This window comes from Sander vitreus, chromosome 11 (genome assembly GCF_031162955.1).
Source record: "Sander vitreus isolate 19-12246 chromosome 11, sanVit1, whole genome shotgun sequence".
Lineage (NCBI taxonomy): Eukaryota > Metazoa > Chordata > Actinopteri > Perciformes > Percidae > Sander > Sander vitreus.
The window spans coordinates 15,967,056-16,255,413 of record NC_135865.1 but is presented as its reverse complement, the minus strand read 5'-3'; the positions used below and the strand labels follow the sequence as shown (position 1 = coordinate 16,255,413).

Here is a 288,358-nt window from a genome sequence, read left to right as displayed (position 1 = left end):
ATCTAATAGACCCTGAATATCATATCTGCATGGTTTGTGTAGTAAATCTGGTAAGTAAAGAGCTAATAAGTAAAGGGACTATTAACTTGGCCCGTTTTTATGCAATGGGTCAGTTCTGCCTGTTCCTGTCTGGAAACAAAATAAACGCAACCTCTTCTGCCATGTGCACTAGGGCTGGGCAAGTAATCGCATTTTAATCGCGATTATGATTTCGGCTCCTAAGATCACAAAAACAACGTAATCGAAAAAAAAAACTATTACGTTTTGCAAGTAGGCTAAATCTTTTATTTTGTCTTGTGTTCTGAATTTAAAACTAAATTTCGAACAGGAAAAGTATTCAGTTTTCACTGTTGATTTGTTCAACTGTTTCACTGTTTTTCAATGCATGCAACATCTTTCCAAAAGTTAATCAGTAATCATGTTGAATAACCGTGATTTCAATAACTTATTTTTGTACATAATCGAGCAGCCCTAATGTCCACTTCAGGTGATTTATAAATAACAGGGCATCTTACATTTCAATAATCAGATTTTGACTTAATCCCTTTTGCATGTTTATAAACCATATGCCCAGTAATCTTTTTTTTTTTTTTTTTTAAATCTTTTTTAAAAAAATCAATCCAAAAAGTGTGATTTTTTACTAATTCTGAATATGGATCACATTTAAGTTTTACTGGCTGATATTTATATTGGCAAAACTTCAACATTTAAACATTGCCATCCATTTGCGCCTGCTTGTAAACTTGTAACTGTTCAACAATGTCTAAGAATATCACCACCTAAAGTAGTTGTTTCACTGACTGTGATACCTTTCAGGGAGCATGTAGGGGTCCCATGCCAAAGAGAGGCCTTCAGAGAGGTAAGCTTCTATTGTAAGGGGCTCTCAATGCAGCCCTGTACAGTGTAAGTGGCAGCCACCATGTGCCTTAAGTTGCAGTTCCTCTAATGGCCACCGGAGCCTGGTACTACAAGAAAGGAGGTGGCTCAGAACCCCCCCACAACTTCTCACTGGAAACACAGTCAAGGTAATCGCATATTGTCTAAAACGGTCTTATACAAGCCTTTTTCACACAAGACCTTTTAACATGTCACAGTAGGAAAAGCACTGGTGTTAATATCAATTAATGATGGCTAAATTCCTTCTACCTGCTTCAGATTCTACTGCTAACTTGGACACTTGAATAGAACAGAGCCATCTAATGTTATTAGTAACAACTTTGCTTTTCCTGCTATGACAAGTCAAAATGTCTGCTGTCTTTGAAAGCTAGTTCTACTAAATAAATATTAAAAAGGCACTGCACACCCTTGGTAAACACACAGATGATTTTAATCATTGGGCTAATTAGACCTCTTCTCAAGACTGTGTGGGCATGTTCACACTAATTGATTGACATCTCTTTGACTCTGCTGTTAGCTTTGTTGCACCTGTTAGGGCGGGGCAAGTCACACCTAATCGTTACAGGTATAAATATAATGCTGCGTTTCATGCTACCCGTAACCATGTTTTCACAACCTTCTACCCGTGAAAGTGCCCTGGAATGGCAGTCATACCCGAGAACTCGTACCAGTTACAGTTTTTGACGTCACACACACATAAACAACAATGGCGACCCCTGTTGATGCTGTACAGATGCCGGTGATTAACGGTGAGAAATAGAAATAAATAGACATAAATTGTAATCAACAAAATACACATACGATTGTGTACTACTACAGGTTATGTTTATTAAATGAAGCCCAAAAAATGTCGCTGACTAGAAATCGCTAGTATCAGCTAGCGCTAGCTAACAACGTTAGGTAGCCGCTAGCTAACGCAAGCTAGAAGGGTTTGTCGTGACTTTGCCTGGAACGCTACCAAGTCGTGAGTCGTGACTTGAAGTCGTAATTTACGGGCTAAAAATTGTCTGGAACGCAGCATAACTCCCATCACAGCTCGCCCACTTTCTATCTGAGCAGAGGTCCAATCAGCAGAATAACTGACAAAGCATTTGTGGGTGTGTTTAGGGTATTCAAGACTTGAAGACAAATGTTTTCCGGGATCTTTGCTGGATTGACAGCCATTTCAGCCCATATAAATCAGCTATGGTGGAAACAATGAATATTTAAAAAAATCTAATGTGTGTTATAGGTTTTCTTCCTAATTTGTTCCAACAGATTATATGCTGATCCCCCATGGCACCATAGATCAAGTCTCTCCCCAGGACTGTTGATTTTTACTCTTAATGCTAACAGCTGCCATGCAATGTATGGTTACTAACCGTAGCCTATTGTTCATTTGTGCTTTGTTGCTTCATATTGTTTTGCATGAACTGAATGAATGCTATTGCTGTATTTTGTATCTACATTTACATTACATATTGTTCTTATCTACTTCCTGTTTTAAGAATGTTGATTTTGTTGCCACTTTTGAGAATTTCTGAACCCATCACTTGCCAAAGGACTGCAGTTAAAATCTGCCAACTGGATTCATTTATATGAATGTTGATAAATGTGCATTGTCCATATAAATCAATAAATGAAATGTATGACCATCATTGCCCTTTGATTTGCACTTCCTTGTGAAATCTAGCCAGCTTCACAGTTTTTTACCCGTCTGGTGTGTTTCATTTTTACAAATGTCAGTAAAGATTAATGATTAAGTGTTTATCACATGGCTTCCAATACAATTAATATGTTTGCCTGATGCTGATCCTAAATCTACCTCCTTTAAGCCTCAATTCTCAGGATGTTGTTAAAGTTTACCATGAAACTTTGCACACGGGTGTCTCCACATAGCAAAAGTTAAATGGCAAGTGAAAATCTGAAAAATGCCAACTTAAATGCTGAGAAACTCTGAGACTGCTGCATGATTCAATATTACCGCCCACACTGATTCAGATTGATTCAGTATGAATTCTTAAACTTAAGATATCTATAGACCTCAAATGCTCTTAACATGTCAATTCAGAGTGTGCTGTTGTTTATCAGTGCAACTTCAACTGAAGAGCTTAAGAAACATGCATCTGTGTCATGAATCAGCCTCTAAAGAGAGCAACTTCATGCATCCACATGTATAAATATGCACTTAGTTTAAAAAAAGAAAATCACAATGTTGAAAAGTGAATATTTGCTATAGCTTTAGGAACTTATTTATTTATTTGTACCCAATAGACAAACAGAGATAATGCTTACAATGGGGCAAAAAAGTATTTAGTCAGCCACCAATTGTGCAAGTTCTCCCAATTAAAAAGATGAGAGAGGCCTGTAATTTTCATCATAGGTACACTTCAACTATGAGAGACAAAATGAAAAAAAAAAATCCAGAAAATTACATTGTAGGATTTTAATGAATTTATTTGCAAATTATGGTGGAAAATAAGTATTTGTTCAATAACAAAAGTTAATCTCAATACTTTGTTATATACCCTTTGTTGGCAATGACAGAGGTCAAATGTTTTCTGTAAGTCTTCACAAGGTTTTCATACACTGTTGCTGGTATTTTGGCCCATTCCTCCATGTAGATCTACTCTAGAGCAGCGATGTTTTGGGGCTGTCGCTGGGCAACACGTTCTTTCAACTCCCTCCAAAGATTTTCTATGGGGTTGAGATCTGGAGACTGGCTAGGCCACTCCAGGACCTTGAAGCCACTCCTTCGTTGCCCGGGCGGTGTGTTTGGGATCATTGTCATCCTGAAAGACCCAGCCACGTTTCCTCTTCAATGCCCTTGCTGATGGAAGGAGGTTTTCACTCAAAATCTCACGATACATGGCCCCATTCATTCTTTCCTTTACACGGATCAGTCGTCCTGGTCCATTTAAAAAAACAGCCCCAAAGCATGATGTTTCTACCCCCATGCTTCACAGTAGGTATAGTGTTCTTTGGATGCAACTCAGCATTCTTTCCCCTCCAAACACGATGAGTTGAGTTTTTACCAAAAGGTTCTATTTTGGTTTCATCTGACCATATGACATTCTCCCAATCCTCTTCTGGATCATCCAAATGCTCTCTAGCAAACTCCAGACGGGCCTGGACATGTACTGGCTTAAGCAGGGGGACACGTCTGGCACTGCAGGATTTGAGTCTCTGGCGGCATAGTGTGTTACTGATGGTAGCCTTTGTTACTTTGGTCCCAGCTCTCTGCAGGTCATTCACTAGGTCCCCTCGTGTGGTTCTGGGATTTTTGCTCACCGTTCTTGTGATCATTTTGACCCCACGGGGGTGAGATCTTGCGTAGAGCCACCGAATCGAAGGAGATTATTAGTGGTCTTGTATGTCTTCCATTTTCTTAGAATTTCTCCCACAGTTGATTTCTTCACACCAAGCTGCTTACCTATTGCAGATGCAGTATTCCCAGTCTGGTATAGGTCTACAATTTTGTTTCTGGTGTCCTTTGACAGCTCTTTGGTCTTGGCCATAGTGGAGTTTGGAGTGTGACTGTTGAGGTTGTGGACAGGTGTCTTTTATACTGATAACAAGTTCAAACAGGTGCCATTAATACAGGTAACAAGTGGAGGACAGAGGAGCCTCTTAAAGAAGAAGTTACAGATCTGTGAGAGCCAGAAATCTTGCTTGTTTGTAGGTGACCAAATACTTATTTTCCAGAGGAATTTGCAAATAAATTCATTAAAAATCCTACAATGTGATTTTCTGGGGTTTTTTTTCTCATTTTGTCTCTCTTAGTTGAAGTGTACCTATGGCCTCTCTCATCTTTTTAAGTGGGAGAACTTGCACAATTGGTGGCTGACTAAATACTTTTTTGCCCCACTGTATGTGTTTTTTTGCTCCAACACTGGCAAGATTCAGTGATATAGAAACAAACACATGAACTTACCACTGGATGCAGCTTTAATCAAAAAAATGTGGCAAATCAAAGGCAAGTTTTACACTTTAGATATGTTTTTAGCTGCTCCAGAGAAAAGATAAGCAGACTAGTGAGCTTTGGTCTATCATGCTCATCAATGGTAACTTAAGAAAGGTTTAGAGTAAAATTCAAGAATACATTTCAAAAGATTATAGGACTGAATAAGTGCCTGCAATGTAAAAAATATCTCAAGGTAAAACTCTTCAAAGAAAGATTCATCAGCTGCACACTCCACATGTATGGCTGCACCCAGTACATGTATGCAAATGACCTAATTACATTAAATGGTAAATTGTAAACCAGTGTCTTACTTGAGTCCAATGCTATTTTTTTCATTCAAAATAAAAGAAAATAATGTATTCACTACGAAGCAATGGGTTCATGTAATTATTAAATGTAGGCTATTAATTGGTCAAATCTTGTGAGGAGTAAATCATGATTCTCCTAAATGAGATTAGACCGTAACCCTAACCCATAAAAAAACAGTTTTTTTTAACAAATGACTAAGTGGGCTGAAATGTATTGAAGTGAGCATGTGGTAGATTGATATTGAAATCAAAGTGGTTCTTATCCTGGTCCTACAGCCTTAGATTTGTAAATATTAAGTCACTCACCAGTATTACAAAATAGGACAGAAAGTGTGAGGTTAGTGATGTGGCTCTTTGGCTCTTTGCAGCTTCCAGCTCATCTAAAATGGTTTTGCAAAAGCCTAACAAAAATAACTATATTATCTATCTATCTATCTATTAATTGCCACATACACTAATCTTGCCTGGAAATGCTCCCGCAGTGTTCAGGGCAGACACAAGATAGGACATCAGGTAAATTACAGCTCACACCTCCCATTCAACACCTAATATCAACGACAGCAATTCATATTAAAACCTGCAGGAGGCGCCAGAGGACGCACAGAGGATTCTCTTGATGGTGCCTTTATAGTCATTTCACATCGAGAAACCAGGAGTCCATGCATGGATGTTTTGTCTTTACACATCGAGTCTCCGGTAGAGTTAATATGATGCATGCATGTGGCAGCTATTTTCCTATAAATACCCAAAATACTACGCCGATAATAAAGGTTTCAATTTGGAGGTAATGACTTCAAACGGATAAGAGATTCTGTTAAAACCGTAACATTTTCAAGTAAAGCTCTTAAATTTGAGTAGGCCTAATTCGTTTAATTTTAACATCAGAGCCGATCAAAATGAACAAAGAAAATGTGAAGAACTACCTGTACTAAAATGTAATTTAAAGTAACAGTGATCGTTAAATGTTTTTTTGTTTTTTTATTACAGACACGTTTTTTTAAAAGTAGCCTACCAGAACATACAAATAAGATACTTCTACATGCATTAATACATAAGCTTGTGCTGTTGTCGGTAAATGTGTTTTAATGCAATCATTATCACCACATCAAAATGTGTCTTTGACGAACTGTGTGGAGCAAGACTCAAAAAAGAAGAAAAATATGAAATGCACACAAAAAAAAATAATAAAAATGGTCTTAAAAGCTAGGGAAAAAATGATACTATATCTCTCATCACAAAGTTACACCTTAATCCTAATGCACGCCTACTGATTAAAGTTGCACAAATGGTAAAAAAACAAACAAAAAAAACAAGATATAGTCTAAATAAATCAGAAGAAGAAAGAACGATTAGAGAGAGGGAGGGCGAACAGAGAGGAGGGAAACAATAGAGAATCAAAGCATAATAATATTCCTAAATGAAGAGGGAAATGTTGCACCGCTCATTTTATTAATCAGACTGTCAATTTCACCCAAGAGGCCAAACCCCAGAGCAATCTAAAACAGACTCAGAGATCAACCCAGGGACAAGCACCTCGCTCCTCACTCCTCTCTTCCTCTCCACTTGGATATTATTCGTCTGACCGAAGGCCGCCTCCATCATCAAGTGACAGCCCTCTCCTATTTATTTGCTTATAAACCTGTTACAATAAATGATCATTGGAGCAACGTCAGCCGAGCATTTTAACAACGAACAGCAACCACTTTTGATGAATGACATTCTGCTGCTGTGGGGAGGATGCACGGCTCATTTTGAGCAGTCGCTCGTCGATTGCATTCAGATTCTTTCATTTTTTGCGTCTTGCTTATAAAAAGGTTTAGAGACCGTTATTTAGAGACAGTTGCTGACTTTCATGCGGATTTAAGCTCCGACACAACTCATTGGTGCTCCAGCCCCCCCTGGACAAGTGTTGTGTGGCGTTTAGATTCGTCTTGCACGGCTTAATGATGGAGAGGATAAGAAAAGAGATGATATTGATGGAGAGAGGTCTGCACAGTCCCGTCGCAGGGAAGAGGCACGCAGACACGCCTGGAAATTCAGTGCTGGAGGCCCTGGAAAACTCTCAGCACAGCGGACGGCTAAGCCCGAGAATAACTTCGGCTTCTCTTCATGGAAATCTTGGGGACATCCCGACGAAAGGCAAATTTGAAATTGACAGTATTTTCGGTACACATCACAACAGTGAAAATACCTCTTCGGCGGAAATTTCCTCGTCAGAAAGCAGGAAGAAAATGAGCCTCTACTCCGAAGTTTCGCCAGATTCAGATATTAACAGTGATGTGGAGGTGGGATGCCCTGCGCATCGCTCCCCGAGCCAGCATAAGGAAAACAACAAAGGTAAGACTTGATTTCACTCCATGTTTACCTTCTTTTTATTTCTGCTGTAAGGCAGATTGATGTTAGGCTAATATAGCGGTTATACTGTTATTTACGCCATTCAAAAACCGTAATAATGCTGAATTGAATTAGGCTATTATCATAATTTGTTATATTTTCTTTATTTTTATCTTCATTATCATTATCATTAGGCTATTATTATTACCAATGTTACTATAGCCTATTATCTTCATTATTAGGCTATACTATCATGGATAAATGCAGCTAATGTTAATAAAACATTTTTTTTGAATTTGCCTCTTGACACAAATTTTACATTAACCTTATTAGTTCTCTCATTACCATTAAGTTGTCAAATATACTGCAGGCTCACACACATTTATTATTTCAATATTGTCGATATCAACAACAATTTGTATGTTTTTATTCATTTTTTTTTTTTTTTTTAGGTTTTTCAGACAGCAATTCTGGATCTTCCAACTCTCTCCAGAATATGAACGGCAATTCATCGGGAGGATCAAACAATTCAAATAGCGACCAAGTGAGAAGATATCGGACTGCTTTCACCAGAGAACAAATCGGGAGACTGGAAAAAGAGTTTTACAGGGAAAATTACGTTTCGAGACCGAGAAGATGTGAATTAGCCGCAGCGTTGAATCTGCCCGAGACTACTATTAAGGTAGGCTACAGATTATTAATCTTCATGATTCTTGTATGTGCAGAGAAAGTAATGCTGCGGGTATAAATATTTTTTATAATAGGCCTAGGCCTACTGAAATATTATTTCTGCTAATGAAATGTTGCAGTGTTATATTTTGATTTAACCTGTAAAAAAATAACGCTTTTATTTAGGCTACTGGTTACCCCATGGGTGCTAATCAATTCCACCATAATGTGTAGCCTACAATTAATGCATAGCCTATACTCATTTAAAATTGCCTAATTAAACACGCAAAAACGAAAACGATTTAACTGACAAGTTATTTGGCAGATTTTAACTGCTGCTGTATGACAATTGATATATTTTATGTTCAATGACATAACATTTTGGCATCAGCCTGTCCTGAAGCACACTATTCAGAGGTCTCTATGTAGAGCTTGGAAACAACATGGCAGCTTCAATATGGGCCTTGTTTTGACTCTGTGTACAGGTGTGGTTCCAGAACAGGAGAATGAAGGATAAAAGGCAGCGTTTGGCGATGTCCTGGCCCCATCCAGCAGACCCCAGCTTCTACACTTACATGATGACGCACGCTGCAGCTACAGGAAGTCTACCTTACCCTTTCCACTCGCACATGCCTCTACATTACTACCCGCACGTCGGAGTCACGGCAGCAGCAGCCGCCGCTGCCGCTTCCGGCGCCGCGTCGTCACCTTTCGCCACCTCCATCCGCCCCCTCGATACCTTCCGAGCACTCTCCCACCCCTACTCGCGGCCAGAGCTCCTGTGCAGCTTCAGGCACCCGGGACTCTACCAGTCACCCGCAGGCCTGAATAGTTCAGCAGCGGCATCGGCGGCGGCGGCGGCAGCGGCAGCGGCGGCGGCGGTCAGCGCCCCGTCAGCCACCGGGCCTTGTTCGTGTCTGAGCTGCCACAGCAGTCAGGCGGCGAGCGCGCTGGGCTCCAGGAGCGCCAGCGGGGACTTTACCTGCACAGCTTCGGGGCAAAGATCCGAGAGTGGATTTCTGCCGTATTCTGCTGCTGTTCTCAGCAAGACATCCGTCCCGTCACCAGACCAACGAGAAGAAACTTCACTTAACAGATAACTCATCATGCAGCCTACACGACCGTTTCTTATTTTGCTCTAGTCCCACTTTAGGGGATAGGCCTAGGCCCACTTTAAAAACCACACCTAGGTAAATAATTCGTTTATTCGGCAGCATTGTAAACACACACACACACACACACACACACACACACACACACACACACACACACACACACACACACACTCTTAGGTTCATTTCTAAAAGTCCAAAATATTTTATAACAAAACAACACACGAATAGCTAGCACCGAAAATGTTGCACCTCACAAACAACCTTTTCTAAAACCTTGTGTCACCTTGTGTTGTGCCTGTAGACCTATTTCTACGCTGGATTAATTTGGAAAAATAACAGGCCATTGTGTGTATCTATTCTGTCCCTATGCCTCAATCCATGTGCCATTTTAAATGTATTTATTTATTTATTTATAGGCTACAAATGCTACAAATTACACCAACAACTGTCATTCAGTCACAGTCCATATTTCTTTTTCAATATTCACCGTGACGAACCCAGCCTGGTTACCTTGACTCCTCTGGGTTTTAAGATTCAAACGTGAGCGAATTATGCTACCTAAATTTAGATAGCAGAAGGTCCTGCTTTTCTGCCCAGCAGCATATCTTTCTTCACTAGGCCTAATAGACATGATATTTTGGCAGGGATAGCTCCAACACCAAGCCTCTGCTCTATGGGGATCCTCCTAATCAGCTAGAAGGGTGCATATCATTTTGGACCGCGTCTTTCGTGTCAATTTTTATGTTAATAATGAGAGGATTATGACAAAAATTGCCAATCATGTACCTAGATGGAGCTCCTTTGAATACATGACTGTAAGAAAGTTGCTCGTTTTGAGACCTGCTGTCAAGTGCTAACAACCCGCGGAGGGAAGTCATTAGACATACAAAAGACCTGGAACAAAGCGACAGTCCTGGTACACAGATGCACTGTATAAAGATAATATGACACATGTAGGGTTTAAAAATATTACACACAAAGCAGCCTACAAAGAGCCAAATTTAGTTTGCTGATAAATACCTCGACACACAGTAGCATCTCTTTTATTTACATTGCTGAACCTCATCAAATCCAGTATTTTCATATAGGTATGTAATCCCTTTAGGACCTCTTCACTCAGCAGACACATGACGGGACTGAGCAAGGCGAAAGTTCAGGCTAAACAGCCTGGCTTTAATCTGTCTGCGCCTGTAAAAATGGCTATGTGCTATTTTATTCGTTCCTGTTGGGACATCACCAATATGTTAATTATCAAACATGTGAACTGTAAATCGTGACATATTTTGCAAATATCATGGATAGTCCTACTGATAGTTGAAAACTGAATTATTGATCGCCCTGGAAAATGCTTCATCAATTGTGGATGGTAGGCTATTTTTTAACACTTTTGTGAGACTTGCTGAATGTTTTTTTTTAAATGTTTAAACACTGGATGTACACACTAATATGAGAATCAAATAGCCTGCGAATTGGCCTGTAAACTTACCAATAGTGCAAATTCATGATATTGGGTGCAAAAATTAAGCCTGAATTATGGAGAACATTTCTTTATAGTCCACTCAAAAGAGGCTTTAAAAAGGGCTGATAAACGAGCACTGAAATTAAAATGATGAAAATAGTATTGGCCTTTGTCCCTAGGGTCTCTGTTATAACTCTATATCTCTGTATTTAAAATATCAATGACTGTATGAATTTAAATATTTTAACTTGAAAAAAAAATTGTGCAATATGAAATGTAAATCATGTTATTTATTGATCGTGTTTGTTCTTGGAAAATAAATAAAAAAAAAACATCTTTACACATTTTCGCTTCTTTGCAACATTTCTGCAAAACCAAAAACGTGAATTTCGTTGCAGTATAATCATTTTTAACTCTAAGTTAATTGCTTTCAATAATGTAAACACTGTATATTATGAACATATATATCATAGCCTATATGTTGTAAGAAGATTCAACTCCGACAATGAAGACATCTTATGCCTATGTAGGTGCTGTAACACAATTTCTATAGCACACACTGTACAGCATTAATTAAAAATACGTGGAACGCTACAGGGAATATGAGGCCTGCCATCACGGGTCATTCCGGCCCTATAATTTACCATTATTTTTACATTACCTCTAAATGATACAAGCTGATACTGTCGTTAATTGCACTTGGTTAAAATATAGCCTATACCAGAATGCCCCCAAGGGACTTCAAGATAAGTTGCTTTTTTGAACGTCCCCATTAAAGAAATAGGATTAGGGCAGCAAATATGGGCGTGATGTATCACCATGTTTCCTTGCTCTTTACTAAAGCGAGGGTTGCAACCCATACAACAAAAGCATTGAGATAGATGGAGGTGTAAAAAGGAAAAGACAGAGGCCAGAAAAACACTGTCCACAATAACACGATTAGTTTTTGTATCCAATGTGCAAGACTGAAAAAAGAATTCATCATAATGCAGAAGACTGTCTGTCACCTTTGCTGAATGGTTTTTGACAAGAAAATAAATCTTTGGGTTGTTTAATATATTTTATATTTTCTTTATTTCGGTGCTAATAGAAAAACCAAATTAAATGTCCACCAGCGAGATAGAAATGCAAAGATCGATGATCCTGCCCCTACTGTCCAATCACCCCTATTTAATTGACTGTATTTTCAGGGTAATTGAACTGCTTGTTGTAAATTGAGGATTTTATAGAAACGACATGAAAACTACATTTACTGACATTCATCGCATCTTTGACATTGATTATCTGATCAGCGCCGTGTCATGCTAACCTCCAATTCTTCATTACACACTGTTTATGAGCTGTTACAGAACAACTTGCTTGTTCCAGAGTGATTGATTGCCTTATTAACGCGTGTTCTTGTAAGTGTGACCGGACTGATTACGATGCATATGTTTAGAATAATGTTTCATTTAGCTGACTGCGAGTAATGCAGGGTGACAGCTGCTGCGGGAGGACAAAAAACCTAAACTACAGGGAGCAAGCGGGGCCAAAACGCATTTAAGGTGGAACTAGAAGACAGAAAGACCCCTAATGGTCAAATGCAGTCACTCAACGCCAGATGAAGGACTGGCAGCTCAGTAGGGTCTTCACTGAGCCAAGTGAGGACTAAAATATAACGTTATTCTAACTAAAATCACCACATATAGTTCTTTTGTTCCTATAAATGCTTTAAACGCAGTAACTTATATCAATTGAACACTCCAAGGTAGCTCAGTTCTTAAAATATATTGTCCCCACATTTTAATCTGATGCAGTGCAGTATCTACAACTGACATACCAGCTGTTACATCAAACATTGAAATCAATCAAAACTATTCAAACACTGATATAAAAAAGCATACCAGCACTTCACACCTAAAATCCTCTTCAGGTTGGGATTTTTCACATATATTTAGAATATTTTCCCAAACATGTAAGGTGAATATGCAACATGAACTGCAGCCTGATGAGATTCATGCCACCATTATGCTTCTAAAGTAGTCTCTGCTCTGTTTGTCTCAAATCATTGCCTCTGTTCAAATGTTACTTTCATATATTACATGACATTAATTCAACTATAGCTCATTAAGACAGAATGAAATGGTTAAATTAACTTATCAACTCATAATGATGATGAATGAGGTATTAATTCAGATACAAGCTGGGCAATTTGCAATTTTGCGCGTTGTGATGGTTCTCAAATAACATTTAATATAACGGGTCATCCCCTCAATCAATTACATGAGCATGCGAGTCGGTCATATGGAAAATCCTTTTTTCATGCATATGTATTGAAACATGTTCTCAATTATCTTTGGAAATTGGTTTTATTGGTTTAAAGACCAATTCCTGTTGTGGGCCTATAAGCTCTGGATACGGTTAAGGTGGTGCAATAAATTGCTATTCTTCGGTCTTTTTCTGTGTCTTGGTTTGATATTTGCTTGATATTGTGTTTGAGAAGTTTAAAAAAGCAAAACATTCATTTTAGTAGTAGCAGTAAACAAAAAAAAAAGACTTGTTATTTTAGTGTATTTTTTCTGTAAGAAAGTATTTCTGGTCGTCTTTGGTCCCATCAACAGATATTTAGTCTTCTTATAATCGTTTGTGAAAAATGAGGTCTACTGCAGGTGTCTAGTCTCTGGTGCAACTGAATGTGTGCAAAACTATCACTTACAAGAACCTTTACACTTGAAAATACATTGAAATAAATTGAAATGACTACAGACCCGTTAACATCAAAACATCAAGTTGTCACCAAGCCTGTTCGATTTTCCACTGTATCAATTCTTAGTCTCAGTGAGATCCACTTTTCCCCTCTCTCATAGGAATTAATGTAGATGAAGTGGTGCTCTCACAAAAGCACACACAACTCAATCCCATTGGTAATTGCTACAATCTTAAAATACCATTATTGGTTGCGTCTGCAGGTATCAAAACTTCTATAGTCAGAGTGATTTCAGGCCGGTTTTTAATTAATATAATTCAATCACATTGATCTGGATTAAAAGTCAACACTTTTGCTTTCAGTATACTTTTATTTTGACACAGCATTTGCCAGTATGCATAATTTCCATTACAGTCAATATGTTTTGACCCCTTAATTCTTTAATGAGTCTGGGTCACAAGAAGTTTCTTATTTCAGATTTTAGTTTGACAAAATATGTAGAAGCAAAGCCTTGAATTATTCAAGGATTATGTAAAAGACCAGTAAGAGTATTTCTTAATAGCAATAAACCTAAAGATAAGAAAGGATCCTGATTTTTCTGAAGCTCGTGGCCATAAAAGTATGTTTAAATATGTGCTCTCAACAACATTTATAGGTTGATGGACTAAAACAAGTGTGCAGCTACATTTTTTTTTTTCTTCCACAAGATGCGGAGAGAATGCTTCTCCTCAGTGACCACTTCACTGTTGGGACTTACCTGTTTTCTGAATTTGATGTTAAAGTCAAAATGGAGAGAGTGCTTAGGAATGACGCATCTCCTGCATGTATGCAGGGATTATTTCTTATGTTTTGACCTGATCAAGGCTTTTCAAATCTACCTGATCTGTCCCTGAATACTTTCATGAGAAATACAAAGCAGAAAAGCAATACGAAAATAATAATATAATGATAAAAAATAAAATTGTTTTGAGGTGGAAACAGAAGGGCTTTTGACTTCAAGGGGTTCAAATTTGTATAATAAGTAATGAATACAAACATTTTTAATTTGTATCAGCTTTACTGTTTCCAGATATTCAACCATTCAGGTGTTGCATTGCATTATAAATGTTAAAAATATTGGTTTGAATAAAGAGTTTCCTAAAAGCAGTCATACAGTACATTACTACAATATGTGTGTAGTGGTCACCTGACTGTTTACCATAAAAGATGGATATACTGTAGCAAGAAAAACATTTGACTGAGGCGAGGGTATGGCGATATGGGTACAATTTGACATCAAAGTATATATAGTTTTATATTGCGGTATAGGTATAAATTGTGATACTTTGAGGAAAATCAACCAAGAAATAATTTCTGGATGAAATTACCATATTGGATTACATATCTGAATTAAAAAAACTGAAAAATAACAAACTGATCACATTGATGCAAAAATCCAATATTGCCCTAAATAAGTCGGAAATTTGCAAACATTGCTCACTACCACAAACCTTGTGATTTCTTTTATTTTCCTCATTGACATATTTTCACTCTATAGGAAAGCTAACTTGGCATAAACAGTATAGCAAAATATCTGAATTACTTTCTTTGTGCATTTTCTTTGTAAATTAGAATGTATGGCCCCGACCATGGCTCTGAAATATCAGTAGTCGAACTGTGCTGTGTATTAATAAATCCATGGCGCTGTCCATGGTGCTGAAGCAGCAGATGGATTTGTGTTTGAGCCTTTTTCTCTAAGTTCCGCACTTTTAAAGCCAAAAGAGTTGTTTATGACGGTTCGGTAGATGCGAGATGAATCCAACCCCACTGTTACAAATTAATACATCACCTACAGCGAGGAGAAATGGAAAAGATTGTACTATCAGTGCATTTTATTATTTAATGATTATTTTAGACATTTTTATGCTTTTGTCGACAGAGAGGAAAGGGCAGACCTGCAGCAAAGGGTCCTGGGTCGAACTCAGCCTTAATGGTCAATGCTCTACGTAAGTAGCCTGAGTATCATCAGTATATAGCCTACAGACTACATAATATTTCATTTCAATAAATGTACACTTATTACATGGCATTATTAAAACATATACGGGAAGGAGAGACGGAACGCGGGGAGAACTAAGGAACGTACGTAAAGGGATAGTAAACAAAAAGTTGTCACACATTAACGCACATTAGAGCTATGTTAAGTCAACAACTACAGAAAAAAAATGTGCCCGTTATGTTACATTACGTGGAAGGTTATCCATAGAAGATTACTGTAACAATTTCATTAAACACAACAAAATGCCATGACATTTACAAAACTATCAAGGATGACACTAATTCCATGACCTGGAAAATGACTTTTCCAGGTTTTTCAAGACCATGGGATCCCTATCGGTAAATTCAAAGCACCCTCTGTTGCTCTCCCAACTTCTATTGCTGCTTGACAAAACCATAATTCAGTCCATATTACTCTACTGTACCCCCTGTTTCCTTAGCATGCAAGGACAAATTGCTCCGTGTTTCACACTCCAAAACCATTGGCCTCCTTACCTCCAACCTCTTAGATGTCAACAGCAGAGCCATCACATACATAGCACTCACCATAGCACACAACCTTCTACCCATTTTTCACAGTACTCCAATAAAGAAGTAACATAATTTTGTTAAAGTGCTCATATTATGCTCATTTTTAGGTTCATAATTGTATTTAGAGGTTATATCAGAATAGGTTTACATGGTTTTATTTTCAAAAAACACCATACATTTGTTGTACTGCACATTGCTACAGCTCCTCTTTGCACCCTGTGTGTTGAGCTCTCTGTTTTAGCTACAGAGTGAGGCATCTCACTTCTGTACCATCTTTGTTGGGAGTCGCATATGCGCAGTAGCTAGGTAAGGACTACTACCCAGTCAGAAGCAGAGTATGAGGGCATGCCATGCTAGCAGCTAGGCGAGCATTATAACGTGTTACAAAGGGACGAACATTCGTCACAGAAGTAAAGGCTGGACTACAATAGAGCTTGGAGCAGTTTGGAGCTGTTTGTGAACAGTGTTTTCTGTTGGAGATGGTAAGTCCCTTTGGGGTGGACTTTGGGCTTTTTCACTTTGTAAACCTATTACATGCACAAAAAAGATATATAATACAATAAAGGCAAGGCAAAAAGCTTAATATGAGCACTTTAAAGGGATACTTCACCGATTAGCATTAAGCTTTGTATCAGTAGAAACCCAGTAGTATTTTTGAATGACCATGCTTCCCTCCCTCATGTCCCCTTGAGGCGAGCCTTCTCTGTATTGTGGGTCTGAAAAAAAGCCTCCGATGATGCAAAAATCGTCATTTAGTATTAGGCATTTTTGCCCAGAGTCTATGGACTACAGCCAGCTAGTTCGCATGTTTTCAACCCGCCCATAGGGGGTAGGACTGTAACTAGCCGATGCGACTCCAGTGTCAGCCATCTTGAAGCTAAGCTAATAACAGGCTCTCTCTTTTCAGCAGCAAACTTTTACAACAATTATGTGCATTCAAACTACTGCACATGCGTACCACCGGGATACATTGGTACAGATCGGAGAATATGCAGGAAACTTTATTACAGACGGAATAGTCGACACACTACGCGAGCTTCGCCTGCTACGGAGACCAGCACCTCAGCCTGCGGTGTCGCTAGATGCCGCTAGCCGGGTAAGGGGACATCTAAAGTGATGTGCGTGATAGCGCAAAAGCGGGACGAGGACAGGAGTTCGAGCTAGGTGGAAAGCTAACGCTAGCCGGCCACCTGTCTCATCCATCCTGCTTGCAAGTGTCCGCTCATTAGACAACAAACTGAACTACATCCAACTTCAACCGAAACTCCCAACATGAGTTCAGAGACTGCTGTGTTTTTGTTTTTGTGGAAACATGGCTGAACAACAGTGTACTGGACTATCCAGCCACCAGGCCTGCTAGCCCTCCAAGCAGATGCTAATCCATCGGGTAAGACTCGTGGAGGTGGGCTGTGTTAACATGAACTGGTGCAGAAATAGGGTGCTTGTATCCAACTAACTGATAACCGCTGGTGGAGTTTGTGACGAACATTCTACATTTCACGCAAATTCACGGCTGTGTTTATACTTGGTGTTTACATCCCACCAAGCACTAATGCTACCAATGCGTAAGCTGAACTTTACGGAGCCTATAATGTGTGCGCACTAAATGTAGCCTGTTTCGTATGTCGTTTTTATATATTTTAAATGTGTAACCACCACGGAGAAACGTTTCGTGTATATGGTTGAAATGACAATAAAACACATTTGAGTTGACTTGGCTGTCTCACTGTCTATTATGTCTGTAAACGGTAGGCGTGGCTTGGGAGTGGACTCGTAGGGAAGTGAAGCAAGTGCATTCTGGGAGTTGTTGTCTTTCATCCACATGAGCCAAAAATATATTTTCTGGCTTTTCTCGATCTAGAAGGCACCAACTTCTAGCTAACCCACTACATAAATGACCCAATTTAATACATATTCATCTTTCCAGCGGTGAAATATCCCTTTAAGAGTACTCAACACTTCATTACAGAAGTTCCATAGTTGGCATAATCAATAGGACACTAAAAGCACTCTATTGTGAGTTACCAAGGACTGCAAATAATACGGCAGTTGGGTCCTTCAATTTTGTGCAAAAGAAGGCTGCATTTCTCCGCAATGCTTGGAGGAAACTTTGGAAAGACACACCTTCAAAGGCACGGTTATGACCCATCTTGAAAGGCATAGTTTAAAGGACATACCTGAACTTAGAAGCTGTCCTTTCTTTTATTTTAGCCGTGGATGCATTTGCTTCCACATCAGCACATCATCCTTTCCGAATATTCACCCCCAAGTGATGAACTTGATGTTAAAGTAGTGAGACGTTCTTGTCTTCTGCATGGAAACCAGATGAAACCATGGATTCCTAAAAGTGAACATACAAAAAGAGCTTTAGAAAGGACTGACGGTGTAGTTAGACAGCAAGTTAAAAATATCTAGCTACAGCCACTTGTGATGACTAGTGGAAGTTGGCACACTATTTGCTGTGGCTGCTTATGCCAGGTTGTGGGTTGGGGACAGAAACACTACTTGCTATGACTACAGTCATAGCTATGGCTGTAGCTGTGGCTATGACTACTGCTATGGCTGTAGAATATGACTGACTGACTGGCTGGCTACTCACATTAAACTGGCCTACCTAAGAAAGTAACTCTGGTCAAGAACAAAACCATAACAATTCATTGTACCAGTACGATTCCAGCACGTACCTAATGATACATCATGTGTGTTGCAGCTTTGGAAATCACAACAGCCACATGTATTGTATAGCCAGTCACAGTAAGTCAAAAGTTATAAGTACAGCCATAGTCATAGCTAAAATCCCAGCCACAGACCAAGCTAAAGCTGACAGTCAGTGTAGATAACTAACTAGGCTACATTAGTTAGCATTAGCTGCAATGACATACGTGTGCGTGTGTGTGTGTGTGTGTGTGTGTGTGTGTGTGTGTGTGTGTGTGTGTGTGTGTGTGTGTGTGTGTGTGTGTGTGTGTGTGCGTGTGTGTTTTATCTACCATATTATTGACCATTACCCATTAAATGACAATACCATTTGTAGCTAGCCAGCTAGCCTGTCAAACTAATGCTAAAGTTCCGACATCATCATCAAGCTAACTGCTTTATCTTTTGACAAAATAAACCCAAAATACATTTATGTTGACATAACTGCTGAACTGTCACAAAACTATTCACTGATACCTGCAAACTGCTATGAACTTAGTTAGTATAGCTAGTCAGCCAACCCCCAGCCAGACATACAGTAGCCAGCCACAACAAAGTTTGTGCCTACTCATGCTGTGGTCACAGGAAGTGGCTGTAGTTACTGTTGGAACTTGGGCCTACTACAACAATGTCAGTAAAACATTAGGAAGCATTAGAAAGCTAACAATATAAATATCTTTGTTTTAAATGCAACCCATCTAGTAAGTGCAGCATCCGAAAAATTTAACTTACCATGTTAAGTTTAAACATCATACATTTGTAGCTAGGGTTCCTTGCTATTGCTTACCTGAAGCATTGGGCCAGTGTGACATCACAGCACTGTGACAAAATGGTGGCCTTTACTTAAAGATAAGCAAAAAAGGGACATTCAAGGATTAGTTTATTTCTTGTGTGGAACATTATTGTATTAGCATGTGCAGCAAAACAACACAGCAGAAAAGTAGCAAACCTAAGCAACTGCTCAACCACCCTAGTACCTAACCAGGACTGGACCAAACCACCAGATTCTTGCACAATAAACAGACAATTTAGCTATATCGATTTACAATTGTGTTCACAAATGGCATAGAAATTACAGAGACAAACGTCTATGTAACCACTAGCTCAAGGAAAAATCATTTTGTCAAAAATAGAGATGTTTCAACCCCTGCTGTTCAAACATGGTAGAACCAGAAAGTATTTAGATAATCCTCTGCAGAACGTTTTGCTTGAGGACAAGAGAGCTAACGAGTGAGTAACAAAGTAAGACAATGCTTTGATATTACAACAATATTAGCAGTGCTTAGCTTACCATCCAATTATAGATAGATAGCATTGAAGCTTTCCAGCGAATTGATTAGCAAAATGGTTCATTTCTCCAGGCTGTGCACATAAAACCACCTGTTGGTCAAAGAGTGTAAAACAGGCAGATATGTTACAAATGATCTCAACTGTGATATACTATATTTTGCGCCAGTTAAGGCTTGGGAATAACACTGTCAATGAAAAAAAGGGAAGAAGTTAATTTTGATGTAATCCATTTAGAGGCTAACCATATGGTGTTTTTTCTGATAAATATACTTTAAGCCTATGATTGTATAACAACTGTATCCGTCTTGTAATGTATCAAATGTGTAATCAGTTCTTTGGTAAATAATTGTTTCATAATAATGGCAGAAGTGGCAATATTAGTGTTCTAAAACTGGAAAGTGGCAGGGGTTTAACTGGGCAGAGGGCAGTGAATGCTTGTGTAACTAGGAAAATTATGTAGAGAAGAGACTTTATTTGTTTTAATCAGGTACAATAATTTCTCAACTCTGTTAGGGCTTCAGGTGCATCAATAATAAACATACTGCTATTCATACTGCACTTCACTGAAAACGTCACTGGATTACTTGACGCATACTCTGAAGCTTGTGCACAGCATGTAACATCACTATAGATACTGGCCCAACTGCTCCTGTATGTTTCTTGTGTAGGACTGGCTGACATGGCTGCCAAGAGCTGCAATGACGACTCCTTGTAAGTTGGACAAGTACAGAGATGAATACTTTCATTAGATGAAAAGCAACACCATGATGAGTGGAATCTCATCACACGTGTTATACTTAATAATAATAATAATAATAATAATAATAACTCATTTATATAGCACCTTTAAAAACAGAGTTTGCAATGTGCTTTGACAGACAAAGCAAGGCAAAAGCAGGATATAGATGTCAATACAACAACAGAGATCTAAACAGTGGGGCCAAACAATAGCAAGACAAAATTTGGGTAAATAAAATAAGAAGACAAAAGACGCAAAACATAGTATTGGACAAATAAGAAAAGAATGAAATAAAATACAAGCATATAAATATAAGCAATGAAAGATAAAAAGTCATAATGCTACTTGTGATGCTGCAAGCAAGCACTTTATACCCTTCAGGAAGGGGAAAAACAAGGATATTACTGCACTTGTTTTACATGGAACCACATCCATGCCAGTCTACAACTCCTGCCCACTGATGCCCTGAGAGTTTTACTGCTTCAGTGTGTCACCTGCCTGCAGTGCTTCAATACATTTTACTTATTAACATGTACTGTATATATAGACAACTCTTTTATTTTTTCAGGTCATGTTGCCTTAAAATGGATTTATACTTTTAATGTCAGGGTGTTGCAGAGACCACGTACAAGGCTGTATATAGCTGAGCCAAGGTACTGCCAGAGTTTACTTGCATCTCATAACAACACATCAAGGAGGGTATATCATGTGGAGTCAACAGGAACTCTAACTGCAGTACAGCCTTTCTCCACACCTGTGGAGTAAGGTCTGGCTACACCACAGATACATAGGTGAAAAAAACGCTCTTGGTTGTTTGCATTTCTTTAAACCAATCAGGCAATCACAATAGTTTTGGGCGGTGCTAAGCTCCGAACATAGCAATGGTGGCTCTGCAAAACAGTCTCGGGAAGGAACTTGTTTTAGTGGAACATTTGCACCCCGCATAAGAAAACGCAACTTAAAATATTAAATGAAGTTAACTGTTCACACATACATAAATTAACATGATCTGTTTACATGGTTAAACATAATTTGCTCTTACCAGTGTATTGCTGTGTGTACTTCATCCATAACAATCCCCATTAATGGGTCCCAAAACATCCCAGTAAATGCCTGCCTTATTGCACAATTCAAATTTTCTTCAAAAGTGACGTACGCGTTCAGCGTGCTAGCTTGAAGTTTGTTGTTATTTCCCGTAGCGAAGGGATTTTGAAACCGGGGCTTTTTGATGGCTTACTGAGACACATACCATGTAATTTCAATGTCTCTGTTTTGATTCCGGAGTGGGACCATTTTGTTGCAAGTCATCTCCCACTCTCCTCCCAATGTTTCTCTCTGACAGTATCAATAAAGGCTTAAAGGCAAGTACTTGTTTCAAAACCTGGCAAGCTAACTACATTGTTTTATCCTGCTGCATGCAAACACGGCCGTGTACTTGTTTCTCGACTAAGATAATGCGGCCTTTTGACTACCCACGACTGTCACCCCTCTGCACATATTTCCTATACCAGGCTTTGATAGTAGGCATAAAGGTGTAGAAGAAGACATCCTGTATTACTCCAGAGGTAAAATTAAATCTGCAATTCCAACAGTACAGAACTGTTGGGTCCCACTGATTAATTGAATTGGAACACAATTAATGGCAAATATAAATAATACCATAATACCAATGTAATGCTATTTAGAAGTTGTTTTGGACCTTAATTACCATTGCATTTACTGTTTTTGCCATTATTGTAGTACCATTATTATCTCTCCCAATCAAAGCACAATGTTATTCTTGCTCAAAGATCAAATATGTGAAAAGGACAGTTGAATCTACTAAATTAGCAAACACCACAGTCCTGCCAACCAATGAGGCTTCAGTAGAGAAGAGACTAATGGCATTTTTCCATTACATGGTACGTGCTCGACTCTACTCTACTTGGCACGACTCGGCCACGGTGCCCCGTCCTCCATTTTTCATTGCAGATTTAGTACCGCGACACAAACACAGAACATCGAAGGTGTGTTGTTTTTGACTCTCGGCATGTGGCTGTTGCCACAGCCAGAAGAAACAATTTTGTTTTAAAAGAAGCTGGAGGCCAAAAAAAAACCCACCACTGGCTAAACTATTTAAAAATGGTGGGTTTGTTCAGGACATAGATGTTGTTAAAGCAAATAATATAATCCTCATTGACGTTATTGGAACATGTTCTTTTTTTAGTTATTGTCATTCATCTCTTTTTACTCATAGTTTTTGCCAAATAGTGGGCTTTTTGTGATCTGCTCTAGCTTTTATGAGCACCCTCAGGCCAGTGCTGTGCTCACATACTAATGAATCCCACTGTTAAGTTATATTTGCAGTTCAATGTGTTAAACCTGCAAATCTAAACAGCTTGGTAAATTATACCTACTGCATTTTACAATGTTACAAAACCCTTGTTGGATTAGATGTGGGACTTGAATGGATAATGTGTAATTGCCTTTTTTGTGCAAACCTAATAAATCTGCTGGAATGCTTTCTATTTAAACATTTAAATAGATGGACAACACTGTCCATTGTACTAACAGTGTTAACACTGTTCAAACTTATAAAAATCTACATGGCAACTGTTAATACATTACATTCACTTAGGCTACGTTCAGACTGCAGGCAAAAATGGCCCAAATCAGATTTTTTTTTTGGGGTCAAGTGACCAGGTCAGATGTTTATTGATGATTATTGTGAGTACTCAAATCTGGCCCAGATCAGATTTTGTCAAATCAGATTTAGACCACTTCCATATGTGGTCCTGAATCAGACCCAGGTCTGATTTTTTTCAATGCGGCCGCAGTGTGAACAACCAAGGCGGATTTGATGCGACTTTTACGTCAATCTACATCGACATTTGTCACAATTATGCGCCGGCGGGAGTTAGCTCTTTACACAGACAGTCAAATTTAAAACTTGACTAGGCCTACAAAATGGAGAACAGTGATGGAGCAAGTCAATAAAGGGAGAGTGAGGTGATTAGGTGTAGACCTAATTAGTGTATGGGGAGATACTACAATTCAATCAAAACTATAAGGATCATACTGTAACTGCTCCGTTTTTGAAAAAATAGACACACAGACCTCTGTAGTGAATTTGAAGCCATAACCCCGCAAAAGGCCAAAATAGCCAATTTGGCTCTCTTCGTCTTCATTCTTCTCTTCCTCAGCACCTGCTCATTAATGTTACGGCTGCCATTACACAAACATTTTGAAATAAAAGCAAAAGTGCTTACTTCTTCCATAACCTCACTAACTTTAGTGCAACAGCGTGCTGTGTCTGATGTCATTGTTATTGTTCTTTTGCGCATGCGGGTCAGTTCGAAACCGCAAACAGTTCACACTGGAATCTGATATAGGCCACATTTTAAAAGGTAATGTGAACAGCCAAACAAAAAATCGGATCTGAGCAAAAAATCTGAATTAAGCATTGTGAACGTAGCCTTAGACACTTTTGTCCAAAGTGACTACATTTTTGGTCTACAAACACTATGAGAGTAATTTGTGGTTCAGTGGCTTCTGCAATTTCCATAGGCAATGTCCCTTCAACAGGAGGGTAGAGAAAGCACCTTGGATTGAACCACCAACGTGCAAATAATGGCCAATCAATGGTCAACCAACTGTGGTACAGCCACCCTAATACTACTAATGTGATTGACTGACATGGAAAAAAAAGAATCACAATAACAGAAGACCTCCATCCAATATCATTAATGTATCAAACTATATCCTATTGCATGCCAGGTAGTTATTTCATCTTATTGGTGACCTGTTGCAGTCAGAACAACCTGGAGTTAAACGCTCTGAAGACAGTGGAGATGTTTGTGGACTTTAGGAAGGACGCAGCCCCACCCGCCACCATCACCCTGCATGACTCCACATTCAACATCGTGGAGTCCTTTCGCTTCCTGGGCTCCATTATCTCCCAGGACCTCAAGTGGCTCATCAAAAAAGCGCAGCAGAGGATGTACTTCCTGCGTCAGCTGAAGAAGTTCAACCTGTCAAGGTCAACAAAAGCGCACTTCTACACTGTCATTTTTGAGTCCATCCTCACCAGCTCCATCACCATCTAGTACGCTGCTGCCACTGCTAAGGACATGGGCAGAGTGCAGCGTATCATCCGCTCTGCTAAGAAGGTAATTGGCTGCATTCTTCCGTCTCTCCAGGAACTGTACACCTCCAGGACGCTGAGGCATGCAGGAAAGATTGTAGCCGATCCCGCTCACCCCCTCATCCCTAGTCATTACACTTTGCACTAACCTTCATCCTGGACTATAGCCTACATCTGACCATTGTACATACTATATATTCTTTGCACATTCTGCACTCAACCCATTCAGCCTCTTTTTTCTTTTATTTTACAACAGTTATATTGGATATATTTGTTTTCTGTATTTATTGTTTTTTCATATTAATGTATAATATGTTTGTTTGTTTATGTTTGCACCATTCACCAAGGCAAACTCCACTAAGTGTAGGCTACTTATTGTGGCAATTAGCCTTTTTCTGATTCTGCTTTTTGGACTGCATGTCAGTCAAGTCCACTCAGCAGTTGACTTTAAGAAATCCCTGTGGGAGATTATTTTAATTTCAAAATTCAATTAAGATTAATGAATGAATAAATTATGTATTTTCGTACCCAAGTTTACCACTCCTTAGCCTAAAACTAGAGCTGCAACAACAGCAACTACTAATATTACTACTATTACTACCATCACTAGTACTATGCTACTAATGTTACTACTATACTACTAGCACAGCTAAAGATTATATTCATAACCAAGAATAGTATCAGACAGTTTGCCACGCTGACACTGTGTGCAATTCACTGTTTTCTTTACAATAGTTTTATATTGAAATTAATATTTAGTGGGCCTCACAAGACACAGACCAGATTCCCGTGAAGGCCCAGCAGTGCTCATGTTCCATGCTGCTCTTCTGGCGGACCCTCCCACATCTTGGCTCACACACCCTCCGTGCCTCCGTAAAGAGGACAGGAGGACTGCAGTCCTGCCACAGACTGTCGAAAGTCCCTGCACAACTTCACTTGACAAGGTAAATACAACACTACTGGGTTTGAATTCACTTCCCAGGCACATTACTTTGCATCGATTGCTTTTACAAAGAACGCTAAGTTAGCAATAATTGCTGTTACTTATCGTCATGAACTGCAGGTTGCTTTGGTATTAGCATCACCAGCTAGTGGTTAGCTAACGTTAGTGGTACGGCAATGCTAACGCTAAAGGTTTACACAATTGATGCATTAAGTGGGTTAAGAAGTTATTAAGAATGATAAACCTTTCCTGTGAGGTAACCGGTACTGTTAGGCTACCGCTGGTTTTAGTTAACCTCGTTATATCAGTTGCTTCTGACAACATAGTGTGAAGTTGTTAACTTTGCTAAGTTAGCAAGGGTAACGAGTTTAGCCAGGTCTCAAGTTTTAAAGACAGTGGTTCAGTTTTTGTTGAAACAGTCTTTGAGATGATGCAACGTAAGGTTATTTTGGAGGCACTAATTTGTGGAGCTGTTGCATTGTTTTCCCTTATACTGAAGATGTTTTCAACAATTTGTCCAACCCATTTAGTGTTATATTAGTAATGGTAACGTTAGACAGCATACTAGAAATGCTAGACCATTAAAGACGGATATTAGTACAGCACATTATAATTCATCAGCCTTAGCGTTACAAACAGCCTCCAAAGTTGAATCAACACCTCTACAGTTATTCAAAACGGAACATTATGGCGTTCATGAAGGCAGCATTTATTGCAGGAATGTTGTATTACACTGCATTAGTTTAAGCTACATGTGCCTAATAAATTATTGAATCCCATCACTGTTGTCAACAGGTGGAGAAGTTATCTGTGAGACAATATCAGAGGAGGGTCCCAGTAACAAAATATCCTACAATCCCTCATTAACATGGGGGCTGTCATCTCACGGTGGAGGGTTTGTTTACTGATTATGTCTTTCTCATGCTGCTGTACAAATCATGTATTTCTTCACATTGAACAGATTTAGTTATGATCTTTTAACTTTAAGTAAGATAAGCTTTCAGTTTGCAAGCACATGTTAGGACATTCCATAAAGCACACCATTACTTTAAGCACAAATAGTGGTCACATGCTTAGGTAGATCTACATAAATTATCACAATTCAGATGTTTATGTTAAAACTCCTCCTGGCATCACCATTCGTTGGAATATTGGCATGCACAGGCTAACTAAATAATGCTGCCAACAACGGAAGAAGACACACATGACAAATGTGCAGAAATGGGAAGATGAAACAGGAAGTTGCCAGATCCTTTTAAAGAAGTTGCTTGCACAAACCACTGTTGTTATGGCAAATTACTTTCTTCTCTCTGACTTGGATTTTTAAAATGTTTGCCTTACAGGCCAAACCATCCACTGTGGATATTTTAGAGGGAATCGATAAGGTATGCTGTGCTGTTTTAAATTCTCCAAAACACATTTTATTTAAATTGTGTGGTTTAGGAAGTTTTCCTTACTTATATTTGCATGTGGTGTGAGATGAAATGCTATACATTTACCAAAGTAAACAAACTCATGCTTTAGCTAAATATTTATTATGTTTTCTGTCTAACCTGACAAAGCCCACAAGAACAAGACATTACCAAACCAACAATTGGTGTATATATAGAAAAATTGAGTCATCACCAAAGAAAGGAAAATGCTGGCGATAATACAGCACAACCACTGTGGTCCTTATTGAAGATAAAAAGGGGGAAAGTGCTGCATGTGAGCAATTCAACAATGTTTTCTTTCTTCTCCTTTGCCCGGTTTGCATTTAAAGAAGAGTATTTTACAACAAATCACTCGTGTTTAGGTGCGTCCAGGCTTGCAGACAGCGCCCGCTGTCATTAAAAACATACAGCTCATTACAACTTGGCTTTTATTTTTGTAGAACAGGCCATCAGTTGTATTGGTTATAATAACGTTATACTCTCCAAAGTAATTGCAGAGATCTGGGAATGCGTTGACATTTCTAAAAATAGGTCCAAAGGGGCAACAAAAATAAACAGTCAGAAAATCATGCAGGTTGTAATGCAGGTTCACAAAGGACAAAGTGGGTAATACATTTACATTTGCTTTTGCATCCTCTGCCAAATACGTTAATACGTTGGTCAAACTGAGGATTGATTACAACCTCTCTGATCATTCAATGATATTGTGTATTTTTTTCACTGGTGCTTAGTTGCCACTTAAAAATGTTTTTGATACAGAAACAATGCTATGGACGACATGTTGTATAAGCAGGCATCTTTTGACCATAAGCAAACCGATGTGTCAACAAATGCCAAATCAGCTCCTCATTTGCTGATTGATAGGGCTTTAGTGCTCGTCTACAGTTAAGCTAGTGTTGTGCTATTTTCAGCACTTGTCCTTGGAGCAAGAGACACTAAACCTATACTGAAGAGGTCAGGTGGCATTGACATTGTGAAGAGATGGGTGTTAAGTTTTCCTTTTAAAAAAATCTTGTAATCTATTATGAAAGAATATTCTGTATATAACTTTTTCATGTGTATGGTTGCACCAAACATACAGAAATGCATACATGATATACTGTAAGGCTGAATGTGAGATCTGTTTATCCAGCACTAGAGTGACAGACACACATGTTACAAGAGAACCATAGTGACCAGAAGGGGTCCCATTCTGTCCACCAGCTATTTATGGATAGGGAAATCAGCACTCAAACCACTGGTGTAACTTCCATATTTAAAACAAAAGCTGAATGAGGCATTTGTTAATTGCAAAATGATAAGGAATTACAAATATATATGGCATTTCTGCTAGTAGAGAAGTTTCATCATGATTTAACCAAAATGTTTGTTTTGTATGCTCCCGCTAGTTGAATGTGGATTCTGTGATTCTGGATAAAAATTGTTGATATTTAAACTCAACAGTCAAACAAATGCACCCCTCCCGTCAGTGCTCCTTCAGACGTTAGCATGCTTCAGTTTTAGGGTGATACAATATTATCACTATTAATATATATTTTTTTAAATTGTACGTATCAAAATATGGAAAATGTATGCAAAATCACATAAAATAATCAGACTGATGCTCGATAAACTGTCTGTTACTGTCATGCATTATGGGAGACCAAGCTCTGAGTATGTATAAAACGATGATGGTTATTCTTGGCACTTGGATTAGATAACTACAGTCACTGTCTTACTAATACAGTCACTTTTGTGTACTTGTGTAATGCCTATTTCATTTTTCCCCACAGGATGTACAAATTCTTGAAGAATACAGTGAGAAGTATCAGAAGCAGTTAAAGATATGTGTTGGGCGACTGCTTCTGTACTCGTCTCTTCTCTACCTGATCACATGTTTAGTTGTGTATTTCTGGTACCTGCCTGAACAGTTGATGGGACGGCTCATATTGTCTCTTCCCTTCATTTTATTTCCGTTATTGTAAGTGTGCAAGATAGTCGATCACATTTTCACAAAAACTATCTACAGTGTAACCATTTAACCTTTTTTTCCTTTTCCCTTTAGAGTTTGGTTACTTCGGAAAATGCTTATAATTATTTTTTCACGAAGAACTGAAAAAAATAGTAAGATCCTTTTTGCTGTTGATACATAACTTACAACGTAATGGCCATTTTTGTTTAAGTTCAAACTTGTGTTGCATTTTTAAGCAAAATGTGTTTGTTTTTCAGATGAAAAATTAGAGGATCTTAAAGCACAAAAACGGAAAATAGTAAGTTTTTATATTTTGTCCAGATATTTGATCTACAGTATAAACACTTTAAACACTGATATGTATGACAGTCTGGCATCTTGCTGCTAACAAAACAAAAGATTTTAAGCCTGGACATAATTGCCCCGAAATGACTGAAGTATTGAATATAACTTTTCTCTATAAACATTGACAATTGCCATTCATCTTTGGGCTTCCCTGTGGCCAGGTAAGTGAGAGAAATTAAAAAAACTCAGTCTCTGTATAACTCATTGTAATTTTGATGTCTAGTGGTCTCCAATGAAGTAAAGACTTGCACTCTGTGCAAGTTATGTAGGAAGCTTTATAGTACTCTTATTGATCCTCTCAGCATTTTGCAGCAAGATATTTGGTAATCTAGGATCTGTACAGACAGCATTTGATTGGTACACTGCCTTAACCCAGTAAACCATTCTGCTAATGTCACTTTAATTAATAGCATTTAGTGGAGGAAATAAATAAATCTGAGAAATTGCTTGTCATCCTCTGTCAAGTCTAATAACTTTTAATAATTAGGCCTGATGGATTTTCACACTCTCCATTATCGAAGTAGTGAATGTAATTATTCTTCATATTATATGTAAACATTTAGAAATGTTTGGTACTTATTTTAAATGAAGATGTACAATTTAGTGAAGTAACTTCCCCAGTGTCACGTTTACTTGGAATGTTATGGTAGGTGATTCTAAGACATTAATGTGTTTTTATAAAACACCTATTAATTACATTAGATGATCATCAAATAATTACTCGGCAAAAGAGCTATTATTATCGGTATAGTTTCTTTGTGCAATGTATTGGAATATGATGTAAGCATTTATCCTGTAATACCTTTCAATGTCTTGTTTTTTTCCAGCTTGAAGAAGTTATGGAAACCGAGACATATAAAAATGCTAAAATGATTCTGGAGAGATTTGATCCTGATTCCAAGAGAAGAAATGTGAGTTATGTTTTTTACTTTGTAACATAAATCACTTTGTCTCATTGTTTTCCATATTAAGTCATGCTTTTGCACACACTTGTTTTCTGTATAAAGGAGCTTGAATCCACTCCAGTTGGACCTCAGATGACTCCAAAACCAGGACAAGGTAGCAATGAGTTCTAAAGACAGCACCTATTCTCAGACTGCTTCTCCTTTATCATTACTTACTATTGTTAAGCAACCTGCAATGTTGTTCTGTGTTAGAGCTCCGCCAGCGCAATGTCATCCCAAAGACCCCCTCAGTGGTGGTGAATCCTGCAAGCGGAGCTGCTGCCCGCCCTCCTCTTGCCTCTGGGCCCACCTATCCTGGACGAGCTTCCCACTCTGCTCCAGGTGGACCCCCAGAGAGGAGCCTGTCGGCTATAGCTGCTCAGCAGAGCTTGATGAGGAGGCCTGTGACCCCTGGAACACCTGTTCCAGCAGTCGGTGAGTTACCTGCACACAGGGGGACCACATCATAATGTGGTCGATTAAAGTGTGATTTACTCTTCCCTGGCTCTGTGTCCCCAGTTGCACAAGGCTCTGTGGTGTGTGTTGTCAGCAAGGGTGGTATGTTATACAGTAGTTGTAATGGGTAATTGCATGAATGTAGTTTTCAAATATCTTACTAAAAGGTCCAACCTTTCTCAAACAAGTGTATAATTGTGAAAAATAGGCGATAACTTTTGATACAGTTAGAATATTTACCTTGAGAATATAATGCTTGTGCTGTACATCTTTGGTTGCTTTAAGAGATTTTCAAAAGCCAGCCAGCCAGCCAGCCAACACGATGAAAAACTTCCCATAGAGCAGTTGGTGTGTATAAGAGACATCTGTGGAGTGCAATGTTATTGAATATTCAATATAAATTATTTCTGGACTATGAACACTCAATAGAAGATGCAAATAAGTGCAAACGGTAAAGGAAATATGTTCCTAGAGGAAGCTGCATGCTGTAATTGCCATGTGGAATGCCAACTGTGAGGTATGCACGAATCAGGATAACATTAACTATGATTAATTAGCCAGACCTGCGTTTGTTCTCTGGGCAATGGTGGTGGAATCTCACTAAATGACTTTTAATGCTTTGTGAAATTGCCTTTGGCATAGGGAACACCTCGCAAATGGTTTACATGACTTGATGTTATCACCTGCTTCTGCTGAAAATTGAAAGTGAAAAGCAATTTGATACAAAGAGTCACCACAGAGTTTCCATATGTTGGTAAATTAATAACCAGCAGGATATTGAGACTCTGCCAAGTCTCACAGAAATGACCAGTCATCTTCCTATGATTGCTCTTGATGTTAGATTATATTAATTACTACTCACCATCACAGCAGGGATTCTGGACGTGCTTTGCAAGTGAGCTCCACTTTTAATTCATTAAGAAAAAGGGGCCGATTTTCTTCTTTGTAAAATTCATCATGGTTTGTGCAGTAAACTGATTCTCAGCCTCACTATTTCATTTCGTTTTTACTGTCAGCAGCCTCTGTTTAATGCAGTTTGTATGCAAGACTACAGACTGTGTCTAACAGGCATTGATATGCTTTAACAGGGGTGCACCCCCCAGGCCCGCCCCTGGCCAGACCTGTGGTCCCAAGGGAAAGAGGCGCTATGGACAGAGTCATTGAGTATCTTGTTGGAGACGGCCCTCAGAACAGGTACATAACCTCTGCTTTTGAACAGAGACAATCTCTTTTCAGCAATACACTGTATATTGTATATACAGTTTTTTGGGCAAATATAGTTAATGTATTAAGCAGGTTCTTATCCAGCTTATAACAACGTAGTGCTGAATTATCTTTTATGTAATATAATGCCATTCTCTGTGTACTGTATGTTGTCTTAACTGGATTGTCTTTCCGTCCTCATAGATACGCTCTCATCTGTCAGCAGTGTCTGTCCCATAACGGCATGGCATTAAAAGAGGAATTTGAATACGTTGGTAAGACTTGGAGAAACACAACACTCTTTGTCAGTCTCCATCAAACACTGTGCCTTCATTTGCCCTCTAGCATTTGGCAGCGTAGTATATCATATAGCTCTTAAATGCCTCTGCCACTACCGACCCCTGTAAGCAAAAAACGCAACAAGATTGAATATGCAAACCGGTACTACACATCAGTTTGAAGTGTTTATGCATCTCAGGCATTTTCTGTCATTGGTTCATATTCATGTATATTAATCTGTCTGTTTTGAGAATGTATTAGAGAAGTGACATAAACTATGTATTTGTTTTGTTTCAGCCTTCCGATGTGCGTATTGTTATTTCTTGAACCCTGCGAGAAAGACCAGGCCTCAGGCACCAAGACTCCCGGAGGTCACTGGCGAACTGAAGATGTCATCTGAGGCGTCCTTACCATCGCCTGCTGCTGACGTAGACGCCGACCAATCTGTTTTAGGTGATAATCAAGCACACACAAGGCATATGCCTCTAAAGTGTAATGGCCATGCATGAAATCAAATGTTACCAATATTAGTACATTTAGAAATAAAATGTTAAAATTCAAAATATGTTGTACACATTATACAGTAGTGTCCATTTTTCTCCATTTATACTTAATACTCTATCAGGGCAAACCAAGCTTTCTGATGTCTCTGCTGAAACAGACACCCAAGAGCCAGGCACACCAACAACCAACAAGCCCAGCTCTGAGTCAGACGGCCAAAGCACCCCAGAGTCACAAGATCTGCCCTCTGAGAAATCTGACGGAGAGCAAGATGTGTCTGCCATGGAAGTAGAATAAAACCGTGGAGTCAGGCTGGAACTTTATTTGTTCTTCGAAGAAATGTGATAACCGTTAACTTATAAGTAACTGCCGTAAGGTGGAATAATACAGCAACTAGTCAGCTGTTGTGGATTTTCTACTTACAGTACAGAGTGACCTTTCTTTTGAGAATTGCTTTTATAGTTCTGGAAATGGTAATTAATTAAATATTAAATTGCTTAACGCTAGCATTTTGTAGCAACCATCAAACAACCCACCTCTCCTGAATGATTTCATGTCCAGCCCATTCTTACAGTATATTATTTTATTCAGAGCAATAAGGAGTGTGCTGCATTAATTTAGTTGTTTTTGATGTTGTATAGGAGTCTTTTCCCATGTATTCTTTATTTTCCATATTTTATGTTTTTGACTGAATTTCTAACTGTATTCTATCTGGGTTTAAATGGAAATTTCGCAAACAAAAGAAATATTTTGTGGGGGAAATACATTTTTATTTATGGGAAATTATTTATAAATATTTTTCTGTATTATGCTGTGCCTTTCATGACAGTGTTGACTGGGGTGCCCTGCAGCACGGTGGTGCTAACATGTTTACACAACCATGGTACCATAATAGAATGCACATTAGGTGTGTATTTATTGCTAAAATGGAGAAGAGATTTATGTCAGTATTGTGCACCTGCCCTAAGTGCCTTTTTATATTTTAAGTCTCTGCTTCAGAGTGTTGTCGACAACCTATTTACATATAGACAAAGTCATTTAACTGTTTACACACTGTCTGTTTGCTGAATGTCTGAATTCCTACTCTGTATAAATAATACTAAATAAACTTTTGAGAACATCTTTGTACATATGTGCTCAGGATAACAACACATTTCATCCACATAGATGATCCAATGTTCGTTTTTATAAAGGTACGAGCTGGAGAATTATCTGACTGATATTGCTATGAAAACAATTGATTATTGTTGCATTTTAAAAGTGATTCTCCATTAGCATTAAAATATGAACAGGAAAGGTCAAACTAACATGTAAATAGCCATGATGACAATGGCTCCCATGTATTCCTGCTACCTTCATTGTGTCATGGATTTTAAATTGCTGCCCCATTTCTTCTCTGGCCAGCTTCTTACCAAGGAGCATGTTTAAACAGTCCATTTTCATTAGTAGGCCAATTTTAGCTTGTGATCATTTTATTTTAGCTCATTGATCATTTCAGACAGCGTAAGATAATGGTGCTGACACAGAGCCCGGCCAGTCTTGATTGCTTGACCCTCTTCATTTGCAACAAGAAAGTCATTGCTGCTACAAAGTTGCTCTCCGCCATTACATGACCCTTTTCCCCTGAAGATAGACCGTAAACTATCGGTGAGGTCAACACCCCACATCTTCTATGGGTTTTGATAATGTATGTTTACAGAGACGTGACCTCCTGGGCCTTGTAATGCATCAATGTGACATCCACAGTAACGCCTGATTCCACTGCATGCTGTTGAGGTTGACCTCTGACAAGAGCCAAACGGAGAAAAAAAATGCGACATCAATAGAACAATGTTTGAATGTTTTCACACCTTTGGGAGGTTGCTCTATGTGGATTGCAAATGTATGTTTGAGTAATATTTTTCATTCCACAGCACTGAATCATTTCTTGCCATTCAGTAGAAGTAGCCTATTATTTGTATGCACGGTCTACAACTCAGTGTAAGAGCATTCAGTTTTTTGTTTGGCTTGCTCTTGTCTGTATTATGCATGAAGAATTTCACAGACAGATGAGAGATCACAGAGAGATCTGGCTGTTGCACAGAAACGGTTGCAAAAGTAAAAGTGTGTTGGCTATAGTTAAATATCTTTGCCTTTTAAGGTATTACAGTGACAAGACTTTTATCCGGTGGCAACTGAAGGTCTATTTAGGCACAATCAATATTTGGGATGGCCCTTCAACTCTCCAATCAGGCTGTTTATTATAAAGTTTGCACCTAATTGCTGTTTCAACCTATTACATGAACAGTTTGAAGAAATACTATTTACATAATGTGAAACCAAAAGATACGCTCAGGTTTTTTATGTCCAATTGTCCAAACACTCCAAGGATTACATCTGGATTGCTATCATGGAGACACTAATTGATTTTCAAGGATGACAAATGGCATTCAAAGCCCCAGTGCCAGGGTAATTTTGAGCAAGCGATGAAAATGTACAGTGGGCCTGTCCCAAGGTTCATAGTTCTTTTCATACTCATCTCTCACATGTGCATTCGAGTTCACTTGACTCAAATTTATACTGATCTTTTATTTATACCCAGAAAAAATGGCAGATAAGAAACATAAGTGTTCTTGATATTGTGTTTTGTCATATCTAGCAGCCAAAGATTGAAATCCTGCGAAACAATTTTCTGTAGAAATGAAAGAGCGTGCCCTTCTGAACCCTGGAGGAAAATAACCCCACGGTGCAAACCAGAATATGAAACAGAGGCACAGAATAAGTAAAATAGACAAGTGCACCAGGCTTGTCACTTTTCCATTTTCTGCCCCCGAGTGTGAGCACTTCAAAATGCTCCTCATCTCAGCAAAGACCTTCATCGTTATGCTCCATCTACTGTACTGAATACAAAAAAGGACCATATCAGACAAAGGTAATAAAGAAGGGAGTTTTAAAGATGTACCATGTTTCTGTCCATCAGGAAGTAGAATGCAACAGGGAGAACAACAAAGTCAGAAATATACATGTACAGCACAAGCCATTGCGCATTGGAGGCAATGTGGAAAATGCTGAGATGAGTGTCACAGAAGCAGTTTCACATGGTTGTGATATCAGACATCACCATTGGCTCTTGACAATAGCATCATTACACAGTAATAAGAGCACAATCTCCTTCAGAGATGCATTAAAATCAAATTATATTATACAAGAGCTTGGCTTGATGAGGTGCGAGGGGTGATGGTTCCCGAGCAGTGGATCTCTGGTTATTACTGTAGCTCTTTAGCTGCTTGGGCTTGAATTGCCACTTGACAAAGTTGAACAGCTTTTACAAAAGGTCATCAGCTTCCAAGAAATTAGTTTTTAAAATTCAAGTCATTTGAAATCTACCCACCCAGATGGATGGCTTTTCATTTTTCCCCCGCATCAATCTGTCAAATCACGAATGCATGCCGCTGAATACATGATGCCGGCAATAAACCACTGTGCTGTAGTTTATACCAGAGTGACATTCAGGGATCAGAGAGCATTGTCATTCGCTGTCCTGTCTTGAACTCATTACACCACTGAGCGATGACATCTGTTTGAGCGCTCATACAGTTTGACAATTATTACTGCAAACAATCCACTGTTGTACCTTAATTAAAATTAAACTAGAGTAGGACTTTAGAAAGACAACATAGGCATGAAAATATTTCATCTTAGTATTAAAAAACTGCCTAACTTAAAATTGAGGTGCTAGCATATACTGAATTAGTTTCCAACACAGTATGTGTATACAGTATGTAATTTGTTTAGGCTGTTTGTGCTTTTAATGGTCCTGTATATACATATTTTTTGTGCGTGCCAATTGAGATATGGATTAATTTTATATAGTGTTAAGAGAGCATGCCCCCATCAATCAATAACATAAAAACAAGGTTAACCTAAATTTACACGTCCTGTCATATGCAGGATAATAATTCAATTATAGAGCAGAGTTAAGCACAAATAAATACTTCTTTCTTTTAGTTTACTTGCTGTTTTACTAAAGTATTACATATTTCTGTGCTCAAGAAAAAAACAAAAGCAGAACAGGGTGTGAAATGAAAGGCCGAGACAACACACCCCTGCTACTACCTCATGTGGAAATCATACAAAGCATCCTGCAGGCAGCAGGTTCATTTTATAGCTTCATCTATTACCACACTGTCATTGTTAATTGTCTTCTTTTTACCTCTGCAGGATTCTCCAAATTGGTCCTATCGAATGTGACAGGAGGAAGAGCATTAAGCATCTGACAAGATGATATCTAAGTTCAATTTCCTACTCCTCACCTGATTTATACCTGCAGCAGATCATTTTCCTTTCTGTCATAAAGACCTCTATAAATCAGTGGTGCTTATGGAAGCACTACAGAACAGGGTCTCTGGATTTGTATCCCCTGTGTTTGCTATTAGGAAGCCATTACAGCCACATTTTCCTCCTTCAAACAAAAATGATCAAATCTAATACTGGCAAGATTAGAGAGATAAAGAGAAAAAGCGCTGGCAGAGCGGTTCAACACAGTCCCCTATCTAAACAATATGCTCTAAACTCAATAAAAACAGGGCTTTTTGCTGGTGACACCATTATCCATCTGTTTGGACAAAATTGCTGTATCATGGTATAAATCTGTGATACAAGTGACATATCCTCTAAAATAAAAGGGAACATTAACTGCTCTATCTTCTAGAGGCCATGGGACTAGCTGCCTATAAGCTCAGTCAAGTGTGATGGCAGTTATACTGTGTTTTACTAGACTGCAGACAATTATACTTTGCTCCTCTCCCCTAAGAAGACAAACTGCCATGGCTTCAGCTGAAATGATTTCAAATAGATTTTCCAAAATGTCTGTCGCCAGATTGCTTCCATACATTATTTCACTTAAATGGAGAGAAAAAAAGAGAAGCAAATCCACAAATCAATCACAACAGCTCACTTTACCAGATGGAAAGACGAGAGCTTTGCTTTCTGTGTGTGTGTGTGTGTGTGTGTGTGTGTGTGTGTGTGTGTGTGTGTGTGTGTGTGTGTGTGTGTATGTGTGCTGAAGACCTGCAGAGAAGGACAGTTACAGGACGTGCACAGTCCTGTCTCTGCTAGGCCTATATGTGTCTCACTCATCTCTTGAAGGATGACATAGAGCATCAACTTTCAGTGGTGAGCTGGCTGTGCTGTAACGGTGGAATAATGTAGGCTATAATGAACTGACCCGCTGACTTCTGGTGAGTTTAACAACTAGTTCATTCAGAACAGATCCTGTGTAATTTATTAAGATGAAAGAGACATACAGTTATTTCACACATGACAGGCAACACACACTGCTCTGATAAAAGAGATAAAAGAGTTAAATAATATTGCTGAAACAGTTGCATACTAAATAATTGTTTTGTAACACAGGCATGTGCACAAGATAAGATAGGACGATCCAGTGAGTGACATAAAAACATAGGAAATATGACTTGGCTGAAATGCTTTAAAATATTCTATACTAGTTGATGGATTATCTGAATGTGTTGCACATTAACTGACCAACGACATCTAGTTCAACAAGCATACTTTACATGTATTTGTTTATTTGTCTACTGTATATCCACATGGAGACGTTGCGACATTTATAGATCAACCAATAAGAATGCTGGATTTTAGCCAGATCTACATTCAATCACGGCACGACTTTCTACGTAGCAAGTAGTGCTAACGCAACTTTTCATGTCATAAAACCAAACGAAGAAGAAGAAGATATTTTGTTTATCAAAGTAGAGGAGTTTGTTTTATACGTTTATTAATGTCTTTAATTTAGCTTACACCACAGGGAGTTCAGGTGAGGAGAGAATGAGATTCCATTGGAGGAAAGCAACCGTGTTTTTAAATAAGTTCGCGAGAAATTGCTAGCTAGCTAGCTCAACAGGTGGAGCAGAGATGCTGCAGTGCGTTTCACCTGGAAACAACTTAAATGGTAACTTGAGTGAAGTTAACTTAAGTTGTAGCTAACGTTACTGTGGTGAATTTGTCCTAGTACATTTACTCAAGTAACGTTACTTTACTTTGCTAGCTAAGTATTTCCATTTTTGCTACTTTATACTAAGACATAATAACATTTTAAAGAGAAATTTTGTAAAATAAGGTTAACGTTAGTTAAAATTATCTCCACCTTTACCATCGACATTGAATTAGTTACCACTTAAATGCTACATATTGGGCTTTTAGTTGTAATGGAGTATTTTTACACTGTAGTATTGCTACTTTGACCTAGGTAAGTTAAATGATTTGAATACTTCTTTCACCACTGCATTTCACCTTTTCTAAGTATAGGAGCAGTAGCGGCCAGGGGACCACCTCCAGTTCTGAGGCCAGCACCTCCGTCTATTGGAGAAGTAAGTAAAAAGATTTCTCGAAGCAATTATGGGTTTGTTTCCTAAAGTTATTACCATGGTTTATGCTATCTATTCAGAAGTGTCCTAGTTTGTGCAAATGTGGCCTGTGTTCCTGTAAACAATGTACATTTAAGGCTAAGCTTGTGAGACAGACTAGGCACCAGACAGAGGCTGTGTTCAGACTGTGGACTGTATGCTTCAGACAGATATGAGGACCAAGTGAAAAAAAATTCGGCAAGGTTTTGCATAGGTCAATCAAAAGCATGCAAGCGCATAATCCTAAAAGATTGCTTTGTATCATGGACATTACTAACTCTGTTCATCATGGGAATTGTTGAGATGGAGGATAATAAGAATGCCTTCATCACAACTTTCCAGAGTTGTATAATCCTACTTACACTGTAGGATTACTAAACATATAGGGCTACACTGTGTAGTGTTTGGTGTATGATTAACCTTCAAACTCATGAATCTATTACTCCAATGAGATTTCCTGGACAGGGCTCCAGACTAACTTTTTTCACTAGGAGCACAGTGGCCCCCAACTGAAAAATTTAGGGGAGCAACCAGAAAATTTAGGGGCACACAACGTAAATCAACATGCTAACCAAATATTCACATTTCTACTAATTCCCACTGTATTACTAATGAATACTTTGATAATAGATGCAGAAATTACAATGTGCTGTTTCAAATTCAGTGTCACATTTTATTGTGCACTTTTGAAGATGCAACATAGAAGGTAAACCGACAGCACCATCGCTGTCATGACAGTACAAATATAGGCATAGGGCATCTGGAATGAAACCCAAGCTTCTATTTGTATTACATACAGGCAAAAAAGATGCATTCCACATTTTAAGAGCTTGTGCTTGAGCCAAAGCATACATGATTTTTGAACAGGTATGTGCAAACAAACTGTATCTTGTAATGGACTACACCGTGTCTTATTTTCCAGTGTGTTGTATTCTGGTGTGAAGAAAACAATTGACACTCTTCAAGTGGGTTTCTGATAAACCATTGTTAAATGGACGTTTGGCTTAATTCTTATTAAAAGCATAATTTTATGTAGGGCTGCACGATATGACCTAAAATCCAAATCACTATTAATTGCACATTTTACCTCGATAACGATAAATGAACGATAATTAAATTTTTTTGTGATTTGACAACGGACACTGCTTTTTACAAAGTTTTAAAAAACGTCTTTTGCATGATAACAATTTAAATAGGCTATACAATCTTATTTCTTAACTGCTAATTAACTTGTTAGTCCTAACTTTGAACCAGCAAGTTGCGTTTTAAGCTCCTTTAAGCTTTTTCTGCTTGTGGAGAGCTACGTGACACATGAAGCTATATTGATGAGGACCGGCGAGTTAAATCGGCCATCCAAGAGTATACCAGACAGACACACAACTGACAACCTGCAGGTGGAGGCGGTGGAGACAGGCTCGGACATACACGCCGCGGGCCGCTGTGGACAGTCCCGTAAGTGGTTTCAGGAAAGTGGCTGCATGTGTCCAACAATGCACAAAACATCAACACCGGTACAAGCCTACAGCTGTCTGTGGACACAGAGTGCGTAAAGTCTGTCAGAACCTCCTGGACTGGTGAACTGAGACTCCGTTTCCTACTTGTCAGTCAATGGTTAATGATCTGTTAACATTTCATTTCATTGTGCTTTCTTTTGGAAGGCTGTCTGGCAAAAATCGCCACTTACTAGCTAATTAATTAGCCTGAGTTAAATGCTAGCTATCGGTAAACAGAAGGTAGTGGCTGGTGTTTGGTGTGTGAGCCAGTGTTTGTGTGTGTGCCTGTCGGCCCGCCCCCACATTTGGCGACTGGCGAGTGTTAATTTCGGACCCTGCACCTACGGTAGAATGTTTTTAAGAAGAATGTAGGCCTAACAACAGAAATAAATTATCGAAATTATCGTCATGGGAAAAATACGTCGATAACAGCTTCCAGACTGATCTCATGAAGTGGCGTATGTATGACACGCCAATTGGTATGCCGTTATTGGCGTGTTATGAAGACGCACACTCGCTTTTCAGCGTGTTTATCAACGCTGTTTGTCCTCCATTGACTTACATTACCTTGCGTTTGCATGTGAATTGACGCCATAGTGAGTAGTATGAAAGGGCGAAAATCCGCATAGGGAGGTTGTTCGGGGGTGGTGGATGGGTAAAACACAGGATGTTCACACAGGAGAGCAGGGATCGCTTTTCTTTCCCCGCGTGTGACGTTAAAACCAACCGTAGCCTTGCGATAACACGTAGCCTCGCGATAACACGCCACGTGGCTTTAGAAAGTGGCGTGTATGTTTACGCGAAGTCATGATGTCACATTGCAGCTTCAGAATTTCAATGTCGATACATTTTCGATAAATCGTCTAGCCTTAATTTTACGCAACAAACCTCTGGTTTGATGCTGATAAACTAGCTGGTAACTAGCAAGGTATGTTCACTTTGGTCTCCATATCCTTTGAGTCATTGTTGAGTAGCGTAAACAGCAGTGGTGGAATGTAACTACTGTAAGTACATTTACTCAAGGACTATACTTGCACTTGCACTTTACTTGAGTTTTTTCATGCCACTTTCTACTTCTACTTCACTACATTCCAGAGAGAAATATTGTACTTTTTACTCCACGTCATTAATCTGGAAGCTTTAGTTACTATTTACTTTACAAATTAAGATTTTTGCACACAAAAACAGTTTAAAAAATACAATGTTTTATCATAAATGAAACTACTCAACCATATAATGGCCTACAAGTACAGCTGAAATGATCAGCCGATTATCACTTACTTGATTGACAGAGCTGTTTGGATCGTTTCCAGTTTCTGAAATGTGAGGATCTTTCTGCATTGAGTCATTTTACTTTTAATACTTTTAAGTACGTACATTTTCCTGATGATAATATTTTCACTGTAGTATTTTTACAGTGTGGTTTTAGTAATTTCACTTAAGTAAAGGATCTGAATACTTCTTCCACCACTGGACAACAGAATAGTTAGTTAGTTACTATATGACATGATAATGATAGATTTGATAGATTTGAAAATTCCAACTTGCGTGCTAAAGTCATTTGTGGTTCCACAATGCAATGCATTGACCAAAGCATTCTGACATAGACTCCAGCACTCTGTGACAATGGAAAAAAAGCATGTGTAAAGAAAATGAATAAGACAAAAAGACAATGAAAGTAAATCCCAAATACATGCTGCCAATTCAGTTTGCTGCTGTTCACAAAACTGAAAGAAAAAAGAAATAAAAGGTACTGAATATACCAATGTGCACACACTAAATTGTCTTACGTCTTAATAGAAACTGTTCAAACCGGCATATGTCTCAATCTCAATGACATGTAACCTGACACAAGCCATATAACACTTGTGCATGTGCCATGTTCTCACAACAAGTAACTTTATACTTAATTTAAAAGATCTGCACAAATCCTGTATTATATTTCAACCTATAAGGAAACAGTCACACACATTAAGACACTGCTGCAATTTAGCATTATAGTCATGCACATTTATTACGTTTACTCTGGATGGCAAACACCCATGCATGACTCAATCTATCTCTGTTTTTGCAGATAGAGTTGGGTGTGAGATGGATATATGCAAAAAACTGCCACAAATGTGCAAAGAAATTGTGCTGAATTGAAACAACAGATAAATTAAAGAGCTGCTTCACTGGTTTCCATTTGCTAAATGAAAGAATTACAGCCTCTCATGGTTCTTTATCATTTTTTTGCCTTTCTTTGTGTCTCTTCCATAATGTGTCTATTTTATTGTAACAGATGAAGATGTACAATAATCTACCTGCATTTGAACCAATCTGTGTTTGACCCATTATTATTGCAATCATAGTATAACTGAATAGAACCTTGAAAAGAAATAGGTTAACACAGCAAAATTACAGTGATGTGAAGATTTAAGACTGTGCCTTTTACATTGATTATATGTATATAAATTAGGAAAAAAAAAATGAGATTTGTATGGCTGTGGGAAATGTGATAACATGCATAAAAACGACACTAAAAGAGTCATCAATAAACTTGCAAATGACAGCAGAGGTTATTTTCTGTTTACATAATACAAAAAAGTAAACACATTTGCTTCCATAACTAAATTCATTTTAGTGTATTGCAATTATACTTTTTTTCTTAGCCGAGCGTGGTCATATGCCATCAGGTAACCCACTCTCTGTAAAACCCTTTTTCTGTGACCCTGTTTTGAAACACTGCTAAAAATGTTTGGTAACACAGAAATATGAGTCTCAAAAATGATCAATTAATGATAGCTGTAACTACAGCGAAACATGACATCACTCATATACTATATCATTTTAATTATTTAACATCCAAACTGTTTTTCAGCAAACAATAATCAGGCGTTGATTAACAAACAACACAAACCTCAGCCTTAGATTTCTCGCAATTTGTCAAAATGTTATACTTGACTCAGGGGCGGTTCTACATTGAATTACACCCAGGGCGAGACCCCCTTCTATATATATATATATATAGATATATATATATATATATATATATATATATATATATATATATATATATATATATAAATAAATGTGCCAAAAATATATACAATCAGATATATAAAAATTGTAACAATAGCAGAGAGCAACAATAATATAAAATATTAAGAATAATATACAAATAAAATATAGAATAAATAGGCCTATTCTAAATAGCTCAAATCCTTCATCACACAAATGTGAAAACACACTAAAGCGAATCTAACTGTTAGCACTAAGCACTAAGAACAGAAAACACAAGCTAAAACTAAAACCTGACCTTTCTGGTCTTCCTTGATGCAAAATCATCAATGATGTTATCGTATGAAATCTGCTCCCCTATTGAATGCGCACGCCCTTAAAAAAAAAAAGTAGTCAAAAAATGTTTGCATTTCAGACGGCCGACACGAACACACACGTCTATCAACTCGATAATAAAACCGTAAAGTAGGCTATCTTTCAACTCAGGATAGGATTGAGATGAAAAGTTTAACTGACACATAACCGCGATCAGCTTTGTGTGTGCTCAGTATTAGCGGAGCACCAACGGTATCGGCGCCTATGCCCAGCAACCCGTTCGACCCAGAGGTGAACTGTCCCCTGCTCCCCCCTCCCCTTTCCCCTTCTCACACAGCTTCTCTGTGCAGTGTGTGCACGGCACCTTCTCAGCAAGCAGGGGCGCAAATTTGCCAATTCCCCACACGGTGAAATGATAGATAATACAGTAGAAAAACCGCTTCGAGGATTTTTAATTTTTTTTAAGTGCTCGTGCCGCCCCCCGTGAGTCATAAAAAAATGCGCCCCGGGCGGCGGACCGCTTTGCCAAAAAAGTTGCATAAATATAGGTCAAATGCAGCAATCTAATAATTAAATTAGTGAATAGGTAAACATTTGAGCAATACTTGTTAACGATCAACAAGTAATGACATAATAAAATACATAATAATGTAGGTTTCTATGAACAGTAGTTTTAACTTTACATATTTTATATTAAGTGAAGCTGTACATAGTTTTGTTAATTTATAAATCAGTGTAATCTTTACTCATATTTCTATAATTTATGAGTCACTTATTGAAATTAAATTCAACATTAAGCTTGGATTGTAGCTGTATGATATAGGACTGCAACTCTGTATGTACAGTATAGCAGCCAATGCACCCTTTGCACTTTTTAAATGTTCAAGGAGAAATGTCTTCAGAAGCTATAGAAATGGCAATAGTCATTGTGCCCTTGATGTTTTAAAGTATGATGTTCACCATAAAAAAAGTCTGTACATTATGTGTAGAGAGTATCTTGCCTAAAAAGGCTCTCTGGGTCCTCTTGCAGTGTGAGAAAAAAACAAAACAAAACATCTGTGAAGATAGAGGGTGGCAGCACAGAGTGTAGAAGACGGCAGTTCAAAACAGTATTTAACAAAATTTAAATACAGTTTTTCAGTGTTTATTACATCGCCAACAGTATGACAGCCCCCAGACAACATTCATGAAAGTAATTATCTCAAAAGGCATAGGTACAAAAACAATCCAGTGCCTCTTCTTTGTGGACATTAGCCTGTTGGCACCGCTGTGCTGTGACTGTGCGCCAGATAGTCCTTTACATGGATATTCTCTGTTGCCAACTGTAATTAATTGCTTTACAGTCTTCAAGGCCATAATGCTCATCAGTTATTAATTAGAAATTCATTTCACTGAATAAATAATGCTCATGATTGATGATAAAACTTGTAATTAGGTTCTTGGAGTAATGCACAAGGGAGAAAGCCTTTACACTTGAAACCGGGCTATTAAATACTGCTCATTTAAGGGACCGCTGTACCTCTTGTCATAAACCCGGGCTGCCACGGTAGCATCTGGATTCAGGGAGCAGGAGCATACGTTTTTATCCAGACAGGATATGTTAGACTACCTTCTTCAACAACAGCTCATGATCCCTTATGCTACTGAGCTCTTTTGTTCTATAAAAACTAAAGCATTCATTCCCAAAGCGTCAGGTTAGAGCAGCAATGACCTGTTGTCAAGTTCAAAACAACAGCCTACAGTGTTTTCACCAAAAGCAAAACAAATTAGGTTATTACTAATCTGTTTCTGTTTCAAACAGCTTTGTTGCTATGTTACAACAATCTCATGGGTTCTTCCAGGCATCGTATATGGCCTACAGTCTTTTTAAATGACGAGAAAGAACTGTGAAAACTCAAGCCATCTATGGCTCACTATTGATTTTACACAGAAGACCCTACTGTTGTTGATAGCCTTTTTGATATATATTCTTGCAACCACTAGTCCCTTTGGAGTTTTGTGGAAAATAAACCAGTCAATATACACCTATTAGGATTTCTTGATCTGAGCCCATAAACCTATGGTGTACAGTGTTTCCGATGCTCATTGCATCATAACAGCAGAGAGACCAAAAGCTATTATTTTCGCAGGATGAATGATCAGCAATTTAATGGCTTTCTGTAATATTCTACTTTTAGGCCAATTAACATGATTGACCAGCAGTAGAGAGGAAGGTGCACCATGACGGCCCTCAACAAAAAGACTGAAGAAAAAGAAAACAGCAGCTGACGATGGTGTAGCCTCATCAAGCAAGAATACTACTACTGGTCTTTTCACCTGTCATCACGGGTGGGAGTGAGCAATGGTAACCCCCCACTCCTCCCTTTTGCTAACCAGTATCTGCCCTATTAGCAATTTATAATGGAGATCAAGAAGTAGTCAGTAGAGAATGAAGACAACTGTCTGCATCCATTCCTAATTGGCTTTATATTCTCTTCCTGATAAATGGTTTGCAACTACTACACAGTCCTGTGGATTTTATTGCCCTAATATGACTCAGTAACTGGATTTACTAACAGATAGCGGGTCAAAAAGGACGTAGAGAGCAAAAATGTTAATTAATATCAATAATGGCCAATTATTAGTTTGACAGAGGGATCCAAGCTAGTTGTGTGCTCTAATGACTCTGAGCTAACTGGAAGGAAAACACCGGTGAATTAGCATAACTGTGTATGCACACTCCATGGAGGTGCCCAGCAAACATCTGTTATGTTAGAAATTCAAATACAATTCCTATTAGTAACCCTAGCTGTGGTTGCATAATCAGTCATTCTTCTCTGGCCATTTTGGAGGCACTAACAATGCCCCTGTGACTGGTGGAACTCCTCCCTTTGGGCTTTCCAATCAAATTTGGCCCCATGTGGACCAGTTCCTAACAACAGACGAGGCAATGTGGACTTCTGAGGGGAGCTTTGTGCTCTGACAGAAGCTCAATCTATCCACCCATGACACATGACTGAAGAAAGGAAAACTGTTATTAATATGAATGCAGCAGATTTGAGTTAAGGAATTAATGTTGAAATATAGCTTTCTGACCTGCTGGTATAAAGCTTCTTATTTTCCTGCACCCTTTGTGTGTTTCTATCCACATGCAAAGTCTATTTGGAAGCACTGAATTGTTTGCATGTTGTATTTATGCCATGAATTCTACTTCAATACTGAATAAAATAGTATAAAAGAAGATGGTAAACAGGGATTTATTAATTCATACTGCGGTCATCTGAAGACAGTGGCTTCTGTGGGATATTGAAAACAGAAAATATTCTGCAAAGTAATTGATCTTCTATTTGGAGCAAATAATGTTTCTGTACCTTATGGGAATTACTTCATTCTACTGTATTGACGCTAGCAGGCATCTTGCTCTTTCTTTGTAATCAATGGCTGAATAAATGCACTCAAAGACAAAAATCATCAACATCCACCCTTAATATCTGTATACAAATACAATTGAGTTGGCTTGTTGGCTGCTGGGTTGAGCTTAATTTTCCACACTAACACTGGTATGCAGGAATACGATGGAATAAAGAGGGATGGACATTTTCATGGACCTCATTCTTCTGTTCGCCAACTCAATAATACATTTCAAAAGCATTGTTAAGTTTGTGAATATTATTTACGCATCTAAAACATTTTGAATGTTATGTTTCTGGAATTACAGTGTGCACAGTGTTTAATGCAACATTTATTACTGTAATATATCAATTACTCAAATGTTATTCTTCCTCCCCAATAGATAATAATAAATCAAAAACGCCATGACTAGTTCCAGACCAAGAATAGTTTTTTTAGTGACTTCAGCGTGAGACAATTCTTTAATTTGGTTTACCTACTGTACCTTGTAGTTTGTCTGCTTCTCATTAATATACTCCATATGTTTGACGTTCAGAATGAGCCTATTCTACCCTACAGTATGTGTTCTATCATTTTATTTAGTCTTTGTTACCCACTGTAGCAGCTGCATGTGTAAGAAAAAATTTAATAATTAAAAAGAAAACTATAATCATTTGATAAAAACTCCCTGTATATTGAAAGGATATTTCCATCTAACCTTAAATTCCCAGCCTGCCAGACGAGGGTCGGAAACTTGTATTGTGCTCAGTTTAATGTCACTGCATTAATTCTTAAAGTAATATTAGCCTTCGCTATCTGCGAAAATAGTGTGAGACTGCTGTCATGACTTACAACTCGGTGTGACCTTCTCTGTTATAATCTGAGCATGTAATTCCCTCTAGTGTAATGTCATGTTTGATCAGAGGAGCTACCAGTGTCCTGATCTCAGCAGTGCACAGCAGGAGGTGTGCTGAGTCAAATGGACAACCAGAGGTTCCTCTTAAGGGCAAAATTGACACTGTCTGCATATTCTGCCCTCACTGTGGTTGGCTTTGTGGGACAGTTTCATGTTTTAATATCTAGAGCCGTGACAACAGTGTGGTATTTGAAAGCAAATAAGTATTAATAAGTATTTTTGACTTTCACTAACTAAGGAGGAGTTTACATGAAATCGAAATTAAAGTTGGTGTTTGTAGCAAGAAAATTGCAAACTCCTAAAATCAGCTGGCATGTTTTTCTGAGCATTTATTTATTCATTCATTTATTTATTTGGTTGTAAACATTTTGCTTAACGTATTCAGTCATATTTGAATTAATATCTGCATCCTGAATTAATATCTGTTTGTTAATAAACAAACAACATATGTTTGGTGCACAGTGCTGAATCCAACAGATTTGGATACAGTATACATGACTGGGCGACTCCATGGTTGTATATATGAAATAGCTTCAGCTTTACGCTCCTCTCCATTCCATGGCCTCCGGTGTATAAATTTAGTTGATGGTTTTCGTTTCTCTTTCTTAATTCATTGCAGTCGGATTCCTCTTTGATGCAGCTCTGTTGTCCCCCAAACAATTGAAGTGAAGACAATGGAGGCATAATGATAGATCCGTGTACCCACCATCTGTAAGAGCAGCTGCTCCCTTGCATCTGTACAATATGCTGGAGCGGGGAGCCTCAGTAATCTGCATAATAAGGAGAGGGCTTATCTCAGTCTAGTTAATAATCACAAGCAATCGATGCACTTCATTCCCTCACTCTTGACTGATGAGAAAAATCAGCAAAGTTTTGTTATGTTTGCTGTGTCCTCAAGATAGGCAGGGGTCACGGCGTAATGCCAAGCTGTTGATTTTGCCTGGAGCTACAGATTTAGTCTGCACTCTATTTCATCTTTTCATGAATACTATAATTACAGCAGGACGCTCTGAGTTATCATACTGCGTCTCCCCTCCTCATTCCCTTATAGGGTTTATAGCCTCTGTAGCAATACTGGACCCCATAACAGAATTGGGTGTATGACTCAAAGTCTGTGATAAACACATAGCTCGTGTTGTGTTGATAAGAGTCACACCTTATAAGCAATACTCTCAGACTGGCTAGAAGATTGGCCCCGTAAAACACAAAAAAAATTCATTGGAAATGTAATCTGCTGTCTGAAATGCCTTCTTAGACACCACTGCTTCTGTGCACGTGGCCATAGCACAACTGTAGTACGTTTTCTGCAGGACATCACATCTCTTCTCAAGGAGACATTTATCTCTGAAATAGTTTTTGCTGGCCATATCATTACTGGTTTGTTTGACTTGAGACTTATCAGGAAATTATCATTTTAATTATCAACCACCTGCTGTGGTTAGGAAGTACAGAAATATGGCTAGGAAATTTTACATTTTTATTTGGAATAAGCGTTTATAAAGAACAGATTTGACAATAAACATTTATGATACTTGATTAAACATCGCTAAACAGTCCTTTAAATTCAACTGGAGGCTTTGAAAGTCAATGTTTGTCTTAAATACTTGTTGACAGTCTGGGAGTACACAATCTATCCATTGAATGGCCTTTTTGTGTGTTGTCCATAGATGACTTCGAACATTGCTTCATGCAATTTAATAAATGCCTCTGGGGTTTGTAAATCAGTATATTATTATTTTCTTAAGCAAACCCTTTATTTATTACACTTGGTAATGGCTCTTAAGCAGACGCTAAATTGATTGGATAGAGAGTATGCAATAATATTGATCAGCAAAGTCTCCTCTTGGTATTCTCTTGTTAAATATGCTCATTAAATCAAACCTATTTAATACTCTGCAGTGTAAAAGTAGAATAAGCTTTCATTTTTCTTGCTCTTTGTTTGAAATACTGACAATTTCCATCTTAGAACAAACTCCTGTTTGAGAAAAGCATATTATATATATTTTAACAGAGGCATTTTTAATTTATTTTGGAGGTGATCATTTACAATGTTCATTCTATCATTCAATCCTCGTTTATAATTTAGTTACATAAATGAAATCACACTTATTTTACTTACTGATGCTAAATAAAGGAATGTATTTTCATATATCCAGGAATATATACTGTGCATTTAAAATTGCCAACCACTTCCCATGGTTCCTGAACCTCCTAATTAAGCATGCATGATGTTTTTCTCCCAGCTGCTAGGCTTCCGGAATGCACTTGGCAGGTGTATTGAGCCCCCCAGTGAGGCTCGAGAATGAGAGTGGTATACGTAGAAGTGCAGGTGTGACATGTTAGGAGGAGTCCAGGTGCTTATTGAGTTATCAGAGGCAGGCACTGCACGTTTGATTTATCATCTGGGGTTTAGCATTGCCATATCTGAGAGGCAATATATCAGACAACAAAATAAAATGTTCCGAAAATTACCCGTTGAAGTGCAGTCGTGATAACTTACATCTAGCACAGTGTCGGATGTAGTGTGGCAAGGACTGACACTTTATGTGAAAAATTGGCAATGCTTATTGAATGTGTATAGTGACAACACACACTAAATCATGAATGCAAAGCCTTTAGCCAAGCCAAAGATTCACCTTGAATTCACCCTTTAAGCGTCATGATTTGTCCCTGATTTGTGGTTTATGGTGTGTTTGTCCACACTCGAATCAAAAAGCTAAGTTACTGCAGTGCTACATTGGGACACAGTTCTCATTTAGAGTGCATTAAGACCAATTATACTATGTAGGAATATCTCATAAACCACATCCAGTAGAACTAGTCTTTTGGTATTCGTCATACAATGTGTGCTCTTTAACATAAATACCATGCTTACCTCTGCATTCTTGAGAGCATTTAACTCAGAATGAGCCAGCCAGTCTCCATGAGCACATAAAAGGTACCCAGATTTATGGGGAGTTTTTCTTATCCTAGACTAAGGCACCATCTGATAAACAAGCACTGTTTGCTTGAGGCTAAATAATACTCTTTGAGGTCCTGATTTACAATGCTGTGAAGGATCCATTTGTGGTTCAGCTCTGAGGCACGCACCTCTGTGATTGGTCATCCGTAAGCTTAAAATTTGGGCTCAGATCTACAGCTCACAAGCTTGAGGATTTCTAAATGGACAAATGCATAAATGGTGGTAGGTTTTTATTTAGAGTTAATAGATGAAGAGAAATGAACTTTTCAGAGATGTAAAAGGCTCTTGGATTTAACAAAATCCTCCCCAATTCCCTCTGATTGAAGCTAAAACTGAGGCAGCGTGCAGCCAATCTAATATTCCCGGCTTTTTAAAAGGAAACTCTTGGGGGTATTGGGCCACTACATGGACTCCTAAGAGATCTGATTAAAGGGCAATCCCTCTATGTTTTACCCCCCCTTCCCCAATAAATCAGATGCACATTGCAAATGCCTATATTCATCTCACATCGCCTTGTTTGATGTAGGAAAGAACAAGTTCCCAGTGAAGGTAATAGATGCTCAAAAATAATAATAATTGTACTTTGCCCTTTTTTAGATATCTCATATGCAGCTATTTTTTTTATATAAGATGAAATATACTAGGCTAGGCTTTACATTAGCATACAGATAAGGACTTTTATAACACCTGACATTTATTCAGCTAGTATTTTATACCGGACACATGAAAACCCTATTTTTTTTAAGATGGGAACCATTTTAGCAACAATTTATTAAAAATGATAATGAGGTTTTTTTTAATTAATAAAACCATAAATAAAGTGTTTATCAAAGGTAATGTACATATTCACATTGCCACATAACCTATGAACTCTTGGGAAAAAAAAGACAGTGTGAGGTATACTGTAGGACTCCATTTATATAAAACGGCAGTGAGGGAGCTAATTATTTACCGAGGGGCATGGACCCAGGGTTATGACACAAGCCGTAACTGTTAAATGAATTCAAGTGAAGTAGCGAGCAGACTCAAAAAGAAAAACACGCATATTCTCCGTTGCTGACATGCACAGGATCATGTGTTTACAAATTCTTGGTGCATGAAAGAATATTCTGTAGCTTGGATATTAACTAGTGAATTAGCTACTAATGATAGCATCAAGTTTCATTAATGAGAAAAAAATCACAGATCATTTACCTCATGTGGATTGCCTATAAAGAGAGACAGAAGAGGATTATAAAGATTCCATTTATAATGATGTATGTCTTATTGTTCTGACATTAAACATATTCTCCCTAAATACGAGTGCTTTGTGCATTGTAAGCCTTGTAGTGGCTTACAATTTAAACAGAGCCCAACCTATATTTATCACAATCCTCTCATGTTGCAGCCTATACATTAGATTCTCCATTTACAGACCTTAACTTTAAAACCTCACACCTCTCTGAGATATATTTATCCTCATATCAAATGTCACTAACAGAGCTTCCCTGTTTAACCTGCCTCGTTTGGCTGCAGCTGTTATATGAAGTTCAACACCTGAGAAAAACAACTAACTTGGCAATTGTGCTTGTTTTGTTTGGTGGTTTATAGAAATTAAACGCTGTCATTGCGGTTCAAATACATCTATTTTAAGCCTTGTCTTTTATTTGATGTTTATGGGGTTGTGAGAAGGCCATGACATTGTTGGGTCATATTTTGACACATTAATTGAACTAAGGGTTTTTCATCACAGCTGCTGGGAAATTAAGAGGAGATTGAAAGCCCCTGATGTCTTGTAATTACTGTTTCATGTTGTGTAGCCTCACTTACGAACAGCAGTGCTCTCTGATAAATGGGCAGTAAAAGCAATAATAGAGCAACTACCATACAACAGAGTTAAGAGGGAGACAGCTCCTTTTACGTCGAAAGTTGAGATCAGGAGAAAGCAATTCAATTTGTGTCATTTACAAATTAATACAAAGTAATGTTTTTATACTCCATCCAATCCAGTAGTAGTAAAGTCAGAATAGAATTACACGCTTAACTCTGCCGTGACCACAATCAAGTATTAGTACAATTAACTACACGATTGTGGCAGAGTAGCAGCATGCTTATCAAAGGAAATGTTCCGCCCAGTTTGTTCAGGCCATGCTCCAATGGGGGTGGGGTGGTGGGGTGGTGGGGGGCTGCATTCAAAACAAACCGCTGTCCCTGATATCAGCTGGTTAATCCTCTCCTTTTAGTGGCTTTATTGGTTCATTCAAGAGGGTCTGTTGACATTCCCCCTGCCCTGTTAAAAGGCGACTGCATCTCAAGTGAAATCTGGAGTGTTCTTTACACAGGCGGGGAGCCCCATGTGGCTCCTGCCTCCCAGTGGGCCTGTGATTTTCCTGCTTTAAGTGTCTACTGTCAACACTAATTTGTCCCACTCCTCCTCCTCCCCCTCCGGAGGTGGTGGCTCTCCTAAAGTTTTAATAAAAGATCAGCTATAACTCCCTGTTTTCTGGGGGTGAGACAAGAGCTTTAAAAGCCATAGAGGCAATAAGATGCCAGGTAATGATTACAAGGCTTGAACAGAAGCAGTTACCAATACCACATGCTGTTTTAAACAGCAACCCTGAAAGTGTGTGCTGCAACTAAAGGCTGTCTCCTTTACAGGAGTCATATCAAATCAGAGACCTGGTCTCAGCACTCCACGTGGGAAATGAAAAGCAAAGTTGTAGTTTTTCTTTTTTTGCAAGTTTATAGGACTAGGAGAAATGATTTTGATGAGATGAAAAATTAAGTTGATATGTTTCAAAATCCTGAACGTGTGATAGTTTGATGTTGGTCTTCCAAAGAAATCTACAGTCTACTCAATCTCCTGCCAATGAAATAGAGGAATGATTTTATTGTAGTGTGCTAAGATATATATTGGATACAACTAATGTTTTAATCACTTGTAACTAGAAACTAATTCTCAAATGTTTGTGTAAAAACTTTTAAACTTTTGTTTAAAAGTTACACTTTAATTTTCAATTTTATTTACTGTATGCGACTGCACGTGCCCCTCGCCACTGTTTGTGGCCTTATACAAACTGAAAATGTGTGTAGCCCAGTTAATCCCTATGTGCGTTTTCATTTATTCGTTTTCCTTAATTAATAAGAGCAACATGATTGCAGATAATAGTTTCTGACATGTTTTGCTTGAATACCATTTCACAGCTCGACAAAGTAAATTGCTCCATTTCATTTGTCTGCCTTTGATGTTTTAAGGAAAATCAATAGAAAAAGTAATTTCTCACCTGCCATCTACCTGAATGATAGGTCCCTGGGAAAGCAGTCAGGAGACTTTCTTTTCAATTATCGCTGACTTGTTTACATAGCGTTTTGTTCACGGGACTAAATGTGAATACACAAATGTATATGGGTTCTGCCGTTATTGAGAAAGTTTAATACCTTTTCACTTATAAGGTAGGCAAGAACCATGTAGGAAATTGTTCAATATCTCAGTCAAAGCCCAATTTTCACTGCATTGTTTTGTTGCACAGTGTATTGTAGGGTTATGGTAATGTATATGCATAATTCATACACCTAGGGCCCCCTCCTCATTTTTGATTCTGCTGTCCTGCCTGTTCATCTGAAGCTGAATTAATGCTACATTGTCCATTAGGCGGCCATAACACAGGGCAATACTGTCACACACTGTGGTTGAACTGAAATTCCCTTGAGGCAAATGGTATTCTTCATTTTTCCATTTTGGTAGACTCGGCTATACAAGAATTGCTTCGCAAAACGCTACATTTCTCATTTTGGGTCAAGAATGATGTTTGAAAAGATACTGAGATAATAATTCTGCATAGTAATTGGAAACGGCATTTTCATGAAGAACTTGTATGTTTTCCGCGCCATCTAGAGATTGCATCCACAGCTTTGCTTTGTGCTAACTGTGTTTTAGCTTCTACTATTCTCAGGTGGATCAGTGGCTGTGAGAGCACAAAGAAAGAGCGTTAGATGTGTCTTGTTATCCTCTCCTGGGTTCACTTAGAGAGCCCCAGACTGCTGCAGTTGTGACCTTCATAAGGCACTGTCTCCCTGCTGGGAACACACACACACACACACACACACACACACACACACACACACACACACACACACACACACACACACACACACACACACACACACACACACACACACACACAAAGCACATCCACTCTACAGCCGGCACTCATTGGGTCATGATGGGGCTAAGCAGCCCCATTACGGCATGCTCATCTAGGCTGGAATCACGTGCACAAAGCATAGAGATGGACTCTAGCCAAAAGGTCTTGGGCCCGTGGTTTCTTGCTCTACAGCCCAAATGTACTGTACTTTAAGCTGCAGGAAGGAGTGTTACAATTGTAAGATATAGTAAATTAATGTCCTCTTTTGTATACTATATCTGTGTCATCTTTTCCTCATGATACCATTCTTGTGCTGTTTGAGGCTGAGCTCAGTGTGTTATAAATCCATTTTTTGGACATGCTGTGGTCAGTTTAATGATCATTATGTGGCTCAGATGGAAAAACAAGGGAATAAGGTGAATCAATTATCGATTTTACAACGTGACTTGATTCATGGGTAGTGCTGTGATAAATGGCCGTCCTATCGAGCTTGAGGGTAATTGTTAAATTTGTATGTTGTGAGAGCGAACTCTTAAGAAAAGCCTTTTGGTTTCACTTTCAGTGTTTCATTAGTTGATACGTCTTAATAACCCATAACATCCTATAGTGTACTGGGCTGTTCAAGAGAACATACTGTATTAGCTAATGACTACAAATTATACAGCAGCATACAGTGTAAAGGTAACGATGAAACATTTTTCAGATATTCATTATGGAGCTGCCGCTGCAGCTGTGCCCTCCAAAATCTTCTGAGATCCTGATTTTAAATCCCCAAGCACCACATCACCCAATGTTTTTTTCCCCTTTTTATTTAATTAGTCAAATGAGATACAGAAGTGCCTTTCTCATTGTGGTATGTAGGTTCAGTGCCAGCTCTGTAAGAAGATGGGCATGTATAATATCAAGCAGAGGATCTGTGTTTGATTCTGGCTGATGGGAGGGCGAGCTTCACCTAAAGGTACTGAAGCAAAGAAATAATGGTATACTACACTGCTTGTGAAAAGCAATAGGAGAACGGAGGGGGGTTCACATTAAAAGTGTCTCTCTAGGTAGCTGACATGACGCGACTAGTCAGACGTAAATAATGACAGACGGAAACTATCATGAGGTCTGTGAAGCATCCGCGTGCTGCCATCATTTTCTGTCTAACCTTGCATTGCCAGCAGCTCACCAGCTCTGGAGATCATTTAAAAAGTAGACTAACGATGCTGCCAGACCCAACACCAGTCACAAGGATTTGCGTGAGTTTAGATCAGTTAAATACATTTTTATTTCAGCCATAGGTGACGATTCCCACAAAGTGACTTTTTCATTGATTTGCCATAATTTAAATTTGTATATACTTCTTTTTATAATAATTCATGTAAAATATAGTTTTTAATCACATCATGTTAAAGGGTTTTGCCTATGCTGTTTTAAAGAGAAGTGTGTGCGTGCTGCTTTTCTGTTACATGTATGTTTGCCAGACTACTGCTGATGAGGAAAATAGGGTTCATTTTTCTCTTTAAGTGGATATGTCACTTTTTGAGTGAGGGTAAAATGATGATACAAGAGGACTAAAAGTTAATATCAATTCATTGAATGACCTGGTGCTTCCATGGTTTGGCTTTTTAATTATATTCTGTTCATATGACATACAGTTGCTTCACTACCTGTAAATCAAATTTAAATCAGGTACCACGAAGGGTCCAATTGAGAAAGATGGTCCTAATTCTAAAATGTTTATTTTTTGCATTACATTGCAAGAGATGAGCAAAGTAATTTAGTTTGGGTAGAAGGCTTTTCTTCACACTGATGCACCGACCTACGACATGTCTAAAATAACATCCCTATAATTGCTCTATGGCTGTAAGCTTCAACCAGAAAGCACATGACCATATTTCATGCAGATAATATGCACGAGATATGTTGCATTTAAGTGATGTGAAAAATAATTTGAATATCTGCAGAGACTCTTATTTATTGTTCCAGCTCACCGGTTCCTTACTAGAGGACAATAACAATGCAAAACAAGAGCCCATTCTGCTATATAATTAAAATCATCTTTGGGGACATGTTTTGCTCTGCACACAGAATTTGAAACTTAAAAAATGGCATGGTAATGTATTTGCATAATATAACAATGAGTCCCACTCAACAAATTTATTAGTCTAGATTCTGAAAAAGCCATGGCAAAGCAACTTGTATACTATAATTGGCATCTTGTGGTTTGCTTTCCTGAGGAGAAAGTGAATTTTATATGCTTTTATAATAAATAGCATATTTAAGCACCCAGGAAATCACTGCAAGACATCGTTTCATTTATTCTAGTGTGTTTAATTAAAGCTCGGAAACTACATGCAATTTGTGTCTGAACAGTGTCTAATGTCTGAGACTGGTTATTAGATATTAAATTGATGCATAATTCAGGCAATTAAGAAAGTAATCACACAAAGTAATGTAATGGAAGTTAATTATTACCGCATAAGCAAACAGTTCATCAATGCTAGTTAACGCTGTGACTGCATCCCTAATATGCTCACCAAGCACGGGAATTCCTCTCCCTCAATGTTTTGATGTGCTGATTAAACATTGTAGAGGCAGATTAGTGAAGAAAAGAAGCAGGGCCCTCTCACCTCTGCTGTTCCTGAGCGACAGGGTTCAGTGTGTTGCCGCAGCAGGGGGGGTCTTTGTGCCCGGTGCCTCTTCAAGTGCCAAAAATGACGAGGAAGGTTGTTTCAGTGCAGCCAATCCATTTTACACTCATGTCACAGGTAGCGTGACTGATTGCCATGCCCCCCCCCCACACTCTCAACATCTTTTACCATATGTCTTTCTTTCTTTCTTTCTTAATTTCTTTCTCACATTCTTGTTTTGCACACTATATATATATATATATATATATATATATATATATATATATATATACTGCATGCACATGTACATACAGGGTAGGACAAAATAATAGGAACAACTTACAAAATAATGCCACACCACCACCCCAAACATTACAGTAGTGTTAAATTAAACAAATGTCTGTATCTATTTATCTATCTATCTATCTATCTATCTATTAGGGCTGGGCGATACGGAGAAAATCAAATAACACAATATTTTTGACCAAATACCTCGATATCGATACCGCAACGATATTGTAGTGTTGACTATTGGTGCTTTCACAAAATATTTACACAATGCGGTTTGTGATAAATAATCATCAGTAATGTGGAGATAATGACTAAGTGGGTAAAGGCAAATAATAGAACAGCTAAAACAGTCCGGTCAGAAAATGACATCACTTTACTGTAATGCAGCCTTTAAAAACAGGAAAAGACAAGACTTATGCCATATTACGATTTTATGATATCCAAAATCTAAGACGATATCTAGTCTCATATCGCGATATCGATATAATATCGCTATATTGCCCAGCTCTACTATCTATCTATCTATCTATCTATCTACAGTATCTATCGAGGAATACACAGTGTAACCTTGTGTATCTGTCTCTGTGACAACACAGTGCTTTCCTGTGTTCAAAGACCCCAAATCACGTAAAACCAACAACTGGGCAGCCAGACACACTCTCTCTCTCTTTTGAAGACATCCGATAAAACAAGACCTTCCAGCCTCGGGTTGTTTTCCAGAGTAAACATGCGTGTCACAGTTGACCTTTCCCGGGGTCAGACTGCTTTTTATTGGCTGACATGTTTCCAACTTAATAGAACTGTTTAGCGGAGATCCCCTGGGCCCCTATATTTATTAAGCTGCAATGAGTTGCATCTGTCTGGTTAAATCAAGAGGACCAATCAGCTGAGGTCAGACACATAGTAACAGAGAAATATAGACATATAGCTGCACACAAACACATGCTTAATATGGGCACATGCAAAGATGCAGACGTGTGCAGGTTTGCAGCATGCACACACACAGTTTGCAACTAATTACATTAGCTTATTTCCTTCTCTTAAATGATTATTGTGTTCATTTTAGCTTCTTATAGTATTAGAGTGGTATGTGTAGTAGCATAGGCATAAATGGAGCAAGTGTAGCAAATGCATACCCATTATTCAATTAGGGGGAGCAAGACTTTTGTCTTTTTAAAATATAAACTTATCATACAGTCCCCGCAATCAGGTGTTTATATCAGTAATCATTTTTGATATTTTCAGCATCTGACAAAACAAGTAATAAAAAATTACACATTTTTGGACCACCCTTTGAGTTGGTTCAGTCGAACCAGTCACTGATCGTTTGCCACAGCATGCTTTGGTTGTTAATCACAGTCTGTCAATCCACACAGGAGTTTGACTGTTTACAGCTGCTGTATTTCGCTTAATTGAATGAGCTAAAAGTAGGATTGTACTGTCGCCTAAATGCCGAACAGATTTATTAGTCAACCTTAGCTCGCTTTACCAGCCAGCCCACCTAATGTTGCTCGCTGATCGGCAGTATTTGGAGAAGGGACGTTCGCGATAGGCTTGGGCGATCTCTAATATTTTCAAATCATCCAATCGTGGTTACTCGAGATCGCCAGTCTGACAGGCTACATTTAACACGTGATTGGACATAACATATTATGGATATACAGAGCGGCTTTCACTTTCATCAATGAAACTACACCAGCTCTGCTGTCCTGCCTCCTGCTGACATGATATTCTTCTTTACAGAGGCTAATTATCCATTTTACATTTAAACTTAATGTTACACTAGTTTATGCAAGGACTCATAGCAATCTCCTTTTTGTGACTTTCTCGCTAATCCCACAGTTGTTTACACGCTATAAGCTCGACAACAAAATAAGCAGTAGGGCGCAGATTCTAGAAATTATAGTTCTGATAGTAAGTAAGTTAAAATCACTTTAATATATGCGTAGAAAAAAACAATCGCCGATCATTCCTTCAATCGTCGATATACGACCTGATCGCCAATCGGCACAAGCCTAGTTCTCGAAGGAGCTTAATCAAAGAGTTGTCTCTTTTAAGTGTAACGTGGCTATTAATATTTTTCATTAGCCTTGTTGATTTTATAATTTGGGATGTAGTGGAGGGTAAACACACATAAACGCAGTTTACCCACTGTTTTCAAATGCAACATACAGTAGTTTACACACCTTTTTATGAGTTTACCATCACTTAACATTGGAATACAGTATATACTCATTCTTGGTTTTCATAGCACCCTCAATCTAACCAATCTAGACTGCAGGTAGCTGTTTCTTGACTTAATCCGAGAGGTTAGGTGCTGTAGAAATGCAGGGAATTTGTTTTAAATTACAATTTCCCGGCAATTATGTATCTTTCCAGGTTTGCTCCCCCATTTTAAAGCATAACCAGGCGCCCATGTGTAGTAGTATACTGTATCTGATGGATTGTTTGAGGCACAGCAGCATGTGGTTTAGTGTGACGCTCTTTTGTCTTGTTTTCTAAGCCATTTTGTGAGGTGTATTGATTTATCTTTGTTCAGCCATTGTACAACATCCCATAATGCAGGTCATTTTCTTAGACTGATTTTAAGCCCCTGTCTGGTAATCAGGGATAATTGTCAATTATCACAAGGAACCATCAGATCAATTACTGCAAGATCAATGCAGCCACTTGGCTCGTACTGCCTCTTTTTCTAGCAGAACTACCACCTGGAATAGTAAAAAAGCTTGTAAATCTAAAAGATGCATATAAAACATCTAAAATATTTAATAATATAAGTTTTTTTTAGGGTTTTTTGTGTTGCTGGAGAATGATTGCAGGCTAGTGTTTTACAACCATGTTTCAGAAATAGCGAGGCACCAGATGCACATCTTGTTGCTGTTGTTTTACAACACCTAATGGAGACAAAACTATTGTTACCTCTTAAACTGAAGGTTGTGTATCATATCTTTTCATTTTTATGAGCGAGCTGGAGAGAGCCACTATTCCTGGTGGGTGAGATGACTTTTGTGATGAAAGTTTATGTCGGGGAGTCCTGATGTCCTTATTTTCCTCTCAGAGGCAAGATTCCACTTTCACCTCATGAAGGAAAGATGCCATTCACTGAATGGCTTCCTCCATGTATGGAAACAAATGTGCTGCTGTAATGGAATAGCCCGGTCAGCAGCCTAATGTATTATCTCCTCCTCAACGTATTTATTTACACTCAACTACTCCACAAATTGTCTTGCCATTTTAATGGGTGAGGATTAATCTGTTGCCATGCAGGCTTAGGTGCATGAAAGAGATTGACTTTTAACAAACTTTGTTTGTGGCCCCAAAGGAAAAGTTAAGACTTTAAAGTCTGTGCTTTGAGATGCTGTACAATTAGATTTGTTCTGCTGTTTTGTATCTGATTCAAATACAAAGTAAATCTCATTGAGTTAATCATAAATAGGCTGTTTATGTATTTAAATTATAATTAACACATACTAACAAGTGAATGGCTTGCACTATATGGACTTTATATTTTTCCTTTTTCATTATATCCATACAGTGGCTTGTTCAAGGACATACCTTACGTTTCACCACTGAGGAAGGACAAGCTATATCAAGACAAATGGTAAGGTCATCATTAAATCTATTGCAGTATCTGTAATGTTTAATACCGAGTATATTGTGTCTACATATTAGATATTGAATCCTTGTTTAAGACGGGTGCCAGAATCATGTTGTCCATTTCGATATATGTCAATTGTGCTATAATGATTTTCAGTGAATCTAGCAGAGATTGTCATTTACCCAGTGTCCAAACTGCTCATATTTCATCCCCACCTGAAAGAGACTGCCATTGAATATAATCACATACACACCTACTGCATCAGACCAAGAGAAAACAGAGTGTGCACTTTGTGCACAGCTATTTATATCAATAAGTCCCGTGCTGAGAGGCACAAAATGAGCGTTTAAGCTGCAGGGCCCAGAGAGCTCAGTAGCAGGTGGGCAGGCTGCTTTGAGGTGCCTGGGCTGAGGGGGTAGTTGCTCTTTTACAGGTGTTGCCCATTTCGCTGTGCATCCACGGCTTTGGGAAGGTTTAGGTTTGGGAGGGAGTGGGACAGCTGGAGCAGCAGGCATTGGGGAGACAGAGAAAGAGCCTCCTCTCACTGTTGGGGCCTCCGCAGGTCAGTGCCTCTACCCAAAGGGACGGCAGAGCGAAACGCCATCAATTCACAAACAAAGGAGCCACTTCACCCGCCACAAAGGAAACATATGTGATAGAGCTGACTCCCGAGCCGCAGCTCACTTTAACATGTCAGCCTCTCCTAATTAGCTTTGTTAACTCCCTCTGCTGTCTGCCCAACTGAGGCCTCTCCCAGTCACATGTGGGCTTTGTGTTTACAAGGGCAAATGCTTGGACTCGCTCCCAAAACAGACATTTTCCTTCAACCTGATACGCCAACACTTAAAAACCATCCCCCAAACAACTGCCCTATTATAGATAGATTCTATTGACACAGTATTGACATATTGATTTCTGTAGTGCACACAACCTAAACCTTACAGTGCTTTATAGGGTTTTGCTGCAGAGCTTTACATGGCCTGGTTTTCATTTTGTGTGCATGTGTGTGTCTGAGACAAGTTGTTTTAGATTAAAACAGCTGCCCCTCAATCTTTATCTGGATGTTTTGGAGTCATTACTCCTACTGCAGTGCAATTTAACCAGGCTGATGACATGCAGCATGACATCCCTAGGAGAAGTGTCCCGCTTGCAGCCTCATTGGGGGTTTTAGTCAAGGGGGATGTGTGAACTGCAGGATCCCTCACTGACCTCTCTGGAGAACAAATCAAATTGGACTTTGTGTAATTTTTCGTATATTTGAAGTCATGTGTAACAGATTTTCTTCTTTAAAGGTAGGAAGGAAGTAAACTAGAAACTTCCTCAACTTAGTCAAATGAAGGAGGTGTCCTGTATGCAAACAGTACATCGTGCTGTGATTGAATCTCATTATCATAAGTCAACCTCAGTTAGAACCAGTCATAACTAGGTGTCTCAGGCCTGAACGCTATAGGTGGGTCTGACAACTGACATGGCTAAAATATTTATAGCCTTCGTGTTGTTTACGATTTGCTTCACTCTGTTTACCCTCCCAACAGTGGTCGTAGATTTTTTTTTTTGTATTTGATGAAAAACAGCATGCAGCGAGCCTTGATGTATTCATACATAGTTTAATGTACGCTGCCGTACAGTTAGTGGAATCCGCTGGACTAATATATAACTAAGCTATGTGAAATTCAGCCTCTGGCCCTGCTGGCTGCCAGACAGTCCAGCACTTGAGAAGCACCCGGCCCAGAGCTGTGTGACTGCTGCTGACTGAGTGTCATGATCCCAAGATCTCTGCTTTCTCTTTGACAGGAGGGTTTGAAATTCCTGGGTTAAAAGTTCTCTGAGATTATATCTCAGAAGGCTTTTGTGATGATGGTTCATGACAGGTATTGCTTTCAAGTGGGTGAAGGAATTCTGCTGAATGTCTTTACTGCAAAGACCTTCAAAGAATTGCATCAATGAACCATACGAATGTGGAGAATTAATATCAGTAAGATGTTTTATTTTTTATTTTTACACCCTCTACCCCTCCTTGCTTCAAATTGAGGTATATTTTTACTTAAACCGTTTTCCAGTGTCTGTACTCAATAAAATCTACACTCACATTACAGTATCAATAAATGTCAGGACATTCAAGATGCATTTCTCGTCTCTGAAATGATTGTCCTGCTCTTAAGGGATGACTCACTAAATCAGTTATTATCCATGTGTATTCAAGAGTAAACATGACCTCTTTTACCATGACTGTATTTATCTCACTTCATTTATATTAGCAATTTCTTAATGTAGATGCAGGTGTGTACATACATAAATATGTATATATTACATAATACTGTAATGAGCCAGACAGCAGCCCAGTGTCAGTACAAAAAAAAAGAATTCACATTATTCACATTTCCTTTAAATGACAGATTAGTTTAAGGTTATTTTAAGCTTGGATTCTCTGCAGTTCACCCCTTTTTTAAAGAGTAAGAATATTTACCACGCAAATGTGTATCAAAATATGGCATTATTCCCTGATAGGTGAAGCATACATACTTTGACATGCCTCAGCAACTTAATGCATTCTACACACTGACTGCCAGCCATGACAGCAGACTCTTTTTTTGTTCTTTTCCTCCTCTTTCCTGAACACTTAGAATAAAAATCACAAGTACTGTTGTGGCAAAACCAAGGTAACAGTCTGGAGATGTCTGGCCAAAAGGGATTTGTCCCTCTAGGTACAAGGTAGGGAACGTTATGCCCTGCTCTTTTGCATTTCTGAATTGCTTAGCTGCTCAAGCATGCTTTATGTGGGCCAGGCTCTTGAAGTGTGTCATAGCATCATATGACCGCTGTACGGGAGGCTTGCTGTTGGACTTTACCCAACAAATATGGATTATGTTAAAGTGGGCTGTGAATTGACGAGGATATGCTAATATGTCCCAGATGGGTATGTGAGCAGCGGACAGCGGGGACATGCAGACAGTATATGGCAGAGGCAGTGTTTGGCAGGTCCATCATTCCATCATTAAAGGCCACATTATTACTTACAACAAGTCTTGCATGACAATTGCTGGAATAAATGCAGTCCCTCTGAGAGTAGCCTGTTGTGTCCTTCAGTTTATCTTTACTTTTCCTTTTTTTTGTTTTCTTCTTCCTTGCAAATCTGTTCTCAGCTGCTGATACTGTAGATCCCGGTGCTGTGTAAGGGAGTTTGTGCTTACCTTGTTTAAACATCAATAAGACAGGCTATTACTAGCTGAGGCCATTCATTGATATAATGAGATGGTTTTGCTTTAATTGATAACCGATCGGTGTTGATGAGACATTATGCACTTGTGGATACAATATTTTGCTAAATTTTTCCTAAGTTGAACTGAAGCACCTGCATATTTGTTTTAAAGAGGCAGGACTCCTCTGGAGCTATTATTCTGTTGTACCACTGGGCTACCAATGAGCTGTCCCCTCTGCATTATTATTGAACTAAGGTATTAGGTTTTCAGCTGCACAAGCAGAAAGATAATGGTGGCTTATGTATAAGTGTGCATTTGGGACAGCCTTTGTCCTTTTGATATAAACAGCTATATAAATGACAGGATTAAGGAAAATAGATAAATGATGCCCACTGTATTTCACCTTGCGTGATAAAAGTATTCTAACTCATATTTATAATATTTAAAAACTTCCATGTAGAGGTGAAATGATTAGTCGGGTAATCGATTAGTTGACTGACAGAACATTTTATTAATTCATCAATTATTTAAACCCTTTTTAAAGCAACAGTGCCCAACATTTACCAGTTCCAGCTTTTTAAATGTATATACATATATATATATATATATATATATATATATATATATATATACATTCTATGATATTAAACTGAATATCCTGGATTGTTGGTCAGACAAAACAAGCAATTTTAAGACATGACATTGGGCTCTTGAAAATTGAGATGGACATCTTCCACTATTTTCTGACATTTTATAGACTGATTAATTGAGAAAATTATCAGCGAATTGTTAGTTGCAGCCCTATTTTCAAGTGTGTTCTATATGTTTCATTATTGACGAAATATAGTAAGACTTCTTCATTGATCTAAGGATTTTTGTTAGCCACAAGCCTGTGTAGAGATGTACTTTGACGTGGAACAAATTACCACTGACACCACATCCAAGCACATCAAGGATTATCATCACAAAAATGACAGAATTAAAGATGTCAAGATTGGCTTTGAACCTCTCTCTGGAGACGTAGCTGGGTGGATAGAGAATGGGGGGGTGTTAACATTTGTTATAGACTTCCACACTATATTTGCTGGGGGCATTGTTAGCACATACCGCCTCGAGCCCAGGACTTAGGCAGGCCCCTTGCAGATGCAGACTGCCCTGTATACACACACACACACACACACACACACACACACACACACACACACACACACACACACACACACACACACACACACACACATGCTCCCTTACTACTACAACCCCACCCCACGAAGAAGAAGAAGAATAGATGCCCTGGGGCAATTCGGCTAGTGTGGATCAGTTCAGATGAGGCACATTAAGTGGCTAGTGATAAATTTGGCATGACAATTGCAAACACCATCGCTTTTGTCTGTAATTAATTCCAGTGGTGCCTGAGGCCTTCCCCGTGTTGCTACTGGTGTGGGCCAGCAGTGCTTTCCTAACGAGGGCACATTACAGCCAGGATTATAGCCCAGATGAAGGTGCTCTTAGAGGGAGGTTAGTGAGATGTATTTCTTTGGTGTTGAGGTTGGTGAAGATCTGGAAGTCATTTTTAGAACCCCTGAGGCAGGAGCAGACACAATAAGACTAAACTAGAATGAAACTGGTTTGGGATGCAATTTAACTGTTGAGATTATTTACTATGAAGTTCATACACAGACCTCCAGATCTTAAAAGCAGCCTGGCAGTAATTACGTTCAGTGGTACCACTCATAATAGTAAGAGGTAAACAAATACAGTGATTTAAAACCTTGCTGAAGACACAATGAGTCTAATAAGGAATGATGTACAGTACAGTAATCAATATGTCACAATACTGGTTTAGAGATTTAGTACCAGGATATATCTTAGTGGCTGAAATGATGAATTGGCACCGAGCGGTGGAAATTATGAGCCCACAGATTGCACCTTTAATATTTGGTCCAATGGGTCCTACAACTCAGTTATTCCATTCACTGTTAATGTGGAGGCATTAATTAACGGCTTGTACTTCTGAGTAGTTTTATTACGGCTAATGTCCCTCATTAAGTGAAATATAGTTACTCAAGGACATAAAAGAATCCCTCAGCAGCACTATTAATCTTGATTTCACTTGTGAGAGTACTTGGATATCTTCTGCAACTTGTAATATGATATCTCTGGCTCTTGCTCTGGCTCGGGCAGCCTTGTGTGTTCACCACCTCCTCGGTAGTCTCCAGCATGGGGATGCTGAACACACCACCAATCTGTGTCATTACTCTGTCATTGCATCAAATCACATGATTAGCTTCATGGGGCAGTGGAGGAGGCCTGCTTGGTGCGGATGGCCGTTGCAGTCCCTGGGTAATGGTCCGGTGGCACTGTGATGGAGGGTTGTGTGCTGTCCTCCATGCAGGGCCAAGGATGCACCATCATTCAGCCTGCCGGAGATGGCCTTAGGGTGAATCGTGTTCTTTACTGCTCAGCCTTTTCAGCACTGCAGTTTCCCTCTAGAAAATATTGCTTATTGGTAACACTTCCTTTCTTGGACATGCTATCATAAACATGGGAAGTGAGTTGTTTGGAAATAGGCTATACTGTGTATAATTTGCCCAATTATGGATCTGTCATATATGTATGTAGAGAGACAGGTCTTTACTGTGGATTTTGAAACAATGACCAAACCATTAAATGGATTAAGGAGTAGCCTATATGCAGGAGTACCTACAGTAACACGTCCAGGTTCCTCTGTGGAAGGCCAATCTGACAGTTTGTCGATGCAGCCTTTTATAATGCAAAGGCTTATAATTATCTCACGCTCACTCATTTCGCACTGACATATCACTTTCCTAAATGTCAGTAGGAACAGCCAGTGCACTTCTCTTCCAGCAGCTCCAGAGAGCCCTCTCTGCACCCTGCACACAGCTATGATGATGGCAGTGCTTTAGCCCTGAACGTGTAGCCCCCCGCCGGGGAATAGCGGTTCAGGCATCACCAATCGTTGACCTGGCTATTGTTGTTTGTGATACTTACTGGTAAACTTTTGCAATCAATACAACATCAGCCAGCAGAGCCCCTGGGAATGAAAACCTGAAACAGCGCACTTAATCTTGGAGCCGGCCCCTGCTCCCTGCTCTGCCGCTAAACTAGGTAGTTGGCCTACTTGATGCGGCATTATTGCCGCAGAGGTCAGATGTGGGCTGTCTTGCACAGCGCCTGATGAATGGCTGTTTTTGATAAAGCACCTCTCCCATCCAACAAGAGACATTTAATAATGATGGACCATAACTGCACACAAAAAAATCCTTGTAGAAGAAAAAAAAAAAAAAATCCCTCCTGCCTGCCTTTCCCCATCTCAGACAGTGAGCAGCTAGCCATGCTCAGTGCACTTGTGGGCTTATGTACAAAGGAACCATAGCACTGTGTAGTTTACAGTCACCGCTCAATTACATTTGTGCAGACAGGTATGCATAGGTGGGCAACAAAGTTACATTTAATATATTAATATATATTTTATAGTTTAATCAATTAAAAAAGAAATACAGTACAGTATATAGTGAAATACCAAAAAATTACTAACTACACTAATAATTAAACTACACTTTTACTGAACATTTTGGATACATTTTTATACCCAAATATTTCCTTTAAGCATGATGTTCCTGACATGTATTCTAATGGAAAATATGGGTGTGCAGTGCCACAGCACAGTATAGGCCTGTATACTGTTTTACATTGGAAAGTATAGGTTAAGGTAACAATGTTAAATTGTAGTATTATCTTCACAGTAATGCAATTTAGCATCCACTCAGACTGCAGAACCCTCCTCTCAGCACCCATCTCTGGAGGCATCCATAAGATAATTGAATGTCTTTTAAACTGTGGATGATCATTTAACCACCTCAGTGGTCAAGGCGGCAGCCAGCAATTTTGCAATCTGCCATTGTGATGAGCAATCAAATCAGCATGTATTTAGTTTAAGTGGCTCTAAATAAAATGCACACCTCATAAATGAGTATAGTTATGAAAGTATACGGTGAAATTAAATGCCATTCTCCAGAAAACAAAGCCCAAAGCGCTGTGACAGTTTTGACATAGACAATGGCTTTAGTGACAGGAATAACAAATTAATTGGAACCATAACACATTCTCTCTAAAGGTGAGGTAAACACACCTGACTGTATATTTTTCACCATCAGTTAAATCTCAATTGGATCTAAAAATAAACCCCAAGACATTGAACAGTTTAATGGATTTTGACGTCTCCACATTATGCTGTCACTCCAGTATAAATGAATCATAACTTTGCTCTGCACCAAGGAATTACCATGCATTTTGAGAAAATGCATTGTGCGCCAAGCTGTGAATTATGATGCGAGATCAAAATAAATGTGTAATGACTTTGGAGATGCCCAGAATAATTTATTGGGTGGAGATAGTTCCATATTGAAAAGAGGAGCCTAAGTGGGATACAGAAGCTCTGTGCACTGACACTGCCCTGAATGTGTTTGAATTCTGAAATGTCAGCGTTAGATAGGCAAAGAATCCAGCCTGTTTACCGAAGCTTGGTAAATGAGGGCTTCATTTGGGATGCAGCAGTATTCAATTATATGGTTATTTATTGATCAGAAACAATATATGTCTGTCTGCAGCATGTAAAGATGAATTCAGAGGATAAAACGAAAGTGTCAGGGAAATTGGCCGATGAAGGATTGCATTTGATCTGGGTGGGAATTCAAGAATGGAGACAGAATACCCTTGTGTTAAAAAAAAAATAGGCCAGAGGTGTATCTGCAATTAAAGTTTTCCACAAAGAACTGTCAAGTGGGATTTAAAATGAGAAGAAAGCATAACAATGCCAAAATAAACCAGTGGGGGGAAATAAATAAAATAAGTTAGAAAACCATCCTACCTATTTACGGTTACTAATGTTTGTCCTGTTAAGACCAGAAGTTATTAATAGTAAGATGTTTTCTCAAATTGGTTGGGTGTTCAGTTTCAGTTGTACTACTATAGTGAAAAAAAATAAGTTTAGTACTATTACTGCTTGTTTTGCTAATAGCCAAACAACTCCTGTCACTATGCTCTACAGGCACTAGTTAGCCAACATGTGACTGGACCTAAAACAACCAATGACTATTTTGATTATCAATTAATTGTTTAAGTTTCAAGCAAATCTTAGCATTCTGACAATTGTGAGGATTTCAGTGCTTTTCTGTGTTTTACATCTTAGTATACTGAAATACTTTGGGTTTAAGACTGTTAAACCCAAAGACAGACAAAACGAGCAACTTGAAGACATCTTTGTGTCTTTGTGACAAACACATTTTTCACTCTTTTACGTTATCGATTCATCAGTTAATTAAGAAAATAACTGCCAGATTAATCAACAATGAAAAAAATGTTAGTTGCAGCCCTATATTTAAACTATTAAATATCACACTTTAAGAAATAATAATAATAATAATAATAATAATAATAATAAGAAGAAGAAGAAGAAGAAGAAGAAGAAGAAGAAGAAGAAGAAGAAGAAGAAAAAGAAGAAGAAGAAGAAGAAGAAGAAAATAGCCAAATGTCTTCATCACATGATGGTCATCTTTGACTGTCTTTGCCACTGAGCTGTCCCAGAGCTTTTTGTAGAATAAAGTGTGAAACTTTACATCTTCTGCTCCTCTGTTAGCTCATTTACAGGGCTCAGCTGAAGTGTGCTGGGGTGTGTGATGCACCAGCGCACTCACTTTACATCCCCACTGTAAACACTGTCTATTATATTATTCACAACAGTGTCCTCCAGAGAGATGGATCCCGGTGAGGCCCCTCTGAATATGGAACAACAGCTATTGTGCTTACCTGCTGCCCCATATCAGTGTGGCCCACAGTGGCCCTTAGATGGTTCTCGTTCGGATATCTTTAGCTGGGCTGGAGGGTAATCCCTGGGCAGCCAGGGCTTCTCTGTTGTCTCCTGGTTGTTTTCTGTGTAGTTCATAAATTATAGATGGGCCATGTCGAGGGCCATCATGCTGCCTGATCCCTGTCTGTGCTGACAGCTGTATGATGCGCACTGAGTGCAGCAGATTGGGAGCTCAGAGTTTCATCAATAAATATCACTCTGACCCTCACACTTGGCCTCGTGTCAGCGGTCAAGGTAATGGCTTTTTATTATCGTGAAGGGCAGCCCAGCGTGGGGTAGTCTTAAGGTTGCTCGTCCATCTCAGGTCTGGAGACGCAAAGACAGACAGAGAGGGAGAGAGAGAGAGAGAGAGAGAGAGAGAGAGAGAGAGAGAGAGAGAGAGAGAGGAGTAGCTGGCCTAAAGTTTAAATGGACTGGGCTGTTATTATGTGAAGCCTGAGGATGAGTGTACATGTGTTGTGTGGTTGACAGTGAACAGCAGGGAGCTTTTGTGTGGGGCTCCAAAGGAAGAAGTGATTTTCATGGACACATTATTGGATTAAATTAGCCTTATTAACCAGCTGTGATGAATTCTATTGAGCTCACTGCCTCACAAAACTCTCCAAAGAAATGGTGTGAGTGTGTAATAGTGTGCCGCTGTTTCTATTTTCCGTGTGCTTGTGTTTGATTGTGGAGCCTATCTGTCTGTGTGTGTATGTGTGAGTGTTAGCTGATGGTTAGCCCTAACTGCCTGCATCATAGATGACAGGGCTTGAAATGCCATGAATGTGTACTGAAAGCTCAGGCAGCTGTACATGCTCCATGATGTCTTCAGAATACAGGTTTTTAGACAAAACAATATAGAACAGAACAGCATTTTGTCTAAAGTTCATTCATCAAAAAGCTGCATATTTTGAAAAGGGTAAAAGCCCCACACAACCCTGTCAGAGAAGCGCAAAGGCTAGATACTATAGATTACTTTAATCCCCTGCCAGATATAAAAAGGATAATTACATATTTGTGGTGGAGGCTGTGTGGTGAAAAAAATCAATACAGCCTTTTTTGTATGACACTTCATTAGTGTGAAAAAATCTTGGAGCTGAGAAGAACTGCACTGCAATTAAATGGTTCTGCTACCTTAGACTTTGTAATGGCTCTATATTATTATCCAGTTTATTTGAAATAGTGGTTGCACTTGTGGAGTAATTGGAAACCATTGATTATGTACTTTTATGTCTACACTCTTGCACATCATTATGGAGAGAAGCAATAGTTAGTTAGCCTCTCTAATGAAGCACTAATTGCACTAAGTGGGTTAAGATGTTAGTCAAACTGCACTCAACTGAAATGACAGCACAAAGACTTTCAATTAATCTGCATACACTGATTAGCAGATGTTGTTTTGGACTGCATATCTTGCAGATTTTATTTGCTTTGTGTCTGATCCTGTTGCGTGAATAGAAATGTGTTTGTAACAGTCCATTGGCAGCAGATGAAACTGATTGGAAAGAGGGGAAATAAGGGGCGGCCGGGGGGGGGGGAATCTAAGGTGATGGAATATATAGTGGCCACTTTGCTGCTGTTTTCAAAAGGAGGACCATTTGTAATGTAGGTTCCCTCCTAATAATGTCAGCGGTGTAACACTGGCTGGTAATTGTGCAGGAATGTCTGTTAACTCATACCACTGTGTTAACATTTATTTAAGGATGTGAGAACCTTGCACTTATTTTAGCCCCTGACATAACTCCAATGTGTCCAGTGTAAAGAATATAACACAGCATGGAAACTTAACATAAATTGTCACTTTATCTGAGTATAGCAGAGTATTATCAGAGTATAGCAGAGTATCACAGAATAGGTTAGAGGCAGAAAGAAAGAAGGGATGACCCACAACATATGCAACAAGCCAGAGCTGAAACCACAACATCACAAAGCACATGGTATGTCCCCTAATAGTCCAATGAGCCATGCAAATGTATTTTTATTTTATTTTTTTATAATTTCACAGTAAACATCCTTAACCTCTGGTATATCTAGCAACTTCTGTGGTGACTATATAGTCTACATTGCAACTATAACCATCAAGTTATTATTCTTACAATTACCACTTACCATTTGTTAATTGGATGTTAATTTATGTACAAAGGAATCTTTCACATTTATAATAATTTGTATTAGATTTTGCTCTTACCTTCAAACATTTCCATTCACAGATGAAGCTATTACATTCAGGAAATGTATTAGCATGGCATCTCGCTAAATATCACTTATAGAAATTACAGTATATTCTTATTGATTTCTTTTTGAAAATACCCAATTATTTTTCAGGACTGCATTGAAACTAAATATGGCATCCATTTGGCTTGGTGCAGAGTTCATTGTCTGCAAAAATGTGATGTATTGTCCATTTGTGCAAATGAATTACCCTGTCTAGATATTAGTGTAGCACATTATCCACTGAGGTCATTATGGGAGATGCAGGCTGCCACCGTCTCCCTGCAGAGCTGATGATATTGGTGTGGGGGTCCACATGGACTGCCCGCACACTGTCCCCCATCATGGTCCTCTGTGGAGAGAGTGATGCTGACAGTACACTCCTGGCAATCAGTCAGCTCGCCACCCACCACTATGCGCTATCCGAGATGTGGAGAGCAGGGTCTGTGCTGGTTACAGCTTAAACCCAGCAGCAGCAGGAGGACTTGCCGCCTTTGATCTTTTTTCTTTCAAAGGGCTCAAATGCTCACGCTATTGTACGCTTGAGAGACACTTCAGCCTTCACTACTCAGGAAGAAAAAAATTTAAAACTGCTGTCCTGGCCGCTTGTTACAGACAGATTCAAATAAAAAGTAAACGTCTAAATGGAATAACATGTCACAATATTGTTGATTGGTTTAATAAAAGCAATCTGTTGAGCAGGGTACATCGATGTAAACCCGAGTATTAAATGTGAGGTGGAGACCTCTATCAGGACCTCTTATTAACAGAAGCTTGTTCTTGGTGGGATCTTAAGAAATCTCCTGGCTTTATATGGCTGTCTGGGGAAAGGGTCAGACCCTGTAAGCTGTCATTGCACATGAAAGGATTAATGTCATCTTAGAAGAAGGGGGGAAAAGCCGTCTTATAGTTATTTATTCTGTTTCATTCACATTCTGCTGGCTCTGTAAAAGAAAAAGGCTAATGTCTGGTCTAATTTGTAGCCCTTTAAATTCCAGACAGAGATTCTTTACATATCTCTGGAGCTCATGGCTCCTCTCGGCGCAGCCCCTCTCCTCCTCTCCTCCTCTCCTTCTGGGATTCCCCTTAAACCCCACCAATTTACTATCTGAAGCAAAGTGAAGATTTACATGAGTTTGTACTTGAATGGCTCCAACTCTAGCTTCATGCACTAAACACTCCCACTGTAATTACCATTCGTGGATCCTGCTCTCTGATACCTCTCTCTCTCTCCTCTGCACCTAGGCCAATTGAAGGGGAGAGAAAAGGAAAATACTTATTCCCCAATGCTGATTCTTAGGGCTCCATGTTCAGGATCTGTAATTGGATCTGTGTTTTCGACTCCCTGCTAATAAGCAGCTTACTTTGGCTCCCTCTAGACTTGACCCACCGCATTTTTGTTTTATGAATTTTACAAGAGGATTTTAATAGATGCTTTAGGCTATGCAAAACATAGGCTGAAGGGGAGGCATAATGTGGGAGCCTTGACACAGAGTACGCCTGAGTGGCTGCTTATCATTGCGGACAGGTCTCATAACTTTCATTAAGATTGATGTAGGACAAAGGAGAATGCGTGAGAAGAGGAACATGAGAGAATATTAACCTGTGCTCCTGTAACTAACTATAATTGTTTTGCATTCGGTCTCTCCTCAGGCAGTCGCCCTCATTATCTTTACCCGTACATGCCAGTGCAGCAGATTTTAGTAGCCAGGCTTGTTAGAGGAGATTGGAGGTCAGGGCAAACTGTAATCTGCCTTTGGTTATTTTTATGGTAGAATCCGACGGCCAGGGGCTGGAGTGGTGTATCATTGTATTTACAAACATAACACCTCATTTCCTTTCATTTTACATATGTGTAATTGTTTCTGAAGTTCACTGCTTGGGGCTGTTGGAAGTTCTGTTAGCTTAATATTGATGTTGTTTTCTATACGTCTTGCCACGCTATTTTTTGTGTGAATATGTGATCAGCTCAATCAAGTAAAATGTATAAAAATAAGTCTGCCTTTTATGCTATATTTTAAATGGAAAGCTGAGCAGACAATGGGATGTGTATTTTCATGTCTGTGATTTTCATCTTTCTCTCTAATGTAGAGTCTGCTGTTAGTCCAGTGCTCATTTAAAATGGCAGACTGCCAGTGTCACCCATACAGGGTCACAGAAATGAGAGAGATGAAAAATGTAAAGACAAGTGCTGACCCTTTGCCTACCCACAGTTTCTTCAATCATTAAAATACTCCCAGAAACCATGGATGATTCCATAATTCATTATAGGTTTTAGTATCTAAGTGATTTTTTATCATGCCTGTCTACATCTCTACATTAAGCTAGTTCATTTGTCTTAAAAAAGAAAGAGAAATTAAAGAACATTTCCAACATTTTTCCAGATGAGTGAGACAGGTACAGTCATAGAGGTGAATATTCGGTGAAGATGAAGCTTTACTCAAAGGTACTAACTAAGACACTCTGTTGAGTATAGGAACACTAATGACCAACACAATCACCTATCTTGACATGAATACCAAAGATAACAAGGAGAGGTGGGAATAGGTGTAATGCTCTCTCTTTCATCCTTTCTCTTCCTTCTCTCTCTATGGGAATCTACCAAGCACGCTTTACTTCATCACAAAACTAACGTGGCATACAACTTTTAAAACCCGCCTCGGCTTTTGTATTCCCCCCTCCCCACCCCCCCCTCTCTCCCCCCACTCTTCATCTCTCTCTCGTCTCTCTCTCTTCTCTGGTTGGTAATTCTCCCATCTGGAGGATGTTTGAGAGAAACAAAGAAACAATAAGAGGAAGTTGGGAGAGGGGGTGTCAGGCTGTCAGTAATCTGACAGCTATGGTAACTACCCTCTAATCCAGACGGCTCCAGCCACGCTCCGGCCTGACACCCGCGCCTCTGACTGACAGCTGAAGACCGGGCACATTCCACAGGCAGAAGTGACATCCAGTCTATTAAGGCAGACAAGCACAAAGCAGAGATTTGCCCTGACTGCCTGGTACTGAAGCCTACTATGGGGGTGATTGGAGAGGTCCTGGAGAAGGTGTCAGACTCAAGCTCAGATGATAACCATATTGTAATGATGCTGCTGGACAATGAAGTGCCATGATTGCCCATGCTGACAGCGGAAGTTTATGTCTGGATACCCCCCCACCCCCCTCCTTCATTCGCAGGCAGCTCACAACACACACACACAGTCTCCAGGTCCCAACTGCCAGTCAAAAGCCTGGCCGCAAACTGGTGCACTTCTTATTCCAGCACAAGAGTGCACCAAACAGTGATCTCTAATGGACTGACCCGAGGCATGCTGTGCTGACAGGGAGAGCAGTATAATTGTTGTTTATCTTCTTCCTCTTTAGATATATCTCTGAGCATAAAGAGAATTCTCAGTGTTCATTTGTTGCTACAGAATAGCCCAGAATCCTCTACTTAGTTTCTTTATCAGCAAAACATTCCTGGAGAAAGCTATACATGATCGCTTTTGGAGGCTTTCGCGATGGCAGAAAAGTATGTAATTGGTTTCACTTAAGGTTAATTATTTGCGCTGGCAGGTCACATTGTTGTAAGCCGTTCATTAGAATACACATCCAACACACTGAGCAAATGAGATGAGCTGGCTCGGCTTTATTGTAGGTTTGCTTTAAAAGAGTCCCAAAACCGAGCCAAACCTTAATGATACTCTCAGCAGCCTATATAATGGAACAAGTTTACATAAATTAGGCCACAGAGCTGCAGTGGCATCAGACAGCCTAGACTGTTTGTATTTGAATACTTTGGCTAATTAGAAGTGCTAAAAAAGGGGACTCAAAATATATACACTCTGCTTTGAATTCAGTCCTGAATCTGTACTGCATACATAAAACATGTTCCCCTTGCTTTCCCGTATCAAATGCCTTTGGTTTCAACTTTATTTCCGTATAAAGCCTGATGGTTTAAGATGTAGATGATTTGATTTCCTCCGCTTGCAGTGTAGTTTGCAATGCCAATGCATGGTGGAAGATTTAAAAGGGAAAAGATGAGCTAGAATAGGGATTTTCTTGTGAATGCTTCAAGTAGGAAGTAAATCCCATAAGACAGACATACCCTAACATTTCTACAATAGAAATTATATTAAGTGTGTAAAAGACACACACTCTGTATCCTCCCACCCTTAGCACAACATTCAAATACGTCTGAGAGATTTTGGTTCCAGGCGAGTTCACCAAAGGTGGCATTTCCTGTCTTCTTTCCAGCCAAAGCCTGCTCGTCTTCCATCTTACTTAGCTCGTCTTGATGGAGACTCAGGGTGCATGCCTCGCTAAGTGACAGGGAGTTAAGTATACATTCACACCATCCTGGGCTGCTAGTTAAGTTGACAGAGAGGTTCTGCAACCAGTCGGCCAACATGAAGCTCATTCACACTCCAATCAGACCAATGATAGAGAAAAGGGCTGTTTCAGGATTTCATTTAGAATTTTGTATTAAAGCGTTTATTCTTTTACAATAATTTTGTTCGCCTTCATGTTCTCACATACATCATATGAGTGATCAGCATTATAATAATTGCCTTTGCCATATTTATGCATCTTGCCATGACTATAATAAATTAGACATTAATTTCTATCAAATCTAAGCTCTGAAATGTAAAAGTCAACATGAAGAAAAAAAAAAATTGTAGTATTGTTGTTCATCTTCCTTGCGCTTTGCTCTTTGTACATGCAGGCCAACATCGCCATAATGAGACAGATAATTGAGGATATTTTTTATTCAATGGCTAGTTAATTGGTTGCCACCAGTGTCCCAGGAAAGGTTAAATTTATGGTTGCATGTCACCAATTACAATCCCAGCTGGCTTTGTTCATCTGGCAATATTTATGGCAAAAAGTCAGTGTTTGGGCGACAAATGACAGGTTGGACGTGAACACACTGCAGAACCATGAGCCGCATGTTGCATTTTCTCACAGGATCTCACAGTCTGGGCTGTGCATAATCTTTCATTTTTTTGTGTAGAATCAATGTGTGCATAATCAAATTCCTATTGACAGCACTCATATCCTTCTCCCTGTGGCAGAAAAGAAGATCTTGAAGTGGGGAAGGATGAATGCATTAACATCCTTTCAGTCAGTCTAGCAGATAACAAAGCTCCTTGCCTCAGTGTTAACACTGCAGATTAGGTCAAGTTTCTACCCCTCTGAGTTTCTCTCCTGTAAATGACGAGTTTTGATGTGAAACAAGCAACATGTCAAGGCGAGTTGAAAGATGTAGGCATTTTCTGCCATGTCACAATGACAGGCTGCTGAATATTTGGGCCATTAGGGGCTTATTAGTGAATAAATGACCAGATGGTTCAGTGATGCACAGAGATGGACAGAACTGGATGCTACTAATCAGCAGTGTCTGTAGCTCGGTGTCAAATCATACGACATGGTAACCCATGGCAACGGAATAAAAGTTAACATTAGCAAGTCAATTTGAGATCTGGGTGCTGTAAACAGGGTTTCAAATAGCCCTGCTTTGCTCGCTTGAAAAAATAGAGAATGTCTGTGTTTCCAGAGAGCAAATTCAATTTGAAACAACAGATGAATGCTTTTCTATTTGCACTGTCTGTGTATTTCTACATGTTGTCCTTTTCAGTGAGAACTTTGATACTCTTTAGATTGAAATGGCATTAAATTGCAGATACTTGTTATTAGCATTGTAATGGTTTTCCAGTAATCTACAGAAGGAACCAGTAAAGCAATAGTACATTGTATAGAAAGCCCCTTCAGTGCTGAATGTTGGTTAAGAAAAGGACACCATTTAAAAAAAAAACCACACACACACACACACACACACACACACACACACACACACACACACATAGACAGTAGGATGTCTCACAACATCTCACACTTGTTTATTTCAACAGCACCTCACTTTTGTGTTTGTCAATATATTCATTCAGATTCTACTTTTGAGGTGCTTTGATTAGTTTGATTCTGAGATGCCCCACCATCCTCTTTACAGGAGGTAACCAACAAATTTGAAAACGGCCGTGTTTGTGCTTCAGTATAATTGGTGATGGGTTGTTTTGTGACAGATGTGAAAAATAAAAAATAGTGTGGGCTGCATTACACAAAACACAATACAAGATGCTCCATGTTGGAGTTGCATATGAATGTGTGTGCGTAAACATGTGGGGTCTATTTAATTGTATGGGTTTTCTTCCAGACCCACAGCTGACACAAACAGGCAGCCTGTTTAATGGATGAAAAGAGCCGTTTGAAGATGGTCTGTCACTTCTGATTGCTTTGCCTCTGTTCTACAGCATAATTGATCACTTGTCTACTAATACCCCTCTATTTAACTTGAGTTCTTGCTGTCATTAACTTTAATAGATCATTTATAAATTAGGGATATAGGTAAGATGTGGAGAGAGCTAAAGAAGCTCCATTATTCGCCCATTTGTTTAATTGAGTAAATACGGTATAAAGAATGCAATGCATACTGTTGGACTTTGACGTTACACCATAATAGTGGTAGTTCACAATATTCTCATGTGTTTTTCACACAAACACTTTTTTTTTCAAAAAAAAGCTCTAGCTCTCAGAAATATATTAAAATATACTAACGTTGTCATTGAGTATGATTAAACTACGGTCAGGCTTTGTACAGATTAAGCACCTTGACTCATTGATGTATTATAATTGTGATATTTCTCGATAAACATATTAATTTGAATAATTTATGCACACGTTCTACATCCCACTCCATTATAGCTTTGAACAACAGAGTGGGCAATAAAACATAGATATTGTGAGCTTTATGTAGGGTTGAAACAGTGGGATTCCATGTTATTATCTTATCCCCCATTACATCGAATGGGAGTGCATTGTTATTATTTGTCATCAAATGCTAATTACACATCATTAATGTTAGACCTTAATGGCCCCAGGAGTGGGTAATAGGCTGTAAGGCTGAGCTGGCTGCTTGCAGGGAATCTGAGTCTGGGGGGAGAGAACACATGCTAATGAAGCTGAGACCTTTTATCTTTGCAGATTAAAAGGGAAAAGATCACAACCCTCAAAATAAGCGTTTTGACATCTGTAATTGGAAGAGACAACAAGCTTTTGTACTATTATAGGGAGCAGGAGGCATCAGGCTGGGTGTATAAATCTCTCCAGCAAGCTTTACTCCCTCAGAAGATGTAGTGCTGCTACTTCCAAAGCAGTGCAGGGTCTGTGATCTGGGTGTGTCCACGTGTGAGCATGGTAGCTTAGCCTTTTCAAATGAATGGATGCCCTTGTATGCTGAATGGGGAAGACAGAACAGTGACCATGACAATTATTGGAAATACTAAGGCACTGTTTTCACACTTTCTGTGCTGTTTCGCAGATAGCTAAAGTTGGATATTTTTCCATGATCACAAAATGCTACATACGTTACTGCAATCATCTTGGCAAAATAATGCCAAAGCACTTGGGTCAGATAGTGAGACCTATGATGCTGTAAGCTGTAGAAGAGTGACTGAGTGTGCGCATCTGGCCCTTTCCAGCGGGCCTGGCTCAGAGCTGGGGCGAACAGCAAAGCGACAGCTGGTCCAGCATGGCTCCATGTTTGACCCCCAGCACCATGTGTAGTCCTGGGCGGCCAGCGGCACTCCATACCCTGAAGACATGTATGCCATCCCGAACACCTGGTGGGAAGGGAGCCCACCTCAGAGCCTAGGGTCTAGTTGCGCTTACACCGGGTTAGGGATAGTGTTGAGGTGTGTGAGGCTAGATTTCAGGGTCTGTGACCCTCTCAGCCCCTGACACCTCAGTGACCCAAAAGGCTCAGAAAGCAGGGGGCCTGCTGACTGCCCATTTGCTCTGTCTCTGAGGTCCAAGCCCAGAGGTCCTGTCATCACAACGCAGCTCAGCTGGAGGCCATAGGTGTAATGACCTACATCTATCCATATAGAACAATATGTATGGCATTATCAGTCTGTTTATCTGTCTTGACCTCTGCCAACTGTACTACACTCTGTTCATGTAAATATCTGAAAGATCTAGTCTGTTTGTAAAGTCTGATTTAGTCAGATAAACTTTGCAAGCTGCTGTGTGACACAGCTGGAAGGATGGTGTTGAGAAATGATCTTGCTATAATTTATGAAATCCTGACTTTGATAGTCTCCATGACTTCCCTCCTTGTATCTGTTTATGATGAATGTATTATGCATGAAAGCAGAAAATGTTGATCAGGGAAATTGTATGGAATTTGTCTCCATTATGTATGCTTATCATAATCACAGCAAGATTATGCAGTAACAAAGCAGCAATGGTAATACAATAAGTCTCCTTGATAACGCAGAACAACTAAGAGATGAAATGATGGTATACTTAGGCAGTATGTGGTAGTCACATAACCTCCAGGTTTTTCATTGTTCATATCTTGTCCTGTAAAATAAACTCACTCATACAAATAAGGCTTTTATAATCAATGCTGTGCGATGCCAAAGTAGAAGAAGAAGAAGAATAGGGAAAATGATGGTGCTAAAATGTCAGCTTGTTTAATTATTGCTAGTTATCACAATTACCTTCTCTTTGACTTCAGCATGTATGTAATAAGAATGTTCCTGAGTGCCTTGGAGAAATGTGAAAGGTCAGATGTCAGTTTTAATATGACTAGAGCACCTCTAATGAAACACTGTTGCAATATGTGTTGAATACGAATGCATTAATTTCTTAAATGTCTTTTATATTTGCAGGCGCCTCAGCCTTTTTAACTGGGATAATTTGACAGCAGCCCCCTGCCTCCCTTTGACAGCTCTGAGGAGCTGGGGCTCAGCACCTGCGTCCACCCAAGCATTAAACCTCAGATCCTGAACTCTCCTCACAAATGAACTGTCAGATCATTACTGCGCGTGATGCAATATAATCTGTCTTAGAATTAGCATTTGGCCAAGTCCACACAGGGTTTTTTCTTCCATCTCGCTCTTCCGTACATCTAGCCCCTTCGGAAGGCGCTGGTTTGAATATGCATCTCTTCACATTTCCATGAGGGACCCACGGGGAGTACAGGCAGAGAGCAGCTTTCAGCATTAGCATGTCAGGAGGGAAGGGTCCTTTTCGTTCAGGGTCCCACTGCAGATGCTATGCCTCACTTGTTCATTACAATTGCATTTCATCAGCTTGATGATGTCCACATGTCAATTGAGTGTGAGGATTTTGCACACAAAGGAGCCTCTGGGAAAAGGACTTCGCTAGCTAATCAGCTGATTATCATACCTCAAATGGGGCTGTAGTGCTCTGTTACAAACGCCAGCCAGAGAGAACGAGGTGCAAGAGTACAAGCGTACGACGGGCGAGTGCAGATAGGAAGGCAGCGAGCAAAGCTGATTAAACAAGCTCTCTTATGAACGCACATAGAGGAATGCAAAGTAAGCAAATAAAACGCAAACAAAGCATGAGATAGAAGATAGCATTAGAATATTTATGGTTATCATAGTTTTATACTCTTAAGACCTCAAGTTTAAAGTTGGGTGTTATGATGTTATCCTCACATTCATTCTAAAGGTTAAAAAATTAAGCAGCTGGTACATAACTTGTGATATTTGTGTATTTTGCACAGTTACAATTTGTTTCAAAAAGTGCCTTATTGGCCGACAGCAGAAAGGAGGTGCATAAATCAAATCAGGAAGATTGCCTCACTCTAGCATAGGACTGGTGTCATAGGCACCTGGAGAGGGCGCCATATGGAGACCCTGTAGCTCTGCCAGGAGACTTCAATGTTCATGTTGGAATCAATGAATCAATGTGCTGAGACGTGCGGTCAAAGTTGCTAAGAGGACTACTCCAGTTCTTATTATATTACCTTTTAGCAAGTCCTCAATAGTATGTCCCCTACCCCCTTTCACTGAACAGATATGAATCATTCAGTCTTGATTCTTGAATCTTGTTTTGTTATTGGACAATGGGACTCGATTTTTGGTTAGCAAAAATTCGTTATGGGGGCGGTTTGGGAAAGCCGTGAAAAAAGGACTTTCCATTGGTTCTGGTAAATTGTCAGACGACCCAGAAAAGGGAGACAGGGCTTTGCCCAAGCTGCTGCAATGACTGCTGACCTCAACTGGGCATATTGTTAAGCGGTGAAAAAAATATTTAGGGAACTCTTGAACTTAACCACAGAAATCTGCAGTGGCAGGGCACCAGTTGAGGAACAGATACACCCTGAGATGCTGAATGATATTGTTGGGTTATCTTGGTTGACAATCCTCTTTATCATCGCGTGGATGTCAGGGCAGTGCTTGTGGACTTGCAGGTTGGGGTGGTAGCTGTCATTTATATAAAAAGGGGACCAGAAGGCGTCAGTATCACACTGCTTAATTTTCTACAGGAAGGTTTATGCCAGAGTGACCGAACTCTCTGTTCGGTCACTCTGGCATAAACCTTCCTGTAGAAAATTAAGCAGTCATCAGGCTGATCTAGTTTTGGTTTAGAAGTGAGCTGATTACTCTTATGAGGATATTGGAAGGGTATTGTGAGTTTTCCCATCAAGTCTACATGCTTTGTGAACTTAGAGAAGGCTTATAGTATATTATACTGTAGGTATTGTTGGTTGTATTGTGGGAATACAGGGTGCAAGCCATCTCCTGTATAACTGGAGTGAGAGCTGTTTATGAATTCTTTCAAAAAGTCAGGATCTCACTTTCTTTGTGGGCATTAGGCTCGGCGAAGTTAGTGTCTTGTCACTGATTGTTTTTGTGATTTTCATGGACACGATCCTTTGAACAGCAGGAGTTAAGAGTGTCCAGTTGGGTGACCTCAGTAGTAGATCTCAGCTTTTTGCAGATAATGTTATTTTGTGGATTTCATCACAACCATGACGTTCATTCAACTGAGATATGACGAAGCAGCAAACTATCACATTTGAAAAGATTTAACCAGCAAATGTTTGGAAATTTTGCTTGAAAAATGACTAAAGCAATTCATCGATTATCAAAATAGTTTAATCATTTTCTGTCAATCCACTAATTGACTAATCGTTGCAGTTCAATGTCCACTGAGTGGCACAGATGCAGCTTTTTTCTCTGCTGTCTTTACATACTGCATATTGCAGGTCCACTTTACATCTCAGAAGCGTGTAATTCACATATGAATGTATAATGTGAATAATAGGTATTCACATTAGTAGTAATTGTAATTATTATTAAACATGAAAAGCATTAGAATGATTTTTGTTGACAGGTTATTTATTTATTTAGGTTTTCAGAATATCTGATTGATCTAAAGCTTTATCATCTTTTTCTGTGGAATGCTTATGTAGCCCTTCAGTATGTATTGCTCACATGATTTTTATTTATCTATGTCTCGTTGGTGCGTCTCATAATCCACGAACATCCTCTTCATTCCTTGAGCTCAGCGGGAATGTCTTTTTGTTATCGGCTTCTTTTGTTTGAATGGAGATCGCCAGCCACACATCGTGGAAAGGAAGTCACATGTGACCTGAAAGCCCAATTATAAAGTCTGCAATCTGCATTGTTCTTGGAGCGAAGAAGAATCAATGTGCTGAAGGCATATCCCCATCAGAAGACCTAATGATGTCTTTCTGGACCACAGCCTTGCACACTGCATAGTAATCTTCTGCTAATTAGGTTTATAATGCCTAGGCAGGCCTCCGCATCAGCACAATTCCAGGGAGGGCAATGAAGTTATTTATTTATCTCACTGTGGCTCGTTGTTATGGTGGTTATAATTAAAGCAAAAATATTTAGATTATTTAGGAAAAGAGTTTATTGGAATTATTGTTGCGCATTGCAAGTGTGCACACTTAAACTGTGTTTTAAATCATGAGATCACATTGATTCAAATGGTTGTTTTAGAAAAGGAAATGAAAAGAAAGACAACCTCTTACTAAAGCTGAAATGTGGAGTGTCAGCTGGAGTGATTTACAGAGGGCTCATGCTGCTCATTTCGAAGGATCGATAACACTCGCCATATTCTATATGTAAAGCCTTTGAGGTCCACCCTCTTGTGGCTATATTAAAATAGTTCAATAAGTCAGATTCATTTCTGTAGTCAATGGAAACATAGTGAATACGTCACATATGATTTGTTTGACAATATATACTCCAAGTATGGATGTTAATACAGATTATTTCCATTATCAATTTATCTATTAATTAGCTTGTCTTTAAAATGGCAGAAACTAACGTCTAATTATAACAAGTTAACAGATCCTAAAGTGATGTTAGGATTACTTATTAGTTGACACACAAATGTTGTATTTTAACTCAATAAATCATTTGATTTATATGATTTGCTAATTGCGAAAATAGATAGGGTTGTTTAATCAAATGATTGTTTAAACGCAAAAAAAAATTAATACAATGAAAATCAGGGGAGAGAGATTTGAACTTAATTAGTGATCATACTTCTGTAGAGATGAGGTCACCTTTGAGATCTCATGGGACTACTTCAGCTGGATGTTAAAGAAAACTATACCTACCTGTACACTTCAAATAAAAAGTGCTGTTTAGCACCTTTAAGGGTTGTTGAGCTTGTCTCAGGAGAACTTGTATACTGCAGGTGCAACGCAGATCTTTTTTCAGCCAATGTTTTTTTTAAACGTATGAAGTAATGGTCCACTACCCTATGAAATATTTCCATTGCCCTGCTATTCTTTTGTATGTCACATTCAATTTATAATAAACAATTGTACTTAACTTCATATGTGCGACATGATATCACATTCTAATCCACATCGTACATTACATATGTTTTAGCCTTCCCTGTAAGGTTTAATTTATCACATCAGGAGCTTAAAAATGGTGCTCTTAGCTGACGTATATCAGCTATTTATGGGTTGAATGCTTTTGTGCCTTGTGAACAACAAATCTTTTAAAACCAGTTGAATTTGCTCAGAAAAGAACTCTTTTGCATCTGTAAACATACCCAAAAGTGATGTCACAGGGTCCTGTAGTGCACCTGCACATCACTAAAGCAAGGTGAGAAGTAAAATCACTCGAAACCTACAATCACTTCAAAAATGTATCATTATATATATATATATATATATATATATATATATATATATATATATATATATATATATATATATATATATATATTACAAGGCAATTAAAAAATCATGTTAGACACAAATTATTATTCAAAAGCAGATTGTCTTAAAAATGTCACAACGGGTCTTTAAAATTATCTTGGAAGAAAGCCTGCAAATCCTAAACATATTTGACCTTTGTCAACATTTCGCTGTTAAAGCTGCATTAAGCAACAGTTGGGGATGGAAAGACTCCAAAACACACTCACAGCAATCTGCCGCTATACTGCATCAGCTAATCACGTTCTGTATGGATTGCAAAATATTGCCTAGTTACACACATATACACCAGAAACAGAGCAGCATGGACATCCTGTTACCACCTGTCAAGTTCCAGACTTCTGAGAAAAATATATTTATCTCTTCCCTTTGATAGATGTTTAACTTTCTTCACCAGTCATTTATATAATTTTGCAATTCAGGCTGGGATTCCAGTGTAAAGTTGGCTAAAGCAAGTATCTGAACCGCCAGAGTTTTGGTTGGTGCAAACCAAAACAATGAGCTGAAAGTATTTTAAAGCTCTACAGCTGTTGATACTCAGAAATACCTGCAGTACTGGAAAGCCTTTCTAGACATGCTCTAGTTCCCGTCTCCCATCTCGTATTCTGGATTTTGGTGGTTGGGCTACACCAACTGTTTGCATTTAGATAGTTGACTGTGCTTTTAAAAGCTATAGTGTGTAGTTTCTGTCTCCCCCATTAGGAATTCTAAGTAATGACATCAACACTGTCGGTGCGGCATAATACAGGCTTTACGTGATTGCGTACGCACCCCTCCCCTCCCCCCACGCAGTTGCTAGTAGCCACCATGGTAGCCACAGAGGACACGGAGGATTAAAAAAACATGATGGACTCTTCAGAAGAGGTAATTATCTTCACTTGAGTTTCTGCGTGGGAAAGTCACCGGACGACACAATCTTCATAGCCATATACTGAGAAATACAGAGAGAGTTGTGTGGAGCTGATAGTCTTGATTAGCTTAGTATCAACTCATTTGGAAATGGCTTGAATGTAACGGACGTTCATTGATATCAAAATGTTATGCACTAAAGCTTTAATACCAAAAATATAGCTAGATACAAGTTGACTAACCAGACATGTTCTTATACAGTGTAATGATCAGAGCTTACAAACTGTGTTGTTACAGTGCAGAGAAAGGAGAGGTAGAACTAATTAGAGAAATTATTCTAACTTTTTTATTCATTATTATTCTAACTTTTGTATTCATTATTATTCTAACTTTTTTATTCATTATTATTCATTATTGTTGTGCCTAACAGTGTACATACAGTATGTGTACATGAGTTGTACATATTGTCTGTTGTAGAGGTGACTGTCTCGTGCTCATACAATACCCTACATACCCTTGCCTAGTGTTGTTTTTTTCTGATGTGACCATGTTAGTGTTCTGATCATGATTGTGAATTATTGAATTAGTTAGCAAACACAAATAGCCGGTTAAACCGAAGAAAATGGTTCTGGCTTGTTACTACCCCCCCACACACACACACACACACACACACACACACACACACACACACACACACTCTCTCTCTCCTGTATTTGCATAAAATGCATTAACACATGTATTGTGAAAATGGCTTGCCTTAATCCTTGTGACAATACTGGCAATTGCACTCTGAGAACTCTAAACTTTTCTTTTTATGGCTTGGAACTTACTGTTGGTCTTTGTTTTTTCTCCGAGAGGTTAGTAGCTGTCCACCTTTTTCTGGCAGACTGTTAACTGACAAGCTTCGAGCATTTGGCAAGATGTTATCCAGCAGCAGAGCTCATCTACAGCTCTGACAGCCCGCAGCACCTGCCAAAGGATCTTCTTACCTTCACTATCTGCTGTGAGTGAACAATGCTCAATGTGAGGGAACTGTTTCAATCTCCCTCATGCTGGAATTTTTCAGCTTGTTCCTGTGTTTCCTTTCTCTTTGATTAGACAGAAGAAGCAGAGGAGATACTTTCATGGATAATGAGACACTGGACAGAGGTTTTATTTGTTTCCCAAGCCTAGGTCTCCATTCGTCTGTTGGCAGATGTGCTGAGTCTAGAATGGCAAACACACTGTCATTATCTTTGTTTTTCTAATCATTAAGAGCAGACTGTTGCAGTACATGACAGCATGGTCTTTCTATTATGGAGAACAAGCAGAACATAAAGACTTGCCTCTGCACTGCTAGGTGCTACTTTTTTGTTTTTTTGGTTTGACTGATGCAATCTGAACACAGCGGAGGAGATAGATGAGAAGAATTTAATTTGCTCTCCTTTCTACTTCAGTGCCTGCAAACCTAAGGTCTTATGTCTAATGCAGTCGTGACCATGATAGATAAGCCTGCATAAGTCTACAAAGCCAGCTTCAATGCATCTGAGATTACAATATCTTCTCTATCTGGAACTTCGGCAGCAGCGTGAACGACCCTGGCCTTGGCGACAGGACAGCGGGACATAAAAGTCTTTGAGATCCCAGGCAGTTCCTCACAAGAGCATGTGCCATAATTAGAGCCATAATGGCATCTGAATGCAGTGCAGGTTAATGAAACTCTGTCTCTGCGAGAGAACCAGGAGCTTTTGGGTAAAGAAAACAGCAGGGTTCTGCCAGGAGCCCGATGATAGCAATTTGCAGAGTGAGTTATATATAACCTCGAAGCAGCGAGTACTTTGAGCATGTTTTGTTCTTAAATGGAGTATAGTTTTCCATTTCCCAGCCATTAATATGCATAGAACAGCTAATGAGGCTGAACCAACTAAGATAATAAGATTCTGAGGCTGCAGCACCGCTGACTGCATTAATGGTGTATGACTTTGTGGTGAGGCATTTGTCTCTGGATGCCTTTGGACATAAGCACAAAATGGAAACCTTAAAGAAACTATGTTCAATGGCACATGGACACAATGAGGTTTTGATCTGCATTTTGCAATTATTGCCCTATTGAAATGCTTCAGTAGAGAGGACCTTTATCCATTGAGATTACAGTTTAACGAGTATTAAAGGACTCGTTAAATTAGTTCATTTTTACACTTTAATTATTATTTTTTGGGCATTTCTGCCTTTATTGGATAGGAAAGCTGAGAGAGAGGGGGGAAGACATGCAGGGAAACCATCACAGCTCAGATTTGAACCTTGGACCTTCTGCGTCGAGGAATAAACCTCTGTATACGTGCACCCACTGTACCAACTGAGCTAAATGGCCACTTTCCCACTTTAATTTACGCATTGCTCATGATCTGTAGAAACTATAATCATAAACTAAATCTATATTCCCATATAATGTATATTGTGAAACATGAAATTTTAAATCTTATAAGCATCATTTGTAGTATTTAGCTTCAAAATGTTGTAATCTCACTTTTTAATCTGAATATACAACGGAACAATGTATTATTGTAAGCATTATGTAACTTTTGTGTCAAACTATCTTACATTATTACAATACTAACCATTTTGAAGAGACCTCTTTCATCTGATATATACCACAAAATGACCTTATCAGTGTGAATTCATCTCCTCAGTTTGCCACCTTGTAGTTGAACCTGCAGTAGGAGCAACTGTGGCGGTTGTCTAGAGGTGTATTGGCAGATTGTGAGATGTTAATAAACACAACTATAAATATAAAGAAGTGTAACGTCCTCTAGGAGGGAAAACCTATGATTTTTGCCCTCTTCCCGTCAGCAGTTTTCTGCAGCGGTATATTAGCGTTGTCTCCTCTCAGTAAATAATGTGTCCTCATTCAGTCACAGTGAAGAGAAAGAGCATATGACTACAATGGGCTATTATTGGCTATAATAGGGATGAAGCAGACTCTCAGGAGAGACTGGGAGACTTGTGAACTGGAAATGTCTGCTGTTCATCACAGCATTTTACAGCCAACGTTTTCTCTGCAAGAGCAGCATCACTGCCCCAGGATAACTTACACTGATGCCTCACTTCATTTACACAGGGCAGTTTCGCTTCTGCTTGAACAGAAACTGCTGTTAGGTGTTGGAAAAACTAGACAACTAAACCACTAGACCAGCCCCCGCTGTATAGATCCAGATATACCCCTGAACAAAAATCCTTCTCCGTTCCCTCAAATATCAGCATCCATCTTAGTTAATGAGAATCCTCATCGCTCTCTTACACTGACTGGACCATCCTCTTCATCCTCTTTTTGTACAAATTAACCCAAGAGCTATCTTTCTCATCTTTCTTTTTCTCCTTTAGTGTGCCACCCAGTAAGTTACTATCACTCACTTTATCAGCCCTGTTTCTTTTCTTGCATCCTTCTTTCATCATTGAGGCCTGTCTGCGTTTTCTGTCTCACTTAATGCAGCCGCGATCACAACTCACCATCGCACCCTCTTTAGCCGTCTCTCATCCCTCCCTGTTTGAAGGCCCCCCCCCCCTCCCTCTCCTTAACAGAACCATCTCCCTTTCTCTCCTCCCTCCCCCCATACTGACCTCCTCTCTCCACCCCCCTGGCTGGACCCCTCTCTCTGGTGTGGGGCCTGGCTGTCAGGCCCTCTCCTGTGAGTGCGGCTGCTGTGATTTCCTCTGGGCCATCAGGTGGGCTGCTGCTAACTAGCCAAGCCTGAGACAGGGTGACCTCAAGCCTCAACATGATGGGTCTGAATCAACAATGTGTTCGCCTAAACAGGGAGGGAGAGACCAAACAACTTAGAGGGCTGCCTGCCAGCCAGCAAACCAACAACACTGCATCTCAAAGTTATCTACCTGCGGAAATTTTATTGTTCAAGTAAGCATTTAATTCCTTTCCCTAAAAGTGCCTATTGGGTCTAACTTATGGCTTTTTAGTCTATACTAAGCTGTTTTCACTTGGGTGTGTTTGCTGCAGTGTTTGTCGCAGTGGTGCCTCACAGTAGGTGTATTGTAAATCAACTGGGTGCAGCATGAACTGTCATTATAGTGATCATTAACACTCGTGATATCATCAGCGCATGGCATACACTTAATTATCGGATCTCTTCTTCTGTTTCAGAGGCCCTGGTGTATTTTTCTTTTTCAGAACAATTTCTGATGTCTGCAAAATCCATATAAGCCTGTCTGATTAGAACAAGCTCAGTTTAATGAGTTTCTCCTGTGCCACCGTTTCAGATGGATCTCATTAAGGGTAATCATACTGTAGTATGAGTTCTAAGGAGGACTTTATACACAAGCCAAGGCTATATAAATTGATTTTCCCTGTTAGTATTGAGCATTTAACAGGTGAGAGTCTGTTGGTCAGATGAAAAATGTCATTCTGCTAATCAGATATCTGATCAAGTAAACGTTTCTGTCAAACTCTGTGCTGTGACTGTACAGAGCATTTGCTAGCATTTAGGTAATGATCACATTTAATGATGGCATTACTGAATAGCTGAGGCTTGCTGCAATCGCTCTTTTCTCTCCTGGGTCCTTTCTCTGCTCCTCAAAATGTTTCAAACTTTTTCTTTTCCACAATTCCCTTGAGCTAGCCTCCCATCATATCTGAAATGCGCTTACAGCAGTGGCCGTCTTTTGCTTGAGAGCTCTTTGCCTTATGCTTCCATCAGAGGAGACTGAGTCTCACAGATGCACTGCTTAACAATGCCATCCCCTGCTCCCATCAGAGGGGGGAAGGTTGCGGAGCTGCGCCCCGCAGAATAAGGGGGGCAGGTCCCCTGTGATTGGCGAGAGCTGAACATCGATGCCAGCTTCCATCTGTCATGATAGCCTATCTCTGAACCTTCAATCTGTCAAAAGCTTGCTGCCTAGCTGAAGGCTCCAGGAGATTTGGCGTGCTAAACAGATTTGACAACAGGCATTATCACTGTGAGGGGCCCGGCGAAAAACACCATCAACGTGTTAATTGTGGCTGGAGATGTAAACTGTCACTTCCCATCTCATTTAACACTTGCTTTGCCAATTTTTTCTCACCTCAATTTCCTCGCTTTAGAAAACATATGGAAATGTTTTGGCTGACACTTTAATCCTTGAATAACAATATCTGCTTTATAACTTTCACTCGTAGTTTTTTCCGAGAGGCAGTAAAATCTCAGCACTGTTTTGTCCTTTAGCCTTTCCTGTTTTGGTTAGCTGAAGTCTTGACAGACACTTGTACCGTTAATGTGAAAACCTGCTGTAATATAACTGAACATTATCTAGTTAACATCCAAAGTATTGCCACTTAGGTTTCAGTTGAGCTAACATGTGATCTCAAGTTAAAACCCCGTCTTTATTTTTCTCCTTATCAATGACGAATACATAATCATCAACAGCTGAAGAGCTATACGTAAAGATCAAAGCAAATGTTTTACAGATCGTCGACATTGTGTGCACACAAAAATTACAGTTTAATAAACACATTCAGTATTCATTATAGCTCTAAAATCACAAAAAGGAAAATCAAATTAAATACAATTTTCTATTTTTTATTTCTATTTAATAGTGTTCCCCTAAAAATAAGGCTTAAGCTGTTAATAAAGGTCTAAACTCTCATTTCTCTCAAACGTTTTGGTGTCGTCATTATGTTACTATTTTTTTCTCTTTCAGAGGCATCATCAGAATGTCAACCCTCTTCCTATTACCACTAATTGATTATCCTCTATCAAAGCACCTTATTATTTGTGAGTTGTAGCGATCAGCCCTATTATTTGTGGGCTTTCCCCTGACAGGCCTTTAATGGTGATGGTTGGTTTAACCCCCAGGCCTTGCTAATAGGATTTAGCAGCAGGTGACTGGTAACACAGACACACACACCCCTCTAACCCCTTCACCCCCAGGAATATCAGATCCTCCCACTGCCTGCTCACTGAAAGAGGCATACAAACACTGCGCTAAGACAGCCTCGTCATTCCCTCTGAGCTGAATGTATCTGTGTGTGCTGTAGCAAGGCAGGGCTGTAGTGTCACTCCTGGCTCTTCCTCTTTGTTTTGAATTTGTGGAGTCAGAATGCACGCAGCAATGCAGACGTGTGCAAAAGCCAATGCAAATAAAGCAGAGGCAGACGCAGCGCCATCTTGGAGATGACAGACGACGACCAGACGAAAAGGCCACGGCCCCTATACTCTGGTTGTCTCATGACAGCGATGTCATTACAATCCACAAGGTTTGCAGTGTCTTGTGATGTACATTTTAATGTTCACTTAACTTACTGAATTCCTGGACACTGGAAATAAATTAGCAAATGGATTCTGAGAGAATTTAACTCTGATAATATAAGTAATAATGAATTATTATTAAGGGGGGGGTGATGAACATATTTTACCAGTAATTGTGTCATTAGATGGAGACCATCATTGGTAGTGGGCTTGTCTAAAAGGTTTTCCCTGTGTATATGGCTAACAGGGCTGTCAGAACTGCTAGTTTACCCAGGTGAGGCCTCCATGTCATTATGGAGCCCCTGTCCATCAAGATCAGAGCTGCTAACCGAGGCAGGGCCATTCTCTCAGCTTTTATCACTTTATTTGGTGTCCATCCTTCCACTGTCTGCAGACAGCAGCAGAGGCTATCCATTTCTACCCCGACACTGATGGGAAGGAGGAGCGCAGAAAGCCTGGGTGGTGCCGATATTGGTGAAGGGGGGAAAGTAACATGAGGAGAACAGCACTATGAGGAGCCGGTAGGGGATGGGTTTGTTATCCTGGTAATTAAGGACAGAGTGGCTTCCATGCCGGGTGTGCGGACAGGATGTGGCAAATTACCAGAGTCTTTGTGAAGAAAAGCTGCTCCCTCTCTGCTCTGTCCATTCTCAGGGGACCTCATCATCTTCTCTAACAGTCAGGATGGGATTTTGTACCCTCTATTCCCTCACCTTCTCTTTCCCTCTTTCTGTCTCTCCTTTCATTTCCTTCTGTCACCTTCCTCCTGAAATGCATTTCAAAGTCTAAAGCAACATTGCAGCTTTAGAATTGTAAATGAGCATTCTTATTGTTGACTGAAGTGTAAAACTTTCAACAGCTATTTGTGTGGATTTTTTCCACTGAAACATGTTTTCATGATAAAATACGGTTTTGTATTTACATTCTAAGAAAGACTTCAATTAGCCAAATTTTCTAACATCATTAGACGGATTTTGATAATTAACTGTGTGTTTCACAAGGTGATTCCCCTGACATGCAGAGAAAGATAGAGAAACAGGCAAACCATAAATGGTAATTTATGTGCGCATTTCACTGTCACAAGTGACGTCTCACCAAACACCGCTGAGACCACAACAAAAGTGTTTTGTTGCTTTGGTATCGCTGTATAATTTCTGTAAAAGAGGATATTATGCCCTTTTTTTCTCTTGACGTTTTGCCCTGGGTTCCTCAGGCTGTGGTACTCAGGTGGGGCTTGAGAAAGCGGTGGCCCTCACAGCGACACGCGGTAAGAGCAGCAGCCGCATGGCAAGACAGCAAGAGAACACTCTGGGGTTTAAAAGTACCCAAAGCATCCTGGGTAATTAGCCATTACGGCGCTGTCACAGAGGGTTCTGCAGTCAATACAGAGATAATTTGGGCAATGGTGAATGACAGTGCTGTCCAGGCTTTTGGGATGATCAAGGACAGATCCAGCTGCACCAGGCATCTGTCAGGCCCATGAATCACTCCTCCAGCCAGCAGCTGGGTGAGTGGAGCAGAGAGAATCGCTGGAGAGGCTTGTGCAGACACACAAATAAACATGTTCCCCCCCGTATCCCCTCACCACACCGGGAAATGGCTATTAAAGGTCTGCCGTTACAGAGCACAGAGTGGAAAAGGCTTGTTACCTTCAGTGGCAAATGAATGACATTGGGAATAAGGTGAGGAATAAAAGTCAGACCAAGAGGACATTTCTCACAGTTATTTCGGCTGCGTAGCTAAAACCAAGGAATGCGATTGGCATGCAAAATTGGATCATCCACTTTTTAAATAAAAGTATTCTACTAACCAATGCATTTACACAAAATTAAGGATTCCCTTCTTGATCTGGAAACCGCTCCTTGCTCTCTTTGACCCACTTATTGACAGTTGAAAACATGTATTTAGATTCTAGCAGGTTTTAAGATTTTAGATTTCAAGTAAAATGGCATTCAAACTATATTGTTATTATAGATTTAACAGTGAGCTGAGAAGATAGAGGTCGAGGTACAAAAGAGCATACTGGTGTGGCATGTTGTTGACACAACACTCCTCTTCTTTAAAGTTAATGAAGTGGTTGAGTCTCATCCACCTGTATGTTGGGCCTGATCTCACCATGGTTCAACCCAATACTTCAGCCAGCATATGTGGATCAATAATGATGTTTTTCATTTTTACCTGGAAATATGGAAATTACAGCATCCCTGGTGATGCTAACATTTGGTTGTGCAAATACATAGGCTACATACACATATATACATGCATAATTATTCAAATAAAAGTAAATAAATAAGTATATACTGTGCATTTTCAGAAGTATCTGTGCAATTGCATATATTTTAAATTCTGTCCACAATACTGTACATAAAAGTCAATATGACAGTTTTTACGCTGAACTGTTGTGAGCTTTACAAAGCTCCGCTGATGTTTAACTGCACCAAATTATTTCAGATGAATATATGTTTGATTTTTCAGACCACTGTGAGGTTTTCTATTTTATCAAAATGAAAGAAAAAAGAAATGTCATCACTTTTGTGGGGCAAAAATATGAATATTTTGCTGCTTGTCTCAATAGGGCTTTATTACCTTGAAATGGGAAAAATCATATATAATAAGAGTTAATTCCTTCGCAATAAACCCACTTTTGTAGGATCATAGTACATTTTGAACAGTGACTTACCCTTAACAAAACCTTGTTCCTGTTGATTTAATATCATTTGTTTATTTGTCTATTGAAAACTTGACTAATTTATTTTAACGTGTTATCCTACCGTACACAGACTGTTTCTGAGCACAAAACCAACAAATACATTGTTATGATTTTTTAAGTATGTACATATATACAAACTTTTAAAGTTCATGTTTGTGTGGCGCCCCCTGTTAAAAATGTTGTTTCCCTCCTTCTAACATTTTTTACATAATAATTTAATGAACTTACACGTGACAGTTCAACATGAGTTTAATGCTTGGTTTTGTTTAAATTTGCAAATATTTGTATGTTAGTCATTGATGAGCCAACAGCAAAACAATGTATCCACTAATATTTAGGTAGTCAAATGTATTTGGATTGGAGTTTTAAAAGTCCTGCAATAAATGTTGTGAACCTAATTTAAGTGTGGCATCTTCCTGTTAATTAAGCTATTGGTCCCTTCGGTTCAGTACAGTCCATTTCTGCAATTATCAACCTGGCTGAAAACATCTTTGATCACTGAGATTGCTTGTCCATAACTACTCAGGGTTCCCTGTAACAAAGTATTGTTTCATGTTTAGTCACTTAAACTAACACTCTAGAAAAAGGCCACTGTTACAGCAACTTATATCGTATAACTGTCTCATTATCATGTTATACTCACCATTGCATGTACATTCCTAACTACTGTATACTATCTACTGTATTTGTTAGAAGCCTTTGCATTATTTCAAATGTCATCTTATACTTTTGACATATGTTGGCCAAAGAATAACTGGACTACATCTGCTTTGATATTAAAACAGCTATAATAAGGATCTTAGAGCTCTTATTTGCTTTGATTCAATATCAGTGGGAAAGATAATTTGCTGTATATAGATGCACAAGCTTCTGTCTGAGATATAGGTCTTACCTCGGTGCAGCGTATTTAATCATAGCTGTAAAGGCTCTGCCCTGGGACTGGAGCTTCTTCTTATCATACTTTAATCAATAACTCTCTCACTATGTTAACACAAAGCAGTCCTCGCTACACTGTAGAGGTGCAGTGTCCTTGTGCAATGGATGATGAGTCTCCAGAAATACATGTGGAGAAGAAATGTGATTTTGTGACCTGTGAAAATGCTGTATTATTTCATTTGTATATAATTTTTTCAGATTGAGATGAACTAGTTTGATATGCATTTAAACAATCCACCTTTCTATATTCATCTTGTGATACATATACAGAATATCTTTAATTTTACTGATGACGTTTTGTTTGTTTGTTGTTGTTTTGTTTTTTTGTTTTTTGTTTTTGGGGGGGTCCTCAGTATAAATTGTGATTGCATAAAACAGCAGCAACCTATTACAGAAAAGGGAAGTGGATATAGAGTAAGTCACCTTCCTTTAACATAATCACTACCATTCATCTAAGAATGGAATTAACTTCATGATAGGCAGTGAAAGTACCTATCCATCTCTGATACAATAAATTTAAAGATGCACAACACTGGCAGTCAATTAAAAATGAAATATAATCCACTCCTTCCTTTTAGTTAAATGCTTATATTCAATTTCACATACTGTATGTGCTATAAATACCTGCCATGATTTTACATCAGTTTTGCTATTTATCTGTCTTTTTATTTTTTCTAAAGTGGAGCACCATAACATCTGAAAATGTACCTGTGTTTTATCAGGGCTGCTAGCTTCTTGGTGACTGTTGTATGACCATACTTTAGTATTCCTCAGGGATCCATTCCCGTATATACGCCTATAAAGGGAATTTGTGGAGAGCGAAGTGAACATGTTATGTCGGTCATTTGCTGTGCAAGGATATTTTCCTCCAAACAGCGTTTTAAATGCTGTTTCTCCACATTACTCTGCGCTGAGAAACATTTAAATGCCCTTTAATTAGTGTGTCCTTCCTCTCTATCGATAGGCCACTGGTAATCAGTCAGAGGACTAATGACTCCTAATTGAATTGCTCTAAAGTGAAGCACAATAGTTCCTGTCATCCGTTCCCAAACAGCAACATTTGGGAGTGAATCCAAAACACAGGTCATTTTGTTCAGCATTTCACTAATCGAAGTTACATATTTTCACAGTAGCAGAGAAAAGCCTAATGTTACTGTGGTGATGTAAGATGATGCTCTCTCAATAGAGCCAAGGGAGGGGGAACTGGATGGGGGTGGCTTGTGGATCATCAAAATCTCAGTAGATATTGATTTGATCTTTACATATTGTCAAGGAGAAATCTAATCATAATAGAGCAACATAGCATGATATCTCCCTCAAACGTCTTTTAACAGCCATTGCGGCTCATTATCCAGTTTGCCTTACCAGACCCTCTAATACAGCATGAAATACTCCTGAGCACTACAGACCTGCGAGAGTTGTCCTTTTCATTCACATGCTAACAATCAAAAACCACAGCTTTTAAAACAAGACCACTGAATTTGCCAAATACTATAAGTGGGCAGTCGTGCGATCTGACAAGAAGCATTCATGTTTTTCTCTGGCAGGTCAAAGCAGTAATTATGCTAAATATATTCACAGGTAGTTATAAAGATAGTTAAAGTGGCTACATTCTGACATGTCTCTAAAACAGAGGTAAGGGCTGCACCTCGAGTTAAACAGAAAAGTTGTAATGAAAAGGATGAAGCCGACGAGCAATTTCATATAGATACACTGTACATAGAGATTTTATATAGAACTTAATGATCCCATTTCCTGTAGAGTGCCATTGGCATCGCAGAAACTTTCTGTCCTAATTATCCATTTCAGCCTGTCTGTTTCACATCTCTGCAGTCCCTCATTATCCCAACAGCCACCTCACAGTCTCCTCAGTGTTACATTAGTAAAATAGAGCCTTTGATTTGTCCTCAACAGCACAGACGTTTGAAAACCGGAAGGAATGAGAGCAAAAAAAGAGAAGAGACGAGGCGAGAAAAGCCTTCTATGTTAGCCTGGACGTGGCCTCGTGTGTTGAATATATTGACTGTGTCACCCTAAAGTTTTGGGGAGAAACAAAATTCAAGGCCACACAAGGGATTTGATGCATCACAGACATAATAGGGGGATATTTTGGTTTGCTCTCTGAAGTATGAGAAACATTCCCCAGTGTGAGCTGCCGAAGGACATTTGTAAAACAAAATACTTTACTTGACTGGGGAAACAATGAGTGTCCACACCCCCTGTGGTTGTAATGATACAGTGAAAACCACTTCAACTGTTCTTAAAACCAAACTTCCCTGATTCAGAGAGCCTCACTCTGTGATGTTCTACATGTTAACCTGTGTTTCTGAAACCAAACATACTGCACAACAATATATCTGGACTACATTTACAATGCACTAGCTGCCTCTGGCTCGCTTGCTATGACATTACGTCGGTCTTATTATAGCACTTGTGGTACCTTACCGGCAATATTTCAGCACAAAAATGACAGCAATAAGAACCTGATCATGTTGGGTCACTCTGTTTGAAAGCAGCTCCTGCCTCTGCTTCCCTTAATTAAACCCACACAGCGCTCTTTCATCTTTGCATATTCCACGGCTGGGACATTGATACTCATTATTTCTTAAGTCTAAACACCAAGACTGTGTCAAGAATGCATCCATCACTAGCAAGCTGCTTGGAGTCAGCAGAAAATGTTCCACTCTGTCAGCAAATTTGGCAATTTGCAATTTTCTTACTGGGGTTCTGACATGTTTTTATTGCCAAAGATGACTTTCAAATGCAGAGATCATGAGGACGGTGACTTGTTAGTCCTCTTTCCTAGCCCCTGCTCTAATGACAGTAATTAACAAGGCAGCATTAAAGAGCCACCTCAGGAAGCATCTAACTGTTCATTTGCATGGCGTTAATACAGGAGGGTGCCGTGCAGTAAAAAGGCTTTCCATGAGTACAGCAGTGCAGCGCTGCCTGTTTGGCAAGCCCTCCTGTTCTTAACAGCGCCAGGGCCTATTCTCCCATTCATTATGTGCCTAAAGCTTGAGTTATCCTCTCCTTGGTACGGGGATGAATGTTATTAAAGGCATAGCTGCCTGACACAACTCTAATGAAAAATAGGATGTTTCTGAAGGTTATGTTGCCAGCTAGCTCACAAATGCCTGCTTCATTTTTCCCAGCCCCAGCACAGGGCAATGTAATTCCCACCTCTTGATAGATCTTTTTTCTTAAGTTTTTTGTGGCTCTGTGTGCAGGAGCCTCATCATAAAGAGACCTTTATTATCTGCGTTTCTTCCTCTGTAGATGCTCAACAAAGGGCGAGTCTGGACTTTTTGGCAGATCATACAATTGTGAAAAACTACATCTATGTGTCCTAACATGATGGTCACTGCTGTGTTGGTTTAATTAAGAGGTATTGCTGTATTTTTCATGCATATGAGGGACTGGTTTTATTTTGCTACATTTTATTATCATCAAGACTTTTGTCTTTCTTTGCATCATTGTTTTTAGTTCAATTACATATTAGCTCATATAAACATTTATTGAGATTGTAATTTACAAATTATACAAATAGAAATTATAAATAGAGGAGTATTACACTACAGTATGTGGTGTTCATTCAGATGACGCAGGCTTGTGACAGAGAGAAACAACTGCTCAGCATTTAGGGTCAGATTGAACTTTTTAGAGCTCCGTCAGAGGTGGCAGGTCACGCTAAAGATGACCCAACCCGCCCACACTGATGGATCCTAGCTCTGGCCTTTGGTATAAATGCTCCCCTCCCCTTGCTGTAGCGCCCTGCCCCAGTTTGGCCTCGCCAGTCCATAACAGCCTCAGCCACACGGGAGGCCTGTGACAGACATGCAAGATACCAGGCTGCTCCAATTTACCCCTGTATTCAAAAAAAGGCTTCTCTGCAAAGTGACCATGTCAACATCTTTCATAAGTTCATGACTTGGGCGATTTCTCTGAACAATCACAACACTGATGTTACAAAACCGACTGTGAATCGCACCCAAAGACATGTTTAGATTCCTTATTAAAAATCAACGTTGGAGATATTTAAGTGCAACAAATGCTCTTGTTTTTTTATGTCTGCCCAAAACATATAAAGCATAAACAACACAAAACCAGACTGACTCCCCTTTCTTAAAGGGTAAATGCACCTTAAGGAAATCAAGTATAGCTGTCCTTTCATTGATCTTGCACTGGTTATCTTAGAAGTTTGAACATGAGCAATGTCGCCACCAAGTTTCTAATGAAACATCAAAATACAAAGCTAACAATTCTGTCATAATCTGATTAAAAGAAAACAAACTGCAGTCTTTTGAAAATACCTGGGTTTATACTCAGTCATTTCTTTATTATGTGAATATAAATACCTTGGTATTCAAACTTTGTCACAGAGTAACACTTTCACTACAAGCTGTGTTTACCAGACACAGCGGTGGATGGCGGCAACAATCAGCATTTTTTTTTTTAGAATAAATAGAATATATATATATATATATTTTTTATTAATTATTTTATTATAGAAGTATAGAACATACTTTGGAAATTTGACAATATATATCAGATGTTGAGTGACAATGAAGATAACATACATGCTGTGTAAATAAAGGGACAAGTGTGTTAATCGGGAAACTGCATTACCTAATATAAAAAAAAAAAAACCTATATAAACAATTACAGTCTGAACTTTGAAACTCTGAAAACAGCATTGTATATTTTCATTATTAAATAAGTAAATAAGTCTTCATATTTACATTCTTAGAAAACAATTAATTAGCCTATTTTTCCAACATCAGACTGATTTTGATTATAATAATTGTGAGTTTCACAAACAAACTCTGAAACTCTGGAGTTTCAAAATTAGTTTCTGAACAGTGGCACCAATTATCAGTTGGAAAATTCTGTCTGCCTTAAATTAATGTTTTTTTCTTGATCACTTCAAACTCTTGGAAATACTTGTCCGCAGAGCCACATGTAAGCAACGAAAAAAATAAAATGTTACATACAATTCTGTTTTAGGGTTAATTTTCCCCTAAAGTGTGAAAACTAACTGTGACAGTGCCGGCTGAGTGATTTATACCTTTACATCAGTATCAAAGACATGGAAGTTCCCCTTCAGGCATAAAGATTTATCAGTAATGATTCATCTTTAACAAACTATTTTTTGACAATACAGAACACATATCCATCATATCTAACATTGGGACAGCATAGTGTAACTCTCAGTAAATGTCTTGTTGCATATTTTCTTCAGTATTACTGGACCCCTGGGAATACATATTCCTGTTTTGCCACAATATTACATTAAAAAAACACATATGTGTTGCTGCCATTCAAGTCTAATATTTTTCAGGCTGCACTATTGCCATGGTTATATTGTTCTCTTAGCTGCCTTGTCTGCTGTGTAATCAGCAACAGACCCTAAACACAGATGTTTCAGGGTCAGCCTGCAAGACCTCTGACAATTGGTCACCACCTCTTACTGTGTGTAAATCACAGCCAATGTCAGCGTCCCCCAAAACCATGGGTATGTGGGTGTTTCCCTTGCCAAAAAACATGAGTTATAAGCCAATAGTGGTGCCACTTTAATGCTTAATCTCCACTTTAATGCTTAATCTTTGCACACAGAAAATTTGCCGTTGGGACCCATGTTAGCTTTTTGTAAATACCAGGTCCACTGGAGTGTATACAGAAAGCTGGCACTTATGAAATACACAGTATTTGGTTTAATACTGTTCATTAGGCCTTTTTTTCTAACAAAAGTTGATGTTCTCATCTTAAACCTTACCTGATTAATTTCATTTGTCGACTTGCGACTGGCTGATATCATAGCATATAGCATACCATATCACCTGTGGAGCATTTCAAAACATGCAACCTCACTGTTGTCTGGCATTCGTGGTTTGTTAGGGATGCTTTTGAAGCAGCGACTCGCCGTGTCAGATTATGCCACATATCCATTTGACTTTCATAAGCTGTTTACGCTTCAGAAATTGTGGCAATGGCTTCTCTCTTGTGCAAAGGCTTTTACATATGTTGTGTGTCTCAGAAATCCTGCCCCAGTTATAGCTATCATTCTATAAAAAAAAAAAAATAACAAGCCCACAAGGTTACATGAGGCTTGTCATTTTCAGTTTTCTTTTGTTATTTGCATCTTGTTTGTTGTTTGGATGAAGCATGCAGAGATCATTTTAGTGCAAAAATAAGACAAAGATAAACATAGCAATGAATTCTTACAATCAAAGCGTGAGACAAACTAATGGCACCTTTTATTTATTTTAACTTTCTCACAATAACTTAATAGCAGTCCTATTATTTCTCCATTCTTAAGGAGAAACTAGTTTTACCAGTTGTGTAAGCGCAATTTCTGTGAATGTATTTATGGCTTATGTTTTACACAAAGCCTGGTAATAATGTGTTTAATGTGGACAATATTGCTTACACATGGGCTCTTATTAGTGAGTGGTAGTCTGGTCTCAGGATCAGTGGCAGTATCCTTAAGGGATGGCCTCTCTTAGGGAAGGATGAAACAAGTGCATGTGAAAAAAAACAGTGTGAGTCCTGTTCAAAGCTGCAGACGAGTTCTGACTGGATTAACATTTATTGACCGTTCAAGCTTTCCTTTTTTTTTTTCTCCACCCCTTTTTTTATTTTCTCTTTCCTTTTTTTTGCACCCGGACAAAGATTCAAACTTAATTGCAGTGGCTGTTCCACCAACTGATCACCAATGTGCCAACAAAAGCCTCCCTAATAGGCGCTTCATTAAGGATTAGAAAGTCTCTATTACAAAACAAATTAAGCATGGTCTGATCTTAACCTATAGGTCGAACGGCATTACAGCAAAGTTTAAGCTGTTAGATGGCTGAAAAACTTATTACGGGTTAGCGCTGAGGTAGCAGTTTGGTATTGATTTTACGATAGCTAGGTATGATGATTTATGGAGTGCTTGTGTCAGTATAACAAGCTGAAGGACACACAATATCATCTCCAACATCATTAAAATTCAGAGGTCTCCAGAGCTAGCTCATCAAGTACTGTTCACCACCTTGGAGTTTCACACACACACACACACACACACACACACACACACACACACACACACACACACACACACACACACACACACATACACAAACTCACGCACACACATATATAGTAAGAAATATCAGGATCAAGATAAGGTGTGTATTCACTCAGGCTTTCAGCTTTTTACAGAATTTGTTTACCACTTTGATGCAGTGCTACATTGTGAGTACATCTCTGATTTGTTTAAGATTATTTTGTTTTATCCTGTTTTGTATTTCATTTGCACCATTACAGCATGCTTATATTCTGATAAGCTTGGTTAATGTTTATATCAATCGTACAGCACAGCAGTTCAAAAGGTCTACCCTCAACACAATCAGCGCCTTGGTCTCCGAGCAGCCACTAACAGAGTCTGGGCAGTAAAATGTGTGGTACACTAGAGCCCCCTGTGGGCACATGAAAGTAATGCTGGCTGGTAGTAATAAGCCCTACTTACTTTTATTTGGATGAATTGGTTGTTGAGAATCTGTCCCATTGGTCGTGGTGACCATGATCTGACTGCTGTTTTTTTATTGTTTCAAAGCAGATTTCAATAATATTCTGCTCAATTCTTCACTAATCGGCATTCCTTACATATGGCTAATTGCTACATTTAGATATAAATTTAGTGTTTTTTCTTTCTATGCTAAAAGTCACTTATTCTACTAATGTACTACTTAAACTCTAAACAGACACCAAAGCACAAAGTGGTGCTTCTTAAAGTTTTTTTCAAACACACATTATCTGTTCTGGTTTTGTAAATATGTTCCATTAATTACTTGTAAAGTTAGTCGGGCTGCCAAATAAAAATTTGACAATTAATTGAACTGTCAACACCAAAAACAACATAAAGCTACTTTGCAAAAAAAGATGCCTGTAGAATGCATAGTGCAGTAATAAGGGGAGGTGATCATTTAAAAGCAAACAAATCATTTAGCTGTCATTTCACAAACACCCCTCCTGCTTCCCCCCAAAAGAACCCCAACAAGGAGACTTCAGACTACCATATCAGGTCGGGCTGTCCGAGGATCGGCCTGTGGGATGGAGGTAAGCTTCTGGGCTTCTGTCTGTCTCTCTCTGTCTCTCAGATTCCTCTGGATCCACCCCCCTCCTGGATCCCAGATTCTCTCCATCATCTCCTCCAACCGTGAGGTCTAACCGGCAGGGCAGGGGCGTGTGGGCGGACATGCTGGGCGCTGGCAGCGGGCTCCGTCTGCTAGTGAGTAATGCGAGTACAGAGACGACCCCCTCCACCCCCCTCAAATACACACACACACACACACGCACACACACACACACACACACACACACACACACACACACACACACACACACACACACACACACACACACACATCTCACACTCACAGAAAGAGATGGGCCATAGATGGAAAGGCAGGCACTCCTGCTGTGACTTGGCGCACCCCACTGGACAGCTGGAGACTTAGGGAAAGGAGACGCTGCCAAACATGCCTGACAGAGCAGGGGAGTGCTTGAGGTGCAAGGTTGGGCGAGGCCTGAGGTGGCTCCCATACCTGCAGCTGATCACCGGCCCATCATCTGTAATTATCTACACTTATATACCAGTGAGATAAAAACAGGGATGGTGAACACACACATGCAAATTTATAGTCACATTAAAAGGCTATGAAAACATACCAGTGACCAGCCAGTGAAAACCAATGAGTTTGGAATGATGCAACTTCCTCATCAGAGTAACACAATTAGGTGCATCTAATTGTGTTACTCTGATGAGGAAGTTGCATCTGCTATAATTATTTTGATTGATAAGTTGTGCAGCAGTAATAGGCATAATGTGCTCCTGCATTGTTTAGCTAATGCCAATTGTATTTTATAACATCAATTTGCTTAAACTGTGATAGTTATTACTGAACCCGAGGCAACAATGAAATCTATTACTGTTTAGTATGAGTCATATTTATGTTTGGCAAATGGAAGTAATGTTGACTTAGGGCTGCAACTAATGATTATTTTACATTATCGATGAATCTGCCAATTATTTAATAGTTTTTTTTTACTAATAGTCATAGCAGTCTATGAAATGTTAGAAAAATGGGGGAAATGCCCATTATAATTTCCCTAAGCGTGACATATTGTTGTTCCTTGTTCTATCCTAATAACAGTCCAAAAAACCCAAATATTCAATTTATCATATATCAGAAAGAAAAGCAGAAATTGCTTACTTGAAAAACTAGAGAATGTTTAGCATTAATCAATTCAAATCAGATTTTTTGCTAAATAACTTTCTCATTTTATTATATTTAAATAGCTCCTAAGAATTCTTAGAAGAAATATCTGAAGATGGCTTACGAAAGCCAACAATTCACAAATTATCCCTCTCCAGGTCAAACAGCTTGCACGCAGCATATGCAGATTAGAGCAAAGTGTTGCAATCTACATTGAGACTCTTCATCATGGCACAGTCAGGCTGGAGCTATCTTACAGCTATTGCCTCTAATGCAGTATAGATTACCCCCCCCCCCCCCATAAGAAATAATATTGCTTTAATATTCTGAATATCAAGCTAAGCAATGTGGCTGTGGCCCATTTTCTCCTCCTTCATTCTCAATCTATCTGCTTAATTTTGATTCATCAGTTACTGCAGCTTATTATGGAGCCCTGACAGCATGCTCGGGCTCTTGATAAATGACACTGCTCAGGCCAGATTCAAAATGTGAGGCTCAAGTGCCAATTATCTATGCAGACCTGGTTAATAAGGGGATCTCTTGTTAACTATCTGATCTCAGCATGTGCATCATTTGTCATGAAGGCCCGTGTTTACCTCAGAGACAGGAGTTCCCGAGACCTCCCCTGCCTAACATATGTAAAACCTGGATCTTTGTTCCTTTAATAACCTTTTATTAACAGCCTGACATCATGATTAAGTTTGGGTCCAAACACACACACAATGAGGTACACAATTACCCTCACCCACTCACAAAACTGCAGCAGATCACAGTCAGAGAGAATAATGAATATTGAGCCGGCATTTGATCCATCCCACATCGAAAGCCCAATTTGCTCGAGCACCTGGAGCTGTGCCACTGCATGCAGTTTTTTGAGGTGATGATGGACTCATGGGAGCTTATTTCCATGAGAACATCTTCTTGTGATTTGTAAAGATGATAAGTGATTTGACCTTAACTCATCATTACCGCTCATTAAAGCTTTTGTTTGTTCCACCTTGGAAGAAGAAGCCGGTTTTAAATCAGCTCGTTGCAAAGCATTATGGCTCTTGACTGTTAAGAAGTTGGAAGTGCTTTAGTCTTCATTTAGCCACTTCTCTGAGGTCTCAAGGTCTCCGATTAATAAACACTCGCTGTGGTCAGAAGTGCAGAGCAGCCGAGGGAGGTGAGATGCCCCCTGTCCTCTCTAAACCCAGCATTGTCATCCTGTCCGCCACTTCTTGATGTCTGGCTCACAGGCTCAGTGCGCTTTCTTAGTATGTATTCTCTTCCTGGGAAAGCAGCAAATAAAACATTTTGCAGGTCTGCATAGCCAAGGGACTTTGTCTTCCATCAAGAAACACCTCTAGCTCGTAAGTGCAGAAGTTGTAAAATACTTCCAGACAGCACTTGGAACATTCCTTTTAACCTTAGTTGTCTAGCATGAAATATAGAAAAAAATGATTCTTTGAAATAAATAATTAATCAGTTTGTTTTCTATTATTGCTTGGATATGGAGTCAGTAGGAAGCCAGGTGGAGCGATCAGATCTTCCCAGCATCCCCACTTCCTGTCCCCCACAGATCGCTAGACTGTCTAGGCAGCATCTGCTGAGGAAAATAAAGCCCCTTTTCCTTCTCATGTAGAGAGGATCATTTGCATAATATCCCCCTCTGTAAGGTGAAAACAGAATAATAATTGGTTTGCCCTTTTCTCTCTGTGTGTTGTAAAACAGTTAGGAATTAATTTGAGGATAACTGTGCAATTAATTCTAAATGCTAAAGATGGTGTGGGGGCTTTGATTCAAAGGAGGGGAAAGGATATACAGGCTAAGGTCATGAAACAAACACTTTGTGTTTCTACTGCTGCTAGAGCTTACTGCATTTAAAGAGTGCACATGGGGGTCTTGGAGTATTTGGTTGACAAACAGGGGCACGCTCATTTACCCCTCCACATCTATTATTACTCTGCCATTTTAGTCCCAACTTGCTGTATATACTCAACTGTGTTTAGATATTCTCGTCTTAATGATGAATTATAGTGCTGCAAGAAAAAAGGTGCATGAATACTAGGATTCATGAGTCTGTTTTTAACCTCGTTACACAATGCTGTAAATTCCACATGTATCCCCATTATGGCTAATGAGCAGCACTGTAATCAGTGCCTGACTGAGTGTTGTGTTTTCTTGCATAAATGCTGTGTTTAGAGTGAAAGAACATGCTCCACCTTCGTCGGACAGATGTCAATAACAGCCCCTAGAAGGTCAACATCAAAAAGGGTAGACTGACATGGCAATAGAGTTGGTCTGACATTAGAGTTAAGGAGATTTGACATAAGCACATATCTGTTGAGCTTCCATTTAGGCCAGCCATGTGATATTGGGGCATACTTTACAACCAGCAGTGGCCCTGGACGTGTCTCCTTTCTGTATCTCGTCCTATTAGGAGTTGCAGCTTTCTTTCCCCGATACTTCCACAGCGGAAAAAGAACATGCCTCGCCATGAGTCCCAATTACACCTAATGATGGCGAAAGGATAGAGCACATGCAGATTGTGCCGCAGTTCCTTTGTCACGCCAAGCACAAGGCATGATCATTTATCACACCAGTCATATCCTGCACTCCTCCCTGAGCGCAGACAATGAATCCCAGCACATCATCCATGCTGTTATTTGTGTTTAACTGCCAGGAAAAGGAAAATAAAAGCCCAGTTACAAGGCGTTGCAAGAACACGACTGTATCCTGTAAGCAAACGTGAGAGTCTTTACCATCAGGGAGGAAATGCTGCCGTCCTCCAGTCCTCAAAATAAATCTGCCTTGACAAAGTCTGCACCCACATACACACACACACACACACACACACACACACACACACACACACACACACACACATACACACACACACACACACACACACACACACACACACACACACACACACACACACACACACACACAACCAGCCGCCTTTACCCCTTGTGTTTCAATAATTTAGTTTGTAATCAATTTTGGCTTTGAAATCCAAATGAGATGAGTGTAAGGTCTGTGTGTTACATGTTGAGAGGCGGGGGAGAGCTTAGGGTGAGATTTGGGAGGTGCTGTATGAGTATGCGTGCTGCCGCAGCAGAGAGGCGGCTCGGTGCTTGTCAGTGGCTTTCTCCTAATCCTGGCCTGATCTTTGTGTTTGATCCACAGCATGGTCCTGAGACAGCATGAGCAGCAGCTATTGCTGTAATTTAAAGTCAATATTGTACTCATGATCCCTCTCCCCGGGCTAACGGAACAGCCTCTCACCGCGATGGAGAAAGTCATCTCTGCTGCTTAGAGGGAATCCTCAGCTTCTCTTCTCTGATTCTCAAAAGAAGCCTGAATGGTGGGTTGTGTTTGTTCCTGGAAAAAGAAAGATTTGGGATTATATTTTCCTCTTTGCTGGTATCTTTTTCTTGACTGCTGACATGCCATCTAAACCTTGTGCTACGAAGTGCTCATCTCTACAAAAACACAAAAAGAACTGAACATTTTACTTTTCATAGTTTTGCTATCCTGCATAAAAAAAACGTCAAATGTTTCCCAATCTTTGAGAACCAAAGTGTAAAAAAAAAAATATCATATGCTCACTGTGTGTATATATATATATATATATATATATATATATATATATATATATATATATATATATATATATATATATATATAAAATATTACAATTGCTCATACAAAGTTACTGTTTGTGACCATTCCTACAAACCCCATCAGAAATTGTTATTGACTCCAGGATCTAGCCAACAAGCCCATAGTGACATCAATAGCTTTGATGATTCATTCGGAATCACTTTAATAGATCTAAGATTAGAAATGGGGGTCCCATCCACAAATCTCCTTCTGTGTTATTACACTGAGAGCTAGATATTTATCCTGTGTGAATGACATAAGATTTATAAGGGTGGCTCAAGGGCCCATTAAATCCATACATGTCATGATCTGCAATGTGTTACACTAAAACTTTCGACAAAATGCGTTGCTGACAAACACTTTGATTGAGGCTGTACAGAGCTGTAAATTTAAAAGCCAGGGTCAGTGAACTCTGAATAGATGGAGGTGAAATGTCAAAAATTGATTCCTTTAGTGGCCACAATTTGTTTTGATATAGTGTGAACCTTATATTGTGGTGCTGTTTTACCATTTAGTGTGGTGTTTCTGAAGGTTTCAACCAGAAGGCTGCTAATGCACTGATTACCATGTACAATCAGAGGAGGAAGGGACCAACCATTTTCATTGTTGTGGCAGTCTACATTTCAGAAAGGTTAAAGGGCCTTGTCCTATAGGAATACACCAGAGACTGGTTGGTTAATGAAAACATCCATGCATTCCTGTTAGGGCTGGGTATCGTTTAAAAAATTACGATACCAGTACCAATACCAGTACCCTTCAGGTGATACCGATACCAATAGAGTACTTTTAGAGAGTCCTTCATTTTCTACCTTTTTTATTCTGCTTCATTCGATACCCATCATTTGAATGGAAGCATGCAGTTGCATAAAATGCCACCACCCCTCCACTACCAGCTGCTGCGGTATTGGGCCAATCACACGTCGCATTAAATCGAAGAACAAGTCATGTCTGTGTCGCTCTTACACTGTTGCCCCTGGCAACCGATAGCGTAGGATCCCAAAATGGTGGGCGGGCTCAGACACCAAATCGTCACGTGACAGCAAGCTACCATGACGTATGTCCTCATTGTCAATAGGGCGTAGACAAACGTGGATAGCTCAAAATGCGTACAGATAACATGCCACTTGGCTTTAGGAAAGTGGCGTGTATGTTTACGCAAAGTCATGATGTCATGTTGAATAAATATATCAATCAACACTAGGCTAAATCTAGGACTGTGTCTATGAAAACCAACTGGAGTTACTGCAGCACTAAGCTTAATCTCTACCTGTGAACGCAGACATACACCAGTGGCCCACTTATAGCTTAAATGACTAGTTTAGTTAACCTTCCTGTTTAAGTCTAACATATTGTTATGACAGCAATAGTGCACTGCATAATTTCCACGGCATTAGCATCAGTCATCAGCCCGCCTGCTATAAATACACCTGACAGCAGAACTGTTTCGGAAGTGTTCTTCGCAGGATAGTGCACAGGACTCCAGAGGTGAGGTACTTTGATAGTGCAGCTCATGAAATATTTGCTGACTTCTATCACCTATGGGAGTACTGTTCTGATGGAGCCAATGATATGTGCCCCTATTAGTCTCTAAGGAGGTTTCCTAGCCCACTTTCACCCGATCCGTGCCAATTAAGTAGCTGAATTATGTATATTAGTTGGAGTCACTTGCACTTCCACGCGAAGGAATGCATATAGGAAAGGATGACAGAGGGATAGCGTTGAATAATTAGAGTGAATTTTCAGAGCCCTGGAAACTCAATCATATTCTGCCATATGCTAACTATTTTTAACCTATTCTTTGTTCCTCTTCTCCTCTCTCTTTTCCTCCTTCCTTCATATATTCCACTGCAGAAATGAAGAACAAACTCTGTCTGCACTACTGTTACTTTACCTGAAGTAATTGTTCAAATTCCATAAGACGACTAAGGCTGATAAAAACACCCACTTTGATAACAGCCTTTTTGAAATTTTAAAAGTGCACTTCCTTAAAAATAATCTTGTTTTAAAAATGTGTGTGTATGACATCAACTTTCATTCTCATTTCTAATTATCATTTTCCTTCAGTAATAAACAAGTAAATGGATCCCAAAAGCTACGCATGAAAAACCATTAATTGAGCTTTCTGTAAACTCATTATGTCATGCTTGGTTTGTCATCCATACAATGCTCACAGGCAATGGCTCTTTAGTCTTATTTATGGAGCCGGGTGGTTTGTGGAAATATGGAGTGTCACAAGCAGACCTCTAATCCTCACAGACACTTCCCACAGTCATCAGTATTCTAATGACTCACCACTGCCGTCCCAGGGTGTTTATTTTTAGAGATAGAGAGATTGATGAGCTGCTCATATCATCCTTAACCACCAACTAATTAACTAATTAGGACATTCAAATGAAGACTTGCTTTGGATAATGCAGCATGGCTTTGGCATGGGCAAACAGCTCTTGATTCTAACTGCTTAACTCAGCTTCAGCCGAGTTTTGTTACATTATTGATGAGGGCAGGTATTGATCAGACAAAGTGATGCTGCATTGGATGACCGCAGCAGCTCCTGCAACACTGATGGTATCAACTCTTATATTCATGTATTCATATACTAATCGGAGCCTGTGTGCCTCCGTACAGCTTCTCACACAGGTGTACATGAAGACGCCTCATGTAGATCAATGATTTGTCATCGCACTCCAACCACACCTATCCATCCCCGTCTGAAAATGCACTCTTATTATTCAAGAGCGCCAATGATTTTCAATCACGCTCGACTTAGGCTGACTTTGAACTTTGAACTCACCTGCTTTGGAGGTGAATGGTTTTGAAGATTTCGTTGTCTGTATTTTTTTTTACACATATATATATATATATATACTGTATATTTTTTTTTTTACCAGTGATTCATTCACCCTGTCACCTTGTTCTCACCATGTTTGCATTGTCTTTTGGTCAGACCTGTATCATTATCCATCTATTTGTGCTGATTGTTAGCCCACCAGGAGTGCTGTGTCAGCATGGAGATGTGGATGTTAGCTTATTGAAGTTGTAGCTCCTTAAAAAGGCTAATGTGTAGACCAGCTCCTGATTATGATTGAAATGATGCACCTCATTCTCAGCTTGTTTTGTAAAAGAATGCTTTTGACACTTACATTCAAGGGTTTAATCCCACATGGCTCTACTTTAAAGGTTAATAATCCTTTTAATTAAAGGATATGCCTGGTATTGAACACAAAATGTAATCACCAACGGATTACCAGCGGGATGAATATAGCCATAGCAATTAGTCCAACAATTAAGGTTTTAGTGCTGGACAGAGATGAGAGAGCTCTGGCGATGTGTCATAAAATTCATAGAGTTGTTAGGACGCTGTGAATATGTTAGTTGCAGCTTTACAGCAGCGCGCCTGCATGTGCACTTGGGGTGGTGGTGAAACATGGCGTCCCAGTGGATGGAGCCGCAACAGCTGTTCTTACCTGAGCCTGGTGTTTCGCACAATATGATTGCTCCATCAGCAAGCCCACTCCCCAAACAGCCGCATCTGCATTCATCAAACACACTTATCAATAAGCAGGGCCACACAACAAATAAATGATCTCTGGGAGGGAACAAAACAGCAAGCCTGGAAAAGAATGTCAGCCGTACACTTTAATCACTGATGTTGTTAATCAATAAACCAGCTTCATATATTTTAATTAAAGTTTTATTCGCAGCAAATGTTTACTGAATCTGTCTGCATGACTTTTGTCTTTTTCATTAATGGGACCAGTTGGGGCTGGGGAATGGAGGTGGCAGCTGCTGATGACCAGTCACGATGGGGTACTGTTTGTAATTGCGTTTTGTCACCTACAGAGGGTGTTAAGAATCCTTGTTAAAGGCTGGGGGAAATCTCACAGTAACAATTATTGTCGAGCAAATTACCAGGTAGGCAATATCTAAACTGTCAGGAAAGGTTAGGAGAAATGAGAGGAAGAAGATGGACTATTCAGATATTCATCATGGCCATAGTTGCCACTTCCAAATTGAAAATTGGAGGGAATGCATCCTTCATTTCCTCAAAATTTGAACAAGTTAGTTCTGATTATTGCTGTGATTGACAGAAAGGCCTCGATAAATAAATAGAATGGTAATTTGTGTCTGTGCTTGTGTCTTAGATCCATTCTCACATATCTTTTCTTAGTGTTTTGGCGTGAACAGTAAATGACGAATGACGTGGCCACAGGTGCATCAGGATCAGACTGCCCACATGAACATGTATGTGTATGTATAACAGGCTCATGATAGATGCCCATGAACATGTATTAATAGATCTAATCTGGCCTTGGATGGTTTTGGGTGGGTTTTTTCATTGGCGCTGGCTGCAGTGGTACCATTGCACAGGGTTGCCACATGAGAGTTTGACTCTACCATCTGTCTCTTTTAACGCTGTATATTACATTTATACCACGCACTTGGAAATGTAGCTTCCTCGTTTTAATGGGAATGTGAGGCAACCGTAAAATAAATATTCTCTCTTTTTTTCTGGCAACCGGAATGTTGCTGGAGCCAAAAGCAGCCTCCGTGTTCATTTGCAACAACATTGTCCTTTGAATTCCATTTTATGGCGAGCTATAAATTGAATTATTGAAAAGCTATTGTTTGTTGCATGAAATCAGTGAAGCAGTAAAGGGGTTAAAGTCAAAGAGTCATAAAAACAATAAGCAAGAGTGTGAAAAAAATCTACTCCAATCAGGATTGGGTCAATATTTAGCCCCTCTCCATATCACAGGATTTAATAGGACATGCTCCATGTGTATTTATGGATTGCAGACATCTGCTGAAAATGGGAAAAGGTTTAAGTGTTATTGATTCTGGATTTTAAAAGTTTTACTCAGTAACACATAGGTAACTAAGTTTATTGGGGAAAGATTTTGGGACATGATCTAGTTCGGTAGAAAAAGTAGGCCTTAGTCACTCTGAGAAAAACTTCTGCTGGTCCTGTGGGTACAGTGGGAAGGCTGAGTTTTACCTGCTGTGTGACAGCTTGAAGTAATTAAATGCTTTTCTCATTCATTCTAAATAATATTTTAAGCAGAAATGCCAATAATTCATAGGTTTTCAAACATGATTATTTGCAGGTGTTCTTCTATGATATTGAACTGAATATGTTGTGGTTTTGAACTGTTGCTCAGTGATGGCCATTTTTGTACTATTTTCTGACATTTTATGGACCAAATGATCGATTGATGATTAAGAATCAGTGCTGGAGAAAGTACTACTTAAAAGTAGAAATACCATAGTCTAAAAACATTCCATCACAAGTAAAAGTCCTGAATTAAAAATGTTACTTAAGAAAAAGTACAGAAGTGTTATCAGCAAAATGTACTTTTGGTATAAAAAGTAAAGTACTCATTCTGCAGTATGGCTCCTTTCCCGGTTTTAATTAAAGTTAAAGAATATTATATTATTCTACTTTTATCACAAACCGATACATGCAAGAGCATTTTAATGTTGTAGTTCATCAATGTGGAGCCAATTTTAGATACTGTGTATACTACTGGGTGGATTAGTAGTATAAAACTGCGTCCTATCACGTAAGCATATGTATTTTTAAATGTAAAAAGTAACTACAAGTGTCAAATAAATGTAGTGGAGTAAAAAGTACAATATGTCCCTCTGAAATGTAGTATTAAGTATAAGGTAGCATAAAATAGAAATAGTAAAGTACAAGTGTCTTAAACTGTACTTAAGTACTGTACTTGAAAAAATGTACTTAGTTACATTCCACCACTGGCCTTTACAGAGAAAATAGAGCTGCCCTAGTACAACATATTCTTGTATTAAGCTGCTAAGATATATCTTACATAAGCGCCCCCCCCAGTGTTTCTGTTTAGTCATTTGCAAGCTGTGACCATTGTTGATTCAAGGCGAGACCTGATATTATTGCCATATAGGCTTGTGTTTTTATTGTTGTTATTTTCAAGAATGGGCCCATTTTGTCATTTAATTGAGGCTCATGGGCTTGGCTGTGAAACGGCACACGAGGGAATAAGACGTCAAGTGGCTGAATTTCCACAGCCATTAACTGTTCCACACTCAATTAGAATGCATAGGATCCTGACATTTCATAACTTATGGGTCTCCAGGCTGATATAACCCCCCACTATAAAAGAAGCCACATTCTGAAGACACAGAGCCAGATACTTACATCCTCTTTGAGATTTAAGCTATTGTGAATGTTTGCAGTGCAAAATCAAGGCTGGTTAAAAGGCATGCATGATGTGATAAAAATCTTCCAGGGGGCTTAGTGTTATTGCTGCTGTTTCTGTGTTATTGTGGCGTAAACATACCGTGCTGCGTTGCACAGTGGATGCCACAGATGACTCTTTAGAAGCTACGCCTTCTCTTACTATCAATTAAATTCAGTTTCATGGCAGCATTCTCATATTTCGATGTCAAATAAATCATGTTGCATACTAGAAATAACAAGAATGCAGGACACATGGATGACACTGTTGTGATGCAGCATAAATATAAAATATGAACATCAGCATATTGAGCCACTTAATAAAAACTAGGATTTGTTGTGCTGCTATGAGCCATCTTAGAAAGGTGATCCTGACAATCCGAATTACGATGGTAGAAATGTACTTTGATTGCTGTTTAATTTTCTTTGGGGATCTCTCACCACCACTATAACTCAGTTTGAAAACAGACAGGTCCTATTTGGCAGGTAATTAATAACAGGCCGCTGAGGCAAGATTTAGCTATTATTTCTAATATGTTGTGTGATTGTAAAAAGCACCTTTTCCAACAGTACGATTGCATTCATTTATATCTTGTTATTTTGTAAATGCTTTTTCCAGAGCTTTAATTTATACAAAGTGAAGGCACATTTTCAGCACAACTATCAGTAATCTAATTTAAAAAAAAGAGTCTGCTGCTATCTGAAAGGTTACCAATTAATTCAAATTGATTGCCTGCATAATTTAGTATATTACAAAGCGCAGTATTAAGCTTTCATCATACTGGGCATTGGCTGTTTGCTCTTTTGAGTTTTTCCAACTTATTTCCAACCTATTTCATTTCAACACTTTAAAAAAAGAACCCTAAAGCCAGTCTGATCCTTAATCATTTAAATCATGAATACCAGCATGTAATGTAGAGGTGATGAGTTTTAAGAGCGTCACTTCTAATCATAAAGTACCTTACATTGATTAGGAGCAAAACAAAGAAATTGAAGTCAGAGGTTGGTCAATAGATCACACTTTCTTTGGGTTCTCCATTGGTGGCAAACCAATAAACTCAAAATAGGTGAGGCCCTCTGCCATGGACAACAAAGCGCCATCAGCCGTACCTCCAAGGTGGAGCCTCCTATAGGTCACTGCTGCTGTGACTCTCGACAATATGACAGATTAACGACAACAGGTTGAGCCCTGCACTTTCGGCCGCCCACAATCTCAATTATGTCTGTCTTAATGTACACTGAACAGCCACAATCGCAGGGCCATGGACAGGGTAAACACACTTGCAGGAAGCAGACTAGTGACAGGATAATAAAGTGCCTTGATTGATTCAGCTCGCTGTGTGCCAGATCGGTTTATTGTGTGGGAGGAGTGGTACCAGATTGTGTATGTTTCTGTGGTGAGCTGTATGTTGTCTTGGTAGAGACTGGAGCTGAGGCAGGCTGAGTGATTATATGTAAATGTTAGGGTTTCCTATTCCTATTATTTCCTTATTGTTTCCTTCACTAGATCTATAGGTCTGCATACTCATTTTGTATTTTAAAACATATTTTGACAGTGGAGGAGGAAGTATCCAGATCATTTTAGTTAAGTAAAAGTAAAGCACACTGTAAGAATACTCAATACTCCAAGTAAAAGTACAATTAGCTAAATATACTTAAAGTGTCAAAATGAAAAGCAATGCAGAAAATTGCCCCCTGTGATAGTATTAAATAAAGTCTATATAGTAAATCGATAAAAAATAGATTTGGTAGTTCAACCTGTTCATCATCATGTTTTGTTTGTAAAATCTTAATCAGCAAAGTAACTAGTTACTGTAGCTGTCAAATGAATGTATGGAAGTCATACATTCAATATTTTAAGGCATTTATTGACTAATCTTACGAGTATTTTCTTGATTAATCGATTATTTTGTTTGTTCTAAAAAATTTCCCCAAACCTAAGATAAACCAAAAGTCCTAACCCCAGACAAATTGAGTCTATTATCATAAATGACATACAAAAGCATCAAATAATCACATTTTTGAAGTTGGATCCAGTAAAACTTTGACATTTTTGGTAGAAAATTGATTGAAACAATTAATGGATTATCAAAATAGTTACTGATTAATTTTCTTTTGACCAACTGATTGATAACTGGTCTCAGCTCTACAATATTTCCCTCTGAAATGCAGTGGAGTAGAAGTAGCATAAACTTTTATTTCTGCAATAGGTTTTTATGATGTCAAAATTTATTGTGTTTTATAAAAGATTAAAAGAAAACCTGTTACCCGGCTGATGTGTGGTAAGCAGCGACTGTTTGTCTGTGCTCGAACATTGGAAAAGGAGTTAATGCATATTAATGGGGCTTGTAAAAGCAACTAATTGAGCATTCCGGATCTTGCTGAGTTGGGGATCTGTGAGTGACATTGTGCAGCTCCAGGACCTCCACCAGGCTGCCTTTATTAGCCCTCTGAACTGGGATGTAGGTCAGGCCATTAAAAGCAGGAAGGGCTTTTCCACAAAAAATTGCTGTGACAGCCTCATATTTGACACCCCAATCTGTGAGCAGTGCTTAGGAGACATTTGCAGCAACCGTGCAGTGAAAAGCTCTGAGTAAGGAGACGTTAGGCTATATAACGGATTGCCCCTCCAAAAAGTTAATCCTAGTTTAAAGCGATTAAATGAGCACAATAAAATGCAGCCATATGCATCCCATAAAAATCAACAGTGTTCCATAAGAGTGCAAAGTAACCATGCCTTGAAAATAGCTTTATGTGTAACAAGTTTCATATCCAAGTGTTGGTAATGGAATTTTGTTAATGATTGAAACAAAGCCTGCATTTTTATTTATTTTTTGCTTTTATGGTGATTTTCACATTAGTTAAAGAGTGATGGAAAATAAGCTTAGGGGTTGAATATTGTGAACCCATCATGTTTTAGAGTATAGATTTGTTTTGTTTAAGAGAAGAACAAAGCTTTGGCTGCCTCCAAAACGAAGAAATCTATTTAAATCAAAAGCTCACACATTATATTTCGGATCTACGACTGAAATAAACCAAACTAGACAGAACACACTAAATCACCATTTAAAACAGTAAGTAGGAGGGCAATAATATTTCAATAGGGGGCAGCACACTGCCATTACAGATTGGCCTTTAAATCATATTTAATTGCTCTTTCTTGTAGTAGTCTGTAACTGCAGTTTGACTGGAGCTTGAAACACACCGTTCTTCTAATCTACTATACTGTGTGCACCACATACTGTCTGTCTATCAAATCCACACTCCATATGCCGTCCTTAACAACCTTCTGTCTGCTGAAACTAACGTGCACATCTTTGTAAGGTGTTATAATAAAAACAGACAACAGAACATCCTAGTAATGGATCACAGTATGAGGTCAAGCAGATTCCTCTAAAGTGGCTGGCTCATTTTCTTTTCCTGTCATCAGCTTTGGGTGGCTTTTACTAAAGTGTCATAAGCCATTTCATTATAAATCTCGGTGACCTTGAAGTCACTAGAAAAAGCACAGATCCGTAAACCAATCATCGCACGACTGCCCCTGTCAGCCACACTCCTATTCACACAGTCACTGCCTGAATTTCCTGATGTTAAACAGAGGAAGGAAAGAGAAATAAAGCTCGGTTCACGCTAGTGTTTCTAAGAATATGTCAGTTTTACACTTTATTTAAAATCCAGCCAATAATAATAATATAGTAGCCTACTGCTGTTATGGAATTATTTAATAAAAGCACTGGGCATCCAGTGGATATGGAGGTGTTACAGACTTAGCTAAAAAGTCAGGATAAAGACTAATGATACTGCAAGACTCAGCATTTCTTAGACCACTTTCAACTGTGCTGCTCACCAGCTGCACAAAGATCAGTGTTATTATGGATTTGTTGAAAAATCAATTTTGTGAATGCTAATGTCCTTTATATCTTTCAGAGATAAAGAACGCTCGGTGCATTTCTGTGGGATGATTTCCAGCGGTATCAGAGATCTGCCTGCCTACTCCTACTGTGGATTATTGGACTTGAAGGCTGTCTACACTCTCAACGAAACAGTTTCTCAGGTTCTCTGTATGACCCACACAGATTAAAGAATTCACAAGCTGAGTCGTTGCAGAGCTGCGGTTTGTGTGAAGGGCTTTAAAACAAAGTGATCTGAATTCAGTTTCCACCTGATTTTCCACCTGTTCTCCCAACAAGTCTTCCAGATCATACAACGGTATATATTATTCCTACCCTCTATGTAAGGCTCACAGAAGCGGTTCATAAATTAGCACCCCCTAGCGGTGGCATGAAAAACAACCCATTGGAGCGTTTTCCGTTGTCATATCTGAACCAGAGAAGTAGTGGTCGCTGTTTTAAACATGCCATTAACATTGTGAAACAGTTGCAGTTTGGTTACGTTAAGGCACAAAAACTACTTAGTTAAGTTTAGAAAAAGATCTTGGTTTGGGTGAAAATCAGACGTTACTTCCGGTTACGCATGTGACGCAGAATGTAGCTCAGTTTGTTCTGTAAAGTAAAAATTATTTTCAAACAGGACACGAACCCCAGTCTCCTGGGTGAAAGTTCTGTGCTTGTTTGACCATCTGCCACCCCAACGCGGAATTTGGTGCTCTTATACTTCGAAACCTTACCTCCTGCTTTGCTCCTGTCATAATCACTATGGCCACCAGAGGGAACAACCACTACAAAAGCAATTCATATAAAAAAAAATTTATAAATCATATATGTAAATTAGTCATAATTGCTGCTTGAACAAACGACTTATGTGGGTGTTTTTCAGGGGAGGAAAGTCTTGTTCTGCAGTTTGCTCAGGGAATAAAACGGCAAGCGTTATCATGGTGTATGATGATCGCTGTTGTAATGATTAACTGTTCCACCCAAGAGAAAAGACACCATCACATTCTGGCTATTTAGAAATAGCTTTCTTGTGAAAATGTTTTTAAATTTAAATTTTTAATTGATCTAATACCATAGACCGTAAAGTGTAATAAATAACATTTGAATCAATAGTATGACTTATACATCAACAGAAAAGATAACCCACTACCATAAAGACTAATCTTTGAAACCTTTGATGATATAGCCTGTATGCCATAAGAGAGGAATACAAATTACACTCCCAAGTTTCTTTTCTTTTTTTTTGGGGCATTTTTGGGCCTTTATTTTCGCAGGACATGTGAAGACATGAAAGGGAAGAGAGAGGGGGAATGACATGCAGCAAAGGGTTGCAGGTTGGAGTCAAACCTGCGGCTGCTGCGTCAAGGAGTAAAGCTCTATATATGTGCGCCTGCTCTACCAACTGAGCTAACCCGGCTACCACACCCAAGTTTCTGAGCCTTAAGGCTGTACATGTTTGGGGACTTTATGATTAAGGACCCAAGGGCATAACTTTGAATTCAACATTGGGGGGGTTAAGATCTCTACATTCTGGTGAATTGTTCTGCAACAATGTATGCCTTTTCTGCATCAATTTGTGGTGCAAATGTCTATTTATGTAAAGAAAATTATAAGTTGAAAATGCAACTCATGCATGAAAAAGCATGAATTCATGAACTATCAGTAATGTACAAGGATTAACAGTATGTCATGCATGACTTAATGCAGGAACAATACGTCAATTCATGCATCAATTAAGGTATTTGAATCATCATGATTTCTGATTTATTAATGATGTTCATGTCTTCTTCAAAAAACTGACCAGACACAGCAGTGTACTCATATTCATAAATTGTAGTGTTGTAATCATTGTTAACTAAACATTACTTCTTCATTACTTCATCGTGTTTGTGGCCATTCAAATAAAGTGCTAACCTGGTCCATCTTTAACATTGATAAATAAGATATGATTAATGGTGGCATACAATTAAATTAAGAATTAAAGGAGTGGGTTGGCAAAATAATACTGTCGTCACTACATTGACACAAAATACAGTATACTGCAGATGCATTTTTATAGTGCTAGTAGGCACCTAAACAGTAATGCCTGAGAACAATGCTCACCCAAGTTGGATATTTATGGAAAAAAGTAAGAAAAAAAGTATCTGAACACCAGAAATGTCTTGACTTTTTTTTTTTGTTGAGGGGTCACAAAGATGATTGCTGCATATGCCACCATTAATCATCTTATTTATCACTGTTAAACAAACATGATGAAGAAATTAAGAAGTGATGTTAAGTTACAACACTACAATGTTCAGTTTATTTAGCCTGTCACTTTAACTACAGATATACCTTTGAAGAAGACATGCACATCATTAATAAAGCAGAAATTATGATGATTGAAATACCTTAATTGATGCATGAATTAACGTATTGTTCCTGCATTAAGTCATGCCTGAGATACTATGAATCCTTGTACATTACTGATAGTTCATGAAGTACTACATGAATGAATTCATGCTTTTTTATCAATTAAGTCATGCATTAATTAATGATAATTCATGTACCATTATTATAAAGTGTTACGTCATGTAGATGTACATAAAGATAATACTTGTATACTAAGTCATCCTGAGTCAAGGCTGCAGCAGTATTGGGTGAAATATGAATGTGGGTGACATCATTTTCTGTAGTTCAGTCCTTGTCGTTTATATTACCAAAAACATTCAAAAAGTGTTGTAGTTAGATCTTGTAGTTAAGTTAGTAAACTTCTTTTCCTGATTTCTTTTTGTCCCCACAATCAGATTTCCGAAGGTTTGCATAGATTTAATTGGCTTCCATACAGACAACTTGCAATGAACACCCAGCCAGATGTTTCCATAAGAGGTCTAATAGATCTGATTTATCTATTAGCTTTAGTAAATAACTGCCTTAAGCAGGGTACAGTACGTGGGAGTAAGAAATCAGAGGTGGAGTGCAGATGAACTGTAGCCCTACAGGCTGTGCATCCTTGGTCTTGACAAAGAAGGGAGCCTCACTAGTTTCGTGAGGCAACCAGGAATGAAGATTAGCATGGAGCCATCAGCAGCGCTGCAGTCCCTCCCTACCCTGCTCCTCCTGTCAGACCGCCTCCTCCCTGCTTGTCAGGAGCTTCGACGAGGAGCTGTAAAAACCTTTTCCCCTCTCCTTAACAACTGCAAAACAACACGCACACACCCCGGCTGAGGTGCCTGCTTTTCTGAGGCCTCTGACAGGACGTGCTGCAGGCACAAATTGTAATTCATAAAGGTTAAGGGGGTCAATGCCTTTTATTACCAGTCTGAGTGCATCCAGCTTGATGGGGCGGGCATGCAAATGGAATGTCTCAGAGTGTTCTATGCAAGAACTCAGACAGCGAGTGCGTGCGTGCCTCTGAATAGGAGGAAGTAAAAGGTGGTGGGGGGTGCGTGAGATCGGCTGCTCTCTCCACCTTCCACAGCCATGTAGGACCACACAGCCGCTGCCTGGTTAATTAGACAGTATGACATTGACCTCAGGTAGTTAACGGCCACTTTGATATGTGCCGTCTTGCAATTAATATATTGTAAATCTTCATGTTTTATCATACGGCTAGCTCTGACCTATAAGTGTCTGCATTACACTTGGGCTTACAATACATTCTTACAGTTTACATTTGCATTAACAGAAATACAATATCAGCAATGTTCTGACATATGATAGTATTGTCTTAAAAGCTCTCTTTCTGCACTTACATCATTAATAGGAAGATTAAGAGGTTTGGACCAAACTAGGAACAGTATCACAAAAATGGCATAAATACATATTTTATCTATGAAATAGTTTTTGAGATGTATAACCAGAACAGAATATTTTCTGTTCTTGATAATCTGCCGGTGAATTTTAGAACAATGTTGTTGTGATATTATGTTGCTCACCTCTTTTGTGCAGTTACCATGACCCCGGCAACAAAGGCTATGATCACATTAGACCCTGTTGCACCCTCTGCTGGACCTTTACAGAAATAACCTTATTCTTAATTGCTACAAGTAATTTTTAAACTATTCTCAGTCTCAGGCCGTATTGTACATATAATGATGCAATAACAGGTTTGTGACTTTCTGGTGTTATGGTACAGAAGTTTGGTTTGAGCATTGCAGAGGTTATCGCTAACACTGACATGATAATAAATTCAATCATGTGAAATAGGCCTTTAAAAATGAGCTACTTGGCACACAACTATTACAGCAAAGTGAAAAAGCTCAAAATAAACACTTGAAACACTCTGCTAACAGAAATATAGAACAGAACAGATCAGAATTAAATATAATGTTTTAGAATAGAACAAAATAGAATAGGATATAACAGAACAGAATGGAATAGGATAGAACAAAATATAATAGAACCGAATTCATCAGAATAAAATATAGTTTAATAGAACAGAATGGAATATTATACACAGAATATGAGAATAGAATACATCAGAATAGAATAGGATAGAACCTATGGATAGAACAGAAAATGATAGAATACACATATTACACAACTGAATCGGATTTAGCATTGAACAGAATTGAGTAGAATACATCAGAATAGAATAAAACAACACAATAGAATACAATTGAACAGAATTAAATATGATAGAACAGAACCCAATAGAATGGGACATAATATAATAGAATTACTTGTGTTGAGCTATTCTGTGATTTTTAATGCATTCGTTGTCTACATTTCTGTACATATATTACTGGACTGTTTGAATCTGTGGCCTCATGTTAGCTGTAAAACTGAAAAGATCATACCTGAGGAGCCACTGAGACATTCCACTCTTAAAGCCAGCATGCAACAAAGGCAGACTCCCTGTGCTCATTACCTTTCCATCACAGACCAGCTGCTGTGGAGTCATTCATCACGATTACAAATCCGCCCTGGTGTTGGTAGCCTACAGCTCCACCATCAGCCTGTGAGATGCACAGGCAGGGCCCCGAGCCATCAGTCCCTCTGGGCAGAGTGTTAAATTCACACCACAACAGGTAGTGGACAGTGGCAGGCAGCCTTTGTTATGAGGAAAAAACTCATTTTGAAATACTGGTTGAAATTCTACTTCGCCTGCAGCCACAGGATGGAGACTATTTGACAAAAAATAGGGAATTTTAGATTTTGTACTAGTATCATGCTAATTACAATATCATTTAGTACACCTTTGAAACAGGGTTTTCTCCTTCCAGCTACATTCTTGATCCACTGAAAATGTGTCACTGTGCTGAATGTAAATATATATGAAAGGGAAGCACATTGCCTTTCGGAAATGAGTTATGATCACACTAAGCTCATCTAAATTGCCAAATTTCTTTTTTTTGGGCAACATTTTTTTTGACAGGACAGCTAGGTGAGAAAAAGGAGACAGAGGGAGAAGACATGCAGGAAATTTGTCACAGGTTGAAATTGAACCCTGGACCTCTGCATCGAGGCATATACCTCTCAGCATATGTGCACCTGCTCTACCACTGAGCCAACCCGGCCAGAATATTTCCTGGTTTGACCCGCAGCAATGCTACAAACAAATATTTCCACCCTTGGAATAGACCCTCATTCCCATTGAGCCAAGGTCTACTAAGAATGGGTTATCTTAATAGTAACTGTGACAACTTTACAAATAGATTTTACCCCTCCTTTCTACAAAAATCTTGCAATAACAATTTAATGTCTAATAATCAGACATTTATTTATAATGTTTATTTTAGAGGTAGCCTAGGTTATATAGGCCTATTTCATGACCCATCATACAGAAACAAATGCAACTAAAGCTTCCCTAGAAGTCTGTTGTCATTGCATTCACCCCAAACGTACTACTTATTATGGTGAAATGCAGCTTTAAATAAATATCAAATAACCCATTAAAGTCCACGTTCCCTTTTAGTCTCCCCTTGATGTAGGTTTAAACTTGGAAAAATAATCTTTTTCAACACTTTCTGACAATATCACATTTGTATATTCTGTATTGGCTTGTTCTGGCTGTACATTGAAGTTATTGGACATGGTGTTTACAGCATGGATGTATGACCGGTATAAGGATTACACCGACTGAAACAATTAAACCCAAGCGTCGGTGTAAATAAAGTTTTGTGAAATGACCTTCCACTGTCATCATCCGTGCCTCTACATACGTCACATTGCGCATGCGCACTTTTTCCACTGTGGTTCGACCTCTGCAGTCGGTAAGTGGGTAATGGCAGTTTGAATGAGAAGTCTGTCTTTATAAATCCCTTTTCATCCTTTCTCTTAACTTCACATTGCAGCGCACAAGTGAGAATAGCATGCAGAATGGATGTGAATGTACATATGAATGGCTTTATTTTCTTTGTGGAGCATTTTTACACCCGTTTGACCTTACTTTTCTCCGGTCTTCCTCCTCAGAGAGACCCGGGCTTCAACCAGATTTGACCGAACCGGTTAACATTACCTAAAGTAGAAAATGTACGCCTGTGCAAAGTTCGTCTCCACGCCGGCTCTGGTGAGTTTGCTTTCTTCGATGTTTTCATCCTGCAAGTTTGAGTCTTGCTTTCTTAATATCACGATTAAATCCGGTGGGCCTCCGGTTGAACTTGACTGTAGCAGACTGGCAAGGGTATTATATGCAGTCTAGGCCAACAGGCTAGCTCGCTAATGCTAAAGCACAGAATGACAGGCTTTTTAAACGGTGACAATGTAGTCCTAAAATTCATGAATAAGGTGCATGCATGTTATGTTCAAAAGACTGCCACTGCCTTTGCTTTCGTTTGTAGCGGACATGTTAATTAATGGCCGTTAGCTAAGGTCATGACTGCCTCTGTTAGCCGAATATAGTGCATTGTTCAGCTGCAAACTCATAAACAGGGCTGTGCAATTGATGCACAAACTATCACTTTGTGTATTTGCGCATTGTTTGTTTCCAAACATATGTAGCCTGTGTTGTTAGTCCTTCTCCAAGGTCATATTTCTGTTTCTAGTAGCTCTAGCAGGTTAACCAGTTTGAATTACAATAGGGCAATTAGTTAGTAGGCTTGCCATCAATGTTTATTGTAGTTTGCCAGCACCACATATAAAGACTTCAAACTAACCTGGAGTGACTTTGACAGCACAGACTGCACTCAAATCATTAAAGGCCACAGGTCATAAGTGTTTGCACTGCAGTGAATGACACTGTGATTGACAAAGTGACATTCAAGGTGCCTCCCGCCTGCTCAGACTGGGACTAGCTAACAACAATATGTTTCACGTCTTATTGAGCTTGTGTGTTGTATAACTAAATTTGTACGGCTTTTTGTATCTTTGCTGCAGGTCCGTGCTGGTTCCCGGGCTCTTTACAGACCCCTCTCTGCCTCTGTGCTGTCCAGGCCTGAGCAGCAAACGCAGGTAAGAAGACCACTACCACTTATTACTAATTTTGACTGATTGCGTCTGGTCATTTACCCTATAAAATGTCAGAAATGTCAAATGTCCATCACAAATGTTAAGACCCCAAGGTGACCGTTTCAAACTAGTCTGACCAATAGCCTAAAGACCCCCAACTCATCTTGCACTTACTAGCTTTTCAGGCTACAAAATTTGTTTTTAATTTGAAATGTAGAAAAACTTAGCTCTTTGCATTGTAAAGGTTAACATGGAAAATGGTCAGGCTTTGGTACTAAACACAATTATAAAAAATTATTATGACAATTGTAACTTAGTCGGTGTTGTTGTTTAATCGGTTTTTCCTATCACTAATATTTGTTTCAGCACTGTTTTGGACGTCAACTAACTCATGGCATTGGTTTTAAAGGTGAAATTAACAGTTTTTGTCGTTTTTCTCCAGAGCGGTGTTGCTGTGATTCCACAGAGCCCCCTCACCCAGGTCACACTGAGGGGCTTCCAGACCAGCGCCATCAGCAGGGACATTGACACCGCTGCCAAGTTCATTGGAGCTGGAGCTGCCACAGTCGGAGTAGCTGGATCCGGAGCTGGAATTGGGACTGTGTTTGGCAGTCTCATTATCGGCTATGCTAGGTTTGTTGCTGCATGCATCCATCCTGAAAATATTAAAATTAGGTTAATAGATTTCTGTTGCATGCTTTGTTTTTTTCCGTTGATGCATTGACGTGGTTTGTTCTTGTTTGCAGGAACCCATCTCTGAAACAGCAGCTGTTCTCATATGCCATCCTGGGATTTGCCCTGTCTGAAGCCATGGGACTGTTCTGTTTGATGGTTGCTTTCCTTATCCTGTTTGCTATGTAAAACGCTGCTGTCATACAACACTTTCATTACAGATGTGACTACATATTTTATTGTGGCTACCAAAATTGTTCCGTGTTGGCGTCATGGAAATGTACATTTTGAAGTCTTTCAGACACTGTCGAAATACGCAAAGCATGTATTGTACAAATGTAAGAAATTACGTGATTAAAATACATGTATTTGACTATTTAACAATGGCAGTAACTTTTGTCTGGATATCATGCTAGCAAAAGAGAAATCTTTCTTGAATGTCATCTTTTCTGTGAAGCAGCTGCTTAGACTTGCCATGAATCAGCCTTGTTTTCTCAGCACATCACATGCAAGCTTTTTGGGGTCCACCTTCATGAATTCTTGGTACAGATGCAGTTATAGTACTGTAATTAGACAGCAAGTGAGTGCTTGCTTTTGTAAATGACATTAAATAAATCTAGATTTAATTGAGCTATTTAATGGATTTTGACTTTATTGAACATCATTGAAAGTCCCCTGGGTTGTTTAAAAAACTGACCAATTGGGGTCATTGGTCCTTTCTGTAATGTAAGCTTGGTTTGCACAGAATTTAGTTTAAACCAAAATAAGTCAATTTATTACCATTGTTAAGTTTTAGTTATCCGTTACGGTTTATCAATCATAAAGCATAAATTGAGGATCTCTTTTTTTGGGGGGGTTTTGTTCAACTGTTTGAGTATTTAGGTTTTAATAATTGGTAAATACCAAATAAAAATGCTGACAGTTTAGGGTGTCACAGGAAGTTGAATGCTGGTATTTGACCCTGAATAGTAGCCTAAAAACAACAAAAAATACCCTCTATGGTTCTACAACTAACGTTACTCGATAAATAACCCTGGACCTTGGGATACAAACATTAAAAGTGAACAAAGGCTACCACAATGCAATTATTTTAAATGAAATATATCAATAGGTATGCAGGCACTTAAAAACTTCAAGGTGTGCTGAAACCAAATGATCAAGGAGCAAATATAGGTGATGTGGCAACATAAAGCCTCCAAAACATGAAAGGAGAGTAATTTGTTTGTTAGGTAGGAGACATTTTGTTCAGTAAATCATCTTTCGAAACGAAAATATTTTTCAAAGCAGAATATATGTTTTAAAACATGTATGAAGAGGATATATAATTAAATGTATGTATGTTAAAAAACGACTTGAGTATCAAAATCAAACATGAGAAAAAGTGCATAACAAGATCCTGGCTCTGTCCGTGTGTGACGTTCACGGAAGAGCTCAAGCTGCTCTCGCGAGACTTTGGTACAGCAGTGGGATTTTGGAAATTAAGGGTTGTGGCTGAGGGGTAAGTGAGCGTTATTATGGATCCCACTGATAGGGAATGGGTAAAAAGCGGTTGTAATAGCATAATTTCTGGTACCGCGAGGGACTTGTGCTCCGGTACAATGAACGACCTCGAAATATACGTTGACATCTCTGTTTACAGTGATATTAAGGTTCAAATATGGCGACGGTTGCAGGGCTCGGGTTAACGTTATTTAGTGAAAGCGACGAGAGAAGATAATCGTACTCTGTAATAACGTTATTGTTTTTGTGTTGTGTTGCGTCTTGATACTTTACAATATAGCGGTAAAAATGTCAGCGGAGGATAGCTCAGGATGTCCTTCTCAGCCGCGTATTTGGAGCAAAATAAACGGACCGTCTTTTTGATGACACTGAGGTGTAAACAACCAAAGCAACCGCCCATCATTATGCTTTGTCCACATTTCTAGGTGTCCTCTCTCAGGATATTCACATGTACAGTGCCACTCCAACCTAGTCACACATCCGATATCAGCTCTGTACATTTGCTGAAAGAATGTTTTGCCATAGTTACAATATTTATTCTACAACACTTGATGGACCCATACTCTTGTTTGTAATTAGTTAACTCTTATTTGCATGCACATCTTTAGGTCTGAAATTTAACTCCAGCTTTTGTTTTTTTGCTGTTTTAATTTAGGGTGGCATAACAGGAATTCCTTAATATGAGTGATGATAAACCTTTCCAATGTACTGCTCCTGGGTGTGGACAGGTAAGTTATCTCTGTTATTTCAAATGATACTTTGTGCTACTGTTTCAAATGACCCTGTGAGTAGACAGGCCTATGGCTGGATCAACCTGTTTGGTTGGTTTGAAAATGCATTATGCGAACACAATATAAACTAAAAAAATAATAAAGGTGTTAGAGCTAGATTTTAACACAGGGCCACTTTAGAAGAGAGGACTACAAGATTATGTAACAGTGCCAGACCCAGACGATTTTGTACTCTAGGGGTACAGATTCCCAGACATATTTGCAAGTAATCAAATTACCAAAATGCAACTGACATACAGTGAACCTGGGGCTCCTGTGGGTGAACTGGACCCCCAGGGAAGTTTCTGACTCTGCCTGGTTGGTCATCCAACTTGGACATGCCCTTAGCCAGAATTTTCAATATTCTAAAGTCATACAGTATGTAGCATAAATGAGTACACCCATGCTAAAATTGACTAAAAAGAGGAATAAAAAATCATCTTTTGGAAATTGAACTTAATGCCTTAATTAAAAAAATGAGGAAAAATCCAACCTTTAAGGACACCAATTTTCTTTGTGAATGAATAATGTCTCGTAAGTAAATACATGTTCTTCCTTAAAATACAGGGAGCATAAGTGAGTACACCCCTATGTTAAATTCCCATAGAGCCAGGCAGATTTTTTTATTTTTAAAGGCCAGTTATTTCATGGATCCAGGATACTATGCCATACCTATAACCATACCTAGAGACTGGCATGGTTTTATTTCAGTTGGCCTAATAGCTGGTTTGATTTGCATTGAGAGATGATTTTATGGAAAGTACCCCATGCCAGTCTCTAGGTATGGTGAAGGAGATGTGATGATGTGGGGTTATTTTAATTCCAAAGGCCAGGGGAACTTTATCAGGATGCATAGTATCCTGGATTCATGAAATAACTGGCCTTTAAAAATAAAAATCTGCCTGGCTATGGGAATTTAACATAGGGGTGTACTCACTTATGCTCCCTGTATTTTAAGGAAGAACATTTATTTATTCACGGTACATTATTCATTCACAAAGAAAATTGGTGTCCTTAAAGGTTGGATTTTTCCTAATTTTTTTAATTAAGGCATTACGATCAATTTCCAAAAGATGATTTTTTTTTATTCCTCTTTTTAGTCAAATTTAGCATGGGTGTACTCATTTATGCTACATACTGTAAGTCCAAGCAGCAAACCCCACAACCCTCCAAGATAATTTTGAAGACTATTTAGAAAGTAGTTTCTGGCATTAAGTCTACCCTCATTAATATGTGAATGCGGACGCAATATTAGAAATACCTTACACACATATATTTAATGTTTTGTCTTAACCTGAGTAATGCCAGTAAAGACATTTAAAGTGCCCGCCTGCAACTTATTAAAGACATGTTTGTTGGATGTTGCGCTTAAACTGTAAACGGGTGTTCCAGAACTTATCCATATAGATCCTGTTTGATTGTCCTTTCTGTTTTCTTTTTTTCTCCGTTCTTAGAGATTTACAAATGAGGATCACTTGGCTGTCCACAAACACAAACATGAGATGACACTGAAGTTTGGCCCAGCGAGGAATGACAGTGTCATCATTGCTGGTAAGTGCTCATGAAGTTGAGATATTTTTATGTAATTAATACTTGATACATCACAGCTTTTGTACTGAAGGTTTTCCTCCATTGCAGACCAAACACCTACACCTACCCGCTTTTTGAAGAACTGCGAGGAGGTTGGACTGTTCAATGAACTTGCAAGTCCATTCGACCATGACTTCAAAAAAGTGACAGAAGATGACATTAAAAAGGTTGTTGTCGTTGTCAAACTCCTTGTCAGCAGGTCATCTAACTTCTGTTTGTCCCATGGTTAGCATTTATATCACTGATCTGTTTTACTGAGATTCTTATTTTTCTGTAGTTACCATTGGATTTGTCACCTCTTGCAACGCCTATCATACGCAACAAAACTGAGGAACCCACAGCTATGGAGGCACATCGAGATAGCCCTCTGCCTCACCCTGAATCTACTACGAATGATGACAAGGTAAAGCCTTTGAATTAGCCGTTTCTAGTATTTGTGCTAATCGTGGAGAGTTTACAACGCTGTCATGAAGAGTGAAAAACAGGTGTTCTCCTTCTGCTTCTGTGATTGGTATTTTACTCTAGAGTTACAGATCCATTGGTATGAATATTAATTAAATAAGTGATCAGATTTTTTTTTTCAGCTTGACTTTTTCTCAATGTTCAAAGATACATGAAAAAATGCTAACAGTACTGCACAAAATTATTACCTAGAGAAATTCATTGGAGATATTAGATCATTTTAATTAGCTTTTTTTTTAAAATTTGTTTAGCTCTTTTATTCCTAATTTTTTGAAAATTACAGTGACATTTGGCCTTCCTTTTTATCATAAGAAGTAACATCTGGTGTTCATTAAACACTTCTTGAAGCTAAGGTCTTGTATGATGTTTTCAGGAATTATCTTTGCAGCCTGCCTCACTGCCAACATCCACTATAGTCCATCCTGCATCCCTCCAAGTTCCCAATGTACTTCTAGCAACCTCAGAGGCTAATATTGTAATACAGCAAGCTCTTCCATCACCAACATCTAGCTCTGTTATTACCCAAGTCCCATCCACTAATAGGCCTATAGTGTAAGTAACTGAAAACGTCCATTTTTTTTTTTTTTTTTTAAAACCATAGTTTTATTAAGTCATCTTTTTTTATAGTTGTGCAGTTTTGTCTTGGTGAGCTCATATTTCATGAGGCATGTGCTTGTTTCGTTTTTGATTTAATTGCACTCTGCAGGAATTTTTCTTTTTGGCTGTAGACTGCTGTAGTCCCATCTTCAGGAACAACATCAGCATTGCTCAAATATGGACTCGTAGCTCCAGTTCAATTACGGAGTGGTGGACAAAAAAATAACGAAAGGGGTTTCCAAATAACAATCCTAGTCACTTTATTAGGCCCATATATATGATTGTTTAGTTTATTTAGCCTGTTTTTATTTTAACAAAGATACAATAAGATAAAATTATTGTTATAGAACACGGACAGTGTTCAGTAAAGCACAAGTTAGCCAGAGCTAGCCAGCCAGATGAATGTGTACAGTATACATGTGAAATATTAATTATAATATTAATCAATAGCTTGTGAAACTGAGCCCCAGCTTCAGTAAGTTTCACAGGTCAAAATTGCGATAAATTGTTCTTGTTAAAAATCTGTCCGAACAATTATGTTTGCAATGACACATGGACAGGGATTTCATTCTAAATCTGTGTTAAGCTAAGTCTCCTTGGGCCCACACCTCACAAATGTAGCTGGTTTTGTTTTTAATCTGATCCCACTGAATCAAAAAAGGACTTAGTTTGTCGAAAATGTGATTTGTCTTTTGTTTCAGCTTTTTGGTAGTAAAATATGCTTCAAATTTAAATACATGGGTACAAATATCTTGTATTTAAATGAATATTTGAAAAGCCAGACACAGATGATTTGGTGGGAACACCAAACCAGAAGTCCATATCTGGGCAACACTGATGCCACTTATGGGGTCTAATGTGATGACAGAATATTTGTTCTAATAATATTGCTTGAACCAGATGTATTTCATCAGTTGGATTTTGTTTTGGTTCCACTTTATTTCCATAAGTTGTTGCCTGATTATGACATAATGTGTGCATTAGTAGCCACCCTTGTTTTTCATTTGTGAAAGATCCTGTTTTATGTGTTAATCAAAAAGTTGTTTGTTATTTTCCTCACTGGGATTTCTTTTCTCTCCCCCTTCAGCCCGGTATCTGGCACCTTCCCTGTGCTCTTACAGCTGCCTAATGGCCAGACCATGCCAGTTGCTATACCTGCGTCTATTACAAGCTCAAGTGTACATATTCCAACTGCAATCCCTGTGAGTGTGCTGCTGGTTATAGTATGCTAATGTTGTGTTTCCGTGTATTTTAGTTAAAGCAGAATTTTGAAATGAGACATTTTTGATAATTTGGTTACTATTTGATTAAAACTGTCAGATAATTAAGAATGCATGCAGTGACCTTTACTTACTGAACAAATAGTGATGTTACTAACACGTTTTTGCCGACAAAACAATCTCACCACAAGGTCCTTTTAGTAGATGTCTGGAACCTTCTATCCTATCACAAAGCTCCAGAACAACTACTAAATAAACCACGTGGTTAGAGTGTGTTGTTGAATGCTGTTTCCTAACTAACTATTAAACCAAAGCATTTGTTTCTCAAGCAGGGTAATTTTAGATTACTATATGTTAGTCCAGTCAGTGTGTAGAATAACAGATTCACTTGACTGTGTTGAATTACTTGATGCTTTGCTGGTCAGGAGTTCACTGTTTGTTACTCACATTTTAAATTTGAAGACTTTTCAGACTACACTATGCCGTAGCGATACATTAATACATATTTTCTTTGCTCTACTTGGAGAGAGGGACTATTTACAGCTTAGGTATCTCATATTTGGCAGTGAATTCAGAGCAGTAGCAGTTGAGTGAAATAATGGACTTTAGAGTATAACTGTGTGTCACTATGGCAAAGACACAGGGTTTGGCTGAGGCACAGCAGGCTCCAGTCCAGGATACTTCACTGCTATTTGTCCTTGTACAATTAGAATCAACGCTCTTGATTTCTGACAGAGCAGATAGATGATACTACTAATGTGTTTTGTAAACCAATTATAACTGCAACCCAAGACAGTGTCTCATATAGAAAACATGTTGTAAATGGAGGTCTTGTTGGTATATATTTTTTTTAACTCCCCCATGAAGCGTGTCTTGTTGTTCACTGTAGACCTGATTGTCTGTGTGGAACACTGAGCAGCAGATGATTATCTCCTGATAGCAGCACAGCAGGAAAAAAACTCTACTTTTCCCCCCTTTGGGGATTGGGAAAGCCGTTGACAAGTAAAGGAGGGCAATAGTAGATGGAGAACATGAGCCACCAGTGGGCCTCCCTTTCACTCGATCATCTCTTCCCCCCTTACTTTCTCTCCCTCTCCAGCTCCCCCCACCTCCCTCTGTCTCATTGTCAGCGGCAAGAGGAGGCCTGGCTCTGGCCTTCCGACTCTCCATCCTCGCCGCAGCTTCCCTGCCCATATGCTCTCACGCAGGCAGACAGAGGTTCATTAGTGTGCACACTGCATCTCCATGTGGCGCTGCCTCCACAAAATAACAGGCCATCCAACCTAATGAGGCTGAGATATGAGGAAACTCTCAGAGCCTGCCGTGGCTGTGTTGTGTGGGAGCACCGTCTGCCTTTTTACTGCTGAAGACTAATTTTCTCTATGCTTATCTGTCTCTGTGTCTCTGCCGTCAGCTTGTCAGACCTGTCACCGTAGTGCCTAACGTCCCCGGGATCCCAGGACCTCCCTCTCCACAGCCCGCCCAATCAGAAGCAAAGCTGGTATTAATTATATCTTCTTTTACATCAAATATTATTTCCATGTTGAGTCTGTTATTCCCATCTGAGAGAGGCAATAACAACCAAAGTAATGAGGGAGCTCAGCGATAAGCGGCCTTTCTTTGACCAGATGACGGTGCCAGTGGCAGGCTGGGCCCGAAATATTCTTGTTGTGTTGTTAGATTTGTATAGCTTGTATAACTGTATTTGTATAGCACCTTTCATGCAAAGATGCAGTCCATTACAAAAACAATGTTCCGGCAAAAACGAAAATTAACCATTACATTAAATAAAACAGTTGATAGAAATACCAATAAAAAGGAATGTAAGTAAGGTTTGCTGCTCTTCTTTGTCATACATGATAGTAGACTGAATATCTGGGTTTTGGACTGTTGGTCAGACAAAACACTTAGGCTCTGGGAAATTATAATGGGCAGTTGTCACTATTTTCTATACAAATTGTATAGACAAAATTATGAATTCATATTTAAAAATAATAATTGACCGTTTAATCAAAAAAAAGCTGAAATCAGAAAACAAATATGTCTCTGTGTAGTGGAGATGGTCGTAGCAGTCTTGTAACCAAGTCCTCCTGTATAAACAGTGATAGTTGAAGGGCAGGGATATGAAGTGTTGAGAGGGAGATCAGTGGCAATGTGATGAAGCACGGATCACAGAACATGTAAGTGTTCGCAGCATGCTCCGCCTGTGGAAATTAACAGATAAACTGCGGAGAGGAGGCGTGTGTGTGTGTGTGTGTGTGTGTGTGTGTGTGTGTGTGTGTGTGTGTGTGTGTGTGTGTGTGTGTGTGTGTGTGTGTGTGTGTGTGTGTGTGTGTGTGTGTGTGTGTGTTGGGTGGGAAGGATTGATCCCGAATGGCCAGGAAGGAGTGAAGGGAGGGGGAGGGTGTTGTCGGGGATCATGGGGTACGGAGATGACAAACGCGGAGACAGCGTTGTGCTCAGCACGCCGTCACCGGGGCCAACCGGAGGGGGCTACCAGCAAAAGCCAGCTGGGGGCATCCTGGCACACGCTCAGCGAGGCACATTAAGTCGGCCTCACCCTGCATGAAACCTTTTGTTCAGCAGAATCCTGCCTGACCTGCACCCCCCCCTTCACTCCTGACACCTCCCACCGCACTCAGCTCATCAGCAAACACCTAATGAGGCTGCGTCAAGAAAACAGACCCCCTCTCAACCTGCCTGCTCCCCGCCCCCACCCAGCTCTCAGGGGGCGCAGAGACGGCACTTTACAAGGACTGATGATGCTGCAAAGACCACAATAACGATAATTAACTTGCTGAATTTAGAAGATTATGCTGTTAATTAGTTGCAAAATAAAGATAAGTAATATAGTAGCAGATGGTTGAATAAAACCCATGAGATGGAGGGTTATTACACTGATGAGGTTTCCATGGCAGAGATGAAATATGAATCTGACTGGCTTTTCCCTCTTTCTATGGGCCATTCCAAGAGAATAATATCTTGTTTCTGCCAGAAGAGCTTCTGGAAGGGTATTACACGATAAACTAATTTGGTAGATAGATTGGCCTGGCAGAGGTAGTTGTTAGAATAATGTGGTCCTCTGTTTTCTCATGTAAATGTATTCCCTCTCACTTTGTTATTGCTTCGAAAGGCTCATTCACTTTCACCTTGTTTGCTCAGTGTTTGATACTAGAGGAATTGGCCTGTGAATCATGGACACCAATCCGTAGAGAAATAGTTTCTGTGAATGGGCCGTCTTTGAGTGTGCCATATGCAGTCCTAGTCAATATTTGAAAAAGTTATTTTTTTTGATCGTTTGGGTCACATTATGTAGCGTGGAAGTCCATCACCTTTGGTGTCCAGATAACATTACAACCTAAACATATGCAAAATACATGTGAGGAGCGTGTTACGAGCTTCACCAGACAGTTCTGTCTTCAGTGTCTTTGCGAGGTTACTTAAATTCTACTTTTTAAAATTTAATTTAAAGTTGCTTTACTATTTGCAGGATTTTTTCATAGTTTTAGTTTTTCTGGATTTATTAGATTTTTATTTTAGAATCCTTTTCATAACCTTCATTTTGAGGGAACATGGAATACGAAAATACTTCTATCTAGTAATCTAGTAACCATTCCTAATAATAATGTCAACGGTGATACCTCCCTTCTTTGAGGCTGCTGTAAACTCAGTAGCTTTAGTGAAGCAAGAATGTTACAGTCTGTTCACTAACTGCTAATGCTCTAATAGCTCTGGCGTTTTTAGTCACATTTAGGCACCACTTTTCTCAACTTCACACATTTTCTTAAGTCGTTGAGGTATTTTTCTTAAATTTCTTGGGCTTTCCATTTCATTTCAACTTCCCAAACATAATTGTCAACTGTTAGTTAAGGATTTGTGTTCAAAATGATCCCACCCACTGCTAGCTGCATTTGCAACGTGTGATTAAGTGGCTCAGGTTAGTTTGGTTAGTTTGTTCTAGTCTAATTAAAGTGTATTTCAGTTCATTTGAATTTCAGATTAGTTTTAGTTTTAAATAAAGGGTATATGTTACTAGCATTTGATTTGAATTAACAGTTTGTTTTTTATTTTAGATAAGTCTTCATTTATTATAATAACCTTGTTTGTTTTTCACAACCAGCCTAATTGCTAAACCTTCGCTCAAAAGAAGGTATTACAGGTAGAAATCATAGTCATGTAGTGTTAAACACAGCAGCCATTAAAAAAAAGAAAACGTTGGTACTCTGCTTTGAAAGTGTTACCTTAATAGTCTTATTCTTTTAAATGTATTGAATGATAAATGATACAATAGCAAAAAAATGGTCTACTGTCAGCATGACCTCCTTTTTACTGTGTTTATATAACTGGATATAGTTTTCCTCTTGTATCAACCATTTCTTTGCATGAACATTTCATGACTGGTTTCCCCCGTGCCAAATTCTCTTCCCAGAATCTGAAGGCCCCATTAAGCCAGCAGCTTCCTCAGGTAACCAATGGAAATGGTGGTGAAGTGCAGAGCAGCGCTGTAACCCACACTGCTGCTCCCACTTCTCCTGCTCCGACCCCAACACCAACTCCAGCCCCGATCGCGGCCCTAACTCCTGCTCCAGCTCCTCACCTGCCCACAACTGAGGAACCTTCGCCCCATTCCCTTCAGCAGCCAGCCACCTCCACCACAGAGACACCTGTACGTATTCACAACTGCAGTACAGGGACAAACTTCTGTATGAGTGTTTCATAAAAGAGACTTCTTCTTTTGTGTCTTTAATCTGTGGGTATACATGGCTGCAGAATAATGATCTTTATAATTTGAACTTCATTAAGACTGAAATGTAGCTGTAATATCAAAACTATCAAGAAAGATGGCATCAAATCTCTGGTCACATTTGTAATTATTTTGATTAGATAGTTTCTGATTTATATCAAACTTTCCCCAGTTTCAGCCTATTTATTTAGTCAAAGTTCTTGTACAGCAGTTTTTTTTTGTTGAGACCTTTAGCTTCTTTTGTTAAATGAAAAAGGTGTCCCGTAGAAAAACACGTTTATATTTCTCAAAGTATGGTATCAGAATAAAGTGTGTTTTTGGCTGTTGGTACCAAAACAGTATTGTATCAAAAGTAGTATGAAAATGTTTTAAACAATACCCAGCCTGGATGTACAATAGATACATCAATGTGCAAAATTAGTTGTAAATTACTAGCTTTCTCACTGTCTGAATCATTCCTGCCTGCGTTATTGTGTATCCCACTGCTTTCCTTGGCAAGACATGCCCTGCATAGCATTCAAGAAACTAGATTTGTTACATCTTTCTGTGTGTAAACTGACATGTCAAATGTATTTCTCGGTGAAATTACTGTCCTGATCATCATGTAAAGGCAACTAAACAGAGTACATAATGTGATTAACCACATTAACTTCAGTATTTTATGAGTGTAACCACACCAATTCAGTTACTCAGTATGCAATACTCGAGATATATATATATATATATATATATATACTCGAATACACATGTCACATTACAGATGTGGTGGTGGTTTTGTTCTGCCAGTTATTATTTTGTCTTATTATTATTATTGTTCAGGCTTCCCCGGCACCCCCTGCGCAAAACCCCCCAAGCACAGGGGGTCGGCGGCGCAGAACCACAAGTGAAAACCCAGATGAGAAGCGGCGGAAGTTCCTGGAGCGTAACAGGGCTGCAGCCTCTCGCTGTAGGCAGAAGAGGAAAGTTTGGGTCCAGTCTCTGGAGAAGAAGGCTGAGGACCTCAACTCCATGAACGGACAACTACAGGTGCTCTTTACCTTTCCCCTCAGCTACTGCATGCAACAACTACTTCATCTGTCTTTGTTTTTCTGCTCTTATGCATCACTGTGTCAGTTTGTGTATGTTTGTATACATGCGTATGTCTATTTATCACCATGTGCTGTTGGTGTAAGCGTAGAGTACACAGACTTTTCCCTTCTGTGGTGATTAAGTCATTAAAGCCGATTAAGAAGAGCTGTCGTGTGACAGCAGCGGTGTGTGAGCCCTTTACATCGATATGTCCCTGTCAATAAAGATGTATCCTCCAGATGTCAGCCGCGCACAAGCGTGTCTTCGCTTCTGTCTCAGCAGTTTACGGAATGGCCTCAAAAATCTCCTAGGGAAAGGTGTCTTTTTGAACCTTCATTTTGCTGGAAGCAATTAGGATCTGATGCTGACAAGTTCGAAACAGTTCATGTATCTGCTGTCTCTGTTGATAAGTGTGAGCCGGGGGTGCGGCACATCGGTGTTCCAGACAATTAAATGAGATGTGGTGTTTATTTGCTTACTGTCTTATTTATCTATGAAAGCAGATTAAGATGTGGAAGGTGGAGGAGGGGATAGACTACAATATAAAGAAATAGGTTCATGTTGTTAATCTCTGGTTCAAAAACAAGTTATCACCACTTGTCATGAGTGTGCTTTTTGAGATTGTATTTGAATATAGGTAGATGAAAAGGGAAGGACAGGTGAATCGCTGTTAACTACAAAGAAGGGAACAACATGTGGCTGAGAATAAAAGGGCGCTTTATATGAAGGCATTAATCAGTAGTGCAGTTTTTGTAACATGCTGACATGGCCCAGCTGATCAGTGAAACTACCTCTAATGATGCACAATTATTTAAACATCATCCTTAACTGGCTTTTTAATGAGGTGTCAGACCAGGCAGCTCACAGGGCTTCCAGCATCGCCCAAGGCCCATTTGCTCAATTTTGATTAATTCATAAAGTTAGAAACAAGTTTAACTCTCAAAAGTCCAGTTTATTTCCGGGTTAAAATTCCAGGTATGATGCAGTTTGACGTTTCTGTAGGCAGAGGGTCAATGGCAGTATTGCTGTAATGGTTTTTAATTCATTTTCTGGCTAAATGCTTTTGTAAATGCATTTGAAAATCAACCAAACGCTTTGTATTTTCACTGCAGTAGATGTTTAGTTTTTTTTTTACATCCAACTAATGAAAGAAGATTTTGGATGTTAACATTGTTGACTTTTGTCTACAAGTCTGCCTCATATGCTTACCCATGGTGGAGTGGAGGGAGAGTTTTAAATGTTTGTGTTTATATTGTCGGTAAATGGCAGCAGTCATGGTGGAAGTGAAGTGAATATGGCTTTGGCAACATGTGATACATACGCTCGTCCAGCTGTGTTTAAATCTGTCTAACAATAGCTCAGCCCTGCCAACACCAGCAAGACTAAGCAGATGGAATCAAATAAATTGGCTGCTTTTAGACTAATAGATTAAGCCGCCCGTAGTCCTTTAAAGGAGAAGAGAAGGAGCTTAAATCTGCCATTGGGTGTTCTGCGGGGCCCTGGCCGCTCTAAATCCAGTTAAAGTCACCTTCAGCGTAATGTGGCCGTCTTTACGACATGCAGAAATCCTCGGCTCCCGTGGGAGCTGTAAGGACACAAGAGTGTAAATCTCAGCAGCATCTACAAAGTTGCACTGACAATGCGCACAGCTCACCTCTGACAAATGTCCTGGTCGGTAGCCAGTGAAGGGCCATAATTATTGTGCTGGAAAAACATAAATGAAGAAGTGCATCATACTTTATCCTGAATTCATTCATTATGCTGCTACCTTTCCCTGTGTTTTCTGTTTCTTTTGGAGTTTATCTGCAGTAATGAAGTAGTCATGTAGCCTTACTGTACAAAGGATGTCTTGAGTATTTAACCCAGTGATCCCATTAATAACTGACTAGAGCTACAACGATAAGTCAGGTAGGGCTGACACATTTGCAGATATTTTCTTTATGGCAGATACTTAAATGTGGGCCAAAAAGTAACAAGAACAGTACTGGAATGCTAAAGATATGTTTGAGATGTTAAAACAGTGTCATCATTACATAGTTTGTCCACCAGAGAGCACCAACATGTTTATTTTTTAACTGTAAAATGCACCACTCAGTACATATCCTGGTCACAAATCTTTAAAAAAACAAACAGAAGTGATCATTATTAAACATGTTTGTGTTACATATGTTGTATGTTTATGTAAAAACTAGTAAACTTACTAGTGGACAATACATTGTTATCGGGCTCCCCGTATCAGTATCGGCCTCAAAAATCAAGTATGGGTCTGGCTCTAGTAGTTCAGACATCGTTCAAAACAGTCGTTTTTTAATTAACTGAAATCTGACCTTTATCTGGTTTTGGAAAATCATTTTTCCAGATCTGAACTATGTGCACATGTCGTCTGTTTGAATACATGTTGTAATCTGATATACTGTATGCTCCAAAGTGACCATTTTATTGAGTGCTGTTGTGTGTCTCCTCTCTTAAAGAATGAAGTCACCCTGCTGAGAAACGAAGTGGCTCAGCTGAAGCAGCTTCTTCTGGCTCATAAAGATTGCCCTGTAACCGCCATGCAGAAGAAATCTGGCTATCACAGTGAGTAATGCTCCATTATTTTCAGCCCGAGGCTTCCAGTGAAACACTTCTAAAATGAGCTCCAGCTAACCACTAGAAGGACATGTCTTACTTATGGCCAAACAGAAAGAGCTATTGATATATTAGATCCCCCCTTTTTCAACTTTGCAAAAGTTAAGATATTTATGGGCAGTGCAGTTTCAGACAAATTCTCGCTGGCGGCATTGTTTGAGTCTTTTCAAGAGGCCACAGGTGGTAACCACAAGAAACCAATTGTTTCCTCCTCATTTGACACCTAAATAAACATTTGTCAGATGAAGCTAACTGTCTTGGATGTTCAGAAACCAAATGCTTGGGTTGCCTAGAAATGGATAAGTAAGCATGATCTCTGTTTTTGTAACACCTACCCCATACAACGATCATGAATATTTGAATATATAAGAAGATTCTGCCTGTTTGCAGCCTGTCCTGTTGTTAGCCTGGACAGTGTCCTCTCCATGCCAGTGCTCATAACATGGTCTCATTTAAAATTATATCACCAGTATTTCTTTGTTGTTTGAGACCATGGCTGTGTCATTCAGATCTTTCCAATCATAACTCACCTTCCCTCACAGATGAGCCAGTATGCAACGAGAACAAGTGGTGATCCAAGCCACTGTTCTCTAAACGCCTCCGCTGACTTGTATTGACAATGATTGCCTCTGAAATGAGTCCATTAAAGCAACAAGCTTGACAAGACTGCAGAGCATTCTCATTGCGGGGTGTCCACCAAGCTAGGCTGTTCATTATGCATCCCTTATTGCTAACCATCCCACTGACACACGTCATGGGCATTATGGGACTGATGGTTTCCAGGCTAGAGTGGGCTGTCAGAGCCAGGTCTCATTTGGTATCGTCTGGATTGTTTTTTAGAAAAGATCCGCGGATGAATTGGGTCATCTTTCTCATGTGTTTGCTGAAGACGTCTGTCCCGTGTTTTGAGACCTTTGTGAAGGATGACACTTGGAGCACTTTTTACCCTGTTTGGGAAAATATAACCTCATCCAAATACCCAAGTTCATCAGTTTGGCTCATGACAGGTGGGGTAGATTTTAGACAAGCCAAGAAGGAAAGTCAACTAATGAGAATGAAAATAAATGTCTGGTAGAATGGCAGAATGAAATAATCCAGTGGTTCCCAACCTTCTTTCTTTGTCTGATGTACCTCCACAGACCTATTTATCTATAAGTTTTAGCTAACCATTTCAAGTTTTTATTCTAGCTATATATATTTAAGTTGTTTCCACTACTCCTACTTCAAGTAGTGAAATGGTTCGCTAAAACTATTCAAAGGCTTTTGCTATTTCACCCATTTATCCATTATATTATTGAACTGTTAGTTCTTTACTTTTTCTGTAGCTATCTACTTCAGCCATTTATCCATTACTTTTCATGCGTGTTTAGATGTCTCTGCTTGCTTGCTGACTAGTTTTCATGCACTCACAACATGTAGTTTACAGGTGTTACGGCTGATTCAATATTTTAAATGAAATTGTAATTTCAGTTTTTTTCAGATTAGTTGAGCTGCCCCCTGGCAAATGCTTAAGTACACCCTGAGGCATGAGTACCCCTGTTTGGGAATCACTGAAATATTAGATCTTGCTAATTAGTGAAGCACATTATTTGATTCTGACTGATCCGTAACCCTCGTTCATGTAAAGGCCTCATCAAGCCCCCCCTTTTACCCAGTGTTACATATCCCATAAGGCTACACTGCAACCCCAGACCTGGTAATACCCTTCATCGTCCTGCCCAGGCGTAGCCATGGCAGGTGGGAGGAAATTACCCAGACTGCCCCACAAACAAGCCAGGACATGCTTTCACTTGGCACACAAAACTGTCCATCTGCTTACAGCGAACCCCACTTCAGAAACCAAGAGAGCAGAAAAAAGCTCTGACTGCCCAGGCAACCAGAATTTCTTAGTATTATGATATAGACAACCACCTCTTAATGTCGTTAGGAGTAATAATGCTCACTTGAACATGGAACAAAACCACCAAGCTGATTTATCCTGAGGTTGACCTTCTGTATAGTAAAACAGCAAGGGAGTTTATAGCGCTTTGACATTCACTTGCACTAAATCACACGGTCAAAGTCCAGTCAAGAAGGCAGATGAAGCCTCCAAAGTGAAGGCATTTGTATTGCACTTTAATTGCTTCTTCTTGCTATGGAATCTGTATTTTATGTTCTCAAATACGAAACCCAGTCATTAATTACAAAGTGCCATAACAAGTGACTTCATATCATTAACAATATTAATTATCACTGTGCTCCTTATTCCTTTACAAAACGGAGCATGAGAGTAGAGGTTTTTTTTTCCGTCAGGATCCAATTAATTCAATGCAACTGCATAACAGCTGGTGGCATTTCGACTCCAAGTCTTCCCTACTCTCCAGTGTGAGCATCATTAAAATCAGGTGCTGTAATCATCTGTCGCTGCAGTAGTTGGCAAGGTAACAAAAAACAAATGAGAATGCAGTTAGGGATGGGAAACACTGCCACATGCCCCAGAACGTAATGTACCCTTATGATGTGGGTTTAAATTGACATTGGTGCTTTAATTAAAGGAAAGGGTGCAGAAGTAGCATTATGGGGATTAATGAAACAGTTTGCATACACCACATGCAAATAGCTGTTTTACATCTGATTAGGCCTACATGACAAGGCTTTATATCAGTTAAATGCTGCAGGTAAACTGCAATGTGACGAAATCCAAACATTATAATGCTACGAGCTATTTCATCGGTTATTTTCTCATCTTCTCTAACAGTCTCTGACAAAGACGAGAGCTGCGAGGAGATGTCCGTCCCCGGCAGCCCCCAAAACGAGGCCATCCAGCACAGCTCCGTGAGCACTTCCAACGGGGTCAGCTCCTCGTCCACGGCCCTGGCCGCCTCGGCCCCGTCCAGTGCCTCCACCACCTCATCAAACCAGAGCACAGAGGAGACCCAGTCTCAGCCTTCAGGGAGTTGATCGTCCCAAACTGTGCCCGAGCGTCAACACTGGAGCGCCGTTGCCTCTTCAATCTCTCTGACAAACGGAGGAAAGCGATTTTCTCCAGGCTTCAGTTTTGGTTTTAATTTATTATTTTATTATTTTATGTTTTAATTTTGTGCTCCGTTGGCCATGCTTTTTAAAAAATGTAAATGTTTTCTCTGGAATTGATGAAGACAAAAGAACAGGCACTTTAGGTGAAAGATGTAAAACATGTGGTTCTAAAAAGTATTTGTTTTAATTATTTATTACTCATATATATATATATATATAATTTGTTTGTTTTTATGGTTCAGTGAATTGTTTGAGACCTTACTAAAGTGTGATGTGGTTCATTTGTAGTTTGCTTGATTGTTTTCATGACTTATATAAGCACTATCTTTATGATAGAGTGGCATAAAGAGCAGTCACTTTTTTCATAATTTGCTTTTTTCCATTTTGCACATTTTGAGAAATGACAGGTTTACCTTTTTAGAGTTTTGACAGTCCAAATGTTAAGTACCGGCAGCTTTTTAGAAGTAGATTTGAATACTGTCACATTACACACATTTTAAATGGCTGCATCAGAATCATTTAAATTTGACAACTTTTCTGTGAGTGAAATCAACTGTAGTTGCATTGTTCAGTTTGAATGTTTGAGCTCACCTTGGCTTGTACAAATAGTCTTAAAGAAGTGAGCTGGTTAGAAATGTGTGTTATTTCATTAACATTCCACCTGTAGTCTGATTGTTCCTGAAGCAGTGATTGTAGGATTGCAGTACCTTTTCCATTACTCAATCTGGTGACTTCATTCAGTGCCATTAATGTTTTTGTATGAATTACTTACTATGGAGTACATTTTTAATGCAGATTAGCTTTAGTTGATAGCTGTTCTCTCAGAATAAGGGTCTCATGAACATTGTTTCTCAGTAAGGAAATATCTTGCTTTGTATACTGTCTTTGCTTTACAAGTGACTGTTTCTGGCTTTAATGCAGAACACTTAAGGGCAATATGTTGTTTTAATGATTTTTAGAAAACATTGTAAATAACAATGATACGTTATATGTGATCTTTCTAGGTGTTATGTACTTTGTTTTTTATAGAATAGTCTGGTTTCAGTAGCTGAACCCTGTTGATCACATAAACTCTGTTAGCAGTTGATCTTAACAATGTTTCAATCATTAGGCTAGGCCTCTTCCTGACTCCATTCATTTTCATGTAAGATTAAAGCATTCAGATGTGAACTGGAATCACATCATGTATATTAGAGTAACACTACTACCGCCTGTAAGAATTGTAAGCATTGTATCATTGAATAATAGGATGCAAATCACACCATGAAGTCAATTTGCTTTTTCTCTTAGTCTGTACTAGCTTACTACTGTGTAGTTTTACGAGAACCTAACGCATTGTTTTCTTAAAGTATGATTTTTTATTTATTTTACTGTTATGTGCTGTCTGCATGAGATAATAATTCTCTGCGAGAATTTAATTGTTTATTCTATAATGTCTCGGTCAGATAAATATCATTAAACAAGTTGGTTCAACTTGAGTTGAGGCTCTAAGTTTATGAAAGCTTTGGTTATTTGTTGTACCTTGGCTTAACTGCTAAAAAAGGAGTGTGATACTGTGTTGAAAGTGTACTTGTAACTTGTGAAAGTTCTGTATAAAAATTTTAATTGATAAGTTGTTGTAATAAACCTTTTAATATGTCTTTAAAATCCAGATTTGCTCACATTTCATTATCCAGATGGAAAGAAACTCTGAATATGTTAATCGTAATAACAAATAAATGGCTGTGCATTAAGTTTCTACCAATATGATGATAATGTCACTAGTAGACAAGCCCAGTCCTCTAATGCAAAACAGGACATATCAGGACGTATCATTGTAACTTACACACAAAAACACTGTATATTGATTTGAACTGAGGTGCTGAAGTCATGTGAAGCTGTTGCTGGTGCACAAAAACATGTTGCGGTGTATTCTGCCACCTTGTGGAAGATCTAGAGTTGAACATATCTTTTATGAAATATCAGTCTATCCCATAAGGCAAGTGGTGGTACTGACTTTGTATTTCATAATTATTCTCCAACAGAAATACTTACAAATATTATTCCACAACCACGGTGAACTTTAATCATGGAGTTTGCTGGAAGATTGCAAGGTAGTGATATTTTTTGCTGTTTCTACCGTAAGTCTAAGCCGAAAAGTGTGTCTGTCAGTTGGGTACAGAGCTCCGTGTGAGCACAGGCTTTTTTGACTGTCAATATAGCCAGCATCTAACGTTAGCTACTCCGCTGCTCTGTGGAGTAATGTCTGGCTATGTGAGACAAGCGTCTAGCAACATTGTTGTGGATGCTCCAGTCTCAGCCTTGCAACCAACGTGAACTTCGAGTCTGGGGAGGAGGGGGCGGGGGAGACGACTTTCTCTAGTATTTTGAATTTGGACTGCAGTAACTATTTTAAATGCTAGCTGTCAGTATTACATATTGCACCTTTAACACTTTGTTGTTTACACTGACTAAACTAAGGGGGGACTATTCATATCTTTCACTGCTTTATTATGGCAATGTATTTTGTATTCCTCTATTTCTTTAGTTTATTCATTTTAAATCTGAATGACTTGTTGAATCCGATGCTTTCTGATCTAAGCAGAGGTCGTCATTCCAGACACCCTAATGTATGTGCACAAGCACTGAAAAAGTGAGTTTTTCATAATATGTCCCCTTTATATCATATATATATGTGTTTTTTTATGTTGCCTTGTGTATCTTTTATAGCATGTCTTCATGTCTTTGTATACAGTTTGTAATGCACTTTGAAATGCCTCGTTGTTGAAAGGTACTACACAAACAAACTTGCCTTGCCTTACTGAGCCAACACTGAGCTGCCATTTGTCTTTTAGTAGGCTACACTGTATACAAAACACACCTGAAATGAAGTAGCCCTGGTGATCCTGACGTAGCCAGAATATAAAAAATGTTTCTTGTAACTGCAGCACACACAACTGAATGTTTTTCTGATGAATCCACCAGCACCAGCTCTTAGTGTCCAACAGGTGGCGATACATCCAAACCAATGCCTCAAATGAAAGTGACTCATTCAATGTATGTATCTGCTTTTCATGAAAACATAATTCAGATTACTGTTAGAACTCACAAAGACGTAGACGTATACAATTAAGATTTTCAAATTAAAGATTTTTTTTTTATCACAAAGTAGATTCCGTTTTTTACTAATTCAATTATTTTTTTTGAGACTATAAAATTTGAGACTATAACTTTTCCTTAAAATGTCAATGATTACAAAATAATCTCTTTTTTTTGTCATTCAGTTTTGTGTATTTAATATTTTACAGAGACAGAATTCTGCCTTCCAACACATGGACGCTCCCTAACAGTGTTTAAGTGGGGCAGCCTTGATTAGCTGCTGATCACAGAGGGGAGAATTGTAAATGTTACTATGTAGGTCACAGCATTCACGAATAACAACACTTTTGGCTCGATGCTGCATATTTACAAATCTGGAACCGAATGATGCTACAGTACAGCTCTGCATCTTTGAAGTAAAATCAAAGGGAAGAGAATAGCGGGAGCATTACAGTGATATTTTTCTATTCTTTTTCACCTCCACATGCAATTAATTTTGATTGTTTGATTAATTAAATTCCCCTTGGCAAACAGCTCTGCCTTATTCATTATTCATTCCATAAGGATTTTAATGTTAATTTTGATGTGGTTTTCATTAATGAATGCACGTTTAGAGGTATCCCCATTTTCTGGCTTCTGCAGCAGGAAGAGAAGCTTTCAGACCGACAGCAGAGTCCTGTGTGGTGAACACAACCCACACACTGTGGAATAAAAAACATCATCAATGAAGAACACCCAATAGTCTCCATATTTCAATGATGAGTCACACGTGTGGAGCCATCACATACGGCAGAGCCTAATTGGGAATGAATGGCAACAGAGATAAAGACGGCCAACGTACTAGTTGGGAGTCTCTCTGCTTTACCATCTCAATAAATGAGCAGGAGCTGATCTGTGGAGCTGATCTGCTGACAGGCAGGCTACTCCAGCTGTTCCCATTACTCGACAGGTATTACGCTTTGGCCTTTAGCAGTCTGCCTCAGCAGACTGGCACTTAATTAGGCAAGGATTAAGGCCAAACAGCCTCATTTACGTGAATTGTATTATAAATACAAACTGGCTACCCTTTCCTTCAGGGGGCATCAGGGGTACATTTTAAAAACGCAGAGGTTTGCTGAAAAGAAGATGCTCCAGGGCCTAAACTCCAGATTTCTCAACAATGAAGACTCTTCCCCCTGTTGAGGGGTGCTGTTTTTGAGCACACGCTTTAACCTCTCAAATCCAGGGAGACAGAGATGAAACAGCTTGATTTACATTTAATTCAGATTATGTAAATATACTGGTCGTGTCCCAAACCAAACATGGGACTTAATGCAAGCTGCCTGCAGCACCCAGCAAAGATGGCCTCTATTGTTATTCAAATTGGGGGAATAAAGTATTTCGTTCATACATAGTCTGGCCATTTAATTAAACTCTTGATGGGATGTAATATGTTCTCTCTACAAATACTGTTAACCACTCATTATTTTCACTTGGCAACCTCCACATACTTTCCTAGTGAGTCTGTTTGCTTTTGCTCTTGATTGGAGGGCGACTGGGCATGGCATCTGGCTCCGCCACCAGGGATGTGCATCTCTTTAATAGTATTATAGGGGTGTATCAGCTCAACTATCACTGAGTGCACTGCTCTGGTGGAGGCAAATCCCCAGTGGGCATGTGCACGTGCATCTGGTGAGCTCGACTCTGCCAATGCCTCCCCCAGGCACTCCCTGGTGCGTCTGCAGGCACCAGGATGTCTCCTCCATTAGCCTCTGCTGACATTAAGATGCATGAGGTCTATTCATGCTGTAGGCCTGTGCCTGTATGTGCATTCATACTGTATGTGTTGGTCTTACTCTGTTCCTCAATTCTGCTTCCCATGTGAATTTGTTTATTTTGTTATCAATATTTTATAGTGGTCCACTTCACTCTCTATGCTGACATGAACGGATTATGAAACCACGGACTTCCTACCCCTCTTACATAGAAGCAGGACACAGGAATTTGACACAGTTGTTTGTTTCCATCGTTTGTAGTCATTTTGCATCGGTTTTGCGTCTCATTGTGGTTGTTTTGCATCTTGTTGTGGTTGTTTTCTGTTTCTTTGGGGTTGTTTTGCATCTCTTTGGGGTTGTTTTGAATCTCTTTGTGGTCATTTTGTGTCTCTTCATGGTTGTTTTGTGTCTCTCTGTGGTAATTTTGCATCCCGTTGTGGTTGTTTTGAGTCTCTGTGGTCGTTTTGCGTGTCTCTTTGTGGTGGTTCTCTATCTCTCTGTGGTAATTTTGCATCCCGTTGTGGTTGTTTTGAGTCTCTGTGGTCGTTTTGCGTGTCTCTTTGTGGTGGTTCTCTATCTCTCTGTGGTCATTTTGCATCTCAGTGGAGTTGTTTTGTGTCTCTTTGTGGTTGCATTGTGGTCATTTTGCATAACTGTAGTGGAGTAGAAGTATAAAGTAACACAGGATTAAAACATTTGATGCAGTAACAAGACCTAGTTACTTCCTACCACTGATTGTTAGAAAGTTGTTTAAGGCCTGTATCTTAACATTAGTAAATCTGAAGTTATTTTTAGCCTTTCTAACAAATCTTCTGTAATTCAAAATGCAATAATGCTTCTAGATCCTGTTTTCACCTTTGACCTAAAGAAAGTTATTCAATCTCATTCTTCTTGCCTCAGCTGGCCACCTTGACCTGTGTTTATCTGTTTTCTTTTCCCCATGTTGAAAGGAATGCTGCCTGCTTTTTCCTACAACTACCATCCTTACAGTGGCCTAAGTGACTCTAAACATGATTGAGAACTTCCAGAGCTGTACATTTCCTGACCCCAGCTGACATTTCAGAGGTGTTATCTTCTTTCAGTATTCGCTACATGTCTCCTATCTGATCCATGTCTGCCAGCCACTCTGTTATATCTTCTAATGAGGTGTTTGGTGGTAACCCACTTTTATTAAGAATAGAAGGTTGAGCGATGGTATTTGGTAAGTAAATCAGTTGTTGAACTGAGGATTGATTTCCCATTCTCAACATGTTGAATTTAAATATTCTTTAGGAGCTTGAAGTAGTAAAACTAAACTGTATTTTTCAAGAAATAGGCAAATATTACAGAAAAATTCCTAAAAATAACATTTGAAACATAAAATGGTTTAGCAGAATTCAATTTGTTCGTATTTCCTAATGAAATCATCTTATGTCGACTTTAATTAATATTGTGATCCCTTGCAGATGTCTTCATCCCCAGGTTGGGAACCACTGCACTAGTACACCAAATGTGTAATAATCCGCAGCTTTAAATAGTCCCCAACAAATACACTACTTACTCCCCTTTGAGTTGTGCCCAGCTGTTTTAGGAAATTGCTGAACCTTTTTTCTTTTTTTTTCTTCTTTTTTTAGAAATTATCCTTTATGTTTGTGACCTGCTCTCTGTGCTTGGGGCTGAGAGCCATAGACAAGGTAGTCTATGGTAGTCTGGGAAGTCAGAATGTATTCAAAGATGGACTAACACATTGTTGATTATGGTATTATCATGGGATTGCTTGACAATAAGAAAAATATAGAATACAGAATTATCTTTCAAAATAAACTATTCACATGTCCTCTGCTCTATCTTCTATTCTGTTGCCCAGTATGAATTTTCGAAGCTGCTGTCTTCTCCATCTGCATTTCACTTTCTTTGTTCATGCCAGTATTTAAAGGCAAAAATGATGTTTGTTTCTGATTCATAATTCATAAACATTGATTCTCTGATGACAGCGGTGGGATTGTCTTCTGATCTCAGTGTGAGGACAATTTATTTTTTAAATGATTTCAAAATGTGCTGTCGAAGTGCCTCCTAAGATGTCTCTTACCTGAAGCGCTGACTGACCTTTCGCTTCAACATGCTTACACGAGGGAATCTTCTTCACTAACTGCTGATCAGTGCAAAGCCTTATTGATTGTCAGACACTTCAGCACGGATCTGAGGATTGATTTCTTTTGGAGAGGTGTCAACAGGAATTCTTATTAATTGCAATAATTACCATATTGATGTGGATTTATTTGAAAGTTTGTACTGATTTATTTTATGGTGAAGTTTAAGAATAAGTCAAATTATGCATGTAAAACGAAGCTTTGCTCTTTCAGAAACCATAAAACATCATCAATGTGCTCTTGACATTGATTTGCAACGTCGACCCCCGTGTCTGTCCCCCCCCCCCCTTCAGTCTCTCTCCCCCCCCCATCCCCCCCGCCTGCTCCCTGACCAGTGGTACTTATTGCTCCTGTATCATTGTAGGCACAGTTGTGTTGATTTATTGGCTCTGCAGCGATCTTGATCCCCCTCATTAGCTCTTTCATTACGCCGTCGATCATTTCATGGTGGGCCATATTGTACACTGACTTTTATTGAGCCGGCTCTGAGAACATTCTTGTGCTCAGTGGTTATTATGTTAGATTCCCTATTTTCTCCCATTTGAGCTCCAGTTTTTAATCCCTTGTTGTCAGAAATAACTAAAAACAGTTCAAGGACCAGAAGAATTTCCTCAGTTTACTTTATAGCTTGTTCATTTCTCTAAGTTAATGTAGTGGATAGATTTGATCAAAATAACTATTGGACTGCACATTATTAATACTCAACTGTTATGAGACACACACTTTGTTTCTGCTTATACAAGTGCAATAACTGTATTTAACACTGCTATCTGCAGACATAAGACACTTTATCCACTGCCCAATTCCATTACCTCAAGTGAAATGTTTGTCTTTTTTATTACTACTTCCTTTATTCCTTACTGTATGAATACACTTTACAGTTACTACCTATGTATGTTGGGTGTATGCATTTAGTTCTAGATTAGTTTCGTTTAATTTTGTATAGTAGTTGTTCATAATAAATATAGTATTTCATGTGCTCAATAAAGTTTATTTTCACCTTAAATTCTGAATTCTTTCACTAAGGTTTTGTTCTTTTCTTAGCTCTATTAACACCCAAACAAACAAACCCATCATACTACATTAGGGAAGTGTTAAATAAGTCCTGCTCAACTAATCGTTTGAGCATCATATGGAATGGGGGAAGGTTTTAGTTTCTAATTTGATGTGATGCAGAAAATAAGCAGCTTTAAACATATCTGCAAATAAGCCTGTGCCTGCTGCTGCTCTGTTCATTTGTTCATTCATTATCAAAGTATCAACAAACTGTACACCAAATTCAAGGTTGAATACAACACATTGCTGCCTGGACAAAGCGTTTTTAAAGTTATTGATTTATTACAGATATCTAAAAGAAACTCATTGGCTTCTAAATGATGCTCGGCTCCATTGACTCTGCAAAGGGATTGTCTCAGGTTCGACTCACCGTTGTGCTTACAGAGTGCAGCGGCACTGAAATTACCTTGTAGGATATACATAGGTGAGAATTCATACACGAGTCACATAAATACAGAATGCAAAACGCTCTTTTTCTGCTGTCACTCTGAATTATATCACTCAAGACACTCTCTGCTGTTTTCTACCACTTAATGCAGTTATTAAATATTTTTCTTTTCATCAATAACCATCTATCTAAACTGTCTATGATTGTGCTTCTGCAATTTTTATTTTCATCATGAGCCATAAAGAAAATGAGCCAAGTCAATTTTTGTCACAACAGCTGTATCTTCCAATTTCTTCAGCACTAACTCAAGTCAGTCACACCTTTAATGGGATTTCCATAAATCAACTAAATGGGTTTAAAAACCGCCTAACCCTGATGTGGATTTCAAAACTCCTTATGTGGACTCTGAAAATGTTCTTAAGAGGCACACAATTTGACAGAATTTGTTCTGTCTCAGCGAGCTCCTCATGGTCTTACACCCATTTTCTCCAACGGTTAAATCGTGTCTGAGCTTGATGAAGTTAATGGGATTACAGAAGAGGCTGCTAACCCAGGATTTAACTATCAAATGTTTAAGAGCAGCGCCGAGCTAATGAGGGCACTTCTCATCACACATGAAGGGGAGCGGGATTACTGTGGTTTATCAGATGACACGGGGGACTGTGAGGTCACCGCTTTTATTGGCGGTATTAAAGTCTGTCTCGTGCTCCTCATGCTCATAAAGTGTGTTATAGCGAGGTGAAACGGGGATTGTGTCTGCCTGACAAGCCGACAGACAACATAAACTCCTCAGCTCTTCTGTGCCAGCTGTTGACAGAATCCAAACACTGAGCTGTCAGGAGATATATTGTCCTCAGTTGTCATACAATGAGCACTCACTGTTTACATATCAGTGATCAGTCATTTAAAAGGTCTAATATATCTTATTTCTCCGTGCCATAGAGCACCATTGTTGTTCATATAAATGAAGCACACTGTTCCTTCATTTTACACACACACACACACACACACACACACACACACACACACACACACACACACACACACACACACACACACACACACACACAGTAGTTTATTTTGAGTCAATCCCACATACACCTGCTGCTGTAAATACTCGCTAGAGCACCAAATGTGTATTAATCCGCTGCTAAAAATAGTCCCCAACAAATACTCCTGTTTTGGTAATGTTTGCTTAAACACTACAGTGCCCAGGTGTTTTAGGAAATTACTGAGCCTCTCAAAAAAAGAAGCTATTCTGTATATATGCTGCATGAATGTGAGTATGAGTGAGTATGGATGGGTGATGAAAAGGAACATTATATATTTGTTTATTTATTTGAGCCCAGTACTTGGGTGCACCTAAATTTCCATTATATTTCTTTTTTTTTTACAATGACAATAATGTCTCTATCTCTATTTTACTTAAGTGCCACTGTGTCAGCATGCATGATAGCAGGACCCTGAAACTGGTGAGTGGAATAACAAACTGATCTCAATAAGTGGCCTATGTATGACACGCCAATTCGTATGCCATTATTGGTGTGTTATCAAGACGCATACTTGCTTTTTAGCGTGTTTATCAACGGCGTTTGGCCTCCATTGACGTACATTAGCTTGCGATTTTGTGTGAATTTACGCCGTAGCGAGTAGTATGAAAGGGCGAAAATCCACGTAGGGAGGAAGGCTGAGGTGGTGGATGGGTCAAACACAGGACTTTCACCCAGGAGACTGGGGATTGTGTCCCGTGTGTCATGTTTCCTTTGTGTCCCGCGTGTCACGTTTTCTAAACTCAACCGTCGGTTTCTTCTTTTCCTAAACCCAACCCGTCCGCTGTATACGGCACTCAAAATGCGTACAAATAACACGCCACTTGGCTTAAGAAAGTGGGCGTGTATGTTTATGCAAAGTCATGATGTCATGTGGGCGTGTATGTTTACGCAAAGTCATGATGTCATCTTGGGAATAAAGTCTACACCTCTACACCTATGGTTTTCCTGCAATGACATCAAACGTTAAAATGTCTGCTTTCACAGGAAAGGAATGAAAAGCAAACAAACAGGTTTTTTAAAATCAATATTTCTGGTATTAAGTTAATCTTGTAGGGGTCTCTTTGACTTTATTTTGGACCTGGGGAATATAGAGATTTGCCTTTGTGATCCACTGTCACAATATTGTGATTGGCTGATGAGAGCAACTATGTTGTGTCGGCTTTGTTAATTAGATCAGCCAGTATAAAGAGGAAAAAGACCTTGTCATCCACAGCCATAAATTGGTCATCATGCACCATTTACATCTGTTTACAAAAAAACATCTTGAATGCAAAATAACCTTTAAGAAGCCACATTTTATAAATAATAATTGAAAATGTCTTTTTAGATACTGGAAGTCACAGAAACCCACATGTAGGAGCCTTAGATTGTTCCCAAACCTGTGACACGGACGGGTCCTTTGTTTTAAATGACATCAAAAGATGACATCTCTTTAAAGCATAACAAAGAAATTTCTCATCTACTCCTTTAAAGTGTTTCAAGTGATTTGGAGGAGTAGGCGTACACAGGTTTGATTGGAAGAAAAAATCCAAACAGCAAAATAAATCAATTCATTAGATGCAGCATGGAGTCATCTTGTTCCTCATTTTTTTACTCCTTTCACATCTTCCATTTCCATTCCCTTCTGTCACATAAAGGCTTAGTAATGAATTGGATGTGAATTTTGAATATTTGATGCAGTATCTATTTGCGTGGGAAATGCAGTGTATAAAGCACAGTACAATTCAAAGCACAAGATTAAAATTTGAAAACACCAAAGACATGATCACCATTAGAGGCAAATGGAAAAATATGTTGAATCACAGTTTTTTTTTTTCTTTTATAAATTCCAAAATCATGATTGATAGTTTTGTGCTCTACAATATCTTTCCTTTACAGCAGACAGTCGTGAAGATTGCTGTGTTGTGATGATTGTTGCCACTGATTAGCAGACTCGCAGCTGCTTGCTTTCACACCAGCGAATGAATTAATCAAGACAACAAAGACGAGCTAATCACTGTTTTAACATTCCCCCATTAAATAAAGTGACGGCTAATTACTGTTTGTGCTTTAGGACAGGCTTTCAGGAATTTCAGATTGCTTTGAAGTCAGATATCATCTCTGAATGATTTTTAAAAGATATCGTATTCTATCCTTACACTGATGCTTGCATCTTTTTTTTCTGTTCATGTGCACAGAGATACGTAATCCACTTTATTTCATCTATGTACTGTATGTAATATGTACATGAACTAAATTCTCCCAGACATTTACACTTACAGTATGTCAGAGCATTTAAGGGCATACAAGGGTTAGTTCACCCAAATTAAAATAAAACACGTCCTACTTCTGCTCTAGTGGTGTCTGGCCATGCAAATAGTTTGTCCAGGTTATAGGGGTAACAGCGCTGGGGAGATAGTCTGCAAGACTACAATGGAGGTGAATGGGATTTTGTGTGTGGCATTCACAGTGTTAAACCATTATGTTTAAAAATGTTACTGCAGTCTCTCCACCAGGTACTCTGTATAATCCACAGAAACTATTTGTTCAGTAGCAAATAGTCAGTTGAAAACTGTCCTGAGTAATATAGGATATTTAAAAATTAATTTTAATCTCAACCTTTCATCCAATATGGACAAAAACTCCTTAAAGTGTTCAGAAAATGAACATTTTTGAACATCTGTGATAATTGGGCAACTCCATCTGCTGAGTAAGATCATGTAATACAATAGAAAGCCACAGAAAAGCCACTAAATGGACCATGTAGCGCAACTGTTTGGTAAGCTATTTTTTTTCCAATTTTTTTACTTACCATTAGAGACAACTGCTAGTTTTTGTTTCTTTCCCTTTTTTCATACTTTTGGTTGAACCTATAATCTGGTATAAGTAACAAAGGAAAGGTATATTCATGTTATAGGCTTGTCTCACCTAAATTACAAAAAAACATCTAGTTTTATCACTTACCTTTTTCATTGTAATTACTTTCTGAAAAAGAAATAACAACTATGAACACTTTGTATTTTTTCAATTATCCAGACAAAGTAACCAGGACGACACATGATTTTTAAAATTACCATTACACACATGCTATCCCAATCACCTCCATTGTGTTGGTGTAGTGACAGATATCTCCAAATTTGGGCAAATCAACCCAAAACCATAGGAATATACCACCAGAGGTAACTGAGAAATGTGTTGTTGTTTTTTTTGTATTATTATTATGTTGTAAAATGACCTTTAAACAATTAGTTGAATTACTTACAGGCAATCCAATGGCCACCAGCTGATAGTGGGAGTTTACCTTTTTAGATCTAACAGAAAGCATTTAACAGTCAAAATTATTATTTTGTACTTTTTAGTTAGCAAATCTAACAAATAAAAACTTGTGATGTTATGAACAATGTTAGTCCATTTACAGTATGTCAATTTCCTGTTAGCAACTGTTCCTGTTATTCTGACACACACATAAACATGCAGCTCTGGTACATGTCAGCCATGACGGATATTGATCGGTCCAGACATGTGGTGATATTTTCACCCTTTTATTACATTTATGTCTCTGTGCAAACAAACCCAATGCCTTTCTGCCATGTGTCAAATCTAAAATTGCAGTTCTCCACTATTTCCTGGTCAGGGTAGCAATAATGGGGATTTAGTACTTATCCACAATCTTTCTATCCACCTCATAAGCTAGGCCTTGTAAAGACTTTGACATTCTATATGCCACAGAGTGTGGTCTGAACACTACAACAGGAAAACCATTCAAAGAAAATGCAAATGCCATATCTTTATTTCACATGCATTTTTATCTACTGCATTCCTGTATTCTTCATTTGATCCATTCATAATCAATTCAGATTCTGAGCTTACTGACTGGCTCGGCGGGAAACAATCAGAGTCTGATCAATGTTGGTCTGTTGTGTTCATCATCAGGAGAGGCTTGCCCAAACAATCACATAGGGGGCCCAGATAATCAAAATGAAAAATGGTTTCCACATCACTACCTGCAAATCCGTGGCTTCCCACAATAGCCATTTATTTGGCAGTTCTCATGGTACAAAAGTATTAAAAAGGTGCTTTTATTTCTAGTTTGCTGTACAATTGTACATGCATTGTATTCACTCATAGAAACACTAAAATAGCATTTTTGTTTCACCTGTAAACTGGGACTGCATATGGAAAGTAAAAGGGCTCATGACTACAGAAGTGCTCTTGAAAGTTATTTCTGGAAATTATGTAACAATGGCAGCAGGGTATCCATTCATCCAACATGAAATAGGTATTGTGCAGAGTTTCGATGTTATAGTACAGACTGAAACAAGTAAAACCGTTGCTTATTTATACTGAACACTGATCCATCATGAGTTTGAGCGCAAGTTGTTTACTCATCCGATGGATACAAAGGATGCTAAATTAGCTCCGACTCTCACAGAGACAGGCCTCTGGAGGAAAATGCAGCCCTCAGACAACCAGCCAGAGGCAGTCAGTGTCGACAATGAGGGAGATTGTCCTTGCTCAATGGCGCAGGAAGAGATTACGTAGAAACTGACAATTTCACATGGCTTTAAAATACATTCAGAAAATGGAGCGACCTCTACTTTCGTCTGCAGTGTGTGTTCTCACAGTGCAGGGTATTCATAAACAAGGTTGGATAATAGTGGTGGTGGTGGAGTTCAACCCTTAGAACAAAGAGACACAGTTTGAAAATCTTGGCAGATTACATTCATTAGCTCAGGGCTTATGTAATGTCTTATTGTGGGTTTTATGTAAAGTGAAGGTGTGTGTTCATGTGGATTAAAACATCCAGACAAAACAATATTTTTTACAGCTCAAATGATTTCAGTTTTTCTCTCTCTGTCTGACTAATACATTTCTGCCTTTGATATGCTAACAAGCAGGCTGCATGGGGAGAGTATCATCCACAGACACCGGTTGACCAGATGTCTGCCAGTCGCTGTGCTTTGGGTAATTTTGAATGATTTGATATTCATGGCCTGCTGATTTGAAAACTGCCTCGAGCCAAATGCCTTGGAGTGGATAGAAATACATATATACAATTTCTAACTGCTGGTTTGTTGTTTATGGAACAATCAATGTCAATCACATGAAATTGAACGCACCCATAATGTCAATAACCCTTCGTTGGAGAGAAAACTGTGCGTGCAAAACTATGGCAAGTACTGTGCAGTTTATTAGTCAGTTATTATTATTATTACAGATAGAAACAATGGCCCAAACTACAAAAATAAGATCTAAGCTATAATAAACTTTAATTATTCTTTTAAGTGTAATCTCTGACTTAATTGTTATTGAAAGCTGAACTCACTTTGAGGCACATGACCAATCTGGTTTTCTTTTTTTTTTTACAAGTCACAATCACAGAATCCAGAGCAGTCAAATGCAGAAAGTCACTGTATGTGAAAAAGACTTGTTTGAAAGGGATTTGCTCAAAAAATCCTTTAATTAAATGATTTTCACAACCTTTCCAGTCTGCACTTATTTGAAAGATGTGAAAAGCAGAAACTGACAAACGCTAATAAGAATCACAAGTACAGGCGTCATTTTACAGCTGATTATAGGGAAGAAAGACGACTATTGTGAGCTTGATCTGATGTGTGAACATAACACAATGTAGCTGTCTGCATTTCAAGATGAAGTATGAAACTGTTCTGCATTAAAGGGTCAATGGTACAGTGAAGCTATCACATTTTATGATGACAGTACAGACAATTGTGATTCCTAGATGATTTATCCTAATTACTTTGAGATCTCTTGACTTTTCCTCAGATGCCACAAGCTGATTTTTTAAGAGTGAAAATGAGAGCGTGAAATGCCTATTGGATTGATTGCCATGACATTTTGTATACATTCATGTTCCCCTCAGAATTAATTTCCATCCATCCATCCATCTTCATCCGCTTATCCGGGGTCGGGTCGCGGGGGTAGCAGCTCCAGCAGGGGACCCCAAACTTCCCTTTCCCGGGCCACATTAACCAGCTCCGACTGGGGGATCCCGAGGCGTTCCCAGGCCAGGTTAGAGATATAATCCCTCCACCTAGTCCTGGGTCTCCCCCGAGGCCTCCTCCCAGCTGGACGTGCCTGGAACACCTCCCTAGGGAGGCGCCCAGGGGGCATCCTTACCAGATGCCCGAACCACCTCAACTGGCTCCTTTCGACGCAAAGGAGCAGCGGCTCTACTCCGAACTCCTCACGGATAACTGAGCTTCTCACCCTATCTCTAAGGGAGACGCCAGCTACCCTCCTGAGGAAACCCATTTCGGCCGCTTGTACCCTGGATCTTGTTCTTTCGGTCATGACCCAGCCTTCATGACCATAGGTGAGGTAGGAACAAAAAACTGACCGGTAGATTGAGAGCTTTGCCTTCTGGCTCAGCTCTCTTTTCGATCTAACGGTGCGATAAATTGAATGTAATACCGCACCTGCTGTGCCGATTCTCCGACCAATCTCCCGCTCCATTGTCCCCTCACTCGCGAACAAGACCCCAAGGTACTTGAACTCCTTCACTTAGGGGTAAGGACTCATTCCCTACCTGGAGAAGGCACTCCATCGGTTTCCTGCTGAGAACCATGGCCTCCGATTTAGAGGTGCTGATCCTCATCCCAGCCGCTTCACACTCGGCTGCGAACCGATCCAGTGAGTGCTGAAGGTCACAGGCCGATGATGCCATCAGGACCACATCATCTGCAAAAAAGCAGCGATGAGATCCCCAGCCCACCGAACTGCAACCCCTCTCCACCCCGACTACGCCTCGATATCCTGTCCATAAATACTACAAACAGGATTGGTGACAAAGCGCAGCCCTGGCGGAGGCCAACTCTCACCTGAAACGAGTCCGACGTACTGCCGAGAACCCGGACACAGCTCTGCTTTGGTCGTACAGAGGTGGATGGCCCTGAGAAGGGACCCCCTCACCCCGTACTCCCGCAGCACCTCCCACAGTATCTCCCGGGGCACCCGGTCATCGCCTTCTCCAGATCCACAAAACACATGTAGACTGGTTGGGCATACTCCCAGGCTCCCTCCAGGATCCTTGCGAGTAAAGATCTGGTCCGTTGTTCCACGACCAGGGACGGAATCCGCATTGTTCCTCTTCAACCTGAGATTCGACTATCGACCGAACCCTCCTTTCCAGCACCTTGGAGTAGACTTTACCGGGAGGCTGAGAAGTGTGATACCCCTGTAATTGGCACACACCCTCTGGTCCCCCCTTTTTTAAAAGGGAACCACCACCCCGGTCTGCCACTCCTTAGGCACCGTCCCAGACTTCCACGCAATGTTGAAGAGGCGTGTCAGCCAAGACAACCCCTCCACACCCAGAGCTTTAAGCATTTCTGGACGGATCTCATCAATTCCTGGGGCTTTGCCACTGTGGAGTTGTTTAACTACCTCAGCAACCTCCACCAGGGAAATTGATGCCAATCCCCCCTCATCCTCCAGCTCTGCCTCTACCATAGAGGCGTATTAGTCGGATTTAGGAGTTCCTCAAAGTGCTCCTTCCACCGCCCTATTACCTCCTCAGTTGAGGTCAACAGCGTCCCATCCTTACTGTACACAGCTTGGATGGTTCCCCGCTTCCCCCCTCCTGAGGTGGCGAACGGTTTTCCAGAAGTACCTTGGTGCCGACCGAAAGTCCTTCTCCATGTCTTCTCCGAACTTCTCCCACACACGCTGCTTTGCCTCTTTCACGGCAGAGGCTGCAGCCCTTCGGGCCCTTCGGTACCTTGCAACTGCCTCCGGAGTCGTCTGGGATAACATATCCCGGAAAGACTCCTTCTTCAATCGGACGGCTTCCCTGACCACCGGTGTCCACCACGGTGTTCGTGGGTTACCGCCCCTTGAGGCACCTAAGACCCTAAGACCACAGCTCCTCACCGCAGCTTCAGCAATGGAAACTTTGAACATTGTCCACTCGGGTTCAATGCCCCCAGCCTCCACAGGGATGCACGAAAAGCTCCGCCGGAGGTGTGAGTTGAAAGTCTGTCGGACAGGGGCCTCCTCCAGACGTTCCCAATTTACCCGCACTACCCGTTTGGGCTTACCAGGTCTGTCCAGAGTCTTCCCCCACCCCTGACCCAACTCACCACCAGATGGTGATCGGTTGACAGCTCCGCCCCTCTCTTCACCCGAGTGTCCAAAACATATGGCCTCAGATCAGATGAAACGATTATAAAATCGATCATTGACCTTTGGCCTAGGGTGCTCTGGTACCAAGTACACTTATGAGCATCCCTATGTTCGAACATGGTGTTCGTTATAGACAATCCATGACTAGCACAGAAGTCCAACAACAAACAACCACTCTGGTTTAGATCAGGGAGGCCGTTCCTCCCAATCACGCCTCTCCATGTGTCTCCATCATTACCCACGTGTGCGTTGAAGTCCCCCCAGCAGAACTATGGAGTCCCCGACTGGAGCCCCATGCAGGACTCCACTCAAGGTCTCCAAGAAGGCCGAATACTCTGAACTCTTGTTTGGTGCATATGCACAAACAACAGTCAGAGTTTTCCCCCACAACCCGCAGGCGTAGGGAGGCGACCCTCTCATCCACCGGGTTAAACTCCAACGTAGCGGCGCTCAGCCGGGGGGCTTGTGAGTATCCCCACACCCGCCCGGCGCCTCACACCCTGGGCAACTCCGGAGAAGAAAAGAGTCCAACCCCTATCCAGGAGTATGGTTCCAGAACCAAGACTGTGCGTAGAGGTAAGCCCCACCAGATCTAACCGGTAGCGCTCCACCTCCCGCACAAGTTCCGGCTCCTTCCCCCCACAGAGAGGTGACATTCCACGTCCCCCAGAGCCAGCCTCTGCTGCCCGGGTCTGGTCCGTCGAGGCCCCTGACCTTCACTGCCACCCATGTGGCAGCGCACTCGACTCCCAGCGGTTCCTCCCACAGGTGGTGGGCCCATGGGATGGAGGGATGTCCGCCACGTAGCTTTTTCGGGCTGTGCCCGACCGGGCTCCGTGGCAAACCCGGCCACCAGACGCTCGCTGACGAGCCCTCCATCTGGGCCTGGCTCCAGACGGGGGCCCCGGGCTTCCTCCGGGCAGGGTCACTTCATCCCTTCCTCGATTTTTCATAGGATTTTTGAACCATTCTTTGTCCGGCCCCTCACCTGAGACCACTTTGCCTTGGGAGACCCTACCAGGAGCACAAAGCTCCAGACAACACAGCCCTCAGGTTCATAGGGACACACAAACCTCTCCACCACGATAAGGTGATGGTTCCCGGAGAAGAGAATTAATTTCATTTTAACTAAATTAGGTGATCCCCTGACATCAGGTCAAATTTGATTTATGACCAAACATCTTTTTAACTAATGACATTCTCATCAGCCTCAGCTGTGTTTACTCCTCTTTAGCTAATGTTAGCATGCTAACACAGACCTGAAGATGATTAAAGCACCGATGTGCCAGAGCCACTAACATGGCTAAAGATTCTTAGTCTTGATACATTGTCCTTTAAAGAAACTTAAGACAGTCCCATGTTTGGAGCGCCAACACAACCAGAAACACAAAGCAGTTTCTAGTTTCTATAATCTCTATTGCCAATCTAACAGTAATTCCTGCAGTTTTATATACATTTTGGTGACGGTCCAAGCTCTGGAACATTGGGCAAATAGAGAAATAAGCAAGAAATAGAAATAGAAAGAAACAAGAGAAATAGAGCAACACAGAGGTACTACCTTATGTAGTTGTTTCACTGTAAGGCAAAACAATTGCTCTATAAACATATTAAGCATAATGAAGAATGATATATGCTGCAGAAGTGGTTTGAGAAGAACTCTTTATCATTGACTACTCACTGTAATGAAATCAAGCTGACCACACCCGCTTTTCAGGCCGAAATATTACATGTTAGCACCCGTTCGGCAGACAGGGAATGAGTCATTAGAATGGGGAGTTATTTTTACTCAACTGTCTGCCTCCTTTCCTTAAAGGTGCTGTATGTAGGATTGTGAAGATCCAGGACTTAGCCAAAGAATTTGAACATCGACAACTTCTCAGTCCCTCCCCCCCTTTCTGCTAAAGCCCAAACGGTCTCCTAAGCCCCTCCCCCCACAAGGGAGAATGAATGCGTGTGCATGAGCAGTGATTGACACACAGTTAGACAGGGAGCAGTGGATTTTTGCAAATCGCACTACAGGCTGTAGGTGGTGGCAGAGGAGCCAGATTTTCTTTTTAATTACCAGCTTCATATAGTTCTACTGGAACAGTTTCAGCAAATATGACATAAAGTTAGTTTTATAAGTCTTACCTACTGCATCTTTAACTTACTTTGTCATTCACTGCATAAGTGTCTGTGCTGTTTCTAAAACTGTCAGTCATTTTCATGAGCAGAGCCCAGAATATTTTCAGGGATGATTTCAGCTGCAGGCTACCTTGCCACAGTTTTGGAGAGGTCTTCACTGACACTGAGCTCTTATAAAATTACATTATTAGGTCTCATTGTGTTTGCTCAGTGATTACTTGTATTGTTTCCTTCTGGTGTTTTTTACAAATGTGAGATGCACTTTTTTCTAACATAAAACACTCTGTTGCTCATAAAGCAATATGTTTGCAGTGCAGTGTAGTATAAAGCACACTAAGGAAATTATTCATACATCAGCACTTCTAAAATACCTATTAACATCGCCTCCTCATGGGACCAGTCAGCTAATTTCAGCTGGTAAGATAACCAGCAGTGTATGAAAGAAGTCCACCGGCTCAGAAACATTGTTCTCATGGGAACCTGGCACTCTAAACAGATGATCTTCTTCTACAGCAAGTGAAACATAATAAGATATAATATGTTCAGCACTCCACAGGTTTGTGTCCTCTTCAGCCAGAGCAGACAGCCAGCAGATTACTGTTCAGAAAGTCGAGCCCCGCTGCCAAAATGTGACTCTGGGCCACCTGTCCCCAAACACTGAAAAATAAAGCTAGAGGAACAGTTCTTTTTTGTACTGAAACATACATTTTTACACTTCTTTTATGTACTGTAGCATGCTGTTTGAGCCTGTGAAGCTGTGAAAGCAACTGACTGTTGACAGGCAAGAAGCTGGTGAGGGATCATGTTCTTATTGCAGAACTACTAAGATAAGATAAGAGAGACTTTATTGTCATACATCTGTGTACAGTGCACTACAGTACATAGAGGAACAAGATTGTGTTCCTCCTGGTCCCAACAAAACAAAAAGAATGAAAGATGCAATATTCAGTAGTAGTGAAGCAACATTCAGACTACATTTAAGGTGCAACATGCAAAACAAGATACAAAGCAAGGTACAAACAGTAGTGCAATACGCAGGACAACTATACAAGACTGTGTTGTAAAAAACATAAATGTCTAAACATAAATGAAAGTATATGACCCCAGGTCGGTCAAGCTCTTCCACACCAAACCTGGAAAACCACCAAAACAATAAAGATAATGGAGCTATGACTAGAAATAGTAGTTGTAGTAGTTCATGGTGTAGCAGGGCACTGCAGGGCGTTACACCCCCGCCGGTCGTACCTTACTCACCAGGAGTAAGGTACAGTTACATAAGAGTGAAAAAAAATATAGCTGATATAGCTGCTTGATCCAGCTATGATTATGCATGACCAGCGTGTGATGTTCTGCACTCAGATATTCCACACTGGACGCTCACACAGGGATCTTTTCAAGCATTTATAAAGCACTAATAATCTTACAGGCTTTGCAGATATCATATAACATTTATAAAAGCTGTACACATGGTAGGAGACTTTACAACTTTGTTTTTATGACTCCCTAAAATATTTATGTTTAGGGAACAGTTTAACATGGAACAGTTCAACATTTTAAGAACTACTTATCCACTTTGCTTTGGTGAGCAAGATGTGAATATCGATAACAATCTCACGTCTGTGTCTTAAGTAAGGAGCTGGTGCCAGGCAGAAGTGGAAGAAGTACTCACATCCTTAACTTAAGTAAAAGTAGAAATAACATATGATGACATGAACGCTCAGAAGTATGCATGGGGGATCTTTTCTATCTCAGCCATCCATCTCATATGACATGAAAACAGCAAACACACAGACATGAGATTGATATACATTCACTCATGGAAAGAAACATAATTCCAAAATGTTGAACTATTACTTTATGTGAAACGCTTTGCTGCTGGAAAAGTAAATAAACCTGATCTCTTTATATTCCACAGATTTGGCAATCCTTTGCTATTCTATTAAAATACCCAAAGACTGACCAAATATTTCAGGCATTAACTAAATCATCCTATCCTGTTATCATCACCCTGTTGCCAAAATAGCCGAGACACAATGAGCCATTCATCATGCTCTAAGCACTGGTATTCAGACTGTTGTTGGGGGAAACTGCTCTCTGTAGAGCCACACAGAGATAAAAGACCACTCAAGTCTTTTAATTATTCTTCACAACCATTTGTCATTCCATATAATACAGTTGTTCTTTATAAAAGTGGGTGATTCCTAAATAGATGGCTTTGTGGTTACCATATTGTTTCTCAAGATAGAAGTAATTGCAGCATTTGTACATAACTGACTGTAGTTATTTTGGTTGTGGGAACTCCACTAATTCACATAAGTATATAGTATGAATATATAAAGCAATACCAATATTTAAGACTTATCTTCAGGACGACTGTATATGAATGTAAGCTTTTACATTGTATTTATTTCTACCAGTAGTAAAACTCCATAACAGGTAAGTGTAAACAGAGAATACACATTTTAAAGGATTTCTATCAAGGTTGTGTTGCTCATTGCAAGTGTGAACTGTGACAGCAGTAATGTGATCCCTGATTTGCTTGCTTTGTTCAGCACTTTGACATTTTCAGACTACACTGTTACTGTTTGAATCAGTTTATTGCCAAGTAGGTTTTCATATACAAGAAGTTTCTTTTGGTATTTTGGTGCATAACAATAAACATAGTGAGAGAAAAGAATAAAACAAGCATTGAAAAAGTAAACAATCATATAAATGTATGATAAAAAAAATATTGAAGATATATAAGTGTAAAATGTTGTGTAAAATACATCTGTTTTAAAATGAAATGTGCACATATACTGCACATATACTGTGTGCATAAAATATATATTTTATACAGGGTTTTGCTTCTCAAGAGTAAAATCTCATGCTAGGATAAATCCACAGTTTAAAATGCAGATGTAATTATAACCTCACACTACATTGTCTCTGTATAAAAAGTGTGTCCTATGTATGTTCTGACCTTGCTGTGTGAATAGCAAAGCGTGATAGCAGCATCCCATACATCACTGTCAAAACGCAGACTGTTCCAGCCACATCCAGGTAATCTATTTGTCCTGGTAAAATATGGTGTAATTTGTTCCAGGTTTCTTGCAAGCCCAGCTAAAAAAAAAAAGCAAGGATTTAAGCTGCATCGTATGCATATGTGGTATTTCCCGGTGCTGGTGGCCAAAAGTATGTAGCCCTTCTTTGTCTGTGATTCAGATTGTACTCTTCCCTCCCACATCCAATGATGAATGTTTGTAGAATGAATGTTATATGTTATTTGCTTTATTATTACTATTATTAAGAACAGTCACTCCTGTCACAGTATGAAGACCTACAATGCATAACAAGATTTAAATTTATTGTGCTCATTTCACAAATGTAATGCCATGTAGCTCTACTGAAAGCTTTCAGTGTGCACGCTCCCTCGATTTGACATCAGTCCTCTATATTCTTAGACTCTACTACGTGTTGGCTCTCACTCTTGTCATCATGCTGTAGTTTTAGGTTATATAACATTATGTAACTTTGTGATTTGCAGCTTTACTCAAGGATGAGGTTGGTGGATCAGCTTTGTGTATCACTAAAACTGCATCTCTTTATTTTGGCTTTGAATGAATTAGGATTTCTAGATTTAGATTATTATAACTGTTATTTATATATCTTAAACAAAGAGTGTTATGTGAAAGATAGAAATCATGGCATGGAGAGTTCATGAGAGCGAACATCGCTGTCCTCTTAATGAGTCTTTATGTCGGTGCTGTGTCAACAGTGCATTAGAAGAACATTTCCTCATGTAACAACCCTCCTAACCCACAGACATAGTCACTTCACCATCTTAAGAGCTTACAAGAGAGTGGGAGGGAGTGAGGAAATAAAATTTGAACAAAGAATGTTTTGAGATTTTGTTGATTTCTGGGTTGAATTTGAATTGAATTGTTTAATAGCAAGATTGAATTATTGTTTCCAATCCTATATGTGGCTGGATCTAAACATTCAAAGAAACTCACTTGTCCAGGCTGGACACAGATGGACATCACAGAGATGTAAAAGATACTGCACGGTATACATCCATCCTCAAGAGTCCCATCTCTGGACGTGTTTGGGAAACAAGCAAATCAATCAGTGTCAATTAGAGCTATGTTCAAAGTAAACCACATCCTGGGAGTCAGACTCTCGTTCTGCACTTAACAGCAGGCAACGCAATTACGCTGCAAAACCCTCTAAAGTGCTCAGGGTCTGAGAGGACGAACGGGTGCATTTAAAAGCCTCTCACTGTCTTTTATCTATACCACTCTCGGGTACCATCCTGAGCAGAGACTTTCCCTGAGCACAATAGAGGAGAGCTGCAGCACTGGAAGCCCTTTCACGTCTTTAATGTTGTGATCTGTACCCCGTCAGATACTCCAGTTCAGGATGCCATTCTACATAAGTACACTGATCTTCAAAGCCCCCTTTTCTGCTCCCCTATGCTGTTCATACTCTCATTTTGATACCTCTCTGCTGAGATGGGGGCAACAAGAGCTATAACAGTCCTCATTGATTTCTGAAGGAGAGTCTGTACAGTCACTTCCTCTCCAGCTGTCCTCTGTAAAAAGGTGAGAACATTGCACTTTCACAGCTGAGTCTGAATTAGACTCTGAGACGTGGGAGCATAATCACATGTGACTTGCAGTGTGAATTACAGAAGCAGGTTGCGGATCCTTTCTCCCACATCGCTATCATGATGCTATATTTGATACTTCATTTGCATGCACACAACACAATGCTTGTATCTCTGTAAACCTCAAGGAAATGAACATTCAGATAAAGGCTGCAAAGAATGAAATTAGGATCCAGACATAGGTTTTTAAATTCTTCATTGTATATTTTATCAGAATGTAAGAAGATGGAGTAAGCTGCTGATAATAGCAAATATTGATTTACAAATTATTAAAGTGGATAATATTTTATACAGTTTCAAAATTGTGTAATTCCTTTTGGGTGATGTTTACATTGTTTATTTGTAAGGCAAGAAAAGTGTATTTATATTGCTTATTTCATAACCTAAGGTAATTGCTCATGTGCTTCACATGATGCATAAAAGACGTTAAAACCACATAATAGTGAAGTTTTCTCAAGCAGAGCACTGGCATGTGATGTTAATGTGTTTTTGGTGCATTAATATGTCACAAAGGGGGGGTTTCTAAAGCTGTTTCATCACTGTATGGTGGATCAGAAACAATGCTCTTACAGAAACAGAATTATGTTGTTAGAGTTTCTTTATATTTCTGTTTATTTTTCATCAATTTCTGTTTTGGTTTCCTCTTAATTTGTAGTCCAAATGCTAAATGTAGAATATAAAATTCCTTTTATTTGGTTGAATTTGTACTTTCTACTTCGTGTCGTGGTCTCAGTCATGGTCAGTTTCTGTGGCAACATGATTTTGAAAATAGCTCCTCTCCAACGGCCCTCTGCTGTCGCAAGTTCTGCAGGCAGCAGCCCACTCTTGATGCATGACTCATTCATTGCTCATTATCATCCCACTCTCATTTCATCCTACCCAAGGTCCCCTGCTTGGATATCTGATGGAGATGGGGGGGCGGGGTGGTGGCTAGTATAAAGCTGGTGTATACATGCTGTGATTGGTTGGTGGGATCCATTTAATCTGCTGTGACTACTACAGGGTCCGCCCCTGTACTCCTCCCCCTCGCTCTGCCCGCCCTGACGGCATCCAAACACAATAGTGTGCTGTCTCTGTTCCAGGGAGAATATCAGCTCTGCACAGGGAGGAGAGGATTAGCGCAGCCACTCAGCTCATCTGCATACACGTTCAACCAGAGAACCACATGAGCACCCAGGGCTGCACTTCTTTTGTATAAAACCTGGCACTCCTGTTACAGAGACTCCACTTAATCTACGGTCACTGCTGTGAGAAGATTTAATAAGGACCACAGTTTTTTTCCTTTTGAATTTTTAAAATTTATTTTCAGACTCTTTTTTTTGTCATTCAAATTTGCAATTTGTCTGTGATGTCTCTATTTAATTGGGACAATGCAAGTAATATCATTTGATATAGTCTTGCTCTGAGCATCAAACTGTTTTCTCCTCCTTTTTTGGGACTCTCCACTGAGGTTGTTCCTTCATCTGCTTTGGGAGACTACAGCACCAGAATGCCATCTAGAGAGTCCTACGAGGTTCACAAGGAAGAGAAGTCCCTGGTGCAAAAGGCCAAGCGAGAGGCCAATCAGGAGGATATTCTGGCGGCAGCTCTAGTGATGAGGATGGGGCCACAGAAACCTCCAGCCACTTTCTGGCAGCCACTTAAACTATTCGCCTATTCACAGCTCACCTCACTGGTTCGCAGAGCCACACTGAAGGAGAGCGAGCGGACACCCAAATCTGAGAAAGTCCACAATTTCAAGGTGAGACTTCAAGAACTCTAATCAGCTGTTGCATCTCCAAAATGTTGCTTTAATTTCATCATGTGTGGCCAGAGGGCTTCTACTCATGCTTCTCTTGTGGGAGATGGGAGGTGGAGGGGGGAGTGTTACAGAGTCAGAAAGAGGGGATGAAAAACAGAGCTGTTTTGGTCTGTCCAGTGAGCCTTTATCAAAAGAAAATCTGTTGGGTGGTCTGTGGACCACTGCTGTTAGTTTGAGCACCAGATGGAGAGATTAGGCCGATGGAGAGGGGAAACCGTGAAGGAGTGTATCCCTATTTGGCTCCAGCTCACTGTCCTATTTTGGCTGGTTAATGGGATGGAGAGCAGCAGGAGGAATATTACCTTCAAGGCTTTGAAATTGCTGATGCTTACCAATCTCTTTCTGCTGCTTTGTTTGCGAGGACTCGCAAGAGTGTATAGTTCCTGTGTTGAAAGCTCCCACAACGAAAGGATGATGTATAATTTGAGTGAAGCAATAATAAAGAGAGTATCAACAACATCTGGGCGTTAAAACAAGTCTTTTAATTTAAAACATTCCAAATTAAGCTCCCTGAGAGTTACACACCACATGTATCAAATTAAAGTACATTTTCATACCCCACCCTCTTTAATTAATTACTCTAAAGAAATGCATTCACCACCTGCATTTAGACGGTTCTCTTGCCTGTGAACAGAAAAGAAAGATACAGACCAGAAGAATAATTATATGACCATTTAAACATCATAAATTGATTAGATACATGTGAAATTGTACTAAGATTCTTTAACTATGAAAAGAAATGTCAGATGACATCAATCTGATGATGGCAGACTGTCAAAGAACTTAGGTGATATTTTTTTCACTCAAACTGCACACAGTGTTATGCCAATCAGAAGCAGGTCTTGTCTGCTCTATTTTGACTAATTGCAAAGAACAGGGAGAGTTGTGGCTTGTTCTCGGTCCCAGAGGCCTTCCTGATTGGCCAGCTGTTGTCACCTGGTGGAGTGTGGGGCTCCATTTCCTTCACCAGCAAGGTGGCCTCCTACTGTTTTCATAGCAAGTTTCCCTGACAACTTGCACCTTCACTCTTGTAAAGTGTCAAATATTACTCTGCCATGATGGGAAAGTCTCCCATGCTCGGAGTCACAGCTGCACCTACACCTCAGTATTGTCAGTTTGAGGGTCTGTTTGAACAACAATCCTCCTCCTCTGCTTCATTTAAAGCGGCAGCACCTACAGGTTTCCTGGACAGGTAAAGAAGGGTGTGGGGTGTATATGGAGCAAATGGCAGCAAACCCCACTGTCTTCTCATTGCACTTCATCACTAATATCTGTCACTGTCCTCCTCTCTGTTGTAGGTCCATACCTTTCGAGGGCCTCACTGGTGTGAACACTGTGCCAGCTTCATGTGGGGACTGATGGCTCAGGGAGTCAAATGTGCAGGTATATCTTGTTCTCATCAACACTGTGTTATATAAACTGCTTTGTGGTACATGTTGCAAGCATGACTGTATATGGGTTACTTGGTTTTTAGTGCATCTGGAGCTGGATTATTGAGTTTTCATCGATAATCCCAACAGTAGTTTGTGGATTAGGGGTTGTATAATAGAGTGAAACGAGGGCTCTAATAGCTATGATGTAACATGTACTTTACACTATGTTAAAACCTTATTTTGACCTACTATTTTCCTCACTGGGTTTGGGAATGGAGTGATCAGTTCAAACAAGCAGAATAATGAGTTTCAGCACTGACAGTCATCACTGACAGATTATTTTTTAAATCTTAAAGTAGGTCTTTATTCTTTTTTATAAAATAATGACTACTTTGTTTTTTAGCTCAGGGCTCGGGTTGTTCTTCTCATCCTGTTGTCATTATTACAGAAACAAAGGCTATCTGTGTTTCCACTTCCATGATTTTGATGGATAAACATTTGCTGCATTATAAGTAAACACGCAACGGCAGGCTCACTACAGCAGCAGACACACAATAAAGCTCAGTTCTTTGTATTTTTTGAAAGACATTTTCTCATAATATGTGTGAGCATATTTTGAAAAATATCTAATAATTTTCAGTCCTTTGTGAATATACCTTTACTTTGTGTAGATGTAACATACACACATTGTTATTGTTAGGTAAATGCTTCTGTTATATTTCCCCGTCAGTTTGTCAAATACTGTGATGAGATTTCGGTTTCACCGTAGCTGTTGTTGGAATTCGTTTCACATCCCAGAATAGTGCTATAATATAGTCTGATGTGTGTCTTTGATGTTTTATTGATGAAACAAAGTATGTCACACAAATCTGTGGGAGCTCTCGCATTAATTATTAATGTCTTGATATTGAACGCTGACAACATAAAAAAAGGCACATATGTTTGGCTTTATAAAGTCTTATGTTGCCATTCCTTCAGTCTCAACCACAGCTACCAGAATCTAGGGCAGTGAAGTGTCACATGATGCTCAAATTTGCATACCAAAATTTTTTTCTCCCACCCCCTTTTTCTTTTTGTATGGGTGAACTGTTTTTGGCCGTGTGCCAGAAAGCCAGCCTCTGCTTGTGCTTGTTGTGCCACAATTCCTCATCAGAGTACGCCCCCCCAGCCTCATCCCATCATGCCCATGAAGGAAAACAAAGCTGGCATGTCTCTTTAATGAGGAGCAGAGCTCAGAGCGTGGGGAAGGAACTCTGTTTCCACACACATTACAATTCAGCGGCTTCAACCAAAGAGCTAGGTCAAGCAGCTCAACCCCTATTTAACTTAAATACTTGGTTAAAAAAAAAAAAAACCAAATCATCTAACAAATACAAGTGGTGTGTTTTGTTTTCAGATCCAGTCAGAAAGGGACCGGTTTTAACTGGTAGCTCTGCTGGTCGACATGGTGATAATGTGCTGATTAGAAATTAGCAACCAGTCACCATTAAACCTCTTCTCAGAGCCCTTTCGCCTAAACTGAGCTGGAGCCTCCTCCCTATAGCAACGGAGACAGAGCTGATGGTGCAGTAAAGCAGCATCCCCTGTCTCCCGGCTCCCGGTGTCCCTGGGGTCCCTTTCTCACCCTCACCCGCCCCACCTGGGACCCGGGGCCGTCAGTGTGCTTACATGGACAACAGGAGATCAGCAGACAATGTGTCTGATGACAGGCCATCCTCTATTATATTGCCTGTCTCATATCCTTAAGAGAATCATCTCTTAAAGTAATTACATTTCTGCATCAATGCATAAAAATGCAGGCTGCGTGAATTTCTCCAGGGACCCATATTAATCTCAATATTGTCTGAGTTCCTCCAGAAGCATAGATTTTTTTGCTCTCAGAAGTATTTTTTGTTAAAAACATTATTTAAAAAAATTTGCGTTTCTTCTGAGAAAATGTTATTTTTTATGTTTTTGAAATCAAAAAGCAGATAGAGCAACGCATTGGTAAACCTTTTAGTAGTTGGAGATGGCTCAAAAGATCTAAGAGCTTGAAGAGCTGCCCCATTTTAGTCTGGGAAACTAGGTCTAGTGTAGCCTGCAGCGCCTCAATTGCTGCTTCCACAGCCATTGTGTGTGAGCATGGATCTGGAAAAGAATAGAGCACACAGCAGCAGCACTGACTATCCCTCCTCCAGGCCACAGCATTTTCAGTGTTCCTCTAATTCCCTCCATGGGTCTCTGTTACAAAGCAGAGCTGCAGTCTCTCTCTGCATCTGCTCTCCACGGGCTTCTCTGTTCCCGACAAAGTGAATCCTGCCCTGAAACTGTGTGTGTGTGTGTGTGTCTCAGGCCCCATCCGCTGTGACTGAAGACAAAATGCAATGTGGGATACCTAAACTGACATCATGACTAATATGCCATTTAAACACCCATTGTGATGCATCCTGCATCTGAAAACATCATGTAGGAGAAACAAAACAGAAATGTAATTATTATCAAATGCATTTTTTTGTTTGAATTACTATTAAATGCTTTCATACGAATTGAAAAAAGATACACAGAATTATTTGATAGATTAATGTCCTGTCTTGTGGTTAATCATTGTTTTATATTACTGTTTTTAATAAACAAATGGCCCTGTTGAGGTGACTTTGGATCTGCCCATTGCTCAAGGGGACTCCAGTGCCATGTGTGGGGAAGAGAGAGGAGCTCTCCAACGGTCCTGTGACATTTAGGGGGCAAACATTGATCAGAGGATTTAACGCTCCTCTGCAAGCCAAAACACACATGAAATCAGCCAACCAAATCCAAATGAACCTGATGTTGAATGGGAATTTGCATAACAGTCCTCAGTAGAGAGATAAAATGACTGACCCACAGGACTTTGTATTCTGGTTGTATAATAAGAACTCTACAGAAGATTCCTGAACTAAACCTCCTGGATGTCTTTCTCTCTCTGTAGATTGTGGTTTGAACGTCCACAAACAATGTTCATCTCTGGTGCCCAACGACTGCAAGCCAGACCTGAGACACATCCGTAAAGTCTACAGCTGTGACCTCACAACCCTGGTAAAAGCTCATAATACAGCGCGACCGATGGTGGTGGACATGTGCATACGAGAGATCGAGTCAAGAGGTCAGTTTAGGATGCGTGTGTATGTGTGTGTGTGTGTGTGTGTGTGTGTGTATGTGTGTGTGTGTGTGTGTGTGTGTGTGTGTGTGTGTGTGTGTGTGTGTTTCATATGTCTAGCTCAATATAAGACTATTTATTTTCCAAGATGAAAATATGAAAACATATACATATACATGATAAACCCTAACAGCTATCTGATTTGCTGATAATAACTGGGTGAAGGGATGCTTTCTATTGAAGGATGACAGTATAGCTGACCTGCTGCAAATTTAAGAGGAGGAATTACGGAAGCACAGAAAGGCCATAATTATTTAAATTTGACAAGCAAACGAATACCTAATTGTGAAATTTTGTCACTGCTGAATGTTTAACATTCAAACGATTAACTATGGTTGTCCAAGTATGGGTGTTCAAGTTTTATTTTTTTATTTTGAATTTGGTGCCTGAATTTAACCAAGACAATTTGAGGAACCTGATTTCTTTCATCTGACTTAAATTTTTGATTTTTAAGAAAATGACCAATTGAATCTGAGCATCTTGGATATTGGATACTTACATTTTCTATCTGTGAAACCTAAAACATAAAGATTAACATCTGGGTTTGGAAATTGCAAAATTACCCTCGGAAATGTCCACATTCCAATAGATGGTTTTCAAAGTACTCAAAGCTATGAATTAAAAAGCATTTCAATTTCAATATTTAGTAGGCCTAGTGATCCAATTTGATAAATATCCATTAATTATATATTTTTAGAAAATGCAATAACTAAATGTAATTACTTTTAGAATTTTTGCTGATTTTATGCAGGAGTCTAACCCATTTGAAATGTCATTTGAAATTAAGTTTATGGATCCTGTTTACTATATTTAGGACGCTTGTTGTAAAACAGCTTATCTCTAATTTTGTAGTAAGCGATCTACAATATATAATTTGAGGTGTTAAAAGTCTGCTTACATTGCTAACTGAGTTAATGTTTTTTGGGCGGGGGAATGACTGAGCGACTGATGAGTGTGCTGGTAATTGTGAATGTGTAATGAGGAATACATTACTCTGTTTCCTGCTGCCTTATTTGATTGCATTTTAGTTAAATCATTCAACTATGTAGGAAACCCATTTCTCCCTCATTGTCTGCCCTCTAATATATGTCTGTAGCTAAGTTTGATTTATGTCTCTATTATTTTGCCCAGTTATGCAGAAAACTATTTGCATCTGCCCATGTTGTTCCAGTGTGTGACATTGTGGACATTTTATCCTTAATTCCTTATGCATATTTAAGGGTGTTTAATGGCATCTCCTAAATTACCCAAGGCGATATATGCTGGTGAATTTTTTTTACATTACTTAAGACAGCCCTGACCGTGTCTGAAAGGTTGTTTTATTTTTTATTATGTATGTTCCACAAGGACTGAAGTCTGAAGGCCTCTACAGAATATCTGGATTTAGCGATTCGTTGGAAGAAGTCAAGATGGCGTTTGACAAAGGTATGTGTTCCTTTTTAGATTTCTCTCAGCTCATAACATGACATTGCGTGCTTTCATATGTTTACATAAGACACACAGAACACTTCAGATTAATGGGAAAGTGACACATTTGTAGAAGATTAGTGTCCATCTGGGAAGGCAGATCCTATCCTGACATGTCCCTCTCATGCAGGGTTTCACAATGTGGACAGACAGGGGGGACTTCAGGGGATACAAACCATGGATATACTCTCACTACCTTAACGAAAGCTGTAAAAAATAAAATAAAAAAAGGCTCTTCCGCTGTGTTGGGATTCAGTAGTAGACTTAGTGAGAATGAGCCTGTCTTTGCCCAGTGAAGTTTGAATTTTAACTGTAAGAAAAACCCTGCAGCAGTGGGCTAAACTCTTCTCCAGATCCGCATGTGGGAGATCATCCATGACAGAGTGTCATTCCAACTCACAGCGCTGTGATGTTCAGTCTGCCAGCAAAAGTAGACCATGGCCTGCTCTGGAAAGCATGCATCACTGAGGGAAAGTCAGAATAAAACAGGCCAGGCGGATGATAGCAGCTACTTTGCAAAATACAGAGCGAGAGTAGATTTTTTTTCCCACCCACAGTAACACAATCTCTCTATTCCTCAATCCACACTGTAGTGTCAAAGTGTTGATGTCAGACATGTTTACAGTGTGAAAACTCTCTTCTTCTCCTCTCCTTTATTCCATCACACATCCAACCAACAAGCAAATGTAGCACTTAAAGTACATCAGTATATTTGATGTATTTGATGAAGTTACATATACTTGCATGATTCTTGCACTTTTGGGGTTGTACCCACATGGTTCACTGCACTTATTGTAAATCACTTTTAAAGTGTCAGCTAAATAAATTTAATGTAACATCCACACAGATGGCGAGAAGACAGACATCTCAGTGAATGCCTATGAAGACATCAATATCATCGCGGGTGCACTGAAACTTTACCTCAGGGATTTGCCTGTTCCCATCATCTCATACGATGCTTACCCTAGGTTCATCGAGGCTGCAAGTAAGTTACAGCAAGACAAATTAGTCAGAAACACACCTGTTTCACTGTGTTGTGTTTTGCTGCAGTTAAATATAGCTGTCCGTGTAGCAGTTAAAATGTATTTATGTAGTTTGCCTCATGTGAGTCACATTACAGTATTACACATTAGTATTTTATCTTTAAACATCTTTTATTTGCAGAAAATGCTTTGCGTAAAACACAAGACAGATGTCAGCTACAGTATATTGGCCTAAAGATGGTGGACAAAATAACAGAAACACCTGTATGTGATGAAATCAAATGTAATAACCTCCAATATATCCTATTTCAGTATAAGAGACCATTGCCATGGACGGAGTTTGGATCATAGACTCTGGCGGACCATTTTCTAATCAATAAAATCGTTTTTAAATCAATATTTGTTTTACTATGGAGCTCATACCGCTGATTAGCTGATCACAAAGGAAGAGAGAGGGTGGGGGAAATGTGGATCACTAACAGAGCTAATGGGAACAGTGCAAACAGAGCATTAGTTAGCTCCATGGTTAGCTCGCTCTCCGGGTCCACCTGTCTTCCGCCAGAGAGCTGTGTTCATCAGCAGTAAAGTTAAGTGTCCTGACCTGGATGCAGGCGTCATCAGTGGGTAACCTCTGTATGAGTAGCCGTGTAATAAGCCATGTAATAAGCCATGTAATAAGCGGGATAATGTAGAGCAAGCTGGTTATGATTGCGAATTAGAACCCCAACACAATATAGAAAATGACGGCTCACTCTACATTATCCCTTACATAATGTATACATTATTAAGGCTGTAGTTTGCAGGGTTGTTGTGTTTGAATGCACTTTGCACAACCACAGTCCTTTTCTATTCTAATTTATTAAAAACTATGCTTAAACAGATTTTGTGTTTGTTATTTATTAAAAGGAAAATATTTATTATTCATTTTCCTCAGTTGCAGTTGGAACAGAACTTCGGAAATGCAGCTTAATGCAACTGACTTAATATCAGCCCATGACTTTGAAAGTCAACACTGACCTTAAGTCCTGAATAAGTATTCAACTCCATGCCCCTAATTTGCAAAACACAATAGTCCAGAACACATTCACAATGTTTATCTGCATTAGTCATTTCAAGCAGCCTCAGACATCCTCTCCGAGACAAATGGCTTTTATTACCCCACAGGAAATAATTACATTGATTCCTGCTCCTCTGAGGTCAGAGAGTGTATTCTGGCCACTCTAACAACACACTCCTTTATGTTTCTGTTCAGAGCTCACAGACCCAGAGAAGAAGCTGGAAGCTTTCCGTGAGGCTCTTGCGTTGTTGCCACCATCACACAGTGAAACTTTGAAGTACCTCATGGCGCACTTAAAAAGGTGAGCAATGCAGTCAAACTTTGCAAGAGCTAAGGGGCTGTGTTAAAATGAAATGGAGGAAGGGGTTCCAGAAAAGTGGGATGATTATGCATTTTTTCTTTTTGATGAAGGTAGAGTAGTATATATTATAAAGTAATATACTATTGTTTAAATTGGAGTACACTATCTCAAGTTCTTTGCACACTTTTAGTTATTGATGGCTAAATTAACTGTATCAGTCAATAGTGTTACATTACTTTGAGATATTGTTGGGAGTGTGTTGCAAAAAGGTGCAGGTCCAATACTAGTAACAATGGGTAGGGACTTGCTTTAAAAAAAGAAAGTTTTAAAAGTAGAGAAATTTTCATTCAGTCGCTAAAATTGGATTTCTTTCCAGAATCAGTCTATGTTTCTAACTTTTTAATATTTTTTTAATTTGAATACATATTCGCAGGGTGACACAGAATGAGAAATTCAACCTGATGAACGCAGAGAACCTCGCCATCGTTTTCGGACCCACCCTCATGCGTGCACCAAACCTGGACGCCATAACAGCACTCAATGACATCCGCTACCAGAGACAGGTGGTGGAGGTGCTCATTAAAAATGAAGATACACTATTCTAAACACAGATCAGGACTTTTATAGAACAGCTAATCATTATTTTGTGTAAAGACTTGAATGACTGTGTGCATTACATTGATTGATAAATTTTTTTAAATGCCCTGCGTATGGACAAGTGCTGACCTAACATCTGTCCTCCCCTGTTTCGGGTGTGGATGATGAACTTTACACTTGTACGTACTCTATGTCTCCCCATTTTTGTCGGGGGATTTTCTGAAGCTGACAGGCCAGCATGCTTGGTGCAAGGTCTTTGTTGCTTTGTAGTCGTAACCCAGCATGTGATAAGATTGTGTAGCGCTGTGATTTGCTTTTGTCTGTTCTGTAGTAGTCATAGTATACATTCCTAGCTGCCTGCTGTGCAGTTTTTTCTGTTTTCTATAGCTGGATGTACAAATAAGCTACTGATATTTCTGGGGTAATTTCTATGATGCTGTATTTTTTTACATCCTCAACTGTTTTTATTTAGCTTGAAGTAGTTAAATTAGCCTTTCCTGTTAATGTGTCTACACTGGTGCATTTGCCTGACCTTAACATTTTTATTGTGTTATAAACAGCATTATTTGTGAATTTTATTTTTTATTGTAATGTTTTTGTACCCAACTTGTGCATGAACACTTTAATTTATTAAACCTTACTCTGAGAAATAAAAGTGCTTATTGAGTACGCTGACTAACCATAACAAAGATCTACATCATATTGTGCATTAAACATGCATTAATTTTTTTGGGGAAAAAAGAATCAAGCTGCAACACAACTTACTACAGTAGTTATGGCAAACATTATCATTAATTTAGAGTCGTGTTTCTGGCCACCTGCCAATTTTGAGTCAAATATTTGCTCTAATTTTAGTTCTGTTTTTGGTCTCCACCAACTCCTGAGGCTCTTAAGCTTCTAAATGTTCAACTGTGTTCACCAGCTAGTTGCTAACTGGATCTGGTAGACATTGCTGCCATGAATACTCACTAAAGCACCAAATGTGTAATAATCCACCGCTGAAAATAGTCCCCAACCACTGCACTGTTTATTCCTGTTTATACAAGCTACAGTGCCCAGCTGTTTTGGGAATATACTCTACATACTGGTGGTTCTATTTTTAAAGATTTTTGTCTTCAGTAGGAAATTATATTGGGGCTGACTGCCACAGACAGAAAAGGGAAGTCAGAATTGATCAGGCAAACACATGTTAACAATAAGAAAACTATTAACATTCACAGCATCTGTATCCTTGAAAATACTAAATAATTAGGGCTGTCAATCGATTAAAAAATGTAATCTAATTAATTACATACTCTGTGATTAATTAATCGAAATTAATCGCATACATAATTAACGGTGCCTGAACCGATACTTTTTAAGAAAGTAAAAAAAAAGAAAAAAAAAAAATGGTACTAAACAACAGTTGGTGACATTAAAGAACGCCTTGTTTATTGCTAAGGCCATATGGTCAAAATTAAATGATTTAATAATAATGTATAACAATAACAATAACTTATTTCACTAGTAAATTGCTGTTGAACGACAAAAACAACAACCAGATAGGAAAAGGACATTTACAATAACTTCAAATGCACCACGAGGCTGTAGTTTACCAGTTTCATTGAACGCACCGTCTGTGTTGTTTCTCTGACGGCAGCTGCAGATTGTTACATACCGGTGTTGAATCCTCTACAGTAAAACACAGTCAAACTTTATACCGTTTAGCGTTAGCTGTCAGCATTTTAACCGTGTTTAATCCAGCTACTAGCTAGCGGTAGGCTAACGTTAGCTGCTGTTGAGTATTGTCAAAGAATTTCTAATATGGGAAGAAGTTCCACTCCCTCGTTACTTCCGGCTTCTGAACTGGTTGCAGTTCCACCAGAGTTCCATATAGGGGGCGCTCACAGGCCAGTACAGAATGAATGGGACTCTATGGAGCTATACCCCTCAAAATCCACTTTTCTCAGGATATAATTTTTTGTCTAGTAATTTGAATGTTGCATTCGAAAGGGGAGGCTAAGAAAATGCACACTGCTGGGTGTTAGATTTTTTTTTAAAGTCGCTTTTTTTGTTCTAAAAAGCCTTTTAAAATGTCAATGACGTCATACACATATACGGCCAGAGATACTGCTCTTTTTTCTCTCGAGGCATCGACAACACAGCTGACAGGTTAGCCTCTCCCTGTTAATACACGTGCTAGAAAGAGGTTTGCTAATGTTTTAAAGACCACGCCGAAATATTCACTCTGACATTCTGGTTCTGCTTCGGATGCCGTCAAGTGGGATCTCCGATCGTAATCAGTCCTTCACTGACCAATCAGCATTCACTAGCAGAATGCTAGCGTGTTATGGGCAACAACAACTCAACCTGTAACAAATCGAAAGGGCATAAGTACTCGTTCATTCAACTTTTGACCTATAATCCATGTTAAACTTGCAAAAACTACAATCAAATCTGAGATTTCTCAACGACAATCAGGCGAAAGAGACAAATTTAGCCGTCTAGTTCCATAGGGTCCCATTCATTTTGCACTGGACCGTGATCACCCCCAGTGGAACTCTGGTGGAACTGCAACCAAAGTAGGTACAATGGGGCTGAATAGGGAGTGGAACGGCTTTCCGTAGACCGGCTTTGGTATTGTGTTAACTAGCATCACATGCAGCGGGGTTTGTGTTTCCTGTAACGTCTGTTTCAGAGCATCAGAGAGAAGCGCAGACATATCAGTGGCACCAGATTTTCGTCTGTATGCAAACGTCAATATGGAATGGATTAATCTGCGTTAATTTTTTATTTTGACAGCCCTGTAAATAATATATTAATGCTTAAAACATTTGACCTGAGTAACATACTTGTTTGTGGCTGCAAGATGACCCTGGCAGATGACAGACTGATAGTCGCTCTGCATATTCAGAATGACAGTTGTGCCTAAAAGCCTCACATCACATTTACCCCTCTAACAACACATCAGTCACACTGATTCACTGTGAGATTAAAACACCTAAGGCAACACCACTCTTGCACTCCAGAGACTGTTAATTATTGGATATATGTGCAAACAATGTCACATAAAATGTATGCATTTTAGGTTTAATTACCCGCAGGTTATGTCTTTCCAAACAATTTCTACGAACCAGCCATGCACAGCCAGCAGGGGCTCATTACACATATTACATAAACTGTGTAGGTTACAATAGGAGTTATTTGGATAGTGTCTTCATTCCAAATTTTGTGTTAAATTATATATTTTTTTCCGTTAGCTTTTAGGTGTGAATATTATTGTTAGATATAAAATCTGATGTGACCACATAGTTTTCCTACATGTTGTCTGTAGGTTCACATTGAGCTGTTCCCTGCATTTAGGTTTTATGCTTTAAATTTCCCCACAAAGCATCTGAGAAGCGATCACTGCTTGACATTTAATCACTTTGGTTTTGTGACCACATCACATTGAGTTAATGTAAGCCGAATTCAGACTTGTCTCTGGTGATTGTGTGGCAAAATTGGATTTTCATCCAACCGTTTAGCCTCCTCCGCCATTATCAGCCATTTTAAATATATCATACCTTCATCTACATCAGGCAATGACTTCGAAAGGGGGTAAACCACACCAGTAAAGCTATCAAGCTTTCTATTCCTCAGTCAGATGCTGTGATAACACCGTGCTGGAGTAATGTGTGCCAAATGCATTGTGCGGTGGATGTGCCTCATTCACAGCAATGAGACTAAATTTGAAATGCTGTGATCCATGAGATAACTGACCTTTCTCTGTTGACTGGATGGCAGTGTTTCCTCCCTGCAAACAGCTGACCTGAATACATTTCCAAATGTTGAAATATAAAGAAATATTCAGTTTAACAATGTGAAGCATTGAAAATGAAAACATTTCTTATGTTTGTATAGGCTAATCATTTTTAGCATGTCAGTGTAATCATATTAAAAGATGATGAATGTTGCTGTGCTTGAGTTTTATGTACAATGTGATTTTACATTGAACAGACCAGCAGAAATATTTCTAAAGTATACGTGGCAACAGTGAAACCACACATATAATGGCTTAAGATCATGAAAATAAAAGATTGTATAATGTTGCTTATCATGTCCAATGTTAGACGTTTCTATATTTATGTTGTAACATAATGTACATATACCACTCAACACACATCATAATCTCTACTATGAAAACTCTAATCCTCTTAATCTTCATTGAGGCATAAACATCCAGTATGTTGTCCAGTTTTCATCCACCCCCCTGCAAATATTACATGGACGCTTTCATTCAGATTCAATGAACATTTAATCACTTACAGAGCAGATAACAACACACAGCTCATAGTCCTCTAGAGACTGGAGTTGTGGTGTGAGCCTTCAAAGTGTTTTAATTAACACTGGACAGAGCACCAAAACGCCTGGGACTACAGGTCGACTGGGCAGATACAATGCTGGCTTGTCCTGTGTTACATGACAGACTTGAAGAAAGCCAAATCAGTGCTTTTGGTGTAAATTCAGGTGGCCTGACTGATTGGAGATAGAGAGGGGGTGGGTTGAGACAAATCTCTCTTAATTCAAACATTGCCAAAATGGTCATTTGTCCCTAAGTGAGATGAATGAGGAGGGCAGTTGAGTGACTGGCTGATTGAACGCATTCGGGATGTAAGGAAATTGAGTTGCCTGACCCATCACGGGCCCAACAGGGTGGGGTGGTGCAGAGCAAAAGAGGGAAAATTGGGTGTAACACCTGGCCCCCAGGAAACACACCAGGCTGTTTTAACATCTGAATATAAATCTGAATAATCTAAGATTATAATATAATGAATTTTTAGCGGCAACTGGACATGAGAGACACTATGAGAATCCTTTCAAAATAAATAAAACAAAGCTTTATCATCCACATTGAAAGGCTAACTACATTACTAAACAGAAACACTGCAGTATATTAACATTTGATAAATTGTTTAAAACACATTAACATGTTGATGTAAGCAGATATGTTAGTCAGAGTAACCATGTATTAATTAGCATTACTCAAAACAAATGTTTTACCTTCACTAAAACTCTTATTAAGGTTAGTTAAAGTATTTAATTATATTTGCCTTAAGCATAATTTCAAGGTTTAGGAATTAATGTTCAAGGGAACCTTTTATAAATATGCATAAACAATTCACAGATATGCATATAAACATTTACGTCTCATATTGTATATTTTATATATATAGACAAGCAATGCTCTGGGGTTTTGTTGATTTTTTGCATGCCAGATAGTTAAAGGTGCTGTATATGACATGGAGGGTGCTGAGCCAAAATGGCAGCACCTAGTGGCGCCAATGGTCCAAACAGTGCTAACAGTGCTAACAATGGCAACAGGGGCTTAGCTCATAGTTTCAAAGGTAGGACCTCAGATGCACTAAATGCACAGGCGGCCGGCCTGGCTACCAAAACAAAGAACAGAAAGAACAGATTTAGTTAAATAGGTCAAACACATGACAAAGCTTTCTAATTTATTTATAGTCAAAATCCAAAGCTCTAAAATCAAATGAATGTCACATGTCACCCAAACTAAAATGATCACAACCAACACATCACATTCATAGAGTAGAAAGCTTTCCTTGGAACAAGCCGATATAGACTATACTATACATGTAAAATCATTACTCAATGTGTGTTTTCAAGGGGCTACACATTATTATATAGACCTGTATATGCAGATTTAAAGACAGCAATGATAGTTTATCAAAAAAGCAGCAGCAAGCATGTGCTCTTCTCACCTCAAGGTTGTGTGTGGCCAAGTTCACGATGGGATATTTCAGTGGTGGATTACTCTGGCATGTTGATCTCATAACAGATGACAAAGAATGTGGTGCTCTCAAATGACAAGCATTGACAGCCAGTCACTCACATTCGCTTTCAGACAACAACAAGGCTGCCAGTGGAGAGCTTGGAGCTTGTACAGTAAGTCATTTGGCAGTGCTGAAAGAATGTTTTAGGCGGGTCAAACCTTTCTTAATTCTCAAGTGGTCAACGGGCAGCGTGTTGAAGTTGGATCTTGGTTTTTGGATTTATTGGCAAGAATGAATACTGTATTTTTCATTTTTTATCTAGTCATTCTAGCAGGTAAGAACTTAAGAATGTGTGTTGGTTACCTGTGGAAATAAATGTCTGTCTACTTTAGTTTTTAATTAATAATGAAGTTAAAGAAAGTTGGAGTCCATAAAAACGATTACTAAACCCTGTTTACATTAATTATGTTTATTGAAACTGCTCTGTAGTGGGTGAAAGCTGATCCAATTCAAATAACAAAACTAATGAGCAAATTTGATTTCTGTGCAAAGCGGCTCTTTGATTGACAAGGGCATGTGTGCTGTTTTCATTTTGCTTTTTAACCTTTTGTTGGTCTGTCACCACATGAAGTCACCTGCATAATCAAGCGATTCCTTAGTTTACTGAGTTGTATGTCTGGAGAATCATTCAACCATTCAAACAACATGTTGCTGTAAAATGACCTTTGTTTCAAGGTCAGCTGAAAAATGACAGGGGATCCTGCTTTGGCTTGTGACGGATATGTAGCGGAAAAAGCATAAGAACATCTCTGTTAACAACCTTACAGGGGCGCCATCGCATGTTTGAGTGCAGTATTACCAAATTTAGAGCCCAAATACATATATGCAAATACATACATTTACTCTACAGGCCTACAGGTCTCAGAACATGTGCTTGAATGAAATTCCCTCATGATATTCTCTGCTATATAGCCTGGAAACTTTGTTCAAAACCTTTAACAAATTAACATATAGACTTTTTTTAAATCACCAAAATGTATGTATTTAATGACCAGCTTTACTCAATGCACACTTTAAACACACCAAGTAAAAGTGGGCCTTTTCAGTCTACTTAAAAAAACAACATAGTACATGCACATATTCACCAACACCTTACACCTATAGTATACACCATCTATTTTTAACTCATGTTAAATGAACTCATCTAAAGTCAAGCCTTGCTCAAGTATCAGATGTTCTTAAAGCGATATTCTACTTTGGCACAACATGATCATTATCCAACACACTCAAGAGGCAGCGTGAGGAGTAAAGAAAGACATATTTCACCGTTGAAATGCCTTCGATAACATCAATGAGCCTGTGTGGTGTGTTTTTTATTTTAGGTGCCGCCTGGGCCTCCTCTGATGAAACACGTCTGGTCAAAACCCTCTTCACTGGCTACAATAAGGTTGTCCGTCCTGTCAATCACTTCAAGGACTCGGTGGTTGTTACTGTGGGCCTTCAGCTCATCCAGCTCATCAGTGTGGTGAGGTCTCATGTCACATACCACATCACCCCATCTGTATTAAGATTCACTGTCATCAACTGTCTAAACACATTTATCTGGATTCACAGGATGAGGTCAACCAGATCGTCAGCAGCAACGTGCGACTGAAACAGGTTTGATACATGTTGGTTTGTGTTGTGAATTCATAAAAAAAGACTTTGAACACACCATCATATTACAGAAAGCCTCAATAATGTATACAAATAAAAACCAGTACGAAAGGGATTGGCAAAAATACATCATCATGCCTCTAGCTACAAACTATAAATATCTAAAATGTGAAAAAAACAAATAATGCTGCCAAGAAATATAATTATATATACAAATGTTTGAAAACACTATTAACATTTAAAATGTTATTACATACTATATACTGTCTTTTGTTCTGGATGTCTGGATTTTTTTCAGCAATGGAAAGATGTGAACTTGCAGTGGAACCCAGAGGATTACGGTGGCATCAAAAAGATCAGAGTTCCCTCTACTGACATTTGGCGGCCTGATCTGGTTCTCTACAACAAGTATGTTACCAGGCTATATTTGATCCATGTCATGTCCCTCTTTTATTATTTTATAAACCCTTTTTTGTTAATTACAATTAGTGATACGTGACCTAGAGCATACAGACCTCTAGTAACAATTAACACACCTATCAGGGATGTTTTGAATCACATTTTTCTATACTCCTGTATGCAGCGTGCAAAAGCTTAGATTTCATTAGGCTAAATCTGGACTCTGTATTGCAGGTCCCCCCTCCTCCCACCATATGCTGCATCTGACACACTGCTTTTTTCCCTGACAACCTGCTCCACTGCCACAACAATTTGTGCCAAGCGGAGCACTGTTTGGCTGGGGTGTGACAGCAGCATGGACCCATCTTCAGGCCCTGATGGCCCCCTGCGTTGACATTTAACCTATTATCTCTCATGTTGATAATGCCTGTGTTTGTGTGCCCCCAGTGCTGACGGAGACTTTGCCATCGTTCATGAGACCAAAGTGCTGCTGGAGTACACAGGAATGATCACATGGAACCCACCTGCCATCTTCAAGAGCTACTGTGAAATCATTGTGCTGCATTTCCCCTTTGACCTCCAGAACTGCAGTATGAAGCTGGGTACCTGGACCTACGATGGAAACTTGGTCGTCGTCAATCCTGTAATTCCATTCAGACCATTTCTATAAAGGAATAGTTCTACATTTTTGGGAAATGCAGTTTTTTTTTCCCCGCTGAGATTTAGATGAGAAGATCGATACCACTCTCATATCTGTTTATATAATATAAGGCTACAGCCAGCAGCCAGTTAGCTTAGCTTAGCATTAGCATTAGGGAGAAACAGCTAGCTTTGCTCTATCCAAAGGTAAAAATCTGCCTACCAGGACCTCTAAAGCTCAATAATTAGCATATAATATATTGCTTGTTTCATCAGTACAGAATCCGAAGGGAAAAAACTCCTACATATTATGTTTTTATGGGGGTTGGGGGGTTGTTCCAGACTATTTCTTGGCTGGGAGCAGTGACTTCCTTGAGTCCCGTAAAAACAAAACTGTTTAAAAGAGATATAACGTATTACTTAGTGAGCTTGTACCTTTGGATCGTGCCAGGCCTGCTGTTCCCCGCTGCCTTCAGGCTTCATGCTAAGCTAAGCTAACTGTCTCCTGGCTGTAGCTTCATGCCATACAGACATGAGAGTGGCGATATTGTCATCTAACTCTCGGCAAGAGAGCAAATAAATGTATTTCCCAAAATGTCATCGTATTTTACAATATGCCCTACAAATGGTGTAAATCGCAGTAATGACTTTATATGATTCTTGACTGTCGAAATTTATTAGAACAAATACTACAAGTCCTTCTGAACAACATCTTTAACACCTCTTTATTGCTTAATAACTAGGATACACAGTTTACCATCTTAATTCTAATGTTGATGTGTTTTGGCAAATAAGCCTTCATCAGGGCACCATTGGGCAGTATTCTCCTTTTTTTTATAAAGAATAAGCAGTCTTCCCCAGGTCAACAGGATACTAACAAACTTTGCAACATAACATCACAACCCACTCTAAAACCACATTATATAGAACAGATTCTGTATACTCAGCTGTAGAAATACAACCTAAACACAGTTTACACACTTTCTAACTAACACAATTCAGAGAACAATATATAATAATAGAAATATATAAAGAATTTGAATGAAATCATCGTTGGTTCTTACCAGGACAGTGACCGCCCTGATCTGAGTAACTTTATGGAAAGTGGAGAGTGGGTGATGAAGGATTTCCGCGGCTGGAAGCACTGGGTGTACTACGCTTGCTGCCCGGACACACCTTACCTGGACATCACCTACCACTTCCTCATGCTGCGGCTCCCACTGTACTTCATCGTCAACGTCATCATCCCCTGCATGCTCTTCTCCTTCTTGACTGGCCTTGTCTTCTATCTTCCTACAGACTCTGGTATGCTGACACTGATTCCACATTGTTCCTTTTCACTGCATAACACTAAGTATCAGTTAATAGCATAGTGGCATTATGACATAAAAGAAACATCAGCACAAAGTTGCATTTTTCTGATTTTCAATAAGAAGATTGATACCACTGTCATATTTGTCTGTGAAATATAAAGCTTCAGCCAGGAGGCAGTTAGCTTAGCTTAGCACAAAGACTGGCAATCAGGGGGAAACAGCTAGCCTGGCTCAGTCCAACAAGCTCACTAATTAACATGTTATATTTATTTTGTTTAATCTGTCCAAAAACAGTTGGGAAAAACTGGTTTAATGGGACTCAGCAGTCACTGCTCCCACCAAAGTCTGGCACAAAATCCTCCATAAAACTGTATCATGATGTTTTTACATTTCCGTTTCTGTATGGATTAAACAAACAAGTACAAACATGCTAGTTACCAGAGCCGGTCTACGGAGAGCCATTTCACTCCCTATTTAGCCCGATTGTACCAAATTTGGTTGCAGTTCCACCAGAGTTCCACTGGGGGTTTCGCAGGCGAGTGCAAAATTAATGGGACTCTATGGAGCTAGACGGCTAAATTTGTCTCTTTCGCCTGATTGCTGTTGACAAATCTCAAATTTGATTGTAGCGCCCCCTATATGGAAACAGAGTGGAACTGCAACCAGTTCAGAAGCCGGAAGTATCGAGAGAGTGGAACTTCTTCCCTTATTAGTAATTCTTTGCAGTTACTGAGGCTTAGCAGATTTTTACCTTTGAACACAGCCAGGCTAACTGTTTCCCTAGCTGCCTATCAGCGCCTTTAAAGCCCAATTGGCGCACCGTCTGGCACATTCTTGGTGACGACAAGACTCCAGGAAATCACTGTATCCAGATAAGAAATTAGATTTAGTTTTAATTAGTGAGCTTTCGAGGTGCTGGTCTGAGCATTTTGTTGTCTTTGGTAGGAGCCAGGCTAGCTGTTTCCCCCTGTTTCCACTCTTTGGGCTAAGCTAAGCTAATTGTTTCCTGGCTGTTGTTTCATGTTTAACCCACAGACAGAGGTATTTTTTTCTCTCAAACTTCTCTTTCAACTCTCAAAAGGAAATCAAATAAGCTTATATCACAAAATGTAAACTATTTCTATGTATGTTTGTGTTTATGTTTATGATAGTAAATGTCAATCAAAGGTCTGATTTACTTTGTCAAAAGTAATTAGCTCTGTTTTCATGATATGATATGAAAACATAGATATGATATAATAACTTACATTGTGTTAGCCAAATCCGTGTTCCTAATTCTGAGGTGCTACATCGGCTGCTGCAGTACCTGCACTGCTTGTGTGCACATCTGGCCGTGTTCCCAGTGTGTAGGTCTGCCTCATTACCCAGGGTCCCTCTGTGCTGTCATGTCTGAAAGCAGACCTTTGCTTTAATGTATAATACATCACTTGATCCCAGTTTCTGATATGGCTGCTGACAGGAAAGTGTAGAGGAGAGGCTGGTGCTAAAATATGCTCTCTTTGGCATAACTGAGCAACAAAAACATGTCTTACTTTTTACTTGTGAAACGGTGTCAGAATCTGTTTACTTGTAATATAGTTGGGTTTAGAAACAACAACTCTCACTCTTTAAATGTGATTTGCTGGTGTGGGTGAACAGTGCATATTGTGTTGTTGTGTTATTGTGTATATAGCCTAGTAGAGGTGGAATCCTGATTGGATGGCTAGAACTACTTAATCATAGCAACAGCTCTCCCTTGTGGCAGTGTATTACGGTTGCTCCACATTTTCCACTCCAATTTCAGGGTTATTTCAATGTGTCCTTTAAAGTAAAGATGTGTTTAAATAACACAGAATGTTTTTAGTTATCTTAATTATCTTACTGAAAACACGACGTGTCCTAACTACATCTATGTTCAATTAGAATTATGCTTTGTGACCCCTCAAAATTAAGCAATGCTGATTTGTGACCCATCATCCTTGGTTTCATGTTTATCAGTTGTGACCAGTTCACCTGAAGAACTATTTATTTTTAATTATTTTTTATGATTATTTGAATGATTTGAGTCCTCAAGATGTATTATTCAGAAATTAACAAGAAAAAAGGCAAAAATTAGAGGAAGGTCTTAATAAATAAGTGAATAAGATATTGTGTAGCAAAAAAATAGTTTTTTTTCTGAGTTTAATTAAGTTGATATCAAGGACCTAGCTGTTTAAAGCTTTTGATAATCTCACATACTCAAATCCATCTGCTGATGAAGATTATGTGTTACTAAATGGATCTTGAGTTGAGATTGTTTTGTAATTTTTTTTTTCTGCTTTCCAATTCTGTTACTAATCTCACGATCCCATTAGATTCATCCTACCCTTCTAATCGATCAATTAAAAAGCCGGTATAGAAGCAATGAAGATGTCATTTTATGTCTCCCAGGTGAGAAGATGACTCTAAGCATCTCCGTCTTACTGTCTCTGACTGTGTTCCTGCTGGTCATTGTGGAGCTGATCCCCTCTACCTCCAGCGCTGTACCACTCATTGGGAAGTACATGCTCTTCACCATGGTCTTCGTCATTGCCTCCATCATCATCACTGTCATTGTCATCAACACCCACCACCGCTCCCCGAGCACTCACACAATGCCGGACTGGGTTCGCAAGGTGAGCACATAAGCAGAGGAGAAACAATAATGACATATATTGTTTTGATTGTAGAGCTGAATTACTAGAAATTAATCAGTCCTATTCCCAAGCTTTGGAGAACAATCCTTACAGTTTTCTCTGTATCATATTGCCATCTAGTGGTATCAGACAAAACATCTTTATTTTTTATTTAATCCAACTGCTTTCATGTTGTATAATCCTTGACATGGTGCATATATTTTGTCGTTCTATGACAGGTTTTTATTGAAACCATTCCCAACATCATGTTCTTCTCAACAATGAAACGCCCAGGGAAGGAAAATAAGATTAAATCTAGTATCTATGGTGCTGATTTTGATATCTCAGACATCTCTGGCAACCAGACCTCTTCTGTTCACTACCAGTCACCCATCACCAAGAACCCTGATGTCCGCAGTGCCATTGAAGGAGTCAAGTACATCGCAGAAACCATGAAATCAGATGAGGAATCCAACAATGTAATCTTTCTTACACAGAAAGTGTCACTAGTATGGTTATTTAATGAGTCTTGCTTTTGTGTAGTGACACATTGTGCATCTTCTCTTTCCAGGCTGCTGAAGAGTGGAAGTTTGTGGCCATGGTGTTGGATCATATTCTGCTGTGTGTGTTCATGGCTGTCTGTCTCATCGGCACATTAGGTGTGTTTGCAGGCCGTCTAATTGAGCTGAGCATGCTCTAAGGGCGGGCACCTTATGTTTTGCTGGTTTTATTTCTCAGATGACACGTTTGTTGCTCAATGTAAAATGTATGACCTTTACTTTTGAAGCTGTAGGCTACAGTGCCTACAGTTGCCTTGCAGCATTCACAGTGTATATTACCTGTCTCTGTTTGCTCTTTGGTGTTTTGGTCCTATTTGTGTAAAGGATCACGTTGTATACAGTAGTACAGTATATCTTCAGTATATTTTATGACATAGCAGTGTTGCTTTTCTTTTTTTACGGAATATATGTGTGCAATTGAAATGTTGAATTCATTCAAAAGAAAACTTTTCCTTGACATATTTATAGGGAACAACTAAATAAAAGGGGTTTTGTCTGTTTTTCAGGGTGATTGAAGTGCAGTCTTGCTCAGTGTCCTTACTGTATATTAGAATCCTTATGACTTGTAACTTTGGCAAACTGACCAGTTATGTTGCACATTTTTAAATATTTCATTAATTTGAAGGTGGAAAAGTAGAAATTTGAATACGTAGGTACCATACAATCACACATTAACTCTGATATGGAGTCTGGACTTTTGGCGGATGATACTTTTACACTTGCCCCTGATTTGTAAGTGATCTGTTGGACAATAGAAACACAACCTTTCTAAAGCACCTTCGCCTTTCCAATTATTGCTTTTCTTTATGGAGTGTTCACCACTGTTTCTCACTGCATGTGTTTATTTTCCTGTCAACCATTTATTTGACATTCAAAAACAAATGCAGATGTTACCTTGCATTATAAGCTCAACACATGTTTAGAGTTGTCTATTCACAAATCCAGCAGACATGAAGCAATGACCCTGATGAGACAGAACCAAAACAGTTAAGTTGTGGATTTCAGTTAAGTTTTTCCTAAATAACCGCTGTCACATTACTACGGCAGCGCATTGCATTAACTTATCAATTACGAGAAAAGATCTCGTAATTATCAGGTACTATCTCATAAATTGTCTAAATTATTTTTCAATTATACAGTCATATGATACATTGTTAACATTAAGATATTGATTACTGCAGCTTTAACTGAATAAATAAAACATTAAAACTACAAAGGATTAAAAAAAACTTGGGTGGATGTGTAGGTGGGGGTGTACAGGGGGGGTGACATTGACCCATGACCTGTTTCCAACTGACTTTTTGTTGGCAGTTTTTACATGTGTGACTCTTCATTCTGTGATGAGCATTTCAGTCAGTTTCCCTGACAATTTGTGCCACCCCTTAAACATAAGGGAACCTTACTGTTTTTCAACAATATCATAACACATGTACACCTGCCAAAAACATGCTGCATTTTTGTGCAAATAATAATTTAAGTTTGTATGAAATAAATAAGTACAAAAAATATAAACTATTTAACAATAATGGTATGACATATGAATTCAAATACATAATAATTGAAATAATGAATTTTCAAAAACTTACTGCCCAGTTTAATTCAGTATAATTACTATCAGGGTTCCAAATTAGCACCATCTACTAGCCAAATGCTGGTAAAATATGCAAGTGGCTGGTAGATTTGAACATTGAATAGCCATTCAGCTGGTGGACGAAAAAGTTAATTTTGAACCCTGATTACTATACTGTATGTGTCCAAATCATAGACAGTTAAAGGTCCAAACATGGATATATTAAGAGAACTGGATACAGGTGTTCGGCGGGAAGCCCCGTACATTCCAATGAGAGTACTCAAAACATTTTTATTGCACTGCTGGGTACGTAGGTGGAGTTAGCCCCGCCCCTCTCCCCCTCTGGATAATGTGATTGGTTAAATCGTTGTTGTCAAATCAGGGATAACGAAGTTGCTGTGTGGGAACTAAACTAGCATTAATACCTATGTAACAAGACATATAATTAAATAGCTAACGTTAGCTAGTCCAGAATTATGCGGACAGTTTTCTAACAGTGGACTTTATAGTTTTTAACTCCACGTAGTATTTTTTGACTCCACCGTGAGTCTCGGTTCGCCAACTAGCTAGCTAAACGTTAGCTAAAGTTAGCTGGCAAATGGTAACTCCTGCTGAAATTTTATTGACATTTCGTAGCTACATGAGGAGGCACAACTGCAGTCAGAGGTGAGCAACTTTAATTGAAACATGAGACATTGAAATGCTTGTCGGCTCTATGGTAACACTTCGCTTTACAATCGTAAAGGAGTAAGTCATATGGGGCTGTTTCGGTAAACTAACTAACGGTTATCTGATTATCTTTGCACCAGCCCGTTCAGCGGCTGTAACGGCTAACGTTAACCACTTTAACTCCTATTTTGACTGTAGCTTATTCCCATCTTTTAGTATCTGGCAGTGCCGAACAGGACTTTAACATGACTGCAAACCAGGCATGACAGGTGACACTGGAGGGAGGATCATCAACAACATGATGGAGGAAACGGACAGAACCACCAACTTCAACTTTTCATATGAGGAGGAAGACCCGGACTCTTCTGCTCTCTCATCCAGCATGTCTATTGACAAGCTCTTACCGGCTCTCTTGGAGTGCTTTGGGATAATATTATGTGGATACGTCGCAGGGAGGGCAAACATCATCACGTCCACCCAGGCCAAAGGATTGGGGAATTTTGTGTCCAAGTTTGCCCTCCCAGCGCTGTTGTTCAAGAACATGGTACTGTTGGACTTTGGTAATGTCATCTGGCCATTCCTATGGAGCATCCTCATTGCCAAAGTGTCTGTGTTTTTCATTGTCTGCGTCCTCACGCTGATAGTTGCCAGTCCTGAGAGCCGCTATAGTAAGGCTGGGCTTTTCTCCATATTTGCCACCCAAAGCAATGACTTTGCCTTGGGATATCCCATTGGTAAGTATAATACCTTTAGCTAGGCCTACAGCCCACAGTGCTTTTCATTCAATGCTGCAACAACTGTAATCATGCTGCCCTAATGTTTGCCGATCCATCAAAGCAAAATTATAATTATCCAGGTGTTACACTGTAAACTACCTCAGCAAACATAATTGTATATCACTGCTTTATGTGCCCTCCCTTATTAACATTGCCTTCATGCAAAAAAAAAAGTTCCTATACTGAGAATGTAATAGTTTATAAACAAAGTGGGATTCATTATTTTGTACTCACATACATTTGAAGAAATATAAACACATCTCTGACCATGTTTATTCTCAGCTAGCTGTAGTTGAAATGGAAAGGTGTACATGAAACAAAACTGGCCCAATTGTCAAATTTTGAGGGAAAAAAATGTAATGTTACTGTGCATTAATGGTCGCTTAGGCTTCTAATAGTCATGCTGTTATCAATAAAATAAAGAAACCCATTTAAGCATGATTGAATAACTGCCAATTATTCAAATTTCAAATAGAGTGGATGTTAATTTCAGCCGTGGATCTTCATTTAAGTGTGGCAGAATTTATAGCAGCATCAACTTGCTCCCAAGACATTTTTTTCACAGTGGTGACATTTCAAAGAAGTTTCCTTTGTTTAGCTTCCACTGCAGTGACTGAAACTTCAGTTCCAGTATTCATTCCTTTTCCAGGAATTTTCAAGTTATTGTTTTGCTTCATTTTGAAAGTCTGAGACTCCTGCTTTTACAGAAAAGTTTATTTAGTAGGGGTATATTTGTGTTTTGAATGTTGAGTTCAAATAATATATTATTTATAATATTATTGTATGTATAATATATAACTATCTTTCTACAGAAGTGCAGACTTCACCTTTAACTGCTTTTGTGCTGCATGCTCCAACAAGTCAGATGTGCCAAGCAGGCTTTAATATGGAGTCATTTGTCATCCTGTTTATCCACAGTTGAGGCCCTTTACCAGAGCACATACCCAGAGTACCTCCAGTACATCTACCTGGTTGCACCTGTGTCCCTGATGCTTCTAAATCCAATTGGCTTTGCCTTCTGCGAAATCCAGAAGTGGAAGAATCAGGGAAACCGCCAGCAGAGAAAACTCCTGATCATGGGACTTGTAGTTTTACAGGTCCTGAAGAACCCTATAGTGTTCATGGTTGTCATCGGCATTATCGCCCATTTTGCACTGCACCAGACCATTCCTCCCTTCATGGCTGAATTTGTGGATGGCTTGGCCAACTCTTTCGGGGGAGCAGCTCTGTTCTACTTGGGTCTGTCCATGGTGGGACAGTTAGGGAAATTAACCAGATCCACAGTAGTGACACTGATATTACTCATCACAGCAAAACTGTGAGTGGAAAAAACGAACAACTTTACTGTACCTGATGTTAATTTTGTAAACGTGGTGGTTAAGTGTTATCAGATGACCTCTTTATAATGAGACATGTTCTAGGAGTGTAGAGAGTCAGCAGGTTAGAGCTTTGTAAAGTGCTCCAAACATGTTGTTTTGTGTTGATGGTTTGGGTGACTCAAACCTTTCTCAGACCACAAGCCTTTTACCAAATGGATGACATGTTAAGAGGTCTCAGGAGTGCTTAGCAAGATAATAGCTAGTGTATGTAAATATTTTAGTAGCACTGCATTTTTCAGTGTAGTTTTAACTAACCCCTCAAACAATGGTTTGTGACACCAGTCTTTTGATTTGACTTTCAGGTTGCTGATGCCGCTGATTTGTAAGGACATGGTGGATCTGTTGGACAATAGCAACACCAGCACTTTGAACCACTCAAGCCTCTCTAATTATGCCTTTCTTTATGGAGTGTTTCCCACCGCACCAAGTGTGGCCATCTATGCTGTCTATTATAACGCGGAGCTAGAAGTTGTGAGTTGCCTACATCTACCTGCCAACCTCCTATCTGCCATTCATGATACTGAACTGATTTCTTTGTAACTCACCATTTTTTATTCTGCTTCCTAACAGGTAACCTCTGGGATGGTGATCAGCACTTTTCTCTCAGCTCCAATAATGTATGTTTCTGCCTGGTTACTTACAATGCGCTGGATGGACCCTCAGCTTTTGATGAATTCACTGCAAAATGTCAGCTTTAACATAAGCATAGTGAGCTTAGTTGCACTGGTGAGTTGACACTTAAGTGTGACATATGTAAACTTGTTGTTGACTTATGTTTTATAATTGATTTTATCAGCTGGTCCCTTCTTTATTATGTTTTATCTCAGTATGTGGAAACTGATGTCAGTGAAGTCATGCTTCATAAAGCATTTGTTACAGCATGTTCCTCTTCATAACTGAAAGCAGTTTGGCCTGCCAGGATTTTAGTTAGTTACATCCATAACACGCCACACTTCTCTATTGATATTACACATCTCCTGTTCAATGTAAAATGAAAAGAAAATACGAAAATATGGCCGAGTTTAAACCACTGAGGCAAGTTAACATTAAAAGGCTCAGTGATTTAGAGGATGTGTGGCCAAACAGATGCTTTACTGACATATGGACCTACTTCCTCATTCATTTCCACTTTCAGTGTATCTTTTTTCATTTCTGAAAACATTGAATAACCTTTGTAGTGATGAAACATTTTCGCGTGTGTTTGTATTCTGCAGTATCTTATACTTTAATTGTTAATCTTTAGTGTTTCTTAAATATGTGAATAATTTCACCTTTCCTTTGCTTTTAAATGGAATAACCAGCCAACAATATTTACTATTAGTTGTATTTAGCATCTGTGCAAAAGTCTAAAAAAAATGTTTTTCTCTGACAGTTGTGGACAATTACTGTCATGTTTTTAAGTAAGAAATTCAAGAGGCTACCTCACATGTTTACAATCAACCTTTTCTTGGCACAGGTGATCACACTTGCACATACTCTCTAAATTGATTTTATTATCCATTAATTAAATTGACAAGCCATCTACCGTTAAGTGTAACTTCACATGAGTAAATGCCTGTATTTGTTATGGTATGGTCTCTAGTTTCTAACTTGTTTTGGGATGATCCTGTGGAACTTTGTGGTGAAAGAAGACAACTTCATCGGGCGGGTCCTGACGTTCACATTATTATGTACCTCACTCTACAGTACTTATGTTTGGCCAGGTATGTTATGTATGCACAACACCCACATTAACCTCACATTACACTACATTCATTTATCTTGGTGAGCTCTGAAATCTGAAGTTTGATTGCTAATTCTGTAATGTGTATTTTGTCGTTTTAGGTTTAATAGCACTTTCTCTTGTGCTCATGAAAAGTTTTGAGGATGTGAAAGTTTCACCAAGCCTGTTTGTCATTGCTGGCTGGGGGTGAGTCACTTTAAAGGATCCTGGTCACAGAAATGAAACTAAGCTAGTTTGTTTGGTCCACTAAAACGTATATAGATAGATATCCACAACCAGAATACCTGCCCTAAAATAGCAGTCACATGTCGGACAGTTTAGAAAGCTAAAATCAAGAATACTGAGGGTGATTTTTACAGCGGTAATGAAGCCTTACTTAATGTAAATGATTAAACATACTTTTTTAATTCCTGCAAATTGAATCTGCAATTTGGTTTTGTTGAGCTGGTTTTAGTTTTACATTTTGATACTGTCAGTGTTGTTGTTGTTGTTGTTAATGTTTTCTCTATATTAACAGGGTTCCAGTCTTAGTAACTGCTGTGTTGCTAATCTCTGGGGAAAAAATGCCTGACACGATTGACTCAGCATACTTTTACGGCAAACCACAGGTAACAGCATAAGTTGAAGTCATTCCTGTTTTCGGCCATTTTAGAAAAGTTTTTCAACCCGCAGAGAATTACTTAAAAGTCTGTATGCGCGTTCTTTGACAGATGATCTGCACCACAGTTGTAGTTGCCCTCAGTATACTGCTGGGAGGAAGCTCTCTTGTGTGTCTCAATAGAGGAAGTTGGGCCCAGAATGACCAAATTCAAGAGGAAAACGCTGCAGAGGATCTTGTGACTGAGGTTGAGCCAGAAAACCAGACTCTGTTTGAGCCAGTCACCCCATCAGGGGATCTCAACAAAGGTACTTTCTCTTATGGAGACCATTTAACTGAGACTTTTATTCATGTAATCTTGATGGCACTGAATAAATACCAGGTTGCCAAGTACAACAGTTTGGTAATTAATATAAAAGTTTTAACATCTAAAGTGGTTTGTCAGTTGTCAAAGCCCTAGTTGAAAGGAAAGGCCAAAGTCAAGACTAACCCTTATCTACAAATTGTCAACAGCAAACTGCCACGTATGCAATGTAACTTCTGTCTGATGTCCCCGTCCCCCCCACACAGATCATTTTCAATTGCATAAGTATAAAAGGGCCTTTGCAGTTACAAAATCACAAAGTAAACACTGAAAGAAGTAGGAACTAAACCTTGTGGATGTAAATATCTCAATGAAACATCATATCTGAAGTTCCTGATAAGTTTAGTTAGTTATTTAAAGTGAACAATGCAACACTGAACACATCATCTCTCACAAATGATGCTGTAGAAATACATGACTTGGACCTCCATGGCTTAAGTCTATTACTTTAAAAGGAGATGTTAAGAAGGGAGTTGTTCGATTCATTGGTCTTTTATTACAAAAATATACAAACCAGTTCTGCAAGTGTTGAAGAGAAACACTTATTCATTATATGAATGTGGTTTGTAGGACACTAGGTTGTTACAGTATATCACGATTTTAACTTTTCATTGCAACAAGTACTGTAAATAAATTAATAAAAGTAAAGTCAGTGGTAAATAGAATACAGTAGGAGCGGATAAAATAAAATACTCAAATCACAAAGGGACGTTGGCTCTGGTCACATATGAAGTTGCATTAAAACATTTCAGTTGACTCAAGACATTCAAGATATTTTGATACCAGCCAATGAAATGTGAAACTGCATGCACTAGTATTACTCTCAGCTTTATTATGATATTACTCTTGTATTACTTATATATTGTATTCACTTTCTGCCTCCAGTGTGAACTGGGAGGATATTGTATAAATATGGTAAATAATCACTCTCTCTTTTATCACTTTGTTATCAGCGTGCCTCCTATGTGACTGTGCACCACCCCAGCCCATGCCTGACATGATCATCAGCACAAATATGAACAACACACCACCGCTCACACTCACAGGTCTTGTATTGATAAAGCAAAATACATTCATTTTCATTCTGCGAGAATTTAATATGCACTAGCACAGAACAACCATAATCATCGAAGAATTAACAGCTTTTCCTTGCAATTATAATAAGATTCAGTATTTCAAATCTGCTCCCACCCTCAGGTCAGTGTGGGAATCGCTGCGAGTCCACAGACTGCCTGCTTGTCCAAGTGGAGGAGCTCCAACAGGTTGCAGATAGACAAGTGACCCGTCATGTGCTCTTATGTCTGCTTCTGTCTGTAAGCTTGCTTGCTGTGAGTAAACCACCACCTTTCACTTCTACAGTGACATGAAGTCAGTCTTACTGCCTGCATCATTATATTCAGTGCATCACAAACCAAATCGGACACAAATGGCTGAGCCGTGTAATTTCCAACTCACTCACTCAGTAATGGTGGAAGTCTTCTCCAAAGGAACCCATTAATTCTTATATTTGGAATATTATTTATTGGTCTTAACAGATAATGAATATGTTAAATAAGACATAAGTAAATACCAATGAATATTGTGGCATGTGGTTAAATGTGTGTTTCTGTAAATCTAAAAAATGTTGAATAAACTGAATGCACGCATTTTTAAAGGCAGTTCATTTATTTTTATGTAACGGATACTTCTGTCAACAGGATTCGCTAGTTTTACATCTCAAACATAAAATCCCTCTAAATTCCTGTTATGACAGAACCTGTCCAGCTGCTTGTGGTTGCTCTTGAACCCGGTTCCTGGTAGACTCTACTTGGAGCTGCAGTTCTTCTGTGCTGTGGCCAACTATGGACAGGTTGGTGTTAGAAATACTGTAGTACCAAGATTGTGAGCATTTATTGTCCCACCAGTGTCATGCCATGTTTTCTGTCACCAGGGGTTTCTGTCCTTTGCTCTGTTTGGACTGGACAAACATTTGATTATACTGCCATTTAAGAAGAGGTAAAGAACATTTACGTAACAAAACTAGGTTAACGAGTTTTTAAAACACACAACATACAGTGTGTACTGTGTATATACTATGTGTACACTACAATCAGTGGATTTATATTTAGTTTTTGTGACTGTGTTTAGGTTATATAGTCTGTGGTATGGAAAGAAGCAAGAAGAGCAGACTGATTTACCTGATGAAATCAGGATGACCTGCACCCAGTTCACCAAATACCACAAGGACCAGTGTTTTCATGACATCGTCAAAAAGAGAAGGTGAGCGCACTGCTGCTCTGGTCAGAGGTTGATGAGAAATGTCTTGAATAAACATGTTCTCTGATGTGCGGAGAAACATGTCCTGGTAAATGTTCATATACAACAATACTTTTTGTGTCTACCTTTAAAAAGTCAATAGACCTTGGGTTAATGTTCGTTTTGACTTTCAGGTGTGGGAAGAGGACAATGGTGGACTGTTTTCTTGGTTGTGAACTTGTTGAGTGGCTCCAGCAGGTGGGCTTGGCTCAGGACCATGGTGAGGCCGTACTCTACGGGACACGGTTAGAGCAGGGTGGTGTGCTCCAGCACATCAAGCAGGAATACAGCTTCCAAGACAGTCGCCTTTATTACCGCTTCATGACATAAGATGCAAAGTCCACATTTTCTTTTTTACCAAAAGGTAAATGGCATTTTTGTTGAGAAAAGAATGTGTGTGTGTGTGTGTGTGTGTGCTCGAGCCCAGTCAAGCTTAGATTACTATGACTGAGGAGGAAGTCTCTGCTGCCAAATATTGCACTGCTATGCTCTGTGCACATCCAGTACAGCACTTCACAATGCAGGATTGTGTAGCGCAGTGCACCTGACTATGATGTTGGGTGTGTTCAGAAGTGCAACAGACTTGAAACTTTCAAATGTAAAAGGCCAGAGCATAATGCATTGTGTAGAGTTGGTCTTAAAGGGAATTAGCCCTTTTTAAACCACCTATGTCTTACTTTTGCAGTTTTACATTTAACATTTCACTCACCAGGATAATTGCTGAGATCCTGAGTTGCGGCAACATTGCTACAACAGTCAATCAGGACAGAAACATTAGCTGTCAGATGATCACACATGTACAGTAAACCCAGTTTAGCCATTTTATCAAAACCATTTATTTTGCAGTAAAACTTAGTGGGAGTACCTGAAATGGCAGTAATAATACCAACTACCTAACCTAACTACTTAGTACTGTAGAGTTCAAGAGTTTAATCAAAAAGTCAGTCTTAAAATGATTACTGACTGTTGTAGACAATTAGAATTTGAAGATTTGCCAGTGCAAATAAATATGGTACTCAGCTAGTTTATTTACATGTCAAATTGTCTGTTTTCAATGCCCTGTTTGACCTGGTTGTAGTGATGATGATCCATCCTTTAATCTGCAGTGAGTAAAATATTTACATAACTGAAAAGGATGTCCAAAACTACAAAAATTAAAGCCAAGATTTTTTTCTTTTAATATGCATTTTCAAGAATAACAACGGGTATAACCAATGTTAAAGGGTGAAACAAGATTGTGCTGCTTTTTTAAAAGCATTTTTATGCAGTCAATATATGCACTTAGGACTCAGTTGTTTAATGTGTCATTTTGGGAGCGACCATGCACAAAGAGCTGTCCTTATAAAACAAACTATAGTTGCGGGCAAAATATCCCACTCTTCTGCTGAATGTATTCTTTCATTTACTTGGACACTTCAGAGTGCATTATCATCTTCTTCCGAAGCTACTTTGCCAAAAGAGAAAAAGGGAAGATGTGGTTAAATCTGCATCCATTTTTAGAGTTTGTTTGTAGTCAGTCTAACTTCTGATTCAGTTAAAGTTAAAATAGTTTTATTACTTTTTAAAAGTGACAAAAGCAAACTGCCACTTCAAAATGAAAAGGTTATCATTTTTAATAAGTGATGATAACCATATGAAATGAGTGTCAGAACTCAGATGGCATTAATGCATGCATTTACTTGAAAGTGTTCACATTGGAAGTTGGGAATGTATGAGCTGCTGTAATTCATTTATTCTCTCAGGTATAGAAATATAAATAAAATACTAAATTATATTTTGTGTAGCAAGGGTTTATTATTAACTCAATCATGTTGAGAAAACTAGTGTAAAAATTGTCTTTAATTAAAAAAAAAAAAATGTTATTACCGAACCCTCAAATCATGTCTCACATAATGAATTTGTTCCTTCCTGTATATGATTAAATACATAAAAGTCAACATTTGATTCCATATTGTACATCAACATATGTATCCTGGGCTGCCTTATGTTTTTTAATACAATGATGTTAACTACTATTCAGCTGTGATCCGCTTTATTATACAAGTGTGTCTGTACTTATACCTGACTAAAAGGTAAAATGCAGAAGCATATACTGCTACTGTCACCCTGGAGACCTGTTTTGTGGTTTCAGCTTTTTCCGTACACTGCCATCTCCTCTCGAACAGAGCTTGAGAACAGATTTGCCAAAAAATCTGGTTCCTCAATGCCATGTGAAAGAATCTCCTCCATCTGGGTCATCTTTTCTTTCTCCAGCTGCCTCATGCTTTCTGTGATCTTCTTTCCTCTATCCTAAAGACAAAAAAACAAACAATTTGTAAGTACATTTTCAGCAGACAAAGTAAATTTACAAATTTAGATAAATTGCAGTCCCAAATTAAATCCAGTAGTTAAACCTTGTAGGATTCAGTGATGGCAACCACAAGTTCATGTTTGACAAACAACTCATGTTTGCGGTCAGGCTTGCTCTGGAAGCGGGGTTTCTTCTTCACAGGGTCATCTGGACCGTAACTGGGAGAAGACGTCTCCTTCAGCTCATTAACGTTCTTCACAAAGACGAAGGGTTTGAATACAGACCTGTTGTGCAAAACAATGTCTTAAATCATCATTAACTGCTGGCAAAATGAATTCAAAGGATGCTTTATCAGCTGCTGAAGTTAGATCAAGTGCTGTACCTTTCAGGGTCTGGAGTTGCTGTAAAATAGTGAACCCCTGGCAGAGCAGGATCCGTGGGTATCACAGACACCATACTTCCTGTTGTCATGAACATGCCTTCCATGTTGATGCCACTGTCTTTATCCCTCAGGATATCCATCATCGTCTCAGCAGTGATGTGACCTTCAGTAAATAAAATCAACACATGCATAAAGAGTGGTAGAAGTCGTGTAACTTTTGCTTCCTGTGTGTCAATTCTCCACAGTGAAGTGTGCATTACTAACCGTTGCTCTTATCCAGCAACTTCTTCCCCTCACAGTATCGGCTCCCAGAGGCTTCGATTCTGGCTGTAGTTGTAAAGGAGTAGACCGTGGCAAAGTTGAACTGGGTCTCTCCATCCCACCAGCCCTGGCTTCGTGCATAGTCCCTCATTTTTGGATGCTCCTTGTCTATCTTAGTCGTTATGCCATACTGGTTTGAGATGTTGCGATATCCACCTAGAGAAGTGTTAAATGAGATGATTCGCCACGAATATTAAAACTTACCTTTATTTGACTGCAGTGTAATGTGTTGACATCGTTTTTTAGGATTTACATGTTATCTAATACAAGTTGAAAATTCAAGTGTCCATAGTCATGCAGTGTATGTTGAGCTTAAGTGGTAAACAATATTTTTACTGTAGGTTGTGGATTTCAACTAATTAAGCTTATCAGTAAAATGTAGTAATTCGCCATTATACATTGTTTGAGTTACACTATGTATGATATTGTTTGGTCATTGAAACATTACAAATTGGACTAAGAATATTGAATATTAATGCAAACTAGTTAGCAATAAGACTCAGGTTATACCATAGACTAAAAAAATATAAGGGTCATACAAACGTTTAAAAGGTTACTTCTATTGTTTCAAATAACGATTAAAAATGTACCAGAGATTATATTAATGACTGTAACCATAATATTGTACTGAGTGGGAAATTTTACAGTTGAAAAATTAACTTCCCAGCGCTCTCTGGTGGACAAGCTATATAATGGTTACACTGGTTTTTAAACAACCTCAAACATACAGTCAGGTCCATAAATATTGGGACATCGACACAATTCTAATCTTTTTGGCTCTAGACACCACCACAATGGAGTTGAAATGAAATGAACAAGATGTGCTTTAACTGCAGACTTTCAGCTTTAATTTGAGGGTATTTACATCCAAATCAGGTGAACGGTGTAGGAATTACAACAGTTTGTATATGTGCCTCCCACTTTTTAAGGGACCAAAAGTAATGGGACAGATTAACAATCATAAATCAAACTTTCACTTTTTAATACTTGGTTGCAAATCCTTTGCATTCAATTACAGCCTGAAGTCTGGAACGCATAGACATCACCAGACGCTGGGTTTCATCCCTGGTGATGCTCTGCCAGGCCTCTACTGCAACTGTCTTCAGTTCCTGCTTGTTCTTGGGGCATTTTCCCTTCAGTTTTGTCTTCAGCAAGTGAAATGCATGCTCAATCAGATTCAGGTCAGGTGATTGACTTGGCCATTGCATAACATTCCACTTCTTTCCCTTAAAAAAACTCTTTGGTTGCTTTCGCAGTATGCTTCGGGTCATTGTCCATCTGCACTGAGCGCCGTCCAATGAGTTCTGAAGCATTTGGCTGAATATGAGCAGATAATATTGCCCGAAACACTTCAGAATTCATCCTGCTGCTTTTGTCAGCAGTCACATCATCAATAAATACAAGAGAATCAGTTCCATTGGCAGCCATACATGCCCACGCCATGACACTACCACCACCATACTTCACTGATGAGGTGATATGCTTTGGATCATGAGCAGTTCCTTTCCTTCTCCATACTCTTCTCTTCCCATCACTCTGGTACAAGTTGATCTTTGACTCATCTGTCCATAGGATGTTGTTCCAGAAATGTGAAGGCTTTTTTAGATGTTGTTTGGCAAACTCTAATCTGGCCTTCCTGTTTTTGAGGCTCACCAATGGTTTACATCTTGTAGTGAACCCTCTATATTCACTCTGGTGAAGTCTTCTCTTGATTGTTGACTTTGACACACATACACCTACCTCCTGGAGATTGTTCTTGATCTGGCCAACTGTTGTGAAGGGTGTTTTCTTCACCAGGGAAAGTATTCTTCGGTCATCCACCACAGTTGTTTTCCGTGGTCTTCCAGGTCTTTTGGTGTTGCTGAGCTCACCGGTGCGTTCTTTCTTTTTAAGAATGTTCCAAACAGTTGATTTGGCCACACCTAATGTTTTTGCTATCTCTCTGATGGGTTTGTTTATATTTTTTTAGCCTAATGATGGCTTGCTTCACTGATAGTGACAGCTCTTTGGATCTCATATTGAAAGTTGACAGCAACAGATTCCAAATGCAAATAGCACACTTGAAATGAACTCTGGACCTTTTATCTGCTCCTTGTAAATGGGATAATGAGGGAATAACACACACCTAGCCATGGAACAGCTGAGCAGCCAATTGTCCCATTACTTTTGGTCCCTTAGAAAGTGGGAGGCACATATACAAACTGTTGTAATTCCTACACCGTTCACCTGATTTGGATGTAAATACCCTCAAATTAAAGCTGAAAGTCTGCAGTTAAAGCACATCTTGTTCGTTTCATTTCAACTCCATTGTGGTGGTGTATAGAGCCAAAAAGATTAGAATTGTGTCGATGTCCCAATATTTATGGACCTGACTGTATCCTTGCCATTTTTGTACTGCAATCTCAGCCGACATATAAACAGATACCAATATATCCATATTCATTAAAGAATAATCTGGCAGACTCCAATTGTAATGTGTTTTCAGACTTCCTCAGGTACATTTCATTGCCTTGTATTTTAAACGGGCACCTATTCATAGTATTCTTTTTCTGATTACCTTCCACTCTCTCTGCTGCCCAGTGCTTCCCTGATGTTTCCAGCAGCCACACCTCCTTCCTGTCTGAGATGAGGAAGCTGTTGTGGTAGGTGAAGCTACACTCATCCTCCATGCAAGATCCTCCCTGGCCATATTTCTCCAGCAGCTCAGTAATAACATCCACAGCTTTCTCAGCTGTATCGGCTCTCTCAAGTCCAATCCTGGAAAATTGTAGAGTCACCCATTTTTGTTTTGCTTTATCTTTTAGTGTTTCTCACAAATGTATTCTGACATGACAACACAAAATATATACTTGTTTCTGGTTGATACTATATCATTAAACTTCTCTTTGCACTTTAATTTGGCGAGTAACAGAAGCTTGGAAATACAAACAATTGCTTTTTACAGGGGCTTTACCTGACAAGATCCATGCCGAGAAGAGCTTCGTCATCATCGGCACTCTCTCTGCCCCACACTGCTTCATTTCCAATACACACTTGATGCTCATTTGCACCCATTTCTGCGCCCCATAGCCATGCTGGTTTGCTCAACACAACTGCATAAGTATGGGCAACTTGCTCAATCTCTATGTATGTGCACTGTTCACAAGAGGAAGAAGACACAGGGGGCAAAACACTGTTAATGGTTATCCAGTGGCACTTTCACCAAGGAGCAGTCACAATGTGGGAAATTGATGGTTGGAGGTAAATAACAAGCTGTCTGTGACACCTACCTCAACCTTCTCCCCTGCACCATAGTCCCTGGCAGGAAAATACACCACCTCCTGGACTTCATCACAAGGCCTGTCGGAGTTTTTCCCAAAGATGACGCGTTGTCTCTCAGTGGAGGGGGGCAGAGCCACAAAGGTGTCACAGGAGTAGGGGTGCATTTTGAAACTTGCTGAGAGTTAACAGAAGAATTAATTGGATAGGTTATTCATATTTAATGATCAGATTCTAAGAGTTACCTTAGCATAAGCAGCCAATGCACTTTGCAACAACTTGAACGTTACACCCCACTGATCTGAAATCTGAGCTAAAGGTGTAAGCTACACCTTTGAGGCCAGAAAGCCAGATAAGAAAATGTGTAGTGCCATGTAATGCTGTAACTATACTCATCATTTAAACAAGGTAACCTTACCTATGGTTGTCAGGCTTACCGAGCACTGCCGCTGTAAGTTTCTATTTCCATTTCTGTTTTCATATGATCTCAGTTCTGGCCAAGCGGAAACAGTCCAGTAACGTGACCGAGCTGAAGTCCGTTTTATATTCGTAGTGAAACCAGGATAGTCTCGCATTGCTAGACCTATGTAATCAAAGAGTTACTTCTATACTCTTTGATTTAATCTCTCATCTGTCATTTTCATCATCGAAACAGCTGTGTACACCTTAACGCACATCCTGGACTATTATCCATACTTGCACATTATTACTGTGAACTTTTCACATCCCCAGATTAATATTTTCGCACACCCTGCTCTACATAACTGTACCGCCTTTCTTCAATGCCTTTCTATAACTGTTATAATGTAGCCTACATATTCGTTTTGTTATAGTGTCTTTTTACATACTTTTTTAATGTGGCCTAATATTTTGTATTTAGGTGTCGATAGCTATTTTGACGTTTTTTAATTCCCCTTTTAAGCCTACACCAAGGCAAATTCCTCAGTATTCTGATTCTGAAGCAGATTAGCCTACCCACAGTGGCAGTTCTACATTGAATTACACCCAGGGCGAGACCCCCTTTGAGCGTGTTTTTTTTTTTTAAAAGAAGCTTTGTGTTATGTGTAAGGGGGTTAGCTGAGTTCATCAGAAGTATTTTGACATGAATAGGTCAAAATGGCAAGCCGCATAATAGATTTTTCGAATGTGTCGAATATCCAATGTCCAATATAAAACCAACTTTACCACATATTTGTTTACATGCGGAGGAAGATACGCTAGCTCAAAAATAAACGCGTGAGCTTTCCACTTAGTTGACGTTATAGGTTGTCAGCCATGGGGAAGTCGTTTGCCAATTTTATGTGCAAGAAGGATTTTCACCCTGCGTCGAAGTCAAATATCAAAAAGGTGAATGCTACCTACAGTTAGTGTTACTACTTGAGGCTAGAATACATCAGATTAGTCTACTAGCTAGCGATAGCGAGCTATGCTCACCGTGTTTTGCTTTTTCTAGCCCACCTTGCAGGAGCTAACATGGTCCACTTAGATAATTAGCTCGCTACTTGATAGAAAATGTTGACCCACGTGTAATTTTTCTGTATGAATCTTAGACAAACCATCTAAGATGGCTACCGTACATTGTTTGCACTGTAAAGTTAGCTAGGCTAACGTTAGTTGGTAACTTAGCAAGCTAAAGCTATAGCTACATAGCTAACCTGAGGTTACAGTGGTAACTTCAGCTGTCTTTAGTTTACTTTGCTATCATGGTCTTTAGAAGGATGGGCAAGTTGTTTAATTAAAATCTCCATATATAAAACAAAAGCTGACCAGTCATGGCCATATGTTGTTTTTAACGTTACTGCATACAACTTCATATGAGTAAGAAATCATATCCCATAATTAAGTTTGGCTGGAATAAATGAAGATACTATTAGCTAATAAAATGACTGTCGTAATATTTTTGGACTATACAATTATACAATATGTACAGTAACGTTACTATTGTGTCTAGATAACTTAGTAGTGTAGCTAAGTCCTTCTAATGAGAATTGGCTCTAAGCCCCCCTGGTTGTTTATACACCTTACAACCTTTTAAATGTAGCGTTACTTTACATATAATACATTAAATAAGCAAGTAATTCCATGTTTGTATGCTTTGCTCATTAATCAGCTTTAGGTATGTAACTAACATAATTATGTCTCTCTGTTGTGTTTGTTACCCTCCTGATTAATCATTTGGCCTATACAATTTTTTGAAAATTATTTAAAATGCCCATCACAATTTCCAAGAGACCAAGTTGGTGTCTTTGGATCGCCTTATTGTTCAAATAACAGTTCAGAACCCAACTATATTCAATTTACTTCTATATAAGACAAACCAGAGCAGCAATTGTTAACATTTAAAAAGCTGAATCCAGCAAAAAATAGAGTAAATAACATTACGTTTAAAATGTGTTGCTGGCTACTGGCAATTTTCAGTCGATGATTTATTCATTATTCAGTAAATGGACTGATGATCTCCCCTCTAATACTCTGTAAGGGTGAGGTTCAGGGCAGTAATTGCATACAGTGCAGAAACAAAAATTGAACTTATTTTTACTCAAGTTACTTGTATAAGTATTTGTATGTCAGGCAAGTAAGCGGACCCAAAATTTTTTTGGAAATGTATGAGGAAGTAGGGAGAATGTGTGCAGTAATCCTCCTTTTCATTTACAGGTATGGATAGCAGAACAGAAACTGACCTTCGAGAAGAAGAAGCAAGAAGATCTTATGCAGGCTTACATGAAAGAGCAGGATTGTTACAACAACAGGTTAGATAAATATACATGTGATAACTTGTGCCTCCTAAAAACTGTTCTTTTAATATCAGATTTACTTAAAACAAATATTTTTAGTTTATTGATGAATACATACTGTTTAAATGGAAAGATTTTAATTAACTCAATGTTAACTTTGGAGATATTTTCTAAATACCTCCTTCAACTTCACATGTTGTAAATGTTGATAATCCCCATTAAAAAAACAACATGTTTACTTTCTCACCTCTAGGGTGTTGATAGGGGATGACCGTGTTAAAAATGGCCTCAATTTCATGTACGAGGCTCCACCTGGAGCATCCAAAGGTAAATGATCACTTGAGCCGAGCAGCTCTGATCCTAACTAAATATTTTCTTTCCAAACACCTGATTTTTAAGAAAATTATGCTTAACATTTTACTTCTTGTTTGTTTTATCAACATAATTGTCCTGATGTCCTTATGTCCTGAAGAGGAAACTAAAGAGGTAAAGCAGAGCAAATGATGAACCTATACAATTTCACTATGTATACATCTTCTGCATGTTGACTTATTCTTTCCACTCATTTATAACTAGAACGGTTTACATACTAAATGTATATTGAAAATGTGTTTGTTTTTCAGGAGGGGGAAGAAGAGTACAAATTTGAGTGGCAGAAGGTGGCTCCTCGAGAGAAGTAAGTAGTTGATTTTTTTTTATTTATTTTTTTTTTATACGAAATAAAACTTTCTTGTCATATTGTCAGCACTCTTCCAGAATTTGCAATCTTTTTAATCCTTAATTTTCTCATGTAGATACGCAAAGGATGACATGAATATTAGAGATCAGCCATTTGGAATCCAGGTGTGTGATGCTTTTTATTTTTTTGAAGCATAACGACTTAAGGGTTAAATCTAAAGGGGTCACAAGTTGATTAACAGATTGAAAAACAAAATGAGACGCACGTCTGTTTTTTCTTGTGAAATACTGGGTACTTTCATCTCCTCATGTACCTGAAAATTCTAGAAATGTAACCGTTTGAAAATGAAGTCACTCTAAAGAATTATAAAGCTTTAAAATGTAAATCAGAGTTTGTCAAATCTAAAACATTAATGTAATGGATTTTGCCTTATAATTAGGTGTTGCCATAATAAAAAAAAAAACAATTCATAGAGTATTGTGTTGTTTAAATAATTATACATACAGTACATCTCCACAATTTGCAGTAATGACTGTTGTTAACTTCCCAGGTGCGCAATGTGCGATGCATCAAATGTCACAAATGGGGCCATGTGAACACAGACAGAGAGTGTCCTCTCTATGGGCTGTCGGGTATCAATGCCAGCTCTGTGGCCTCAGAGGAGGCAGCAGGTAGAGTACATGCCATCATTGTCTAAAACAGACATTTTAAACACCTTCTCCTGCAGTTTCTTTGTTTATCGATGTAATTAAATGTTAATTTGATATGTGTGTGTGTGTAAACGAACCACTACCATTTCATATACAGATTTTATTTTGATTGAATTAAACGGGAGTAATTCCTTCATTGAAATAAGCACCATCATATGAGCACATATTAACATTATACATGTAAAATAGGTGATCCATAAATGTGTCACATAACATAAGTAATCATTACAAGTTGAATTGTTATGTAGAGATTTAACTTGCTGAAATATATATTTCTGTGTTGTGTTGGCAATGGGGGGAAAAAAGTCAGTAGAATAATTGTACGTAGTACAAAAGAACAAGGAGCCAGAATATCAGTGCTGCTTGATATTTGTGGCGAGTGTGTTCGCTTTAGTCTGTCACAGACTGCAGCAGGTACACCTGCTGTATCTTTCATCTCGGGTTTCAGCTGGAGCTCCCAGTCATAAGCTGATTCTGACTTCTGCAATCAGCGAGTTGAGTAGTAAAGTAATAATGTTTACCCTGAGAGAGTCCAGTCAGTACATGGTGTTGATGGTGGAGTGCTAATGCTAATGGCTAATGGTTCCCCTCCTGTGCCGGGAAGAAAGAAAATATAATTATTGTGTATTCTGATTCCCCTAACTGCTGCTTTGGCAGAGAATGATATTGTATGATTTGCTCAGCCGGAAGTGGAGTGAGTTGATTTGATGTCCCATTCTGTTAACAAAGCCGTCTCTGAAATTCCCACTGTGGAGATAGTGGTTGGCATAGGTTTGACATCAATGGGACTCTGTGGCTGTGATTTGTGCTAACAGGTCCGTCAATGCACCCCTCGGAGTTAATGGCGGAGATGCGAAACAGTGGGTTTGCCCTGAAAAAATGTGTCCTTGGTAGGAATTCTACTGTTTGTGATCCATCGCAGGTAATTGTCTGTCTCGCACTCCCATCTTTGCACACATAGGAGTTGGACGCTATACTAACATACACACACATATACTCTACCCTTATGAGAGTTAAGACTATCTTTGATATGCCCCTAGCATAAATTTTGCAAAGGGGCCAGTTATTGTAGCTACTTAAGTCAAGTGAACAGATTTTATCAAATAAATTGTATCACTGATTAAAGGTGTGATGTATTCAAATATATAGATTTGCTAAAATTTGCCTTTTGAGAGTTGTATTTATCTGTATGTTGTCGTTTTGATTTCAATGCCAATTTCGATGTGCTGTGTGTGTGTGTTTTTTTTATTTTTTAATTTTTTTTAGGAATATGTTGCCAGTGATGAAGAGGAAGATCCCGAGGTGGAATTTCTGAAGTCATTAACAACCAAGCAAAAGCAGAAGCTCCTCAGGTAAAAATGTAGCACAATTTACAAATCTTAATGTAGAAAGCCTCAAGGAGTAGAGCAAAATTATTATTTTTGCAACATTGTGTGAATATTTTTAAAACCTCCTATTGATAGAGCAAACTAAGGGGGAATCCTGATACACGATCTGATGAATTACTAGGTTACTGTGATGGTTTCTTATGAATGTTTTTTTAATTTAAAAACAAAAAACAAATTTATTTGTAGCTTAGTAATAAATACAGTATATCAGGTGTATACTTCTAGTTTTTTTAATCCGATTGTTACATTGTTTAACATTCCTTTACTTACATTTTAATGTGATTTATAGACTATTATGTTAATATTATTTATTTCTATATCTATCTATCTCTCTATCTCTCTCAGCGCTGCCTTGTTGGAGAATGTTAACTAAACGTGTATGTACCTGTTTTACAGAAAACTTGATCGCCTGGAAAAGCAGAAGGCCAAGAAGAAGAGCAAAAAACAAAAGAAGAAGAGCAAAAGAAAACACAAGAAAAATCATGAAAGTAGTGAGAGCTCGAGTGACTCCTCCAATAGCAGCAGTAGTAGTAGTAGTGATAGTGATAGTGGCTCAGATTCAGACAGCCATGGCAAGTTCAAGAGCCAAAAGAGAAAGAAGAACAAGAAAAAAGATTCATGTCGGGATAACAGCTCTAAGAGCGATCGGCGAGTCAAGAGTCAGAAAAAGGCCTCCTCTCACAGAAGCAGGTCACAGAGCCCTCACACTGGACAGAGGCGGCCTGAAGAGGAGTCCGGAGATTATAGACAAACAAGGACAGAGAGGGGAAGGAGCAGGAGTCGAAATCACAGCCCAGAGAACAAGATCAAGCTGGAGGGAGGTCAAGAGAGAAAGAGACACAACAGCAGGGACAGGCAGAGACCTAGCAGCTTCAAGTCTGGCTTGGACAGAAGTAGGAGCCGCGAGAAAGGCAGGGAGGACAGAGGTAAAGACGGGCGTCACAGTAGTGATGGTGAGAGGAACAGAAGTAGCACAGATGGAAGGAGAGGCAGAACAGCAGATGGGAGGAGCAGAAGCAGGGAAAAGAGGAAGGAAAGGGAGGGCAGGGTAAGGAGTAGGGAGAGAAGAGAGAGAAGCCAAGACAGAGCTAAAAGAAAGCACTGACTGTTTGTTTGTTTTTCGGTTCCCTCTTACAATATTGGACAAAATGTGTTAAATGGTTGTTGTTTTTTTGCGATTGCTGTTCTTGGTAATCACACAGTGTCCCTTCATTGAAAAATGCTGATATTGTGCAGTAGGTCTCCTTTTTCTCCAGTAGAGGGAAGCAGTCGACAGAAAATAGCTAGCTGGAGCTCATTGCACCCTTGTGTTGTCTTGTAATGTATGAAAGAATCAAAATTAATTGATTACCATTGGAAGCAATTTGCAGCTATGATCCGCTGATGGGAAAACATTGGACTCATTTTAATGGCAGTTGGCCGCTAGAAAGACTCTTTCTGTCGCTGCAGTTTTTTTCTTATCTTGCTTTCATTATTGTGTGTTTTTGGAAATATCGACATTGTAACATGTAATGCTTAAACGGTTGATTCCGAAAAAGAAAATGTTATGATTAAAATTTGAATCATTTCAATTTACTTACGTGTGTTTTGCGATGGATGAAAAGAATGTCAACGTCTGATTGTCGTTAGTGTACTCTCACGAAATACTAAATTGTTCCAGGCATCTGATAGCAGCTTAATACTATGACTTTTTTTTCCCTTCTTTTAAATGCTTCTAAATATTTCTGGCTGGTTAGCCTAAATGGCATGATACAATGTGTGTTCTATCACTAAAGCTGTGAAATACGTCGTGCTGGGTTTTTTTGCGGGCGTCAAACAAAACATAATTTCTGTCCAAATATCCAGTGGAAACAGTCCAGAAACGAAACAAAAGCTGCACTATATTTTTTATTAATGCATACCAGCATTCTATATTTTGATATGGAAAAATCGGTGTAGAATTTTAAAAACGATTATATAATGTGTTATCCACATTAAATATTAGGCCCAAAATTACATATTTTATTTGACAGAGTCCATCATGTAGACTCGAAAAACAATTTTACTTAATATAAATTGAATTTTTTATCTCAAACAGATTTACTTGAATTCTTAAATGTTGCGTCTAAAAGCTTACATTTCAAAAAATGTTGCTTTTAGCTTTTATTTTTTGATGAAATTCAAATTGGCTATCTAATTTGGTAGTTTTCACTATGTGGCCGTTTCCTTGAAACTGCTGTTGCACAAAAGGAAATGAAAATAATTTCCCTCTATTGCCTTCTGGTCAATTTAACATCCTCTTCAAAAAAAAAGAGGGTGTCTGGGTGAGATGCTTTTCCCTGACGTATTCCCAGTCTTGGACTCACGCTTTAATTATTCCCCGGCTTTTTCTTTGAGAGTCGGACGCTGCACTGGGTAAGCACAAAGAAGGCAGAGAGCATCCTTGAACCCTTTCAATACGGGGCCACTGATATTCAAATAACATGCAGGCACCATTTGACTGCGCTGAGCAAAGAGCGTTTCAAATTCAAACATTTGCATGTGACTCTTTGCCCCTTTTTTTCCCCTAAAGTTTAAAAACTGTTCCCATAACATCTATGTGGCTTTCGGCAAAGAGAAAGAGAGGCAATATCCTTATTCTCGGTCCATCGATTGGTATGCAAATGTAAGCAGTTAATTTGGACAATTAGAATAAATATTCAGGGACCTTTGTCGTCAAACCCCCTTGGAAACCCCGCGATAAAGTGAAACTGAACAAAAGATGTCGCGGAGATTAATTAGATATTTGATAAGACACGAATCCCTAATCGCAAATACAAGACACATGGGGCTGCGATGTGCTCCAAGTCATAATTAATACCATTTAACAAGATTTTCATTTGGGCATGAAATGTTTTTTTCCGGGGCATTAAACATTGATTTATTCCATAGAGTAACCTAAATCGTGAAAGTCAAGGTATTATAGGTGATTTTAAGAAGAAATAGCCCATTGAACAGTACTCACGCTTTAAAATATATTTCCAAAAATAAATAAAACTTTTTTAAATTTAAACCTGACCCAAATATAAAAACTAAAAATATAAACTCTACATCACACAAGTACAGCCTTTTTTAAAGATGTTTTAATTACGATAAAATGAAAGTCTTATACGTGTGACTTTATACAGGTAAACATTTATATATAGATATTTTTTAGCAAAGAAATAAAATGGTCAACCAAAGTGGAAAAAGCTGTTTACATACATATCCACAAAGTGCGTCGAAAGTAAACTCCCTGATTTCCAGGATACCAACACGAATAAAACAATCATAGCCTAACATTTACATGAAAATAACACATAGTTTAGTCGTCAATATACAAGATGTAACTCACATTGTCCAACCAAAATTCAACAGGTTTCGCGCACCCTTAGCAAACATCCATTTCATTTTCAAGTTGCCCCTAAAAATCCCCAAAGGCCTGCAGTAAAATCACTGTGTTTTCTTTAGATGGATTTACGAATGAAATACTCGTTACGCCTGTGGAGAATATATTTTTTAGACTTTGCAATCGCTTCTTGAAATATATTTTCTCCTTTTACTGTCTGTCTGTCAAATAAGACCCGTTTTCAATGCCGTGCAGTTTTGAATCTGGTTTGATTTTGGGTGAAGCCTCATTAGGGCTCGTCGTGAGGAGACGGATCCTTAACAGTGATTCTGGGATTTACCCCCTCCAAAATAAGTTCTGGGGACTCGGACCTCGGGGTCTCCAGGTTACTGGTGTCGGTGTCACTGTCGCTCCCCTTTTTGCCTCCTCCACCGGCCGTGTGCGTTTTGATGTGCTTGCTCAAATGGTCACTCCGCATAAAGCGCTTGTTACATACCGGGCAAGCAAACCTTTTCTCGCCGGTATGGGTGCGAAGGTGTCTTTGGAGCTCATCGGACCGAGTGAACCTTTTGCCACAGAAAAGCCAGTTGCAGACAAAAGGCCGCTCGCCGGTGTGCCATCTCAAATGCGCTTTGAGGTGAGATGTTTTTCCGTACACTTTACCGCAGCCGGGAATGTGGCAGCTGTGGAGTCCCTTTCTGCGCAGGCTGGCCCCGGCGGGTCCCAGCCGCTCAGCCTCCTGGCAGTTCGGACAGTCACATGTTGCTCTGCCGGAGTACCGCCGGGACGACCTGGAGGAGCTACTTATTCCTGAACTGCCCCCAGAAATCATGGCGTTGGCGGCAGAAGCGTCTGTGTAAGTGGGGATGACTGTTTTGAAACCGTCCTGTGTTAACAGGTGCTGACTGGTGGACAGTAGATGAGACGCAGTGGGGCTGATTCCAGTTGAGCTAAACGCCGAGTGCGTCAGCGAGGAGAAGTCCGGGTTGTAGCCACTCAGCTGGGAGTGGATGGCTTGAGGCGTCCCGGAGTGCAGTGAGGTCTGGAGGGTGCTTGCAGGATTCTGGACATCGAGCCACGAGCCAGGATTAGTGTGGACATCCCACCACGAGGACGCACCGTTGGCAACATCGCCAGAGATGGTCGAATGGAAACCGGACTTGTACCACGACTCGTACGGATGCGCCATCCCCACCCGCGGGTACAGAGTCTCTGCTGATGTGTGGACTTTGGAGATAAAAGCTGACTGTCCAGACTCTTGAGATGTGACGCTCGCAGAGTTGGAAAACAGACCGCTGTACTCTGTGGAAAATGCAGACGAGGTCGGGGAGGTGGAGGCTAAGCAAAAGGCACTGTTGCCTGTGCCACTGGTCGGTGTTAGTCCTGTCGACGAGCGGCTTGTTGCCACTGTGAAACCGGGCAGACTGGATCCCAAGTTACAGCTGGAGGAGGATCTTTTCCACGGATGAAATCCACCTTTTGAGAAAGCGCTCGAGTCAGGTAAAGTTGTAAGAGGACTGGTGTTGCCAATTTTGTTGCAAGTTGCAGCCAGCATAGCTAGAGGTGTAGTTCCAAACCGTGGCTCTTCCTGAAACACACAAACAAAGGTTGGACTTAAAACGGGCAACAACAAATACTGAACGATTTTAGTTTAGCCCGGATATCTGGAAACAACACAGGACTTTAACAAATACATTATAGAAAAACAACTGCAATTCTTACTATAATTTGAGCTGAGATAAATGTGTTTGGAGAGAGGGGAGAAACATGTTTTAACACGCGTAGAACAAATAAAACAACGTAGCCTACAAGTATTTAACGTTTAACGATTAACATTTTTACAAACTTTCTCAGAATATTAGCTGCGTCAGATATCTGCTGTGAACATTCAGTGAGTATTATACTACAAACACTCATCTAGATGCCTTTATCGACATTTAACCGTTTGTTTTTAATAATAATGAGTAAAGTATAATCGTAATTAACACAGTAGGAAATCATAGTAGCCAACTTGAAAGCAAGTATTTTTATGAAAGCAAAAAACAGCAGAGGAGAGCAGGCTACCATAACTTTACGCACAACTTTTGCGCATAAATAAAAAGTCGGACTCACCCCAAGTATAGACGTTGCCATATCCAGGGTATGTGCTGTGATGACAGTGTTCGCGATTTCAATGCTGTACGGCTCCAATTTGATTCAGACTCACCGTGTTTGACTCAGGTCACACGGTTTCTCTCTTGGCTCGCGGCTCCCAACACTACCTAGTTGTACAGAGCGTGTTCTTTGAAGTACAGCTGGCGAGAAGGCGCAGCCAATCTAATGACCGCATTCATAGCTGGGGATGAAGTCAGCCAATGAGAGACCCGACCGCAGACAGAAACACCAAAAACCCCGCCGTCAATCATCTGTAGTGCAGCCTCTGCTCATACTGTCATACAAGCCACGATTTTGTATTTTTTTCATACATACAGTTATTTTTATGTATTCTCACACGAAGGCTCAATGTCTCCTTTCATTGCAGAATTGAGTTCACACGTCAGTTCTCCAAGAGGTAAGCTTTTCACTCATTTTGAAGCGTTTGTGAATTCTGTATAGTTCCAGGTTTCCATTCGGAGTTTTCAATATTCAGATCATGCGCAACACGTCATTGAGAAATAGTTGCTATTTAAGCACATAGTATTCTGAATGTGATGGACGCTGCTGCTGTTGATGACTTTATCAGAACAGTGTTGAGCCAGTGCATGCTTTTGTGTGTTAACTGGTGTTATATGCTGTATCCTATTTTTTTTTTTTTTTTTAAGTGCTGGTGTTAATATTGGAAAATCACCGATGGATTAAGTTTAGTAAAGACGTCCAGAAACAGGCCTGAGAGGACGGACCTCACTCACTCTCCAACCGCGGTTAGATCATTTAGGAGTCCACAAATACATAAAGGAAAAAACAGATAATGACTCGTAATGGATCAAGTCTGTTTACTTCCAGAAAAAAAATATACGCGCGTCTGTGCTCGTGCGTGTGGTCGTGTTCACGCGCGGCCATACGCGCTGCTAACTGCTAACTGCTAACTTTTTGGGGGAGTGCAGGTGAGGGGTTAATTACAAATGACAGCTTGCTTCATCAGCGCGTGTAGTGTGTGTTTTTAAAAGGCAAGTATTTTATAAGCGGAAAAAAGTTTCAGCTTCCAGGGGATGCCTGCTGTAAGGCCGCCAGTCATCTCCATTAAGCTGCTGAGGCACGGTGTCTTGCAACCGAGAAATAAAATGTAATGCCACTCTAATCACTCATTTATTAAATTGAGGACAATTAAGAGGATGCCGTGTTTCAACAATTTTACTAAACTCGCGACTTATTTTCTTTTAATATCACAATTCCATAAGCCGCGTATTGTTAAGGCGCCCGGGGATAATGGCATAATGTAAAATTGACCTGCTCTGACGTGAACCAGCGTCCCTTTAAAAGTTAAAGCAATTTTCCAGAGAAATGCTTGACCGAAAGATGTGCATTACAGTATTCAAAACGGGCCAATAATGCTCCATTATAGAGTATGAAAGCTGCCAGTCAACACAGGCGCAATTTGTTCAAATACTCTTTTTGCTTTAAAACCACCACCTTTGGAAGAGTGAATAAAATAAGTCTCAAATACTGAGCGCTGCCAAGAAAATTGAATCATTTCTGCAATCATGGCAAATTGTCAGAGTGCTGTTAACAGTATTAAATGTCTATTCTACATTTAAACAAAGTTGGTTGTTCCTAAAGAAGTCATATTAATTCGAGCATTAAATGAAAATGAATGCAGAATGCTAGGGCATTTATTTTCATCATACTTTTTCATAACATAAAAAATAACCCTAACCCTTTAATTAAGAATTAACGGTTATTAAAAAAAAAAAAATGATTTCACTGAATTTAGTTGCCATTGATAATAGATATGTATTACAGTCTTCTGTCCATTTGTTCAAATGATAATATTCTTGTGGACATGATTATTATGTAGTATTATTGTGTAGTAATAGGCTATCTTAAAAAATAGCAGTGTGACCGTTCAGATTGGAATAATGATCCTAACAAAGAAATCTACATAGGAATCAGTCTTTATGCACCATTAAATACTGTACCTTAAATGTATACGAAAGGAAATGTGTTTGTCACAGTAACCTAGAACAATAAATAATAGTGATTTTTCAGACGATATTTACTTGAGACAAAAGGGGAAAACATGATCTCGCCTTGTCATTCAAGTGAGAATTTTGAGTTGAATCTGTAATTCTGGACTCCATTCGTGAGCACTTCTCAGTGGCAATTAGGAGCCTATTACAAGCCATTAGATTGATCAATGTACCTTAAACAATGGGAATGATTTATTTTGTTGAACAAAACGCTCTGCATCTATTGTGATGAGTAAGTGGGGGTGCATCCATCAACAAAAGATAAATGATTAATTCAGACCTATTCATTTGAATTCTTTCTACAAAGCCATCCTCACTTGCCTCAAATCCAGATTATTAGAGCCTCATTTTCTGCATGTTAAACCAGACAGGCTGCTGGGTTGGGTGGTGGTTTTTGGTTGTGCCCTTGTGTGCTTTAATTTGTATTTCTGCTGAGGGAAGTTTATTTGAGGACATTTAACTAATTGTTTTAATTTTGTGTGCTCATGTGGCTACACCTGTTTCTCTCAAAGGGGGGTTGGAGGAAACTATGAGTGCAAGGAATGTTTACTTTATTTCTGTGAAGAGGACGCTGTACGATGTTGTAGATACGATACGATTACTTGTATCATCAAAGGATGCTCATTGAGTTGAAAAAATGGACACAAGTATGGAGATTTGTCAAGATGCTTTAACTTAATATATCTTCATTTTGTTGCAGATGTTTTTGGGTTGTGACATTTATTGTGTTGTCTTGTAAAATGCAAAGATGAAGATAAAAACAGTATTTTTCCTTTTGTGTTAAATGACAACGTCTGTGTCTCAGCTGTCATTTACCATAAGTTAGTTCTTGCACTTTGAGGTTGGCGGGTTTTCAATGTTTATTTTGGTGGCAGGTAAATAGAAACAACAGCAAGGAAATACAATTCTTACATATTAAAGTGCACTGCAAAAAAAACTGCTTGACAAAATGATTTATTGCTGTAGGAAGTTGATGAGCTATAACATAAGGGGAAATGGCAAAATTGCTCGGCCCTGTCTGTATAGAGACGGAACTCGTGGATGTCTTTAGTTGGACGACAGTCAAGACAGATGATTCAAATGTTAATAGAAAGCAGGCAGCTGTTGACAACACAGTCAGGCCTCTGTTAAAGATTAACTACACTTTCAATACACACATTTCAAGCAACAGTTCTGTGTAAGATTGATCTCACAGCAGCTCATCAACCTGCGTCGATATTATCAACAGCTAAATTTGGAAGTACAGGTCAGCTTGCCAGTGTACAGTGTCAACTTTCATTTCCATAGGCTGCATGTTCTATTTTTAACTCGGGGGAGCGAGCCAGTTGAAGTGCGGTCGACTGGTTACATTTGAGGACTTAGCTTAGCACATGTTCTGTCAATGAATGTGGTGTTTTCTCTGAGTTGGTGAGCTGTTGTGGAAGTCAGCAAAAGCTTAACAGCGGGAAATGGCTCCAAAGAAGGTGCAGGTTATGAAGAATAGCTCCATTCAACAAAAAATGAGCATGCAAGATTATGTAATGGTATGTGGCTTGTTCTGACTGCAGACATCTCCACATTTTCTTTATTAGGGAAAGGGAGATGATGCAACAAAGCCACCACCACTGATTGGAAGGTTTGGCACTTCATTGAAAATAGGAGTTGTTGGCCTGCCCAATGTTGGGTAAGTAAAGGGTTTTTATTTACATAGATAGTGTCGCCTTCTCACCATTCACACTGCATGCACCAGCATCACATTCATATGTCAAGTAATTTAGTCTTTCCAGCTCACCTAACCTGCATGTCATGTGAGATACCACATCACAAAGTGAACACTCAGACACAGGACTCTCAATATCACTGAGGCACCTTGCAGGCCAGTCTCTGCTGCAACAGATCATGCAACTCTAATATCAATGTGTGTGTGTGTGTGTGTGTGTGTGTGTGTGTGTGTGTGTGTGTGTGTGTGTGTGTGTGTGACAAATTTCCTTCGGGATAATAAAATATATCTTATCTTAACAGAAACAGCACATTGACTACAGTACATGGAATACATATTTGAGGAAATTGTATGAAATTCACTTGCGTGTACAAAGCAACCCAACTTTCTGCTTTCATTCGTCAGACACTATTAAACCTGCATGAAATAGTACTTTTCAACATGGCTATTTGCCTGTAGTTGCTTGACAACACATTCTCACTCCCATCGCGTAAAATACGGACGCTTGGTCAGGTGCCTTTGGCGTTGTTATTGACGCTAGAAGTCTTCTTTAGCGTAATATCTAAACACACTTTATCTAAACGCATTTTATCTAAATGCACTGGGTCGGGACTATTGCCATCACTTTTGACACAGTTAGGTTTAGGTAAAGGTCGTGGGTGGGCTTATAAAAGGTATGTTTACGTGACACACGGTACAAGAACGGGACAGTTGGGTTTAGGAAAAGAAGAACGTGACAGTTGGGTTTAGGAAAAGAAGAACGCGACAGTTGGGTTTAGGAAAAGATTGTGGGTGGGGTTATAAAATAAAACGGTCCAGTGACACATGGGACACAAACCCCGGTCCCTGGGGTGAAAGTTCTGTGCTTTCATACTACTCGCTATCGTCGCTCTTATTACTACGTCATCTTCACACGCTGCGAAGCTGCTGCTCTGCCCGGTGCGTTCCATACACACGCTGAAGGGTGCTTATTGCGTCGTATCTCACACTGAGAGACAATGACCAAGTGTCCGTATTTTACAAGTTGGGAGTGAGAATGGGTTGTGCTTGAAGCTCACAGGTACAATCAGGTACAATCAGTGACAATAATAAGACAATAATTATGTAGGAAATACATTTTAAGATTAATCAAATTGTAATCTACAGAAAAAAAAACATGTTTTAGATTAGTTTGAATGGAACTGGAAAAAACGTCCAGCATGGACAGAATAATAAAAATCCTTGTTATATTTTTTATCATTGATCTTATGTCATTCTTTTAAATATTTTACAACTACAAAACTAGTTGTAATGTGCGAGATATGCTTTGGTGTCTTGCATGTATGACATAACCTAGCTAACCTAAAACTCTACAGCCCAATGAACTGAAAGAATGCAAGCTGAAAACTGAATGAGAATAAGTTGCAAGATGTAAAACAGAGTCCCAGATCTTGTCTCTTTCTTCTATATCAAATTATGCTATTTTATGGGAGAAGGAGGGTGCATATATAATGTTAGTGGCTAGGGTGTGTTTGAGGTGTATATGTAACTAAAGTTCACAATGAGCACCTAACAGTAAAATCAAAGAGACAGTAACTTAAAGGCAAAATACTTAAGACATAGACACAGGAAATGTGGAGTATGTAAGTCTATTTGAGATGTTTTCAAATTATTGTTAGTCAATAAATCAATGTAATCAAACACAATTAATAGATGTGAAGAATGAAAACATGTTAGGTAGTTGAGGAATATTTCAATTCTTTGAAATATGAACCTCTGTGTCAAAGAGTTACTCAGTCTGTGAAAGATTTTTACTTGTCAAGAATCTGTACTACATGGCCATGTATTTTAGGAGGCTGACACACTGTCTGCATGTCAGACCTGGTCAGACAAATCCACCTTGTCAGCATCTACCAAGAGCTTCAGCAAAATCAGTGACAGAGTGTAATCACAGGGCAGACCCAACATTACTTTCCTGCAGCCCCCTTTGAGCCACAGGAATGGCCACAGTGTTAGGTTATCTTCTGTTCAGCTGACAGGTTCTCATTTTTATTGTGCAGCTCCTTAAAACATTTTTGAATCACTTTTAGCTGAACTGTTGTTTTTCAAAGTAGCCTAGAAAGATTTGTTGGGGCTAAAAACTGCAGGTTTTAAAGGGACAGAAAGGCCCAGGATGTTGAGATGTCATCCAGTTACTGCTCTGAATCAGTGAACTTGAGGCCACAGATATTGCTATAAATCATTGACAGGCTGAGAGTATTTTTCACAGAACTCATTTCATTATATATTCAGATACTGGATATTGATAACAGAGAATAAACACTATATTATGTTTGTGCTTCTTGACATGTAGTGTGTCTTAGCTGTTCTGCTAGATTTTGAGCATATTGCACAAAGATCCGACTCTCTAGAGTCCAGTGTTTTTACCCTTACCCTAGCAGAACCACATTTTTTTCCTTGTATAAGAATTAGAACTCTTTGAGGTTGTGGCCTGCCATACCACATTTATGTCAAAATAATCTATCTACTTGTTCTCTCGTTGCCTAGGCCACAACTGTGTATTATTGACTACCATTTATAACTGCAGAGTGAATGAATTGTTGTGTAGTGAAAGAAAACGTCATTAAGTGTCCCCAATTTTTATACTTGATTTGGATTTAGCTAGCTAGAAAGCCTAGCTTGTTTGTAACTTTTGAGTAGACTTTGATTACCTGGATTTATTATTAAAAAACAATAATTGTGAATTGACAAATATTTATTACATGTAGAGTTCATCCACTTCTCAGTCTTCATCAATCAACAGTTTGCTCAATCCTCATGTATTCCATGTAGTCATTGTATTCCACAATGCATATTTTTGTCTGCAACATTCATAGTCTTCATAGTAAACCCAGACAAAAGTTTTAGGTTGATATTTGGCCCAGCCATCTATGCTGGATGTCTTACTTCCTTATAAGGAGTTTCTACCACCCATCAGTGGAAAAACACACTAATGTCTGGCTTCAAATACACATCACTTTACCCATTGACCAGCATATTGCACTATAATATGTAAGTAAGTCATTTGCTGTGCAATTATTTAAGAATGTTTTTACACCTGATGATGGTTGTAGTGTTACCATGGTTTGTCTATCTATTTTCCCCCAAGGTGACCCAAGATAGCCTTGAAGTATGTTAGAGAAACAATTTATCTTTATATAAGGAATTAATGCATGCACTTTACCAATCTTGTGCAATTTCATGCCTATAGGACTTGACAAACAATCATTTCAATGTGAATCATCCAGTGAGGGGATACAAATTGAAAGTCCTGGATTATAGTTAACTGCCATGCCATTATTACTCTTAGACATTTGCCATTGTCTGTAGATTTTGAAGTACACTTGATCTGCTTGTGCCATACAAAATAAACCCCTCTGTGATCATAACATGGGGCGGCGTTTGGCTGATCCCGTTCAACAGCTGAGATCTATCAGAAATGTAATTTGCCCCTCGATTTCATGTACAATTGATCTATTATGGGATTATCTGACCTTGTAATTGGGCAAAGTATTTCATAGAGTATTTTTTAAGCGCTCAAATATTCAATCCATTAGAATAACCTTTTCATTCTTGTGCAAAAAGCCATTCTTGCATAATTTACTGAAGTGTTTCATACTATCGAACCATTAGGTTCTGCACAGCAGCACTTTTAGATGGATTGACCTCACTGATGTTTTTATTTTCAGGAAGTCAACCTTTTTCAACGTGTTGACAAAGAGTCAGGCTGCAGCTGAAAATTTCCCCTTCTGCACCATTGACCCAAATGAAAGCAGAGTGCCCATTCCAGATGAACGCTATGATTTCCTCTGCCAATTCCACAAACCTCCCAGGTATGTGGTCTCATCGTTCACGTATTTTTCACACTTCAGATGTGTAGTTGCTGACGGTCTTCTTGCAATAGGTATGAGAAAACATAACAATGTTGTTGACATGTAGCTGCCAGTTCTGTATGATGTATGATTGCTGCTCTACTCCAAGGTTTTCTGTTAAGGGAAAAGCTGAAGCATCCAAACCTCCTAACACCTGGTTATCATACACATTTATAGAGGCTGTTAAAGCAGGATGAATTCAGATTTGTTGGGCTATACTGAAAAAGTACTAGCGAGATATACCTTTTTGAATGACAAGAATTGGTATGTTGAATAGCACAGAGCATTTAAGTGCATGAATTTTAGTCACAAGAACTATGCTCCTACTTTTCAAAGAGCAGTATGAATCTCATAAGCTTGCTTGAACTGAGTTCTGTCCTACTTATGCTGTATATGCTCTGTACTGTAACTTAAATACATGCAGAACAGAGTCCACTGCTATTAATAAATAAATACACCAGCGACCATAATAATATAAAATACAGGCAATCGCCTGTGAACATGGGCATTGTAGTTTAATTTGAGTCAGTCACATATAAATTGTTGCTCTGCTGTAAATTCTAGAAAACCAAATGTGTATTAATGCACGACTGAATTTTTTTTTTTAAATTAACCATTTTTAAAGATTTACATCTTCGGCTGGAACTAATTTGCTTGAAGCTGAGGTTCACAGACATGGTAGGAAAGTCAGAAAGTATTGAGAGATTGATTAACATATTGTTTTTGTTTTCTTTTATGTTTGTTTATAATATAAAAAAATCTAGAATAACACTAGCCTTATCTTTTAAGATGTCCACTCTGTGTTAAGACTTATTTGACTATTTTTGTCTTGACTAAACTCTATGCCACGTTTTGTGGATATAATTTGAATAATTTTGTATTAAATACCACTATATTGAAAAGAATAACATTCTGTTCAAAACTGTTCCAATGCAATCCAATACAACAACATCACAAACTACAGTCCCAAAAAATCATAGATTAATCTGACAAAGAGTTTCAGAAACCTTTTAGTGGTTTCTGCTTTTGTTAAAATAATATTGATAATGTTTAAAGTCTTAAATGACTGATATATTTTCCTTTTACTTCCTGGGTTGCAGCAAAATCCCAGCATTCCTTAATGTTGTTGACATTGCTGGCCTGGTGAAAGGTGCTCATGCTGGACAAGGCCTGGGAAATGCCTTCCTGTCCCATATCAGCGCCTGTGACGGCATCTTCCACATGACACGTGAGTCACAGGTTGAGGGTTGCTCTCCCTCATAGGTTTTCATATCATCAACAAATCACAGTATTTTATACTGCTAAAGCACTTGCATTGGCAACATTTGGTCACACTTAATATACCCAGTACTGGCTATTTGAAAGCAAATGCCTTAGTTGTGCTATAGCTTTGCTAGTAGGGCATCTTGTCTGGTGCGTGCCAAGAGCAACATAATAGTCATAATAAAGTCAAGTCAGACCTCACTTTCCTACTGGGAGGCTCCCTAAATAAGAATCACAGAAGTGAAAGGGTCTGTGCCTAGTTTAGGCTTCACACAATCAATAGCACATTTTGAGGTTTGGAAACATAACAAGAGACTTCAGAAGGAGCACCACATAATATTGTAATATGATTCCTAATGCCACTTTTGATTAAAGCAACACTATGTAACTTTTCCCACTTCGGTTCCCCTACAGGTTGTCTCATTGGAACTACAGCTCACGCTACCCGCCGCTTCAGTCCCCTTCCAGGTTGTCTCATTGGAACTACAGCTCGCACAAAAAGTTACATAGTGTTGCTTTAAAGGGATATTTCACTGCTGGAGAGATGAATATGTATTAAATTGGGTCATTTATGTAGTAGAAATGTGAAATTTGTTTTAGAAGTTGGTGCCTTCTAGACCAAGGACCAGAAAATTTATTTTTGGCTCATGTGGATGAAAGACAACAATTCCCAGAATGCACTTCCAAGCAAGTCCACTCCCAAGCCACGCCTACCATTTACAGACATAATAGACAGTGAGACAGTCAACTCAACTGAAGTGTGTTTTATTGTCATTTGAACCATATACACGAAACAATGTTTCACCGTGGCTCAAGTGGTGTTACACATTTAAAATATATAAAAATGACATACAAAACAGGCTACATTTAGCGCACACACATTATAGGCTCCGTAAAGTTCAGCTAACGCATTGGTAGAATTTGCGTGGAATGGTCTGTATTTAACAGTCATAAACTCCACCAGCGGTTAGCAGTAGTTGGATAAACCCCATTTCTGCACCAGTCCGTGTCCGTGTTAACACAGCACCACCTCCACGAGTCTTACCCGACAGAGCAGCATCTGCTCGGAGGGCTAGCAGGCCTGGTAGCTGGATAGTCCAGTACACTGTTGTCAGTGTTGGGAAGGATACTTTCAAAACGTTTTCCGTTACAGAATACAGAATACATGCCCAAAAATGTAATTTGTAACGTATTCCGTTACGTTACTCAATCTGAGTAATGTATTCTGAATACTTGGATTACTTCCACATTGAATTGCATTTTATAAGTGTAGGAATGCGGCCATCACATACAGCTTACTAAACAGGCCTATTCTGGTGTGTTCTTCTGTTCCAACTGGCTGAATGTGTACCTAAACAAGCAGATAGATTGTTGTATTTGTAGTCCCGAACTGCATACTACAAAAATCTAACCGCAGTCTAAGCTACCACGAGCTAATTTTAGCTAACGTTAGCTAACATGTCAAACGGGGCTAGTCTTTCAACGGCTCTGGGGATAGTAAAACAGCATGTAGGAGAATGTAAAGTCGCACGTCAACTACAAAATAGCAAGGTGACCAGTAAAACTACAGCAGACGACTACCCTTGGCTAATTAAAAAAAAAAAATAAAAAAAACCTTACTTTAAGATGCTTCTTCAGGTTGGAGGAATTTGGACGCTGAAAGGAAGTTGGTTGCTGGCAAGCAGAGGTTGCACTGCACAGTTATATTTCGTTCTCCCTTCTCTTTCTTTAATGTGAAATGCTGTTTGAATTTCCAAGATAGAAACCATTCCTGCCCTGGCTCTGTTGTGCCGGTTCCGGCTCCATTTCTACCTCTATCAGTGATCACGTAAATAGCTCACTTTTTCGTTTTCATATTGGGGCTTCTGGGAAATGCATGGAGTTGCGAGAGTGAATAAACTCGTGAAACAGAGAAGTATGTAATCCATTGATTTCAACAATGTAACTGTATTCTAAATACCAACTATTTAAATTGTAACTGTAACGGAATACAGTTACTCATAATTTGTATTCTGAATATGTAACGCCGGTACATGTATTCTGTTACTCCCCAACACTGACTGTTGTTCAGCCATGTTTCCACAAAAACAAAAACACAGCAGTCTCTGAACTCGCGTTGGGAGTTTCGTTGAAGTTGGAAGTAGTCCAGTTTGTTGTCTAATGAGCGGACACTTGCAAGCAGGATGGATGAGACAGGTGGCCGGCTAGCGTTAGCTCTCCACCTAGCTCGAACTCCTGCCCTCGTCCCACTTTTCCACTATCACGCACATCACTTTAGATGTCCCCTTACCCGGCTAGCGGCATCTAGCGACACCGCTGGCTGAGGTGCTGGTCTCCGTAGCAGGCGAAGCTCGCGTAGTGTGTCGAGTATTCCGTCTGTAATAAAGTTTCCTGCATATTCTCCGATTTGTACCAATGTATCCCGATGGTACACATGTGCGGTAGTTTGAATGCACATAATTGTTGTAAAAGTTTGCTACTGAAAAGAGAGAGCCTGTTATTAGCTTAGCTTCAAGATGGCTGACACTGGAGTCACATCGGCTAGTGACAGTCCCACCCCCTATGGGCGGGTTGAAAACATTTGTAACTAGCTGGCCGTAGTCCATAGACTCTGTGTAAAAATGCCTCCGATGACACTAAATGGCGATTTTTGCGTCATCAGAGGCTTTTTTCCAGACCCACAATACAGAGAAGGCTCGCCTCAAGGGGACATGAGGGAGGGAAGCACGGTCATTCGAAAATGCTACCGGGTTTCTACTGATACAAAGCTTAATGGTAATCGGTGAAGTATCCCTTTAAGTTTAGGTACAGTGGAGGTATGTAAGTTATTAATAAATCTTGTGAAGATTAAAGGCTTCTTTTTCTTTTCCTTTTTGTTTTTTACACACTGCATACATTCCTAATAATAAGTATAATACTTTTTATAATACTGTTGACAACAATAATAGTCCATCCATCCATCTATCATAATCCGCTTACCTGGGGTCGGGTCAGGGGGTCAGCAGGGACCCCAAACTTCCCTTTCTCAAGCCACATTAACCAACTCTGACTGGGGGATCCCGAGGTGTTCCCTGGCCAGGGTGGCACAGTAGGCACTCCATCGGTTTCCTGCTTTGAATCATGGCCTTAGATTTTGAGGTGATGATGCTCATCCCAACCGCTTCACACTCTGCTGCAAACCGATCCAGTGAGTGGATCACTGATCGATGATGCCATCAGGACCACATCATCTGCAAAAAGCAGCGATGAAATCCCCAGCCCACCGAACCGCAACCCCTCTCCACCACGACTATGCCTCGATATCCTGTCCATGAATATGACAAACAGGATTGGTGACAAAGTGCAGCCCTGGCGGAGGCCAACCCTCACTTGAACGAGTCCGACATACTACTGAGAACCTGGACACAGGTGGGAACAGGGGATCCACCACACCGGTCTACCATTCCTAAGGCACTGTCCCAGACTTTAAGCAATGTTGAAGAGGTGCGTCATCCAAGACAGGCCCTCCACACCAAAAGCTTTGAGAATTTTTGGACAGATCTCATCAATCCTGGGGCTTTGCCACTGTGGAGTTGTTTGACTACCTCAGTGACTTCCACCAGCGAAATTGACGATGATGATCCTCCATCATCCTCCAGCTCTGCCTCTACCATAAAGGGTGTGTTAGTTGGATTCAGGAGTTCCTCCTCAGTTGAGATCAACAGTGTCCCATCCTTACTGTACACAGCTTGGATGGTTCCCTGTTTCCCCCTACTGAGTTGGCGGACGGTTTTCCAGATGCTCCTTGGTGCCGACTGAAAGTCATTCTTCATGTCTTCTCCGAACTTCACACCCGCTGCTTTGCCTCTTTCACGGCAGAGGCTGCAGCCCTTCAGGCCCGTTGGTGCCCTGCAACAGCCTCCAGTATACATATACATATCCCGGTAGGATTTCTTCAGTCGGAAGGCTTCCCTGACCACCGGTGTCCAACATGGTGTTCAAGGAATACCGCCCCTTGAGGCACCTAACACCCTGAGATCACAACTCCCCACTGCAGCTTCAACAATGGAAGCTTTGAACATTGCCCACCTGGGTTCAATGTCCCCAACCTCCACAGGGATGCCAGAAAAGCTCCGCCAGAGGTGAGACTTGAAGATCTGCCTGACAGGGGCCTCCTCCAGACGTTCCCAGTTCACCCACACTACTAATTTGGGCTTACCAGATCTGTCCAGTCTTTCCCCACCACCTGACCCAACTCACCACCAGATGGTGATCGGTTGGTAGCTCCGCCCCTCGCTTCACCCGAGTGTCCAAAACATGCGGCCTCAGATCAGACGATACGATCACAAAATAAATCATCAACCTTCTTCCTAGGGTGCTCTGGTACCAGGTACACTTATGAGCATCTTATGTACGAACCATCCATGACTAGCACAGAAGTCTAACAACAAACAATCGCTTGGGTTTAGATCAGGGAAGCTGTTACTCCCAATCACGCCTCTCCAGGTGTCTCAATCATTGCCAATGAGGCGTGCGCATTGAAGAACTATGGAGTCCTCAAATGGAGCCCCATACAGGACTCCATTCAGGGTCTCCAAGAAGACCAAACACTCCAAACTGCTGTTTGGTGCATATGCACAAACCCAGACCTGACTCCACAGCACTCCGGAAAGGACAACAATAATAAAAGTGGTAATGATAATACAAATAATGTACTGTATATTTCACTATACTGCCTTCTGTGACTTTGTCGATGTCTAGATGTGATTATCTCATTAAATTAACTCTGTCCCTCAGTGAGGCAGGCTTCAAATTACTTTCCAGGTCTTCCTCAACTTCCTTCGTCTTTTGTCTAACACAATTAAAGCGTTACACACTAGAATAAATCAAATATCAGCAACTGAAATTAATGCAGAGCCCCTTTTAAAAATAGCTGAATTTGTTTACTGATTGAATGCTGTTATTGACTTTCCCACTGTGTGAAAGGAGCTCTGATTAGAGAGTCAGTGGTGGCAGGCTGGACATAAAGGGTTAAGATTAAGACCATTTTGCTGTATTCTTTGTAAGCTGTCTCTGTGTATCACGGACAAGTATATTATTTTTTGTCCAGTACAGTTTTCAAATAGCCTTTGACTCTGTAGTTAGTGAGAAGTGGAACTGAAAGTGAAATGATTTACAGAGTGGACAAGACATGTAAGGGGAGATAAACAGGTCTGTTGTCAGTTCATTTTTTAATGACTTTTGGTACAATTCAAGTTAAAGGATAAGGCTGGTGTTATTCTACATTCTTCGATTGTCAACAAAACCCTCAAAAAATGATCAAAACCATCAATGTGTTTGTAATACGTAATATATACATTATTGTTACTTATTGTTTGCTTATTTACACATATACCCTTTTTTAACGAAACAGTATTTAATTTGCAATGGAATGTGAAGGAGAATTGCCTAAAAGCCTTCCAGATGGTTGAAAAGTTAAAATAAGGAAGCATAGCGTGTGCTATTTACCGAACTCGCATAAACAGACGCAGCTTAAACTGCGCTAGTGTTAGTAAATCTGTGAGAGCATATATTCATGTAAGTTTTCACTAGACAAGAAAGACAAAAGAGGAAATAAATGCACACGAAAAAAGGGAAACAAAGCAGTAATCATAATAGGCCTTTAAACATGTATGGCACAGGAAAGAATTAATAATTAATATTATGTACATTGTTAAAACAAACCACAGTTAACATTTGATATGGGCCAAATGTATATGCCAGATTCTCTCCTATAACCAACTCTTTTGTTTCTACTCACACAAAGAAGACAAACATCCTCAACTATCATAAATAGGGAGATCGAACACTTCTTGTGTGTGTGTGTGTGTGTGTGTGTGTGTGTGTGTGTGTGCGTGCGTGTGTGTGTGCGTGCGTGCGTGCGTGTGTGTGTGCGCGCGCGGAGTGTTTACATCTATCTGCTTTGGCATGCCATTGTTTCCACTTTAGTGAAGTCCTTGGAAACAATGTGGTATGTTTCACAACTTAACCATTAAACATAGCTGGATTTGTTTTATAATTATATCTATCTGGTGTCAGGCAGATTGCAATGTTGAAGCCACTACTTTTATATAGCTTGATTATATGTTTGTGGGGGATCACACTTTTTGTGTCTGGAGTGGTATATTTATTTGTCTGGAAATTAGCAGAAGGGTTTATAAAGATACTACAGAGAGTTGCTCAGCGTTAGTAACATGAAACAGTGATTGTTAGTGCCAACTGAGGACACAAGCAATTGATTTATTCCCTATATTTGGTTTACAATCATTTGTTTAAAAGTTGTGAAATTTGAGCAGTTGTGCACAACAGGTTTTACAAAGGTAGAACAGGCCATAGTGTCTTTACATCTTTTTATAAGATTCAACTTTTTTTTTATAGAGAGTAGTCTAACTGGAATTTCCAAATTATGGCTCAAAATTCCACCAGTGGTGTGCACGATTTGAATATTTTTAAACCACCAATGACTTTGAAAAGCCTGTGTAAACAGTGGATTTGCTTTCAACAATACCTTCCAACTACTATTAAGGCGCAGGATGACATCCTGAAAGCTGATTCTGTTGAATGGCTGGTGTTGCCTGGTCTCATAACAAAATGGTTTGCAGGCTAAGTGTTCCCAGTGCTTCTGCAGTGACTGGAACACAACTGGATCCTCACTGTCTGAGACAAGACACAGACATGTTCTACTTCATCTGCTCTTCTGTTCCCCGCTAGCTACTTTGCCAGCTCACCTGGCCTTATTCCCAGATGTTTGGTTTCCAGCAATTAGATGTTTGAATGCTCACACAGTGTCCCCCTCATTGCTGCAGGAATGCTCTGGTTCACTTCTAATGAAGACTTATTTACGGTTGCACGACACTCAGTAAGAATCTAGCCTTAAGGTACTGTGGTATAGCACATTTATCTTTAGAGACTGGCTGTGGTTTGGGGCAGCCGACTGGAAAGTAGCTGTTATTTTTGGTGTAGACTTTTCTCTCATTGGGATATTCATGCTTTCAGCACCTGTACTCCTGGCTAAGTTAAGCCTCTTCCCTCTCCTCTGCTACTGCCTGAAGCAGACACAAGAAAGTTCTCCCATTTTATAAAACAATATTAGAGGATTTTAGTGAAACAAAACCTGATCAGTTACATGAGATCTTAGCTATAGAGCAGTATAAATGTTACATTGCAGTATTCTTTATAGAGCTGAAACATTTGGTTTATTGATTAATCAATTGTTCAGCAACTAATTAATTGTTCAAGGCATTTAGCAAAAACCAGCAGTGTTGGTATGTAATTGTCATTCAGTTTGGCAGTGTTCTGCTTAATACAGTACCATACAGACCAAAGATGTAACACATCTGCAAAGATCTCTGTTACAAACAGTGAATACTTTTTCAGTTGCAAAATTCATTGTAAATGTAAACCTGGACGTGTGCCTACAGCCAGTGGTGGAAGAAGTATTCTGCTTAAAGTACTAATACCCCACTGTAAAAACACAAAATTTTACTAAGTAAAACTATGTAAGTATCATCACAAAAATGTATTTAAAGTATTAAAAGTAAAAGTACTCAATGCAGAGAAATCCTCACATTTTAGAAACTGGAAACAATCTAATAATTTCAGCTGTACTTGTAGGACGTTATATTGTTGGGTAGTTTAATCTATAATAAAACATATTTTATAAAAGACGTGTTTTGTGTGCAAAAATCTTTATTTTTAAAGTAACTATTAACTAAAACTGTCAGATTAATGTAGTGGAGTAAAGAGTATAATATTTCTCTCTGAAATTTAGTGAAGTAGAAGTAGAAAGTGGCATGAAAAGAAAAGACTCAAGTAAAGTACAAGTACCTTAAATTTGTACTTAAGTACAGTACTTGAGTAAATGTACTTAGTTACACTCCACCACTGCCTACAGCAACTGCAGCTGTGGTAACAGCAGCAGCTTGTACAACATCTAACAGACCAATAGCCAATGAGCTACTACTGTAGTTCTTTAGTTGGTTTGCAGTCTTGGATACCTGGAAAACACCTTCATAAAATGCCACAGTTGACAGACTGTTGACAGACTTATGGAAATATGGATTTTTGTGTTTTACAACTAATTATAAAGACATAGGCCTATTTTACTCCTGTGTACAATTATGTATGTTAACAAACATAAGTAACTATTGTTAACTGCATCTGAGAATGTTAACTTTATTTAGTTGGATTTAGTTGTGTGTTAGTTTGTATATCAAATCTGTCAAACACTTTGGGAGTGTTTCTAGGTGCTAACTGTCTATATTAGTTTTGGTGTTGGGGCTAATGTGATCAAATCAAAAGTCAGTCAACATTTGTGCCTCTCCTGAAACTGGTCCTATTCACACATCTCTAACAATGTTTACTATTTAAGGATCTCTAATATCCTCATTGACTTCCACGTGAATCATCATTGCCTGATGAATATCTGAATCCGATGATAAAGAGTGAGTGATTGAATAAGTTTGCTTCACTTTGCTGAATCTGGTAGGACAGTTGTGTTTGGTTATTGCATCATGCAGATGGCAGCCCACTAATCGCTTATAGTGAACAAATCAAACAAATCAACAAAATTTTTAAAAGAAGGAAATCCTCCCAGTGCTTAATCAATCAATTTATATATAAAGGTGGAGCCAGAAAATAGAAAACAAATTGTGAAAACATGCACAAAATTGTTAATACATTTACAAAAGTTATGACTATGGCATGTTTTCAATCTCCTCATTGTGACGAGATCTTGTATGTCCAACAAATAATGAAAATTGTTACGATTTGGTTTTTCGCTTTGTTTAGACCCCGAGGCAGATTCAGACACCCTCACACTGGATTTAGAGTAGAACGTTTTTTTATTTGGCCTAAGCCAACCTTGGTCCTTGCAAGTGGAGTGTGAAATGGTGAACAGGTGAGGTGGCTATCCTGGTGGAAGCAGATGGCATCTGGTGGTGGGGAAGTGGTGCTGGCTGGTGAGTATTGTGGCACGGTATGGCAGAGGAACAGCTGGGGCAGGCTTAACTCAGGCAGGTACTAGAGGTGGAAGAGACACAGGTGAGAATATTCCTAGCACAGTCGCAACAACAGATCAAATAAGTTTCTTCACTGGAGTATAAGGGCCTGGAGAGTTACCACATAGAAAGCAGAACAAGCTGGCGATGAGTGAGTGGAGAGCCGGGTTTCATATACTGAGCTTGATGGTTGATGGGAGTTAGGTGTGCCAGGTATTGCTGAGCCATGCCCCTGCTGAGAAGCACGCACACGCACGCACACACACACACACACACACACACACACACACACACACACACACACACACACACACACAGGAGGAGACACAGGGAAAGACCGACAGGGAAACAAACAGGAAACACTGGGAAAGTCTAGAGGTCACAGATCGGGCTGTGACAGAAAATTACAGAAATTACGTCAATGATTGAGTGTTTTCACTAGCTAAACCTATTCACTAAAAGTATTAGGTGTTGCCCTGCCTAATGGTGATATCTCCTTTCATTCATTTTTGTCATACTAGTTTCCATCCCTAACGAGACGCAATTTGTTTGGCTGTTTTTTATTGCCAACAACTCCCATGAAAAGAATAAACCAACAATTCTTTAGTGAACGTAATACTTTCACTACTGAATACTTTCAGACTCTTTTACCCATACCGCTTAAGACGGAAATCTTTTTTAAGAAATAGGCGTACAAATAGAGTTTAATTTTAAAAAGAAAAGTCTGAGTATATTTCTTCAACAACTAGACACTGTGGTTTTAGCACACATTTCTCAAACACACTATTTTCAGCAGGGGATTAATACATATTTGGTATGCTGGTAAATGTTTTCTGCACCAGGATGGTGTGTGTGTTTACCTTGCACGGCAGCTCTATTCTCGCGATAACACAAGATCACGCGATAATTGCAGGATCACATACAGTATCACGAAAATCCATCAATTAGTTGACAATACAATAAGAAAAATATAGAATATTACCAGATGTATCCTTTTATGTAGGCTATGCTGAACAGTGAGAAGAGCCATGGATGTATATGGGATCAAATAGCATATCTTTGAAAGGAGGGAAGTAAACAATAACTTTCCAGTAATGGTAGTTTAATACGCTGTTATCATTAGCTTAGCATTAACACTTTTTTACTGAACAAACATTTTCCCAACTTTAGCCCACAGGTTTTATTATAGCTGGAAGCTTTTTTTCTCATATTAATCCATCATCTCTCATGTTCCATCTTTGAATAGTAATAATAATAGTAAAATGCTATATAGTATATAATTGTATATTAGTAGGAAACACTGGGTTTCCGAAGCCTCTATCAAATATTGTTTTCTGCCAAGGTACCATCGAGCCAACACTTGTCTTTTTTGTCAAATTAATACTTCTGATGAAAATGACATTACATTATCAAAGAGGGAACAAATGCCAAGGTAAAAAGTCAAGTGTCAATTTTGGACAAATATTTACTTGTATGGTCTGTGTTAATGTTGGACTCAGTGCAGTGGGGGCTTTGGCTTTCATCAAGTCACTACTGTACATTTAATTAGTCTAAGTGGTGCTTTTACACACTTTTATATATTGTGGCATTTAAGTGTTAGATTTCATCATATTGTTTCTTTATCTGTTTTTTCAATGTTCAGCCATGATCCACTCTGCTGTAGAAACGTTAACTGGTTTATAAGAAGCAAGCGACCCACTTTCCACACTTGGACAAAAATACACTGTGTTGTACAACAGTCTCAGTTGGGTCCTAGCCTTACTGAAAAATGGTAATGTTGCATTGCAAAACAGTCACTAAAATAAGCTTCCCTGTGCAGTGCGTGTTACTTTGTTTATGTTAGTTGTTGTTGCAATTGTAAATCTAGATCATTTAGCTGTGGGGATCATCTTCCCTTTGTGTGTTTTCGGGGGTGTATTAAGGTGCTGTCACAGCATTTAAATGAGCATTTTGCTTCAGCGAGAATGAAGAGTTTTTGTCAGCCTCCACTCATTGTGGATGATTAGAGCAAAATGTCTACCCATCTTGACTGGAGATCGCCACAGCTCCAGATAACATGCCCGGTGATTGAAGGTCGCAATATTTTGAATTCTAATGGGGCTGCGAGATGAATTGCCTGAAATAGACTGTAGAATCTTCCTGCTTCCTCCTCATGCCCCCCTTGCCTGTCCGCTGTGAAAAGAACCACTGGGAATGGCAAGGCCCGATGATCATAGAATTATTGGATGGTGATTCTAAACCCTTCAAAGAGGAGTTGCTATGGAGATCTCGCTCCAAACTGTGAAATGATTCACCTTTGAAAGGCTGGAGGGCCTGAAAGCTGAACACATCATTGTTCAGGTGGCGGTTGGTTAGGAAATTGCTGGTGCCTGTGCAATCAGCAGCACTATAGTAGTTAAGGATCTAAAAAGGTTTGTTCTCTGAATGATGTGGGACAACAGTAGTGTGCATATGGCGGTTCCTTTCAATCAATGCACTCTCATGCTCCATGGTTTAACAAAATAAATGGAATCACAGAGGTTAAGCTAATGATAAGGGAAATTAACACTGTAGTTTTTTGTCAGAGTTCATGAAAACTGGAGCCTCGCCAGTACATTCACTTTTCAACTACACACAGATCAGGCTTGTCTGAATGGCTTTTCATGTAATTTTTTTTAGTCAGTGATATCAAACATTTTGGAAAGATGCACCTGTAATACTCAGTTTGGTATGAGAAACTGCAGTTGACAGTAGATTATATAGGAATTGGAGACACCTTGTGAGGTACAGATATTCATATAATCGAGCCCTGTGATTTCACTGTGATCTATTTTGGAAGATGGGATCATGTAGAAAACATGAATGTTTCTCTGATGGGCTCAAACCCACCATTTTCTTGTGTGAAACTGCTTTTTAGCAGCCAATATATTTGCCATAATTGACATACGCAAATAAACAAGGCTGAATATGCCACAAACTCTGTTACAGAAGCAGTGTACAAATTGCTGTCAATTTCATGTATCCTTAAATTAATATCAAGAAGATATTTCCTGATTGAACATAAATACCCTTGTGTGCATTGCCAGTGTTTCTATGTTAGGGAGACATCCATAATGGGCTTTTTCTGACAGACTCGTAAAATAGCTTTTACTGCTTTGAATACCAGGAGAATTGCGGCACTTAGTTTGCATGGACATTTTAAAAGCAGTGCAAGGAATGCAAGTTCTTTAGATGTGCTCTTACCCATCTTGCATGTGAAAACATGCACAGGAAGTTAGAAGTCAATGAATACTGTAATTTAACTGAATTATGTTGACCACATATGCTCCCAGGTAGCAGCATCAGAGGAAGCAGCTCAATCAGTATTGATCTTGACTTGACTCAGATGACTGCCTTGTCTGTGTACCTGACAGAAAAGTAATGATATAAGCCAGCTTGAGCTCACTTGGTAGTTTTATATGTTAAACTTGTACAAACTGGAAAAAGATTTCTAATTTAAAATGTATTTTTAAAAGATATGTTCTTAAATGTGTTGAGTGACATTTTGCATGAGGTCAATGTTAAAGACATTGTTACTAAAATGTATTTATTTATTTATTTTCTAGATGTTTTTCATTTGTAAATGTCAATTCATGGAGTTATATCTTCTCAGGCTGCACCAGCCGGCAGTGCCGCTTAGGCTCTAAATCCATAATTTTGCAGAACTTAGTCTGATCCCTAATCATGCCATTGAACACCACTCACCCTCTAGAGACTAATCCTTTTGTTCTGTCAATAAAGGAGCACCTGTTAATAGTGTATTCAAAACATCATAATTTGAAATGAAGCAGTAAAATTCAAATTGTAAGACAGACCTGACTCCTGAAACTGGGCCTTTCCGATCTCTTTCTTCTTTTTTGTCTGTTTTAACTGTCTTGCATGTGGCTTTGTTTGGCGCCACAGACTCATAAGAGCTGTCTTCACAGAGCCCTACCCAGACCCATTTGTTAAAGGACTAATTGTGAAGATTGTCCCCTCAGATTTCTCTCCTCTCTTTCACCTCGTCCATTTGTTCTCCAGCTCTAAGCCTTGAATGGGACGTTGGTAAAGTAGATTTGAATGTTAAATTAGGCGAAATTAATTAAAGCAAATTACTTTGGAATATGTGGCAGTCAGAGGAGAGTGTCAGTTGATGACTAAATAGTGAGTGATCAGCTGCTCCTGCTCTTTGAAAGCCACTTAGAAATTTTGATTTATCAGCGTTTTATTAGGGATGTATAACAATAGTTAGAAACTGCCGATTACTTATTTAAGAAAGTAAGAAATGTGTTACGAAATGATTGTGCTTGCTTTAGGCATTTAAACATTTTAATAAATGGACTGACATATAGCCATTCTCATGCATTCATTAACAGTGATTTGTACCAATCATGAGTGGTTTATTAACCACGTGAACCTGTTTTAAACCTCTTGGTTCCTCATTAATATGTACTAAATTCAACAACAGACTGGTATGCATTTTCCATTTTTAAACACAGTATATTAAAACTGTGCATCATAATTGTTTATAATATATGTATGTTCTTGCAGCTAACAAAATGATTACATTGCATTATGTTTTCTGAGTTCATGCAGACACAATAGCAAATTTTCATTCCAATCAGTGCTGAACAGGGAGCTGGCAAATTGGAGCAGCAAAACAATAATTCCACTGATTAGCCCCTTTCTGTGCGGCGTAAGTGAACTGTTTATACTGTGGAGTACCTCTGCAAGAGGAGAGGAACCAAAACAGCCTGATTAGGCAAAGAGTAATTGGATAAGTTCATTTTACCATGAGGACAACGCACAGGATGACAGCTTGCACAAAAGTCTACAGCTTCTGTTGACTCACATGAGTAATAAGGATTTTTGGTTGTCTGTCATTTTTGTTAAGCTTTAATGTTTTAGATGTGACCAATGAGTGATGCTAAATTATAAAAAATAGTTTAGTTTAGAAAAAATCAAGAGTGTGTCACATCTTAATCTAGTAGAAGAACAAGATATGATATTCTGTGCATGTGGAAGATCATTAGAGGTCTTTATATTGGTTCAGGTAACAATTTAGTGTCCTTTACAGTTAAATAACACTTTGAGCTGGTCTCTGAGGTCTACAGCTATGTGAGGCTGTGCTTTTAGCTAAATGCTAACATCATAATGCAAACATGCTCACAATAACAATGCTAACATGCTGTTGTTTACCATCTTACTTTAACGTGTTAGCATGCTAGTTACAGTTTGTCCTATGGAAAACAGAAATGTCTCCAAAATAATATGGCAAGCCAGTTGTCAATATCCATCCATCCATCTTTGTCCGCTTATCCGGTATCGGGTCGCGGGGTTAGCTGGTGGGCTTACCTATACGCACAGTCTCGGTTCTGGAACCATACTCCTGGATAGGGGTTGGACTCTTTTCTTCTCCGGAGTTGCCCAGGGTGTGAGTCGCCGGGCGGGTGTGGGGATACTCATAAGTCCCCGGCTGAGCGCTGCTACGTTGCAGTTTACCCCGGTGGACGAGAGGGTCACCTCCCTAAGCCTGCGGGTTGTGGGGGGGAAAACTCTGACTGTTGTTTGTGCATATGCACCAAACAAGAGTTCAGAGTATTCGGCCTTCTTGGAGACCTTGAGTGGAGTCCTGTATGGGGCTCCAGTGGGGGACTCCATAGTTCTGCTGGGGGACTTCAACGCGCACGTAGGCAATGATGGAGAAACATGGAGAGGCGTGATTGGGAGGAACGGCCTCCCTGATCTAAACCAGAGTGGTTGTTTGTTGTTGGACTTCTGTGCTAGTCATGGATTGTCTATAACGAACACCATGTTCGAACATAGGGATGCTCATAAGTGTACTTGGTACCAGAGCACCCTAGGCCAAAGGTCAATGATCAATTTTATAATCATTTCATCTGATCTGAGGCCGTATGTTTTGGACACTCGGGTGAAGAGAGGGGCGGAGCTGTCAACCGATCACCATCTGGTGGTGAGTTGGGTCAGGGGGTGGGGGAAGACTCAGGACAGACCTGGTAAGCCCAAACGGGTAGTGCGGGTAAATTGGGAACGTCTGGAGGAGGCCCCTGTCCGACAGACTTTCAACTCACACCTCCGGCGGAGATTTTCGTGCATCCCTGTGGAGGCTGGGGGCATTGAACCCGAGTGGACAATGTTCAAAGTTTCCATTGCTGAAGCTGCGGTGAGGAGCTGTGGTCTTAGGGTCTTAGGTGCCTCAAGGGGCGGTAACCCACGAACACCGTGGTGGACACCGGTGGTCAGGGAAGCCGTCCAACTGAAGAAGGAGTCTTTCCAGGATATGTTATCCCAGAGGACTCCGGAGGCAGTTGCAAGGTACCGAAGGCTGTAGCCTCTGCCGTGAAAGAGGCAAAGCAGTGGGTGTGGGAGAAGTTCGGAGAAGACATGGAGAAGGACTTTCGGTCGGCACCAAGGTGCTTCTGGAAAGCCGTTCGCCACCTCAGGAGGGGGAAGCGGGGAACCATCCAAGCTGTGTACAGTAAGGATGGGATGCTGTTGGCCTCAACTGAGGAGGTAATAGGGCGGTGGAAGGAGCACTTTGAGGAACTCCTAAATCCGAATAATACGCCCTCTATGATAGAGGCAGAGCTGGAGGATGATGGGGGATTGTCGTCAATTTCCCTGGTGGAAGTTGCTGAGGTAGTCAACAACTCCACAGTGGCAAAGCCCCAAGGATTGATGAGATCCGTCCAGAAATGCTTAAAGCTCTGGGTGTGGAGGGGTTGTCTTGGTTGACACGCCTCTTCAACATTGCGTGGAAGTCTGGGACAGTGCCTAAGTAGTGGCAGACCGGGGTGGTGGTTCCCCTTTTCAAAAAGGGGGACCAGAGGGTGTGTGCCAATTACAGGGGTATCACACTTCTCAGCCTCCTCGGTAAAGTCTACTCCAAGGTGCTGGAAAGGAGAGTTCGATTGATAGTCGAATCTCAGGTTGAAGAGGAACAATGCGAATTCCGTCCTGGTCGTGGAACAACGGACCAGATCTTTACTCTTGCAATTATCCTGGAGGGAGCCTGGGAGTATGCCCAACCGGTCTACATGTGTTTTGTGGCTCTGGAGAAGGCGTATGACCGGGTCCCCCGGGAGATACTGTGGGAGGTGCTGCGGGAGTATGGGATGAGGGAGTCCCTTCTAGGGGCCATCCAATCTCTGTACGACCAAAGCGCGAGCTGTGTCCGGGTTCTCGGCAGTAAGTTGGACTTGTTTCAGGTGAGAGTTGGCCCCGCCAGGGCTGCGCTTTGTCACCAATCCTGTTTGTAGTATTTATGGACAGGATATCGAGGCGTAGTCGGGTGGAGAGGGTTTGGTGGGCTGGGGATCTCATCGCTGCTTTTTGCAGATGATGTGGTCCTGATGGCATCATCGGCCTGTGACCTTCAGCACTCACTGGATCGGTTCGCAGCCGAGTGTGAAGCGGCTGGGATGAGGATCAGCACCTCTAAATCGGAGGCCATGGTTCTCAGCAGGAAACCGATGGAGTGCCTTCTCCAGGTAGGGAATGAGTCCTTACCCCAAGTGAAGGAGTTCAAGTACCTTGGGGTCTTGTTCACGAGTGAGGGGACAGTGGAGCGGGAGATTGGTCGGAGAATTGGCGCAGCGGGTGAGGTGTTACATTCAATTTATCGCACCGTTGTGACGAAAATCTACCGGTCAGTTTTCGTTCCAACCCTCACCTATGATCATGAAGGCTGGGTCATGACCGAAAGAACAAGATCCAGGGTACAAGCGGCCAAAATGGGTTTCCTCAGGAGGGTGGCTGGCTCCCTTAGAGATAGGGTGAGAAGCTCAGTCATCCGTGAGGAGCTTGGAGTAGAGCCGCTGCTCCTTCGCGTGGAAAGGAGCCAGTTGAGGTGGTTTGAGGTGGGCGCCTCCCTAGGGAGGTGTTCCAGGCACATCCAACTGGGAGGAGGCCTCGGGGAAGACCCAGGACTAGGTGGAGGGATTATATCTCCAACCTGGCCTGGGAACGCCTCGGGATCGCCCAGTCGGAGCTGGTTAATGTGGCTCGGGAAAGGGAAGTTTGGGGTCCCCTGCTGGAGCTGCTGAGTTGTCATTACATTTCACTCAAATGTTAAACTTGTGGGGGCACTAGAGAAACGTCAGGGAACCGCCAAAGTTATTACAATTCATTCTCCAGGAACCATGAATGTCTGTACAAAATTTCATGGCAATCAATCCAACACTTGTTATATTTCAGCCTAGACCAAAGTGGTGGACTGTCAGTGCCATCCCTTGAGCCATGCAGCTAAAAAACACTTAGAGATGGTCTCGATGGAACTGTTTCAGGTTAGTGAAATATCTGGCTTCATCTGTAGACAACCAGGACATTTATCTGATTAGTGAAGATGCAGGGGATAACTTTACTGTTCAGACTAATATGTCTGATAACTTCATACATAATGTAGCTCTGCAAAGTTTTGCCTGAATCTTAGGTATGTTGTTGCCCATGATGACTAAGCACATATATGAATCATCAATATTTCTTACATACTGTTAGAACTTGTTGAGAGATGATGTGACAGCCTTGTGATGAATAGTGCGAATCACTTCGGTGACGTTATTATCTCGCAGGGCCTCACCTGTCAACAGACCTTCACTGTTCAGGTGTCAACACATGAATATGGATTGTTGATAACGTTTAGTGACTCCACCATGCACATTCCAAACATAGTGTCCCTCAACATGGCAATACTTTAAACCAAGTCATCATTCACCTGACATCCACTTCCCTGTTGAATGCGATGGCATTCCCATAAGTGTAAAACCTGACGAGTTACTGTTAACTGAGTTACAAAACTTGTTAAGCCATATTTAAAATCCTATACAGTACTTGTATAAGTCTAGCATGGATCTTCTCCAGTGGTGGAACTGCTCAAGTAGTGTACTTGAGTAGTTATACATTCCGTGCTACTTCTTAAAAATCTTTTAGATAACACAAAACTACGCTTTCTGTTGTACTAAAAACAACCAACTCCTCTCAACTCCTCTCTCCCCATTCGCTATCCTGTCTTCCAGAAAGTCACCTTGATTTCAGAAGGAGACTTCACCATCTTTCCATAATGTAGTCAGACACTTCTAACAATCTGAGCCTGTCAGTTGCAAAAAAGCACTTTTAGTGGACGTACAGTACATTGACCGTGCACATTTGCCCTATAGCATTACATTACAGCCCGGTTAGCAGCGGCCAGTTTCAGCATTCTTGCTCATTACTGGACTAATTTTAAATATTTTTGTTCATATTAATCAATTAGACACAAATGCATGGGAAAATAGAGTCCAGATTAAAAAATACCGAAATGACCCTTTAAATAAAGGATCCAAATACTCCCTCCACCACTGAGGTGTTCTAAAATTGCAAAATGAGTGATCATTTTAAAAAACAAACTGTGCACCAACTGTATTCGTTGTAAATGAAAGAACATAGTGCGGTCCACAACAGTTGCCACTGGTAATGTTAAAGTCTGTCACTCTCATGTGACAGATGTACACCCATGTCCCCCTCCCTCCCTCCCTCACCCCCTCCCTCTCTGGAGTATCAGAAGGAGTCCTGAGAGCCGCTGCTGGCTAAATGGCCTGCTTCAGAGCCTCATTACCTAATCACCAGCACAGCCAAGACGCAAATGATTAGGGAAAGACTGTCGTCTGTTGTCTATGAATGTTGACATTTTTCTTTTAAATCGTACTCACTTTTGTTTATTTCTCATATTTTTGTTAACTTAATGGCTAATCGTGTGGTAGAATAATGCATGACTAGACACCCCTTACGTCATGCAGTTTGACACAAGCCTGTTTTGTTGCACTTAAAGCTAATTTTAGTGGAACTTACTTTGACATTGTAAGCTGGTTTCTTACAGTTCTGACACTTGCACACTTAAAGGAAAGATTCAGTATATTTTATTGTATTTGTTATGACTTTCCTGTGATTTCCACTATGCTTTTTCATGTGAATGTTCCCCATATTCTCTGCAAAAAGCTAGTGATTTTTTAGGCAAAATCTAATCACTGTTTCACATTCAATCTCAAGAAGTCAATTTCATTGATTCTGTGGCTCTGATTCTGTTGCTTGTTCTATATGTGTTTATGTAAGGCAGTGGTGTTGTTGTTGCTGCTGAAAAAAATTCTATACTGATGCTCTCTCTGTGTGTTTGTGCTGAAGGTGCTTTTGAGGATGAGGATATCATCCATGTTGAGGGGACAGTGGACCCAGTGAGGGATATGGAGATCATCCACGAGGAGCTGAGGCTAAAGGATGAGGAGATGATCGGCCCTATTATTGACAAGCTTGAGAAGACGGCCATTAGAGGCGGTGACAAGAAACTCAAACCAGAATATGTGAGTCAGTGTCCCAGCAGGCCCTCTGCTCCCCCTCACAACAAGGCACAAATAATAACCCTTCCACACGCATGGCCAACGAGAAAAAAAGTATGTTTTTTTAATCTCCCTCCAATAGGTCTCACCCCTCCCCCTGCCCCATTTTTTTCCCTTTCTTGGATTGAAAGTGATCAGGGGTCAGGGGTTTTCTGCTGTAGAAATCATTAATAGAGAGTTACTTATTCAGCTGCTGACCCTGGGTCACAGCACTGGGCTAATGAAAGTGTTTCCACACCGCTTTTTTCATCTTAAGTAATACTCAAATCATGGCACAGCTCTTGCTCATGCTTATACACCTACAGCAGCTCAGGAAAATGTATAAGGCCATACAGTGGGTGACACATATGCCAATACCTCGCTATGAATACCGTAAATGTTTAGAATATACTTGACAGAGGATTGCTCAGTTATATGCAGTGAGCTACAGGGCCAAATGCAGGGTAAGATCGGGGAAAAAAAATCCACATCCTGGATGTCAGATCAAAATGTATGTGGATGCACACTCTTTCAGATTATCATATTGTTAAGGTAATGAGGCTGAGTAGCCAACGTTAGCAACGATTTGGTTGTAAATGTCTCATGATGCCCCTCCAGCATTGGAGCAGAATAGGATGGGCTAGCATGCGAGGGGATCTGGCCTTTCACTTGAAGCGGCATGCCCAATTTCAGGCCCCGACACACCAAGGCTCTGACCACTCATTACACTAACGAGAGGGGCTTTTTCACCTGCTGCAGAGGCCCCATGTTTGGTTGGTTCCCCTCAGACTAAACCCCCCCTTTAACAGCCAACAGCACTTCCCCACACCCCTGTAGCCCCACAGACAGGAGCCATTCAGGCTAGGCAGGTGGCCGCTTACACACATAATTGCTAACAATTTTGGGCAATGAATAAAAATGATACATTACTTCAAATTACGTCAAAGGTTGTGCACACGTCGGCAAGTGAAATCTATAGAAGACCTCTTTAGATGGCAAAGAATGGTGCTTATCAAAGGCTGCAGCAAGCTTTTAGATGGGAGGGATTGTGTGATTGTCTCACAGGCTGTGCCTGGCGTTTGACATGCTCAGCTGTGCACAAACACATATACATGTTTATGTAAGCATCTATAGGCAGAACATATGTATCAAGACTACGTTTAAAAAAATTTACATTTAAAAGAAACAATAGTGCTTGTATTTTCTTCTGTAGAGCCACAACATGGTATTAAATAAAGGGGAATTCTGTGTAGATTTTGATTACTTCCCCAGATTTTCCTCTTTGCTGAGTATTTTGCAAGACATTTGAAATCAGATGTCATTTCCATTGTTGCACTCACTTTCCTATAAGCTCTACAGGTTTTTATGTGGCCTGAAATTCCATGAGCAACAACTGCTTTTATCTTGCTTGCAGTACATTTAAAGAATTATTTTACCATTTACATATCTGCTTATTGTTGAAGTAGTATACCTGATATGATTCAAGATGACACATTCACACTTATAGAGCTGGTTTAGTGGACACAATAGTATAATGTCCTAAAAGTTCTACATTCGTTTTTTTAAATATAATCTTTCACATTTTTATTCTGTCAGTGGAGGTGAAATAAAATTAGTGATTTGTTATATGAGAAAAACAATATTAAAATGATGTGAAATTCTGGAGTAAATATGATAAAACCACACAAATATCTATTTTGCATATAGTAGCTTCTTTCAGAGAAATGTAGGCAGTGTAGGGAATGTCCTGTATATTATTACTACTAAACAAGATATAAACACTACCTTACCATATCACTCTGAGAAAGAATTAATGTATATATTAGTATTTAATATGTGGTATAGTGTAATACCTTGTGCACAGGATAACGAATATTTGAATAGTTGAATATTTGTGGTTTGTGACACAAATGAAACATAAAGTGTTTTGAGGGCATCTTGCTTCTTTCTTCTATGTACTTCCTGCTGAAAGAAGACATTGGGGAAAGACAAAACACATACAGTAAGGGGATGATTAATATTGTAAACTAAAAAGAATATCTGTTAGCGAAAGGATTGCTGTTCTATCAGATACTAGGTGGAGAATTTACGGAGAAAAAAAACTGTGAAGGTTTTATTGGTTTGAGTTTTCATACTGCTGCAGCTCACAGCTGAATATATTAAGAAAATGTGATTTTGTAAGAAAATAAAATCAGAAATTTGGAATTTATTATAAAATAGTATATTGTGGTTCTCACTGAATATTCCATTGTGAATTTCAGCAAAACTGCAGCACAGGGCTTATATGTATGCGTTGTTATAAAGATTTAAATAATTTTTTCCGGTGCTGTGTTTACAAGAACAATGTTTCATTGCTTTTGTTCGTGTGAATCCTCAAAATCCCTATCCTTACAAAACAATAATAAGAAGCCGGCCCACCAGCGGCGCTTCATGGTGGCAGGCATATGTGTTTGACCCCTGTGGGACCTATATGCCTTTTATTAACACCTGCCTGTTAGAGGAGCGCTGCACGGCGGCTGCGAGCTGATGAGGGAAACCTGGAGCGGGTTCAGCCTGTGTCACTGGCCGTTTGCTGTTTCCATTTCACAGATGATTAATCTCTCTGTGAAGACTTGGGACGGCGCGGGCGGAGTGTATGCAGCTCTTCCTGCGCTCTATCCCGCTGGCTGCACTCTGGCTGCCTGACTAAAAGGCCTTTAGAATTCCTGTGGAGAGAGATGTGCAGAGAGTGAATGCAGCTGGCTGGGGGTCAGTGTGTGGAGCTTTTTCTGCCATTGTGTAATTGAGGCTCTGGCAGGATTTTTTTCCTCAGTTCTTTCAAAAGGGAGTGTGATTGTGAAGTGCTGCAAGGGTTTGGGGAGGGAAAAGGAGGTAGGGGAGTGTTGCAGGGGGTGGGGGAGTTTTTATACGAAGGGGGAGGTCAAGTTGACAGGAACAAAAAGAATGTGTTCCGCTAATTTCTTTGGGGCTGGATAAACAATAATAGGCTCAATTTCTTTATTACAAATTTTATAACTACCTCCCTCCCATTTTCCCACCCTTTTCCGCTTCCAGATCCTGTCAAGACCCAGTCTTGCCTGTGGTCTCAACCCACAAGTACCTCAGCAATGAATGTTGCATACATAGCTGGAAATGCTCAATATTTTCTCCAGAGGAAACAGTGAATGATTAGTTCTGTACCTCACTAGTGCTTATTCAGTATATAACTACATTCTGCAAAGTGCCTGAGGAAGGACCAATAATTTACACCTAACTAACCAAGTTCCAATTAGTTTCCAATTCAGTTTCCTCTCTCTTTTCTTTTCATTAAACAGTCCCGATGGAATATTGATGTTCAAAACTGCGACTTTAAGCGAGACACCCCAGAAGGCATTTTGTCATGATTTAAAGGAGGGAAGGGGGCCCTGTGCATGCCATCTCTGTCAAAGCCAGGCCACTCCTGCTTGAATGCGAGCACAGCCATTGTTCATTTTGGCATCAGGATGCCATGCATTTAGGAAATAATTACCCCATACCCTGCTGGGTTTATATTCTTTTTCATCTCCTTTAATGGCTTCTTGTTCATTCTCTTTAAACCCCAAACAGGACGTTATGTGCAAAATCAAGAGCTGGGTAATGGATAAAAAGAAACACGTCCGCTACTATCACGATTGGAATGACAAGGAGGTAAGCCTTTGATGTTACAGTCAAATTTATTAATGTGATTTATCTTGGTAATCTTTTCATTTGACCTAAAAGTACAACTGCTGTTTCCTCCTCTTTTTTTCCATTTGTGCAAATCACAAGTTAATATTATGCAGTCTTTTGTTGGTTGTATTTTGACATTACTTTTGTACAAGCTAATGACATCTGGCCGTGCTGATCTTAATTTAGAGGCTTTATAGTCACTCCCCACAGCGCCTATACACCAGACCCTAATTTGATTTGGCTTCACTCTGTCTGTGCTGTTTTCAAAGGCTACTTTGGAAAGTTTGGATTCTCAGTACTTGCCCTTTCTGTCTTTGTCACAGATCGAAGTGTTGAACAAATACTTGTTTTTGACATCCAAACCAATGATTTACCTCGTTAACCTCTCTGAGAAAGACTACATCAGGAAAAAGAACAAATGGTAAGTGCTTCGAAGAAAGGTGGGAGCCGACTCATTGCACTTATTAATCATCACCAAAGAGCTTTCCTTCTACTTATGTACAGAGTTACATTGATTTCTACTAACTTTGATTGAATCTGCATTTCAGCTATAAAACTTGTGTGTGCATGCGTCTGCGTATGCGTGTGCTAGAGTGTGAGAAGTGAGTGTGAGTTGGCCTCGCTGATCCACTGACTGCGGTCTCCTGCTGACAGAAACACTCGTATCTTTGTGAGAGGATCTGCCTGGAGGTGGCACTAAGTAAGCTCTAATACAACATCCAGCTCTGCAAACCCCAACCAGACTCTGCACTTCATTAAGCACATACAAGGACATACACATATATGGTCCCCATTTTCCATCCAAATTTGTCATATTTTTTTTAAAGGACTAAAAACAAACATTCAAAGCCAAACAAGGAATTAATATCATCTGGAGAGAGCCAATAAATCATAAGGATAACACTGGTGGAATATTATACTATGTAAAAATGTTTCGCTCCAAACATTTGGTTTTGTCTGTACATGTTGTTGCTCAAGTAGTTTTACCAGCATCACTTTACAGCCATACAATTCCCACACATCACAATAACAACTGAAGAAAAATGACATATGCACTTTTTACTTTGTACGTGCAAGAATATTAATAATGTGAACTTACTGAGGATGACCGTAAATGCACTAAATATACTTCTTCGTTGTTTTTTTTTCAGCTCTGTCAAAAACACTTTGTATAGTAATGTTGTCACAATGTGGCCACAGGGAGAGCATATCTAGAAGGTTGCTGTTAGACATCCATTATATCTGAATGGGCTACTTTTCCACACCACAACCATTTTGTCAATAACACTAACTTGTGGATTGCTATGGCACTTTTCCAATTGCCCTCTAGGCTTATGGTGTCAGTTTGTACAAAATTTGTTTTTAGTGCTTTGCTTGGCAGCGTTGTATTACAAGTGAAGTTGTTTACCTATGACTGTTTGTTAAAATGTTCCTGACATGAAATTATGAGTGTCAGACAGAAGGAGGGGGAAGAGAACTCATAAATCAAATGATTCATAGCATGTGGAACATCTGTCATCAGTAGTAGGAAGAGGTTTTTTTTTCATGTTGCGTGTGTGTGCCTTTTTTTTTAACTATGTCAAACGCAATAAATCTTCAGCATTTTAAGCAGCCAAACAGTAGTGCTCAGGTGTCCTGAGGGCGCCACGATGAACAATGCTGACATCAAAATGTTGATGTTTGACAAGTGATGAGTCACTTCCCTTGTCCAGAGAGGGGCTCACACCTGTATGGAGATGATTACAGGTAGATCTAGCTGGCTCTAATTGTACAATAAATGCTGCTCTCAGCCCTAATGGCAGCTAGTCTGCAGCAGAGACGCCAGACTGCCATTTGGCTGTCGCCATGCTCCCGTGTTTTTCCACCAGCACAGTTGAGATGATGATACGGTTAAGGACTATTCAAAGCAAACAGCAAGACAAACTGCAATCTCAGCTTTAATGTGTGGAGGAAAAGAGGGCGAATCCTTGAATGAGGCAAACAAGCCAATCTCATCCGTGTCTCTCAGGACATCCATTCAGGCCATTTCACAGGTTTTTTTCAAGTACTCTTTTATATTCTCAGTGTTTTGTTCAGTGCATGCTGCCACTCAGGCTTTATGTTTATGTTAATAATTTTAGCAGCATGCTCCACCGAACATTATTTTATGGGTTGAATGTATGTAAGTTAATTGATTTCATTATTACAGACACTTAATTGCAGGTACACAAAATTGATTATTGCAGTAATGCTTTGCTTTTTGTCTCACATGGTAGAATACAGTAGTTCTATCAAACTTTTTGAGCCTCTATAAACAGTCCAATGTTAACTAAGATCATCCTGTTTGGAGTGTGGGAACCACATACCAAGCTGCCCTTGTTTAGACAGGAATACACAGTATTAGCTTTAGCAAGGCATCATTAATGGAGGGATCAGACGAGGAGCAAGGCCTCCTTTCATCCCCAGGTTCTCTGCTGGAGACAGTACATCATTTACTGTTGAGAGGAGCACATGGCTCCAATCCTATACAGTGTATGTGTATGAGAATGCGTACATGTGCATGTTTGAAGTCTGTTTCAGAGGCGACTCCATGCTCATTTGGATGCTGGCGTAATTGCGGTGTGGAGATCAAAGGTTCGCTGGCCGAGTGATGTTCCAGAGGAGACTTTACCACACAACCCTCTCCTCTGTGCAGAGGGGGCCGCCTGCTGCTCACCGCGCCCCTCTCCCCTCAAACCATGCACTGCCCCCTGCACATCCCCGCTCGTAAAAAATGATTAAGGCCGCATTTGTCATGTGTTTATGACTGAGAGGCATTGCGTGATAGGGAATGGCATCTACAAGAGTCTATCAAGAGGCTTTCTCCTCTTTCCTCGGCGTCAGTGAGCTGCCTGGAAGACTTTTTCTCTGTGCCACATAGTTTGTGTGTTAGAGAGTCATTAGAGCACTGTTGATGATGTGGTGGCTGCAGCCTGCCCAGTGTTAGCGTGTTTTCACTTGTCAGTTAAGTTATTGTTTATTTTACAAGCTTGTGGTCTCGTCATCTTTATCAGTCTTTATTTCTTTTAATATGTTTGATATCAGATATTTATTCAATCCTCCTCAGAGAACTAAGAGCAGTCACATTTTGGAATGGTAAAAAAACACAGTTGAGAATAATCCAGATATGCTGTGATGTGTTTCTTTCTTGTCATTTCTTTTTCTATTTTTTTTCCTTATTCTTTTGGACAATGTGCATTAAAGTAAATTGGTGCCTCTTAAGTAGATGAGTTGACCTTTAAAGAAACCAGCCAGCGTGACCTGTCTGTGAGTGCCTCTGCCGTGTGGGTTCTCCTGGTGAGTGTAAGAACTGCAGGGTACCATTGCTTGGAGCTTTTATTAAGAGTGTGTGTGTGTGTGTGTGTGTGTGTGTGCGCGTGTGTGTGTGTGCGTGTGTGTGTGTGTGTGTGTGTGTGTGTGTGTGTGTGTGCGCGTGTGTGTGTGTGCGTGTGTGTGTTTCTTTCTTTAGTCTGTATAGATGTTCCTTGAGTCTTATTATTGCACTCCTTTTTACGTATTGAATACTTCATCTCTTTGAACATTATTTGTGTGTGTCTTACATTAGGTACCTCTGTCTTTATGTTTGGGAAACCACAACTGAAATAGTTACATGCCACAGCTGCTCTTCCAGTCAGCCTTTTTAATTATCTTTTTCTTTCCTGCCACAAAGGCATAGATTGATCTTTCATAATTAATTCCCCACATATTTGTCTGACATGGTGTAATTCAGAAAATCACATGCCATGCGTGTACTCTCAGCCATTTCAGACTATGATGTTGAAAAGACAGCTTGTGTCTGGACAACAATCAGTGTGTCTCGCCACTTCAGGAGACTTGTGATCAACAAGTCCTTGTCCGGTTTGATCTCTGGAAAAAGGCTTGGTTCATGTTAAGGTGTTGTTAAGCAAGACCCTGTCTCAAGCCCGGTCTACTTTACTCATAGGTTAGAAGATACAGTTGGCAATACATATTCTGTATTTTTCCTTATTGTCAAGAAATCTCATGAGAAAAGACCCTAACCCAACATTTTGTCTTTAGTGCTCCATTTTTAAAAATATGAATTTTTTTCATGTATGCTCTTACGTGGAGCTGCCTTGTGTTCTTTTGTTTTGCATATTCTGATTGCTGTGTGATGATATTTATCCATTTTCATCCCTTCCCTCCTTTAAAACCAATAATGAAAAACCAAACTATTATAAAGTATTGCCTGTGTAGCCAAAGCCTGCTGCGTCTTATTCCTCTGTGCCATAGAGCTCCACTATTAAAAACACTTTGATGAGCCACACCGTTGCACTGAGTGACATGTTCCTTTGTTACAATGAACATCGAACACTCTAGTTTATTTTGGATCAATCCCACATTCACTGTCGTAAATACTCACTAGCAGACAAAATGTGTAGCCTATCAATGAATACATACAACAACAAATGCACTGTGTACTCTTGCTTGAGTTATGGTTGCTAAAAACTACAGTGCCCAGCCATTTCAGGAAATCATTAAGCATATTTAAAGAATCAAACTATATATTTGTGATCCGTTTTCATAGGGATTTTTGACAATAAGAAAAATATGGAATAACATCAGCGTAATCCTAAACCTCTGGTGAAGTCTCACTGCAGTGACTAATGCAGTGAAAACACAAGCTGACATCTTTGGTGCTATAATAAAAAGGAGAAGAAAATGCCTTTGCTGAGTCTGATACTCTAGTTGGCCTGTAGGAGGAGCTTTTTTTTTTTAAGATTATTTTTTTGGGCTTTTCTGCTTTTAATGGATAGGACAGCTAGTTGAGAAAGGGGGAAGATATGCAGGAAATCGTCACAGGTCGGATTTGAACCCTGGACCTCTGCAGCGAGGCATAAATCTCTATGTTTATGTGCACCTGCTCTACCCACTGAGCCAACCCGGCCACACTGTAGGAGGCGCTTTGACAATTAAAGTAAAGGAAGCCCTGACAGCATGTCAGTTGTCTTGAGAGCTCATACAGTACCTATTTCCCCCTCAAGCCTTCTCCAAACAGATCATGTAAATCCTTCATCTGCTCAGCTTTAGTGTTGCCTTGTATTTTGTTATATGCATTTTTTTGGTTTTGAAGAAGCCAAGTAATAACTTAAAAATGCATTTTCTTTTTTGTGTGATCATTTTTGACAAACAGCCAGCCATTTGTGAGTACCCGTCAAGATTCAGAGACCGAAGAAAAACTGAGATGGGGGGGGGAGACTATTATGATTCACTGGAAGCCACTCCATGAAAGCTGTCTCTGCAGTCGACTTCAGCTACTCCAAACCATAATTCCCATAAACACAACTGAAACTTTATTGAGTGCAAAACCACTGACTCCATACAAGTTTTTAGGAACTACTATCTGGGGAGTTAGAGTTCCTTTTTCAAAGCTGTGAGGGAGATACACAATCACTTGCTCCTTTTTTTATTTTTGTGCACAATCCATTTATCGTGTGGGATCCTGAAAAACACTTTCCCATGGTAAGATGTGTACCCTACTACCCACAGTCAGTCCTAATGGATGCCTTTAGCTAGCTTTCAATGGGAGAAAACAACAGGAGAGGCTATATAGTAAAACTATAACAGATGGTGCTAATAAAGTCCTGTTGGTCCAGTTTGCCTGGTTATTGACTGTCCCTAGTCCAGGTAATGAAAGGACACTGTTGACATGTCAGCCCGTTGTCTTTGTTGTGTCCTGGTGGGGATGACACAGCGCTGTTGTTGTAGCTAATGAGACAGACCCTAAACTTAAGACTAAAAGAGACATTTACTGTTCTTGTTTGTTCTTTAACGACCCTGCAAGAAATCAGTTTGCTCTCCAAAATGCAATAGCGATTGTCACTTTCCCCTCATTTATCATGCCTAAGCCAAGTACGCTAATGCTGAGTGAATCTCCTGCAGTTCGTGTACTGTATGTAGACACCTCTGTAGCAGTACAACATGTACGCTTTCTTCTGAAGGCGCCCTGGGAATTGTTTTCCTGCAAAGCCAATGTTTGGCATTGCAGACATAAAAAGAAATGTCTGTGAGTTTCAAGTCTGTCTAATGATACATTTTGATAGCTTTGGCTTTGTTGAGCTGTGCTTTTTATTATCATTGTGATAAGGTTAAGCCTGAACACACATCCCACAGTGAGTTGCCTGCGGTCTCGGCAGCTCTAATGAGACAAATAAATGAATTTAGTGTTGCCACATACAGCTCCTAAATGCTTATTATCAGGATTATTGTTGAAATGTTATGAATGGGGGAGGAAAAAAATATGTGGGATTGGAAGGGGACATGATTGGCTGATGTTACATATGCCCTTGATTACCTTCCTTCTGCTTTTATTCTAATAAGTGGCATTCTTTGTACTCCCTAGGACAGCTAGACAGTCTGACACACGATGAGAATAAATATTGCATGTGGTAGACATTAAGCTGTCATCCTGGGGGAAAAAAAGAGATGGAGAAATCCGTGTGGTGTTCTTCGGCGCTACACTTTGCCTGCTCTTGTCACGATTGTCACATCTTGATGACTCCCCCCACTCTACCCCAGCCCCCTTATTTTCTCTCGCCCAGTCAACTGCTGTGAATGACAGCATGGATACCCCATATAGAGAATTATTTTGGGTGATTTTGAATGTACTCCTTTGGGTTACTGTTTGAATTTCAAATGTTTGCCTTTTTGTCACCCCCCTCTCACAAATACCCTTAAACAAGGCCATAGCTTTGATAATGTGTTCTCAACAACCATCGTAAACTAGGGGAGATGGGTTTTTAGAGTTTTATCTATCATGTGCAAACATTTAAAGTCACAAGTCTTGTCTTTAAAAAATTTAATGGGTGTAGTTATCAAAGAAAAAGTTCTTCAAAAAAGCTTGTTACCAGCACAGCCTCGAGGTTTGTTTAAGATATGATGTGAGATGATGCTCTTAATTAAGGCTGCTCCCATTGTGCCTGCGCTGGGTTCTGTTTCCTCCAGCCTGTGTGATTGCTTTGAAGGCTGAAAGAAGTTCACAATATTGGAGATTTTGTGTGTGTGTGTGTGTGTGTGTGTGTGTGTGTGTGTGTGTGTGTGTGTGTGTGTGTGTGTGTGTGTGTGTGTGTGTGTGTGTGTGTGTGTGTGTGTGTGTGTGAGAGATCTCCTTCTCAGAGACTGATGTGTAATGCCTTTCAATCCAGCCATGGCCATAGGGAGCAGAGAGCGTCTGCACTCTTGTTGCTCAGGAGCTCACCGCTGGGAGGATGAAAAGCTTCCCACAGAGCCCCCAACTTCCAAGCCTCAAAAGCCACCATGAGCTCATACCTCTCATATCTGTCTCCCTTCACAGAGGAAGGAAAAAGGAGGCGGTTTGTATGCGCTGTGTTGCGCAGCATCCTAACTCTCTAGGATGCTCGTCCCTGCAACTGGGGACCAGCAAAACAGAAAGGACCCCAGGTTTATGACTTGATGAGTCTGTGCCTGGCATATAAGCCAGCAGAAGCCAGTAACACATATGGCTGGTTGGGGCGGCCCCAGCGCCCTTTGCCTTGGTACTGTGTGCAGCTGAGGTGCCATTGCAGTAACTGGGCACACCTGGCCAGTGTTCTTAAATTATCTAAACCTGCCTGCCCAGACGCCTGTCGCTGATCCCTTCATCACTCACCAGGTTGGGTGTGTCAGTGATGAAGCTGTGGTGAATGCAGGTAGTGGATTATTCTCTAGTTCCGTCAGCATTCAATTGCATTTGAAAGGAGCACTCAAACTGGAGGTGATGGCCCACCTTTTATAGGCTTACCTGGCTAAGCACTGCTAATAAAGCCAACCTGTATGAATGTATGTCAGACACAGGTCCAAGTCATTGTCTCAGGTAGCTGCCCCTGTACTTTAGAAACTCCCATTGTTTTCCCCTCCAGAGCCTTTTAAGCAGATCAAAGCTGTGACAAAGCACAGGGAAGCCCCAGGCATGGAGAAACACAGGAATTATTCCCCCCTTAGGATTCCCACACAAAAAGACAAATAGACTAGCCCCAGAGGGTGGCCCCCTGCGGGACATCTCCATTCAGAGCCAGCCTGTTGTGGAAGCTCCAATTGTTTTTGTTTTTTTACCTTCATTTTACATTGTGCTTTAAATTGGATGTATTGTAAATACAACATGCATCAAATCTTAAGCTTAGAACAAATATGGCATATTTATCTAGGTGTAAGATAGTATATAGTGCCTTGTTTTTTATCAGTTAACATAAACAAACAAAAAAATGTTTTAGATTTGCAAAAGTTTGATTAGAGAACTATTTTTCTCTTTGAATCGAGAGCAGCAGGAAGAGCACAAACATGGCTTGTTCCTTAGCTTTGTTTGAGCCTTCAAGCTGGTGAATGATTAGCAGAAATAATGTCCCTGTCACCCTTAATCACATTAAAACGTGGTTAACATTTAATTTTTCCCACTTGATATGCAAAAATTTCCACTTGGTTTGCAGCAAAGGCCATTGGAATTCCATTATAAAAAGAATAAAAATTTCAGGCATCATTTGTTCAGAGAGGGATATCAAGACCAGAAAGTGCTGAATCTTTCTATTAGCGAGCAGTGAGAGATGGCACTCAGTGCTGGTTCATAATGGGAGACTGACAAGACACACACACACACACACACACACACACACACACACACACACACACACACACACACACACAATCTCGCTCACTGGAATTCTTTTTCTTTTTGTAGCTTAGACTTGTAAAACCCTTCTAAATGTTTTACATGAACAAATATATTATTTATATTATGGAAGTTCACAAATCCACATAGAGTATTTCCAATTTTCAAACATGAGGATGCTGCATTAAAAAGTCAATTTTCAAGAGAGGAGATACTGATACTATGCCATTGTGCGGATTTAACTGTTAACAGTCCTTGATGTATAGAAAACATGATTCTTGTCAACACTTTGATTTTCTCTGAAATACAGATTTACATGAAGACCTTTATGATTTAGAATTTCTTGAATGCCTGAAAGATAAAAAAAAAAAAAAAACAACATCTGCAGCATGTTTTACATAAACATTTCCAAATTTACACATTCACATACAATTTCACACAAATAATTGGAAAGAACATAAATACAAATTGCAAAGTGGCATCAGTAGACAGCGGTGAAGTTGACAGAATCGGTTTTGGGAGCCATGTTGACGGAGCATCAAAGCTCTTAATTGACACTACGTTGTTTCTGGAATTGAGGGAAGGGGGAGTTTCATGTTCTTGTGGCAAGGTGTTTGTCTGGTCCTGTGTCACTCAGTGCAAGGACCCAGAGACCCCCATGCTCATTTGCAGCTCACGTTCTCTGTCTCGCCTTCGCATTATTAAAATCACCCCTCAGCCTTCTACCAAGAGCCTTTTTGTTACTTGGCTGGCTTGGCTCAGCTCTGTCAAGTCTTCACCAATTACAGTCTCAGGTACAATGGTCTATTCAAAGGATCACAGCCCTTGACTGGTGTGGAGAGAGTGATTTGTGAATCATTATTCAGCCGCCTGTAGAGTACGCAATACCTGAGGAATGCAAATAACGTGCCACCAAATAGACAGCTGTGCTGCTAAAAGTGACAAACTACAGCTGTTATTATCTCAGATTGTATTTTTTTCCCCTATTGGAGCGCCCGCCATCTCCTTTATCAGCTTTTTTGGCTTTGACTAAATGTGTTTTATTTTTCTGTTTTTTATTGGTGAGACATTGGCGACTACCTTATTGCAGTGGCAGTCAAATGTCAGCTCCACATGGAAATATTAGGTTACTGCTCTTAATAGATGTGCATCTGAACAGACAAAGTAGCATATGAGGCATTTCGAATTTACCCTGTAGTGTTATTCTAGCTTGTCCAATCAAAGCAAAAACTGGGCTCTCCCTGTCATATATTGTATATTGATACTCATTGGGGCAGTGATATGGTGCTGTAGGTGATAAAGCAGTGACATTGTTATTGGAATAGATGTGGTATTGAGGTGGTCGGTCCCTCCCAGTCTTTGATTCTTATGGGCTTTAAACAGGAAACTAGCATTACAGATAATGACAGGGACCCCTTAGAATCAATCCAGCCTAGGAGCTCTGTCAGGGCCGCCGTGTGAAAATGGATTTCTGTGATGCTGTTTTTGGAGACCTGTCCAATCCCAGCCTTAGAGCTTGTGGTTCTAATCTCATAATTGCCCTAACCCCCTTGTATTGTCCTGACTGAGAGTTACCATTAAGTGTGAGGATATCTTTGTCCTGCAATGTCAGGTGTCCTGCTGCACTGGAAGACAATAAGAAAGAAAACACTCAGGTGGTAAAGAGAATGACAAAGGCATTTATGAGTAAGGAGACACTTAACGGTTATTTTTTTCTTCTCCTTCATGGCATTATGGTACATGTTTAGCTGGGGTGAATAAACTGTTTGTCTGTTATAGTAAATATTAAGCAAAAGCTATGAACTGGATGGAAAGTTACTAGTACATGTACTCAATTACAGTACTTAAGTACAATTCTGAGGTATTAGAATTTCCATTTTGTTCTACTTGATATTTCTACTCCATAAGTTTCAGAGGGAAATGTTGTACTTTTTACTGCAATACATTTATTTTACAGCTACAGTTACTTTGCAGATTATTTTTCATACAAAAGATATGATCAGCTTCTAAAACATGAGGCATGGTCCTCTTACAATTAGTTAAGTATTGTCTTACAATACTTAATTTGTAATGAAATCCTTTTAATCTTATTCATTAATACAAATCAACTTTTTTTCAAGTATTTTCTCAAATCATGTTTCATTTTTCACATTTCCAGTCCATTTCTTTACCACATACAAAATCATCTTTGTGGATCTATGCCCTTTCGTATAAGCACATGTCAAGTGAAAATGTTTAGTTGAAAACTTTTATGAAAACAAAGTCAAAATCCTTATAAGATATGTCACCTTTGGGGCGCCTGGGTAGCTCACCTGGTGGCGCCTATATGTGGAGGTTCGCTCCTCGACGTGGCGGCCGCGGGTTCGGCTCTGACCTGCGGCCCTTTGCTGCATGTCATTCCCCCTCTCTCTCCCCTTTCAAGTCTAAGCTGTTCTATACAAATAAGGGCCTAAAATGCCCAAAAAATAATCTTAAAAAAAGAAAAAGAAATGCCACCTTTGGACTGCAGTCTCCTGCAAACACTCGTTTGTTCAGCTGCTCTCATGAATATGAATATACCAGCAGATAACAAATACTTTCATGTTAATCAAGTCCTCCAACTGGTTTTGTGGCTGCTGATTTTTACCAGGTTGGTGAAAATCAAGGAGTGGGTGGACAGTCATGACCCTGGAGCCATGGTCATCCCCTTCAGCAGCGCCCTGGAGAGCCAGCTACAGGACAAGAGTGAAGAGGAGAGGCAGCAGCACTGCACAGAGCACAAGACGCAGAGGTTAATTAGCATTCAGTCTCCCCACACTTTATTATCAGCTGTGTCCTCCATGCACTCCTTTAATTGCATGTGCTGATAGAATAATAAATGGCAGAGTAATTACCATTATAAAGCAAAGGATTCCTCTTCTTACTGAACAACTCAGTCAAAGGGTTTTCCTCTAAATTAAGTTTTTAACTGTCATCTGTCATCTGTAGGTATAATTATAACTTGGGCATTTTGGGTGTATTGTTCTCGTGTGAAAACCTCTATGGAGAGAAAAATTGTGACAGCAGATGTTTTTTTTTTTCTCTTGGTGCAGAACGAGGCATCGGGTTGAATTCTTAAAATTTCTAAATGAGTCTACAAGCTTTCTAATTAATCAAAGAAACCATTGGAGAGTTGAATGTCTTATGTGAAACAAAGTGACCCATCTTATTCATTAATGAGTATATATTGAAATGAATGGGGCCTTGCCACTGAAGTGAACTTTGTCTCGGCATCAGTGACAATAAATAATACTTAAACAGTTCAGACCCCTCGATTTAAACTGAAATTTCTTTCCACCAGCGCCCTGAGCAAAATCATCAAGGCAGGCTACGCAGCCCTGCTGCTGGAGTACTTCTTCACTGCTGGACCAGATGAGGTCCGTGCATGGACCATTCGGGTAAGAGTCTGCTGCCTGCTGTACACACACACACACACACACACACACACACACACACACACACACACACACACACAGTGTCCCACGTTCCACCCTGCTGGCACCCTCACTGATATCACACACTTTCAACTTTGTCATGGTTGTGCTTTAGCTAGTCATTACAGGCCAAGGATAACTTCAATTACTGGTGAGCTGCTGAACAGTGAAAGTGGGGGCTACATTGATTGAGGAGGGCAACAATTGATTTTGCCCATTACGTCCATGAGAATGTTTCCATCCTGTGCAGATCTGCCTGCCCTCCTCCTGCCGCTGGAGATAAGGAGCCTGTGCATTGTGCCTGCCTAATCTGTGTGACGGAGGTTGTCTGTGCCAAAATTGATGCCGCTTTTCATTCGACTGTTTGTGGGCCTTGCAGGGGGCTCCTCCTCCCTGTGTGTTTCAGTTTACTGAGCCCGGCCGGCCAAGAGCTTTGTGCAACGGGATCACAGGATTTACATCAATACAGATGTTGGCTTTGCATGCTGGTACTGTGTAAAGAAATATGTTTTTTTTCTTGAGAAAAAAGAGGGATAGAGGGCAGATATAATATGGTATTTCACTGGTCAGGAGTTACACATTATAGGTTAATGTAGGCATTAAAAAACACTTTTTGAAACTTTTTGAAAACTAAAGATTTGGGTTGTATCCTGTCGTACGTAATCATCCATTTGAAATCAAACTTTTCACTTTTTACTTTCAATCCCATAATCATAACTTGGATGACCATTTTCAAAAAACATTGCAATTTTCCACAATGACATCTATTCAAAGAACTTCTTGCCAAGCAGATCATTAAGGTTTTATTTCCTGACTGTGAACTACTTCAGCTTTCACATTTGAATAGCAAATAATCAGGAAATTCTCCAGGTTGTGTCTGTGCAATTTCTTTGTTGAATAGGCTGCTACAAACTACGTTTATTTAGAAGCAGCAATGAGAGAAAAGCAGTGGGTTATCGTTGCAGATACTGCTTTTAAATTCTCTAAAATTGACATTACGTTTTAACTTACAGGGCAAGAGAAGCTGTTTTTGTGTTGGGCATCATATATCTTCGACAGGACACAACCGTTTTTACAAGATGTTTAAAAAGCCAATAGATCTTTTTGAGCTCTCTACCTGTTTTCTTGTTATTCTCTTCAAAAGTAAAGAACTTTTAAGAACAAGCATCCGGTTTATTATAAACTAGATAATCACCACCAAATCAAACATTTTACTGTAGACAATTTCATTTCATTTTCCTGAAGTGCAAAATAGATTGATGTATAAAGGCGCCCCACCTCTGAGGTAAACACGGCGGGACAACACTAGCTGGAATATGAGCTCTGAGTCTGAACACCAACTATAGATCCAGGGATTTGATACTAAAACAAAGCACAAGGCAAAAATAAATTTGTTTCACTATAAATCCCTTTTGACATGTGTTAAACTTCATTTCCAGCTATTATATCGTAAGACATTTCCAGTATTTTGGTGTTGGAAGGTCAAAATATGAATAACAGATCTCTATGTTGCCAAACTGCCAAACTGTGTTTATGTTTCAGGTTTAGAGTCAATATGTAGTGACAATATAGGAATTCATCACATCATCTGATATTTTGGTGTTATGTTGCAAAACGTAACAAAATACAGACTCATTAACCCATACTGTGTTTTCTTTTTTAAAGATTATTTCAGGGTGTTGTTTTTATGACTTTGTTTACGAAGAAGAGAAACAGGAAGTTAAAAAAGTGAGAGAAACAAACCCCTTCTGGTCAGATATGAACACAGGACATCAAAGTTATACAGTATTAGCCTCAGATCTCCTGCCAACAGGACGCCCCATGCTGAAAAATATTCATATTTTGATCAGAAATGCAAATTGTATTTCTGTGCAGCAAATTGTCTGTATTCTTTTGCCACTGACTGGATCAGATAATTATTTAGTGCTGTACTTCACATGAATATGAAACTTCAATGTAAGAAACAACACCCTTCAAATAGACTAATTTGATTATTATTTGAATTATATGAATATTAAATGTAATGTTGCAAATTATATGAAACAGGTCCACGCAAGTTTGTTAACAGAAACCATTTGGTAAATGTTTTTAAGATGGCTTCTCAGACTGTACAGGCCAGAGGGGAAGGTGAGCTCACTTCCTTTTTCTTTTCTTTTTTTACACAGGACACATTACATTTTAGTCAGGTGACATCACCGGGTTTATGCACACACTCGTCTCAGCATGACTGATGTCCTCGCTATTTACAAAAAAGTCGTGAAACACTTCAAAGGCATCCTCAAAAACACGCTTGTCCTCGTCGACATAACTGATTACAGCCAGCCTTGATTGTGTTTGAGGGGCATTTAGTCAGGTAAGCATCAGTGAGTAACTATATTAAGCCAATACATCTTGCATTGTAAAAACTACACTCAGTAATGTCGTGTTCCTAAGTCCTTTAACATGCTTTATTAGGCAGCCTCGAGGTGACCATTATCTATCAGCCTGCTCTGCATAGCTCTTAACTAGGACAATGTGGATCTCTTGTAATGCTCCATATGAAGAAAAAAAAATCCCTCCCTTAATCTATTTTTCTCCAGATAGACAAACCTTGATGCTGATTAATGGTAGTTAAACTCACAAGCACTCCGTCAATGAGATTGCAAAGAGATGGTAATGTATTAGAGTCATTAAATACGCATCATTCTTTTGGCATGAAATATGTTGACCCCAACCTGATTATATACATAATTAAAACTGTTCAACAGTTCCTGAGCACAGAGCTGCAGAGCAGAGAGAGAGAGAGCGAGCAGGTCGACAGGCAGGAGTCATAATGATACACAGCAGCCACGTCACTTATTTGGGTCATTTGTCATTTCCGCCTTGCATTATTTCAGTGCATATAAATTGCACATTTTATCAGTCACCATTTGTGTGTCTTATAGAGTTTTAAAGAGTCTTCAAGGTACAAAGAATTTATAAAGCTATTAAATTGTTATTTGGTGTTTTGTGAATTGACATCTGAAATAGCTTTAGGGGCACCTCTAAATTAATGTTTTGGAGATAAAATCATCATTCAAAGACATTTTTACATTATTGAAGGTTTGAAATGAATTTCAGTGACCAAACTCTGCTGTGCCAAAATAGTAAGGCCTAAAGCAATGAGGCCTATACCACCCTGGCCTCTCACTGCAACACTGGGTCTTCTTGCTATCATGACCAGAGAGCCGAGCAGCGACCCACAATGAGGCAAGATTGCTTGGACAGAAATCAATACCACCACGGAATGGGAATCAGAAGGCATTGATAGCAGTGCTGGGTCCTTATCGGTATCCAGACTGCCCTAGCAGGGCACAGCCGAGTGGAAAGCTGTCCAGAAATCAGGACCGAGGCAAGAATACCCCGACTGAAAACACCTCCGAGTGATGCTCACAACGCTATCACCCTATCAAACACCATGTCGCTCGCATGCTGTAATCCATCTTCTCCAAACAATTCATTTGTCCTCTCTTTTCCTTCCTCGTGACAGAAAGGAACTAAGGCTCCACAGGCTGCGGGGAAGATCCACACCGACTTTGAGAAGGGCTTCATTATGGCGGAAGTAATGAAATTCCAGGATTTTAAAGAGGAAGGCAGTGAGAGCGCTGTCAAGGTGAGCAGTCAGGGTGCCAGAGGAGATGAGGGGAAGTCTCCTGTGATCAGTGGAGCTGACAGTCACCACACAGCTCCTACTGAAAACTGCTCTTCACCTTTACTCAGGGGAAGAAATTACTGCACACACTCCAGCACCACTCCTGACAAGCCGACTGATTCTGGCTCTAAACACTGCCATTCTGCTCCAGCTGTGCATATCTTTATCACAATGTGTCTTAACTGGCTGATGGCAGCTCTTGCTCGTGGCTCAGCACAGTCGCTCAGAGGTAGCACTTCGTCACCTCACCAGGCATTTATCAGATCTATAGAGTGCGCTGTTAGCTTAGAGCTCTCTGTTGCCAAATCCCCAATCCACTGTAGGCATGTGACAGTGATATAAAGCGGCAAGTTAAATAAAGTGTGAAATTCCTCAAATAAGGTCTGTTTCATGGATGGGTAGCACAGAAATGTAACATGCATATCTTATTTTCATGATGGCCAGTGTTTGTTTTTCACCTTTTAACTGTAGTGTGGGTTGTTGTCAAATGTAATAACTTAAAAGAATTTGTAAAGACAATAACTGGGCACCAACTACAGCAAGTACTTTGCAAAATGCTTCTCCTTTCTACTACAAATGTTTTAGGTTTGGCATTCATTTTGTTTTTTTTTGGCAAACTGCAATTGAAGGTACATAGTTAATAATTCTTTAATCAACGCTGTAGGATGCCTTTTATATCAAAGATGCTCTTTTTTATACTTTAATTTATGTACAGACAACAAATTGAATCCTCAGTTAATTAAATGAAAGCAGAAGTGACTTAAACCTCGCTATGTGTGACATTTGTGTGACAGCAGCAGTAAGCCATGATGTTACTGTCCCACTATTGCATCATCAACTCCATGTGCCCATTTACAGACTCAACTAATGTAATTATGGTGACACACAGGACGTGCAGGGACCAGTGTGGAAAGGAAGCACTATGAAAACATTTAAATCTCTTTATTATTCAAGCCTTTTTAATAAGTATTTAGAATTTAATGCAGCAGCAGTGTATTGTCCACACCCATCGTAAGCTGCAAACAGAGGGTGAAACGTGTGAGTCTCTGGGGAGTTCCACCATTGTTATCCAAGGTTGAGATCTGAGTGTCAGGTCCTTACTGCATGCTCTCTTACTAATCCCTTTTTGGGCCTCATAAGAACATGGAGCGTTTCTGACTGTGACATTAAAGTCTGTCCTATTTAATGCCAGTTGTGGGAATAGGCTGTCTGAATAGGGCCAGTGTATGGGGATATCACATTATTAGTAATCATATCTGCTTAAGCCAAGCTTGCTGCTCCAGATGGCTGCTTTCAAGTGCAAATGAACCAGTTAGACGTGTCTGGTTTAATACATACTCAGGAATCACAAATAGCCATTGATTTTTTTTTCTGTCTCCCTCTCCATCCAGTGTTTCTGGTGGTATTGAGCTTGGATTAAATGGTCTCCTGAGCCTTTAAAGGGACATTGATTTATCTAATTAATTGTGCGCTGTGCAGAACCAGAATGCATAAACCTGTCTGTATTAGCACTTCAAGTCAATTATTTTTGAGTTTGCCGGGAAGGAGAACAAACACTTACTGTATACAAAAGAAATGTTAGAACTTATTTTGTTTCCTTGAGAAGTTTGATAGTGCTGTAATCAAAGACTTATTAACATTTTGTGCTCGTGCACATGAAACTGAAATGGGCAGAAGAATTATTTACCTAGTGGGAATCAGGCACCCCTTGAAGAAAACATGGGTGTGTGTGTGTGTGTGTGCGTGTGTGCGTGTGTGCGTGCGTGCGTGCGTGCGTGCGTACGAGCGAGCGAGAGAGAGAGAGTGCGAGAATATGACATTTGCAATTGGAGTAAAGTAAAGTATTTGTAGGTGATAAAATAGATTGGATACTGAACTATTATTTCCAATTATTATTCACAATGTGCTCTATTGTTAATTAGTGTTTTCTTTGTTATTTTACAGGCGGCAGGGAAATACAGACAACAGGGGAGAAACTACGTTGTTGAAGATGGAGACATCATTTTTTTCAAGTTTAACGCACCAAATGCACCAAAGAAAAAGTGACACAAGAACAATCTGTTTGTTTATGTAACTGACTTGTGTTTGTTACCCCCTTTTTCTCTTTGGCCTGATACCCACTGCCACACTCACTTTCTGTAGGATCAAATCCCCCCTCTGATCCAAAGCACAGGTTCAGTAAACTCTGACAGCTTTGCTATTTAAGATCAGGATCGGCCCCCACTTCAAATCGTAGCAGCATTTGAAGGAGCATATTACTCTCCAGATACCTCATTAATCTCCATCACGGGTGCCAGCACTGACACAGCTGACAGCGGGGACAATGCCACCTGCTCTTCTCCCCCTTCTGCAGATAATGCATGTTTTACAGTAGCCCAGATGTCTACACTCAATAAAACATTTGACAAAACCAGCCTGTGTGTGTTTTGGGATGTCTGTATTGAGTGGGAAGCTGCATGGGGATGGTGATAGTGGTCCTGCCGACCACTGATTAGAGAATTAAAAGACACAGCTGACACTGACTGTAGCATAGAGGGGACAATTATAATTAAATCTGTTAAGTGATGCTGATTTTAGAAGGGCACATGCAGGTGTTTCGGCCAAAAGAACTGGTCAGTTTAAATGATTATTTGTAAAGTGATTGAGGTAACCTTTCATTTTCAATTTCCATTTAATTTATGATTGATGAATAGGTGTGTCCTCTCTTTAGCTGTCCCTGCAATACTCCGCTACAATCCTCAAATATTGACAAAAATAGCATCCTTGTTATGTTTACAGTTTTTTTTCCTGTCCCTGAACAATGAAGGCAAATACACACCTATGAATAGATAAAAGAAATATTCAGTCAAACCGAATTTTCCACAAAAAGTACACATTTTATAATATTCTGTATAGTATGAAAATAGAAGGTGACACAATCCACAACCAGAAAACGATTCCTGTTGTCTGAAGTAGTGTTTTTCTCGCCCCTATACTTTGTGTGTAAGTGTTTGTGAAGCGTTTATGCTGATGGAATTGTATGGCTGCAGCCGCAGTGCTCCAAAGTAAGATTGTATTCTCTGTGGGAGTCCGAACAAAGAGCTGTAGATCAGCAGTGCTTTGGTGAATATCGTGTAACCATTAAGACTGCAGAGAACAAAATGGCCTTTTGATGGGAACAAAAAGATTGAATAAAAATGGTCATTTCACAGAGATAGTATTGCATATCCAAGTTTTAGAAAGGAACCGTGTCTCTGCTAGCACTACAAAGAACAGTGTTTGTCATGGAAATAAGGTGGATTATAGTCTTTAAGGTTTGAGATCAGTGGCAAAATATAGGATAGTGTTTATTGTGATGGATGACAACGCGTATGAAATAACAATAAGCGTACTTTGCTTGGTAACTTTAGCATTAACCACTGATTTTAATCACTTTATTATGATATTTCATGGAGCAGACCAAGAAAGTCACTGCTACTAACATTTACAGCTCTCATATACTTATATCTTCTATACAACAGGCTGTTTTTGGCTCACTGTTTTCTAAGTGAAACCATACAGATCCTCTGGAGAGCACAATAAGGGCTTGAGACAAAACTGTTTTTGCATTCCTCTCGGGGTGGTGGTGGTGTTGGCCAACCTAAACCCCACATAGAAGATTATTCATCTTCTGTAGTTTTGAGGCCCAGGGATTGATGAGTTGTTCCCAGTGGTCTGGGTCGTGGACTATTTTGTTTTTCATAAAGTGATAATAAATCTTCTCAGAGCGAGTAATAAAGCTATTTCGAATCATGCAGATGTTGTATAGGAACAAACACCATAACAAAGTCTCTTGTTCTATACGTCCTCAACTATTTCAGGGTTGGATACTAAGAATTTTGCTGTCACAGGAGAGGCAAGAATTAATGAATTATAAAGTCATTCAGTGTCCTTTCTGTCCTGACACCATGGAACACATTTCAAAGTATTCACGTAAACATAAGCACCAGTTAATGTGTATGCAAGTATTCATAAACATTATCAGGTGACGTAGGTGGATTGTTAAAGCAGTCTAACTGGTCTAACCTCTAAATAATAAAAACAAGTCCAGAAATGTGACAGATTCTCTGTTGGTACAAATGTTCTGTCAGCACCATTAATCAAGCGGTGCCACTCTGCCCCGAGGCAAACCACAGTGGCATCAAACCAAGAAGGGCACAGAATGGAAAGCTCACTTTCAAACACACACACCCAGGAAAACCGACCACGGCCAGCTGTTGTAAATCACGTGCACACCAAAGACCTTTGAAGAATTTAAAAAAGGAATGTATGAGTTATTACAAATAAACATATAAATAACAACACCATTTTTCAGAGCAGTTACAATGCACAAGGGATTGTGTTGGGAAATTCAATGGGTATTGTAAAGGCATTGTATCATATCATTACAGAGAGGAGATTATCTCTATTTTGGATGACAATAAAAGTGTTGCCATGTTGTAATTATTGCTATTGTAGGACTCCTCAGTCTGACACATGTACTATATACTAACAGCCATGAAATCAATATAGAATCAGAATTTGACTAAAATAACACTTTTATTATGTTCATTTATGAGTTTATGCAACAATTTCCTCTCATCTGTGTTGTACTGAAACAAGGTTTTTTGATTTATTACCATCTCTGTCAGAGTGATAAAACATTGCCAGTATAATGTTGAGAGAAAAGAACGCCATAAACAGCTTAGTTTTTTACGCATGCATCTGCAGTTCTCATTGCATGTGTCTGAACTACTTTTAATGGTTACCTGTGGTATTATAGCATTTTTGGAACAAGTTTAGTCTTTTAAGTTTGCACACAAAATGCAGCAAAATACTATTTAAGCATTAAAACTATATTTTCTAAATGTTTCTTTTCTTTACTCATGCCATAACACACACACAATTAAACCAGCCATGTGATAGTCAAAAACAACTTCTATGCAATAACCCTGTAATACATACTGTAACTGTATGTTAACTTTTTATTGTTAGTCTAAGTGGGCTGTTCAATTATATGTTTATTACAGAGGTCAAAGTTAAAGGTGTTGCACTGCACTATAGAGGAGGCAGAAACTTAGATGCACCTCTGAATATAATGCTGTCCAGTACAACAACACCACCTCAATGTTAAAACATATAATTTAACTACACAAAACAACATTATAAAAGTGGATTTAATGGCAGAACAGTTGTATTGGATTGCATTTGATTATACAGGTGCACCTAATTAACTGGTCACTGAGTGTAAATTTACTTCTTAACAAACATTATCTCATCTGTACATAGAAAAGTGTATTATATACCATATTTATTCAGAGTCCTTTGCACTGCCATGCTTGTGATACACACTTCAAACAGACCTCAAACCCTGTTTACAACAATGATTCTGTATAGTATATACAGTAAAGTGTATGTTTGTTGTCTAATAGTTGATAATGTATATACATATGTATTTTCATACTTCTTACCACATGAAAGCTGAATGTTTTTCTGCTTAAGTTTTTTGATTCTGATACTAAATGCATATGCATAAACACATCCATATTTTACATCCGTATGTTAAAAAGATGTTGAACTTCCACAGTAATAATTATTATGAAAACCTATCATGCACCTCTTACTGTATGTTTAACAGGTAAATTCTCAGTTACTCAAACAAAGAACAGTATGATTGTTTCTTTCTCAGGTGCTTCAGAGTTAAAGTCTATAACACACATTTGATATTCCATCCACATTTCTCTGTGCTGCACCAGTTTCAATTCTCTCTCAGGTCCCATTTACACCGTCCCACGAGGTGCTTCCAGCAGGGCAGTTTCTCTCTGTGGGGTCACTCTCTCTTGGACTGGCCATTATGAAAACGACTGTCAATATGTTAATATGAAACAGTCAAAGCCATTATGGACTCACTCTGTTACTCCTCTTATCCTTCACATTTCTGCTCTGAAGAATGTCCACTCCTAGAAGTTAAAGAGAAGAGGCTCTTGCATTGAAAAATAAAGTTTTGATTAATATTTTTTAATCAATTTATTCTGTGAAGATTTTTTTTAATATAAAATGCAATCTAATATATATCATATTTCCTCAAACAATACTGAAAGAAAGCTGAAAGCTAAAGGGTCTGTGCAGTGAGAAGGTCAATGATGCCCCTATTTACAGTTATATCTATCACACTGAATCCTTACAGATGTGCTGAAACTCCCACTGGGTAATTGCTCTACAGACTTCACAGATTCTTCTCATGAAGTGAATACAAGTTCTGTCAATACAATCTTATTTCCTTTGTTTGTAGCTCGAGCTGGAGACAACACTCACAGGATTGAAGACAAACACCATGACAGTTATGTATCTCGTGTAGGCCACTTTGTCCACCAGGGTGTTGCATTTGAGCTGCTTTTAGGATATTTGACTTTTCTCTTTAACTTGGAGGTCTTTGTAGAAATTGTTGATACGTTTCCAAGGACTCCTGGAGTAAGACAGACACAGCTGCAAGGTTTTTCTAAAGCTGTTTCCATTGGCCTGTGTTTACCTGACACTTGGATTGACAGCAGAGTGATTGGAAATATCCACCATTCACTGCCGTGAGCTTCTGAGTGCACGGAAAGTGCTTTTGTAGTCTGGCTGTAATGGGCCAAGTTTGAATTGAAGGTTGAGAGGAATAGCCTCACTGCGGTCGCGCACTGTGAGGAACTGACACACCACAAATAATACTCAGAAGTGGGGTCCTGATAGCATCACAGGCACAGAGCAGATACAATAGCATGCAGGCTCTCATTTCAATGCACTTTCACAATGTTGTACTGTGCACAATCAGATGGAGGGGAATAAATCTGGTCAAATACAAACTCAGATTGTGTCTCGATTGTGTCACTTTTTGTCCTAAGTAATCAACACACATTTTAAAACTCAATTGCTGATCACTTTCTTATTCACAGGTAAGAAAAGGATACTATTAGTTTGTAGAAACGCATGAGAGCAAACCTGCCATGATAAATGGCATCATTTAGATTCATCAAAGAGTCAAAATCAGTGTCTTAAATAGAGTAAATCTGTTTCGTTAACTTAAAAATAGGGATACACTGATCTAATCTGCCATAACTTGACCAATCATCATTAAATTAAACAGTGTTTCCACCATCAGTTACATTTATTCCGTCACAGCAGGCCACCGGCTCAGTTTTTAAAGCCACAGCAGTCCAATGCCATTTGTTACACTACATATTGTAAAAAAATAAAATAAAATAAAATAAAATACCTACAATAACCACGTTGCAGTGAGGTATACAGGTTTTTACATTTGGGAAAAAGAGCACTGGTATTTGATCTCTGTGAGATAGAGAGAGAACTGGATTGGTGCATTAGACTACCTTCTTTTGTATTGTTGTTAAATTACAACACCTGATAAAAGGAGTGATAATACATACTTCAATCCATCATAACCTTTTTGAGACCATCTGAAACTGTGTGCAACAGGTTATAGATCAATGTCACAATACATTTAAATGTATTTTAAATGGGCATAGGGTTCGATGTTTACTGATTAGCCTATGCCAGAGTGGTATTTCCTGGCAGAAGTCTATGTGACAGCTGGCAGGCCATTTAGTGGACTGGTGATTGCTCTTGGGCTTTAGGTATAGGATGAGTTAAATGCAGAAGAAGAATTCAATGTATTTGGAAAATAAAGTGATTGCACTTCTCTGTCTATATCTTATCTATATGTCCTCTGATTGCTATTACAGGCTTTGCAAGCAGCCATCTCACTGAACAGGTTTGATTCACTGGTAACAAGAATGTAACTGAAAGTAAACAATGTAACTACAATCCTCACTACCAGTACTGTAAAACTGAACATGCATAATAAACAGGAAAAGAATCCAACAAAGGATGACTGACATATCGACTGACAAATAATAACACGGTGTGCAAAACGAACAACCAATCATCTTTATGAAGGACGGCGGGATTTCCTGTTTGTGACGCAAATACTCCCAGTCAACACTGGAGGCCCCACCCTTTGTGTTACCTACCGCCCGTCAATCAAAATAGAAAAAAATCTGACAGTTATCACCTATTTCTACGCGTATACAATCAATTTCATTTGCTGATAATGTCCGGTGGCTTGTGACTATCAGGACTTTCCGTTTAAAGACAAGGCACGTAATGACTGGTATGTAATATCTATCTTATTCTTCACCCACGTAAGCTAACAAGCTAACGTTACCACACGCATCCTCTGGCTGAATTAGCATGCTAACACGTTAGCAGTGGTGCTTGTATTGCTTACCATCGCCGGCTAAGTTAGCAGTGACGTTAGTAGCTAGCTAACTCTGCGCTCGTTAGCTTGTTTAGGACACATCACTAATGAGCTCTCTTTCAAACTAATTATTGCTACATCGCGGTTTTCTCTATGGAGTTTGGTTCAGTTGGTAGCGGTGGTTGTGATTTTATTGTTGGCTAGTCTACTGTCGTTACAACAACGTTATTGGCTAACGTTAGTCCTCTAGTTATGTGAGTATCAGGCTTGTTTAGCTAACGTTAGCTTCGGCTGCTCCCACTCATAGCTATATGCTTTTTACTACACAGCCCCAGAACAGCCGATGAAACCAGAAGATATGGCTGCCTTGGACGTGGACAGCAGTCAAAGCGACTTTCTGCAGCAGGAGCAAGGCGGGGGCAATCAGGTAATGTTTCCCTCTCGGGATTATGACTCTCATTATACGCCGTCGCTGGGTTTCCAGAAACGGAGTGATGGTGCTTACCGAAGTTAACGCGTTCAACACATTAGAACCTCTCGGGCAACACTTCCTCTCAGGCATCTTACAAATCCCGCCTCCTTAGGAGGATTGAAGTGACAGGCTGTACACTCCAGTCAGACCTAAACATTGTCTCGATGCTGCCTGGGGCGCTTAACACGGGCAAGAAAGTCCTTTAACCTTCTAACTTCATCCTTTGCTCTTGCAATGATACTTTATATGTGGCACAGACTAATGGCCACACACTCTCTACCTTTTTAAATTCACCTTTTGTGGGAAGGACACTCAGCCATCATCCCTTGGTCTGCTAGCAACCACCTGGTTGTGTCACCGTCATCAGAGGTGCAGAGGTTCTGCCGCAGATGTGGTAAATCAGCACCTCTGCTAGATCACACAACTACAGCAGATGTAAAGCCTTCAGTCACAGCTGAGCAAAATTGGTGGTGGGAGTGTAGCTTTTAGTGTTACTGTTTTTAGTGTTCGTGTACTTTTCCAAATCCACATGAACCACTCTTCACATCAGCATCAATTAGATCCACCCCACAGCATTTATTTATTAAGAAAATACTCACTTACTTTTAAAGCTGGTTTGCCTGTTACTCCCATTATTTCCTTCTTCCAAAACAGTGGTTAAAAACACCAGGAGCAAATGTCAGGAGTTGAGTTTTTATTCAACAAAATTATGACTTGTCTGTTAACTGCGTGCCAAATTAATCAGCGTACACAAGGCCAAATTGCTTCCTAAGTTACCATATGGCTGGTTGCTGACAAGCAATGTAGCATTTTAAACCGATGCAATGCTTAGAGAACAATGAGGGCGAAACAGCATCATCGATCTGTTTTAACTTAAAGCGCCCATATTATGCTCATTTTCAGGTTCATAATTGTATTTAGAGGTTGTACCAGAATAGGTTTACATGGTTTAATTTTCAAAAAACACTGTACTGTACTTGTACTGCGCATTGCTGCAGCTCCTCTTTTCACCCTGTGTGTTGAGTTCTCTGTTTTTTTACTACAGAGTGAGGCATCTCACTTCTGTCCCATCTTTGTTGGGAGTCGCACATGCGCAGTAGCTAGGTAAGGACTACTAGCTAGAAGCTAGCGCTGCTAGCGGTTAGCCACCTCGTTCTCAATGACAAAACACTGCTACAACACTATAGAACTACTTGCATGTCCCTCGTCTGCAGGTATTCCACGCAAAGTTGGAAGTGCGCCCTCGTTTAGAAGAAGTCTCCCGGCTAATCCTGCCTTGTACTGACCAAAGTTTGAGAAACAGCTATCTGATGTGGTATTAGCTAAAGTGGTTAGCACACACCAAATGTTTCGGGTGATGACGTAGACGGCCGTGCCGATTTTGACCAGCTCACCCAGAGACTGAAGGCAGAATACATTCAGAAACCCGTATCTCACTCAAAACAGCATGGATGTTTTTTTTTCCAAGTTTGTATGCGTGTGGAAGCATTAGAGACTCAAAATAACACCCCAAATCCCAGAAAAAAGTTTTGTTTTTTTTCATAATATGGGCACTTTAATATTCTCTGGCCCAACTTAGCTAAAAACACAGAATCTGTCAGCACGTTAGCGTGTTGTTCACTACCGAGCCTGTTTGTAATCAGTAGGCTACCGACATCTTCCCCTCACCTGTTTAACTGACTTTAACAGTTTAGATAACACACTCAACTGTCCTGCTGTTATTACAGACACGTAGACTAACAATAGACAGTTGCCTTGTTCATGCAAGACAAAGCAGAACATAAGCAGAACATAAAAGAAAACCTATGATGTTTCTTTCTGGTTGTGTTCACACAGCACTTGTTTGATACAGTCGACACAAACTCTTCTGTGTTTGCCCATTTGCTTAGGTTAATTTTGGCTGATAAAAATACTGTCATTCAAAATCTGGTGTGAATTAAACAACTGCATCAAGACCGCATGAAAACGTATCACTGTCCACCAGAGAAAATAAATAAAACCGTCAAGTGCAGTTAGGTGCAGCAGGAGTAGCTGTCATCCATACAATTTTCTTCATGGGTCAGTTTAGCACTGATGATACAGAATGACAGGCCACCGACATTCTAATGTATGAGTTACCTGTCAGACTTCAGGCATACAACTCTTGATTTGTCATGATTCATAATTAATCAGCATGTACCTTACATACAACTAACATTCTTACAACAATGGATCTTTATTTTGTTTGTCCTAGACCAAGGGAACCATACTACAGGTGTGAACAGAGCCATATATTACCAGTTGCTAAGAACAGGAACATATATGTAAAACAAAACTCTAAATGTCTTGCCCACTCAGCTCTTACGACTCAAATGTTTTTTGCCCTCTGTTCCCTCATGTTTCTGATGCTGATTGTGTAAACTGCTAGTAGCATAGCCGTGTACAAAGTCTAGAACATAATTGTCCTGTAAATTTTTTTTTTCATGTCAATTATTTCTTTTCTCAGACATCAGATCCATCTACGCAACTAACTGGGACAGAGAAATGGGAGGTGTTAACCCCCACAACAGCAGCAAAGGATGAATCTGGAATGATACAGATCCAAAGTCAAGGAATATTAACATCAAACGGACAGTATGTTCTTCCTCTCCAGAACTTACAGAGTCAGCCAATCTTTGTGACATCTGGAACAGACGCCTCCTCTGCCAATTCAGTGCCTAACATTCAGTACCAAGTAATTCCTCAAATTCAGACAGCAGATGGACAGCTGAGCTTCACAACAGGCGTGGATGGAGCGACTCTGACTCAGGATGCCACGGGGCAGATTCAGATCTTGCCTGAAGGTAGCCACAGTCTCAGTGTAACATCAACTGCAAACATCCTTAATAACAATCAGAACCTCATATCACAGACTGGTAATGTCCAGCAGCTCCAGGGGGTTTCTCTTAGCAGCTCCACCTTCAACAACCAGGGTCAGGTTGTTACTAATGTGCCTGTGGGTTTGCCTGGGAACATTACTTTTGTTCCTATTAACAGTGTGGACTTGGACTCCCTTGGCCTCTCTGGTGCTCAGACTATAGCAACAGGGGTCACTGCTGATGGCCAGCTTATTATGACGAGTCAGCCTGTGGATGGCTCAGAGAGTCTGGCGAAGACAGATAATCACCTCTCACAGACACTACAAGTAAATGATTCAAATGCAAATCATGAGATTTATGTGCCAACGTCTTCCTCTCAGCTACACATTCCAGCGAACGAATCTGGTCTGCTGACACAAGACACTTCATTGTCATCAGCGGCTACAGAGCAAGGCGACTCGAGTTCTGGTCTCCAGGAGGGCTTCATCCAACAGAACCAAGAGCAGAGCATCCAGGTGTCCTCAGCTCAGTCCATCATACAGCTGCAGCAGGTGCCTATTCAGACCACCAACGGTCAGGTGGTCCAGTCCATGGCGACAGGCGGGCAGAACCTGCAAAACGTGCAGCTGATCAATCCGGGAACCTTCATCATCCAAGCCCAGACGGTCACGCCGTCAGGTCAGATACAGTGGCAGACCTTTCAGGTGCAGGGAGTGCAGAACCTGCAGAACCTCCAGCTGCCCACAACACCACCCCAGCAGATAACCCTGGCTCCAGTCCAGACCCTGTCACTGGGTTCCAGTCCAGTCAGCATCAGCACGGGACAGATGCCCAACCTGCAGACAGTGACGGTCAACACAATGGCCCAACAAGGAGATGCAGACAACCCTGGAGGTACAGTATCTCTTTTTTTATTAATAATGTACTTATTATTGTTGCATTTATATTTAAAAGTTTTTTCCACTTCAGAAAATGACTTCCTTTACTGCCCTACTATAATTACTGCATTTATTACACTAATACAATAAAGGTGAATGGACGTTTGATTGTGTTGCTCCAAGCTGACGGCCCAAAGTGCCATCTGTGTAAAATCATCTGTACTGTTGTAGGGATGTAACTGATGATCAACGTTATTGTTAATTAATCTAACTTTTTTTTTAAACGCTAAATCAGTCAATAGGCCCTTACTTAAGACATTTTGACATCTCACAGCAGGAAAAGCACAGGTGTTAATCATAAGTGAATGACGGTTGAATTCCATTTAGCTGCTTCAGTTTCACAGTCCTGGTATTGTGCATGCTGGCTCACTGTCGCACTGTCATGGCTTACTGGGACACTTTAAAAAGAACGGTTACTATGGCAAGTAAAAATGTCTTCTGGGAAAATGGTCTATATTTTAGTCTAAAAATGATACAAATTTATGAAATGGCGAAAATCAACAAAGCTTGCATATGTTAGAAGCTGTGTGCAGCAAATGCTTGGCAGTTTTTAGTTGATAATTTATCTAAACAATTGGAGTTTTCATTATAAACACAGTTTGTTTACGTTCAGCATCCCAACAAAATACATAGTGTGTATCCTTAAAGCCGATTTGTGTTGGATTTATATGTAATTATAGCTATCAAAACATTGTGATGAAGTTTTTGATTGTAGCTAAGTCCTTCCATCCATTTTCTGCCACTCATGTGGGCTAAAACGTCTACACGGTACATTTAATGAATTATAAAAATTGTCATTTATACATTTTCTGTCAGTCAACTAATTATTTTATCACTGTGCTTAATATGGAGTTTTACTTGTAAAATTTGATGCCATGCTGTCAGTCACATGCAATAATAAAGCAGCTCTCACTGTGAAGGCTTTTTGATAAGTTTACCAGAGTTTAATATTAACATACACATTAACTCCAGAGATTCGGATAAAAGAAGAGCCCGACTCTGGAGAGTGGCAGCTAAGCACCGACTCCACCCTGAACACAAGCGATCTGTCCCACCTTCGCGTCAGGCTGGTGGATGAGGAGGATCAGTTGGGTCAGGAGGGCAAGAGGCTGCGCAGAGTGGCGTGTACTTGCCCCAACTGTAAAGAGTCAGGTGGGAGGTGAGTACGCCTGACTTCATACTGTACAGCTTTGCATAGGAAATCAACATCATCAGGACCCTAATTACCCATACCTGTGTTTCTCAGAGGATCCAGCACGGGGAAGAAAAAGCAGCACATCTGCCACATTGCCGGCTGTGGGAAAGTATATGGAAAGACATCGCACCTGCGAGCCCACCTGCGCTGGCATTCAGGGGAGCGACCTTTTGTTTGCAGCTGGATGTTTTGTGGGAAGAGGTTCACACGCAGCGACGAGCTGCAGAGACACAGGAGAACACACACAGGTGCCCTTTCTTTGCTCCCTCACTGTTTGCACTTCAGGAAAACATCAGTAAAATCAGTAAAATGTGTTAATTTGTGCCCTGCAAAGTGTGAGTCATGTAAGAAATAACAGTGTTTGTTCCCCTCTGGATTTACATGTAAAATGTCAGGTTAGTATTGAAGGCCATTGTGAAAAAACATATTAAGATTTCACAGACTTGGTGGTAATTTTCCAGTTCAGAATGGGGTTTAAACAGTTTGTTCTGCAGTCTAATTTGCATGATCTGTTAACATCAGATTACATAACTAAAACATTACAAGAGATGCTAGTAATGAGCTGTAGCTTTCAAGAGTTTAGCCTTATGGTTTAATTTTCATCCCGTGATTCCGCTTTGAATCTGAACACTCTTGTTTAGCTCACCTAATCTGTTTTTAATTTTATAGAATATTTCCCTGCAGTTGCCATCTGTCTTCATGGGGTAAAATATAAGAAGTAGTAGCCTATGAGAAATCAAATGTCAAATGCACCAGGACAACATAATGATACACAGTATCTGATGCCACAATGATTTACTGCCAGGATAGACCCTGAGAAAACCCTGGCCATATCATTGGCTGAGTGAGGCCTCTGACAGTACGGGCTAAAGTAGCATTTCATTATGCTGTCAGCTTCAAGCTCAGATATTAAGACTTAGTGTTCACTGTTAACTTTGCAAGTAGATATTCAACCATTCTGTGTTTCTAATTGGTGATAATTGTAATCAGTTAAATAGTATAAATTGGTCATCAATTTATTTGTCAGTTTTGTCAGTGACAGGTTGGAATTCAGCAACTTAAAACACAATACAAATGTATTTAATAAGAATTCATATAAGAAGTCAATAAGACTTAAGTGTATGTATTATTTTATTCATAAAACAAACAAATTGAACTTAAGTGCCACTTTCTTCAACTTATCTCCTCACCTACGAAGCATATCCTCCAGATATATGCCATGTTTGACCCTCTCCAAATGTCTTTAGCATCGAAGTCTTTATCTTTTAAACTATATTTTCTCTCTGGCAGGAGAGAAGAAGTTTGTCTGCCCAGAATGTTCCAAGCGTTTCATGCGGAGCGACCACCTGGCGAAGCACATTAAAACTCATCAGAACAAAAAAGGCGTGAACTCTGGCAGCACTGTGGTGGCCTCGATGGAATCGGCGGGGTCCTCAGACAGTATCATCACCACGGCAGGCGGGACCACCCTGATCCTCACCAACATCCAGCAGGGTTCCAGCAACGCCCAGGACATCCTGGCCAACGCAGAGATCCCTCTCCAGCTCGTCACCACGGTAGCAGCCAGCGATGTCATGGAGTGATTTACACTCCACTTATGAACTTCTACAACCTCTCTCATACTGTATACTCCTACCTGCATTTTTTTTTTTTTTCAAGTTTCGAAGAAAAACTAAAATTATAAGTGTGTATGTGTATATATATATATATATATATATATATATATATATATATATATATATATATATATATATATATATATATATATATATATATATATATATATATATAACACAGAAATAGTCAGTCCATGTCCATACTCAGTTTTTATTAAGGACTAATAGTGGAGACTAAAAGAAGATAAAGGTGGAAAAAGACATTGCAGTAAACACACAAGGAAATGCCTTATTTTGTACAATATTGTGTCGTCGGAAATGTAGGATGCCATTTTGTTTTTAATCTACTTTTTTTTTTTTGTTAATGTGTTTTTCACAAATAATTATTGGTAAGTTGAGCGATTTTCTCCTCGCCTTTTTTTTTGGTGGTATATTGTAATGATGTCCTTGGTTTGTTCCATCCTTTGAGCAAATACTAAATCTCACAACAGAGCTAATTTTATCCAGCTAAGTAATGTTATTGCTTACGTCCATGCAAATGTATTCATGTTATGGCGTTTTTGTTTCAATATTATGCATTATTTTTTTCAGTGTCCTGCTTGCAGTCAGTCTGCTTGCAAATTAGCACGACCTCCTTCCTCCAGTTTTTTTAAAACTTTGCTCACATCTGCTACATTTTGCAGGTGAAAAATCAAAACAATCACAATTTTGTATTGTAATTCCTCTTGAACATATACTGTTGATATGATACACATTATTTGCTTATTAAATATTTTGACTGAACAGCTATTTATATTGGGCTTTACCTAGACAATGCATTTGTGATATTAAAAGTCCAAAATATTTCAAATGGCTCCATTATATGTAATTTAAATGTGTTTTTGTAAAAACCTTGTTGGAGGACTTCAAAAAACATTCATTGTAATATGAAGAAGAGAAGCCATTTTTTTGGAGGTAATTGCCAAATTTGACTACAAACTCAGGGTGACTTGTGTCTGCGTGATATAATTACAGTAAATCACTCCTGTAGCTTCTCGTGCCATGGTGGTGATGTTGTGAAGAAATGTTATTTGACAATGGACCAAAAGCTGAGGTGAATTAAGCTGTCACCATGTTACCAATGCTCGTTGAATTCTACCATGTCAGTTTTTACGATGAGGACAACCCCTGTTCATATTATAGAAACAGCTTTGCAGAATTCTCACCAGTGTCTTGCTCCATCATGCATTTGGAAAAATGTATAACTGAAAGCGGTACTCTTTTTAACAGCACTATTCTCACCACTTTCATCTTGTTGTTAATCCTTTTGTATAAAAAATGTTTTGTATACTTCCCAAGAACCTGTCCTTTATATTCATTTTCAGTAAATGTACAATATTTCTGTTTTTGTGTTGATACTTTTTCTTTAACTATATCTTCCACGATATGTTTTATTTTATTTTTATCTCTGAACCCCTTCCCCCCAACTGTTGAATTGTTAAATTGAATACACACTGAACGGTGATTATGGTGGCATATTTTATTAGATTTCCGTTTTTTGTTTTTTTTTGGGATACATAATGAAAATTATGTGATGTGATCTTTTTGCTCACATGGACACGTCCTCTTCAGGAGATTATACTTAACCCCCATTATTAAATTTGTACTAAACACTGAAGGTTTGTTATCGCTTAAAATTCTTCTGTATAAATATGTCCATATAATAACATCAATATAAACCTTTCTGTTACACTTGAATTTCCTTTCATTTTTGCTTTTTTTCTGTTTTAATGTATGGAGGTTGTACACTGTCTGCTCTCTGAGGACAGCTTCATATTTCATACTAAAATGACTAAACGTGAGACACGTTTGAATTTTTACTTCTGCTTAAAACCTTTTGTTTTGTGTCTTTTCGAAGACTTGTCATCAATCCAGGAGGTTCATTCTTCCCCCATGACTTCCTCTTTGGGTTTGTAGTCCAGTAGATGTCACTGCAGCCAAGGGAGCAGGATAAGAGGTATGTTTGACCCCTTGACCTGCCTCATGTAGCACTGTTAAGATAAAGACAGAAGTCACAGAGGCCAACAGGAGGTGTGGACTCTCAATTAACCGTAAGTTAATGTCACACAGAAATGTCAGGAACATATTCTGCTGCTGGAGAACAATGTACTGTCTCATGACTTTGAACAAACCCTACAGACGTATGAGATGTAATGGCTTCTAGTTTTATGACCTAGATGTATCTATATTTGTTTTAATAATCAGGAAAGCCATTTAAATAATCTGCTCTTTTTTGTTTCTGACTTAAAAGTGTACACAAAGTTTCCTATCACTATCATTTGCCAGAAGTAGCGATAATGTCTTATGTGTAAATGTTTTGATATATTAACCTGATATTACCTTCCCTCAGAAGCACACACATGCAGCATCACTATCTGTGCCCCTTTTACACTAAATGGGACATTTTACTAATTAGGTACTGTTGCTATTTTTTTCTTTAATATAAGGCTCAACACAGCAGCATAAGGGAGTTAAAAATGTATTATAGCCTAGCTGGTTTTAGTGCCTGTGAACATAATTCAAATGGTAGTCTATGAAAAGCTTTATCTGGTAAATCGGACTGAAAAGCGCATGCTTTTTGAGTCCTAGTCAATTTGCTGAAAATGAGTCAGAAAATGTGGTCTATAATGTTAAAAAGGACTCGTCCGTTTTGTCGTTCCTTTCATTTGCATAATTTAATGAATCTAATTCATTGTAATGCAATACCAAGTGCACCAGGAACATAGAATGACAGTTTGAATTAATGAAATGTGTTAACGGTATCATCATTTACTTGTATGTTAATTAGTCCAATTAATTTCCCCTGCTCGGTAATCTGAATATTGTAATAATCTTTGCTCCCCTGCAGGAATGAATCTATATGATGCACAGACCTCTGGGACAATCTGCGTACAGAGTCGTGGTTTTTCCAGTTAAAACGTGTGGCAGTTAAAAACTTGAGTACCTTGAAATATTCCGTAGGTCTGAGATTCAGGAAAATATCTGCAGTTTTTTGGGGATTTATACTCTGTGCTCGAATATTGTTTACCAGAGGTTGTATATGGTCTGCCTTCAGCTTTTATGATGCAAATCACACCCACAGTTGGAAATGTAGAAACGGAGGGCGATTGTCTGGGGCCAGAGCCAGGATAACTTTGTCTTGCTTGACAAAGTGCCATTGCATTGTAACGGGAAGAGGCACAGTTCTTCTGGCCGTGGCAGATAAAAGCTGCCATCAGTGGACGATCCTCCCCGGCAGGTAGAGAGATTTGGTGACTTCTGAGCGTAACACTGTCCACTGTCATTTCAACTGACCATCTGGATTGAAGGCCAACTTTGTCAACAAACTGTTGTAGCTCTTCTATTACATACTTACATTTGTATGTCAGCATTGGTCTGTAACAAAATGAGCAGAGAACAATTTTTAGCCAACGAGAGGTAGTTTCCGTATATAGTTATTAAAATATAATTTTAAAAAAATAAATAAAAAAACTGATGCAAGACAGCAAAGCTTCTTGTTACTTTGATTTATTGAGCAAATGTGTGTTTACTGCACACACTTAGTTCCTCATTGTTACTGGTGTAGTTTGAACATTATGTGGAGCGAATTTTGCAAAAGAGGAGTGAAACACAATTCAACTTGAGTCTTATTTTGGAGAGTAAAAAAGAAAGGTTTTTCAATAATTCACATTCAGTATTGTGTTTTTGTGATAGAAAAACTGTTTTTTTGGGGGGTTTTATTGCAGCGAATAGCTTTAGTTCTTGCTCAGTTTGAATAGCGGTGCAATTGTACTCAGTGTTCAGCTTCTCTTCCAATTCATGTGCAAAATGCATAAACACAATAACTATGCAGAGGGAGAGAAACACTGTAATCATGCAATAACATTTCCAACTGTATGTGTGATAGAATTTAAAATGCTATTGGGATTATGGTTCTTAACCATTGGGAGATAATGTGAACTGTTGGCAGAAATGACTTCTTTCATTATACTGTCCCAAATATAAAAAATACTTCAGCGAGTGGGCTGCTTCTTCACTATTTCTGCCCAATTTTAACTGTTTTCCCCAGTTGAAGGATAAGCCTGCAATTTTGCAAAGTGACTATTATTTGTCTTTCTCAAGGAATCAACAACTTCAAAGTACAGTGCAATGAATTGTTGGGGTTCTGCAGCTGCATTTATTTACAATGTCTCTTCTGTGAAACAGAATTTAGAGCATAACGCCTTTATTTAATTTCCTCTTGGATATGAACTGAAAGTCTCTTCATAGTGAAAAGCACTTACTGTCCTGCTTAATATTATGTTTACAGCATGGTACTAATGGTGTTTTTATCTTAAAGCATTAGGACATTTGTAGCTTCAGAAAAAAAGGGTCCTGTGTTTCTACATTCCTGACACATTCTTGCCCTTGATCAACTGTAGAAGGCAGACGATAGCACAGATCATTTTCCCCAGGCAGGGAAACACAGCATGGATCAACTCAATAACCTGATATTCCCTGTCTACTGAGTGTGGCCAATTTAGCAGAAGGTCAGCACCTTTTTTTTTTTTTTTTTTCAGAAACAATTTGGTGACCTCCCTCTGTAGCCCCAGCAGGACAAACAGAATTGTCGAGCTACAAAGTGCTTATGTTGACATTGCGTTTAGGTATGGACTTCTCAAGGTGAACGGATACCTGGTGAGGGACAGGGAGGCTATTATGCAAACCTTAGCCTGGGCCAGAAGTTGCAGACTTAGTTTTTCATGCATTTCCAGCAATTAGATGTCCACTGGGTTTAAAAGTATGGTGTATGTGCATTGGTGTAGCTGCAAATCATCTTTCATCATCTTTTTCTATGCAAAGGTGCCATTCACAGCTTCAAATTAAACACTCTTGTTTCAGGAAAATGATAAGTCTGACTATGTTCGATTTCAGGAGGGTGGAATTCAGATTTGATCAATCTTTGCTCTCTTTATTGTAAAATGTCT

General features: G+C 39.5%; 12 protein-coding genes across 24 annotated transcripts; 10 read left to right on the top strand and 2 right to left on the bottom strand.

The window, feature by feature from the left end:
• Window positions 1-7,091: 7,091 nt before the first annotated feature.
• Window positions 7,092-9,251, top strand: evx2 (even-skipped homeobox 2). The gene is made up of 3 exons (XM_078262976.1): window positions 7,092-7,485; window positions 7,935-8,164; window positions 8,637-9,251. Exons 1-3 carry the CDS (start codon window positions 7,092-7,094, stop codon window positions 9,249-9,251), a joined length of 1,239 nt encoding a protein of 412 aa, XP_078119102.1.
• A 16,429-nt stretch (window positions 9,252-25,680) lies between these two features.
• Window positions 25,681-34,000, top strand: lnpa (limb and neural patterns a). 2 transcript variants are annotated; one of them, XM_078261918.1, is made up of 13 exons: window positions 25,681-25,769; window positions 26,564-26,663; window positions 27,112-27,153; window positions 28,974-29,161; window positions 29,246-29,304; window positions 29,410-29,450; window positions 30,325-30,408; window positions 30,505-30,556; window positions 30,655-30,876; window positions 31,986-32,091; window positions 32,305-32,375; window positions 32,677-32,832; window positions 33,041-34,000. In XM_078261918.1, exons 2-13 carry the CDS (start codon window positions 26,637-26,639, stop codon window positions 33,175-33,177), a joined length of 1,185 nt encoding a protein of 394 aa, XP_078118044.1. In that variant the 5' UTR covers window positions 25,681-25,769; window positions 26,564-26,636; the 3' UTR covers window positions 33,178-34,000. The 2 variants fall into 2 exon arrangements, with proteins under 2 accessions (XP_078118044.1, XP_078118043.1); XM_078261917.1 differs by having other exon boundaries at window positions 33,005-34,000.
• A 92,158-nt stretch (window positions 34,001-126,158) lies between these two features.
• Window positions 126,159-128,711, top strand: atp5mc3a (ATP synthase membrane subunit c locus 3a). 2 transcript variants are annotated; one of them, XM_078261915.1, is made up of 5 exons: window positions 126,159-126,235; window positions 126,435-126,531; window positions 127,338-127,412; window positions 127,852-128,042; window positions 128,156-128,711. In XM_078261915.1, exons 2-5 carry the CDS (start codon window positions 126,493-126,495, stop codon window positions 128,268-128,270), a joined length of 420 nt encoding a protein of 139 aa, XP_078118041.1. In that variant the 5' UTR covers window positions 126,159-126,235; window positions 126,435-126,492; the 3' UTR covers window positions 128,271-128,711. The 2 variants fall into 2 exon arrangements, with proteins under 2 accessions (XP_078118041.1, XP_078118042.1); XM_078261916.1 differs by having other exon boundaries at window positions 126,232-126,323.
• Window positions 128,712-129,514: 803 nt separating this feature from the next.
• On the top strand, window positions 129,515-147,326 carry atf2 (activating transcription factor 2). 4 transcript variants are annotated; one of them, XM_078261911.1, is made up of 12 exons: window positions 129,515-129,579; window positions 130,237-130,309; window positions 131,806-131,902; window positions 131,990-132,108; window positions 132,219-132,344; window positions 132,777-132,955; window positions 134,088-134,202; window positions 135,635-135,721; window positions 138,650-138,886; window positions 139,784-139,990; window positions 142,504-142,609; window positions 145,398-147,326. In XM_078261911.1, the coding sequence occupies exons 2-12, from the start codon at window positions 130,262-130,264 to the stop codon at window positions 145,598-145,600; spliced, it is 1,524 nt and encodes a 507-aa protein (XP_078118037.1). In that variant the 5' UTR covers window positions 129,515-129,579; window positions 130,237-130,261; the 3' UTR covers window positions 145,601-147,326. The 4 variants fall into 4 exon arrangements, with proteins under 4 accessions (XP_078118037.1, XP_078118040.1, XP_078118038.1 ...); XM_078261912.1 differs by lacking the exon at window positions 129,515-129,579 and adding an exon at window positions 129,596-129,619; XM_078261913.1 differs by lacking the exon at window positions 129,515-129,579 and adding an exon at window positions 129,650-129,674.
• Window positions 147,327-171,517: 24,191 nt separating this feature from the next.
• Window positions 171,518-181,033, top strand: chn1 (chimerin 1). Of its 5 annotated transcripts, XM_078262798.1 has the most exons (7): window positions 171,518-171,769; window positions 173,128-173,212; window positions 176,147-176,320; window positions 177,722-177,799; window positions 178,689-178,826; window positions 180,077-180,182; window positions 180,616-181,033. In XM_078262798.1, exons 1-7 carry the CDS (start codon window positions 171,518-171,520, stop codon window positions 180,785-180,787), a joined length of 1,005 nt encoding a protein of 334 aa, XP_078118924.1. In that variant the 3' UTR covers window positions 180,788-181,033. The 5 variants fall into 5 exon arrangements, with proteins under 5 accessions (XP_078118924.1, XP_078118927.1, XP_078118925.1 ...); XM_078262801.1 differs by lacking the exon at window positions 176,147-176,320; XM_078262799.1 differs by lacking the exon at window positions 178,689-178,826.
• A 5,587-nt stretch (window positions 181,034-186,620) lies between these two features.
• LOC144525255 (acetylcholine receptor subunit alpha-like) lies at window positions 186,621-194,235 on the top strand. Of its 2 annotated transcripts, none has more exons than XM_078261909.1 (9): window positions 186,621-186,707; window positions 187,918-188,060; window positions 188,150-188,194; window positions 188,490-188,599; window positions 189,038-189,233; window positions 190,297-190,534; window positions 192,952-193,175; window positions 193,415-193,654; window positions 193,747-194,235. In XM_078261909.1, exons 1-9 carry the CDS (start codon window positions 186,626-186,628, stop codon window positions 193,873-193,875), a joined length of 1,407 nt encoding a protein of 468 aa, XP_078118035.1. In that variant the 5' UTR covers window positions 186,621-186,625; the 3' UTR covers window positions 193,876-194,235. The 2 variants fall into 2 exon arrangements, with proteins under 2 accessions (XP_078118035.1, XP_078118036.1); XM_078261910.1 differs by having other exon boundaries at window positions 186,646-186,869.
• A 1,427-nt stretch (window positions 194,236-195,662) lies between these two features.
• Window positions 195,663-205,124, top strand: gpr155a (G protein-coupled receptor 155a). 2 transcript variants are annotated; one of them, XM_078261901.1, is made up of 16 exons: window positions 195,663-195,971; window positions 196,191-196,708; window positions 197,669-198,068; window positions 198,432-198,600; window positions 198,700-198,855; window positions 199,502-199,585; window positions 199,712-199,832; window positions 199,954-200,038; window positions 200,370-200,460; window positions 200,563-200,758; window positions 201,768-201,860; window positions 202,012-202,142; window positions 202,568-202,663; window positions 202,745-202,809; window positions 202,942-203,073; window positions 203,244-205,124. In XM_078261901.1, exons 2-16 carry the CDS (start codon window positions 196,237-196,239, stop codon window positions 203,437-203,439), a joined length of 2,487 nt encoding a protein of 828 aa, XP_078118027.1. In that variant the 5' UTR covers window positions 195,663-195,971; window positions 196,191-196,236; the 3' UTR covers window positions 203,440-205,124. The 2 variants fall into 2 exon arrangements, with proteins under 2 accessions (XP_078118027.1, XP_078118028.1); XM_078261902.1 differs by having other exon boundaries at window positions 196,173-196,708.
• scrn3 (secernin 3) lies at window positions 204,931-209,887 on the bottom strand. 2 transcript variants are annotated; one of them, XM_078261903.1, is made up of 8 exons: window positions 209,779-209,887; window positions 209,372-209,538; window positions 209,056-209,237; window positions 208,660-208,859; window positions 206,046-206,258; window positions 205,782-205,944; window positions 205,503-205,683; window positions 204,931-205,398 (listed from the first exon to the last, which is right to left on the bottom strand). In XM_078261903.1, exons 2-8 carry the CDS (start codon window positions 209,525-209,527, stop codon window positions 205,237-205,239), a joined length of 1,257 nt encoding a protein of 418 aa, XP_078118029.1. In that variant the 5' UTR covers window positions 209,528-209,538; window positions 209,779-209,887; the 3' UTR covers window positions 204,931-205,236. The 2 variants fall into 2 exon arrangements, with proteins under 2 accessions (XP_078118029.1, XP_078118030.1); XM_078261904.1 differs by having other exon boundaries at window positions 209,798-209,873.
• Window positions 209,888-210,542: 655 nt separating this feature from the next.
• cirsr (corepressor of RBPJ and splicing regulator) lies at window positions 210,543-216,447 on the top strand. Its single transcript, XM_078261905.1, has 10 exons — window positions 210,543-210,707; window positions 212,016-212,110; window positions 212,349-212,422; window positions 212,568-212,581; window positions 212,719-212,771; window positions 212,890-212,938; window positions 213,325-213,445; window positions 214,300-214,406; window positions 214,751-214,836; window positions 215,269-216,447. Exons 1-10 carry the CDS (start codon window positions 210,636-210,638, stop codon window positions 215,975-215,977), a joined length of 1,380 nt encoding a protein of 459 aa, XP_078118031.1. The 5' UTR covers window positions 210,543-210,635; the 3' UTR covers window positions 215,978-216,447.
• A 2,051-nt stretch (window positions 216,448-218,498) lies between these two features.
• Window positions 218,499-219,803, bottom strand: sp9 (sp9 transcription factor). The gene has a single exon (XM_078261907.1). The coding sequence runs from the start codon at window positions 219,771-219,773 to the stop codon at window positions 218,508-218,510; it is 1,266 nt and encodes a 421-aa protein (XP_078118033.1). The 5' UTR covers window positions 219,774-219,803; the 3' UTR covers window positions 218,499-218,507.
• A 4,029-nt stretch (window positions 219,804-223,832) lies between these two features.
• LOC144525253 (obg-like ATPase 1) lies at window positions 223,833-270,434 on the top strand. The gene is made up of 11 exons (XM_078261906.1): window positions 223,833-223,847; window positions 223,956-224,047; window positions 227,791-227,934; window positions 229,074-229,201; window positions 248,427-248,602; window positions 252,203-252,283; window positions 252,628-252,725; window positions 263,572-263,712; window positions 264,262-264,358; window positions 267,903-268,025; window positions 270,009-270,434. Exons 1-11 carry the CDS (start codon window positions 223,833-223,835, stop codon window positions 270,108-270,110), a joined length of 1,197 nt encoding a protein of 398 aa, XP_078118032.1. The 3' UTR covers window positions 270,111-270,434.
• A 5,615-nt stretch (window positions 270,435-276,049) lies between these two features.
• Window positions 276,050-283,445, top strand: sp3a (sp3a transcription factor). Its single transcript, XM_078261899.1, has 6 exons — window positions 276,050-276,228; window positions 276,645-276,742; window positions 279,273-280,518; window positions 281,535-281,721; window positions 281,809-282,005; window positions 283,048-283,445. Exons 1-6 carry the CDS (start codon window positions 276,222-276,224, stop codon window positions 283,338-283,340), a joined length of 2,028 nt encoding a protein of 675 aa, XP_078118025.1. The 5' UTR covers window positions 276,050-276,221; the 3' UTR covers window positions 283,341-283,445.
• Window positions 283,446-288,358: the final 4,913 nt, after the last annotated feature.

Bases quoted from the DNA above. Each gene is read 5' to 3' on its own strand.
- evx2 (XM_078262976.1), top strand. From the start codon at position 7,092: ATGATGGAGAGGATAAGAAAAGAGATGATATTGATGGAGAGAGGTCTG. The intron at 7,486-7,934 runs GTAAGACTTGAT...TTTTTTTTTTAG, and splicing joins GCATAAGGAAAACAACAAAG to GTTTTTCAGACAGCAATTCT. The intron at 8,165-8,636 runs GTAGGCTACAGA...CTCTGTGTACAG, and splicing joins TGCCCGAGACTACTATTAAG to GTGTGGTTCCAGAACAGGAG.
- lnpa (XM_078261917.1), top strand. From the start codon at position 26,637: ATGGGGGCTGTCATCTCACGGTGGAGG. The intron at 29,162-29,245 runs GTAAGTGTGCAA...TTTTCCCTTTAG, and splicing joins TTCATTTTATTTCCGTTATT to AGTTTGGTTACTTCGGAAAA. The intron at 32,092-32,304 runs GTACATAACCTC...CCGTCCTCATAG, and splicing joins GGAGACGGCCCTCAGAACAG to ATACGCTCTCATCTGTCAGC.
- atp5mc3a (XM_078261915.1), top strand. From the start codon at position 126,493: ATGTACGCCTGTGCAAAGTTCGTCTCCACGCCGGCTCTG. The intron at 126,532-127,337 runs GTGAGTTTGCTT...TCTTTGCTGCAG, and splicing joins TCGTCTCCACGCCGGCTCTG to GTCCGTGCTGGTTCCCGGGC. The intron at 128,043-128,155 runs GTTTGTTGCTGC...TCTTGTTTGCAG, and splicing joins CTCATTATCGGCTATGCTAG to GAACCCATCTCTGAAACAGC.
- atf2 (XM_078261911.1), top strand. From the start codon at position 130,262: ATGAGTGATGATAAACCTTTCCAATGTACTGCTCCTGGGTGTGGACAG. The intron at 134,203-135,634 runs GTGAGTGTGCTG...CTCTGCCGTCAG, and splicing joins ATATTCCAACTGCAATCCCT to CTTGTCAGACCTGTCACCGT. The intron at 135,722-138,649 runs GTATTAATTATA...TTCTCTTCCCAG, and splicing joins CCCAATCAGAAGCAAAGCTG to AATCTGAAGGCCCCATTAAG.
- chn1 (XM_078262798.1), top strand. From the start codon at position 171,518: ATGCCATCTAGAGAGTCCTACGAGGTTCACAAGGAAGAGAAGTCCCTG. The intron at 171,770-173,127 runs GTGAGACTTCAA...TCTCTGTTGTAG, and splicing joins AGAAAGTCCACAATTTCAAG to GTCCATACCTTTCGAGGGCC. The intron at 176,321-177,721 runs GTCAGTTTAGGA...ATGTTCCACAAG, and splicing joins ACGAGAGATCGAGTCAAGAG to GACTGAAGTCTGAAGGCCTC.
- LOC144525255 (XM_078261909.1), top strand. From the start codon at position 186,626: ATGACAAGCATTGACAGCCAGTCACTCACATTCGCTTTCAGACAACAA. The intron at 186,708-187,917 runs GTAAGTCATTTG...TTTTTATTTTAG, and splicing joins GAGAGCTTGGAGCTTGTACA to GTGCCGCCTGGGCCTCCTCT. The intron at 189,234-190,296 runs GTAATTCCATTC...GGTTCTTACCAG, and splicing joins ACTTGGTCGTCGTCAATCCT to GACAGTGACCGCCCTGATCT.
- gpr155a (XM_078261901.1), top strand. From the start codon at position 196,237: ATGACAGGTGACACTGGAGGGAGGATCATCAACAACATGATGGAGGAA. The intron at 202,143-202,567 runs GTGAGTAAACCA...CTGTTATGACAG, and splicing joins TGTCTGTAAGCTTGCTTGCT to AACCTGTCCAGCTGCTTGTG. The intron at 202,810-202,941 runs GTAAAGAACATT...GACTGTGTTTAG, and splicing joins ATACTGCCATTTAAGAAGAG to GTTATATAGTCTGTGGTATG.
- scrn3 (XM_078261903.1), bottom strand. From the start codon at position 209,527: ATGCACCCCTACTCCTGTGACACCTTTGTGGCTCTGCCCCCCTCCACT. The intron at 206,259-208,659 runs GTAATCAGAAAA...ACACTTCTCTAG, and splicing joins GGCAGCAGAGAGAGTGGAAG to GTGGATATCGCAACATCTCA. The intron at 205,945-206,045 runs GTTAGTAATGCA...TATTTACTGAAG, and splicing joins GTTGCTGGATAAGAGCAACG to GTCACATCACTGCTGAGACG.
- cirsr (XM_078261905.1), top strand. From the start codon at position 210,636: ATGGGGAAGTCGTTTGCCAATTTTATGTGCAAGAAGGATTTTCACCCT. The intron at 213,446-214,299 runs GTAGAGTACATG...TTGTGCTAACAG, and splicing joins GGCCTCAGAGGAGGCAGCAG to GTCCGTCAATGCACCCCTCG. The intron at 214,837-215,268 runs GTAAAAATGTAG...CCTGTTTTACAG, and splicing joins CAAAAGCAGAAGCTCCTCAG to AAAACTTGATCGCCTGGAAA.
- sp9 (XM_078261907.1), bottom strand. From the start codon at position 219,773: ATGCTGGCTGCAACTTGCAACAAAATTGGCAACACCAGTCCTCTTACA.
- LOC144525253 (XM_078261906.1), top strand. The intron at 248,603-252,202 runs GTGAGTCAGTGT...AACCCCAAACAG, and splicing joins AGAAACTCAAACCAGAATAT to GACGTTATGTGCAAAATCAA. The intron at 268,026-270,008 runs GTGAGCAGTCAG...GTTATTTTACAG, and splicing joins GCAGTGAGAGCGCTGTCAAG to GCGGCAGGGAAATACAGACA.
- sp3a (XM_078261899.1), top strand. The intron at 280,519-281,534 runs GTACAGTATCTC...CATTAACTCCAG, and splicing joins AGATGCAGACAACCCTGGAG to AGATTCGGATAAAAGAAGAG. The intron at 282,006-283,047 runs GTGCCCTTTCTT...TCTCTCTGGCAG, and splicing joins ACACAGGAGAACACACACAG to GAGAGAAGAAGTTTGTCTGC.